Source organism: Myxocyprinus asiaticus, chromosome 35 (assembly GCF_019703515.2).
Source record: "Myxocyprinus asiaticus isolate MX2 ecotype Aquarium Trade chromosome 35, UBuf_Myxa_2, whole genome shotgun sequence".
NCBI lineage: Eukaryota > Metazoa > Chordata > Actinopteri > Cypriniformes > Catostomidae > Myxocyprinus > Myxocyprinus asiaticus.
Genome location: NC_059378.1, coordinates 8676543 through 8930060, shown reverse-complemented (window position 1 = coordinate 8930060; position 253518 = coordinate 8676543). Strand labels below are relative to the sequence as shown.

The window sequence follows — 253518 nt, the reverse complement described above, 5'->3', positions numbered from 1 at the left end:
GACCTCTGCCTACATTCCATCCGTTCTAATTAACATATATTAACACATAACACACCTCTAAGCCTGAAGGGTACATATTTTACCACTTACTTTCTGATTGGGTTTGACTTCATATAGATAATGCCTAGACATAGCCCGTCCATGGACACAAATCAGTTTCCAATCCTCCTAAGTGGAAAACACTATAGATTATCCCACAGGCACAGGTCTTTCTTAGGCTGACCCTCGCTCATTACAAAGCTAACTATCAGATTTCGCCTCAGTAAACAGGGCCTCATGCCAGGGTGTCCCCACCTGAGGTCAGCAGCTTCTCATTGCTCTTTAGGCACATTAAAGGGAAGCAAGCAATGTTAAGATATCAATGGTGAACTCACTCACAGCTACAGTAGCCCTGCTGAAATATTCCATATAGAAGCCCAGAGTATTTTTAGCAGACTACTGTAGCATATGCTGCTGAGAAACTAAATGACCCTACTGCGATGATCCAGAATCAACCATTCCACTCACGTCAGAACACAGAGGCCTCAAAGTGAATAAATAGATGATGGTCTCTAAAGATCTGCAGTCTTCTAATCTAAGGTGTCTACAGGAGCTCAATCGCTCACAGTTCTCATTTCTGTTTCCCCTCCAGACTGACTGCATTACAGTGGAACTCTTATCCATCGTAATAAAGGGGAATAATGAATGTTGTATTCCACAGTGCTGGTGTTATGACATGTCTGTGAGGGCTAATTTTTAGGAGCTTTGTTTGTGTATATTGTGTATAGTTACATCATGTTGTAAAATAAAGTAAACAAAAGTATAAGAGTCAGATTTATGGTATTAATGACTTTTTTCTGATAAAAGAGTCTCAAAAATGGTCTTTTGTTTTTCTAGCTGTATTTTATTCTCTGAAGTCCACTAAAACTTATGAAACAGCTAAAAAAAATGGTCATACATTGATTTAAAGGTGAGGTGTGTAATTTATGTGCCACTAGCGGCACCAATCAGAATAGAGCGCAACAGTGCCCGCCCACCTTTTCAGCTGTCTTAGTGCAAATTCCAATCGAAAGTGATCATCCCTATGCCCTACTGACTCCGAAGGACAGAGCTCTTGATGTGGACACTCTGAAGGGAACATGGCATTGCTGTATGAATGTACTTTTTGCTAACAGTCTCGTGGAAGCTCTTTCGTGAAAAAAAAAAAATTATCTTAGTTTTGTTCGGAAAGACATTTCGAATGGCGTCCCCTTCCCGCAGTGCCCTTCAAGGGCAAAAAAATGCCCATTGGGAAACACCTTTATTTCAAGAAGTATTTTTCCCAGTCATTCTTCCAAAGGGATTTCATTAACCCTAAAACAGGCAAGAGTGGAAAATGATTGTGGGCAGGTTTTATTGGTTTACGAGGACCTTTTTTTAGGTTACAAACTGGTAATTACAAGGGTATTATGCTATAAATGTGGTTTATGAGGACATTTCTAGTGCCCCCATAATTCAAATCACTTAAAAAAACGATGTTTTATTGAAAATGTAAAAATGTGTGTGTGTGTGTGTGTGTGTGTGTGTGTGTGTGCGCACGCGTGTGACAAAACTGAGAAACGTTTTGTGTAATATTGTGGATAAACCCTTTTTCTTCCCTTAATCTGGCAACGTATCTCAGGGGATATGCACACTTCAAAATGTGTTAAATAACAGTATGAACAACATATACAACATATACTTAAGTTTCTTCTATCGCATCTTAAGACTATGTTCACAGTTAATATTAGCAGTTTTGTTTTTGTTTTTTAATGAAGAAAAGTAAGACTAATATATCATTGATTATCACAAAGTCAGCATCTCCTGCACCATGGGCGGCCATGTTGGTTTTAGGTCAGTCTGACTTAACAATCACAGAAAATTTGAACCAAGTCATGTGACCCACATACTCAAAACAGATCCAACTATGATAAATGATAATAAGATTGGGTGAGAAACTCTTTTTCATACCTCTTATAAGACACTAATTGTATGTATCTTGTGGTGCACGCTGCCTGTTTTAGGGTTAAAGGAATAGTTCATGCAAAAATGAAAATTATCTCATTTACTCATGCCATTCCAGATTTGTATGACTTTATTTCTTCTGTTGAACAAAAACAGATTTTAGAAGAACATCTCAGCTCTAGAGTTCCATATAAGGCAAGTGAATGTGATCAAAACGTTTAAGCTCCAAAATCACACAAAGGTAGCATAAAAGTAATCCATATGACTTGAGTGGTTTAACCGATGTCTTCAGAAGCGATATAAGTGTGGGTGAGAACAGATCAATATTTAAGTCCTTTTTTACTATCAATCTCCACTTTCACATTCTTCTTCTTTTATTTTTGGCGATTCACATTTTTCATGCATATCGCCACCTTCTGGGCAGGGAGGAAAATGTATTGTAAAAAAGGACTTAAATATTTATCTGTCATCATAATGCTTCTGAAGATATATTTTACCACAGGAGTCTTATGTATTATTTTTATGCTGCCTTTATGTGGTTTTTGGAGCTTCAAATTTTGGTCACCATTGACTAGTGAGGACATACAGAGCTGAGATATTCTTCTCAGAATATTCATGGTTTTCAGGAGAAAAAAAGTCATACAGTACACATCTGGGATGACATGGGTGAGGAAATTATAAGATAATTTTCATTTTTGGGTGAACTGTTCCTTTAAGTACTCCATAAAACAGTGTAAGCCATTAACCAAACCAAACAGCTCTGTGGTGACAACTTTACAAACTTTGATTTGAAGCAAAAAAGTATTTGAAAATCAGACAAAAAGACAATATAAGGGAATAATAAGGGAATGAACTACAATCCCTGAACCTATTCTGAATGACGTACTTGCAATAAAAACTGGAAAAATACTATTGATTTTAAGTTGTTGGTTATAAATATATAATAAATATATTTGACGTTTATTGAAAAATATGGAAGTGGGATGTCGATACTGGGCTATTTTGTCACGTTTTTTGCCGCGATTCTCTGATTGGTGGATTTTACCCCTCAGGTTTTTCACCAGTAATTCCGCTATTAAAAATTACTTTATAAAAAAAGAATTTGAACTAATGTGGGCTGATGGTTTCAGCAGAAGTGTAAACCATCGATTGACAGCTTTGCAGCTCACGATAGGCCTGTCTTTAAAGGTTTATATGTTGTTGTTGTTGTTATTATTAATAATCCATTGCATTCTTGCAATTTTCTTCCCCCATGTAACATTGGTCGAACAAAAAGATCCCTCCCCAAACTCTCGCCAATGATGCTATGATGGGTTGCTCAAACAAACAGCAATGTACGTATTTAAAGGGCCACAACATCACAGTGTATAATCTAAAAATAGTCTAATTTCACATACAGAAGTTGAAAATGTGGGAATGATTCAAAAGGGTCTTTCTCGCCAAACACATACGCATGAAATGACACCAAATACATTAGCATTCCTTGCATCATGTTCTGCATATTTAATTTCATCACTTCAAAGCTGAGCAATGAATACTACAGAGGGGCTCTTTGACAAGAGGTTGAAAATAAACGTAATTTGATTTTAATAAAACAATGAATCCAGTATATCAAGGGACAGCATGCAGCCTATGTCTAAAACTGAGGTTGACAGCTATGAATTTTTTCAGTGGGCCCATCCCAGTCGATTGCTTTGTCATTATATTTGCCCTCTTATAATTGTATAGTTGTTGTTAAGGCCTGTTCAACATTTCAACACAATTTTCCATGGTCTTTGCTTTTCTATAAAGCATTGCAAAATGTCCTTAAGAGCATGTTGTTAAACTTATCTATATGATTGGCAGACTAATGGGAGTACGACTACACCAGCTGATTTGAACAAAGACCTTAGAGTGAAGGTCTGGAGGATAAAACACCCATGAATTTGTCTCTGGTCAAAATTATCTGCCTTGTCTCACCTAGTCCATTAATCTTTCTTTCTGTCTCTCTTTTTGGTGTGTCATGGTCATGCAGGTCAGGACAAAGACTGATAGCTAATGAGTCCTTTCTGCATGAGTTGCCTCCTCATCTGGAAACAAGAAACCCAGGACTGTAGATCACTGCTTAACTCAGGGATCCATGATCATCCATCTTACACTACAGTCTTGAATGGCCTGCAGCTAGTGGCCATTCATGGCCTGCCACCTTAGTGTTTGTTCTTATGAGCATCATTTGTCTTCATAGAAAAACAACATGGCAAAAGGCTGAGCATGAAAATGGAATTTCAAATATTTTTGTGTGAATACACAATGAGAGATTTAGAAACATTGTAGTACTTGACAAAGTAAATATCAATGTAAATCCATACATAATCATGTACATTACTGCAAACCTTATTTGCAGTTATAGCCCCCTGCAGCACCATCAGTAAAGCTTAAGTACCCCTTCATCGACACAAAACCAAAAGTTAAATATTATTTAACATTATCATTAGTATTGTTATATCCCTGATGTACAAAAGGAAAAGTTAAATTTGCAGTTATGATGTTTATTCATCATCGACAACAAAAGCAAAATAATTAAACTAAACTCGCAATTAGAGCTGCTGTTAATTATACAGGGGACGTTTTAACATTTATTTTATCATTCGTTTTTCATCATTTTGGCAGACAGTATATACACAGATGAGCCAAAACATTATGACCACCTGCCTAATATGCTTTTTGTCCTCTGTGTGCCACCAAAACACCGCCGAGGCATGGACTCTGGAAGATCCCTGAAGGTGTCCTGTAGTATCTGGCACCAAGATATTAGCAGCAGAACTTTCAACCTGTAAGTTGCGAGGTGGAGCCGCCATTGATTGGACTTGTTGGTCCAGCACATCCCACAGATGCTCAATCAGATTGAGATCTGGGGAATTTGAAGGCCAGGGCAACACCTTGAACTCTTCATAATTCCTGAACACTGTGTTTAGTGTGTCAAGGTGCAATATCCTGCTGAAAGAGGTCACTGCCATCAGGGAATACCATTACTATGAAGAGGTGTACCTGGCCTGCAACGATGTTTAGGTAGGTGGCACTTGTCAAATTGATGTCCACATGAATGGCTGGGCCCAGGTTTTTCCAGCAGAACATTGCCTAGAGCATCACACTCCCTCCACCGGCTTGTCGTCTTTCCACTGTGCATTCTGGTGCCATCACTTCCCCAGGTTAATAGCGCACACGTACATGGCTGTCCACTAGATGTAAAAGAAAACGGGACTCATCGGACCAGGCATCCAGTTCCGATGCATGCGTGCCCATTGCAGGCGCTTTCGACGGTAGACAGGGGTCATCATGGGCACTCTTGACCGTTCTGCAGTTAAGCAGCCCCATACGCAGCAGGGTGCGATGCACTGTGTTTTGTGACACATTCTTCCCGTAACCATCATTAAAATTTTCTGTGACTTGTGCCACAGTAGACCTTCTGTCGGTTCGGACCAGATGGGACAGACTTCATTGCCATCGCGTCTCAAAGAACTTGCAAGAAATTGGTAAGTCATCATTTTTTTTTTTTTTTTTTTATATATATATAAACATGTTAAAAGGTTCAGTTCTTTGCAGATAGAGTTAATTAGACACATTTTTAAAGGTAGGCTATAAATCTTTGATACAAGTGTATGTAAACATGCCATAAAATCAGTGAACATGCCGTAATTTAAAGTTGGGCAAAATCTTCTGCCATTTTACAGTGGACTTTTTATATAATAGGATCAAATGTGCACACTAAATTCACATCAAGCTTTATCGGCAAGATAAAGTTAAAGCTGAAGTATGTAGCTTCTGCGACACTAGCGGCACTGAACGGAACTGCAAAAATAAACGTTTTCAAAACAGCTTTCTGAATATGACCCTCGTCTTCAGTTGTTCAAACAGTCAGATACCATTGGTTGAGTAAAGTTGTTGGGCTGGGTCTAAGAGGGTCACTCAAAACAAACAGGAATTCTATAGCGCCACAGAGAGTGTTTGCAGTTTTCGAGAAAATGTACCTACGAATGGCTTAATTTTAGTTCCCTCAGCACATTACAGGAAAGGCGCAATTATTTCAATGCTGAAAAAGTTACATACTTCAGCTTTAGGTATACATAGCCAATGCAATATTAGACACTATACATGCAGATATAAAAACAAATTGAATGCCAAATTGTGATTTGCTGAAGCTTAAAATCTCAAAACGATTATTTTCTCTGGCTGCCATTCAGTCTCTATCACGTGCATGCTGGGTCTCTCTCATGCAGTTTCGTTTTTGACACTGATTTACTCTAGCAGCCAAAAGTTTGGAATAATGTACAGATTTTGCTCTTATGGAAAGAAATTGGTACTTTTATTCAGCAAAGTGGCATTCAACTGATCACAATGTATAGTCAGGACATTGATAACATGAAAAATGTGAAAAAAAAAAATGTAAACTACTTCAAAGAGTTCTCATAAAAAAAATCCTCCACGTGCAGCAATGACAGCTTTGCAGATCCTTGGCATTCTAGCTGTCAGTTTGTCCAGATACTCAGGTGACATTTCACCACACGCTTCCTGTAGCACTTGCCATAGATGTGGCTGTCTTGTCAGGCACTTCTCACGCACCTTACAGTCTAGCTGATCCCACAAAATCTCAATGGGGTTAAGATCCATAACACTCTTTTCCAATTATCTGTTGTCCAATGTCTGTGTTTCTTTGCCCACTCTAACCTTTTCTTTTTGTTTTTCTGTTTCAAAAGTGGCTTTTTCTTTGCAATTCTTCCCATAAGGCCTGCACCCCTGAGTCTTCTCTTTACTGTTGTACATGACACTGGTGTTGAGCGGGTAGAATTCAATGATGCTGTCAGCTGAGGACATGTGAGGCGTCTATTTCTCAAACTAGAGACTCTGATGTACTTATCCTCTTGTTTAGTTGTATCTGGGCCTTCCACATCTCTTTCTGTCCTTGTTAGAGCCAGTTGTCCTTTGTCTTTGAAGACTGTAGTGTACACCTTTGTATGAAATCTTCAGTTTTTTGGCAGTTTCAAGCATCGTATAGGCTACATTCCTCAAAACAATGATTGACTGATGGGTTTCTAGAGAAAGCTGTTTCTTTTTTGCCATTTTTGACCTAATATTGACCTTAAGACATGCCAGTCTATTGCATACTGTGGCAACTCAAAAACAAACACAAAGACAATGTTAAGCTTCATTTAATGAACCAAATAGCTTTCAGCAGAGTTTGATATAATAGCAAGTGATTTTCTAGTACCAAATTAGCAATTTAGTGTGATTACTCAAGGATAAGGTGTTGGAGTGATGGCTGATGGAAATGGGGCCTGTCTAGATTTTATCAAAAATGACTTTTTTCAAATAGTGATGGTGCTGTTTCTTACATCAGTAATGTCCTGACTGTACTTTGTGATCAGTTGAATGCCACTTTGGTGAATTAAAGTACCAGTTTCCTTCCAAAACAGCAAAATCTACATTATTCCAAACTTTTGGCTTCCAGTGTAGATGATCGTGAGTGAGCATTTTCAGGCGATGCGAAGAGATACAGGCCACACCTGGTATACCACTTTTGGGTGAAGTCTCTACATACAGTAAATCCACCATTTAAAAAAAAATGGGGGGAAAAAGTTTGGTAAAGTTTGGTGAACTGTATGTTCACACAAAAATTGTAATTCTGTCAAAGTTTACTCACCTTCATGTTGTTCCAAACCCATATTACTTTTTTCTTATGCGGAACCCAATAGGAGACGTTTTAATGAACATACCGGTCAGTCCTTTCATTGCAAAGGCAGTGTATAGTGATTCAAGATTCTAAAAAGATGCAAAAGTATGTCCATGTGGCTTGTATGTTAGATTCTAAGTCTTCTGAAAGCATATGATAGGTTTTGGTGAGAAATCAGTTAAATATCTTTAAATTACCCCCAGAGTAATAGCTTTTTACAAAAGTGAACTGTAGCTGTAAAAATTGAGTAGGCTATGCCAGCTACTTTTTTTCCATAAAATGTTTGCCCAGTTTAAATTGGAGGAAAAAAAATTCTGCTTCCTTGGAGAAATTTGCTGTCAATTTATTTGTAATCCAGTTATATCAAATCATGTATTTAACACAGTGTGCATGTAATAAAAAGGGTAATCACTGTTTTGCTGCCAAGCTGGGTTTGCTTTCCCTGGGCCAGTAAGGACTCATCCTTCAGAATCTGTTATGCCACTGAGATTGAATTAATCATTCTGTCAGTAAGCATTAAGCTCTGTGTCTGGTTCTACACAAGCTCTGAAAGCAGAGCCACTTACTTACTATCTAGGGCTCTGCAATGCTGTGTCCCTATGTGTATTCAGACCACTGGCTAAAGGAGAACATCCGGCCACTAAAAAATTAAAATAAACAAGGAGAATACACATGGAACTTTGTAGAAGGAAGACTGGTTGAATATCAAAACATTTCATAATATCAGGCAAAGAATATGTCAGAGAGATAAAAATCATTTACTCACCTTTATGTCATTTCAAACCTGCATGACATTCTATCTCCAGTGGAACATGAAAGAAGATGTTAAGCAGAATGTTAGAGACTGACAGCCTCAGCCATCTTTCACTTTCATAGCATCTTTTGCCCATACAATGAAAGTGAATGGTGACTGAGGCTTACATTCTCCTTAACATCTTCTTTTGGTAAAAGAATGATAGCCTATCATATCACTTTAACACTGGTGCTTTGTGGGTGCGATCATTGCCTTGAGATGCGTCAAGAGAGCATCTTTGAATCTGGAGAAGGTGACACATGCATTGCCCTCCTTCAGAATTTGCACCTTATTAGCATCCCAACTGTTCAATCATCCATCTGAGGGCGAGATGAATTTAGTTTTAGAAGGAAAAACAGCACAAAAACAATACAAAAATAAGAAAAGTATGCACTCACTGTATGAACATGGATAAAAAAATCGACTTAAATTTCAGGTCAGCTACACCCTTTTCTGAACACCACCCCTATTTCCCTCAAGATAAAAATTCAGATTGGCCTACATTACAGAATTGTAAAGTATGCAGATTTTGCCAGCACAGTTTAAAAATGCAGTGAAATTACCTTCCATAAAACAGGAATAACCACTTTCAAATTAAAATCCAGCCCTCATACTGCATTCCTGACCTAACCTGCCACTGACATGTGTTTCCCACAGGTAAATCAACAATCTAGATAGAATGCGTGGGAAAACACAGATTACTTCCTGCTGAGCTCCTCTGACTGAATAAAAATCCACGCATATTAATCAGGTTGAATACCATTCAGAATTCCCCAGGCATATAGCTTGTGGGGAGTGAATACAGTAAATCTGAGCCAGGGTCATATAGAGACCTTCAACACGTCACATTCGATCATGCTAAGGATTCCTGTAATGTACTGTATGTTAGAAAAGTGCTGTGCAGACAGTTTGATATTATAGGATATATTTTATAAGTAATATTATATATAGTAAAAATATAATAATAAAAATACATGTATAATCATGTAATCCATTTACTATTGGTCTTATATATCAAAGCAGAATATAAAGTTTACAGCATCTATTACTAGAACTAATAAATTATTTTATGTATTAAAGCAACAGTTCACCCAAAAATGAAAATTCTCTCATTTATTCACCATCATGCCATCCCAGATTTGTATAACTTTCTTTCTTCTGCTGAACACAAACAAAGATTTTTAGAAAAATATCTCAGCTCTGTACAATGCAGGTGAATGGTTGCCAGAACTTTGAAGTGCCAATAAGCATATAAAGGTAGCAAAAAAATCCATACGACAGAAGCAACTATATGACAGGGGGTGAGAACCAGATCACTATTTAAGACCTTTTTTTTTTTTTTTTTTTTACTATAAATGACTTTCCAACACCCCTCCTATGCGCATTCAAGAGAGGTCTTCTTTTGTTTTTTGGCGGTTCGCATTACTTGTGCATATCACCACTTACTGGGTTGTTGTGCAAATATGATTTCTTCATTCTTTTTCTTTCCTTAATCCCTCCTTTTTATATCTTTCTCCTCCCTGCCCAGTAGGTGGAGATATGCACAAAGAATACGAATCGCCAAAAAACAGCAGAACTCAGTCCTCTCATGAACTTGCATAGGAGGGCTGGTCAAAGAGGAGATTTATAGTAAAAAAGATGTCTTCGCTTCTGAAGACATCAATTTAACAACTGGAGTCATATGGATTTCTTTTATGCTGCCTATTTGGAGCTTCAGATTTCCTGCCACCGTTCACTTGCATTGAATGGACCAACAGAGCTGACATATTTTTCAAAAAATCTTTGTTTGTGTTCAGCAGAAGAAAGAAAGTCATACACATCTGCGGTGGCATGAGCGTGAGTAAATAATGAGGGAATTTTCATTTTTGGATTAACTATTCCTTCATGTACTTATGTAGTGTTGTATGTGTGTGTGTTTGTTCTATCAGAAAGAATGTACCTTGTGTACCATTATCAGAGATACAGTGTTGTCCAATAGTCCACATTGAAAATCTGGGATTTTTTTCCCCATTTAAACCTGGAAACAAAACCAAACGACATAAACTGAAGAAGAAATATGTAAGATTTTGCATTATTTTTATATCACTAATTAAATGTAAGCACATTTGAGACATTAGCCATGTTAACATATTTCCTTATTCCATAGCACACAAGATGCTATTTGGAACATTCTCAAATCATACACTGTATGAATCATCAGATTTTACACAAACTTGTTGAATCCATGCCAGCTCAAGAGTATGCTGTCAAAGCAAAAAGGAAACATACCAAATACATGTGCATTTTTTAAATTAAACTTTCACCAGTGCAGTGCGGGTACTCTTCTTGTTAGTATTAAGCTAAAAAAAAAAATGTTTTTGGTATGAGACTCTAAGAATGCTTTTGTTCACAACATATGTTTATTTAAAAATAAATACATTTGGGGGGTTTATACTATACAGCAGGGGTCTTCAATTACTTTCTTGCAGGGGCCAGATTATACAGATGAAAATTCAACAGGGGCCAAAAGAGAAATGTCTGTTCTTCCTTTTTCTCTATTATCCTCCCATTCAAAAGCGCGTGTCCACTAACGGGCCAAAAGAGGGCGTGCTAGTGCGAGCCAGGGCCAGTTGCTGTCACTTCCAGAGCTTCATCGCACCTCCTCAGACCTTCAGACTCTTCCTCAGGGCCAACGGCAAAGTGCCTTTGGCCTGCCAATTACCCCGGGGCTAAAGAATGCCAACTGGGGATTGAGGCAGGGTCAATATCAAAGGCGGAGTTTAGCTGAGTAAGGTCTAGCTTTCCACCAAGCAAAGACCAAAATAAGCAAACAAACGGCAGCTTCAGTCTCCACCATATTCATTTCGAGGGCTAGCTTGTCTCCAGAGTCTGATACCTCAGCTTGGACTTCCCTCATGCTTTTGAAATGGGTCGGGTGTGTTACGTTGGCATCAAGGTGGCATATTAAGGGTGCGTTTTAGGGCTGCGGGGCTATTGGCCCGATGGTGGAAATGCAGATCAATTTTTGTCTCGCGGCTGAGGTCCAAGGCTATTAGCCTCGGCTGAACAGTTGATAGCTCTGGCTCGCACTGGCCAGATAGTGAAAATGCAGCTATTGAGGGGGAAATTAGCCTTTCCTTGTCCATCACATATCGTGAATTTGTGCAGGAGCCAGATACTTGTACAGATAATCATTAGTAAACAGAGAACAAACTGATTTGATGATGTTAAGGATTGAGAACGCTGACACACATCTGTATAGAACCAAACACAATCACAATACATGCATGTATGCAGGTTCAGTGATGCTTCACGTTATCACTTTTTACAAGCACTACGGACCCTGAACCCATGACACACATGCGTTTAACAGTTGAAGAATGGAGAATGAAAGCAACTATTCTGTGTAGTTTCTTTGAAGGTGCAGTGTAGCAGACCACACCCGAATGATGGCCAAGACTTGACTGATGATTTTTAAGAGTATTTATTCGGTTCAAAAGATCCTTGAAATGTTCTTTTATCTCCTTGCCTTTAAATCAGCTTTTAGCTTCAGCAAATCACCGTTAAACTCCAGCAAATCACCTTGATGATAAACTACACATTCAACTTTTTTTTATTAAACTAAATGGCTGTTACATTACAATATTATTAACATCCACATTTTAATGACAAACCATACATTTTCCATGTGCATGAAATATCACAAAATCTGACATTATTAATGTAATTATGAATTACTTCTCAGTTCTTAATCTTGTTCATCAGATGAAATTCCTTGTAAATATTAAGTGCAACAATATTTCACAAAACTACTTATTTTAAATAACAGTTGATTTAAATGTACCAACCTTATGCCTTTTTCGGGGGGTGCTTATAAAATTAAAATTCTTTAACCGTTGAGGAGCTCTTTCCAACGTGGTGGTGAGCTTGCTCTTCGTTTTACTATTGAAATGACCAATATGGCTCTTAAAGCAAAGACAGGGTTGTGCTTTGAAATAAAAGTCCCACTTTTGCAATAAAAATAATGCAGGTTTATAAGGACCTTAAACACTAAAAATGTATCAAAAAATTCAAAAACAAATACTAACATTTAATTACAACCATTTGGTCTTTTACATTCAGTTTTCATCATCAGTTCATCTTATTGCACTATTGACTGCAGCAGCTAAGCAATTTGCATAAATATTGTACATTTAATTGAGTAAGACGCAAATGTGCTCACCTAAAAGTTGCCGGTTCATGTTTTGGAGAGCAATGTCACTGAATTTTGCCCAGACAAACTAGACCACGGATCACTTTTGACGACCACTGATGCCGTTGCACGCTCCGCTGAGTGTCACTAAACTCACCACTGAGTTTTGCACAGAGAGCGTTCAGATGATTCAGACTGTGACACGATTTGATCAAAACCAGTCTGACACGGAGGGCCAGATAAAAGTGATTGCCGTGCAACATCAAATCACCCACTGACTTACATTTAATAAAGACATTACATCATAACGTGAGAAAAATGGCCAGTACTCTGTATACTACTGTATTCAGTCATAACGTCATGAAATTAAATTTGGACTTTTTTACTTGTAGTGCATGTCTGTTTGCTTTAAACTTGCTACTGCACTCCAAAATGTAAAAAATATACATACACTACCAGTCAAAAGTTTTGAAACAGTTTTGATTACTCTTTAAAAATACTCTTTATCATATTTTTTTTTTTTTTTTTTTTTTTCACATTTTAGAATAATAGTATAGTCATCAAAACTATGGAATAACATAAATGGAACTATGGGAATTATGTTGTGACTAAACAAAATCCAAAATAAATCAAAACTGTTATATTTTAGCATCTTCATAGTCACCCTTTGCCTAGAATTTGTAGACATGTACTCTTGACATTTTCTCAACCAACTTCTTGAGGTATCACCCTGGGATGTTTTTTAAACAGTATTGAAGGAGTTCCCATCTATGTTGGGCACTTATTGACTGCTTTTCTTTATTATTTGGTCCAAGTCATCAATTTCAAAAACTTTTTTTTTATTTTTTTTTTTTATTAAATTGTAATTTTATAAAGAATAAATTAATATGGTGGCACAATTATATTTTTGTCTACAAAACTAATTTCAAACATTTAAGCATACGCCTTCAGATCAAAAGATTTTTAAGATCATGAGAAACATTTCAGTCAAGTATTTCAAAACTTTTGACCAGTAGTGTGTATTACTGATATAGCTACCATATTTAAAACCTACAATGTTTCTCTTTTTGTTTCAATAGAAAGTTAACTGCAAAAACAAAACAAAAAATTGCGCTTATCAAGCCATTTTATGGGGTCTTTCATGCTTTATATCAGAGTTTTGTGCAATAAAATAAAATTGAATATTTTAGACCTTTGGTGGAAGAAACATTATAACTACTTCTGGTTTCATGGTTCAACTGAAAAAAGGAATGATACGGCTCCAGCTGTGCATTTCAGATTTTCACCCACAGAATAATCACCTATTTCAGAACATCTAACACAGAAAGGAACAGCTGAAATGAGTTCTCCAGAGACTGGCTATTTTTCTCCATCTTTGGTCTCTATGCGTCTCTAGATGCTCTTGGTAGAGGCAGGCACAGGTTGCAGCTGGGGCCCCTCACTGTTTGCATATATGAAATATTAATCTGTGTACTAGGCCTCCACGGAAGAATCTGCTGAGCCTATTTCAAGCAGATGCTCTCTATTCAGGAATATGAGCAGGAACAGGCATTCTGTTATTCCAAGTTTTTACACTCTGTCCATGATTGCTTGAATGTGTTATTGCTTGCTGGTAATATTGGCGCTTCTCGTTTATGCAGGTGTATCTTGATTCAATTAAGTTTATGAGTCGTAAAGGAATCTGAGGCAAATAAGATAACAAGACATATTATGGTGCCATGAGTCACATGAGATCAAACAAAATCATTTGATGATAAAACCTCCTACTTGCAAGCATTTCAACCTGCCCAAGAAAGCCAGGAAGAGTTAAGCTGTTATTCAATGATTTGTTTTCTCTTTATTTCAAAGAATCAAAAATCATCCACTTAAAAATACAAAAATACTGTTAATCATACAATTTTTGCTTACACACAAGTGTGGTTTGTTTAAAGCGCAGAGATAAAATGTGACTTAAAGGGATAGTTCAGCCAAAAATGAAAATTCTGTCATTACCTACTCACCCTAATATTGCTCTATACTCACTCTATATGACTTTCTTTTACTCAAAAGGGGAATTTTTAAGAAGTCTTAACAAGGTTTATTTGCCATATAATGAAAGTGAAAAGTGACTCTTTTCTGTCAAGCTAAAAAAGAAAAAAACGTCAGAGCATCCTAAAATCGTACATGCATGCTCAAACTGTTAACCTAACAACTTTGCTCACGCAAAGCATCAGTACGGAACTTTTGGGTCTTGTCACACATGACCTCTAAATAGAAAAATGGATAAGGCTATCTTTTGTGATATCAGGCCTTTTTTGACATTTATTACTGTCCCTTGAAGAGAACTTAAAGTGATTTAACACTTTTATGGTTCCAACCTATAGAGATTTGAGTACACTGACTTGAGACAAGCACAAACTCTGTAATGTATTCTCAATTCAGACTGCATTCTCTTAGTAACACAAGCGCTTTAGGTTTTCTATGTGCAAAGACAAGCTTTGTAGATGGAAACATAAAAGTTTTAGTCAGAGTGGCAGAGAGGCCATGTCCTTGCTACACTCTTCCTTTTACTCTCTTGATACATTTTTAATAAAAGCTGATTTTTACTACACATCTCCTCATCTTCTCTAGAAACTAAGATGCTATTTTGGTGTGCAGTTATAGTAACTGTACTCCAAATACAATAAATATTAAACATAATTGCTATGTAGGGTTCACGAACATTTAATTTAACTTGTTAAACTAAGCATTAGATATTAAAGCTGAAGTGTAAAGCTAAAGCGTCAGTATACGGAAACAGATTTATTTTTAAACTGATTCTGGAAAACTCTCCCCATCTTTCTTTGGCTGTACAAACAAATAGTAGATATACAGTATGTACTTTATATGCCAATCACACCATTGGTTGTGCCAATGTTGTAATGTCGGGCTCAAACAAACAGAGGAATGTTTTGATACTGTAGCTCTACAGAGCCACAGTGTTACATTTTTAAGCAAAATCAACCTACAAATGGCTTACTTATAGTCCATATTAAGTAATAGTGCATATATCTACTGGTACATATTAAACTGGAGGTGTCCAATAATAGGTAGGTTACTGGGATAAAGTGAGTACGGTAGTAATCGACTGTCCCCAACTTGGTGTAAAATAAATTACTATTAGGCTATTGTTGTGACTGGATTTTTCAATTAATGTGAGGGTACATTTTAAAGATATTTTTCTTAAGGGGAAACCTTTTTTAATGAAGAAAAATGTGCTCTCTGTACATAATTTAAAAGACAATGTTTATAGCAGTATGTTTTAGCCAACTGAAATACAAGACCAATAGCATACATTGACTGTAAAGGTTTAAAATGTGCAATAGTTATTAAGGAGCTATTTAACCCTTAAAATGACTTTACTTGATGTAAACTAATGTAGTCAGGTTGATTTAGTCATTCAGTACATATTTGACTTTAAAAAAAAAAAACAGTTCATTTAGATGTTACCACATCACATTTTTTAGAAATGAGGCTGTTACCTGACAAATCATTTTACTGTGCAGAAAAACATACAAATTTATGTTTTCCTCATTACATATGCATATGAAGGTTGTGTGACTCAGAACATAATGTATTAAAAAATATATACAGTATATTAAATAAGTTGCCTTCATTTGTCAGTCTCATGTTTCACCATCTGCCCTATGGCTCATCAACTAACAAGAGTCAGCTTTTATCTAAATTATCTAGCCTACCTAACTGCAACAGAAACACAGTAACCACCACCGACTTTGATGGAATATTTTATTAATAGAGAAACAAAAAGAGAAACTTGTAATAAAGTTCCAGGAATGAGGAAGCAAGACGGTGAATCCAACTCAAAGGTACATTTATTTTTCACATAAAAAAACATTCGCTTGATTTCGTAACAGTAAAGCGTCACACAAAACACTCAATCACTATATATAGTGGGACTGGCAGTGGCCAACACACTCGTAGCATCAGCTGGGCTCTCTCTCCCTCAGTCTGAGGTCTGGCCCCTTTTATTTATCCCGTCTCTCACTGTGAACAAAGAAACAGCCATTACCAGCAATTCATCTCAGGTAAAAACACTTACTGCTTCCTCTCTCCCAAGACAAATGCTCGACCACGCCCTCGCCTCCACAAAACTATTTTGGGATCACTTCAAGTCTCTCTCACCATTATGGGGCACATATAATACACTAAAAAATGACTAGTAAGATTTACTTAATTTTTATTTAGCAAGTTTTTGCACACAGTTTTTCTAAGTACATTTTAATGGTATAAAATTAAGTTACATTTACTCAACTTCATAGCATAATATTGATTAATGTGGGTGAGTAAATTTAGCTGAAACATTTCAGTTAATACAATACATTTTACTTTACTAATTAATAAATATTTAACTGAGCATTTTATAGGAACATTTCACATTTTGAACTTACCTAATGAACATATGTTTAATCAAGTACCACATGACATATGAAAGCCTTTCACAGGCAAGTTAATGCATGCTATGTAGTCTATTGGACAACATCACCTTGCATTACTGGTGAGAAAAACAAGACCTTAACACTTGTGCAAAACAAGTGACAAACATTTTGTGCAAAAAAAATGACGGTAACAATCAAAAGTTTGATTATTATTTTTTATCTTGAATGGGTAATTTTGAGTAGAAAATAAACTTCAGACTTCACAAAATGAACTTTTACATATTTACTAAATAAATATGCAAAAGTTTTATATTGATACAAAACTAGAAGTTACCAAACTTAACAACAAAATCAACAATAAAATCTCTTTAATTATTTAAGTCCAGTACATGCTGAGAACACCAGCTTTGAAAATGTATGTACATTTTACTTATTTTATTTACCTGTGAAACTTACTCAAATTAGTAAATAAATATGTAAAGGTTTTATATTGATACATGATGTTACATTGTAAAGATAACAAACAATCATGAATAATATTTACTTATATACTAGAGCATAAATTGTTACATGTTTGAATTGAGTACTAATGTTGAATTTACTTAATTTTTCCAAGTTCACGCTTAAACTAAGTTATTCAATGTAGAAAGTACTTAATCTTTTCTGCTATATTTATTTCTCCACAAAATATTTTTTAATGCACCAAAATGACAAGAATGCCCTCAAAATCTAAAAATGTGGGAGCAAAAAAAAATGCCCTTGTTATGTAACATATAATGTTGTAATTACTGTAGTCGTAGTTATCAGAATAATGGCATAAAATATGAATTAATGTTGATTTAATGCATAGGGTAAGAGGTAATCATTCTCATTCTTAAGGATTCGTATTAATTAATTAATTGATTAAATTAGTATCTGACAGTATTATTTGACATGGATGGATGAGACAGTTTTTGTTTAGAATGGTTGGGGGAAAACATTTGCCCACATAAAGGTAAACAAAATGCCCCTGAAAATCAAATCCAGGGGGCAAATATTGCTCCTTAATGTAAAATCTGACATGGAACCTTACCCATATTATCTCAGGTGTCAAGGTTATGCTGTTCAGTATGGTCCAATTAGCCCTTCTGGTAGATGCCAAAATGACACTATTCTGAGGGCATAAAACATCTTTCTCCATTATCGGTCATTCAGAAGTAGCCGTGTATTCTGACAAAATAAAACATTTGCAAGCAACATATAAATAACAAGTATTATATTATATTATAGTAGCCTAGATGTTGTACCACACTGTAAAAAAATGGTAACATGCAATTATATTTCTACTTTTGTTGGTGTAACATAATGTAGTCAGTTTGATGTAGGCATGTTTAATACATTCCTGACTTTAAAATAACCAGTTAATTTAGATATTATCATACAATGCAAATTTTAGGTTACCTGGCAAAACATGCAAAACAACAGTCTGGCAGACTTTTGGAGGGCTCTTAAAAAGAGTGAAATTAACTTTTCCCTGTCTGCTGCTTTTTACATCAAATCTCAGATTACCCGTAAGTGAAGGGCTTGGGACTGTGCATATTCTTGTGGCACCAGACAATCAGCATTGTTACAACATAATTTTCCCTGTGGCTCCAGAGTAAATAGTCATATGGCATTAATGGCTCAGGTGATTGTCTCAAAAACAATTGTGTTCAGAATTGAGTGCCTAGACCTTGGTATTATCGTGGAAAACCTTCACAACAGCATAAAAAATGAATTATCCACAAGAGGAGAAAACATAGAGCTACTCTATCAACCTAAAAATAGAGAGAGACTTTAGGGTGGCACTGGGGAACGCAGTTTATTCTGTTATAGTCAATAACAGAATTGTTGCTAGCTAATTCAGGGTCAAGGAGGGGAGAGGAGTGGTGGACAGGATGTGGAGCTCTCCTTTTTCCTGTCTTATGTGAGAGTGACAGAGGTTGCAAGGAGCAAGGGGAGGGGAGTGGACAAATATAGGCACAGAAAATCCCAAGACCTGTGTTGAATAGTGGCTGAGAGGAATAACTAGACGTAATCATCACTTTAGCTTTAAGCCCCTTTTTCACAGACCCATCCCCACACTATCACTCGGCCACAAGTGAACATCCAAGAGAGAGACTTAGAAGTGTTTGCATCTATTTTTTATGTGCTACAATCACCACTCTTGCCGTTTGTCTACCCCTCCTTGTCCTAGATGATAAAGGGAGAGAAGGTCAGAATTTGGGCTCACAGAATGAGTGGCATCACCGCTAAGGACCAAGACATGTTCTGTGAGAAGGCAGTGGCCCTCATCATTGACCTCTGCCTGGATGACAGCCCTAATTAATAATAATAATTATAATTAATAATAATTAATAATAATTAATTAATAATAATAATTAATTAATAATTATAATTTTCTTTATTTATCACACATTATACATTTGCACATATACGGTGAAATTCTTCTTTTTCACATATCCCAGCTAGGCTGGGGTCAGAGTGCAGGGTCAGCCATGATACGGCGCCCCTGGAGCAGATAGGGTTAAGGGCCTTGCTCAAGGGCCCAACAGTGGCATCTTGGTGGTGCTGGGGCTTGAACCCCTGACCTTCTGATCAGTAACCCAGAGCCTTAACCGCTGAGCTACCACTGCCCTCACCTGGACTCTGCAACATGCCAGGATTACTGTTACTTCTGACCAACAAAAACACCAACATCTCCAGCTCAGGTAAACAATGGGTGGTTTTCCTGCAGTGTTTGATGGGAATAGTTATTCATTTGATGGGATGCACTTATGTTTATGGGTGTGTATGTGTGAGTGTGAAGGACAACTTCAAAGGATGGTGACCTTTTAAATATGCCCACTTTCTGCACAATTAAAACCAAGCTGACAGTTTTATTAAAAGTGACCTATTAAAGTGGCAAGTTTTGAAAGTAAGGTTCATTATATAAATAACACTGTGTAACAACTTTGATTTTGTGACCAGGACAGTGATATTTTGAAATGTACCTATTTCCAATGAGAAAACGGGTGAATTTGTGTCTTTTCGTTCACATGAAGTCAGAAAAAAACAACATATGAATCCAAATTAACATGTATTTATACTAAAGTAATATTCAAAGCCGTACTGGTCCATAATGGTAACAAGTACCCGTCTCTTCCCCTGGCTCACTCGGTGCACCTCAAAGAGGATTACAACAGCATCAAGACCTTGCTGGACGCCTTGAACTATGATGAGTATGGCTGGGAGGTCATAGGAGACTTCAAAATGGTGGCATTCCTGATGGGTCTCCAAGGCAGTTTTACCAGGTTTCCCTGCTATCTTTGCCTTTGGGACAGCAGGGACATCAAGGTGCACTACCACAGGCGGGACTGGCCACAGCGGACCGAGTTCTCTGTGGGGAGGAACAACGTCAAGTGAGAGCCACTGGTGGACCCCCGGAAGGTGCTGATGCCACCACTGCACATCAAATTTGGCCTTATGAAACAATTTGTCAGAGCTCTAGATAAAGAGTTGGCAGCCTTCAAGTACCTTCAAGACTTCTTCCCTAAGCTGTCTGAGGCAAAGGTCAAAGCCGGTGTCTTCGTCGGACCACAGATAAAGAAGGATTTTGGATTCATATGTTTTTTTTTTCTGATTTTATGTGAACGCAAAGACACAAATCCACCCGTTTTCTCATTGGAAATAGGTACATTTCAAATAATCACTGTCCTGTTCACAAAAGCAAAGTTTGTGGGGAATAATAGCCATTTTCTATACTTTTGAGGCATAAGCAATTAGGAAATAACACTTACTACCCAGGAACAAGAATTGTGTTACATAGTGTAATTAATAGCATTACAGAGCATTACTGGCACTTTTTATTTGCCTAATAAGCCTGCTTGTGTTTGTTTTTCTCCTCTAAAAAAAAATTAGGGATGCTAGTCCCTATGGCAATTTAGAGAATTTGCAGCAGTGCACCTTTTGTTTGTTCCTGTCTTATAACAACTGCACAATTAAGCATCAGACAGAGAATTTTCATTGATGTGTTTCACAAAAAGATTAATGTAGCTGTCATACAACGTATCGCTCCAGACTACATTCACAGGAGCCATGCGAGGTAAAATTGACATGAAATTGAATTTTGGACAGAAGATCGAAGTAGCTGTGATATCTCAGAGTTGGCAGGTGACAGGAATGTCCAAAGCAATACAAATTGAAATGAATTCCTGGTCTGGAAAGATGCCATGGAGGAAGACAGAATCTAATTGTCATGCTGACTTTCTATCACAGGAGAAAAAAAAAACTGCTGCAGGCCCTGACCTGCATCATGTCCCCGACCAAAGGGATAGTGAATGCCACTGTGTGTTATACACAAATAAACATGAATCACTGATGCCACAGAAAGCTTAATGACATCTCTTTAATAATGCTACTTCTGGGCTAGTTCTGAAGCAACTTTAACCCTCATGTTATATTCGGGTCATATTTGACCCATTTAATAGCTAAAAAATCAAAAATAAAAAAAGTGAAAAACTAGACTTAATCTTAAATTTGTAAAAATGCTTTTTGGTTATCCTCAACAGGTTGACAAAATTAATTTAGATTTTAAATGTAAAAGATTTTAGGTTTTTATAATATTTGATTATATTTATGGAATGTCAAAGTTTTTGCCTACATCTATTATGTTCAGGTCAAATCTGACCCGGGGGTAAATACTGCTGGTTTTCAAAGCAGCTGTGAAGCTTCTCTTGAGTTAAGAGTGTCACAAGATCTCTCACTCTCACTCTCACTCTCTCTCTTGCTCTCTCTTTCTCTATCTCTCTCTTAAAGAGATAATAAACATTATTTTTACTTTATCAAAATCAGCAAACATTTCACCTAAAAAAGACATGCAAATAAAAATAAGAAGGTGACCATTTTTCAAGGTCTTTTACTTCCAGAAGTATACAGAAACTTTCACTGGGAGGCAGTAGACATCTAATACATTGCATACAACAGGGTTTCAGCAAAAAATGTATTTTTTACTACACTTAGTTATATGTAGTTGTTCAGCTGCACAAGATTGATTTGACAATGCTGACAATGTATTTGCTGTTCAGTAATATATGTTCTTTTTTGCAATATTCCTATGGTTGTAATGTTGCAGAATATAAACCATGATTGTTTTTCTTTAATTAAATTTTAAGTAATATGAGTATCGATGGAGGTCACATGATGCCATGCAAGAAGCAGATGTGTGAGCGACGAGCTCTGTGCACTATTTTCATGTTATAATCTGGTGAAATTTGATACACCCAGTTACACATTTGCTCTTTGAGGCAAAACATGGCAAAGAAGTCACAATCCTCGGGCTCTGGAGACATTAAAAGACACTTACGTGTTCAGGATGAAAGCCCCGACAGGCCTACATATCAGGGACTCGATTTGGATGGCGCGCGGGAGAGGAGATCCAGCGTCAATTGTCCAACATGTCGGTGATGCTGACGAAGGTTCTTGCTGACTTGGAGGATCTCGCTGTAATACGTCGATTGATTACGGCAATGGAAATAAAATTCTCTGAGTTAGTTACAAGAGTGACTTGTTGAGAGACGAATCGATTGTCTGGAGTCTTCGGAGAGGGAATTAACCGCTAATCCGCCCATGACCAAAGTTGATTTGGAACATCTCCTTGAAAAGCTTGAAGATCTTGAGAATAGAAGCCGCAGGAATAACGTTCAAATTGTTGGAATTCCTGAGGATGAGGAGGGCAGAGATATGGTGAAATTCCTAGACGAGCTTTTCCCGAGTCTGCTCGACATAACAGGCCATAAACTGGAAATCGAGCAAGCTCACAGAGTCCCAGCTCACAGATTTGCTGAGGGAGAAAGGCCCCGATCAATCCCGGCCAAATTTCTGAGATCATCCGATAAAGATCTTGTGTTGCGCCAGGCGAGGAGCAAAGGGAAGCTTTCTTGGAAGAACCATAATATTTTCTTGTTCCCGGACTTTGCGAGTTCGACAAGAGAGAAACGCGATCGGTTCAAGGAATGTAAGAAACTCTTACATCAGCGAAAGCTCACTTTTGCTCTGATGTTTCCGGCCAAACTGAGAATAGAAACGAAGGATGGTCGCAAAGTATTTACATGTCCAAATCAGGCATTGTCTTATATAGAATCAATGGGTGAGTAAACCATTGGGTGTTTCTCATGTGAGTGGGTCGACTCGCTGTACTTACTCTGGCTTTTGAGGAAGCTGGGCGTCATTTTGTTTCTTTTTGCGTTGGCTCCACCAAGCAGCTGGAGATTGTTTTGTGAATAACACTTTTCCTCAAAGAAACTTTTTTGCATTGACAGAAGATTACTTTTGCATTGAAGTTCCCGGCCAGTTTGAGAGTGGACACTACGGATGACCGCAAAATGTCTAAATGCTCACACAAAGGATGTCTTTTATAAAGTTGACGGATTGAGTAAGTCATGGTATATACTTTTATGCGGCCTCCGAGTGAATTGACTCGACCATCCGGGGAACAGGGATGCTGGTTTTGTTTCTTTTTGCATTGGTTCCACCTAGTGGCTGGAGCTTGGGGGAAGTTCGGGGTTTGATTGTTTCACTAATGCATTTGTGATTGAAATCCTCTATTTGGAATGGTAAGCATCCCATGTTAAATTTCAATAAGTTACATAGCCTGATTGACAATGGTGGGTTAGGCCTACCCAAGATTTTGTTTTATTATTATGCATTTGGTCTTAGACATTTGGTTCATTGGTTGCTTCCACCTGAGAGAGCCCCTCACTGGTTTTGTATAGAAAAGGAAGTTCTTGCCCCTATCTCACCACTGCAAATCCTTTCGATCAAACTAGCCGGAGAGGTTAAGTTGCACCCCGTTATTTTGCATTTGCACTCAATATGGACAAAAATGTCCAGAGTGTTTAACTCGGATATTTATTTAAACGTAGCCTCGAGCATATGGCTGAACCCTAAACTATGTATTAATAAGTCCCCTTTCTGTTGGTCAGATTGGATTGTGAGGGGGGTTAATGTACTCTGTGACCTATATGAGGGTGGAGTATTGAGACCTTTTTAAAATTGGTTCAACATTTTGACATTCCCAGATCTCAGTTTTATAAGTATTTACAGCTTCGCCACCTACTCTGCACTGTTTTTGGGAGTGGCACGCACCCCCCTAAAGCGGCAGATACTCTGGGAGTGGTGATTGCTGCTTTTTGGAAGGGTCATGAGGCATCCGTGTATTACTCCCTGCTAATTCAGAGTCTGGGGGACGGAACTTTGAATTCTCTTAAAATATTATGGGAGAAAGATCTAAACTTGACACTGGGGGAGGGGGTGTGGGCTAGGATCCTAAAAAACGTCAAGTCTGCATCTAGAGATGCAAGGGTGTGTCTGATGCAAGTTAAGATTTTGTATCGATTTTATTGGACCCCCTCTAGATTGTATAGGCTTGGTCTTAAAGACACTCCCACCTGCTAGCGATGCCAATCAGAAGACGGGGACACGACCCATGTTTTTTGGGGATGTGTTGGGATCCAGGAGTTTTGGTTGAGGGTTCAGAGATTTGTGTGTGGATGTAGTGGACACTCAATTTTCATTTTGCCCCAGACTGTGTATTTTGGGTGATGGGATGGTCCTGAATATAGGTGATAAATATATAAAAAGCTGGGTCCTAACCAGCGTGATGATTGGCATACAGGTAATTCTCAGGGGATGGAAGTCAACTGATGCGCCCTCATTTCATGAGTGGTCTACCGAGATGGGCAGGGTAGTGGCATTTGAGGAGATGGCATGTAGAAGGCTAGGCAACCTAGATTTGTACATCAGGAAATGGGGCAGCTATTTAGCCTTTTTGGAAGGCTCTCGGTGAGGGGCAGTGGAGAGAGACTAGTGTTTTTTCTTTCTTTTTTTTTATGTTTCTAAATATTTTCTGCTGTTTTATTGTCTATATGTGTGTCTTTGTCGTTTGGCTTTTGACCACTGGGGTGCTCGTTTGTGTCGGGTGGGGGTGGGGGGGTTAATGTTCAAGGAGGAAGTTGTGATTTCATGTGGTTTGATTCTGCATTTTCTGTCTATTTGATTTGCTGCATGGAATCAATAAAAATTGTTAATAACAAAGTAATATGAGTATCAGCTTATTTTAAGTACTGTAAATCCTTACAGTAAAGCTAAAGATTTACTGTATATCTATTGGACATGTGTAGTACCACAACTCTGCTAACTTTCCAGTTAAAATGCTACTATAGAAGCCTTTATTCCGTAGGTAAATCTATGCCAATTTTCAAGTTCATAATTTATAGATAAGTGTGCTGTAAATTTACTGAAAATTGATTGAACTTAATACGGGTCATTTTTGACCTGAACATCACAGGTGTCATTATTTTTAAACATACTACAGGGTTAAATAAAATATGTTCACCTCATATTTGCTTTTATGTCACTGTCGGTTAGGTTTAGGTTTAAGGTTCAGGGTAGGGACATGGGTTTCGTTTATTTAAAACTCGATATACTATTAAAGGGATGGTTCACCCAGAAATGTAAATTCTCTCATCATTTACTCATTCTCATGTGGATGTTTATGACTTTCTTCTGCAGAACAGGTGTGAAAATAAAACTAAACAGGCGCCACATGTGACTTTCAGATCTGAAAGTGAAAAGTAAAAGTGTATATTTATAGTAAAAAAAGGACTTAAATATTGATCTGTTTCTCATTCACACTTATCATATCGATTTTGAAGATATGGATTTAACCACTGAAGACTTATGGATTTATGCTGCTTTTATCTGCTTTTTGGACCTTCAGATTTCTGGCCACCATTAACTTGTTTTGAAAGAACCAACAGAGCTGAAATGATTAATTATGATATTCTTCTAAATATCTTTGTGTTCAGCAGAAGGAAGAAATTCATACACATCTGGGATGGCATGAGGGTGAGTAAATGATGAGAGAGTTTTCATTTTCAGGTGAACTATCCCTTTAACCTTGAAAAACTCATCTGTTTTTCATATCACATTTGCTTTTTATGGCACTGTCAGTAGGTTTAGGTTTAAGGTTTAGGGAAGGGAAGGGAACGGAGTTAAGCTTAGTTGATTCATAATTCATTAGAGCATTACACCCTGGACACCAGACACCAGACAGGTACGGCACATCACGTCACGTCGCGTCAAAAGCAATAGAACCCAGTGTTTTCCCTATATGCATTTTGCAGCGGCACTGGGATTTCACATGGTTTATTTAATATACATGACACAACATAATGTTCGCCAGCCCCAGTCAGCTGTGCGCTTTATACACTGCGAAAGAGACCCCACCACACACACACACACACACACACACACATACACGCACACACTCACAGTGACGTCACCGCATAGCAACGTGTCAAACTTGCTTCATTTAAAGTGGCCTGCGAGCTCATTTCTGAAATGTAGGATGGCAGGGGATAGTAACGTTTCACTGAACAATCAGTTAGTGCTTTCCTTGTGAATATTAATGAGACTTCTCCTGTCATCTGTATGTTTTGGAGCGCATTTTGCTCGCTTCAAAAGCGGAATGAAACAGCGATACACGGGTCAATTATCAACACGGCTCAATCATGAATAGAGCAGCATGAGCACAAAGCAGGTGCTGTAATTGGTGGACTGGCCTCAACCACAAAGGCTATTGCATTTAATGCACTTGTGAACCAGTGACATGCGCGGCTGGGATTGTGAAAGCCGTTTGAATGCAGTACATATCTGTCTGTTGCAAAACTCTTATGTCTCACTGATGAAACTAGTTTAAAACAAACAGCCCCCAAATTCTAAACTGACACATAAAACAGGAGAAACATAAATTAGCTTTTCAAAACTCAAATCACAACACTTACAAAAATGTACCATGGATTTATTGTAGTAACACTAAGTGTACTGTATTAACCATTGTATTTGTTGCAGAAGAATTTTCTAAATGTTTTTTCATTACAAAAATGCAATAGTTCTTTATATAGAAACCATAGTTACTAATCATGGTAGTGAGGAGCCATGCATGGTTTTACCTATGGTTACCAAGAACTTATTACAAATATCATTGTTAAAACTATGGATATTATGGAAGGACTATTGTACATTTTCATAATTATTTAGGACCAAGCTATCAGTTTTCCAACTGTATAAAATGTGTTCTCTTGTAATGCTCTCTGATTGTAGGAAAATGTAAGTTGTTTTGTTTGCCTTCAGAAATTCCAAGAGATGATTGTAGTTTAATCAGTAGGAGCCTGAAGAAAGGAATCTGTAAAGAAGACCCAACTTAGTCACACTGTCTGAATATTTCAACTTAGCCATATAAAAATTAGGTGTTGATTTTTTCCCACAGATGTTACTGTTGTTAATATCATAATTTTCATCTGCATCCCAACCTCAAAATCAGTACTGTACTGTCAAATGTGCATTTCAATGCATATAACATGTAATATTATTGGTAATTGCATGGGTGGTACCAAAGCTGGTGCAGGTGCCACATTTTCAATGGGCCCTTTGAGGGTACAGATAAACCCTGATGTGGCTCAGGCTGAAATTGAGTCTGACACCCCTGTTTTAAGCCATTCCTTGACCAATACATGTTGCGGGCTTGTATCCTAGGGAATATAAAATATCCTAGGGAAAACACTGGAACCCATTATAATCAATGATGCTGTCTACACTGGAAGTATCCATTGTGCGCCGTAAGTGAACTGGTGTACCGTTCCATTTTAGAACATTCGTGTCGACGTGTCCACTGTAGACTGCCTCAAGCCGCTGCGTTGCGTCACATCGATGTACACGCCCGGTGTAGACAGGGTGTTAACCTTTAAAACCTCATCTGTTTTTAAGAAAATGTAACTATTAGCGCCACACAGTGGACATTTCACCTCAGAACTGCGATGATACATATAAACCACACAATATCATTTAAAAAATAATAATAATAATAATAATAATAAATGTAATTTTCATGAGATCAGTCTAACCATAGCAAACCATTCATGTCACAGTAAACACAAGGTTTGTAATGCCATAATCATAATGACTGAGCACTAATTAGGAAGGAAGTGTCGAATGTATGAAGGGCACTGCCTGCTGACTTGACTAGGGAGTGGAGGGAGGCTCCGGAACCTGCAGTCCACAGGCAGTAATGCTAGATGAATGGAGGACTGCCGCTGGCCTCCGCAACCCCATGGTGAAAGCTGCACCCAGCCTGCCAAAAAGCAAAAGATCATGCATCAGGAAAGTCAGGTGGTGTAGCTCTCACGCGATGCCAAAACCCCACAAGATAGATTATTACCCCAATAGAGGAAGCATCTGAACGGTGCTCTACAGTTTGGTGCTAATTGTCTGGAGCAATTGTCCAAAATCCCACTTGAATGGATTTCAAGTGGTAGAGCATGTGTTACTGCAGCTGCGCTGTACTGTGGAGTGTCATGTTCTGTTAGGAATTCATGGGATGCTTATGGTATAGCCTAAATGTAACAAAGTTAATAAATCAGGTTTATTGTTTGTTTCGCTTTGTCTCAAAGAATGTGTACAAGTGCCCGGATGCTTTCTAGCCTGCAAGACACTTGATACTCGACACTTGATAAAATACACTTGATGCCAGTGTTTCTCAGTCCTGTTCCTGGAGTACCACAGCACAGCACATTTTGGATGCCTCCCTTATCTAACATACTTGATTTAACTCAGTAGCTTTTTAGTAGAGTGATCAATAAACTGAACTGGGTGTATCAGATAAGTGAGACATTCAGGACCAAGATTGAGAACCACTGTTTTATGTTATCTGTTTAGTGGAGCAGGATTATTTTCATAAATTAAAACTAAAACGAAAACTATTGATTGAAAAATAAAATTGTGAGGAGTACAGATTATTCACGGCTAAAAATGCGGAAAAGTACCATCAATAATGATGAATACTGTGCTAGTAACTCTCAACATGGGAAACATCAGACTATGACCTCGTGTTTCAAAGATCTGACGTTTGGGCAATAAGTTCACATGAATTTAAGAAACACGAAAATGCACATGTAAATTTGTTTGTTGAGACTGGTATGTTCACTAGACTGTGTGATTCAGCAGCGTTCAAAACTTTTAATGCTGCTCTTGACCCCAAGTTCATCACTCCAAGCGCTGTAGACGTTAATCTCATGAATGCACTAAAAATGCAGTCGGTAACTCGTGTGAAAAGGAAATGCTGAGAAAGACGCACAAAGTGACTGAAGCCTAAGTGTAGATGGATATAGTAAACAGGTTTGGCTGCTTCATGTCTGGTAACTCTGGAAGTGTTCTGTTGATTACTAAACTATAATTATTAAAACTGAAACTAAAATATAATAAAATAAAACTGTGTCCACAAAATAAAAACTAAACTGTAAAACCATTAATGAAACTAACTAAAAATAAACTGAAATTTATAGCAAATTTGAAAACGATATTAAAATTAAATCTAATATGAAAATGCGAAGCTATAATAACCTTGTAGTGGAGCAATAAAACAATGTCTCACAGAGAAAACCAAAAAAAATTAATTTAAGCATGAATACATTTCCCTTTAGTGCTACTTCTGAGACACGGGTCTCGTGGGAAACCAGGAAGTAATCGCGTTCACATAAAAAATGGTGAGCAAGATTCAGAGGTTGCATTTTCACGCAAAAAATTGCCTACACTTTTACTCCATTGTCTGTTAGGGTTAGGGTTGGGGTTTGGGTAGAGGGTAGAGTTAATCAAATATGCATTCCTGTTAGCTGTTTTACAGTCAGCTCACTTTTAGTGCTACTCTGTGGACATTTCACCCCGAAAGTGGAGCTCACACGTGACATGCCCATATGTTCAACAAAACTTTAGACTTTGGCAGTGATTTGAATTTTGGTAAGCACAGACCAATTTTAGGAACCAAACTTTTTGACCTACTGTTGCCAAATTCCTAGTGTGATCAATGTGAATTATCATCAGAGAGCATCTAGTATTTTATTAATCTTTTACAATGCATCTGTGGCAGACAAACGCAAGTCTCGTTCTATGCAGGTAACGCTTTGCTGGTAAATCCAAAGGGACAAATATTTTAATAATACAGTGAAACAGGCATTTTCTTCCCCTCAGACGTTACCTATCTACAATGGTAAACAAATGCGCAGATGTACCATGGTTTGGACCCAAAAGTACAATGCAAAAAGAGATGGGTGCCTAGGGTGGAATCAAACTCAGGTTCAGACCAAGCAATCAATGCAAGTGTGAAAATACACTAAGACAGTAAAAGTCAATATAATTCCACTCATGCACAAGATGGTGCCGTTATGTTACGGATGACCATATTTCTCACCCCTTTTATATTGTATTGAAGCTCTCAAGGTTAAATCAATTACATTTCCTTTCAAACATGACAAGATGGATAGAATATAATGGTTGAGCGATAGAGGGCACGTGGAGTGGGGACCTAATTTCTTTCCACTAGTGTTCCGACAACAGAAAAAGACGTAAAATGCTGGTCACATTTCACATTGCCACCTCTTCTCCTACTGTTTCTGTAGCACACTGAGCAGAACATTACTATTAGCCACTGTTGAGTAATTTTAGCAGTTTTAGCACACTGATCTCTGCTGCAACGAGACATCCCCGCATTCTAAAACTACTACTGCAGCTACCGCATTTTGTGACCATGAATAAATAAAACAGTGAGTAGACATCAGACCAGCAGGGAAAATCTACTGCATGTGAAAGAAGAATTTTTTGTTTTGTTTTGTGTGGCTGTGTGTGTGTGTGTGTGTGTGTGTGTGTGTGTGTGTGTGTGTGTGTGTGTGTGTGTGTGTGTGTGTGTGTGTGTGTGTGTATGGGCAGGTTTAAGTGGTTTACTAGGACTTTTTTTTAGGTTACAAACTGGTAATTACAAGGGTATTATGCTATAAGTGTGGTTTATGAGGACATTTCTAGGGTCCCCATAATAGAAATCGCTTAAAAAAACATACTAAACGATGTTTTTTGTAAAAACACAGAAAGTGTTTTTGTGAGGGTTAGGTTTAGGGGTAGGGTTAGGTTTAGGTTTAGGTGATAGATTCTATAGTTTGTACAGTATAAAAATCATAATGTCTATGGAGAGTCCTCATAATGATAGCTGCACCAACATGTGTGTGTGTGTGTGTGTGTGTGTGTGTGTGTGTGTGTGTGTGTGTGTGTGTGTGTGTGTTTGTGTGTGTGTGTGGGTGTGTGTGTGTGTGTGTGGGTGGGTGTGACCAGCCAATGAGACACAAGAGGAAAACGGCATATTAAACATACTAAATAATGTCTTAATGAAAATGTTAAAAAAAAAAAAAATATGCAGAAAGGTTTGTGTGAGGGTTAGGAATAAAAAAATATCTATATCTCAGCATAAAAACAATAGAAGTAACTGAAGAGTGCCCACATGGATTTAAAAACTAGCTTAATGTGTGTGCTTGTGTTGGTGAAATCCTGTCAGGTCTGATTGAATAATTTAACATACCCAGTGCTGTGTGCCAAATATCCCGCTACAGTAGTTGATTTGTGACAATACCTTTATTGACTTTGTTAATTACTGAACAGGTGTACATTAGGCACAGAGCCAAAATGTCATTTTTCTTTATAGGGTTTAAGCATGTTCATTGGCACCAAGCATATTCTTAAAATAACAAAATCTGCTGGGAGTCAGGCAGCATCATCAACTTGTATGAATAATGGAGTTTTAAACAAAAAGTTCAGGAGAAGCTTGCTCATCTATTCCTGTCAATCAAAGCACATGGAAATAAGTGGCTGCCTAACTCACTCCCTCGACAATATCGCCCCTCCACCACCCCAACTTCACTTTTATTTCTAATATATCAACTATATATTAACTAACTTATATTAATTAAGTCCAGGGGGGAACTTAGAGGGAACTTAGCTTAAGCCCCCATATCACCAGACTGGTCTCACAGAGAAATCGGAAACAGTAGGTTGACCTGAAAAGGCTAAAATCTCTCTGTGCTCACCGTAATGTGAAACACTGCCCCCAGTGGCCAAAGCGCTAACTGCTGTTAAAAAATGCAACCTTCAAATTACTTCCTGGTTCAACGCGAGAACCGAACTGGGATCTCTATGGATCTCCATGCTGCTAACGCAATGTTCTTTTGGTCGTGCTACATGGGAATGTAAACACACTGGAGCCAATGCAAAAAATGTCTGATAGGAGATGCCGCATGCTGGTGAGTCGAAACTTCCCATGTGATCATGTTGACATCACAGACAGCAAGCCAAATCTGTTTCTCCTTAACACTCTCAAGGATTAGATGAACTCACAAAGTGGGAATGTATGCGTCCAGACAGCCAGTGTTCTAAAGAAGAAAATATGGGAACCAAATTTAGCATTTCAAACTTGCTGTCTCTCAACTTCACAATATTACACTGACATCAGACCATATATGTCAGAGCTCAGAAAAGATCTTGCTAGTTCTCACAGTATTTCTAAAGTGCACCATTGCGATTACATAATCTTGCTTTCTCTTTCACACACTGCATAAACCTCCAGGCTGAGACCACTGAGAATAAGATAATTGAGGCCTTTTCATGCCAAATGCATTAAAGCATCACAAAGGACTTTTAGATCTGACATCCACCATAATCTCTTCTAGAAATCAAGACTTACGAAGGATATTCACACGGTGGCAATCTAAAAAGATGAGAACCTGCAAAAAGGAGGAGCCTGAAAATGAGCCTGACTATAACAAAGGAAAACTGAATCACAAGCTGCCCTGTTCACAGGACATAAAGGTGATTCAAGGGGGGTTTAGGCAGAGAGCAACATCCAAATGGATTCATTTAAAAAAAAAAAATTGAATTTCCAGGGTCTGCCTCTTACGGGTGACTGTGACATTTCAACTCTGATTGTGTTAAATGTTGATCTCTGCTCACATGGGCCAAGGTTAACAAGCTATGCATGCAGGCATTAGCAAGCCCTGCGAGCAGAGGTGCATTCTGACAGTTATTTTGCCTCTCAACATGCAGAGAAATCTTTCCCACAGTATTTTTAATATTTAGTGTAATGTTTATTAGGTTTGCAAAGCTGTCAGGCAATGTATGATGCATCTACTATTTAAAGTGAGTGATTTATGGTATTGAATGCAGTCAAATTTGATGATTAATAAGGGGGGGGCGTATGTGGTCTTCCTTTTACTGTAGTGAAACCTGATGGTCCATGCAATTTCAACATTATATACAAATGTTCAAAAGAGCATCTTGTGTACTTTAATTAGGTTTATCACTAGTTTTATGATTTTGTTTTTCTTACAGACCTTTTACTCACCTTTTTATCCACCACGTTTAATTGAAGTAATGTTTTTCTTCAGCAGATCCAGATTAACTGCTTTTCACAGTTGTCACACTCTCTGCATGAGGTGATTTTGTAAGTATTAAGAATGCAAATTTAAGATGTAAGCACATACTATATCCATGCACTGTGAATGGGTATTGCAATACAGGACAAAAGACAAATTCATCATGCCTGGCAGAATCATTATCCAAAGCTTGTGAATATTGATTTCAAACACGGTTTAGTTATCAGGACTAAACAAAGGAACAGCCACACTAAAATAACATGTGATGAAATACCTTTATACACCATTTGTATAATTAGTGACACATAGACAAGCATGATTTAAAGAATTAATGGTTTTCCACACAATTCTTAAGGTTTAAGGTTTTAGGTTCAACTACTATATGTGGGAAAAGTCATCGTCATCATAAAAACTAGAGTCCAAGAACACAGCAAAGTATAAATCCATTTTAAAGACACAGCCCTCATGGATTGCCTATGTGTCTAACAGTTCTGATTCCATGGTCAAAGGTTTACATTGCATGCAGTATAATAGAGTGCTAATGCTGATTATTTAATTTAGGAATGACCAAAGAATGCTCTTTTGTGCTGTACTGAATACCTCATACAGTAAACAACACCATCATTTGTATCAAAGCAGTGGTTCAATGACACAGACACTCATGCCACATAATAATCATTTGAAGTGCTCCTTATATACTAAAATGCAACACTGTGCACCCCATCCAATGTTATCTGATTTGATTTAGAGTGACATTTCTCATATCTCTTGTAAACCCTAAAGCTGTCATTACTGAACAAGTTGTCTTAATTAAGTATTACTTGATATGTCCGGTTTTGGGCTCATAACTCAAATATTTACGTTCATTGAACTTATGTTAAAAATCCATAGAATTAAGATTTTAAGTGTTAATAACTCAAAATTTGAGTACAAAATTGAGGCTATGGGGAATACCCATACTGCATACTTTTTCCTTGGTCAAAGGTATGGGGGCATTTAAATAGTTGTATTAAAGAATTTATAGATGTTTTAGCTCTTTTGTAGGATTATTTTTGTTGTTTTGTTGCAAATAGTTGTTTCATGTGATGTCACCATTAGTGTGATCAGTGTCCCATTTGGTCAAGTTGGACCCTTGTAGGTGTACAATATATGCATTTCTTTGGAGAACTGAGTTTATTTAATGGCTGACCTAGAATCAGTTATGATCTTGATTAGACCTGTGCTATTTTTTTTATCTAAAATTGAATTAATTCAATTAAAATTATTAACAACAGTAGAAACAACAATATTTAAATAGTAAATCTGACTTAAGTCTAATTGCATCTAGTTGAGATGACTTGAATAGTTAAATCAAATCAAATCAAATCACTTTATTGTCACACAGCCATATACACAGGTGCAATGGTGTGTGAAATTCTTGGGTGCAGTTCCGATCAACATAGCAGTCGTGACAGTGATGAGACATATACCAATTTACAATAACATCAAATTAACACAGCACAATTTAAACATCTGATATACACATAATTACACTCAACAATATACAAATAATAACATACACTGTACAGTATACAATACGCACTATATAGATACACATTATTCAATAAAAATTAAAAATTAAAATATATAAAAAAGTATATATATATATATAGAATGTACAGTTTTGTACTGTATTGACATTCAGGCTGTCGGTTGATAGTCAGTTGTTAAGAGAGAACATAATATAATAATAATAATATAATTTATGACAGTCCGGTGTGAGATATAAGAGTAAGGGTAATAAAGTGCAGTGCTGATGTATTTTGATCTTGGGAGATCAAGAGTTCAGAAATCTGATTGCTTGGGGGAAGAAGCTATCATGGAGTCAGCTGGTGCGGGTCCTGATGCTGCAATACCGCCTACCTTATGGTAGCAGTGAGAACAGCCCATGGCTCGGGTGGCTGGAGTCTCTGATGATCCTCCGAGCTTTTTTCACACACCGCCTTGTATATATTTCCTGGAGGGAGGGAAGCTCACCTCCGATGATGTGTCTGGCAGTTCGCACCACACTTTGCAGGGCTTTGCGGTTGTGGGTGGTGCTATTGCCGTACCAGGCGGAGATGCAGCCAGTCAGGATGCTCTCCACAGTGCAGGTGTAGAACTGTGTGAGGATGTGGCGGTTCATTCCAAACTTCCTCAGCCGTCTTAGGAAGAAGAGGCGCTGATGAGCCTTCTTCACAACGACTTCAGTGTGGACGGACCATGTGAGTTCCTCAGTGATGTGGACACCCAGGAACTTGAAGCTGCTGACTCTCTCCACTGGTGCTCCATTGATGGTGAGTTAAGTTGATTCTATATGAACACTAAGTTAATTAAACTCAATTACATACATTTTGGAGACGCAATTACTCAGTTCAATTGAGGGAAAGCGTTTACTCAATCAAATGAATAGAGTCAACTTATTAGGGTTTTCAGTCCCATTATTGAGCAGTTTTATTTTGTGACACATTATGTGACCTGCATTTTTCCCCAATTATTTATTTGTTTACTGTCCATGCTCATTACCATTCTAGCACTAGCTTACAACTTCCTTACTCTACACCCTCAGAAAGCAAATTACCAATTAAAACCTACAAGCTTCGTTCTGTTAGTTTGTAAAATCAGACTGCATGGCAAAATCTAGCCAATGTGATTGAGAGCACACATAATTACAACATGATTTACATAAGAATAAGCCTTGTTGTACAGTATCTCATTGTGGGCAGGGAATGGAAATTAAAACAGGGCTCTTTTGACCAACCCTCATATCAGCTGTCATTAGCATCCTTACAATGGGTCCATCCATACACTGAATTCCAAGATCCTGATTCTTGTTTTGATAAGGTAACAAACCCCACAACTACCACAAAATGTATTGATTATTTAATAAAATAGTTGTTCTAGTGTACTGAAATAAAAGACACTCACTGAGCACTTTATTAGGAACACTATGGTCCTAATAAAGTGCCTGATGTGGTCTTCTGCTGTTATAGCCCATCCGCCTCAAATTTCAATGTGTTGTGCATTCTGAGATGCTATTCCGCTCACTACAATTGTACAGAGCGGTTATCTGAGTTACCATAGCCTTTCTGTCAGCTTAAACCAGTCTGGCCATTCTCTGTTGACCTCTTTCATCAACAAGGCATTTCCGTCCGAAGAACTGCCGTTCACTGGATGTTTTTTGTTTTTGGCACCATTCTGAGTAAACTCTAGAGACTGTTGTGCGTGAAAATCCCAGGAGATCAGCAGTTACAGAAATACTCAAACCAGCCTATCTGACACCAACAATCATGCCACGGTCGAAATCACTGAGATCACACTTTTCCCCCATTCTGATGGATGATGTGATCATTAACTGAAGCTTCTGACCCATATCTGCATGATTTTATGCATTGCACTGCTGCCACATGATTGGCTGATTAGATAATTGCATGAAATAGGTGTACACATAAGTAGGTGTACAGGTGTTCCTAATAAAGTGCTCAGTGAGTGTATATTGAGAAACAGCTCACAGAGGTGGAAAATAGCACTGCACCATTGGAATATGAGGGTAAATTTTGCAGCAATATGTAAAGAGCTGCATTTAAAATTGAACATTGCAAAGTAACAGTTTGATGGAAAAATAACAGAAAAGGTATGTTAACATTTTCAGACTTCATATCAAATTATTTCATGGCATCCTTTTTTCCATTCTGAGATATGTTTCAATGTGTTGAACTAAGTAAGTGCCTTTGAGAAGAGCGAAAATGAAACTCCAAGGCTCTCCTTTCCCCCACCTCTCTTTCCAAATACAAGAGCACATCCCCCTTTCCGATGCACCTACAAGATCACTGATGTTAATCTGTCTAGAAGTCGACTAGGGGGAATTGTGACATCTCAGCTGGAATAGTAGCAGCAAATCACACAAATGTATGAACAAGACACATAGGGTTTGCAAGACTGCTAAGCTTTTTAATGCAGCCATGCATGCGTCACAAAGCACACAAGACCTTAATCACAGATAGATGGTCCTGGGTGCAGCTGCTTGGATCCATGCTTAAAATTAAGTCTTTGATGAAGTCTTCTGTATGATTCATTGCATTTCAAAGTTGTCCCTTCTTTCATAGTCATTAGCCTTCCTGCCTTTTAATTGTTCCTAAAATAACAACAAAGCCTCTCTTTGTAATGTTGCAATTTTTTGAAATTCATGAGGCATTTTAATAAACATGCATTCTTTTCAGATCATGCATTCTCTATTATAAATTAAAAACGATAATAATGTATTTTTTCAGTGTATAATTGAGACATAGGTGACAGTATTATCATTTAGTACAATTGTTGCGTCTACACAGATAAACCGCAGGGTTATTTATACAGGTTGATGCTACATTGTGGGGACCAAATGTCCCCACAAGGATAGTAAGACCTGAGATCGCCTACTTTGTGGGGCCCAGCCAGCGGTCCCCACGAGGGAAATGTCTCAGTAAACATACTAAACGATGTTTTGGGGTTTTTTTTATGTAAAAATGCAAAAAGGTTTCTGTGAGGGTTAGGTTTAGGGGTAGGGTTAAGGGATAGAAATTATAGTTAGATCTGTATAAAATCCATAAAATGCATGGAAGTCTATGGAGAGTACCCACAATGATATAAAAACAAGTTTATATATTTGAAGCAGTGTGTGTGTGTGTGTGTGTGTGTGTGTGTGTGTGTGTGTGTGTGTGTGTGTGTGTGTGTGCGGGGGTGTGTGTGGGTGGGCGGGTTTGGGTGATTTATGTGCACTTTTTTTTTTTTTTTTTAGGTTACAAACTGGTTACAAGGGTATTATGCTATAAATGTGGTTTATGAGGACATTTCTAGTGTCCCCATAATTCAAATCGCTTAAAAAACATACTAAACGATGTTTGTTTTTTATGTAAAAATGCAGAAAGTTTTTTGGAGGGTTCGTTTAAGGGGTACAGGTAGGGTTAGGGGATATAATCCATAGTTCGTATAGTATCAAAATCATTATGACTATGGAGAGTCCTCATAAGGATAGCCACACCAACATTCTGTGTGTGTGCGTGCGTGCGTGCGTGCGTGTGTGTGTGCAATACAGCATCTCTCGCGCAGAGCAATGGCTGGCTTCATCGCGGTGCCATAGAAACGCAGTCCCGCGCGCGCTACTGTGGAGAGCGCATTCTGAGAGGAGCTTGCGGACCGACAAGAGCTAATTTGAGGAAGGAGGTAGCAAAAACTGCAAGAAAGCGAGTTCAAGTGGGAATACCAGAAGTGAGTGAGAAGGAGAAACTCTCAGTGGTAAGAAATCGTTTATATTTTTGTTTTTAATAAAGTTGGCAGGGGTTTTTGCCAGGCTTGACAGAATGCAACACCGCATTATACGAAGACACATTATTTTGTATTACTCGAGGAACATTTGTTTACTTATCTGCCTTTTACTTACTATGTTTTATTATTATTATTTAATAATAAAAATAACAAAAATCCAAAGTTCTTGCAGCACTGATAGGATTTTCATGCAGGTGTTCAGCTAATTGGCGTCAACACCTTTGAACCTCCCTCGACTATTGAAGAGATTTTAAGCTGTCCTGCTTCATAATAGGCTAATTAAGAAATACATTTGCATTACACATTACTTTGAGAGGGGGTGGAAGACTTTTATGTCTTTTTCTTCTAATCTAGTTTTAAGGATCTTCATCTGTGGCTGCATAATTCCATGGAAAGTCTTTATGACCTGAATACAAAGGTTGCTTTATTTTATACAGTATTGTATCGATTCCACAATAGGTGTCTCAGTCCTTTATCTTTATGCATATTAAACATATGGCTATGAAAGGAAGGGCTCAGTGGTGCCCTGGGGCTGTTACTGTTGCAGCTTACATTGCATACGAGTTGTATGATCATCCAGCACGTGTCCAGCCTCTTGTGAATGGAGTGCTGAAAGAAGGAATGATAAACACAGCACATACATTATCATTCACTCAAACTGCAGTCAGCATTACACAAGCGGAGGAACAGGGGCGTGCAAGTGTTTGTGCATGTGTGTGTTGTACATCCACACAAGTATGCATGTGCACGCTTTGTGTATATGTTTTGCATGTATATTGGCAGGTGTGTGTATGCATTTGAGTGAATGAGTGTACAGCAAGTGCAATGACCTGCTTCTCTGGTGCAGTGACAGTCTAGTCCATCACTGGTACTCTCTCAGCATGGTAGTCTGCCCAGGCTGGGCATACACGCACGGTCCTCCAGAGCTTCCTGCATTGGCAGTCGTTTACGCTGGAGGTGATGCTAGTGTTATACCATTGTTGTCAGCTGCATCTCCCAAAAGCTGAAATGTTGGCAGACGAAAGATGTGGCTACAACAGGCTGTGGTGCATTGATGCATCCCTTAGTATCACACTGACTTAGTGTCAACCTTTAGGTGGTTATGATGTGCGTCTTGTGCTGCCAGGGGAAAATGTATGCAAAATGTGTGTTTAGGACAGAATGGCTCAAAAGCAAAGAGCTCAGCAGCACTATCAGAGAAGTGTGTGAATGCATTTAATGCGTTATAGTGAGATACACAGGTCTGGCTAGTGTATACTGCCACCATCACTCCATGTTGAAATTGTTTGCATTGACTGCAGACCTCAACCACATACTCAGCTACAGATGTACTATATGATTAAATTAATATTTGATTTGTTTCCCAATGACCTACATGAAATGTTATAATGAATTAATGAGACCTGTTCTTTTTTTTTTTTTTTGTCGGAAGTTGCCAAAAAGTATCTTTAACCACACAAATATTGGGGAATGGTTTCTAAAGTGCCATTGTAGGCCAACTGTATTTCCAATTACTTGCATATTAATAAATTATATAGGCTAATTGAATATCTTATAAGTAGTGTTTTATTATCAGCCTTAAAGATAATGGCTGCATAAAATTGGATGACTTTTTGCTGACAGCATTGTATTTTTATTATACCAATCGCGCTGTGTCATCAGTACAGCACTAATGACCAGGTCGAACTCTACAGCCAACCTCACATATTATAATGTAGATAGTGCAACAAGGATACAGTATGTTTGGTTAACCCTTAAATTAGGGTGACCATATTCTGGTTTTCCAGAATAGGGGGGGGGGGGATTGGGAGGGGTGGAATAATAGGGTTGAAAACAGTGTTACTATGGATGCAAACTTTAATACAGTGAAAAAGACACTCTAATACCATAACATAAATATATATAAATAAACAACAATTTACAACATTCTTTTGAATGTCCATGTACTAAAATAAAATATTTGATGCCATGAGTGTACCTTCATTTACTATTACTATTATTTTGAATGGCCATGGAAAATGAAGCAATGTGAAAACAATTTTACCTGGTCGCAAAAAGTAGTCCGTTAATTTACCTGATGAACTTTCACCTTTTGCTGAACCTTTATGCTTCGCAGAGCTAATGTGTGCTTCTAAATCACTTGCACCTTTATTAGCAACTGACACATAATTGCCAGCTTTACATGTCAAACATTCTGCTTCCCACGGATCTCGACCTGGATGAAAGCATGGGAATTTTTTGTGCAAATCTTTTGCACAAAAAACAATTGGTGTGTGAGAAGGCGGTATTTACAAAGAGGGGTTAAAGCAATGCAAATATGTGTGCACACATAATGAAGTATTAGACTAGATGCACATCATAATGCAACTAAAGCCGAATCCCGGATATTTTCGCAAATTTAGAAATCCCAGCCGGACGCTTTGTTAAGGTCCGAAAAAGAGGACATGTCCGGGAAAAAGAGGACGTATGGTCACCCTACTTAAATGCATAGTAAATTTCCCAAACACTATTACATATTCGGGTCTTTAGAGGCCCGGCACTTACTGTATATCTATCAAAAATGGATGTACAAAATGCCCAGATAGTGTAACATTTTAAAAATATTTTCAAGACAATTAGAAAACAATAAAATAAAATATCTTTTGATATATTTTGATGTTTTATTTTTCATAAATTAAAGAGATAATGCAACAAATCAAATCAAGAACAGGATTCATTATTTTCACACTGAAATTTCATGAGATGCAACTGGCTGTCAAACACATATTGAGCTACACATAACATATAATGTGCAATGTATGTGTAACTTATGTTTAGCTTATGTGTATTTTCTCAGGCACTTGTTGAGTCTATATAGATGCACTACTTACATAATGGCAATAGTACACCCAAGTGACAATAGTCATATCATACTTTTCATGTGTTGTACTTGCTATAAGTTTATTTCAATGTTGTTTCTTCATCAAATAGCAACGTCAAATGTAAATCAAGTCAATCACTGGAACATCAGCTCCACCTTGAGTAAGAAATAACATGTATATTATGTATGTGTATATGCATATAAACTACTGATAATTGACCACTGTTGATAGTTCATTGTTGCACAGAAAATAAATGTGATATAGTATTTATACAGTACTCATTTCTCTTGTAATATACAAAGAAATAGATATCCTGTGATAGTAAACTTAAATAGATATGAAATAATTATAAAAAATATAATTTATGGTAGTGCAAAAAATAAATAAATAAAAAATGACACTCTTACATTCATTTTGAAAACTGCAACCTAGTCTCATAGAATGTTTTTACATTTTTGTAAACTGAGTTTTACATGCCATTTTCTATGTTTCCATGGTGCTTTTTATTCACTTTCACACAAATCACAGGTACTATGGCTGTTTAGGACTTTATAAAGACTTATTTTTCACTCTGTTACTCACACCCTGCTATGTTATTATATCAAAACACTTTTACTGTAACGCATCGTTTGTAAAAGGATACATTTGAACACTTGAATGACAGACCCACCTAGATAAACACACTTATTCCTATGTGATTAACTTGCACTGTAGCTCACCTGATAAAGCATTGGACTTTGGACTCAGAGACTGAGCCTTGAGCCCAGCTAAGAACGCTTGAAGTGAAAGTGCCATAGAAGGGACACGAAATGGTTGCTTCAATAAATGTGCTTTTAATGTCGAATTTGCATATAAAATATCAGTTAAGTTTAGGTGTTGATTAAGGGTAAGGATGTCAGTTTTGTTTACCTCTCATTAGAATTGTTTTTTTAACACTATTGGTTATGTTTAAGTTAAAGTTTTAGGTTATGGAGGGACGTTTTACTCATTAAAACATCTATCTAATATTCTTCTTAAAAACCTCATCTGAATACATCATCATTTTTTGGCCATTTAACTGGGAAACTCAAGTTGGTATAGCTGCAGGTTGGAGACCTCCAAATGGGGGGCAGAATCTCTAAAAGAGGGTGGGGTTACTCCAGAAGGGGTGGGGTTACTCAGTAAGGGGGTTGGGCCAACTCCAAAAGGGGGCGTCACTTTCGCTCACTGTTAAAGTTAGGGAAAGGGTTAGATAAGGGGCTCCCTATATCTTTAATGGTGTTTTGGAGCTCCCATACCTTTCTGGAGCAATGCCTGCAGCTATATCCTTCTCAGGAAACTGCAGCCAATCGTGTAATGAAGCACATTTGGTTTGCAAAAATCATGAGATCAGGCTGGAAAATTCATCATCGTTTATTCACCTTCATGTTGTTCCAAACGAAAAAGAGGCATCATGACAATATAAGATTTTAACTAAAACATACTGTTAACGAAAATATGACAAGAAAAAAATTACACTGCACGAGATTAACAATGCACAAACAGGGGGTCTGGGTAGCTCAGCGAGTATTGACGCTGACTACCACCCCTGGAGTCGCGAGTTCAAATCCAGGGTGTGCTGAGTAACTCCAGCCAGGTCTCCGAAGCAACCAAATTGGCCTGGTTGCTAGGGAGGGTAGAGTCACATGGGGTAACCTCCTTGTGGTCATGATGAGTGGTTCTTGCTCTCAATGGGGTGTGTGGTAAGTTGTGCGTGGATCACAGAGAATAGCATGAGCCTCCACTCCACGGTGTTATGCACAGCAAGCCACGTGATAAGATATGTGGATTGACTGTCTCAGAAGCGGAGGCAACTGAGACTTGTCCTCTGCCACCCGGATTGAGGTGAGTAACCGTGCCACCACAAGGACCTAGTAAGTAGTAGTGGGAATTGGGCATGCCAAATTGGGGAGAAAAGGGATAAAAATAAAATAAAAATGCACAAACAGGACAAACATCTGTTTTTAGAAGAAGAAACATCTAGAAACAATTGATTAATCTAAGCCAGTATATGCCTACTCCAGTGTGTTGGGTATTTCTCTGCTTGAGCTGCGTGAACAGAGTTTGGACTGACACAGGTTTTTGTAATTTTGCACATTATCATCAACTAAAATATGTTATTGTCATTGTCTAAAATTATATGCCATTTTATATGCCATCCCAGGTCTGTATGCCTTTCTTTCTTCATCAGAACACATTTGAAGAAAAACAGAAAAATATCTTAGCTCAGAAGGTCCTCAAAATGCAAGTGGATGGTGATCCAACATTTGAAGCTCCAAAAAGAACAGTCAGCATAAACGTCATCCATACGACTCCACTGGTTAAATTAATGTCTTCTAAAGGAAACAATCGCTTTTGCTGCAAAAAAGATCAATATTTAAATGCTTTTTAACTGTAAATCATCGCTTCCGGTCAGCAGCCCAGACAGCGCGCAGTTCACACAGTCTCATGTGATGTTCGCGTTGGCATGGATGTAATATCACATTTTTCTCTCAATTGAGACACACAAACACCCCATTGTGATTAAACAAACAGATACAGATACAGATTTAAACCAAAACCAACAAAGCTTCTGTACTGCTTTCCTACTACTCAGTTGTAAACAGCGCTGCTCTTCCGGGTGTGTCGTGCGTGAACATGCCAACATGATTGATTACGTCTAGGGGTGGGCGATATGACCAAAATCTTATATCACGATATGAGTTATTTTATATCATGATAACGATATATATCACAATATAGTTGTTTTCTAAGGTTTTCTGAAAATCAATAAAAATCCCGTTCTGTGGAGATTTCTTTCTCCATTTGGGGTTTTCCTGGGTCAGAAATGATTGAGTAGCACAAGTGATCCTGCTTTGAGCTCTGCTGTCTCTGGAACACAAATATCGGAAAGCCTGCTGGACTCGCTTGCACTTCATAGATCCTGACACAGCGCGCGCCACAGTCACGTAAATCATTCGCGTGTCATATCTCCCAGCCCTAATTACCTCACACGCACATACTGCTGCTGACCGGAAATGATAATTTACAGTTAAAATGTACTTAAATATTGATCTTTTTCACAGCAAAAGCAATCATTTCGCTTTAGAAGGCATTAATTTAACCAGTCGAGTTAAACATATGGATAACGTTTATGCTGACTGCCTGTTGTTTTTGGAGATTCAAAGGTTGGATCACCATCTACTTGCATTTTAAGGACCTACTGAGATAAGATATTTTTATTTTCTTTTTTCTTTTTTTCTTTTTTTCTCTTTTTTTCAAATGTGTTCTGCTGAAGATAGAAAGTCATATACACCTGGGATGGCATGAGGGTGAGTAAATGGTCAGATTTCTGGGTGAACTATCCCTTTAAAGCCGTGGCCAACTGTTGCATGTGTTATTTGGTTATGCTGCCTCATATTGTCATCCTCAAATGCTTATCTTAAATGGCTCAATTTCACCTTTCATGGGAGCCTTGTTCCTACTTTTCAGAATAGCTTGACAGGAAGATATAGGGGTATTTGTGTAGCCAAATAAAGGTACTGGCCACTCACTTTAGCCTTTTCTGTGAAAGACTGGCTGTGTCCATCAAGACCAATAAGGTAGCTCTTCTCTCGCCTTATCTCTGGCTCACACTCCCCTTTCGTCTGCACAACAAATGCTAATCTAGCCCAATTTCAACCTAAAGGAAAGGGTTGGCTCTTCCAGTGTGTCACTTGTTGTGATTTCTTTTGCTTATCAGTGAAAGACACCATCCTAATTTGTATATATGTGGCTTTTGGGGTGAAAACAATGCTTTTGAGTTTTGCTTGTAATGAGCTGTATTTTTAAGCGGTCTCAATACTCACTTCTTTCTTCTCTCTTCTGTGCTGAACACACATCAGCCTGTGGGGTGCAATGAAGGTGAGGAACATGCTAATAACTTGTTAACACTGCGGTGAGATTTTCCAGCTTTCGCTTAATTACTGGGAGGATTGTTTTTTAACCAAGCACCACCTATGACTTTGTTAAACAGTTATATTTTAAGTTGATCTGAACTCCGGTTTAGTTGCTCTCTTTGAATTACTTGTAAATCTTGTCCCTCCCTCTTGTTGCATTCTAAATTGTATTTTGTAGTTATCAATGCTAATGTATGTAAGGGTGGCACAATTAATCAAAAAATAATCAAGGTTACAATTATGGCTGTCGCAATTAACTAGAGTATTAAGCATTCCGTTTAATCCTGTTGCATCCGTATTTTCTGTTAAAGTGTGTGTTTTATGCAGCGGTTGAGCATTGAAACCAATCACAAACATGTCCTTTGAGTACTGAATGCAATCAGAGGTTTTTAAATTAGTCCCAGGCTTAACAGCATCCACAACTGGTCCAAGGAGTGAAGTTTAAAGGAATATTCTGGGTTCAAAACAAGTTAACAGCTCAGTTAACAGCTTTTGTGGTAAATGCTGATTTCCACAAAAAACTTTTTAGACTTGTCTCTCCTTTGTTTAAAGAAAGCAAAAATCGTGGTTACCAAGGGCTTGGTTTGAAAGTTGGTAGACACATATTACAAGGAGTAGGGATGTCCCGATACTGTTATCGGAATCGGGTCCGATACCGCGCTCATGTACTTGTACTTGTACTTGTGCTCATAAAAATGCTCGATACCATCTGACGTATTATTACATAAACATTCAGTGCACAAATTAAAATCACGATATGTCCTACTCAGATTATTTAACAGCAAAAGCTGCGATTAAATGAGATAAATATATAGTTTGCATGTGCAGCACATCAAATGTGAGTGCTTGTGAATGTGTGCAGCCGGTGTTGTGCTGACATAAAGACACAAAGTGCTCATACCTTTTAGAGCTACTTGGCTCATACATGGAAAACACGTTCTGTGTGCTTTCTATTTGTAGCAGATGACAGCGAGCAGAGCATCAATTATTTTTTAGTGCAAGGCACATACACAGTACATACTTATTTAATTAAATAGCAGATTTAGCTGTTTAATAATCATTTTGAGTCACATAGCAACTGGCTTTTCCGGAGTGGGAAGCTACCGTCATAACGTCAGAGCTCTTTGGTTATAACAACACAAACATTTCAAAATAAAAGCTCAGCCAAAATAAAAGCTCAATTTAAAGGGAAAAAAGTATGACAGAAATAGATCACTGCTGTATAGTTATGTAAAAAACACTGTAATACTACTTCTAATAATAAATCAATAGTAATTGTATAATATTTAAGCAATATCTCACATCTGTAATGCTCTGCTATGCAGCACTTTATTTGACAAAAATAACTCCAGTGTTGTATTTTGGATTGCACTATGAGGTTCTTTATAAAATCACTTCATTTGATAAAAGTAACAAAATATCATGTTAAAAATTACTTGTTATACTTTCATTTGATTAAAGTTTTGATGAATTCATTTAATTAAACACCATTTTGATGCTAAAATTGAAATAAACTGCTGATACGGAATTCAGAAAAAACAAAACTGCTATTGGACTCGTTATTGGTGAGTACCAAAAAGAAAGTATCGGTACTCATACTCGTTCTAAAAGAAATGGTATCAGGACATCACTAACAAGGAGGATAATATTCAAAATGTTGGTTTTAAGAAAATGCAAGAACGTCACTCTGGTAAAATAGGCAAAATAAATAAATTTATTTATTTATTTATTTATTTATTTATGTTGTTTTTTTCTCCCCAATTTGGAATGCCCAATTCCCAATGCGCTCTAAGTCCTCGTGGTGGCGTAGTGACTCGCCTCAATCAGGGTGGCGGAGAACGAATCTCAGTTGCCTCCGCGTCTGAGACCGTCAATCCGCTCATCTTATCACGTGGCTTGTACACAGATGAATTTAGTAAGTGCTTTAATTGCTCTAAAATCACGTTAACATGTATACTGTTTACATTTTGTGGCTATACTTTTGAAACAGTGTGTATTTTAGTGTTTATGGACTGGCCCCTTTCAATTCCATTGTAAATAATTTTTTGTGGTAACCAACATTATGCCACAATTGATTGAGCTTAACTTGTATTGAACCCAGAATATTACTTTACGCAGTATGATACACAGAGATAATATGGGATGGGACCATTCTTGTATTGTGAAGTATTTCTCAATTTCTGTGTATAATTTATTAAAAATTTGAATAACAGTTTCATTTTTAATGTGGCTAAGCAGACCAATTTAAAGTTTAGGCAAAGTCTTGATTTAATGATGTGAAACAGCAATAAATATAGTGAAAGCAACTTAGTTTATTTGTAATTTGCACATATTACAAGGGAAATATGATGATAGACAACTATTATGAATTTTGTCATAATTGTGCAGCTCTAGTGCATATTTTAAGTGCATATAATAAAGCATTCAAATAAATAGTATAGAATTATAGTTGATCGATTTTGCCTATTCTTTTTCATACTTATTTCATACTTATTCTCAGTATCCACAGCTCTTTTGTATCTATAACATTATCACTGATTACATTAATGCAGTTTGATAAATGTAGGTGGCTGTGGTTAACTCCAAGAGCTCAACAGAGACATAACACCAGGGCAATAACTGAAGTGTTGAATTGAGGTTTTATGCACTAGGGGCACTGGAATTACAAAGTGCCCATGGCCATTACCGCTCTGCAATCAGAGTAATTGCTCGTCTGCAAATTGCTGCTAGAGTAGGGCAGGAGCGAAAAAGACTTTCCCATGTTGTGAACATGGCCAGGAGGGCAGGAGCAGAGGGCAATATTTGCAGCAGTGATTTTTATTTAATCCACTCGGCTTTACAAGTTCCTGCATAAGAATGAAGACATTTTTCTCAGTTTTCCCTTTTTTTCGATGATTAATGGTAGCACCCAATGTTATTTCAAACTGTATAAAGTCTACCAGCATATCTGCAGGACATAGAATCTTATTATTGGCATCAATTCACCCTGCAGTCTGTTCATGCAGGGAATTCTTGGTCCTGCAGTGAATGAAATAAATAATTAAAAAGAGCAAATCATTGCAACGCACAAGCACAACTATAAATAGTAAGTTATTTTAATTAAGCACTTTTGAGATACTTTATAAAAGTGGTTTATATCTGCATTAGGCATGCGTTTTGAGTGCTGATGAGGAGCATGCCATTCTATTAATTAATGTGGGCTAGTCTAATGTTCCAAAGGGACTTGTGAATGGCTCCAAGCTAATAGAAGAAGCACATATAACTGGATTTCACCTCTCCTCTAAGCTCCCAGAGCTTTGATAGGCTCAGTAGTATTTGATGGAGCTTACATTGAATCTTACAGGCTTTCTTTGAGGTCAAGAGGAAGTGTTAGGACTGTATAACCTCCTGAGACCCTGCATCCACTTGCGTGGACATTACGTTTTGGCTTCGCTATAGGCTATGCATAATATTATTTCATTTAAACCGAATGATCTCAGTTCAGGAGACTTTAGGCTGTCATTAAATGTTTAAACTTTTGATGCACTGAGTCATGTGACAAAAAAAACATGGCACTGATCTCAGTGCAACGGCAATATAACTACATCTGGTAAGAAACCTCATTAAGTTTTTCAAAAGAGTAGAGTCTCTAGTTTCATCAGATATGCCATTTTTAAAACGTAATCAATTTATCGCAAAACAGCAGCTGTTAAACACAATGACTATAGGCTAATTTTCCTTAAAATATTCTATATTCACTGTTCGTTATCACATTGAGAATCAATGGATGCATCCAAAAACTGGAAAATGTTGCTTTCAGAGGCTGTATATGGAGTTAGGATGAAAATAAGGTGCATTTCAAACTGTTCTGAGACCTGAAGCGAGCAAGGGAGCGTCCTATGGCTTTCCTATGCAGCCAAGTGCATTCACTCCTAACATCCAGTCAAAAAGTTCAGTTTCAGGCTGCAGATGATGTTTGGACCACTCAACATGTTTGGCAGACATGAGACAATGGTAATCAGTAACTAGTTTCAGAATTTATCATGTATAATTTTATTTTAACATGGTTGGCAATGATTGGATAGTGCTGGCCATTACTTTGAATCAGAATTAATTATGCTAATTTCTGATGTAATGTCTGTAATGTCTCAAAAACATGAATAACCAACACTCCAGGAAACATAATGAACAATTTGACATAGATAGCTTGGTATTATTTAAAATTTCACAGATTAGTCCCATATGTGGACATCAATTTTAGGATTTTTTTATTTTTTTTTTGGCATGTTTCTTAGGGGCTACTAGTTCAGAAAGGGGACAGGAAAATACACACAGCAGTAACGCTCAAGTCTAAAGGAGGATAAAGCTCTTAATTTTCTTTTGATTCATTTTATATGGCAAAAATAAGCAGTCGTGCACTCGTGAGCAGTTACTGGTTAAAATCTATTAAAATCATAGAGGATGTTCTAGCCCTGATGTTTTAGAATACATTCTCAAAATATGCACCCATATTTAGGCAACTTTAAATGTAAAATTTTCACATTCACTTTTTCTCAAGTATAACATAATTTTGTATTTCCACAAATATGTGGCTCTATTTAATCTGAGATCACTGTGGAATTAGACTACTTCTTGGACCAACATAGCAAATAGTTAACCTGGCATCATTTCATTTTTACATCCTGACACATTCTCAGAACTATCTGTAACAGAACTGTATATGATGGCAAAACCACTGCTATTTATATCACAAAGCTACTGTAACTGGAACTAATTGGATAAACATGTTCAGCACTATTTTTATGATTACATGGTAGTTTGGAAGATAACTCCAACAAACCTTGGCAGATGAAAGAAAATTATAGCTGTGGTCACAATTTTGTAGCTGTGACACGAACACCATCAACAGGTTCTAAATCCCCTTTTTTCTGGAGGTGTGGGGGAATAGCAAAGTGTTCCCCGGATACCATGTTTGTTATTTACACAAGCGTTGTGGAGAAATTACATTGCTGTGAAGAAAGCTGCTTACTGACCGAGCCACATGTATACGGGAGTAAAGAGTACACCGCTTATACAGTGCATGTAAATGGGAATGCCACTTTCTCGCAAAGCTGCTTTCTGGTTTCCATGTAAATGTAGTCACTGTTGCCAGCTAGTTGCTGTAAAAATCTGATTACAGCAAGCTACTGCAATGTGTACAGTAATTTACTGATTACTGTAGTTGGTAGCTGAGGTATATTACTGTAAATATCTAAATTGCACAGTAATTAGCTGTAATTATTCCATGGATTATTCTTTGTATATATATTTTTATATAATAAAGAAAACATGCATTTTTCATTGTTTCTGACAAGCAGCAATGAAAGGAAATGTTAATTACAGTATACATGGTACATTTTGTTTATTAAAAGGGGGTATAGCATTCACAACTCAATACTCACGAGTACTTTTAAATGAGCTAATGTTTTGCTCTTTCTTAAAGGGATAGTTCACCCAAAAATGAAAATTCTCTCATCATTTACTCACTTTCATGCCATCCCAGATGTGTATGACTTTCTTCTGCAGAACACAAACAAAGATTTTAGAAGAATGTTTCAGCTCTGTAGGTCCACACAAGGCAAGTGAATGGTGACTAAAACGTTGAAGCTCCAAAAAGCACAGAAAGGCAGCATAAAAGTAGTCCATAAGACTCCAGTGTATTCATTCCATGTCTTCTGAAGCCATCCACTCATTTTGGATGAGAATAGACCCAAATATAACTCCTTTACAATAAATCTTGACCTCAACAGTCTCCATGGCGATAATTTCAAGCTCAATTACACTTCCTAGTGGCATCTAATGCTCCGAGCATGGATCAAGCACTAGAAAGTGTAATCAAGTTTAAAACCTTGATCGTGCCTAGAGACTGCAATGGCAAGATGTAAATAAAAAAAAAAAAAAAAAAAATATTTTGGTCTGTTCTCACCCAAATTTGACTAGATCACTTTAGAAGACATTGATTAAAACACTGGAGTCATATGGATTATTTTTATGCTGCCTTTGTGTTTTTTGGAGCTTCAAAGTTTACACTGCTTGTACATGGCAAGTCCTTATGCACAGATTCGATATTTGATACAAATCCACTGTTTTTGTCCTGGTGTTTACTGTAGACATAACTGACTGTGTTTCTATTAATTCTGTCATGATATATTTGAGGAAGGTCCCAAGATGCAGAATGGCAATAAACGGTTTTATTGAAACAAAATACCAATAAAAGAAAAATACAAACAAAACTCACGAGTGAGAAAAAAAAATATATATATATATATATATATATATATATATATATATATATACACACATACACACATACATACAAACCAACTAGGAAAACTAAACCAAACAGTTAACAAAAACTCACTAGGAAGAAAACACAAAACAACAAAACAAACGGAATGGAGAATGAACCAACTGGATAAGTTGGCAGGATGCACACAACACGACCGGAACTGGAGACTGAACATAACACAATAATTTGACGGAAAAGACAAGACAAAGGAGAGAATATAAAGAGGAAGGGAAGACTGAACACAGGTGCTGCCAATAATCACAAGCAGTGCAAATCAGCATAGCATGACAATGCTGACTGCACTGCTGAGCAGCACCTGTGGGAAACAGTAGGGAAAGAGGAAAACAAAAAGCACATGGACAACCTGAGAGAGAGGTGGAGGAAACTGTCACAATCCTGCCACATCGCAAATTAAACTAGACCAAAATGGCAGGATCATGACAAATACCTCACAAGGACAAACATTTCAAAGTCTATTTTTTTTTTTTTCAATAAATATTGAGATCGTTTTATCTGCAAATTATGTAGAAAAACTATTTGATGGCTAATGTGCTGTAGTATTTATTATTAATTTTAATTTGTAATGTGGAATTCAATTGCCATTGAAGCTCAAGAATGTAATATTAGCATACTTATGAGTGAAACACACCTTAAAATCAGTGGGCAGCAGGAAAAATATGCATTACATATAAAGTAAGAAATATTAAAATTTTTTCATTGACTTGCATTTGCATTATGATTCAGTTTGAACTGTTTTCTGTGTATTGTTACATAAAGCTACACTCACTGAGCACTTTATTAGAAACACTATGGTCCTAGTAAAGTGCCATCAGCCTCAAGGTTCAACATGTTGTGCATTCTGATATGATATTCTGCTCACTACATTTGTCCAGAGTGGTTATCTGAGTTACCATAGCCTTTCTGTCAGCTCAAACCAGTCTGGCCATTCTCCATTGACCTAATTAATTCTTTTTTTTTTTTTTTATCACATATTATACATTTGCACATTTACAGTGAAATTCTTTTTTTCACATATCCCAGCTAAGCTGGGGTCAGAGTGCAGAGTCAGCCATGATATGGCACCCCTGGAGCACATAGGGTCAAGGGCCTTGCTCAAGGGCCCAACAGTGGCATCTTGGCAGTGCTGGGGCTTGAATCCCCAACCTTCTGATCAGTAACCCAAAGCCTTAACCGCTGAGCCACCACTGCCCTTATTGAATGACCTCTCTCATCAATAAGGTGTTTCCATCTGCAGAAATGCCACTCACTGGATGTTTTTTGTTTTTGGCAACATTCTGAGTAAACTCTAGAGATTGTTGTGCGTGAAAATCCCAGGAGATCAGTAGTTACAGAAATACTCAAACCAGCCCATCTGACACCAACAATCATGCCACGGTCAAAAATCACTGAGATCACATTTTTTCCGCATTCTCGTGGTTGAAGCTCCTGACCCATATCTGCATGATTTTATACATTACACTGCCACCACACTATTGGCTGATTAGATAATCGCATGAATAAGTAGGTGTACAGGTGTTCCTAATAAAGTGCTCAGTGACCTCTGTCCGATATCTTTTCATGTGCATGCGTATTTTACTGTTTACGTGTAACCCAAACAAATCGCTCAAAACAATTGTTGAAGTTAGCTAAGCCGGCGCCACACTAACAGACTCCAAACAAAATCTCGCTCTCTTCAGTTGGAGGTATGTCAAATTTGCCGATACAAAATGGTGGAGGGGTGACAGACATAACGACTCTCTGTGATTCCCTGTCATATGGAGCTCACCGAAATAACAAAGGAGTACCGTGAACATAAACAATTGTAATAGAGTGATTTAGGATGCAATTCATGGAGTAACTTTACCTTGTGAATGTGTGATTGTGTATTTATCCCCTCGAGGCTTGCCGTTGAACGCATATGTCCATATGCAGCTTTCAGTGAATAAAGAATATACTTCCCGTAAAAACAGACTGTAGTGCCTCCACTTTCTGATTTCATTAGTCATTTTAGTGTAGGAAAACCCCAAGAAAAATGTTTGGTGACAGAATCACAGTGGATTACAATCTGAATTTGTGATGATATGCGGCTGAGTGCGATCGTTAATGAAAATAATGTTCAGATCAGCATGACGTCTTGTCAGTTCTTCAGTAAAACAAGAAGCTCATTTTTCACTTGACGAGAACAAAAGAGCCTGCCCCAGCTGCAGAGCGATTTTTCTAACCATTTTGATGTGCTTTTCCAGGTTTTCCCAGTAGAGAGTCCCAACAGTCAAGTGATTACCTACTGGCAGACGCTAATACGCGCTCCATCTCTCACCTACTGGCCGGCAATTGTGTAAGTGAAGCTTACAACTGAAAATCACTCAGCAAATCAGCTAGTGTGGTGCCGGCTTTAGATGAATGTAAAAAAAAGTCACATTAAATTTGACCTGACTGTTCACACTGAAGATACATTGGGGAAAAAATTTGATATGTATCCGATTTACTGTATTTCGACATATAAAAGTGGCCCAGATCGGATTTGAAAATGTCACATTCAGTAATAGATCTGTGTTGCATGTAAGTGAAAAAAATCTGATTTGGGCGACATTCAGCTGCATTGTGAACGTAGCGTAAAAGACATTGTAAGTTTGTCTTTTTATTTCTAAGGGGGCTTTCACACTGGGCATGTTTGCTGCGGTCAGATTCAGAGTGCGATTGTTCCCGGTGCCCTCCGCAGCTTTGGTCTGGTTTCAAACTCACTTGATTCTATCAAACCCCGATCCATTTGCGTTCATCTTACGTCATCACAAACACGCATGGAGAACACAATGCGACTCATCATACTTTTTGTTTTTTTGTTATTTTGGTGCCATTATGCACAGCAGAGTGAACCACAACTGCGTATATGTGCGCTTCATGGTGTAACTCATCAGATGTCCAGGGGAAGGCGGCTTGCTGCTGCTCACAAACGGCGTTTTTTGAGGAGACAGCTGATTGCAAGGAATTCATTTGCATCTTTATTTACACTGCACGCTTACACTCATGTCCAAGGTGAAGTTATCGCCACTCTTATCTCCTATTATACCCTATATTTATAACCTATAATGGTATTTATATATAGTATTTATAAGGTGTATAGATAGATAGATAGATAGATGTCGTCATTGGCTAAAATGCATGCGCAGGTTACTTTACTTCCTGAACGAGTGCGCACCTGAGTCCGAGCTGCTTTCACATTCACACGAATCGCGTTACAGTTCCATTGCAACCGAACTCAGACCTCCTCCTACAGATAGCCTCGGGTTCGGTACCACGGTGCGCTCCCCAGTCCACATGACAGCTTTCACATTAACAATTTTCCATGCGAACCGTGCCCTGTTTCGAACTAAACATAAAATGTCAACCGGATCTGAGTTTCTGAGACCTTTGGAGTATTGCAGTTGGTTTTTGTTAATACACTCCAGCTTGTAAGAGGTGAAGCTGCCAAAGTGTAAACAGTGTAATGGTTGTGTAACCTTGCATCACACCCATTAATATTTAATTTATGGTGGAATAGAGTCTGGCTGTCTGAGAGTCTAATACAGCTTTTATCTGCTGAGGTTCACAAGATCACTGATAATGTATTCAAATGAATCAATTTAATGCCACCAATGTTTTTTGGTTGTTGAAAAATGGTTAAATCCTTCTAAAGCCACTAAAGAATTCTGAACTACAACATCATTTACACCAGCACAGGCAAAATGACGGGCAAAAATTTGGCAGAGCACAACTAAAGACATTAGGTTTTATTAGGACCAAATTCATGAACACATCTCCCTAATTACAGTGCAGACAATAGATATTGCTTGAGATCAATTACGGCATTACCTCTTTTAAGGGAATTGTATGGTTTATCCTCTTCTTTTGAACAACACAACGTGTTGATGGCACTTTATTGTTTTATGCATTTAAACATAAAACAATAAAAAGTTGGACCCAGATTAAGACCTGAAAATGATAGGCTATGTTTGGTCCTGATATTATTTTTCTAATTAAAGGCAAGTACCAAGACCAAGATTACAAAGGGGGTGCTTGGCAAAAATTGCTCTGATCAAGGAGCCCATAGGCTTAACCAAATCTCAGATGATTGTGAGAGACACAGCAACTGCATCCAACAGTGCAGATTGATTGTCTCTGCTGCATTTGTTTTACTGTAAAAGAGTGTATAGAAATCAAATATGACACATCTGCAGTTAAGTAAAGAATTATTACATTTAAATCTCCTGCTAGCATATGTGGTATGTTTATACATATAAATGAGCACATTTTCTCCACAAAGCCTCCCAAGTGACCAGTTTTGCATATTTATTACCACATTAATTATTTTGTCAAGTCATTTGTGTTCCCACAGTCTCCTCAGTAGGAGAATAATAAATGTAAGAGTTTTTTTTGGTTGCTAGCCAAGTGCTCCAACTCCTAAAGGCATGCACTGCAACACATTTGTAAACACATTCGTTTCTTCATTTATTCAAATATATAACTGTCGCTTGCTGTTTCTTTGATATAGCCTCTGTGGGTCTCCTCTTGCAGAAATTTGACCAATGACCTGCTCTGTTTGTATGAAGAGGACTGTAATTACATTTAGCTCATTTGCAAATCCATCTGGAGGTAGGGTGCACTTCAGAGCTAATACAGTCTGTCCAAGGGTGCTGATAAGTTTTAGCGGCTTGAGGATTTAGTCATTACCCTGTGATATTCACACCGGAGATGGGTTTAAGAGGCCCATTTAGGAGGCATAAGAACCAATCCCAGTCCTTAGAAAAAAGCAAATAGCCACTGCAGACTGTGCATCACACTGAATCATAATTTCTACAACTGTGTTGTGAGTTGTCTTCTCAGTGTGCAATAATTAATATTTATACAAGAAATTGTGGTAGAGTGCTCTATGCTGCTTGACCAGGATCTCTACAAGAAGTGGGCAGCAACCAACTGTTGCAATATCAGGATATTTGTTGTAGATCAGTGCATTATCTGCACCACAGGCAAAAGCAGGAGATAAGTAGAAGGCTGGATGCAGCATTTCTCAAAAGACAGGCATCTCTTTTATATTTGGACCCAGTATGCTTTTAAGGCAAACTAATGAGTTCTGGTATCCATTTTTGTAATGATGCAAGGAAAGCTAAGCTAGCAATAGCACCTCTACAGGCTCTCTTTGATGTTTAAGCGGCTAAGGCACGTTTATAAAGAGCTGCTTGCTGTTGCTGATTATCTGTGGTAAGATTCAAGATGGCCTGTGTACTTCCTAATAGAAATGTTTACACAGTGCAAAAGCACTGCAATGAAGTAATATATATGGAAAAAAGTTAGTAGTAGCTATTTTGGTATCGTATAAAGTGGGGGCCAAAAGACTTAAGTCCACTAGTGAAAATGCTTTTAATTTGCATTCTCTTCTAATTTTATATAAGATTTTGCATTACATATTAAACTGCCTGGCCCCCAAAAAAGCATACTCTAATATTTCGTTCCTTTAGCTTTGATTACAGCACGCATTCGTCATGGCATAGTTTTGACAACCTTATGCAACGTCACAACATTTATTTCCGTCCAGAGATGCATTCATTTTTGGCAGAGATCTTGTATTGTTGATGGGAGAATTGAACTACTCACATCACAAAGACTTTCAGTGGGGTTAAGGTCAGGACTTTGTGGTGGCCAATTCATGTGTGAAAATTATTCCTCATGCTCCCTGAACCGCTCTGTCACAATTTGAGCCTGATGAATCTTGACATTGTTGTCCTGGAATATGCCCGTGCCGTCAGGGAAGAAAAAAATCCATTGATGGGAAAACCTGGTCATTCAGTACATTCAGGTAGTAGGCTGACTTCATTTTATTGCCACATAACGTTGCTGAGCCTAGACCTGACCAACTGAAGCAACCGCAGATCATAACACTGCCTCCAGAGGCTTGTACAGTGGGCACTATGCATGACGGGTGCATCGCTTCATGCACTTCCCTTCTTACCCTGACATACTCATTGCATTGGAGTAGGGTAAATCTGGACTCATCAGACCACATGATCTTTTTCCATTGCTCCACAGTCCAATCTCTATGCTCCCTAGCAAATTGAAGTAGTTTTTTCAATTAGCCTCACTAACAAGTTGCTTTCTTGGTTAGTCCCAATCCTGTAAGTTTTTGTCGCATTGTGCATGTGGAAATATTCTTACTTTCACTATTAAACTTAACCAAGCGTTTTAGTGATCTCCGATCACGATCATTCAAGATTTATTTCTGACCACATTTCTTCCGCAAAGCTGATGGTTCACCACTATATTTTTAATAATATAGTTTTAATAATGCGTTGGACAGTTCTTAACCCAATTCCAATGATTTCAGCAATCTCCTTAGTTGTTTTCTTTGCTTGATGCAGGCCAATAATTTGCCCCTTCTTCTTTTCCACGACCACGGGATACATCTTCCGACATGGTTGTTTAAGAAATGAGAAGGTAAACACTGCATCAGTTAGAGTTAAAATAATTGTTGCCAGCTGAAACGTATTAATCACTGCAATAATGATCCAATCATAAGCTCTTAAGTCTCTGCTTATTTAAATCCAAACGATGACTTTATTTATTTATTTATTTTTTTTTTTTTTTGGCCAGGCAGTGTATATTGTGAAATTACAGTGAAAAGCTGAATTGAAAAATGTGCATTACAATATACAAGAATATCTTGTTATTTGGTATGAGAATGTTCCAAAGAGCATCCTGTGTGCTCTATGGAAGCAAGGAAATCTGACCTTACAAAGGAATGAACATGGTCAGTGTCACAAATTTGATAACATTTGATTAGTGACCTATAAATAGTGCAGAAACTTTAAAGAATATTCCAGGTTCAATACAAGTTAAGCTCAATTGACAGCATTTGTGTCAATATGATGATATGACACAAAATTAATAAACATATAATTTAGCCACAAGACAACCAGTGGAAATGTTTAATTCCAGGTTCAATAAAAGTTAAGCTCAATCGACAGTATTTGTGACTTAATATTGATTACCACAAAAAATAATTTCGACTCATCCATCCTTTTCTTTAAAAAAAAGCAAAAATCGAGGTTACAGTGAGCAGAGGTGGGTAGTAAAATGCTACATTTACTCTGTTACATTTACTTGAGCAACTTTTTGGAAAAAATTTACTTTTATGAGTATGCTTTATGGTGGGTACCTTTCACTCTTAAGTAAATTTCTGATTAAAAAATTTTTACTTTTACTTTGTTACAATGGGTAGCGTTCCTGTCATTACATTACTGGTTTTAATGTAAGAAATGTTAACCATTCAAAAATGTATTGAGATTTTTGAATAGGACCACAGCGGAACTTCACAGCTGCATGCTGTCACTCGAGTCGTGTTCAACACTACAGCAGCAAGCACACAAAACAAACATTTCTTCACTCCACACAATGCCTTAATTTTACGCCAAGACAAGGATATATTTCAAGATTAAAGTTGCTTATCTGTGTCATGGTGATACTCATTTATTTTCAGCATGAATCTGTAACCGTGGGCTCTTATGACCTCAGTTTCTAAGTTTACATTTATATATCAGCGCTGCAACATATCAGTGCCTACTGTATAACATCCGCGTTAAGTGCAAATGTTTTGCCCTGCCTGTCATGATTGTGAGCATTTCTGCACATGCAGGGTTGCCGTGTGCACTGCGTTTGACAGATGCGGGCAGCTTTGTCTTATGGACAACAAGCTTCCAAACACAGAGATAAGGTGCAATTTACCCTCAGTGTACAAAACTAATTATCTAAATTCTTTCGACACTGAAAATGCTGGAACTACACTGAACTAAATTCACGCAGAACATAAAAAGCTGTGAAATAATGACAGAAGGCATGAATAAAGTATGATCTTGCTTCAGTGTATAATTAAACATTAAATATAATTTGGGTCTGTGTGACATTGTTCACGTTTTTCACTGTAATAATTGCTAGAAAACGGTTTCCAAACTTTTCTTCTAAATGACAGATTCGTCCAAATCTGAGAAGCATCCTTAAAGTGATATTTTAATTAATATTATATCATCATTTCCCCACCCTCATGTTCTTCCAACCCCATGAAACTTTCTGTATTTTGTGGAACCCAAAATATGTTAGACAGAATCAGGGGAGGACTGGCCATAGGGAAAACCAGGACTTTTCCCGGTGGACCGGCCACGAAACGGGGCTGAACGGGTGGCGATAAGCTGAAACGGGCCGCGACTGGCTGAAGAGGGCTGCAAAACGCCTCAGTCACCATTCCCTTTAAAATATGGAGGGGCAAAAAACATACAGTGAAAGTAAATGATGATTAAGGTTAGCATTCTGTCTAACATCTCCTTATAGCAATAATTTTTTTTTTTAATTCTCGCATCATTTACTCACCCTCATACCATCCCAGATGTGCTTTTTTTCTTCTGCTGAACACAAAGATTTTTAGAAGAATATCTCAGCTCTGTTAGTTTATACTAGAATGCAAGTGAATGCATACCAAAACTTTTAATCTCATAAAGCACATAAAGGCAGCATTAAAGGAATTCAAATGACACTGGTTCAGTCTATGTCTTCAGAAGGGATATGATAAGTGTGGGTGAGAAACAGATCAATATTTAAATCCTTTTTTACTAATAAATCTCCACTTTCACATTCTTCTTCTTGTGTTTTTGGTGATTAAATTATTTGTGCATATCGCCACCTTCTGGGCAGGCAGGAAAAAAAGGACTTTATATATTATAAAATTATATATTTTTATCTGTTTCTCACCCATACCTATCATAATGCTTCTGAAAATCAGAAAATTTTATTAATTACTTTTATGCTGCCTCTGTGTGCTTTTTGGAGCTTCAAAGTTCTGGTCACCATTCACTTGCATTGTATGGACCAACAGAGCTGAGATATTTTTCTAAAAATCTTCATTTGTGTTCTGCAGAAGAAAGAAAGTCATAAATATCTGGGATGGCATGAGGGTGAGAAAATGAGAGCATTTTAATTTTTTGGTGAACTAACCCTTTAATTTGATGCATGGATGAAAGAAGTCATGGGTTTGGAACAACATGGTGGTGAATGATAACAATTTCCATTATTAACAATAATATTAATAGTATTATTATTATTAATCATTCTGTAATGCATGTTAAATGTGTATCATGTACTGGAATATAGGAGTGTAAACAAGTAACTAGTTACTCTCTACTTGAGTATTCTTTTTATTGGATAATTTCTTACTCTTACTCGAGTAATTTGTAACATTATTACTTTTACTTCTACTTGAGTAATTATTTTTTATTAAGTAATTATACTTTACTTGAGTAAAGTTTTTGGCTACTCTACCCACCTCTGACAGTGAGGCACTTAAAATGCTCACTGTTTCAAAAGTATAGCCACAAGACATTAACATACCTGTTAACATGATTTTAATGTGATAAAGTCGCTTACTAACCTTTCCTGTGTAAAGTTCTAGCCAATTTTACAACTTCGTTTTCATAACGATGTAATATCAACAAATCCTAAAACCCTAGATTGACTGTAAAAATTGAATTGAAACAACTTAACAGCTCAAATAATACATGAGTTTTAAAAGATGAATTAATGTAAGTGCTTTTATAAAATTGTAAGCTTCACATTTCTGTCTTTAAACCCTCCAAAAATTTAGCCCTATTCACTTCCATTGTAAGTGCCCTGCTGTAACCTCGATTTTTTCCTTTTTTTTTAAAGTAAAGGACGGACAAGTCGAAATTATTTTTCGTGGTAATCAACTAGGGTTGCAACGGTATGAGATTTTCATGGTATGATAACCGCCTCAGAAAATATCACGGTATATGATATTACATAATTATTATTATTATTATTATCAGTTACAATGACCCTTAAAGGAATGAAAAAAGAAGGGTTTTTTTGGTTGAACAAACGCTTTATTGTAAATGAAACTTGAAATCTTTTTTTTATTATTATTATTTTTATGGAAGTATGTGTTAAAAAAGTCTCCCTTTTGAAAATAAATAGAATAAATAAGAAAGCTAACAGAATTATAATAATAAACCAAAATATAAACATGATATAAAAATAGCATGTAGCTATAACATGTTATATAACTAAAGCACGTTAGTGTACATGTTAGCATAGCATGTTAAATTAACTACTAAATGAAAAATAACATCAGCTGTGTGAGCTTTTAAAATAATGCCCTATGATTAATAACATATACTGTAGGTGTGCAACAGCACAGCCAGACTGCTCCTGTCTGTACCTTTAACTCACACACACACTCACTTATGTCATTTTTTGCAAACTGGACGTCCGTCCTTAAGGACAATCCCCTGTTCATTTTTGGGATATCCAAAGTAATCCCACGCTGCTGATTTTAAGTAATTTTTCTGTGGGGGATGGAGATTGGTCATATCAGCATCGCTTCTCTCTGACATTTTCTCCGCCGCATGTGTGTGTGTGGCGCAAGTGAAACAGGTATACCACTGCAACCCTATAGTCAACATTATGCCACAAATTCTGTCAATTGAGCTTAACTTGTACTGAACCTGGAATATTCCATTAACATGATTTACTGGCATTTACCAGATTACTGGATTCAACGGCGTTATGTTGTCATGGCAAAAAATATATATATATTGTTTATAACTTTACACAGATAAGGTTAGTAAGGGATTTATCACACTAAAATCATGTTAAAATACTACTGCTTATTTCAACATTTTAATTTTAAAAACAGGGTTCCCACACTCATGGACAACCTGAAAATATCAGGACATTTTATAATCAGGATTTCCAGGCCTGGAAAAGTCACAGAAATTGGTTAAATCTTAAAAAGTCATGGAAATCTCTATATTAAATGTACATTTTTCTGGTTATTCTCTGCGCTAAAATATTTCATTGGCTAAAAATGTGCCCTTTTTGAGTGTAATCTCTATTAAATAATTTCTAAAAACTGCACAATTTATTGAAAGGTTATGGAAAAATCATGGAAATTCATTAGTCAAAAAGTGTGGGATCCCTGTAAAAATCCCAGATTTTCAATGTGGTCTCCCACTTTTGAACCTCACTATGTTTTATTTTCTTTTAGTATTTTTTAAATATTCACAACAACTAGTAAGATCAACATACAAAAATTCGAACCTATTTTAGTACATTTTGTAACTGTTTAATTGAAAAATTGTGGCATTATATCTGGCAATGTGCCATAAATTGCCTATTTGTCTTTTGCATGTGTTTTTTAACATGTCCACTTCTGTCCATGTTGTATCTTCTGTCCAGACATTTCTTTCAGTCTTCTGCTGCTTGTATTTGTGGTGTGTGGCTTTGCCCTGCTGGGTGTCATCAGCGTCACTACCTGGAAGCTGTGCTGGGTGCCCTGGCGCAGCAAAGCTCTTTCTTCCAGTGCCACCACCCTTGCTCCCACCCACTCAGAGAGAGACCAACTCAGAGAAGGTCACGGTGACACTACCCATCCCTCAGAGACATCATGGCAGCAGACAAGCTGAAAGATCCTGGGAACTTTCTTGAGGCGGCAGTGAAGATTAGTCATACGTCACCAGATATCCCTGCAGACGTGCAACTGTCCATGAAGGATCATTTGCTGAGACGCACACGTATCTCACGGCAGACCACTGAACCGGCCTCCTCTAACAGGTCAGTGTTCTGGAAGAATTTTTTTTTTTGTCTGAAGACATTTAGGCCAACAAGGTTTACTGTAAATACACAGAGCCAGTAAAAGGTTAGTTCCAGTCATTCCTAATCATGTTAATGCTTTAAATTTTGTAAATGTCAGACGGAATTAGACCTGAAGGAGGTCTCTGGCATTGAATGGCTGTAAGGAAGGTCAGATGGTAGCAACCTACTGCTGTAGAGCTAGCTACATTTAAACTTGTTCAGCATTGTTAAGCTGAGTAAAAATATATTTTGCAAGAATTTTATGGGAACCCTACAACATAACCAGAACTACATTTTGTCAAGCTTTTAACTAAACCACCAATTTGCATTAGATCACAGGTTGTTATTAAAATGTAGATTAGCACCTGGTTTACCTTTTGTGATAGAACCAATGCCTGATATCAGGATGATTCAGCTGCCAAATTGTCTCAATGTTGCCAGGCACAGTTCCTTCAAGAAGCACCTTCCAAGACAGATGCACCATGTCACCAGTCTGGACCGCGGAAGTGAATTTTTGGATGTGGAGGACCATCCCACCTGCACCGCTGCCTCTCTTGGACGCATCCAACCGGAACTCTACAAACAGAGCACAATGGAGGCAGAGGAGTCGTCCAAGAATGGCACAGAAAAAACATGTGGCAAGATCAGCTTCTCCCTCAAGTATGATTATGAGGGGGAGCTTCTCCTTGTTACCATCCTCAAGGCTTTCGACCTACCTGCAAAAGATTTGTGCGGCAGCTCAGATCCTTACGTCAAGATCTATCTGCTGCCTGACCGTAAGCGTAAATTCCAGACCCGTGTGCACCGCAAGACACTCAATCCCACATTTGATGAGACCTTCCAGTTCTCGGTCCCGTATGAGGAGCTGGGGTCTAGAAAGCTCCACTTGAGTGTGTTTGACTTTGACCGCTTCTCACGGCATGATATGATTGGGGAGGTTATACTGGATAACCTTTTTGAAATTTCGGATCTCTCGCAAGAGACATCCATCTGGAAAGACATTCAATACGCCACCAGCGTAAGACAATTCATCCTTTTTATTACTTGTGAGTGAGTGAAAACCCCACTGGTGATTTGTCACATTAATGTGACCCTTATGATTGTGCAATGTATATTAGCAATTAAAAACATTTTAGAGAACAATAAACTTACCACTCTTAATGTTATTGCCTTGGCAAGTAGAAGACAATTCTGAGTCTGCAATTTTAACTCTCAACTTTGAATCAAAAGAAGTTACTTTTTTTTCTCAACCCTTTAAGCCTGCAGAGAAAAACTACAGTCTTGACCAACACAAAATAGGTATCGTTTTAAAGTTTAGAAGCTGTACTTTACAATGCATTTAAGCATTATGACCAAAACTGAACAAGTGCTTTGAAATTTGCAGACAAATCAGAAGTGTTCCGTTTTGATGATTTATAAATAATTTTGGGACCCACTTTATATTAGGTGGCCTTAACTACTATGTACTTAACCATTTGATACAATGTACTTATTATGTACATACATGTTGTTGCACTGTAATTACATTTAAAGTACCTGCATTTAATTACATTTGTAGTTACACGGTTTACTTTACCCCTAACCCAACCCTTACCCCAAATCCTAACTCTAATCCCTTATCCTAACCCTACCCTTACTCCTAAACCTACACATACCTCAACCTCAGTAGCAGCAAATGTGGATATTTTGCAGAACAACATGTAGTTACACTGTAAATACAAAGTCTTGTATGTATTTAATGTTAGTACATAGTAGTTAAGGCCACCTAATATAAAGTGTAACCTAATTTTGCACTGTATATATTATCGTAAATGGTAAAAACATCCAACTGATCAAATAGCCATGTGACATATGTCATTGGAAAGCTCTCAAAGAGGAGAATACAACCAGCCTATTTGTTTTACTCACAGACAAAAATATAGTGAGTAATAGCTAAGTACATGTCTTTGACATACAGGTAAACAGGTGTTGCTTATAAGCCGCTTTTTTGCTTATAACTTCATGAAAAATAAACAGAACATAAAATATCACATATAATTCCAGTTAAAACGAGCCTGCACACAATGTAATCGGATAGATCATTTGATAATCCATATGAAGCACAATGTACACACAACACATAATGTGCTATCTGGCTAAAACACATAGCTTTCCTGGATCAGATGACTTAATTGGAAATTATGTAGTATGTTGTACAGCATCATGGAATGCTAAACCGATCGTATTAGAATTTAGATAGCTGCAACCAGAGGGGGAAGTCATCCAAATATGGGCAGAGAGGATCATTCACCCTAATTACAAATGGCCAAAAGGAGATGGCGCCAAGTACATGACACAGACTCAATGATGGCTCAGATGACACAGAATGGAACTAAAAGGGCTCTTGTTACTCATTCCTGCATGCTTTGGCAATAGAGTATACCTTTAGTCATTTTTGTATTTGCATGTGTAATAAGTTCTTATGTACAATTATTATGTTTTATTTGTTTGGAGAGGCTTTTTTACACTTGGAGATGTTTTTGAACACTAGGATAAATTATTTTTGTAATGCTATAACCTTTGATTGCTTTGTCGTATCAACACAGTTGACATGATTGGGAACAAAATAAAAGCAGTATTTTGGAGCTACCTTATTTACACCCTGAGATATATAATGTCAAATCAGAAAAATAAGAAATGTTGATTTTTGGCTCAGGTTTTTTTGTAATTTTTTAGCAGTTCCTCAGGCTGAGAGTCATATAATTTATCATAATCTATATCATTAAAAAAATTTAAAGTCTTCTTTAAAATGATACCAAACATTTGACCCCTTTTAGTTTTTTTTATAGAGTTATAAGCCTTTATTTTATGCATGCCAATGAAACAGGAAAGCTTTAAAAACACCTTCAGAGCTTAAAGGGTTCAAAAAGATTTATTTCAAATTTGTGTAGATCTTCCTTGGTATGCAGCCTTTCAAAGATACTTTTTGTCCAAAGCAGAATTTTGTTGGTACCTGATTAAGACTATAAATCTATATAATATACATGTATTTAGGGAAAGTAATGCTCAGAGCCCCATGAAGTTCAACAAGAAGGCTAGACTCTTTATCATCAAGCTTTTCCAAGGAGCTTTTACATCATGTTAATATGTTGCACATCCTTTTCTGGGATTACAGTATGAAGTAGCATTAAGACTTAGAGTTCAAGTTAGTAAATGTTAGTGAGTTTGTATTTTCAGTTCCCGTTTTATATCTCTTCTAGTCCGTGACAGAAACTGGCATAGAAGATTTAGGCAGTCACCTAAGTCACTTTAAGGCAGCAATGTTATCTAGGGCACTACTCTCAGATGTGCACTCCAATTCTCTATTGCTCATTCGCAACAGTTTGGGGATTGTGCATACTCTTTGTTCCACCCGCCAAACTCATTGAAAATGAACTGTAATCTAACGGGTAACTTTTTCCAAGCAGCTTTCCAAAGCTTCCAAGCAACTCGTGTCTGGTCTCGTCTAGGGCACCATGTGAGACCACCACTGCTTATTGTTACACTTTGACAGAGGTTGCTCTAACATTACAGCTTCTAACAGTTTTCATAGTTCAAAAAGAGCAATCTTATTATGGTCACTTTAGCGTTAAAGGCATAGCTCTTCCAAAAAATAAAATTCTGTCATCATTTACTCACTCTCATATTGTTCTAAAAACAGTTTCACTTTTCACTTTTTTCCATACAATGAAAAATGAATGGTGACTGAGGCTAACATTCTGCCTAACATTTCATGTTATGGTCCACGTCATCTGGAAACATATACAGGTTTGGAACAACACAAGGGTGAGTGAATTTTGATAACAGAATTTTAAATTTTGGGTGGACTTGCCCTTTAAGTAAGTCCATAATCAAATTCCTGTAACTGGTATGGAAAGGTTTGGAATCCAGCCAATAGATTTGAATTATTAACATAATGGTAAAATTTCCCGGACTGCACTGATAACCTGTGAGTAAAACAATGGATGTCTAATGCTAATAATATCATGGACACATCAGCCGTACCAACTGCCGTTCAATGAATCTGTCTTACTCAATGACTCGTGAAATTGCCCAGTTGTCTTACAGGTAATCATACTCTCATCTCACTACAGAAGTGTGTTCGGTCATGACTTTTAACCGTGCTGAGATAAGGTATATGAACACAGATGATTAATTATACTAGATGCTATTGAGCTGTCAACAGTGTAAATATCTCAAAATCTAATGGGTTAAATGTGGGAGAATTAAATAAGACGTGTTTGTGCACATAAGTCTTCCATCATGTCAATTTATTGATCCCTCTGTCTCAGGGGTTTTGGAGTTGGCTATGGACATCATCAAATGATCTCCAGATCGAATGCTTATTGCCTTAGAATGCAGAGCCTAAGTAGCACAATATGGACACGTATACACTCCATAGATTTGGGAGTGACAACCGGAATTAAAGGAATAGTTTAACAAAAAATGAAAATTCTGTCATCATTTACTCACACTCATGACGTTCCAATCCTGTATGATGTTCTGTCTTATGCGGAACACAAAAGGAGATGTTTTAATTATTATTACAATGGCAGCTGTAGTGAGTCACTCTAAAGCTTAAAAAGGACCCAAAGGTATCATAAAAGTAGTCCATGCAAGTCGTGCGTCATATTCCAAGTCTTCGGAAGCAAAACAATAGATTTTGGTGAGAAACAAGCAAATATTTAGGTAATTTTTAGATTAAAATCTTGACGTACATTGTGTGTTCATGAGTGCTTACGAGAGAATGTTACGAAGTTTACGCGAGAACTTGTGTTGTTTTTTAGCAAAGATCATTTTTGGGTGAAGTATTCCTTTAAATGTAGCAGTTAATTCCCTAATTAATTTAAATTTGTTCATTTTAAAAAATATAGTTATGTCAAATTCAGCAGTTTTTAATATATTTTCCACAGAACACCCTAGCACCCCCTTGAGGCCCCCTGGGGGTCCATGGATCCCAGTTTGAAATCCTCTGCCCTAAATTGTTGTTTTATGTGTGTTTGGAATACAGGAGTCACTATCGAACTCGCATTTTGGAATCTTGAGGCTGTAATCAAGAAACATGGATGCCAACAGTATAACCCATTTGGTGTTATCTACTTTTGGCCAAGAATATATTATAGGAGACGTCATGTTTCATTTATGGTTGTTAAATAAATTTTGTTAGTAAATATTTTAAGTGAAACCATGTTAATGGTATGTGTGTGTATCTATTTGACTTTGCAGGAGAGTGTGGATTTGGGAGAGGTAATGTTTTCTCTCTGCTACTTGCCAACTGCAGGGAGACTTACACTTACTGTCATTAAATGCCGGAACCTCAAAGCCATGGATATTACTGGTTATTCAGGTATGCTTTCCTTTTTGAGTGTCTTTACTTACTTGCATTAGCCTGCTTGGCTCCATCTGCCTGTTTATCCACCTTGACAGTCACATTTTTCATTGTCAACAAAAGAATTACAAGTCTTTTTTTTTTACTTAGAGCAGAAAAGACAAAGAAAAAAAGAGCTTGAGAAATTTGTTACACCTCTCTGCTTTGTTACAGATCCGTACGTGAAGGTGTCACTGGTTTGTGATGGAAGACGCTTGAAAAAGAAGAAAACTTCCATAAAAAAGAACACTTTGAACCCAACATATAATGAGGCGATAATTTTTGACATACCTCCAGAGAATATGGATCAAGTCAACTTGCACATATCAGTCATGGACTATGATCTGTGCGTAATATTCAATATCAGATAGTTTTCTGTGATTTCAACCATTTTTTTTTTTATTTTTTTTTATATTGAATTCAACATTTTTCTTTTGCTTCTTTTTGTTTTCTTAAATTCTCCTTATGGGTAGAGTGGGACATAATGAAATCATTGGAGTCTGTCGGGTAGGGTGCCATGCTGAAGGTTTGGGCAGAGACCACTGGAATGAGATGCTCGCTTACCCTCGGAAACCCATCGCTCACTGGCATCCACTCGTTGAGCCCAAGAAGTCTGAAAAGGAGGTGACTATCAAGTCTTACAGGGATAGTTCTCCCAAGAATGAAAATTCTGTCATCATTCACTCACCCTCATGTTGTTTAAAATCTATCTGACTTAGTACTTTCTTCCTCAGAACACAAATGGAAATTTTAGGCATGTTAGTCACTAATTATATGATTAAAAAGTTGCAATGAAAGTAAATGGTGACTGAGGCTAATGTTCTGCCTAACATCTCCTTTTGTGTTCCATGAAATAAAATAAAAAAAGACATGCAGGTTTGGAACAACACAAGGGTGAGTAAATGATGACAGAATTCTCTTTAAAGGTTTCCAAGGTGGAAAAATACATATTCAGTTCATTTGCATAATAGAGTGAGAGTCATTGAATAAAATATTTTCATCTCTCCCTCTCTTTCAGTGGAAGAATCGCACTACAAGCTTTGACAGTCAGGGGTCTTGTCCATCTCCTAGACTCCCCTCCAGTCCATAAGGGAGGGCGAGCCTCTCCCTACATCTTCACAAAAGCCAAGGACCTCCCAGGAAGTGATGGTGTGATTTAATTATGTCCTTAGACAACATGTGACACAACTTATGTCTGTGTGGACGTATCACGGAACAGGAAGAAAGAGGATGCAGTCCAAACTCTTCGTGCTTACAGTGCAACTGAGCCTAGCCAAGTTTTAGCCCCTTTTTTGTGTTTGGATTTAAGTGTTGCTTCCATGCGTTGGGTAAATCCACAACCCACAGAGGGCCCTATTTTAAGAGCGCTAAGCGCAGTGCTATGCCATAAGTCATACATGCAAAGTCAATGAGCATCGGCGGGAAGTTTTGGTATTTTTGTGCAAGCATGCGCTAATTCAAGGCGCAAGTGGGTTTGGCAAAATCGCACGCTCAAAGCGCAAATGGGCTGGGTCAAGTGCAATTTAATTCTGAGGTTCTTCTCCAGCAACGTCTGCGTTCTATTATATAGTCCATTCCTTGTCAAGCACCAGCGATATAAACAAAGTCAGCACATTCATAAGAAGTTGGTAGTGTAAATGGACTGTATGCAATGAATTAGAAGAATAGAAATATGGACTTACGTTCTTTTGTGCATTAAATGCGTCCCTGTTTAATGTCAGGCATATTTCTATTAGAGGTCGACCGATGGTGGATTTTGCAGATACCGATACCTAAGGTGGTGGGAAAGGTCGATAACTGATCAATTGGCTGATAGTTTTTTACATTTTTACATTTTCTTATTCTTTCTTTACTTTGATGGGCACGGACATAGAGGCTGCAAGAATCCAAAATAAATAAAATCCCAGATGCTGTTTATTGTTCAACCAAAATCCCATTAATAACCTGACAAAATGAAGATTTGTTGAATAACGTGGGACTTTTGAGTATAAACAAGCTGAAACACACAGAGGACTCTTATTTTGAAATGAAAAATTGATGTAAGATCTATCGACAACTATCGGCATAGATTTTTGCCAATAACCGATAGTTCCAAAAAGCAACTATCAGAGCCGATTATTCTGTAAAACCGATATATCGGTCTACCTCTAATTTCTATGACAGTGACATGCTCCTTTTATACCCATGGAAATGGGGTTCTAGTCAGAATCTGTATTTACCCTTTATTAAATTATAGAGAATGTAAGTATTTTTAATATTTGTCATCTATTGAAAAACAAATAATGGCTATAGTATTAAAAGTGATTGTATCAGAACGCACTTCACCTCTACCAGTCGATTTTGATTTTGACAAATTAAATTAATTTATTGAAACATGAAAAAAAAATACAGATATTTCTAAATTAAATTTACACTTCAAACGAAACGAAAATATAGTCAAAATAGCGGTGGAAAAAATCATACCAAATCCAGACATTTTACTCTCTCCAACTTCTTCCACCAGCCCCTTTTGCAGTGACTTAAAAATCATTCTACAACAACAGGTGGAAAAATATCAATACAAATTAGATCTTATATATAAATGTAAATATGAACATAATAATAATTGAAAAATAAACTATGACCTAAAGATTGTTTAACACAAATGTCAAAAAATATTTGTTTAATAAAAAGGCTAAAACAGTGATTGTCATGGACATAATTTAATGTTCCACTATATTTTTATAGTTTGGACATTAACTTTATTACCACCTGCAGGTGGAATCTCCAAACTGCAAATCCAGGAATTGAGTTTAGACTTTACACTGAAAACAGATGTCCTTTTGAAATGTCTTAGTGCAATTATCTATTTCTCAAGAAATTAGCTAATTGTGCTTTGCGGCACTTAATTTACATACAATACACCTCCAGTTTGCGCGCATTCACCCGCAGATAGCGCAAACACTCCCACCCATGCCCACTTGCGCTTTGCGCTGGCATGAAAATTGCGCTTAGAATTATCGTTCTCACTTAAATTGGAGAAGACTTAATGCACAGTCATCGCGCATAGTGCTGCGCTTTGTGCACTCACGAAAATAGCACCCAGAGGTTTTAACACTGCAAGGAGACTGAAGACTGTATAATCGGTAGATGTATAATATATTTTCATTGACATTATAATAGTATGAAGATACATTTTATTATATTTTAGCCATAACTTCCTTCTAGTTCTTTTTTGTCTTCTTTGAATATAAAATACATGTGTTAAGAGATTTTATCAAAGCAAAATAAGAGGAAAGAATTTTAACAAAGATATGTGAATTCATCATTATGTTCATCCTATTGAGATATATTAGAAGAACTGTTGTATATTGGTTACAGAGCAGAGATATTCCATTGATCTTCCTTTTGTTTGTGAAGTACTGAATGTGTTCTGCCACCAAAAATGCCAAGAGCCATTTACAGTATATCCTGTCTACAAATATCTCTTCATCACTGTAAAAATTGTAGAGGTTTTACTTGGATTTACATTTTTGACAAACTTTTTGAGTTGCTGATTGTTGTGAATCTATTTCAATTTGCTATCATTTTCTCAATCCAGTTCAGTTAATAAAACACAGCCATGCACAGCTTTATCCTTCATGATCCATAATATACAACTCTGTAAAATTCTCATCATTTCACCATGCAGTAATTGTAGCTTCCAAAGTAAAATCATAATGAATACCAAGGTTTGTGTTGAAAGCATGACAGAACTAAAGGATTCAGAAACTTCTTGGTGTACTAACAAGACTTGAAATAATTTAATGTAAAATAAAATAAATTAATGTTATCCTTTACCGTTTTACAAAGAACATTTTTGTATTTTACATCAACTGTGACAAATCTTTGTTGTTCTGTATTTTTCCTGTAACCTTTAAGGTGTTTTCTCCTCAAATAACATGACGTATTTTGTTGGTTTGGCCTGGCTGGAACCCATTGTAACAATAATTTCTTTGATTATTGTTTCTGTATGAAAAGACTGATTGAAGAGTAACTTTCCACTTTTATATCGATAAAGCGTATTTGTAATGTACAGTTATTGTTTCAGAACTTCCCCTTGTACTTGAAAGGTGTGATTAAAGTTCTTGCCTCTACTGTATCTGCTGTTTTGTTTTTTGGAAATTTTTGTTGTTCCCATTCTTCCATGTTAATTGTTTGTTATGGTAATGTGTAAGCTTTTTAACATTGCATGGCCATGTCTTTATGTAGTGTTATAAACCTCGCCTGCTTAGCTAACAGATTTAGTCAAAAGTGTTAATTTCATTGAACAGAAAACAAAGCACTTAAAACACAATAATAACCACATATCAATGCGGTATTGTTCACAAATGAGAGATAAGAATTGAACTTTAAATTAATGTTGAAAAAAAATCATTTATTAACCACACATTTCATGTCAGCATAAGATATAAAAGCATTTTAATAGTCCTGCACCAGGCAAACTAAGTTTGTCTTTTTGAAGTCCTGTACATTGATTTTTTAGATTATGACCAACCAAACGTGTGTCCAATCAATCTTATGTTGTGCTTTCCTTTTACTCTCTGTAACTACAAAGCTCAAAACATATTGACTTGTGAGTCAGAGTCTGTTAAAAGTAAAAGTTCACCCAAAAATGAAAATTCTCTCATCATTTACTCACCCTCATGCAATCTCAGATGTGTACGACTTTCGTTCTTCTGCTGAACATTACCTAAGATTTTTTTCTAAGAATATCTCAGATCTGTAGGTCCATACAATGCAAGTGAATGGTGATCAGAACTCCAAAAGCTACAAATATGAGATAAAGTCAGAATAAAAGTAATACATTAGATTCCACTGGTTAAATCCATGTCTTCTGAAGCAATATGATAGGTGTGGGTAAGAAGCAGATACAATTTTATTTCCTTATTTTACTATTAATCTCTACTTTCAAACAGCCCTCTCACACGCTCTTCTCTCCTAAGGGTTTTTCTTTTGTTTTTGGCGATTCACATTTTTTATGCATATCGCAACATAGGTTACCGGGCAGAGAGGAGAATTTATAGTAAAAAAGGACTTAAATATTGATCTGTTTCTCATCCACACCTATCATATTGCTTCTGAAGACATGGATTTAACCACTGGAGTCGTACGGATTACTTTTATGCTGCCTTTATTTGCTTTTTTGAGCTTCAACGTTTTGTACCCTGTTGACTTGCATTTTATTGACCTACAGAGCTGAGATATTCTTCAAAATATCTTCGTTTGTGTTCAGCAGAAGAAAGAAAGTCACACATATCTGGGATGGCTTGTGGGAGAATTTCCATTTTTGGGTGAACTATTCCTTTAGACCAGGTTGTATAAGATAAAGCAAGCTAATAACACAGTACACATTCTACACTTCCAGCTTCTTTTTCATTTGGAGTTTGTAGAGGATTTGATAGCCATCATCCCAAGCATAAAGCAGCTGCTCCACTGGGTTATATTTCAGGCTGGAATGAGTGCCGTATCTCTTAGGAAAGTACACATGTGGAGCATCATCGTTTGTGACCATGTCGCTGACATCAAAAACGCACTGAATTCGGGAGCGGCTGGGTAGTTTAGAGTTGTAGACCACATAGACGGTACCACAGATCACAAACGCCGCCTCTGCATTCTCCCTCACACAAGGGGTGTCCCACATCTGTTCGATATCAAGCGTTTTGGGGTCTATCTTTGCAAGAGAGATGTGCCTTTCATTCTCCTGAGTGGCATAGATGGCCCAAAGACCTTCTTCATCTGCTGCTAGATCAATGAAGGTCTCTGGATTCAGGCTATAAACAGGGAGCTGGTTTTTAGCTGGAAACACAGCACTGTCCACAACTATGCTCTTCTGAAGATCAAACTTCATTAGTCTCATTTCCTCACCCTCCTTCACATAATACAGATGGTTTTTGTAGACAGCGTGGCCCATACCACGCCAGGAGGAGGGGAGCTGGATGGTAGTGGCACCAGATGTACCTTGGGAGGAGGTGAATTCACGGACTGTACCAAATTCATAGATGGTATTATCATCTGTCCCATTTAAGATGTAGACCTTCCCAGTGGCACTTCCCATGTCTTTGGTCCACATTCCTTTAGTGCCGCCCACTCGTTTGAGGATTTTCATGGCTTTGATGCTGGAGATCATGTCACTACAGTCTAAACACAACATAAAAGTTAGTATCTAGATGGTTGGGATGCTCGAACAAACAAAGTAATATTTTGAATGTCTCTGCATATTAAAGGTGCACTCAGTAATTTTTTCCTCATTAAAAAAGTTTAACTCCTAAAGACATGAATTGTAATTTTGCAATATATGTAGGAAATCATGACCACTCACATTAAAATGAAAACTCCAGTCATATCAGTAACCATATAAAAGCTTTTTTATTCTACATGGAGAGGGTCCGCACATGGGGGCTGCCATGCTAGAATCACATGACCAGCCGAATACTACTCGCTTAATCTCAGTAACTGTCCTGTTATTTGACACTTTCACTAATTGATTAAAGTAATCATGGCTGACTGTGAATACTATATTTCTACAATGGCATCTGAAACTGAAAACTATTGATTTTAAATGATGCTGCATCCAAGCCGCTAGGTGTCAGTGTAAGTCCACAATGACACAAAGACAAAAGTTACTGAGTGCAACTTTAAACTGAGATAGGAGAAAATATTTAACATCAAAAAATTCCACACATCACCTTTAAATAGGGCACATAGCTTTTCCCTTCAATTATTTTTCACAACACTTCATTATATTAATCATCGAATATTTAATGTCACTGCCTTGGCAATCTGTCTCTTGCTTGCTGTACTTATTAATGTCTGCCCTTTTCTGTTCAGGTACTAAGTTTATACAGCACTTCATCATATTATTACTTACTATGTGCCTGCTAAAGCCTGATTTAACACTAAACCCTAATGGGAATACACAGCAAACTAATGACAGTCTGAGTTAATCAGACATGTTGCTATGTACTATGAAAAGGCAATATAGAGCTGCTGAAGTGTAGAGGCACTATGTGGAAAGCATCCGGATTTGTCCTCCAGCAGTATAATTACTGTCTCTCTAGAGATGATTAGTACATCTAAGTGGTTTTCTAAATGAGAACTTAAGAAAGATTAGACCTCTATTTAATGCATTATGTAGAATACTCTGTCAGGTTCTACTAGCTCAGGGTGGTTGAATTTGCTTCCATGCCTTTCTTGCCTTTTAAATATTGCTTATGCTTCTTACCAGTTTTTTCTGTCTGTTTTATACCTGTTATTTTCCATACACTCCTGACACTTAGACCCTGTTTCCATGTGGTATTAAGATGTGCTTCGGGTGATCCGATCACATATGGTCAGCCCTAAAAACATTTTGTGATCGGATCACAAAAACCACATACAAATGTGGTCAAAAACACATGTGACAGCATCACATTTGAGGTGCAAATTCATCCTGTATGCGTTCTGGCAGCAATGAAGCACCACTCCTCACCTGTCAATTAACAGCTGCGATAAAACAGAAGTTTGCTGATTATGAGCGGCATTATAAGGAAATAACCATCCGATCGGAACATCGGAACACAAAAAGTTGATACATACACAATCCCAAGAGCTTCACGGATCTTCTTTAGTGTGTCTGGTATCAACACAGAAGAGAAGCACGAACACCTGAAGCTCCTTTAATACATGTAATCCACTAAAATAACAGATCATTCTGCTTGACATGTTGTGTTTGTGCTTAGATTAATTTTCAACCGCATCTGGGAGAAAGAGCACACTGTTTTATTCACGCGTTCTTAGTCTTTTCTGACTTTGTTGGGATTAAATATCATGCAGTAACACACTGACAGAGTTATTGATGTATGTCATCATGAAACAGTGACCATCCTCTCCAAATCTGAACCCAAGTGGTCACAGGAGATGCATTTAAGTGACCAGCTGTAAACAGCGATGTGTCTAACCTGACCACATGTGATCGGATCACCCGAGACACATCGTAATACCAGGTGGAAACGGGGTCTTACAGTTTTGCTGCTGTGCCTTTAAGACTTCTATGTAAACATTCTCTTTGCATGTGACATGAGCAACAACATTGTGCTGCAAGCTGCAGGTTTGCTGTCGATTCCAATATAGTTTTAACTGTCCCCTTTCTTAAATTACAGCTTCTTTTGCAAAGCCTTTATTACATTGTGACAGGCCGTTGTTCTAATGCAGGGGGCCTTCAGAAGGAAATGCAGAGCTGCAGGTGCTACACACAACCAGGAGCAGCACAAAGTCTGGCAAATTCTTCTACACTTTTTAAAGGTGTACTCTTGTCATTTTTTCTTCATTAAAAAAGTTTTATTCCTCAAGAAATTAATTGCAATTTTGAAACATATATATAAAATCAATCTGTCAGTCAATTAAAATATTTAATCGCGATTAATCGCATGATTTGTCATAGTTAATCGCGAATAATCACAGAATTAGAAAGTGCTTAAATTTGACTCTAAATATACTTTTTTCCTGTCAATATGCATTTAGTTTCATCTTAGAAAAGAAAACAATGTGTAACAATAAGGTTTTTTTAACAGTTTCCAAACAAAGTATTCCACAGTATAAAGATAGAAATGCACTAAAATAGCACCAATTCAAGATACATTAAATGTTAAAAGGTGGCCATCTTTGGAATGCTCTCTGGCATCTATGTAAACAAGCGGCATACAAGTGCAGCTCCTATCTACTTGAATTGGGGTACACTGAAATCTCCAAAACAGTTGGTTGGTCAAGATTACGATCAAAGAACATATTTCAAATAAGCAGTCAAATCTGACAACACTGGTATCATAAAATATACTTCTTTACCTCAGATTACGCTAAAAACCGCAATTTTCCCAGCTTGTATAGCTAATGCGCATGCACGTTCTCGAGTTGATTTGAAGGCGATGTTTGTATCTGAAAGGTGATTGGCTCTTTTACCTGTAAGACAGGACTTCCTTACTACATCCATTGACCGTTGATTCCAATTTTTCCCATTCATTTTAATAGAAGTGGCCCGTCTCTCATAAATAGTCTCTGACATTTCCCAAAGTCTAAGTGGGAGATTGACTTATTGAAAGAACTCGTCCCCATAGGCTGGGTATTCATTGTAATGGGCATTAAATCTCTTAAACTCTCATCCTCCACAATATTAGAGCTAACCACTTTGCTACAGCAATCATGAACTCGTATTCAAATAATTCGTGCCATTTTGAACTTCACATGAAAAGCACTGCAGTGGACGTCTTGTTTTGCTTTTAGTGCTGGAACTGCGCACGTAATGATATTTCATCCGCAACACGGAACCGAGGAAACACTGATGCTTCATTTCAGCGAGTCATGTGAATGCAGCTTTTCACAGGTCCCATCTGGGGGGTTTTTAATACAAAAAAATATAGTTAAGAGGTCCTTTCTTGATCACTTGATCATTGACATGGAATTACTGTTGTTTGTGATTGTGGTGTGAGTCAGTATAATGTCCCAGGACATATTGCAAATGTTCCGCCCTATTCCAACCAGTGTTTTGAACTCACACGAAGCTGAATAAAATGTCAGAATCTAATGTCAAATTTGTAAATCCATTAATTGTTTAAAAAAAATAATGCGTTAAATATTTTTAATTAATCGCATACGTTAATATGTTAATTCTGACAGCTCTAATAAAACCATGAGCACATACATGGAAATGAAGACTCCAATCATACTAGTAAGTTTATAAAAGCTGTTTAATTCTACATGGACAGGGTCCCCTCATGGGGGTTGCCATGTTAGAATCACTTGCTTAATCTCAGTAACCACCCTGTTATTGGACACTTTCACTCTTGGATTAAATTAATCATGGGTGACTGTAAATAGTACATTTCTACAATAGCATCTGTATCTGAAAACTAGTGATTTTGAATGATGCTGCATCCAGGCCGCTAGGTATCACTGTAAGTCCAAGATGACACAAACAAAACCGTTACTGAGGGCACCTTTAAGGCCTCTGAATTTTGGGTGAGAATGTTCATGAGATTGAGCATTTGAATTGGAACAATGGATTCCAATGGTGCTATTCACCCCAGGTCTGACAAATCGTCAGCCGGCAATCCAACGTTTTTTATGGGGAGCAGTCTGATTTTTTCCTCTTTGGACTGCGAAACAAAAAAGGTCTACCAGTGAGATAAGTGCTTTGAATCACATGTCCCAAGCCGCTGCAGCCACAAAATCCAGCATGTTGGTGGTGCCAGTGCAACACAAGTTACTTATAAGCCCATATTAAACACCTTAAGAAGAACAATTAGGAACCGGCATGGAAGATGGATGTGGAGCTGCTGCTGTCTTTTGTATATGAGCACAAGGAATTATTTAATTAATGCCACAGTGGCTACAAAAATGCGGAGAGGAATGAGCTATCATGGCAAGGAATTGCTGGAATCAGTAGTTAGTTTATGTTTTATGTATTTTATTTTAAGTAGTCTTACAATTATTACATTATTATCAGGCTTTACTAATGTAAAACTGGAAAATTATGTCATCATTGCTCACCCAAACAACTCATGTTGTTCCAAACCTATATGACTTTTTCTTCTTCTGTGGAACACAAAAGAAGATGTTAAAGGTGCCCTCAGTAACATTTGTCTTTGTGTCATCTTGGACTTACACTGACACCTAGCGGCTTGGATGCAGCATCATTTTAAATTAATAGTTTTCAGTTTCAGATGCCATTGTAGAAATAAAGTATTCACAGCCAGCCATGAATCAATCAATTAGTGAAAGTGTCAAATAACAGGATGGTTACTGAGATTAAGCAAGTAGTATTCCACTGGTCATGTGATTCTAACATGGCAGCCCCCATGTGTGGACCCTCTCCATGTAGAATAAAACAGCTTTTATTAGGTTATTGATATGACTGGAGTCTTCATTTTAATGTGAGGGGTCATGATTTCCCACATATACTGTAAAATTGCAATTTCTTTAGGAGTTAAACTTTTATAATGAGGAAAAAATTACTGTGCGCACCTTTAATGTAAGTAACCATTTACTTGTATTGCATCTTTTTTTCCCCATACAATGAAAGTGAATGGTGACTAAGCCTGTAATTCTGCCTAACTCCTTTTGTGTTCCACAGAAGAAAGACAGTCATATGGGTTTAGAAAAACATGAGGTTGAATAAATGACAGAATTTAAATTTTGGGGTGAACTATCCCTTTAAGAGCTTATTAAACCTAAATCTATGAAGTGTAGCAATGGCTCATGCCATAATGCTGCATTAAAGACAAACATTAGTATCCAACCATGTGGAATTTTGCTTAAGCTCTTTACCTGTGAGCTTGGCATACTTGGCTTTGTTCCTCTCCTTGACAACCGTCACCTGCTGCTCCACCAGCTTGTCATCCACGTCCACGCAAGGCTGCGCACCATTCTGTGTTTCAAGGTAGTCCATCTCTCTCTCCACACGATCTACGCGCGTGCCCACTGTGTCCAGCTCGCTCCGCAGCGCCTCTTTGCTCTTGTCCAGGCCCTCTAGCTGTGCCACCATCTGCTGCTTGAACTCGCGCAGCTCGGAGGCGTAGCGGCTGGTCTGCTCATGCCACAAGGAGATGCGGTCCTGCCAGTGGAGAAATAAACAAAAACAAATCTCAAGAGTCACGGTAAAAAGATATGATTAGGTAGCTCAAGGCATTATGCTCAGTTTGATAAGACGGACTGATGGACCTCATGTACTTTATGGTACACTGACCCTTGATAACAACTAGCTTGCTGTGTAGTATGCTTAATGCCAACAAAGTCTCTCAATAGGCAGTGATCTTGGAAATGCCTCGGAGGTCTTACAGAGCTAGCTGAACAAACTCAGAGTGTCAAGAGTCATTTTTGGGTTGACAAAACCAGACAGCAAACTGGTTTAGATCAGGTTCAGTGGCCTCACAACACTTGCTTGATCGAAGAAAGAATGGGTGCTAAGTCATTTCGAACAAAATCTAGCCAAAAATAAGGTGTGTTTGAGTTTGTTCGAAACAGCTTGCTCCACTTACAGTACTTTGTGACTAACATCTTTTTCCGGTTGATTTCTTCACTCTGTCGAGGTCAGTCAACATGAACACACTGGAGTGCTGATCTGCCACCCTTTTATACACCTATCTTTACATTATTATCGATGTCTTTAAAAAAAAACTAGTATTAAAGACTTTTTTCATGATCTTATGTGGATTCTTTTCATAAAATACAATAAAAGTGTGTTACAGGTGCATATTACGACCAGTGTTGGGGAGTAACGGAAAACATGTAACGGGATTACGTATTTAAAATACAAAATATAAGTAACTGTATTCCATTGTAGTTACAACTTAAATAATTGGTAATTAGAATACAGTTACATTCAAAAAGTATTTTGATTACTAAAGAGCTTACTTTGCATTTTATTGTCATTTGTTTCATTTAATATTTAGTCCTTTCAGATGGAAAACATTTATACATAGAAATGATGCGATCCAAAGTGCATTTGAACAGCGGTGAAACACTTTATTATGATGTGTTACATTCATACGAGCAGACAGAGAAGTTTGAAGTAAGCTTGGAGCAGAAGAAATAGAAATAAACCTTGTGTAAATTGTCAGCTTTACGCTAAGTTAAAATGCTATTTCTAGCCATTTTACATGCACATGTTATCAGGCACGATCATATTTTTTTATCAAGAAAATTCACGTTAGATCATAATTTCTTTTTTTCTAGTAAGACCTTTGATATTAGGGCAAAAATCATATTTTTGATAACAATTTTTGTATTGTTTTCCTGTAAATATATCAAAATAATCCTTGAAACAAGATCATTTAGATGTATCTTGTTTTAGAAACAACTGCATAAGATATTTAGGTTTTCCAGAGAATGTATTTTTAACATGTGTATTTTGTCTTACTGTACTGGCAGAGAGTTTTTATAGTCAAAACAAGTGAAAAAATCTACCAGTGCTGAAGAAGTAATCCAAAGTATTTAGATTACGTTACTGACCTTGAGTAATCTAACGGAATATGTTACAAATTACATTTTACAGCATATATTCTGTAATCTGTAGTGGAATACATTTCAAAAGTAACACTCCCAACCCTGTCTATAACTGATCTCATGTGAATTCTATTCATAGAATAAGTGTAGTATTGGTTCATTTAAAGGAATAATTCATCCAAAAATGAAAATGCTGTCATTATTTACCCTCCCTCATGCTGTTCCAAAGCCATTTGATTTTCTTTCTTTTTGTTCACATACCTGTATTTTATAAAGGTTTTGATTTGAGTGAATAACATCTCAAATGATGGGTTGTCCATCATATAAAGTGATTGTATGCCTTCAGAAGACTTGGAAGATGACACACAAGTCATATGGACTACTTTATTACACTTTTGGGTGCTTTATTAAGTGTTAAATAGAGTCTCTATGTACTGCCATTGAATTGAATTTAGCTAACAGGACATTCATCACATTTGCTTTTGTGTTCCACAAAAGAAAGAAAGTCATACGGGTTTGGAACAGCATGATGGTGAGTAAATAATGACAGAATTTAATTAACTTTATTATTCCATTAACTACTGGCTCTGTTAGATCATGCAGACATTGATTTCAGCTTGTTTTTTCTTTCATGCATGTTATAGACAGACAGTCATACATATTAAACCATGAACTTGTGCACTCTAAATACTGAGTCAGGCAGCCTCATGAGTGTAAATTATTCAAAGATAACCCCTCCCTTGACAGCTGCAAGAATTCATCATCACTTTGGCATTAAAACATTTACATTGCAGATGGATAAACCTTTGGCAGCAAGTGTTCATTTTCTTTTTTAATTTGTGACTCAGTGGAAGGAAAGAAGAAGATGAGAAGTGTGTTTTAGCATAATACCATGAAATGGATCGCCTGTAAAATACTGTAAGTGCAGAGTCAGCACAGAAAAGAGAAACAGAAAATGTCCTTCATGTGGCCAGATCCAAGACACAGAGGGGAGACTGACTCAAACCCTGCGAGAATGCATCCTGGCAGTGGGCGTGGAGTGAAAGGGCAATGAAGAACAGAAGATAGGCAGTGTGTTTGTCCATCTTTTTCTAGTTTATCTGTGTTTTGTCAGTATTTTGTCATGAACACGTACTACTAGCTTTGCTGTGTACTTGCAGACCCATAGGGAACATCCTATAGAGGTTACTACATATCAAATTACACTTTTGACTACTGTGTATTAAAAGGTTAGTTCACCCAAAAATGAAAATTCTGTCATTATTAACACCCTCATACGTTCAAAATCCATATTACTACGAAGAGAAATCTTGTAACACCTAACATCTCCTTTTTTGTTCCACAGAAGAAAGTAAGTGATGACAGAATTCACCATATATAGCAACTAACATGTGATTGCACTACATACTTAAACATATAAGCCTTTACATCAAAAATTCTAACTTTTTTCTTTCTTTTTTTTTAGCTCTAATCTTCTCAAATATCTGCAGATTCTTTCAAGCCTGTATCTGGAGGCCAGGGTCTGACTGGGAGACCATGGTTATTCTTACCTCAATGGCAAGGAGTCTTCTCTCCAAGTAGTCCATAAGTGCCTGCTGCTGTGCACCAACCAGGCCAGAGAGAACAAGGACGAGGAACTGGATGGCTCTCATCTTAAAGACCAGAGGAGATTGCTTGGAAACAGTGAATGCGAATGTGTGACAGGCGGTGTGGAAAAGCCCTTGTACAGAACTGGAATGTTTTGAGACAGAGTGGAGTTAGAGGAGGAGCCTAACACATCTGGAGCAGCTCTTTGCTTTCTCTTCACCAGAGAGATGGATTGCCTACGTCTCCTTTTCTGGAAAAACTCAGTGACCAATAGTTAAACACAAGACAGTATCCATTATTGATTTTCGGTCTGTCTAAATGACTTCAAACATTCATTCCACAGGAATTTTTACAAAAACAAACAAAAATTATATTTTAGTTCTATTCTATTCTATACAATAATTAGTGGTAATAATGTTTCCAAATATTCACTGGAGTTAAATGAGCAGTAGGTCAACTGCAGAATAAATCTGGTTTGAAAGGCATGGAAATGACTCAATAGCCTACTTAGACAGTAAAGACTGAATTTACTGATGTCCTTGCCCTTTCCATCTTTATTTTCTTTGGAGAACAGCACGGCTCACATTCATTCTGTTGCATAACATTAGGCAGTTTCCCAACACTGAGTCATTTTTCAGTCTAGTCAAAAACCATGCAGTGCTTCGGCTGCCGGCACCATTTCACTGTGGGGCAAATTAAATTCATATTGCCATTCACAATGTTCAGTCAATGTGTAGTTTGTGTGGAAATCTTACATAACGGTTTGATTGTGGCTCTGTTATGGTGCAATACTACGGTATGTAACTCTATGTTGTGAAATTGTGGGAAATGCTAACCTTGTGGATTTGGTTAAAAAAAAAAAAAAAAAGAAGAAAAAAAAAATCTTTACATGTGGTGAAAATGCTCACTACCTCCAAATGTCTTTTACCTCACTCTGATAAACATATTAGAATCATTAAATCCTTTCAGTGCTACGGTGTAAAAAAATTGGATGATTATATCCACTAGGAGGCACTACAGCATAATACCGCTGCAAAAGCATTCAGCATTAGGTTTTAAAGTGCACATACAGTAGGAGTTTACTTGTCTCTTCCTGTTTTTAGGACAGGAAGAAAAATGACTGTATTCCTTTCAGCCCTAAGTAAGTCAAACACCTATGTGCTGTTACAGTGCCCTTAAACTTTCTATAGAACTATTCTGCATGCAACATGCAAAACAGTAACTACACATTCAGTCAAAATTGTGCAATGAATTACTTTTAGACTATCTTTGCTGTAAATCAACATTTTGTAGGACAATCTAAATAATGTAAAGCAAATTTCCTCTCTTCAGTGTTAGCATAGTTACTATGTTTCCCCTTTGTAGGGCAGTATTCATAAGTACTTTCTCATTAAAAAAAAAAAAAAAGACTTAATAAGGTATTGGCTGTAGTTGACATAATTAGTCAAACCAATCAACTTCTAAAACTGATGGAGGATTTTGAATGAAAGAAAGCTAAAGAGATTCAACATTGATGAATTCAAGAACTGTCCGATTTTGAATGAGCCATTTAGAAATATTCGTAGTGCACATTATTTTTGAGAGTAGAAACGGTTTTTCCAAAATCTATCCATCATCATATATATACTGTATATAGGTAACACTTAACAAGGTTCCATTTGTTAACAATAGTTAATATACTGTATTACATATAACAAACAATCAATGAACAATATATTTATACAGCATTTATTAATCTTTCTTAATGTTAGTTAATAAAAAAAAACCTATTGTTCATTGTTAGTACATATTAGTTTATAGTTCATCAACTAACGTTAACTAATACAACCTCTAATTAAAAAAATAAAAATAAATTAAAAAAATGTAATAGTTTATGTTGAAACTAACATTAACCAAGATTAGTAAAAGCTGTAAAAGTTTAGTTCATGTTAACTAATGTTGTTAACTAATGTTAACAAATGGAACCTTATTGTAATGTGTTATCTATACGGTATATAAAATATACAGTATATCTTATAAGTGTATACGATACAATATATAACAAAACTGTACACAAAATTGCAGTTTTATTTTTTACAAATGTAAAAGGAAGAATTAACAAAGGAATTTTGAGAAAATTAGAAATACAGAAGTTAAATATAATTTCCCAGAGAATGATGCATTGGCCATAAACCAATAAATGGAGCTCACTGGTGCAGTGAATCTGCACGTAGAAACATCTAGTCTCTCACAGGAAAGCACCTTTTCTGATAAGCTGTTGGAACAGATAAAAGAATGGCTGAAAAAGCTTTTTGAGTTTTTCAGTGTGTCTATATCACAAGATTTAGAATTTTCTAAACTAAACAAACACAAATAGTCAGACCTTGGCACAATTATTTCATCCACACAATGCACTGTTTTATATACCTTTTAACAAAGTTATAGGTATTTATCCTATTAAGCGAAGCTACATATTTATATTATATTACCTCTGATCAATAGTGGTTTGTTGAGCTTGGATTGGCTGTATGTATAGATTTAAGCTATTGTGCCTTTAAGGGATCTATATAGAAAGACTACTTTGCATTTGATGTTGACCATGACTTACAGTGTTCCATCAACCACTTGCTCTTCCAAGTACTGACAAACATAGAAAACAAATCCCTGTAGATAGCATCACTTAGTATAATTTTTCTGATATAAACTGCATTAATCTGTTTTAGCTTGTGTACTGTAAAGGCAGACACATCGGTGGTGACTGCACAGTGTACATGGGAATTGTGAAAAATGGGATGCGATGTCTTCATTCAGGATTCACATTTGACTTGACCAGTCTACACAGTTTGTAATTTCTAGATAAGATTTTTTTAAATTATTATGTTATAAAGATTGCACTCAGAAAGAGCCATTTCTAGCAGATAAAATATTTAAGAGCTTGAGCATAACTAGAAAAATGGATAATCACTGTAGAAATGTCATGGATTTTTCCAGGCTTGGAAATCCCAAATGTAAAATAACCTGATACTTCCAGGTATTCCGTGACCGTGGGAACTGCCTGAAAGGAGTGCAGTACTTTCAAAGCTTTATTGTTAGATGTCATTACCCTTTTGGTTTTACAGTGGAGGGCAACTTTATTAAACTCTTGAGGTGAGGGTGTATCTGTCAGTGCCAGAACAGGTAACAGCTAACTCTGTGGTCTCTTTCTAAAGTAACACATTAGTCATTTAATCCATGAGACAGCTTGTTAAGTATGAAACCAGATACAAATTGGATAACCAGATAAAGAATCAAGTGTGTCATCAGATTCTACAAAGATTTGGGAAGACCTGGGAATAAGATATATATTTAAACAGTTGTTAATGTGACATTTTTTCGTGCATACGTAAACAAAACATCTTTGATTTAGGCATATATATAAAACCTGTTTAGTAAGAGAGCTTATTTTGAGAGTTACACATCTGTTCACTGCAATAGAAAACAGAAATAAATATTCCAGAGGTACCTGGTGCATCATCTCTTCTGTCAGCCATGTTGAATTTATGTTTCAACACAAGATCTGTGCAGCAGATTCTGAACTTGCTAACTTAAAAAAAAAAAAAAAAAAAAAAAAAAAAAAAAAAAACACCTTATCTCTTCATCTTCACCACTTGTGGCAACCATGTTAGAAGCTAGAAACTTTGTTTACTTGTGATGCTGTTTAGAGAAGTTAGCTGGTGGCCTTCTTACTAAATCCATCCATAAACCATCTGTGAATCTGTACTAACTAAAAAGTTTATTTTATTATACAAAATATTTTTTACAATATAATGCCACCATCTCACCACCAAGAGGTCAGTTTTACTTTGATACTGACACTGCTCTCTATGGCTATGTTCACACAGGCAGAAAAAAAAAAAAAAGATTTTGGGACTATTTGACTCAGATCCGTTTAGGTTTTTGTAGTCTGAACAGGACAAAAACACATAAAAAATTATTTTTACAAGCCTGATCCATAGCACATTTATAGGTGTTTTAAAATCTGTTTAAAATCAGATTTTTGTTAATGTGTCTGAACAATGAGATAGGATTTTATGTGTTTTTTCCTTCATTTGTTGTGTGTGACTGGTTGTTACATCAGGATTGTTCCAATCACACTATGTAAAGATGTTCATTATTTGAGATACAAGTGTTGAACTGAGTTGAGCTAATGCTAACGCTAAAGCTAGCTGCAACACATCATGTCACTTCCGTCAGCTGTTAAATGGTGAATGCTTTAGTTAAGTAAACAAAAAACGTTAAGTGTTCCATTTGGGACAATACTACACTTAGAAAATTCATACACTACATGGCTGAGTGTATAGTGTATTGTGTAAGTGATGGTAAAGCATTCAACTCACATTTGTAAGGTGCTATCTTCACTAAAGTTTCGCTAGTTGCCACATTCTCCATTATTTACAATTGTTTTGTCAGACCAGCATCGTAGCCAGGTAATCCTTTCTGCTATGAATGGCAAGCCGCAAGCGCTGAGTGCACAAAGTGTCCAACATTCCACACTTCGTTTTGACGTACTCATAGTACACTTCTTTTTGTTGCATTTTAAGTCTTAACATACTACTCGCACTACTTACACTACAAAATGCCATAGAGTAGTGTAGAAGTGTGCAGTTTGGGACACACCTATATACTGCGTTCCAAATGGCATAAATTATGCCTTCACAGGGCACTTCAACGGGAAAACAATAATGCTGTAAAATTCAATACAATTACGTTCAATATGACCATTTTATTACACCTTTAAGCCCTCCGAATCTCTCACAGTGGAAGGTAAATTCTTTGAGAGGAACAGGGCATAGGGATGATCGCTTCTAAATGGAACGCACTCATATGTCATGTATGTTACAGGTCAGCCAAAGCAGTGTACTTACTGTCTTTCAAGAGGGCATGATCTACAATCCCATGAAGCATTGCGAATGTCGTAATGGAATAAAAAAGGTAATATAAGAATAGAAACAATCAATTTTATGTTTATTGCAAGATATTCAGATATATACACAAGTATTCAAGTAGTTTGAGGTAGTGGGTAGTGTAGTTGTTTGCCAGGAATTCCGGTATTTCATTTTTTTTTTTTAAAACAATGAAATTGAAATAACATGGACTGATGGCTTCAAAAAAGGTATATACCACTGATTAACAACTTCTGAACCCTAACCATAAGGTCTGTCTAAAATTAAATTCACCTCTGGAAAAAATTAAGGGTATTTTTACCTCCGGAACCCGAATGTAGCATCCTATAAAGTGAGTAGTATCTGTCTGATCATAAACTCAAAAAAAAAAAAAAAAAAAAATGTCCGCTCACTTTCAAATGCTTTTATTTTCAGCAAACTTAACATGTGTAAATATTCATATGAACATAAAAAGATTCAACAACTAAGACATAGGCTGTGTCTCGTTTAGAAGGCTGCATTCTAGGTAGGACGCGTCCTTTGAAGGCTGCAGTATACCGAGCGTCCTCCTTTAAACAAGCCTCGTTTAAACGAGATGGCCTTCGTAGGACAAAAGGAAATGGAGCATAACATGGTTGCTATGATAGCACACCAGTCTTTAACAAGTGCGAGCACTTTGAATGAGAAGGTAACAAAGTCCCTTAAGGAGGGGATGTATGAGGTACATTTTAGGAGAGTTATAATGACGTAAAGTTTTTACAGTTGTACTTTTATTCTAATACTTTATTTTAATTATATATTAATATAATTATACATATTATATACTCTGCACCCATCTACTGAGGTACTTCAACTTAGGAATTAACATTCCTTGCGTTTGAACATCATATTTACGGGTAAATTGGCGTAATTTTTTTTAGACATTTCCGTTGAAGCAAAGAATTGTGGGTTGTGAATGCCCACGAAGGATACACCTCATGCATCCTCCGAATTCCCGTGAAAGAAGGTCCCATTCGAAGGCTGCATTCGAAGAGTCCTACTCACTATTCTGAAACGAGACAGCCTCGATGACGTATGCAGCCGACAAATTCGACCTCCAGAGGACGCATCCTTCCAAACGAGACACAGCCATTAACTGATCAAGTTTCACAAACATGTGACTAACAGAAATGGAATAATGTGTCCCTGAACAAAGTGGGGGTCAAAATCAAAAGTAACAGTCCGTATCTGGAGTGGCCACCAGCTGCATTAATTACTGCATCTCCTCCTCATGGACTGCACCAGATTTGCCAGTTCATGCTGTAAGATTTTACCCCACTCTTCCAGCATGGCACTTGCAAGTTCCCAGATATTTCTGGGGGCAATGGCCCTAGCCCTCACCCTCTGATCAAACAGGTCCCAGACGTGCTCAATGGGATTGAGATCCGGGCTCTTCGCTGGCCATGGCAGAACACTGACATTCCTGTCTTGCAGGAAATCATGCACAGAACGAACAGTATGGCTGTTGGCATTGTAATGCTGGAGGGTCATGTCAGGATGAGCCTGCAGGAAGGGTACCACATGAGGGTGGAGGATGTCTTCCCTGTAACGCACAGCGTTGAGATTGCCTGCAATGACAACAAGCTCAGTCCGATGATGCTGTGACACACCGCCCCAGACCATGACGGACCCTCCACCTCCAAATCGATCCCGCTCCAGAGTACAGGCCTCGGTGTAACGCTCATTCCTTCGACAATAAACACAAGTCTGACCATCACCCCTGGTGAGACAAAACCGTGACTCGGCAGTGAAGAGCACTTTTTTCCAGACCTGTCTGGTCCAGCGAAAGTGGGTTTGAGCCCATTGGCGACGTTGTTGCCGGTGATGTCTGGTAAGGACCTGCCTTACAACAGGCCTACAAGCCCTCAGTCCAGCCTATTCTCTCTCAGCCTATTGCGGACAGTCTGAGCACTGATGGAGGGATTGTGCGTTCCTGGTGTAACTCGAGCAGTTGTTGTTGCCATCCTGTACCTGTCCCACAGAATAGTGGGGGCATTTCTTTGTTATCTGTATGAATCAATAAAAACATTTAATACGAATAAAGTGCTATTTATTTCTTAACATACGGAAAAATTACTGAGTGCACCTTTAAATACATGTTCACCACTTGCAATGAGGATAAATATGGTTTGTGCCAACTGCATTGTTTTTTTTTAGCAGTTTTTGGCTACCATGTAGTTCATGGTAATATTAATAAAGGTCAGTGTTTGAATTTAAGGACATTTCTGTTCACTTCTGTGCAATAAACAGTATTGGGTTGCCACTTGATGCAAAATGTAAAACTGGGGTCCTGAAGCAAAACTAGTTACAAGTTAAAGCTACGATTAATCTCTTCAACCTCTTGCCTTTTAATATACGTATAGGCCTGTATGTTTCCTGTAGTTCATTATATCTCGTGTTTTGCATTTTAGCTGCATTTCTGAGTGTTCAAATGGCTACCAGTGTACAGATTCTCTCCTCTGAACCCAAAAGGTAGAACTATCATTGAGATTTTCAGGGAATCACTCGACTGAGTCTAATAGTGCTGAGACAGACAAAGAGACGTATTATTCTGAGAAAAAATGTATCTTTGGTCAGATTGGTAATCTCTGCACTTCCTGTTGTGCACACAGAATAACTTTAGGAGATCTACCTTCTACTGAGTTTAGTTCCAGTCCAACTCTAATGCTGAGTTCCAGACGAAGTCGGAGGTGGGAATACCGAAGTTGAAAATTCTCACAATTCACAAAGACCTCAATGCGTTCCAGTCAATCACACATCACGGTCACATGTACACATCAAATATAATGGCATGCACAGTCTTCCAGACGCTAGTTAGATGGCTATCTAGTTGCTATTTAATTAACAAAATAAGAGAAAACTTTGACTGAGTGATACACAAACAATTCTTCTTAAAATCCTCTTGTATATTTCTTGTACAAACCCAGCTCTGCGCTACGCTCATCAGTCGCCACCATCTTGGAAATAACGTCAAATGACACGTCGTGGTTGATAGATTTATCTTTGTGGAAGTATGCTCTGTAAGCTTTTAAAGTTTATTGCAAAATTGCAATGATCCATGCAGGAGGTGTGTTTGTATAGACTGAATGAGTAATTATGCAACAGTGAATCATAAATAGGTCAAGAAATTTCCAGATGTTGGAAGTAAAAATGTCAAATTTGATAATCTAATCACCCTAAAAAAAAAAAAAAAATACAAAGTTGCCATTTACTTCTTATCTGTATGCAAAGGTCATCCAAAAAAGACCAAATCTAATGTCAAAATGTTAAAAAATTATTCAAATGACAAAAATAAAAAAATAAATTAAAAAAAACGGTTAAACATGGAAACAATGATAATCAACAGCATCTATAAACATTTAATTGTCATTTGTTTAAAGTTGCTGAAAATGCTAAATAAAAAGTGTTGAAATATTAACTGTGAATGATGATGTGCTGAAGTCTGCGCTAAATTTCTTCCTCAAATTATTTGTCTCTCAATTATTACATTTGTCATAACATATTAGCCAGCCCTGAAAATTCTAAATTCAGCCCTTTTTCATCTAAAATGTAAATGTAAATGAATTTACATGAACTCGCTTGATGTATGTTTCATAGCATACAATACTTTTTGAAGCTTGTGTCCGAAACTAAATTAAAAATAAACTAAATTAAATAGAAATGTAGTATTAATATGAAACACCCACAGTTTCTTGCTTTTGATGATATTCAAGAATGATATTCATAATAATATTAATAGTACTGTTGGATGCTTTATTGTTTCAACATCAATGATAACACGTGCATGGCAGCACAATGTTGCCGACATATAGAGCTCATTTTACAAATATGCAGAAGCAAGCAGTTCTCATAGCACAATGGTGTTTGAGATCCTGTCATGATAAAAATACTCCACTCAAATATAGCTTAATATTCATGATAAAATCAGAGTGCTATAAGAATCTAGCCTACTACTCAAAAAAAATAAAAAAATAAAAATAAACATTTCCTTGAAAGGCTTAATAACACAAGAGTGCCACTTTGTTAAAATTCTTTTAATTAATTACATCTAATAGTAACTCACATTATCCCATATATGCAAGTAAAGTGGACTGTCTGCTGAGTTGCATACCATCATCAGCACAGGAAATCTATTCTCAACCCTCCAGATTATAGCCAACGTCTCTAACCACTACATAACCACCTCTAAACCCATTGTGTTAAAAACACAACCGGGGGCCTGGGTAGCTCAGCGAGTAAAGACGCTGACTACCACCCCTGGAGTCTCGAGTTTGAAACCAGGGCGTGCTGAGTGACACCAGCCAGGTCTCCTTAGCAACCAAATTGGCCCGTTGCTAGGGAGGGTAGAGTCACATGGGGTAACCTCCTCGTGGTCACTATAATATGGTTCTCGCTCTCGGTGGGGCACATGGTGAGATGCCATATGATAAGATGCGCGGATCGACAGTCTCAGATGCGGAGGCAACTGAGATTCGTCCTCCGCCACCCGGATTGCAGCAAGTCACTACACCACCACGAGCACTTAGAGTGCATTGGGCATTCCAAATTGGGCAGAATAGGGGAGAAAAAAAACAAACAAAAAAACACTACAAGTACACCTTGAACCACATCAATAGCTAGTCCCTTAGTAAACAACCTTATAAACAAATCCTAAATAAATGACACTATGCACAAGTAAGTTGCATGTAAAGAGGCAGTTTGAGTGAAATATAAGCTTCCATGTGTTTGTATTTTTGTTCATTTATCTGCCTTATATGGTCATTTTTACTATTCATTTTTTGTTCAACAGAAACCTATGAAAGTATTTCAAGTGCTAGATTGAACATTTTAAACTATCTTATTAGTTTGTTCGAGCTCAACGAAAGTTGTACACGTGCTGGAAATGTGTGGTGCTACAGTAAAGCAACACCAGGAAACCACAGCTGATCGCAAAACATCTCAGACAAGCTCTACGCATTTCTAACTGTCTTAATGTTCAGCTTTCTGCATGCAGTAGTAAAATAAATCAACAACCAGTGTCGGTTCAGATATTAATTCGTACTTTTTTTAACAGCTTGCGTGATTTTTTTTTTCTCTAAGTGTTATACGCACAGGAAGTGACTGTATTTACTTGTGCTTAGGAGAAAACACATCTGTTTAGCAGTGCATTCACTGGCTGAGCACTGTGCTGCACTTTGCTTACTGCTCTGTATCTTTTTCTTTCTGTATTATTTATTTCTTTTTTTAGTAAAAAAATTTTTTAAATAATCAAAAATGTAATTTTTTTTTCTTGAGTTATATTAAAATGTGATTTACATAAAAAGTACTAGGCTTATATAAATAAACTTGCCTTGTCTTGCCTTGTATTTAATACTTTTGCATTGAGGTGCTCACATCAGTTATTGAAAAATAGCTTTCATAAAAGGATAATTCTCCCAAAAATGAAAATTCTCTCATCATTTACTCACCCTCATGCCATCCCAAATATGTATTACTTTTTTTCTTCTGCAGAACACAAATGAAGATTTTTAGAAGAATATCTCAGCTCTGTAGGTCCATACAATGCAAGTGAATGGTGACTCCAGTAGTTTAATCAATGTCTTTTGAAGTGATCCAGTTGGTTTTGGGTGAGAACAGACCAAAATATAACTCCCTTTTCAATGTACGTTTATCTTGCAATTGCAGTCTCTAGGTACGATCATGATTTCAAGCTCGATTACACTTCCTAGTGCTTGGCATGTGCAAAGCATTAGATTGCGCTATAGGGAATGTAATCGAGCTTGAAATCATAATCACCAAGGAGACTGCTGTAAAGATGTGCAGTGGAAAAAAAAAATCATATATATGTTATATTTTGGTTTGTTCTCACCCAAAACCAACTGGATTGCTTTAGAATACATTAATTAAACTACTGGAGTTGTATGGATTACTTTTATGCTGACTTTATCTCCTTTTTGGAGCTTTAGGAGTTTTGGTCACCATTCACTTATATTGTATGGACGTACAGTGCTGAGATATTCTTCTTAAAATCTGTGTTTGTGTTCAGCAGAAGACATTTTTGGGTAAACTAAACCTTTAAAAATCCTGCGGGGAAAAGTTTGTAATTTTGAATATACTATAGCCCAGATCTGGTATGTATTACCTAATTAGCACTAAATCATGTCCCTCTAAATGTTTTTGATATTAATGTGGGAATATAAACTCAAGATGGCAGTTATTTAAAGTCTAAGAAAGCTCTTCTCTTTTAGATAAATTTGGAATTGGAAAGAGAAAGAGAGAGAGAGAGCCCTGTTTATGCAGTTTGTGGTTTCTAAGCATGTGACAGACTAGGTTTTCTTAACTTTGCCCATCACTTGTGCACAGATGGCAAGCAGCACAGAGATGGCACTCTTTGATGTTACAATGAGCTCGGCAAGTGATTCTGGCACTGACAACTACAACCATGATCATGATTTAAAGCTCAACTCAACAGATGAATCTTACTACTATGGCCCTTTCGAAAACGAACCGCTGCCCATGTCCCATGTCTACATCCCTGTGCTGTACTACATTATGTTCTTTGTTGGCTTCTCAGGGAACCTGTTTGTCATTTTGGTCATAGGCAGTCGTCATAAGAGAAACGGTCGTCTCGTGGACACCTTTGTACTGAACCTGGCAATTGCTGATCTTGTGTTTGTCCTCACATTGCCACTTTGGGCTGTCGCGGCTGGTCGTCTTGAGTGGCCCTTCGGCGAGGCCCTGTGCAAGATTAGCAGCTTCATCATTGCAGTCAACCGCTTTTCCAACATCTTCTTCCTCACTTGCATGAGCGTGGACCGCTACCTGGCTGTAGTGCGCCTGATGGACTCTCAGTTCCTCCGGAGCAGCAACTGTGCACAAATAACCTGCGGCATTGTGTGGACTGTTTCGTTTCTCCTTGGAATGCCATCGTTGGTGTACCGTGGGATGGACGTCACAGTGTGTTCTGAAGATTCCAAATCCTCTTTTGTTCAAGGAATGAATCTTCTGACAATATTTCTAACATTTCTTCTACCCATTCTGATTCTTGGCCTCTGTTATGGATCAATTTTGGTAAACCTGCGCCGGCATTGTCACGCTGCAGAAAACTCTCGTGCAGGAGCCAGACGGCGAAACTCTCTCAAGATTGTATTCACTATCATTTCAATATTTCTAATCTCCTGGCTTCCTTTCAATGTGTTCAAGAGCATCCAAGTAATCTTACGTATAAGCAGAGGAGAGCTGAATGATGAGACAATAATGCACATTTATAGTGGACTCACACTGTCCTGCTGCCTGGCATTTCTCAACAGTTGTGTAAATCCAGCCATCTACTTGTTCCTGGATCAGCATTTCAGGCGCAAAGCCTATGTTCTGTGTCTTACCTGCCTGGGTCAAGGAGACACACACCAGAGCTACATCTCATCTCATTCTTTTTCTAACGGCACCTCTGAGACCTACCCTGGAAATACGTCTAGCCATGGACGCCTTTTCTCACTTACTCAGAAGGAGTGAATTCTTTCATGAATTCTTTCAAGAATACTTTCAAGAAAGCTTGCTCTCTCTATAATTGAAATTATTAAATGAAACTAACACATATACAAGATTATATTTAACTTTAAACAGATTTGTTATGGCAACGTTAAAATGAGATATTAACATGCATTAATTAATCATAGCATTGCATTAATTAACCATAGTGCATTTAATGAGAATGTTGCATGTATTTTTAGATACTTTTGAGCAAAGCTCCATGCATTTCTATACTTGATTTCTTGTTTTTTTTATATATATATATATATATAATAGACTATTTGAATAGACTTGTTGAAACATTAATTTAGTGAACAAGATCATTTTAAATAAATTGCTTGGAAATATTTGCATGTATGCAAAGTAATCACAATCATATTGTATAATAAAGAAAGCACCAAAAATCGACATGGTCATTATAAATAGCAGTTTAGTGCCGATTATGAATATGCATTATTTATTAAGTTTATACATATAATGCAGACAACATTAAAATGAATGGCTTCCTTTTGTTGTATTTACTTGTGTATGTATTCTAAATAATAAAAAATTCCAAGCCTCTTTTGATTTTCTTTTCTTGGGTCATAATAGCATAAATTAAACTATTTCATTTAAATATTTAATTTACATTGAACTAAATTTACAGTGTTGTGAAACAGTTTCATACAAATTGTTGCTATTATTCAGTAAAACTGCCTACCGTTCTTCTGTCAAGAAAACAGCCTTTTATCATTTAGTGTCCTTCTTATTGCTTCAGAACCATGGCAGCATGCACTGACCAATTATGGTCACTATAACTATCACAGAACAAATGAGTATGGCAATGATATTGCACAAGTCTTTCATTTTATTCTACAGAAATGTTCTCATGAGAAAATGTGTGGGTTGCTGTGAGACTTGAGAGTTCAATGGTTCACACTTGGTTGCATGGCATTGCAGTTCCCCTTCGAAATGAATCACATAGCAAGTTTTGAAATGGTTCTCACATGTACCACTCAGAAGGCAAACTTAGGTCACAACTTTCACCTCTAGTCTGTCCAGCGTAGAAAAATGTGTAAATGCCGTTAATATTGTGAACTTGACAAGAGTGTGTGAAAGAACACTTGAAAAAACAACAAACAGACAAACAAAAAAGTGCTAAAGAAAATGTAACAGCTATGCAAAAGTCCTTTTGCATCCATAGGAAATCAACACTTACATATTTATTATATGTATACATTTTTATAATATATTTAATATATTGACACACAGGGTTGGGAGGGTTACTTTTGAAATGTATTCCACTACAGATTACAGAATACATGCTGTAAAATGTAATTTGTAACGTATTCCGTTAGATTACTCAAGTCAATAACGTATTCTAAATACTTTGGATTACTTCTTCAGCACTGGTAGATTTTTTCACTTGTTTTGACTATAAAAACTCTGTCAGTACAGTAAGACAAAATACACATGTTAAAAATACATTCTCTGGAAAACCTAAATATCTTATGCAGTGTTGTTTCTAAAACAAGATAAATCAAATTGATCTTCTTTTAAGGATGTTTAGATATTTTCACAGGAAAACAATACAGAAATTATTATCAAGAATACGATTTTTGCCCTAATATCAAAGGTCTTACTAGAAAAATAGAAATTATGATCCAACATGAATTTTCTTGATAAAAAAATATGATTGTGCCTGATAACATGTGCATGTAAAATGACTAGAAATAGCATTTTATCTTAGCATAAAGCTGACAATTTACACAAGGTTTATTTCTATTTCTTCTGCTCCAAACTTACTTCAAACGTACTTCTCTGTCTGCTCGTATGAATGTAACACATCATAAGAAAGTGTTTCACCGCTGTTCAAATGCACTTTGGATTGAATCATTTCTATGTATAAATGTTTCCATCTGAAAGGACTAAATATTAAATGAAACAAATGACAATAAAATGCAAAGTAATCTCTTCAGTAATCAAAATACTTTTTGAATGTAACTGTACTCTAATTACCAATTATTTAAATTGTAACTGTAGTGGAATACAGTTACTTATATTTTGTATTTCAAATATGTAATCCCATTACATTCATTCCATTACTCCCCAGCCCTGTTTACACACACACATACGATTATGGATTTGAACACATTGTATTTTGTTGGGACTGCATTGACAAACTGTGACCTAGAATTTGCAGTATAAAAATTGTTTTTACAAAATGTTTCAAAAAAAAAAAAGAAGAAGAAAAAATGCAAGAAAGAAATAATTCATATTAATGAATTGACAAGGTGTTAAAAGGTCAAAAAGTAAAAAACAAGTGCCATCTTCTGAGATTCATTTCAGCATTGAGTAGGATGTTTCTGAAAGTTCAATGGCTCAGTGTGTACTAAATCATGGCACTTCAGTATGCAAATAAATCATCAGATTTTACTCTAGATTACTGAAAGGTGTCCGTTATAACAAAACTACACATTCTGCGAATTATAATACAGTTTTGCAGGTTTTTTTGCTCACTGTTTAGTTCCAAATACTAAACAACCCATTGGATCAGATACTCACTCAAGTAAACGGTGTGTTATTCAAATTGTCCAGCTATAGTTTAAATTAATAAATGAATTAACTAAACTGGCCTTAATGGTTTCTTGTTATACAGTATGTGTGGGCAAAACGAATGGTTGCCACCTTACCCCAACACATCAATGCATCATACCTAATATTTTGGGTTATGACCTGTAACCATCTTTCATCTTCTTGCTCAAGTTTTACAACTGCCCTCTTCACCCGTAGTTTAAGCTGACATTAGAGCCCTGGTGAGAATCTTATTTCAGAATCATTCTCATGCTCTTCTTTCCCCGCTTTACAGTTAGCACTGTGACAAGCTACTCTCGGTTTGATTGTGAATCCTCTTTCATCTCAGGACACAACAGGAGGCATGTGTTGGTATTAGTGAAACTGAATGGTTGTCAAGCAATATGAGATTAGAATAGGCTGCACTTCCAAAAAGTGAAAACAAAAACAGAAGGAATGATTATCAGAAACAAACAGTAGGCTTTGTGTTTCCTGTTATTGAGAATGGTTTACCTCCAATGGGTAAAGCTTTTACCCAATGCTTGAGCATATTTATATTAGGGCTGTCAGTCAATAAAAAAATTTAATCACGTTTAATCACATAATGTTTTGTAGTTAATTGCGATTAAATGCAGATTTTGAAAGTGCTGTAATTTTACTTTATATATAATTTTCCTGTCAAAATGTATTTATTTCCTTTTTAGGAAAGAAAACAAAACAATTTTTAACAATATGTTGCTTTATTAACATTTTATAAACAAAGCCTTCCACAGTATAAAGATAAAAATGCACTAAAATATCACTAACTTATGTAACATTTTCCAAAGTCTAGGGAGTTTGACTAATTAAAAGATTTAGTCACATAGGTTGCATATTCATTGCAATGGGCATTAAATCTCTTAAACTCTCAGTGTAATGCCCTTCCAAGCAATGTTTATGCTGGTTTATGCTTTATTAACAGTAAATGTGTTAATCGTGATTAAGAAAAACTACCACAAAATAACTTGTTTTTGTGTATTTTGTGTTTCACAAAGAAATTCATACAGGTTATGAACAACATGATGGTGAGTAAATTATTACAGAATTTTCATTTGGTGGACTATTCCTATAAATCGTTTCTGTGCCAGGGCATACATCAGTTTTCACTTTTATTTGTACAATCTGTTTGATAAGCTTTGTGTAGAATATGTTAAACTGCAAAAAGAGTTACCTAGACAAGATCATAGGAAAAAAGAAAAAAGGCTGGTAAGTTCTAAGCCCACTCTCTTAGTTTCATCACATGATACTTTGTGACTTTTGTCTAGTGGTTCCCAAACCTGTCCTGGAGAATAACACATTTTGTATGTCTCCCTTATCTGGTACTCCAGGACAAGTTTGACAACTACTGGTCTAGACAAATCCCTTAATTTTGATCACAGAAACTCTGTATATTAAAGGTGCTATATGTAATATTTTGAATGTACTAAATCATAAAATGCCCATAATATGTCAGTAGAGAATTAGGAAACATGCTAAGTTGAAATACTGGCTTCTCCTATAACAATGCTACAGCCAGTATATTCTACTATTAAGTTTCCATTCCGGCCGAATTTCTGTTTATGTTTTGGCCCGTGTGATCCCGCCCACTGCTCACTCACCAATAGTATTTCGACACTGCCGGGTTGCCAGATTTGAACAAGTTTGCAGGAAAACAACACTGCGTGCTGCAGCCATGCAAGCCAGCAAACGAACTGGATCAGAGATAACAGATTCCACCCGTCCTAAAAAGCCTCGCCATCCGTCTAAAAACCACCATGACCAGAGGCGTAGTCAAACAAAGATAAATACTGGAGATGCCTTTGGAAGATGGAGATAGCTTAAAGCCCAGAAATCCTTTAAAACATTCTGGCAACCCGCATGAGCTTTGAGTCTGGGGCAGGGCAGACGGGAGCGTATCTATGTTCCCAGGGTCCTATGTTCCCCATTTTTATATGGTACATACTGAACATACGAAAAAGGGTCCTATGTTCCCCAGATTTATATGGTACATAATGAACACATGACAAAGGGTCCTATGTTCCCCAGTTCAGTGTTCTGTTAACACACATTAAGTAAGCTTTTCAAAAGGTCAGGACTCATTTTCCCAGGGCCCTATCAACTTTATTTCAGCAGTGAGAAGTCAGTCACAGCTAAAAATAAAAAGGGTGCTCAAAATTAACTATAGATTAAAAACTAGCTAGCATAAAAAAATAAACTAGCATATTTGGAGGCAAAAACAAACTGGATTAAATTAGATACATACGTCATAATGTCATGAGAATTAGATTAAAAAACATGCACACTACCGTTCAAAGGTTTGGGGTCACTTGCCTGAAAAGTTTCTCATGATCTTAAAAACCTTTTGATCTGAAGGCGTATGCTTAAATGTTTGAAATTAGTTTTGTAGACAAAAATATAATTGTGCCAACATATTAATTCATTTAATTACAAAACTAAAATTATATTTAAAAAAAAAATAAAATTACTTTTTAAAATGGATGACTTGGACCGAATAATTAAGAAAAGCAGCCACTAAGTGCCCAGCATATAGATGGGAACTCCTTCAATACTGTTTAAAAAGCATACCAGGGTGATACCTCAAGAAGTTGGTTGAGAAAATGCCAAGAGTACACTTTGAAGATGCTAAAATATAACACAGTTTTGATTTATTTGGGATTTTTTTACTCACAACATAATTCCCATATTTCCATTTCTATTATTCAATAGTTGTGATGACTTTACTATTATTCTAAAATGTGAAAAAAATACAAAAAATAAAAATAAAGAAAGAATGAGTAAGTGACCCTAAATGTTTGAACGGTAGTGTATACTAGGCTACTTTTCACCTAAGGAAGCTATGACCTTTTGTGACTCCAACCATTTGTTTTGTTCCCTCAAGTCTAGGCCTATTATACTGAGAGCCATAAGGCAGTGCTGGGGAACAGAAACCCCCTTTGACGAGTTCCCACAATAACCCATATCATATTAAGCAAATACAGAGCTGGGGAACATGTTTTTCAGGTCCCCATAATGTGATGTATAGAGATGGGAAACATAGGACCATAGGAACTGGGGAACATAGGACCCTATTTTATGTGTTCATTATGTGCCATATAAATCTGGGGAGCATAGGACCCTGGGAACAAAGGAATAACCCCGGGCAGACAACTCACCAACATTTTGAGTTTGGACTGCAGTACCCATTTCAAACTCTTGTTGTCAGTCTTACATATAGCACCTTTAAACCACACAGGAAACATAATTTAACAGATTTTGACTGATCACTTCTTCTATTTAATAACTGTTAATGTGCTAACAAAAAAAATCAGTAGCACATAGTATAACCTTATTATAACAGGCAGAAAAGGATGTTGTTTTCATTTATAACTTAAAGTATGTAGGGCAAATAAACATACAGTATGTATAGGCTATATGGCAGTCAATGCAGTCTGGTTGTGGGACCCATTTGCTAGAATATGGTTTTAGATATTCAGTGTTATTACTCATGGGCAAGAAATTAAAAGATGCAATTCTGCTGAACTAATATTTCTCTCTTTCACATGCTTTGGTGTGCTACAGTCTGTGTGGCTACTCTGTGAATCAGTCCAAAGTTACTGCATACATGGACTAGATATCATCTTTTGAATTAAATATTAATTTAATGACTAATCTTGATTGAATGCAAAGTAAATGTTTCATTTTTAGAGGAGCAGGCCTGTTTTGAAGACTTCCATGTCAGGCCCACTTATTGAAACCACACACTGGTAAGCTCTTCTTGGAAAACATGGACCAGTATGTAGTAGGCCAACATACCAAACACAGAAACGCATGTTCTAAATAGACAAAAACTCAACAAGGCGCCTCAAAAAGATCTAATTAGGTCAGTGATTGTAAGTATCTTTAATGTTCTCAGTGCAGAATTTTGCAGATAGGATTCTAGACAGGGAAACACTAATTGCCCACCTGGTCAAACACAGATGTAAAAAAAAAAAAAAATGTTAGCTGTAAAACAGAATTAGTTTACACCTTCTGCTTATTACAGTTGACCTGCATTCTTTGTCTTCTACTGACTGTTTTTTATGTGTAGGTTTTTGTTTTGTTTTTCACTTGACTTTTTCCATTTGAGGTTCGTACACGTCTACGAGTAGAAAACTCGCTACTGACATCTAGCGGTACACTTTAAAAAGCATGTTGTGCGTTATTACAAACTACAAACATGTTTATAAATCAAAAATTGATCCAGTTGTTATGCAAGTACGTTGTTATGTGGAATTCTAATGGATTCCTATTTTAATTCTAATTCTTCCGGCTCTTTAACTATGAAATAAGAAAATAATCTTATCAAAAAAAAAAAAAAAAAAAAAAAAAAAAGATTAAAATACATAAAAAAGTCAGATCGTGCTTAATTAGCCTATTTCACATTCAACCCTACTTTCCCGCTTCGTCAAATCAACTTTAGTGGACCCTTCTGTCTTTAACTGTGACTGATCCATGGGCCTTTTACTGTTAAGACAATCTCCTTTTCAAAGGTGAAAGCTTTCATATGTTAATAAAAGGCACCAGCACCCTGCAGCCCCATAATGGCACATAGCATTTTGCCTTTGAAAAGATACCACTTTGCATGCATCTCATCGACTCATTTTAAAGAAATGACAAAATCCCCCATTTCCTGGCTACATTGCCAGTGTTTGCAAACTATTTAGATCGATAAAATAATGTTCCAGGGTTCAATGCAAGTTAAAATCAATCGGTAGCATATTTGTGGCATTGATACAAAAATAAAATAAAATTATCTCGTCCCTTGTTTAAAAAAAAAAAAAAAAAAGAAGCTTACAGTTTGCTTAGTGCTTACAGTGGAAGTGAATGGGGCCAGTCCATATACGTTAAAATACACATTGTTTCAAAAGTACAGCCATACGACGTAAACACTATATGTGTAAACGTGATATTTGTGTGATAAAATCGCTGACTAACCTCATCTGGGTAAAGTATTCAGTATCGCAATTTCGTTGCCATGACGACACAACGCCGTAAATCCTGTAAGCGATTTTATCATACTATAATCAAGTAGAACATGCATTTTATCACACGAAAATAATGTTGACATGTATAAAGTTTATGTCTTGTGGCTATACTTTTGAAACAGTGTTTATTTTAATGTTTATGGACTGGCCCCGTCCACTTCCGTTACTGTACTTATTGTTTGCTTTAAGCTTTTTAATAAACGAGGGTTAAAATGATTTTCTGTGGTAATCAACATTATGCTACAAATCGTGTCGATTTGAACCCAAAAAAATCCTAGAGCTAAAGCGTTATACGCTGCCCAGCATGTGTTTAGTCTGCGCTGTGTAAGTTTCTGAAGGGGTGAGGGAAGTACCATGTTGAACTAGGGGGGGCGCGGGCATGGTTGTAAGTAACGATAAAAGTTATTTCGTAAAACACATGGAATACATGGACGATATATCTCTCACTTTTTTAGACCGTTCTATGTCGAATTTCTTTTCAATGTGCTTTTTAATGCCATTACCAAGAGTGAGAAGCAACACATTTAGTTCATGTATTTTGGTATCGTCCATTCTTTAGCGTCTCGCTTACATCAATTTGGAATGTGGCGATGGAGAAAGCGTGGGTAAATAATATCCCATGATAATGCGTTGCGTAAAGCTTTGACGACCCTCTGAAGATTCTTCTGTTGTTATGACGACAAAAGGTATGGTCATACTTCTTCTTATTTGACAATACATTTTCTTCGCCTAAACAAACACAAGAGCACAAGATGAAAATTGAGTTTATTCAGCACTGCCACTTCAACCAAAGTTTTTCAACTATTCAAACTTTTCAAACTATTCAGTGTTAGACATATGTAAAGACAGTGATGAATGATATATTTGCTTTTACGTAGTTTAAAGCTCTTAAATCGCATAGCAGTGCATTGTAGTACAAAGTAACTTTACCTCGACATTCCCCTTGTGAAATTATTCTAGAAGTAGCAGTAAACAATCAACATGTTTATCAGTTTGCTGTAAAATACACAGATTTCTTTAAAGGGTAACACTTTACAATAAGTTTCCATTCGTTAACATAACTATGCATTAGGTATCATGAACTAACAATGAACAGTATATTTCAACAGCTTTTATTAATCGTTATTAATGCTAATAAATTAATACTGTCCATTGTTAGTACATGTAAGTTCATAGTGCATTAACTAATGTTAACAAGTACATCTTTTAATTTTTTTATATGTATTATTTATGTTGAAATTAACATTAACCAAGATTACTAAATGCGGTAAAAGTATTGTTCATTGTTAGATAATGTTAACCAATGTCGTTAACTAATGTAAGCAAAACTAGTGTTACAAAAAAATAAGAGATATTAAGCCTGTATATTGAATCCTGCTTCTCTTTTGACCAGGAATAATGTAAACAATGTTGCATCTCTAAAATAAGTACAGTACTGTGCAAAAGTCTTAGGCACTTAAGATGTTTCACAAAAACAATTGTCTTAAGATGGTTATTTATATCTGCTACTTTAGTGTGTCAAAAGGAAATATACATTTTATACTCCCAAACATTAATTTTGCAACTAGAATAGAATAGAAGAACAGGGAGCCCTGCAACAGATGGCATGGCCCTCACAGAGCGCCCCACTGAAAATCGGGTCAGTCTGGGATTGCACGAAGAGACAGAAATAATTGAGACAGCCTAAATAAATCAAAGAACTGTGGTGAATTCTCCAAGAAGCTTGGAACATCCTATCTGCCAACAACCAAGAAAACTGTGTGCAGGTGTAAGTAGTAGAATTGGTGCTGTTTTGAAGGCAAAAGTGCTCACACCAAATATTGATTTAGCTCTTTTTCTGTTTACTGGACTTTGTATGACATTAATTGATTAATGAAAACTATTTATGTCATTAATTTTTGAAGAAATCCTCACTTTGAAAGTTTTTCACAAGTGCCTAAAACTTTTGCACAGTACTGTATATTAATGAATGATTTTAGTGATTGTTTACAGGCTATTTATATTTATCTGTGAAATATTTTTTGTGTCATATTTTGTCTATAGTTTCTTGTCCTTTAATATTGTGCTGTTCATGTACCACCAACTACTGAAATCATTCAGCACTTGTGATTGTTGTGTATGTGGAAGTACAGTGTTTTATATTTATAGTTTAGAGAAGTTGCAAAGCTTTGTTAAGAACCCAAGGAGAAAAGAGGCTCTCACGGATATTTTTTTTTCACAGCATGAGAATCATATTGTTTCATTCTCTAAAAGTTGTACACACCATTCATTTATTCAAATGGGAACATTCATTCCTTCAACTAAGGTAATGTGTGATGGCTACAAAGACTAGATCAGTCAGTCTCTGGTCTTAAAACAGATAATTGTATTTAAAGGGTAAGTGAATGATTTTGGGGTAAACAAGCCCTTTAATCTTACCAACCACTACAAGTTCAGAGTCAGTGCACTAAAGGCTCATTTATACCATTGTTCACATCTCTTTCTTAAACACAAAAAACAACATTCCTGATGTAATGCTGAGGAACCCAGAGATGAGTTTGACTCAAAGTGTCAGAGTGTTTTGCAGCAGAATGATTTGAGTGGGCAGGCATTAGAGGGAGGTGTGTAGACCAGAGAACGTGAATAGCCCTGGAATCTGTGGCTTTGTTGGTTCATAGCCAGGGTCGGCCAAAGCGGAGCCATACAGCATGTGTGTATTGTGTGCTGACAACAGCTCAGTTTTATGGCTCTCATTAACACCTCTGAACATATCTGGAGAACACTATGACAGGCGCTGTGGTGATGTTTCAATTTCCTCCACATGTGCGGCAAAATCTCACTGTTTGCTAGGGCACAGCATCGGTAAAAAAAGTGCATCTGTTGATTCTTGTGTTCTGTGATATTCTTAACTTCCTAGCTCAAAAGTCAGCATACTATGATTTAATGTACTTTTCTTCCCATACAAAATACTTGTACGTTCGTGGGTGAGTAGCTTTTGATGAACTCCTAATTTACAACTTTCTACATCCAGCTTCCTGTTTGGTAACTTCCAGGAGCCTCATGTATCATTCCCTTCCCTTAACTCAATTCTTGAAATCCTAAAGGAAATAGTCTTTTAATACAAAATGGCATTACTATTACACAGTCGCTTATGTAAAATATCAGCTGTACTGTGTGGTGACACAGAGACTAAACAGGAACAGAATAAAGCCATAATGTAACCATAACACACTGATTTCAAAGGAACATTGTACTTCCTCTTGGATAAAGAATGGAAGATTAAAACATGATACTGTTTTCATGAACAAAAAAATACTGTACGAGATTATCTTGAAGGTGCACACAGTCATTTGTTCTTTATTAAAGTTTTACACTTAAAGAAACTAGTAATTTGAAAAAATATGTTCATTTTCTGCGAATAGCACATTTCTACAATGGCATCGGTGCCTACTCTTATATGCATTATGCTACATCCATGCCACTATAGCTGGGTTTCCACATTCAAATGTTTTGCATTTTTTAAGCACAATAATTTGAGGAAAGAAAATGCATATCATTGCACGTTTCCATCCACTACGTCATGCAAATTATCTTGAGGGAGCCCACCTTGTCATGAAGAGCAGGTGAATGACCTCCTTGCTTCAGTGAGAGTATTTGTGGTATTGGAGCAATTGTACAGATGGCACAGAATGAGTGTAATATCTCATATAATGAGGGATGAAATGGCTGCGATGCCCATACGCCTCCAGCCTCTGTGTACCTGGGAGCGCCCATGCCTTAAATATGTTCTGGCGGATTGTGAGGACCCACTTTGATGACCAGCTATGGGTTAAACACTATGTTTGAGGAATTGCTTTGTTGTAAGAAGGAGCAGAAACATGTGCACAAATGGTCAAAACACGTCATTGGTTTGCGAATAAACTGTTTGCATCCCCTTAATGCGGATTTGACTAGTGCAAAACTCTAGAAAATACACCTCTGCATAGTGCATAAACTTTTAAGCGAATCTGTAGAGTTTATGTGCATATCAAGCATTTTCATTCAGGTTTCCATAATAATTTCATGAGAATTTGTAAGAATAGTACAAGATGGCAAATTTGTAAGACATTGTATGACTTTGTTTGTATGAAAACTTACAACTTATACACCAACCAATCACATAAGTTTCCCTCGTCATGGTCACAATTTCAGATATATTTGGTTTAGGTATGAGTTTTGGGTTAGGGGTTAAAATTATTAAATATATCACAAACGCGCATTCTGAATCTGGAACTTTTGCTTTCTTCCATCGTAAACAAAAGGGCTTTTTGCATTACTATCATGGTTAGGTTTAAGGTCTGGATAAAAATGTTACACTTTGTTAGGTTTACCTTTGCGTCGACAAACATTTTGTTTAACAAGAAAGAAAAAAAATGTTCAGGTTGTACAAGGACGCATGTGATTGGTTGTTGTACAAGTCGTATGTTTTCATACAAAAAATATTTTTACGGATTCGCCATCTCATACTATTCTTACGAATTCTCATGAGATCAGGTTGAAATTGTTGGATGGAAATCCAAGATATGTCAACTGCCACATCTGCCAGCGCAACATTAAGTAAACATTACTAAGTGCACTTTTAAGACGTGCTGCCACACGTATCTTTTCAGTCACAATAAGTGTGTTCCGAATTTTCCATATAATGACCTCCATGAATAAGTGTGTACTTACCTTAGTCTTTTGTATATTTACCATTATTATTACTCTTAATAATTGGCTATTATAATGAATATTGTGATATGCCTCTGGTAAAGCAGCCTCAACATTTTCCACAAGTAGAAATACTGCCCCAGCATAGCAGAGCGGGTTAAGCCAGCATCTGTTAGGTCTGTTTTATCTGCTGAGCCTTGCCGCATTAGCAATGAATAGACAGAGGGAAAGTCCTCCAGGGGTTTAGCAGCCTGAAGGATTCGTGCTGTGCTGCAGTGCTGATGGTAGAGTGGAATCCAGAGGAGACACTTCAGTCCACATCAGAGACTCTCCATCTGTGCTTTGGCTCATTTGAAATCAATTTCCACTTTACATCCTCTTTCCTCCAGAAGGAGCCGCATGGCCACACAAGTACTAAATGCCAGGGTGCGGTGTTCACTCACAGGCCCCAGAGCTCCTTGTTCCCTCTCAGTCTCACCCTCTGAAGCTGTAATTATGCAGTGTCTAACGATGGATACTAGTTTGGAGTAATTACACATCACTAATTACCGACAGCGACCTAAGTAACATCATGAAGCATATTTTTAAGACCAAGTTCAAGGAACTTCCTATTCCTCAGGCTAATCAAAACATTTCCTCAGCATTGAAGCCAGATTGCAATGTTGCTTCAGTGTCACAAGATGATTTGTGGAATGTTATTTTGACAAAAGTGTTGCTATGGTTACCCCTTTGGTATAAGCCATTTTTTTCTTATTGTGTGTTCTAATCTTTCCCTTCTATGTGAGAAAATGTAGGGGGGTTCACTGGAACCATCTTCAAGTTTCTTTTTTTTAGACAGAATTTGTAAGTTAACATGCTATACTGTATGTTAAATTGCTCTGCAATACTTTAAGTGTTGTGCATTCTTTCAGTATAAGTATATGCACAATATAATTGTTAGGCTGTTTAAATATAATATTCATAGACCTTTTGGCTGATAATATAGGCTACATTCCATATAAGGTATAACTTTAGTGGAAATAAGTTTAAAATACTTAAACATGTAGATAGTGGGGGGCGGGTGGTTAATATGATAACATTGCGTTAACTGAGCTGAGAGTACTATTATTGCAGCTGAAAACATAAATAAACTAGCTAAAATATTTTAAAACGTAGCCAAACATAGTTGGCAGGGGATTTATAGAATTTAATAAATGCTGAGCGTTACAATTCTGTGGAAATCTGCACAACTTTCTACTGAGTTTTGCAGGCACAGATTTTATGTGTTAATAACTTGATATTAAATATAACTCATCAATATAACTAATGTTTACTAATGTTTTGACGTTGTATATTCCCTTGTAAAGCATGCCTAGAAGCTGAATGGCATACTTTTTTGGATCTTAAATCTAAATTAAAAATTTAGACATTTTTCTAACATTAATTTTTGCATGTGGTGTGGACAGCTCCTAAGTGAAGGTTAATATGCAACTCTCACAGTTCACTGGTGTTCCCAGTGTGCTTCAACTTCATGTCTGAATGAGCAGGATGGGGGAGATCCACACAATAATAAAACTCTCTCCCGCTCCCATACTCACTAATCCAACATATCCCTCATCCCCAGGAAGAGAAGAGATATGAATCTACAGGCTTCCATAGAATATCGTCATAAATTTGTAGACAAGCATCTCTTAAATTCACTTTGCTAATCCTCTGGAAATCCAGTGGATGTAGCACAAACTAAACAACCTATGTATCGTCAGCCATATACGACCCGCCTCACCCCTTGTTTTCAGTGTTGGACACAACCACTCCGGCATAACTTTGTTTTTGGCCTGATCCGAGAAACTCCTTTTTACAGCAAAGGACTTGTACTTGCTCTCTTTTCCTTTTAGAGATATGATAGCAAAAAATAGAGAATTCATGCATTAATGTCATGCCAGTAGTTAATTAACAATTGTTTTCTTGATTAGCCTTCATCAATGAATATAGTTTTAGGTAAGGACCTACTAAATATGAGCTGTGTTTCTTGTCTGAAATAGCAGACATACGCCTCTCTCATTTTTGGGAAGTCCCTCGAGTGTTTGGTTTGACACAAATAACATGATCCAGAAAACTCAATTACTTCCTGCATAAGTTTCCTGTGGCTAGATCTGGTCAGTTCAGATTTCAGTGCTCAGTTTAGTGTTTGTGGAGCCCAGTGGATGAATCTATTATAGGCAAGGCAAGCAGTGATTTCTGCATTCATAAAATAGAGCCCTATGATATCCGTGATGTGAAAAACATGGACGGAATCGTGGAATCCAGTCATAAAAAATTAATTAACTATAAAGTGTGGAATGTCACAGAATTTTACATATTTGGAATTAAATGAATGTCTAAATGCACAACTAATTAAATTAAATTTGTGATATGTCCTAGTGTGATGATTACGCCACAAAAGGCTGCAATAAATTAAATATACTGTACATGTCTGTCTGCATGTACTGCACGCTTCAAAGTGAATGTGTGAAGCCAGCTGCTCATGAAACACCTCATCATGAGAATCCGCGCTCTCTGTTTGTGTAGTAGATAGAGGAGTTTATATATGGAGAAAAAAAATGACAGAGTGTAATATATGACAGAGAGCAAGGCTTTCATTTACTTTGAAGCACGCAGCACATTCATACTTCATATTTAATTTAAATATTTATATAATTAAATTGCAGCTTTTTCTAGTTTAAGAAGCACATAAGGCCATACAGCGAACTGCTTATGCGGAGGTGAGAAAAACACAAACTGAAAGGGCTTCATTCGATTTTCTGCTAAAATAAAAGCTCAATATAACTAGACACATGAAATTGAAAAAATTGTGACAGAAATACATTACTATTGTAAAGTAAAATTTAATATTCAATGTAGTTATTCTAATAAATAATATATATATAATATATATAGAAATTAAGCAATATCTCACAAGCAAGAGTGCTGTTGTACTGAATAAATGTTTGCATCAATGCTTTAATATTGTGATGCTCTGCTGTGCAGCACTGTATTTGACAAAAAAATTAAAATAAACAAAAGTTGTATTTTGGAGTGTGCTGTAAGGATCTGTATAGAAGCATATCAGTTGATAAGAAATAATGCAATGGTATGTTGAAAAGTAATAGTTATTTTCATTTAATTATAGTTCTATGTATTCATTTGATTTGACAGTTTTTTGATGATAAAATTGAATTGGAAAACACGGAATTTGGAAAACAAAAATGGAATTTGGAACAGATTTCATAAGACCCTGATAAAATGATTGAAAGTTCAGGGTGTGAATGAATTCCTTTCAGGAACGGAGTGATTCGTGCTGTGAATCCAAATCAATAATCCTCAAGAGGCTGCTAGAACACTAATAAATTCACTTTAATGCATGAACTTGAGTGGCTTAGTGCTTCTATAAAATGGTGCCAACACCAATATGAAAAGACACCCATGTTCAATAAATGGTTCAATTTATTATTAATAATAATCAGAATAAACAATTCTTCCACCAAGTAATATAGTTCACTATCTTAATTGTAGGCTGTTTGCGGTTGCCAAGCAATATAGGATAGTGCATTAATATAGAATATTATGTTTACAAATGTGTGTTTATAGTCATTTTACAAGGAATTTGAACATGGCTCATCCAATTAAAATTTTGAGTCTGAACTATCCGTTTTATAATGAGATATTAGCGCATGTCGCTGTAGTCAATGTAGGAGATTAAAAAATGTATGTCATTCCAGTTTTAGCATATTATCTAGCCTATATGTTATCTTTTTCTTGATATCAACATACTTGAAATACTTGATATTTCTTTGATCACTAAGTAGACGTGTACTTTGCAGGGGTAGGAACATTTATAGGGAATGGTTATCGGTGGAGACTTGTTGTGAAATCAGATATTGGTATGCTCCAAAAGTCATGTTTCCTTGGTCATTTGTTAGCTGATAGGATACAATCCTGTCTAGGAGCCGTGGTGGCTCCTGTAGGCGTTTAACTGGCATTCTTGGAGAGCCAGGGTGAGGACAAGGATCCTAAATGTATGTGAGCGATGCATGAGAGCAGCAGGTGCAGCGTCTCCCACAGTATTCTGCAGGACCATTACTCTGACATCTGTGTGTGGGTTGGTTTCCTTTAGAGTGTCAGAGTGGAATGACCATCTATACATGGCCTCACTATGGCTACTGTATACATGACAAGAGCATTTGAATAATTGCTGTAGGGTTAAAAGAATGTCTCTAAAACGTGTTTTTTTGTTTGCTTGTTGGTTTTAGTATCTTTCCAATGAGAGATTTCATATTTACTGTATGTTTGATAATAAGGGTGAACTTATTATCTCCAGGAGGGGGCAGCAGGAACTCATATAATTTTTTATATATATATATATATATATAAATCTCCAGCCTTTTAGCCTTTTATATCATATAGAGAGACAATTGCCATTGCACTTTATTAGTATTACATTAGCGTGATGTTTATGGTAGGTTAATCTGGTGCAACACCGCTTTAATTATCCAATTTATTGTGCTTTAGTTTATGAAATGACTTCCAACCTTTTTTACACCTTTTTTACATAGTGTTTGTTTATTACTTGCTGCAAATCTGTATGTGAGCATGCTGTTAAGAAAGACAACAGGGAACGTTATTACAGCTGTTGCCTTTGTCAAGTAGCTACAAGTGTATGTGAGAGGAGGGAGTTCGCTGTTGTGATCAGTGAGCAGTATCACGCCCACACACACACACACTAGCAGGTATGCACAAGTCGCACCTAGTTTCATTTAACACAACAAACTCTCACCGGCACATTTCCAGAGTTAGAGTGCTGTGTGGAGTGAGCAAGACATCACATGGATATCAACTGATTCACTTTACAGGATACTGGTGTTTTTAAGAGAACCATTGGTTTTCAGTATGTGAGTATTTCTATTTGATAACTGTTTATTAGGCATTATATATGTATAAGCACATTTCAACACTCAGAGCATTCAAGCCCAGTTGTCTTTTTTTCTCTCACTAGTTATAATTATTTAGAGAATGTTTTCAATTATGATTTCTTCAGCCTGTAGGTATGTAATGTTTAGATCATAAGTTCATCCAGCATTCAGAAGCCTGGACTACACACAGCTTATGTTTATTAAAGGAAAGCTTAAGTTTTGATCTTGTTTGAGAACCTGTTAATTGTAATTCTGACAAGCAGTCAAAGTAATGTCAACCTAACTGTTACCTTAAAATTAGTTTTGTTGGTGTAACCTAATGTATTCAGGTTGATTGATTCATGTTAAGTAATATTTACGTCTTGAATAAAACTAGGTAATTTAGATGTTACAACATGAAGTAGCCTACATTTGTAGGTAAACTTTTTCAACTTGTTCAGGTAAAAAACAAAACAAATCAGTTTGTTTCGAATGAAAAATTCAACCTGTAGCCTATTATTGAATGTGTGAATTAGTTATTTAGCAGTATTGGTCAGGATACAAAAAGTCAATTGATTACCAGTAGAATCATTCATATTTATGAATATAAACTATTTATTACCTTATTAATATGACTCAGGTTAGTTCATTGTTTTATTTCATTCGCATTACCCTTAAATGCATGTGTGTTTCACAAACATTATTACATACCTTGGGTCTTTAGTGACCCGACGCATATACCTATAACAAATGGATCAACTAAATGCCCAGATAGTGTCAAATTTTCAAAATATTTCCAAGACAATTAGAAAATAATAGAATATATTTTGATGTTTTATTTTTCATATATCAAAGAGATGATGCGACAGATATAGAACAGGATTCGTTACTTTCATACTGAAATGTCATGAGACACAACTGGCCATCAAACACATATTGAGCTACACATAACCTACACATATGTATTTTCTCAAGTACTTTTTGAGTCTTAATAGATGCACAATTTACATAATGTCAGTATTACACCCAAATAGCAATAGCCAAACCACACTGTTCGTGTGTAACAGTTGCTATAGTTTACATCTACGTTGCTTCTTTGTCAAATAGCAATGTCAAATGTAAATTAAGTCAATCACTGAAACATCGGCACAACATTGAATAAGAAATAGCATGTATAATACAGTATGTATACACGCATATGGAATATTGATAATTCACCATTGTTGCATAGAAAATCAATGTGATATAGTAGTCATTTGTATGAATATAGTACTCATTTGCCTTGTAATAAACAATTAAATTTATATCCATGTTAGTAAACTTATATAGATATGAAATAATTATGAAAATATGATTTGTGGAAGCGCAAAAAGTGACACTATTGCATATCTCAAGTCTATAATGACCCTATACACTTTTGGTAATGAAGCAGTTGTAAAAAAAAATTTTTTTTACACTATTTTAGAAGAGAAAAGTTGAGGAATAGTAAAGAGGTGTGGGCATAACTTAAAAAAAATAGATTAGGAGTGGAATGAACTGAGTCATTAAAGAACCGGGGTATATATTAAAGAGTTAAAGATTAAGATTGAAATAAATTTGTTATACTTAAAGAATGTGACAGAACGCTGCTTACACATTCAGTAATCTGACGCTCTAATATCTTACATCTGTTAATCATTGTCCCACCTGTAGATACTTGCAGCTTACTCAAGATGTTGTCAACATGACGTAGAATTACCATCATTCTGACAGACAGGAAACTGGTGAGACTCTAGGTCGGATTTGTTTACACCGAAGAACAAATGTGTCATAAACTGGTAGTGTCTGGTCTTTGGCATTTCTGTGACGTCACATATTGTAATAATAATACAGTTAAAAAATACCACAAAATAACTTTGTGTTATTGTTCTCTTTCTGTAAGGAGGTAATATTAAAAAAAAGAACTAGATCTGTCAAAATTAACACGTTAATGCATGCAATTAATTTAAAAAGTTTAACGCGTGAATGTTTCTTAATCGCAATTAACGCATTTTCCTTTAATACAGCATAAACAGTGGTGTGAAGGGAGGAACCTTTGTAATGTGTCCACCCGGAGTCATTTCACTGACACACAAGCCACAGAAATAAAAAACTCTTAACTATTACTAAAACACAAAATTAGACATTTTTGTTTGCAAGTGCCTTTCATGGTGAGTTCAAAGTGGCACACGATGCTGGCATTGCCGCTTTGACGCGAATCATGTACGCAGCTTCACGACTGCTATAACAAAGCAGATAGCCACAGTCTACTGGCACATTAATATTGTGGAAGATTAGGATAAGGGATTTAATGCCCATTGCAATAAATTTGCAACCTATGTGAAGACTAATAATTTCAATTTGGAAAATGTTAATAAAACACTATATTGATACATATTGTTTTGCTTTCTTTCCAAAGATGGAAATAAATGAATTTTGACAAGAAAAGAAGTATATATATATATATATATATATATATATATATATATATATATATATATATAGTCAAATTTCAGCTCTTTTAAAATCTGTGATTAATCACGGTTAACTAAAAAAAAAATATCAACAGCACTGAAAAGAACAATTTTTTTTCTTCTTTTTTATCTTTTTTTTTATTAAAGCATGGCCGGCTGGACTTTAAATGGCACATTTTCAACTGGGCAGAGTTGCTTGGAAGTCTGTTTCATACAGCAAGCGAAAGCAGTGCGTGAGCAGCTCATGTTTTTTCAGCGCATAAATTAACAGGTTAGAATATTCACACAGGGCATGTGAGCTGCTTCAAATGGACATTCAATCCCTTGTGGTGAAAAGGCACGTCTCTCTGCTGCTGCTGTTTTCAGTTTTAGCCGAACTTATCGTACTGTACAACACCTGTGGCTGCTAGTCTGCAATCATATTTTAGAGCTCCTTGTATACATGAAGTGATTTCCATTTGTATGACTGCATTGCATAGTGTTAGGCTTTGTGCGTATTAGATAGAACAGATGCTAAAATAATAATAATAAAAAAACGTCCCATCTCCATGATGCACATCGTCACATTTTTTAACCGAGATGTACATTGCTACGATAAACCATTACACCCGTTGTATATTAGATTTCACAACGATGAAATTTGTTTTTATTCTCAAAGGCCTATTCCCGATGATCATTTTATAATTCGTGCCCATTATTGAAATAATTATTTAAAACAGTGACCAAGAAATCACTTTATTTTTTTGTATAGAGCTACAGCTCTGTCACGCAGCCAGTGTGTAAGCTGCTTTTGTTACACTGCAGTTTCGCGTATGCACTGCTTTGGCGTGCGGTATGAAACAGGCTTAACACTGAGCAGAAGAGACATAGTCACAGTCATGTTTTCACATGCTAGTTAGTCATAGTCATGCTTGCACAAGTTAATTCACAATAATCTTATGACAAATAACATGCACACCAATCTGGAATCTGTAGCTTTTCGCAGTACTTTTTAAACTTCCTGTAAATAGTCATGAAAAACTGTTTTAAAACTGTCGCAAGGTTAATTAATTACAAGTGAATGCTATGGGGCATGGCAACCCTCTTCATTAACCTTCTCTTTTGGGAGCATTCCAGTGTTGTAATCTAAGCATAGCATGCCCTTGTTCTTCCTGGAAAAATGAACATTTTTCAGATTCAGATGGATGTTTAAGGGAAGAGTACTAACCTGAGCTCCTGCTGATGGTGCATTGCTTAGAGGTTCGATTTCTAGTGGCCCTGTGAAAACTGTTGTTGTTAGATTTAGTCTTCTGGAATCTGCTTTGACCCCTGTGGCTTTGGGTCAGGAGACCGGTCACGGCTGAGGGGCTAAGTGGTTCCACGAGACTGGTTTTGTTCACTTTGGCTTGAACAGCTAAATTAGTCTCTGATTAGTGTGTGAACATGAGTGTAATAAAAGTTGTGTTCACTTTTTAGGAAATCGTGAACTCCGAGAAAACCAAGGCATTTGTTTCGAAGACCACTTGACTGGCTGACATGGAAGGGAAAGAGGAAATCAGTGATACAGACAGTGGGGTTATTCTACATTCTGGTATGTTCAGCCTCAATTTAACTACAAGTTGGTTACACAGTGACAGATTGTATGTTTTGTTACATTTTAAATCTAAATAGCCAGTTGTCATGATGTTACAGGGATAGTTAACCCAAAAATGAAAATTCTGTCATCATTTAGTTGTTCTAAAAAGTCTATGATTTTTTTCCATGGAACACAAAAAGGAGATTCTAGGCAGAATGTTAACCTCAGTCACCATTCACTTTCATTGTATGGAAAAATAAACATATCCTTTTGTGTTCTACAGATGAAAGTAAGTTATATGAGTTTGGAACAAGTGAAGAGTTTGGTTTATTATTGTTTATTGATTGCTTGTTGCATTATTTCCTGCAGATCTAGAACTATGTTCTGTCTGTCTTTCACAATGGGACATAAATCTAGACCTTATAACTACGTTTTTCTGTGCAGCCAACAGTACATTTTTTCATTTTTGTCATTGTTTAGTTATCTCTTTGTGTGCTGTCACAAGATTGATTGAAAATGTACGTTAAAGAATTATGTAGATAATCTCTCAAGACATGCCAGAGGTGTTTGCCTCCAGTCACTGGATACATTAGAAGTAAATCCTTTGTTGTCACTCAATTAGCCGCTTTGTGAACGAAAACCACCATTTGTCACCTTCAGTTTCACTTTTGATCATATCACTACTATTTATGAATATTTGTTTCCTGAAAGTCTATTAGCTTTCGAAATACACAAAGAGAAAGTAAATAGTGTGTTATCTTTGATTGAAATGAATCTGTTTTAACACTGATTATAAAATAGTATCCTTGGGCTCCTTGATTGTGAAAGATCAGATGTGGTGTTTGCGGTTTCTACAACAGTATTTAATACAAACTGTATTTGGACACCTAAGCATTAATGCATTAATGCCATTGTATTATGTAATAAAATATCAAACCAAGTGGCATCTTCATTAAAGTTAGCACAAACAATCCTTTCACGCAAAACATTTGACAAAAATTCACAAATATCACAAACGAAGATATTTTTAATGGAGATATGATTTGTTTTTATAATCATTCAATGCAAGTCAGTGGGTTTGAAACACTTCAAAGCTCCAAAAAGGACATAAAGTTAGCATGAAGGTAATCCATATGACTCTTGTGGTTTAATCCATGAATTCTGAAGCAGTATGATTGCTTTTGAGTAATCGAGCTTCGAATCATGAATTGCAGTGTCGCAGATCACTTCAGAAGACATGGATAAAACCACTCGGTCGTATGGATGACCTTTATACTGCCTTATGTCCTTTTTGGAGCTTGGAAGTGTTGGACCCAATTGACTTAAATTCTATGATTATAAACACATCATACCTCCATTAAAATATCTTTATTTGTGTTCCACAGAAGAATGAAAGTCATTAGAGTTTGAGATGACAGAAGGGTGAGTAAATTATAAAAGAATTATCATTTTTGGGTGAACTATTCCTTTAAGACAAATTTTATTTGGACACTTTCTTGTTGTCAAACATTAGTCTGAAACGCATACTATCAGAGCATGTACTGTATTTAATGAAGGACACACTTTTCGGCCAGTAAAACAGTACATTCTTTAGGTGTGCATGCAAGTAGTATGAATAGGTTCTGGACATACTTCATCCAGTACATGGGTATTGACCTGTGACTGGAATAAATGATGTATTAATAACAACCGTGAAAATGATCTAATCTGGTTTTGTTAAACAAGCACAAATTAAGCACATCAAACAACTATATTGGAATATACAGTACTGTATATCACTTACAGTTGAAAAGAGCCATCCTACACTGGGTTTACCGCTGTTCTTTCAAATCCAGGTTTTTGAATATGACGTCTCGTCGGCTCCCGAGGGATTATGGGATTGTAAAGTGTCCTGTCTATTCGCACTTCAGAATCTCGCCAAACTATATAGTAGGGAAGTAGGGATATTCGGATGTAGCATTAGTTTGATATTTTGTTATCTAATGCAATGACATGCATACATTTTTAAGTGTCTAAATGTGTCCAAATACTTGATGGAACCACTGCATATCATTTATACTCACTAAATTATTGTGAAACAAGGAATGATTCTTTACAAGTGCAGATCTTCTGTTTTTATCTTAAAACTGCTCCTCATCTAGGTGTGTTTTAATGTGTTGCAGGGCCTGACAGCCCCACCACAGTGATGAAGGACGTGAATACTCATACTCGGGCCATGAAACTAAAGCAGCAGGCTCTGGAGGACAGGCTGAAGCTGTGTTTACTGGAGCTCAAGAAACTCTGTATCAGAGAGGCTGTGAGTCACCATTTACACTCATGAACAGACAAACACTGATCTACCAAAACACTCCTAAAGATAGATAAGGCGTTTTTAAACTGGAATAGTGATGTCAAAAGTACTGGTACTTCGGTACCAAGTCGATACTAAAATTAAAAAGAGGTAACGATACCAGTGTTTCTACAGGACCGGTAGTACCGAGCACCAACTCAGTTTGGTCACCGTTTGCTGACTCACAGAGGGCTGCTTAGAAATGCTCACATGCTCATTTGTTCTGATACTTCTTTTAAACAGAAATGGACAATTAGCAAATTGTGATATGTCCTGGAGTGAATATTAAACCAGAAATGGATGTGATTTAATTAAATAAATATACAGTCTGCATGTGATGTGAAGTGAATGTGTGAAGCTGCTCATATGTTGAAAACATAGACTGATCAAAATGCCACGTTTTATGAGCATTGCACGCTGTGCATGATGTAGTAGATGACAGAAGGGAGCGTTCATTCAATGTGATGTGCGCAGCACCTGCAGACTATATATAATTAAACTGCTGCATTTTGCACTTCAATAATCACACTGGGTCATATAACCAACGTCTTATCCATAAACTACTATAATATGAAGCTACCGACTTCACGTCAAAATAAAAGTTGGATTCAATATAAAAGCTTTATAAATAAAAACTTTAAAACATGGCATTCAGAAGAAGAGAAAAAAACATTTGGAAAAAGTGGAACTTGGAAGAAAAATTAATAGAATTTAGAAAACACAAAATTTCATAGGGTCCTACTTAAAAAAAACTTGAAGCAATGTTTACTTAATTGAGAAACACTCGAAGAAAACATGCTATTGTTTTAATTAATTAATTACATTGAAATGTAACATTTTAATAGGCTAAAGGAGTGTGTTCAATAGCATATTAACTAGTTTTCTGTGGTATCAAAATTGGTATCGATAATCGTGAAATTTGACTGGTATCAGTACCAACTATTAAAATTTTGGCAACACTACACTGGAATTAGGAAATTAGAGGGGACTTCCATTGTAGGCTGATAGCATTATGCTTTTAAGGTAAACTGAATCAAACCTTCAGCCTAAAATAACTTATGAAAGAGTGTTGAATGTTCCCATAAACAACTGGATACTTTAAGATTACTTATTTGATTAAAAGCTTTTGAGAAATAACCTGAAAAATTCCCCCTCTTTAAAAAAACATGGCAGGACTCTAGTTCATTGTTTCTGCGGATAGTTCTAGTCTGTCATCGTTTACCCTCATGTTTTTCTGAACCCATATGACTTTCTTCTGTTGACCACAAAAGGAGATCCTAGACATAATTTTACCCTCAGTCACCATTCATTTTCTATTGAAAAAGATGCAATGAATGTCAATGGTGACTGAGGCTAGCATTCTGCCTAGCATCTCCTTTGTGTTTCACAGAAGATAGAAAGTCAACTTAAATTTTTTGGGTGAACTATCCCTTTAAATTTGACATTGACAGAGTGATCAAATTCCCCAAATAAGACGTTAAGTCACAGAAATGCAACATTGTGTCCTGTTGGAATCACATGCAGGGACTTGTCCAGGTTCCACAGTCTCTGTCATGACACCTTTACTCTGTCACAACAGGTTATGCCAAAGAACTGTGTGTGTGTATCATCCGTTTTAGAAAGGCTTTACCCTATTGTGACTTATTAAAGAACTGTGGGCATTTGTTTTTTGTCTCAAAGAGAATTGTATATAAACGTATGCTTGCATGGATTTGGAGAAGATGGATAGCAGGTTTAGTTAGGCAGGTAGGGCTCTTAGTACAGCTTAAGAAAAAACAGAATCTGTGAACAACAGGCTTGCATAATGTAGCGGTTGAAAGCCGCAACTTGTCTTGACACGCTGAGGAGTTTAACACTGGAGAAATGGGAATTCTGGATAAAGGTGTGCTCGTAATAACTTGTTTGGGACATGCACATTGTTATTTTTTATGTAGTTGTTTAAATATTTAATTACACTTACAAATTATTGTGACAAATTACAGATCTGCTTTCCGTGATCTGTTTGAAATACCCATCATAAGGGTCTCAATTCCCTCTTCTCTTCCAGGAGCTCATAGGACATTTGTCCTCAGACTATCCCCTGTTACCTGGTGAGAAGACCCCTCAAATTCGCAGGCGCATTGGAACTGCTTTTAAACTTGATGAACCAAGCATCCTACACAGAACTGAGGTAAAGACCCGAACTGACAATTTAACATATTTACTAAAAGTCAACATGAAACCCTGTTCAAAAACCATTTTAATTCTGTTATGTGATGCACTAACAGGATGTTAAAAAAGAAAAAAAATGTAGGATGGGACTTGAGCAGACCTGAATGCTTGTTTGCTAAAACAATGCCTAAATAGCTGTTTGGCTGTTGGTGAACATTATCCAATAGAGCGCAACTGTGCCCTTCCACTTTTTTAGCCGCTTGGGTTCCGGAATCATTTTTTCCATAGGCTTTTCATAAAATCCTTCATAAAAGCGTTCTAAGCCTTGAACCAAACCAAGCAGTTCCAAAGTGAATCACAACTTTCCAAACTTTGTTTTTAAGCAAAAAAGTATTTGAAAATCTGACAAAAAGACAAAGGTACAAGACTGCGTACTTAAAGTCTTTCACAAGGGAAATACACTCCTGAGGAGAATTGCGAAAGACATAATCGAATAAAAATATATATGTAAATATTGATTTTAGTATGTTGATTGTAAGTATAGAAACTACATATTTAACGTTTATTGCTAAATATTCCTATATATTCAAACATTTACTTAGTTTGAGGGTGAAGGTGGACCGATTCGATTGCGTCATTCACAGTGCGTCATGGACGTTTGTCGGGCTTTGTTGGATGCGGTTCTCTGATTGGTGGATCTTTCTCTGCTGGACCATGGGTCGTGTATTTGTTCACCAGGAATTCCACTAGTAAACATGATTTTAAACATTAAAGTTGAAATAACATGGACTGATGGCATCAACAGAGGCATATAACATCGATGAACAACCTCGAAGCTCATGGTTGGTCTGTCTTTAAAGGTTTATAAGCTATCGTTAAAAATCACTTCGCCTATAGAAAAATAATGGGATTTTTAATACTGGAACCCGACTTCAGGGGCGCATTAACGCACGGGCTTATACCGGCTGAAGCCCAGGAGTCTACAACAACTGTAGTGCTTATTCAATGCACAGCATTGCACCCCCTGCAATATTACTGTAATGGCTTACAGTGAGGCACTAACAATGAAAGTGAATGGGGACAATCCATAAACGTTAAAATACTCACTGTTTCAAAAGTATAGTCACAAGACATAACCCTAAAATGACTGTAAAAATTACAATTTTAAACAACTTTACAGCTGAAATAATACACAAGTTTTAACAGAAGTGCTTTTATAAAATTATAAGATTCACATTTCTGCCTTTAAACCCTCCAAAAATTGACCTCGTTTACTTCCATTGTTGGTGCCTCACTGTAACTTCGATTTTTGCTTCTTTTTACTTTTAAAAAAAAAGGTGGGACGAGTCTAAATTATTTTTTGTGGTAATCAGCATTATGCCACAATTGCTGTCGATTGAGATTAACTTGTATTGAACCTGGAATAACCCTTTAATCTTCATTCTTCAAACAATTGGCTGTTTTAAAGTCATTAGACATACGCTACAGCAGTGGTTCTCAACCAGGGGGTCGGGACCCACTAGGGGGCCTCAGCACACTTCCAGGGGGGCCTCAAGATCATTTACAATTATTTAAAATATGATAGATTATTATAATTTTTATATAATTATTATAATTCAACTTACTGAAAATGCTAAAAATGCAATAACTCTCTTCAACAGCTTGCTTTTTATGAAGAATATACAGTTCTAGGCATTTCTGGAATCAGAAGTTTTAAGGAAATATCTTATAATAGATATATATATTATAATATAAATATCTAATAGCCTACATGGTGGGTCTTCGAATATTTTCTCACACAGTGGGGGGTCTTGGAGTCAAAAAGGTTGAGAACCACTGCCCTACAGGACATATCGAGTTATTATATATAAGTTCAAATCTCACCAATCAAAAAATTATGACACACAGGACTCTGAGCTGAGCTCTGTGGAGGCTAAACTGGCTCTGCAGCATCAGATAAAAGTGGCGGTCCAGAGGCTGTGCCAGGAGGAACATCTCAGCAAGTCGGTGAAGAGAAGTCGTCAACAGCAGTACCAGCGTGAGGAGAGGAAACTCAAAGATCTGCAGGAAGCTGCATTCAGGTTGAGGCTAGAACATGGCCGATCCTCACCGCGCCCTGGCATGATTGCACAGAGAGGTCAGCACAATTGTTTGTTAGATCTTAGTGTATATTGTGGAACTTTGAGGCAACAATGGGTTTTTATCAGTTTGATTATCAAAGATCATCTTGTTCTTATGTTTATCTGTGTTTTTAGATCAAGGTACTTCAGACAATAGTTCATTGTGTGACTCGGCGGTGTTAGATGAGGGTAAGTGAAAACCATATTTCGGCTGACTTTTTTTTTTTGAAGACATTGCAGGATCTGAAATAAATGTAGGTAATTTACATGACAAGTCGAGCAGTGACAGAAACATCCTGCAATGTGACATGCTGTGCTTCATCTAAAACTATTTTAAACAGCATTTTCTTATCCATTTCTTTTTTTTTGGGGGGGGGGGGGATTTTTTTCTCCCACTTTGGAATGCCCAATTCCCAATGCACTCTAAGTCCTTGTGGTCGCATAGTGATTCGCTTCAGTCCAGGTGGCAGAGGACAAATCCCAGTTGCCTCCGTGTCTGAGACAGTCAACCTGCGCATCTTATCACGTGGCTTGTTGAGCGCATTGCCACGGAGACATAGCGTGTGTGGAGGCTTCACGCCATCCACCGCGGCAACCACGCTCAATTCACCATGCGCCCCACCGAGAACAAACCACATTATAGTGACCACGAGGAGGTTACCCCATGTGACTCTACCCTCCCTAGCAACCAGGCCAATTTGGTTGCTTAGGAGACCTGGCTGGAGTCACTCAGCACACCCTGGGATTCGAACTAGCAAACTAGCGAACTCCAGGAGTTATAGCCAGCGTATTTTACCACTGAGCTACCCAGGCCCCCTTTCTTATCTGTTTCTAATCATTTTGCATGCTATACAGAATATTTGTACTTTTAAAAATTCAGTCACACTGCAGATCTATTGAAATGAAGTTAAGGCAAAAAATTATTAAAAATGATGAAAAACAATATGAGCACTTTCCCTTATACATAAAGTTTGGTTTATAAAACTGAGTCAAAGATTTTAAAAAGTGTGGGATTCAAAATCTAATTTAAACCCAGAAATAAACAAATTTTTAGGATAGTGAACATTTTAAAACAAAGCATTGTTTACAATATCCAGCTAAAATTTATAAGAAATATTTAACTCCTTTGTACAAAAGATGCTATTTGAAACGTTCTTAAATCATGGTGGATAACATGGATCATCAGGTTTCACACAAACTTGTGGAGCTAATGCTAGCTCAGAACATGCTGTCATTAAAACATTAGGCGGACATACTGTGGCAAACTTAAAAAAAATTCATTTCATTTTTTCAAATCAACTTTTCATTCAAACTATTATGCTGAAAAATAAAACTGTACTAAATTAGAAAAATGGAGTCCACTGTATTTATACATTTCAGTCTAAAAGCTTGATGGTGACAAAAATGTTATTTGTCAATTATGTCAACTATACAATCTCTTTCTCGTACATTTTTCAGAGGAGCTAACAAGTCAGTCTTCCCAGCTTTCTTCAGAGCCTCCTGCTCATGCTGTAGACCCTCAGCCTTCACCCCCAGGCATCTCTCATCCCCCTCCTCATACACCCACAGGCCCCTCTTACAGGCGCCCTGAGTCCATTCCCCGCCAAACCCCCACACAATCGCTAGAGGACTTACACCCCTGCCAGAGCCCAATCCTAGAGCAAGACCCTGCCCCCATTCAAAACTCTCCATGGACGGAGTCGAGTCTGGACCAGCCTTATCAGAAACAGAAAAGATCTCATTCTAGTAGCACCAAATCCAGGTATGTTTATCTTTTTTGTTCTTTGAACCCTTCACAGTGCAAAGCACATTCATCATGTCAAAAGCATGTAAGCCGTGACCTTAAAGACAGCACTTGGTCATTAAGACAGCACATAGTAATTTTTTGGGTGGATACAACCACACCTCTTTTTTAATGGCCTTTGAGGCAAATGTCTCGAAGTTGATTGACAGAGCAAGTAATGTTGTCAGTTTAGTACGTCATGAGGAAACTATACAGCTGTGTAGTTTCTGTTATTGTGTCATCATAATTGTCAAAGCAACTGTTTTTGTTTTGTTTAAATCAGTAGTCCTGCTGTTACCCCCACCTTGCCTCCTCTGGAAGTTTGTCTTGCGGAGGCTGGAATAACACTGCAGATACCCACCCATACAGCCCTGAGACACACGCAATCCTGCAGTGCACCCTCCACTCCAGAGATGCACCTGCGCAGAAGACAATCCCTCAGGTCTGCTTGCAATTCACTCACACACCTGTTATGGATAGAATGTACAGCATTACTGTTTTTTAGTAGTTCCATGCTTTAGATCAGTGTTTCCCAACCCTGTTCCTGGAGACACACCCATTTCAGGTCTTGTAATCTACTAATGGATGCTTTTCAGATTTCCGGGTTTGGAACATGAAAGTAAACTATAGTGGGGTAAACTTCTATAGGTGACCACTGTAAATATTATTTGTGTGCAGTGTTAATGTTTTTTGTTTAGTTTTTTTTTTGTCATAAATTTTATCTTTAAATTTAAATTTAGTCAATATTTCATCATGTCGTATTCATTAAAGAAATAGTTCTCTCATCATTTACTCACCCTCTTGCCATCCCAGATATATGATTTTCTCTCTTCTGCTGAACACAAATGAATATTTTTAGAAAAATATCTCAGCTCTGTAGGTCCATAAAATGCGGGTAAATGGTGGCCAGAACTTTGAAGCTCAAAAAAGCACATAAAGGCATCTAAAAAGTAATCCATACGGTTTAAGTGGTTAAATCCATATCTTCAGAAGCAAAGTGATAAGTGTAGGTGAGAAACAGATCAGTATTTAAGTTCTTTTTTACTATAAATCTCCACTTTCATATTCTTCTTCTTTTGTTTTTGCCGATTCACATTCTTCATGCACATTGCCACCTACTGGGCAGGTAGAAAAGTGTATCAACTGAAAATAATTGATTTTAAATTATGCTGCATCCAAGCCGCTAGGTGTCAGTGTAAATCCAAGTTGACACAAACACAAGTTACTGAATGCACCTTTAAGATTAGTATGTTTAATATGTAAAATTAAACAACATAACAAAAATGTTCTGAAAACTTGAGCTCCTGAAATAATAGCATATAATGTATATACTGAATTTGTACTTTTTAGAAGTTACTCTGTTGTGAATTCCTCACACTAACATGTGACGTGTAGCAAGTTTTTTTATGGAAATGGCGTATTTGCGCGTAATTTAGTTCAAGTGATATTACATTTATTTTGTGGATATACTGTAGCTGATTATTAGAATGTGAATATAGAATGTGTTTGAGTGTGGTAATTAACCCTTTAGTAAAGTTCATTGTGCAGGTGTTCAGCTCTTTTGCTCAAGTGGGGAAATCTCCAACAATCTGTAACTGGAATATTTGAATCAATTCTTCCTAGATTTTTCTTACTTTCAAAAAATAAATAAATAAAAAACAGTGTTAGTGCATTGTAAATATACCTTGAAGTATGTACTTTTTTATTTATTTTCGTCAACAATATGTTTTAAGTAAAACCATTTGATTATTGTCATAATGTGTCTTTTTCGTCTCGTCTTCGTTATTGTTGACAAAATCCAAAAAACAATAGTCAATGCACATTTTCATCCGTAGCTTTGTTGATGAGATTAATACTGATTGTGCATTCCCATTTGCACCAACAGCAAAAGAAAAGTTTTTCAGATGAATGCCAGGGTAATATAAGACAAAGAATAATTTTTTTAATACTCTAAATAATTAAGAAATTGAAAATATATTAAAAAGTTGACTAAATTTACACAGCTAAATAAGGTGGTAAGGCATCATCACAGTGTGTGAAAAGGGTCCATTAGCTGATGAGTTGATTAGGAGGACATTCAAAATGTTTAGTGTAAACTGAATTGGAAATCACTTCTTTAGATGACCGATATTTGTATATTGTGGATATTGTACTTGTCTTAAATCTTGACAAATCCATTGACAAACCTATCATTTTTCACTTTGACAGAGTTCCCAACACTGAGCCGAATTATGGTCCAGATCGGGAGCATGGGTGCTCTAGGGGTCCCAGAAGACTGTTAACAGACTTTGCGTTGTCATCACCAGACTACTCTCCTGTGAGATTAACTGTAGGAAATCCGATATACTACTCCAGCTCTGAGGACAGCAACTCTGAGCACTCAGTCCAATCGTACGCCAGCTCACCCTGCCAGGAGCACTCTGGGGAACTGCCGTGGCACTACCAACCACAGTACGGATACCAATACGGCAGCTTCGCCGATAACAGCGTACCACAGAGATATTCCCCTACCCACTTCTACAAAAACACCCAGAACCAGTCCTCACCTAGTTTTTCCAGGGGGTATGTAGAGGATGGATGGGGCCATCATTTAGATATGGACACCGGAAGGTTATATATAAGCCACCAGGCCCCTTTCCCTGCTTACTCCAATGGCCACTATGAGTACTGCTATAATGAGGCTTTGCCTCATCAGCAGCAAAGTTGCAGGATTTTACCCGCCCATATGAGACTGTCGCGGGCCCCTTCACTAAGAGAGTATCCTCCTAACCACCCGAGCAGAGGCCTACCTCGCCAGGTGGTGTCCGAGGAGCTCAAATCTTGGCGTCAGCGCAGCCAACTCCAACCGCCTCGACAACAATCGCTGGACCGAAACAGGCAGGACGCGCTCCGCATCCGAAATGCGTCAGGACGAGTGTCACCACTTACCCTTTCCCACCACCACAAGTTCCAGGAACAGCAGGTAAACAGTCGTTCCTCTCTGTCACTTATTATAAATGGGTGGGAAATGTTTTGACCTGCAAAGAGAGGGGAAAAAACTCCAAATATGCAACTGTCTTGGCTCTTTGTGAAATAGAATACAACTGTATGGCCTCGCTGTCATGTATCAATCTGTTGGAGAGGAATTTCCAGTAAAAGCAGATACGCACTGCCCAAGCCTGTCTGAGGAATCATGCAAGTTTCCTTGATGCTCGGAGTGAGATCACTACTAGAACTAGGTGTGGTGTTTAGTTATAAAAGAACTTTGGAATTAGATCAGGGATTGGCACAATAGCAAACCATACACAAGTAATAATGGATCCTCTTCATAGACTGTGATGATGCATTTCTGCCTTGATTTAGCTGGGTATTGTAAATCTAGCATTTTTTTATTATGATGAATTTTTAAATCAAATGTTAATTTTTTTTACAGCTGCTCAAGAAATGACAGTAAATTTGCCATCTTTCTCTCTTCTGACTTCTGTAATTCATCTCTGTCTTTATTTTATCCTCTTGGAAACATAATAGTGGATTTTTGCTTTTGCTTTTGGAGCAAATGGGAACGTAAAAATAATACTTGCCATGGTCTCCCATGTACCTCTAAAGAAGATGACACCGCTTAAGGCCCCAATATACTTCATACAAAATTGAAGAACGTCATTTAGAACAAAATCTGGACAAAAAGTTGTTTTTGCATTCATTTCGGTGGTTTGTAACAGCTCGCCGGGGCAAACTTATAGGAAAACTTCTCACGGCTGCTAAACACCTTCTTTCTTACTTCTCATAGAATGAGGCATAAAGTAATTGATAACACATTTTAATGTCACATTATTTAAGGTTTTACTGAGCATCCTCATATTTAAATATACTTCTAAATGCCTCCTACAGCTGTGGCTGGTGTCTGAATGTTTGCAAACAGTATACCATTGCTCGGTTGTTTAGGAACTTCTTTTTACCCCTGAACAAAGAAATGAAGAAGAACTTATCCGGAAGTATATCGGGGCCTTTAACCACTATAGTTTATTGTCATTTTTGCGTAGTTTTACAGCTCCATGGAGACATTAGTGCATTATGCAGTAAATGCACCAAATACTTGATCAGATGGAACATGTGCTTACTTTGCATTTACTATAATTGTCTAGGGATCTGCACAAGTAATCGACTAATCGAGTATACATTCTGCACCAACTGCTTGACTATTTAAAACACTACCTGAATGTTGCAAATTGATTTCCCTTTACGTATTTACCTGCCATAGGTAACGCTGAATTATACGGTACTTTCCCTCTGAATATCTCACCAAATCTATGAACACCAGCAGAGCGCATTTTCTAAAAAGCAAGCTTTCATCTCTTGTTTTTTCTGAATAAGAACATGCGAAATTATAAAAATGTGACAGCCTTTATGTAGACTCAAAGTTTATATATGTGCATTACCCAAATTATGTCAGTAGTGGTTTCTGAGTGAGTGCAAATGTTTTTTATTGTTATTTTTTTTATTTTTCCATTGACATTGATGCATATTATTTATTTAATTTTTACCAAAACAAAAGCATAGGTAGCTAATTTTTAAACCATTCTTGGTAACATTTGTGAATAAAACAAAATATATATTTCAGGCACGTGGCATTCTTTTTTTTCTTTTTTTTTTTTTTCTCCCCTTTTCTCCCCAATTTGGAATGCCAAATTCCCAGTGCGCTCTAAGTCCTCATGGTGGTGTAGTGACTCGCCTCAATCCAGGTGGCGGAGGACGAATCTCAGTTGCCTCCACATCTGAGACCGTCAATCCGCTCATCTTATCGCGTGGCTTGTTGAGCGTGTAACCGCAGAGACGTAGCGTGTGTGGAGGCTTCACGCTATTCTTCGCGGCATTCACGCTCAACTCACCACGCACCCCACCGAGAGCGAGAACCACATTATAGCGACCACAAGCAGGTTACCCCATGTGACTCTACCCTCCCTAGCAACCGGGCCAATTTAGTTGCATAGGAGACCTGGCTGGAGTCACTCAGCACGCCCTGGATTCGAACTCGCGACTCCAGGGGAGGTAGTCAGCGTCAGTATTCGCTGAGCTACCCAGGCCCCTAGGTACATGGCATTCTTGTTATTTTTAACATACATTTTAATTTACAAGTAATCGATTACTCGTTCTTTGTGGGTTAGAGTACTTGACTACAAAATTACCGGTACTTGATAATGCCCATCCTGATTACGTACACACTTACACAGGTTTTCATTCACAGCCTTTTCCCATTACACACACGGCCATGAAGTTTCCCATTAACACAACACTTGAGTGGGAAAACACACAGTCAAGGTTGATCTGCTTGTCGTTTTTCATTCAAGCTTATGGTGGCTATAAAAGCGTGTGAACTTGATATCTAGGTGAGCATTCCATTCCTCAGGGACAAAAGCCTGATTGGGAGGAAGGAAACGGTGACAGTGGCCCAGCCTATTAGCTCCTTTATTTTCACTTTGAAAGCCAGAGAAGTCGTTTTGGTCAGTGCTCCTTTACTCTATTTGTCCAACTTGGGATATCTCCTCTTGCAACATTTTAATAACTGGCATATTCTCAAGTGAAACCAATAGGTGTCAGTTTTTTTGTATTGCTTGGCATTAGATTTAATAGTGTATTAGTTGGCAGGAATACACCAGTATAACTGAGCATATATTATGGTGTCACTCATCAAACCTCATCACAGTCCATTGTTAATATGTCAGAAGGGCAATTCCTAAAGACTAAATAATGTTAAATTTAATCCACTACTAATTGGAGTAGTACTTAGAAGAGTAACCATAAACTACTTGGTGAAGTTACCATAAAATGTGCAAGTTACAAAGACATAATACTGAATTCAGTCCTGGAGAATGCAGTACACGTGTACCAACAAGTCCACATAACAAATGATCGAAATCTGTTTAATTAATTTGAGTGTGCAATTGCTTTAGACTCAAGTAAATTGAGGAACTTGGGTTGTGCAATGAACCACATTTACTCATTTCAAAACTGAACAGCAACTACAGGAATCTGACAAAGTACCATTTCAACTTAAACAATCAAATGTCTTTATCTACATACTTACTTTAAGGTTTAGTTGTTGGTTAATTTAGTCATTTCTAAATGACTGCCTCAGTGGTCTTTAATCGTTCCTTTGTTTATTTAGAATGTATGTGGGAATATCATGCCTGAGACACACATTTGCTTCTTTCCTATATTATGTTTCAGTTGTCTGTAATGATTTACAGAGTCATGTGTTTCAAAAACAGGGGCAGCTGGGGCGGTATTGAAGACTACTACTAAAGATCTTAATACCTTAACTCTGACCTTTACGGACAGTTGTTTGAGCCATCTTCTCCAGTGAATAGTCCTCTAACACAGTGAAATGTAATCTCTGCATGTGGAAATATAGGGACAGAATAGAGCAAATTCTGTTCATGCAATCTGAAACATTCAATCAGTGCCCTGTTTGACTGGAAGAATACGACGTGAGCTCCATGATTTAAGACCCAGCTGTTGTGTAACCCTGGTTAGATTTAAAACACACCTTAGTCAACACCACCGAGCTGCTGATTGTGCACTCACTCCCTGCTTGTGTTTACTATTAAGACTACACAGTCAAGAATAAGGAGCGCTCAAGTGTGAAACTAATGCAAACAGATTTCCCCATGAAGGTGTAGTGACCTCTTTTCTTTTTGCTTTGCTCCTCCAGGTATCTCAGAAACAGGTCATTCTGAGGACTCCAGACAGGATGTACGAGGATGACTCTGAGGTTGCCAGCCAGGTGTAAACACCTTTCCTGGAACCTTGGACACAGTTCTGACAAGAGTCCTATTTATTCAATAATTTATTGAGCTGATGGACTGAAGTGAAGACTTGAGATTTTTAACATTGAACAACATTTAGAGATATTTCAAGCTTTTTTTGCAACCATTTAAAATGGCTTGTCCTAAAATATGATATGACAAAGTTTTACTGTGAAAGATAAAAGTAATTATGTTTTATAGTTTTTTATTGATAAACTTAAGGAAAGGTTTTTGTATGATGAAATAAATCTAGTTTGTTACTAATTTTGGTAACACTACAATAAGGTTCCATTTGTCAACATAATCTTGGTTAATGTAAATTTTAACATATAGTAATAAAGTTTTTTTAATATCAAAAGTTGTATTTTTAGCATTAGTTAATGCTCTATGAACTAACATTAATAATGAACAATTGTATTTTTATTAACCAACATTAACAAAGATTATAAAAATGCATTAATTAGTGTTAATGAATGGAGCATTATTGTAAAGTGTTACCCTAATGTTTTATGTTTCTTGTTTGATACTGGGCTGAATAAAGTTAAAAAATATGGAATTATTCTTCATTCTGATGTATTAATTGTACTACAATGTATTCATTTTACTGATAGTTTTGATTTACAAAGTAAATCTTCAAATGGGAAATAATCAATAGTGTAAGAAAACATAAAAAAAGAAAAAATGTAGATGTAGTATAAACCACCTCTGATTTTGGTGGCATAATCACAGTTTTCCTCTTTAAACCTGTTATATATATATATATAAATATATTAATCCTTTTTTTTTTCTTTCTTTATTAACTATGCAAAACTATTAAAAAGGGCAACCATTATACATATTACCAGGGTCTTTTTTTCTCAAGTAATGCACCTATTTTACAGGGAAAATGTCACACACACGCACACACACAGGAAGAAAAAAAAATGAAGAGAAAGAATGAAAACAAAGAAATAGGCTAAATTATTCCAATAGCAAAGTATAATTTGAACAGTTTGTCAGATCCTAAAATGGTCGAGATTGTTTGGCCCAGTCCTTGTACTTTATTGGTCAGGAACTATGTGCATGAATTAAAATTATACTTGAACTCTTCACTGTACATTTTAAATTCAATTCAAATTTCACAGGACCCGAGCAGCGTTGTAGACGACGTTGTCACATGGTACCAGTTACTTTTCTCAGCGCAGGTCAGGTTCGACCAATCACAGGCGCTTATGATTAATGGACCATTTTCGTGTCTCGTTTGGAAGGTTGCATGCTAGGTAGGACGCGTACTTTGAATGCTGCAGTATACCGAGTGTCCTCATTTAAACACGCCTCATTTAAATGAGACGGCCTTCGTAGGACAAACGGAAACAGAACTTATCATGGTTGCTATGACAGCACGCCACTCTTTATCAAGCGCAAGCGCTTTGAGTGAGAAGGGAACAAAGTCTCTTTAGAAGGGAATGTATGAGGTACATTTTAGGAGAGTTATAAAGATGTAGAGGGAAAAGAAAATAGATTTTACAGGTGTACTTTTAGTCTAATACTTTATTTTAATTATATATTAATATAATAATACATATTATATACTCTGCACCCATCTACTGAGGTACTTCAACTTGGGAATTAACATTACTTGCGTTTGAACGTCATATTTACGGGCAAATTGGCATCATTTTATTTTAGACATTTCCGTTGAAGCAAAGAATTGTGGGTTGTGAGTGCCCATGAAGGATACACCTCATGCATCCTCCGAATTCCAGTGAAAGAAGGTCGCATTCGAAGTGTCCTACTCACTTTTCTGATACGAGACAGCCTCGATGACGTGTGCGGCCGACAAATGCGACTTCCGGAGGCATCCTTCAAAATGAGACACAGCCGTTGACTCGTGTATAGAAATTGCTGAGGCTGATATCTATTTCGTATGTGTGGCACTAATCATTTGGTACTTATTAATATTTTTAAACGATTATATATTTTAGTGTAGAAATGTATCCAACAAGACAGAAAAAAAGTTCTGGGATTTGAATGAAGCTCAAATGAAGACTTTTTTAGTCCCCACGCGCCTCCTTGAGGAAGACCGTTTTTAATATAAAAATAAACAATATGGTTAGTCACATTTGTCGCCGCCAAAAATACAGACCTGTTCCATTTGATTTAATGTGCTTTTAGTATGAAATTATGTGAGCAGTCATTAAACTAAAAATCTGAAAGTTTTTTTTTTTTTTAGTTTAAAGGTGCACTCAGTAATTTTCTGAATTTGTCGACTGGACTTATATTGACACCTAGTTGTGTGGATGCAGCATCATTCAAACGCAATAGTTTTCAGTTACCAACACCATTTTAGAAATTCACTATTCACAGTTAGCCATAATGAACTTAATTCACGAGTAAATGGTCCAATAACAGAGTGGTTACTGAGATTAAGTGAGTAGTATGTGGCTGGTCATGTGATCCTAACATGGCAGCCCCCATGTGCTGACCCTCTCCGTGTAGAATAAAACAGCTTTTATATGGTCATTGATTTGACTTGAGTCTTCATCTCATGTGAGTGCTCACGATTTTATACGTTTCAAAATTAATATTAATTTCTTTAGGAGTAAAACTTCTTTAATGAGAAAATAATTACTGAGTGCACCTTTAAAGGGATAGTTCACCTAAAATGAAAATGATCTCATCATTTACTCGCCCTCATGCCATCCCAGATGCGTATGACTTTCTTTCTTCTGCTGAACACAAACGTAGATTTTTAGAAGAATATTTCAGCTCTGTAGATCCATACAATGCAAGTGAATGGTGGCCAGAACGTATAGTATGTAATGACAGCATTCAAACCTTCAAAGTTCTGGCCACCATTCACTTGCATTGTATGGATCTACAGAGCTGAAATATTCTTCTAAAAATCTACGTTTGTGTTCAGCAGAAGAAAGAAAGTCATACACATCTGGGATGGCATGAGGGTGAGTAAATAATCATTTTATCAATTTTCATTTTTGTGTGAACTATCCCTTTAACTTCACTGGTCACCTCTCCCTTCATCACGACAAACAATCTTGCGCTGAAATTACGCAGTACATTTATAGAATGAGTCCTATCCACATACAGTAGCGACCAGTCTTCCGGTGCTTGTGTCGTCATTCCCGACTGAGGGCCGTTGTACCGGTGTTGTTGCGAACCCTTCAAATCTATTGTCATAGATATTTTTCTTTTTCAGTATAACAATGGATAAAACCTTTGTACTGTATTCAGACAAAGCCGAAGACGTTGCTACCTCCTCTAGTTTCCGTCAGTTTAAAATAGAACATTTTCATCTGGATCTTAAAGTGGACTTTGGGCAGAAAATCATATCAGGCACCGAGACAATACAGTTGCAATGCATTCAGGATAATCAAAGTGAATTGCAGCTGGATATTCATCCAACTCTGACGCTGCAAGAGGTGTCGTTCAGTCATAATGCTCAAGACTGGACCAGAGCAGAATTTCTCATTCGGGATTTCACTAGTTATGGGACCACATTGCTAGTGAAGTTTCCTACGCCTTTCAACTCAGAAGACAAATTTCAACTTGCAATTAAATATACAGCTTCTGATGGACCAGGGGTAAATAATACGTTTTTTTCCCTCAAGTTAATGTTCATATTTTCCATATATGTATTTCCTGGCACCTTGATCATTTCAGTAGGGTAGCTGATATGAAATAAGTTTGGGAAGTTGACATGTCCTGCATTTTTGCATGCTATACACCATTTAAAACTAGTTTAAATAGTTAAACTAGTTTAAAAAAAAAATTTTTTGAATTATTTTGCATGCAGCTTTTAGTTCTGACTTCTGTTAATTCAGAGATTACATGAAATGCTTGTAGCTACTTTTAAAATAAATAATAATAATTTGTCACGCTGACTGCAGGCTCTTTTAAAATTAATTATTGAAGGCAGAAAGGTGACAAAATGTAAAAGATCCATACATATACGTATTTTAACCTAAAATATTACTATTCTAAAATATGTCAACTACCCATATCCAAAACTGAAACTAAAATATTCACCCTTGTCATGAGACCTACAAGGAAGAATGCTTTGGTTTCTCTTCCTGAATTCTATTCTCCTTGCATGGAAGTCTTCAGATCATTACAAATAATGACAGTGTATTTTATTTATTGTACAAACATGCACAAGCATGCATGTGTATATCAGTACAATACTTATGTCATGGCATCACTGTAGATGTCATGGCTGGACCCAATACAGACGGCTGAGAAGAGACTGCCATTCTTGTATACATCTGGGTTCCCTGTGCTGAACCGCAGCCTGTTTCCTGGCTTCCATACGCCCATGACAAAGAGCACTTTCTCAGCAGTTGTGCAGGTAATGTCAGCTGTCTCAACAAATGCATATATCCTTTAATAGGTGTGTTGGCTGGAACCAGAGCAGACTGCAGGAAAGGTGAAGCCTTATGTTTTTACACAAGGCCAGGCTGTGCTCAACCGTTCCTTCTTCCCTTGCTTTGATACCCCAGCAGTAAAGAGCACCTACTCTGCTGCAGTTAAGGTGAGGCCACTGGGCCAGTAAAATATATTTAGATATAATGAGAATATGAGTATAGAGACTGCCTGTTCTTAAAGGAATATTCCGGGTTCAATACAAGTTAAGCTCAATCCACAGCATTTGTGGTATAATTTTAATTTTAACACAAAAATTAATTTCGACTTGTACCTCCTTTTCTTAAAAAATAAAAAACAAAAAAACAAAACAAAAAAACAGCAAAAATCTGGTCTACAGTGAGGCACTTGCAATGATTTTATCAATCAGGAACTGATTGGAAGATCTTGGTGATTAAAAGGTCTTGGTGATATTTCGATGAAAGATTACAAAGAAAAACTTATTTGGAATAACGTGCACTGATGAATTGTTCACAACAACACCAGGAATGTGTACTAAGAAAGTAAATCGGACCAATTTTGATTTCATGTTGACTTTAACATGTTAACTGCCTTAAAGAAATAGTTCAACCAATAATTAAAAAAATTCTCTCATCGTTTACTCATCCTCATGCCATCCCAGATGTGTATGACTTTCTTTCTTCTGCTGAGCACAAACAAAGTTTTTAGAGGAATATCTCAGCTCTGTTGGTCCATACAATGCAAGTGAGTGGTGGCCAGAACTTTGAAGGTCCAAAAAGCATATAAATGCAGCATAAAAGTAATCCATATGACTCAGTCAGTCAGTCATATTTATTTATAAAGCACTTTTAAAAACAACAGCTGTTGGCCAAAGTGCTGTACAGAGTTTAAACAAATAATGAAATAATTAAAATTAGGATACAAAACACAATAACAGACAGTGCACAAAAATGTTACCACTGCACCTACTTGTGACCATATGCAATAATAAATAAATGAGTTTTAAGAAGAGTTTTAAAATCATCATATGTTGATGCAGTTTTTATGTAAAGTGGCAAATTATTCCAGAGCTGTGGAGCAGCCACTGAGAAGGCTCGATCTCCTTTCAGTTTGAGACGTGTCCTTGGAACAGTCAACCGTAGACTATTGGTTGATCTGAGGTCTCTGGATGTATTATGATGAAATGAAAGATGATCAGAAATATATGGAGGAGTCAAACCATGCACACCCTTATAAACGAACAATAATGCTTTGAACTGAATACGATGTTTGACTGGGAGCCAGTGGAGAGAGACCAGCACTGGTGAAATATGTTCACTCTTCTTTGTTCCAGTCAACAGTCTAGCGGCAGCATTTTGGACAAGCTGAAGATGTGACAGTAGAGACTGTGAAACACCCAAATACAATACATTACAATAACCTAATCTGGATGAAATAAAAGCATGTATTACAGACTCCATATCTTTGGATGATAAGAATGACTTCATTTTAGCTATATTCTTTAGTTGATGGAAACAACTTCTGACCACAGCATTGATCTGTTTATCAAAAGTCAAAGCAGAATCAAAATTAACACCTAAGTTTCTAGCATGTGTATGAAGGTTACCAGATAGAGGCCCTAATTTACTGGCAACCATCTCTGTAGAAGCAGAGGGGCCAAAAATTAAGACTTCTGTCTTTGCTTCGTTTAAGTTGGTTGACATCCAATGTTTAACATCTCTCAGACAATCAAATAAACACTAGACTTGAAACATCCTTTGGATGTAAGGGAACGTAACACTGAGTATCATCTGTGTAACAATGGTATGATACATAATAATTCCTAAAAATTGTATAGAAAAGGAGCATGTATTAAGAAAACAAAACTGGACCCAGAATTGAGCCCTGTGGGACCCCATACAAAACTGGTGCATGAGACGATGAATAGTTGCCAGTCTCCACAGAAAAGGTTCTATCCTTGAAATATGAAGCAAACCAATTTAAAGCGCGACCCTGGATCCCAATAAGCTCTAAACGATTTAGAAGAATGCCACGATCAAGAGTGTCGAATGCCGCACTGAGATCGAGCAAAATTAGAGCAGCACAATTACCAGAGTCGACAGAAAGCAATAGGTCATTTAATACTTTGAGCAATGCAGACTCTGTACTATACTGTGGTCTAAAGACAGACTGATATTTCTTAAAATACTATTGTCCTTTAAAAATGAAGAAAGCTGGTTAAACAAAACCTTCTCCAAAACGTTTGATAAAAAAGATAATTTAGAGATGGGACAATAATTATTCAGGAGTGTTGGATGAAGATTTGGCTTTTTGAGTAGCGGCTGCAGAGTGGCATGTTTAAAATTAGATAGGACTATTCCACTTGTCAAACTGCTGTTAATTATTGATAATAAATTAGGACTTATAATGTTAAGTATATCTAGTAAAAAGCGAGGATGGACAATGTCCAATGAACAAAAGGTGGGCTTCATTTTTCGGAGAGTTTGTGCCAGATAACTGAGAGACACTGGGGTAAATTCAGATAAATATGATAAAACTAGTGTGGGCTGAGAGAAATCCAAAGCAGAGGGAAAAATACATGATCTTATTCCTTCAATTTTATCCATAAAAAATGTGAGAACATGTTCACAAGCTGTAGGGGAGGGATCAGGATAGAGATTAGACATCGGATTTAACAGACTATTTATGGTATTAAATAATATGTTTGGAATATGTGCATTTTTTGCAATGAGATCTGAAAAGTATTTTGCTTTTGCAGTCTTAACAGATTTTTGACAATTAATCATACAATCTCACACACATTCGTAAGAGATTTGTCATTTGTCCCTCTTCCATTTTCTTTCCGCTTTCCTCCATTTCTGTCTAAGAGCCGATTTTCATCATTAAGCCAGGGTTGTACGCAAATTTTGGTTTGCTTCATTTTAAAAGGGGCAACAACATCCAGGATATTTGAACACACCATATTAAACATACTCACTAACTCATCAGGATTTACACTAAGATGGGAGACTCTATGACATGAGTGATGGGGGAAGTAATATAGACATCTAGAAATTTTCCAACTGTAGACGAGTTAAAAGAACGAACATGCTGACCTACAGACACATAGTATGATACAGGGCTAGAAACAGCTATATTAAAAATGATAGGCTTATGATCAGACAGGAAAATTTATTTGATATCTACATCACTGACCAAAAGGCCTAATTATAAAATCAAATCAAGCATGTGCCCTTGTTTATGAGTAGGGCCAAAGAAGGACTGTGTAAATTGAAAGTATCAATGATTTGTAAAAACTCTTTAACCATAGGCTTAGAAGGGTAGCACACATGTATGTTAAAATCACCTAAGATCAGAAGGCTATCAGCATTTGGCACAATAGAAGATAAAAAATCTGAGAATACCCCTATAAAATTCTTATTGTACTTTGGGGGTCTATAAACAAGTATGCAAAGAACTGGGTTACTACCATCCATCTTAAATAACTGTACTTCAAAACTAGAGAACGGCCCTGTAACAAGTGGACGACATTTGAATTTATTTCTATAAATATTAGCTAAACCCGCCCCACAACCAACTGGCAGTGGTTAAATCCATGTCTTCAGAAGTGAAATGATAGGTGTGGGTGAGAAACTGATCAATATTTAAGTCCTTTTTTACTATAAATCTCCACTTTCAAATAGTCCTCCTAACCGCTCTTCTTTCCTAAGAGTTTTTTGTTTTTGGTGATTTGCATTCTTCGTGCATATCGCCACCTACTGGGCAGGGAGGAGAATTGCTAGTAAAAAAAGGACTTAAAGATTGGTCTGTTTCTCACCCACACCTATCATATGGTTTCTGAAGACATGGATTTAACCACTGGAGTCATATGGATTACTTCTATGCTGCCTTTATATGCTTTTTTTGAGCTTCAAAGTTTTGGACCCTGTTGACTTGCATTGTATGGATCTACAGAGCTGAGATATTTTTCTTAAAATCTTTGTTTGTGTTCAGCAGAAGAATAAGTCACAAATCTAAGATGGCATGAGTGTGAGTAAATGATGCAAGAATTTTAATTTTTGGGCAAACTATTAGGTTTTGAGTTTATTACTGTCATTTCATTGAACTTTGATCTATCTCATGGACACAGTAGCTTATAATTTTAGTGGCTCTCACACTTCTTATCAGGTGCCTGATGGCTTCACAGCAGTTATGAGTTCTAGTAAATGGGAGCACAGAAAGGCAGACAGCACTTTCCTGTTCACTATGGAGCATCCCATTCCGGCATACCTGGTAGCACTGGCAGTAGGGGACTTGCAGTCTGCCGAGGTGGGGCCAAGGTGAGAATATATCATCTTACCAGAATTAGTCACACATTTTCTGCATGATATTCCAAAATAAGTTTGTGGTTGACTTGCATTTTTCAGAACACGTGTTTGGACTGAGCCTTGTTTACTGCAGGCAGCAAAGCAGGAGTATGATAATGTGATTGAGGAGTTCCTGTCTGTGGGAGAAAAACTGTTTGGGCCCTATGTTTGGGGAAGGTATGACAACCCTGTTTGAACTTTATCCTGATATTAGGATCTGAAGTTTTAGGAAGTGACTTAAAGGATAGTTCACCCAAAAATGGAAATTCTGTTATCTTTTACTTATCGTCATGTTATTCGAAACCCATATGACTTTCTTCCGAGGAACACAAAAGGAGATGTTAAGCAGAATGTTAGGGACTGACAGCCTCGACCACCATTCGCTTTCATTGAATGGAACAAAGCAGCATCAACATTTTTCAAAATTTCTTCTGTTGTGATCCACAGAATAATAATGTTATATTTGGAACAACATGAGTTTAAGTAAATGATGAGGGTGAATTTCAATTTTTTGGTGAACTATTTGTTTAAGGAAACTCTTTTATAATTACATTAGACGTGTGCCTTGATTGCTGGTGTAATTGTGTAGGTACGATGTGGTCTTCATGCCTCCATCATTTCCTTTTGGTGGGATGGAAAATCCCTGTCTGACCTTTGTCACGCCCTGTCTGCTGGCTGGGGATCGTTCTCTCGCTGATGTCATTGTACACGAGATCTGCCACAGCTGGTTTGGAAACCTTGTTACCAACGCCACCTGGGGAGATTTCTGGCTTAACGAGGGCTTCACAATGTATGCTCAACGCAGAGTTTGCAGAGAGCTGTATGGTATGCTATTTTTTAGTTGAATTTTAGTTGAACTAGTTAAACTATAGAGTTGATAGTGTTGGACAATGCAGAATCTCATATGATTGGTGTTGGATGCTTTCTAAAAGGCCACTTTTTGAGTTTATTGCAGATGAGGTGTGTAATTTCGGCACCACCAGCATCCCCAAATGGAACGCAAAAATAATGATTGTTTTCAAACAGATTACAGAAAATTCCAGCTGTCTGCCATTGGTTGTACAAACAGATAGTACCGCCCTAAACACCATCGGTTGAGCCAGTGTTGCTATATTGAAAAAATTACACACCATCTTTAATTAGTGTCACTTAATGTTATTCTCAGGGGATGCTTACACATGTCTGGAGGCAGCAACTGGTATAGCACTTTTGCGTCAGCACATGGACAACACTGGAGAGGACCATCCTCTCAACAAACTACGTGTTAAGATCGAACCAGGTAGGTCACCACTAATTTATTCTCTATTTATTTTACATAAAAGATTCTATATTTTTTATTTTTTTGTCCTCAAGTTAAAAGTGTGAACATGTTTAAGTTGGTAATCTTTGTTGATAGATAATAAAGATGCTAGGTTTCCAAGTACCGGGTTCCCACGGTCATGGAAAACCTGGAAATATCAAAGAAAATATCATGCATATCAAAGAAAGAAATCATGGAAATTCATTGCTCAAAAGGTGTTGGAACCTTGCAAGAACAATTTCGCTAATAGTTTATAATTGATTGCATTGTAAAAGTGCCAACTGTCTCTGGCTCTTACACAGGTGTTGATCCTGATGATACCTATAATGAAACCCCCTATGAGAAAGGCTTCTGCTTTGTGTCCTACCTAGCACACCTCACAGGAGATCAAGCCCGCTTTGATGCATTTCTCAAGGTTACTTAAAGAATAACACTATAGAATCAAACATCATCTCTCTTATGTGCTGCTCAGTAGAGTTTGCGTCTTTTTTACATGCTTTTAAACATAAAGATTCCATCTGCTACTTTTCATTTGCAATAAAAATGCTACTGTTTCTTCAAGGCTTATGTGGACAAGTTCAAGTTCCGCTGTGTGATGGCTGAGGATGCTTTGGAGTTCTATCTGGAGTATTTCCCAGACCTGAAAGAGAAGAATGTCCACAGAATTGAGGGTGTGAAAAAGTTGACCATTATTACCATTTCTTTGTCATAACATTACAATGGATACTGTTTGGCCAGACAGGCTTTTGTACATAGCTTTTGTCACTTGTCATAGGCTTTTGTTTGTCATTTCGGTTGCACTCTTAGGTCTGGATTTTGACAGCTGGCTCAATGTGCCTGGTTGGCCTCCATATTCCCCTGACCTCTCTGCTGGTCAAAAGCTGATGAAACCAGCTGAGCAGTTAGCTGAACTTTGGGTTAACGATAACGTGGACATAGAATCTATCGGGCAAACTGATATTAAACTGTGGAAGACCTACCAAACTGTGTACTTCTTGGACAAGATCCTTGAGAAGTCACCTCTTCCTGATGGTACAAATAACTCCATGTTTATGGACAAAATTGTTTGTATTAATGTTTAATTATTTAAAGGGATAGTTCACCCAGAAATGAATATTCTGTCATTATTTACTCTCACTCATGTTGTTCCAAACTCCTATGACTTTCTTCCATGGAACACAAAAGGAGATGTTAGGCTGAATGAAAGCCCCAGTCACCATTCAATCTCATTCAATTTTTTTTTCCATACAAAGAAAGTTAATGGTGACTGAGACTAACATTTTGCCTAACATCTCCTTTTGTGTTCTATGGAAGAAAAGAAAGTCAAAGGCAGTTGGAAAGTCATGAGGGTGAATGACTGATGACAGAGTTTTCCATTTTTAGGTGAACTGTCTCTTTAATAGTAAATAATACATCTAAATAAGCATGCATATTAACAGGTAACATAAAGAAGCTGGAGAAGTCCTACTCACACATTACTGAGTCCAATAACTCTGAGCTGAAATTACGCTGGGCCCAGATTGTTGCAAAGAACCAGCATAAACCAGGATATCAATATATTCGCAATTTCCTCAGCAGCCAGGTCAGACTGTATTTTCAGTTATACTAATAGAGCTCTTTGGACTAATAAATAGATCACTTGTATGTACTGGAATGGATTGAAGTGTTTATTTTTCATGTTTTGCATACAGGGGAAACAGAAGTACACATTACCTGTTTACCGAGCTCTTTGGAATGGATCAGAGGAGACCAAGGCTCTGGCTACGGAGATATTTTCTGCCACCTCTAATCAGCTTCACATCAATGTCCGCAATTACGTGAAAAAGATTATGGCTTAATGAATTTGGACAATTCAGGGAAACAATGAGTATGCAATGTTTTTAAAAGAACTCTGGTATCTTAAATTATGGTGCTCTGATAACCCTGCTGAAAAACACAAAACAAAAAAACTGCTAAAAAAGTATAAGCTGGTTGGCTGGTCACAGCTGGTCACTCAGTCTGGCCAGGCTAGTCATTTGGCTGGTTTTAGAGGGGATTCGGGCACTTTTTAACTAGTTGCACTGGAAGACCAATTAGTCCAGCTTGTCCAGGCTGGGTGACCATCTTAAATCAGCTAAAACTCGTTTAAACCAATTAAATGAAAGTTCTCATTATTTACCTACCCTCATGCCATCCCAGATGTGTATGACTTTCTTCCATCTGCAGAATACAAATTTAGATTTTTTGAAGAATATATCAGCTCTGTAAGTACATACAATAAAAGTGAACGGTGACCCAAATTTTTAAGCTCCAAAAAGCAGCATAAATATAATCCATAAGACTCCAGTGGTTTAATCCATGTCTAATGAAGCAATCCAATCGGTTTTAGGTGAGAACAGACCAAAATATAACTCCTTTTTCACTATAAATCATGACATCAACAGTCCCATTGGCGATCATGATTTCAAGCTTGATTACACTTCCTAGCGCCATCTAGCAGTCTGTGCATGCATCAAGCACTAGGAAGTGTAACTGAGCTTGAAATCATGGTCGTGCCTAGAGTTTGCAATGACAAGATTTACAGTGAAAAAGGAGTTATACTGTGGTCTGTTCTCACCCCAAAAACGATTGGATTGCTTCAGAAGTCATGGATTAAACCACTGGAGTCATATGGATTACATTTATGCAGCTTTTATGTGCTTTTTTCGGAGCTTAAAAAGTTTGGTCACCATTCACTTGCATTGTGTGAACCTACAGAGCAGAGATATTCTTTGTGTTCTGCAGAAGAAAGACAGTCATACACATCTGGGACGGCATGAGGGTAAGTGATGAGAGAATTTTTATTTTGGGGTGAACTATCCCTTTAATACCAGTTTAGTGTGGTTTTAGCTGTTTAAGGTTTTTTTTAGCAGGAATATTTAACACAAATATTAAATTCACATTGATTTATACACATATTGATAAAATAAAAATTTAATTTGTGAATTCTATTTTATATATATGTAATGAAATATCAGAATAAAAAGATACATTCTAAATTTTTGAACAAAAGGAGGACTTTTATTTCTTGCTTGTTTTGCGGGCTTCCTGCTGTTGAGACACATAAGATGGTGCAATAATGTGGATGGGCTGACGCTAAATGTAATGCGTTCTAAGCGCTGTCAATAATATGCACAAAGATTGCGCAGTGCTGTTGCCCTAGAACACAAACCTCCCCGCCTGCATGTCTATGGGTGTGTCGACGTATGTTTAGTCTTCTAGTTGACACGAAGGTACATCTGGAGTGAATATTCTCGTTGGAGAACATCCGCAGTCATGAGTTACGCTATGGTAAGTCACAAAAGGTGTAGGAGAAGTACACTAAAGTTTAATTGCAGATGTTTACTATCATTTTGAGAGATTCTTCTCAAGAGACTGTTTTGGCATGCCACCAAGTTTGTTGCATATAACATGGTTAGTTTATAATCATACAGCATATTGACCAGTCTTACAATCTTGACGATATGCTTATTCGGTCATATGCAATCAAATCACAGTCTTATGTCCAGTAGGAAATTGAATCAGCAGTCACCAGACACTTTGGAAAGAGGATACCAAAGTAGAAACGTCAGAGTTAATTCTAGGGAATATAAATTCATTTATGAATTTAAAACAGCAGACAATCTTTGTTTCATTTTGATTGACATTTCTTATTTAAATCACGAATGAATATGTCATTTATCCTTTATCCTGTTTGTTATTTATTTAGATTATAGTTGGAAAATGTGGCCTTTAATCGTTGTTAATATGCACTAACCTGTGATTTCTAGTCCACTACAGTAGCTGTGACAGTTGGAGTGGTGTTGGTCTCAACAGCAGGTGTCCTGGGTTATCTTTACCTAAACAGGAAAAGGAAACCACAGATTACCTTGATTAATCCCTCTGAAAAATACAAATTGAGACTCATAGACAAAGAGGTATTTGCCATATCAATTATACCCACATGAGACACTTTGTATTTGTGAACATTGACTGCTAAATGACAAAATTAAAAATGCATCAATCTTTAACTGTAGATCATAAGTCATGATACCCGGAGATTTCGGTTTGCCCTGCCAAGCCCTGAGCATATCTTGGGATTACCAGTAGGTAAGCAATCTTTACAAGTGCACTGGCAGCATTGATTAATGAGTGGGTGGTGGTGGCGTAATGGTTAAGGGTCTCATCTACTTGAAACAAAGGTTGCAGGGTTTGGTCAGCTTTGGATAAGAAGTCTGCTAATGGATAAATATGTTTAGCACTTCAAAAGAAGCTTGTTTAACTGTGCAAATTTGCCTGAGATTATTTACAGACACTTTGTCACAGAATTATTTATAGTGAAGTACAGAAGTTGTGATGCAAACATTTTTCATCATGAATTAAAAAAAACAGCATTGACGAATAATTGAAAATTCTGTCCTTTATTTTGACTTATACAAACATAAGGGATCTGGTCTTTTACTTTTCCCTATTATAGAGACATTGCCACAGTAAAGGATGCTAGAAGGGAAGTGAAGAAAAGGGGAGAAAAAGAAAGTTTCAAAGTGACCCCTGTAAATAAACTAGGATTTGGGGAGAGAAATGAGAGATTCCAGGTGTAGTCCAATGGGATAATTCATGGTATACTGTTCATTAATTTGGGGGATTCAATAAAAAAAATAAACAAGAAAAAGCCAAGAAACTGCAACACAGAGCTTGTTAAGAGTAAAAGAGCTCTTGTCACAGAAGTTCTTGAGATACACTATATTGCCAAAAGTATTCGCTCACCCATCCAAATAATTGAATTCAGGTGTTCCAATCATATCCATGGCCACAGGTGTATAAAATGAAGCACCTAGGCATGCAGACTGCTTCTACAAACATTTGTGAAAGAATGGGCCGCTCTCAGGAGCTCAGTGAATTCCAGCGTGGTACTTTGATAGGATGCCACCTGTGCAACAAGTCCAGTCGTGAAATTTCCTGTCACAACTGTCAGTGGTATTATAACAAAGTGGAAGCGATTGGGAATGACAGCAACTCAGCCACGAAGTGATAGGCCACGTAAAATGACAGAGCGGGGTCAGCGGATGCTGAGGCGCATAGTGCGCAGAGGTCGCCAACTTTCTGCAGAGTCAATCGCTACAGACCTCCAAAGTTCATGTGGCCTTCAGATTAGCTCAAGAACAGTGCGTAGAGAGCTTCATGGAATGGGTTTCCATGGCCGAGCAGCTGCATCCAAGCCATACATCACCAACTGCAATGCAAAGCGTCGGATGCAGTGGTGTAAAGCACGCCGCCACTGGACTCTAGAGCAGTGGAGACGCGTTCTCTGGAGTGACGAATCTCCTGAAAAACTCAGATTGCCAGATGGACGAGTCTGGGTTTGGCGGTTGCCAGGAGAACGGTACTTGTCTGACTGCATTGTGCCAACTGTGAAGTTTGGTGGAGGGGGGATTATGGTGTGGGGTTGTTTTTCAGGAGCTGGGCTTGGCCCCTTAGTTCCAGTGAAAGGAACTCTGAATGCTTCAGCATACCAAGAGATTTTGGACAATTCCATGCTCCCAACTTTGTGGGAACAGTTTGGGGATGGCCCCTTCCTATTCCAACATGACTGCGCACCAGTGCACAAAGCAAGGTCCATAAAGACATGGATGAGCAAGTTTGGTGTGGAAGAACTTGACTGGCCTGCACAGAGTCCTGACCTCAACCCGATAGAGCACCTTTGGGATGAATTAGAGCGAAGACTGCGAGCCAGGCCTTCTCGTCCAACATCAGTGTCTGACCTCACAAATGCGCTTCTGGAAGAATGGTCAAAAATTCCCATAAACACACTCCTAAACCTTGTGGAAAGCCTTCCCAGAAGAATTGAAGCTGTTATAGCTGCAAAGGGTGGGCCGACGTCATATTAAACACTATGGATTAAGAATGGGATGTCACTTAAGTTCATATTTGTCTAAAGGCATATGAGCGAATACTTTTGGCAATATGGTGTATCAATGTCACATTAAAGGAATATTCTGGGTTTAATACAAGTAAGCTCAATCGATTGCGTTTGTCACATAATGTTGATTACCATAAAAATGTATCTTAACTCGTCCCTCAAAAAAAGAAAAGAAAAAATCTGGTTACAGTGAGGCACTTACAGTGGAAGTCAATGGGGCCAATCCATAAACAAGATATAAGATGTAAACGATATGCATTTTAAAATGATTTTAGGTATAAAATTGCTTGCTAACCTTTTCTGTATAAAGTGGCTTTATTGTCATGAAGACGTAATGACATAAGCCCTAAAACGACCATAAAAAAATGATGGTTTAAACAACTTGCAGCTCAAATAATACACAAGTAACAGAAAAATGAATGCAAGTTTTATATCTTTAATATTATAAAATTATAAGCTTCACATTTCTGCCTTTTAAACCCTCCCAAAATTGGCTACATTCACTTCCATTGTAAGTGCCTCACTTTAACATTGTTTTTTGCTGTAATCAACATTATGCCACAAATGCTGTCGACTGAGCTTCACTTGAATTGAACAAAAAATATTCCTTTAATATGACCAAGCGTTATTATGTTTAACTGAATGATGGCATGGACACTTGGAGTTTGTTATGTAATGGTTTAAACTTTTCAGTCGAAAAATAGGGTGTGATGGAAAATGTACAACCCAGTCCTTCTAAATGACAGATAATGATAATTTGTAGTACAACCTCAGGTTAAGTACTCCTTTCTCTCTGTCTCTTTCTCTCGAGGCAAGCATGTTTATCTCTCCGCCCGGATTGATGGTAATTTGATTGTGCGTCCCTACACACCAGTGTCCAGCGATGATGACAAAGGATTTGTTGACCTAGTTGTTAAGGTCCTCATTCCCTATATGCCTAAATATCTTCTGAAAGCTCTTGGAGGTTGTAGATCTTAGTATAAAACTGTCTGTATTTTGATACATGTTATTCTGCAGATTTATTTCAAGAATGTGCACCCAAAGTTTCCTGAAGGGGGAAAGATGTCCCAGTACCTGGAGAGTTTGAGGATTGGAGACTTGATTGATTTCAGAGGACCAGGAGGTTTGCTGGAGTACAAGGGACAAGGTATGACTCTGACCTGAAAAACTGGTGCACATTCAAATGTGAGTATATGTATTTGCACAGTGGCCACACCTTACACCTGCATCTCCACCCAACAGGTCGGTTTGCCATACAGGCTGATAAGAAGGCCCCTGCTGAGATCAAGACGGCAAGAACGTTGGGTCTTATAGCTGGAGGAACGGGTACAGTGGCTCCCCCTTATTCCTATTCATAATGAAGCCTTTTGTAATCTGATCACTTGCATCATTTGTCCTCCTCCCTGTGTAGGCATTACTCCTATGTTGCAACTGATCCGGGATATTATGAAGAACCCAAATGACACAACTACATGCAGCCTGCTGTTTGCAAACCAGGTTGGTGTCCCATTAGAAAGGTACACAATGGGTCCGCTCCAAAACTTAGTGAGCTGCTTGCTGTCTCCTGCCTATGTAGAGAGCTGTCTTCTATTGCAGCAATCTAACCAAAAAGGAGCCTCATAAGAGACCAATTTGGAACGCTCTTCAGAGGCAGCAACTTGGTATTGAATGGGAGCAAATCCTCGCAGACATATTCCAATATCTAGTGAATGCGTTGCACACTTGATGCGTCTGGTGGACGACATGGTGCGTTCTAAAATTCGAAACAATTGTTTCCTATTAATGTACGCACACCGCCGCCTGGCTGCTCAAATTTCTGCCACGCCACAGAGCGCAGCTCGCATAGTTTCCATTAAATTTGAAATTCAAATCATTATCAAAGGACATCGATTATTTACTCTAGCCATCACTGGATGATATATTGTGTATATGTTTCTTTCATCTAGCCTACACAATGTGTTTTCAGTTACAAGTACACTGATGAGCCAAAACATTATGACCACTCTCAAGTGAAGCGAATATCATTGATCATCTCCTAACAAGGCCACATGTCAAGGTCTGGGTAGATTAGATGGTAAGCGAACAATCAGTTCTCTTTATTCAACATGTTAAATGCACAAGAAATGGGCAGGAGTAAAGACTTGAGCGACTTTTCCAAGGGCCAAATTGTTATGGCCAGACAAGTGGGTCAGAGCATCTCTGAAATGACAAGGCTTGTGGGGTGCTCCTGGTCAGCAATGGTGAGTACCTACCGACAGTGGTCCGAGGAGGGACAAACCACAAACCGGCGACAGGGTGTTGGGCACCCAGGGCTCATCGATGCGCGAGGGCAACGAAGGCTATTCCGTCTAGTCCGAACTGACAGAAGGTCTACTGTGGCACAAGTCACAGAAAATTTTAATGATGGTTACGGGAGTTATTTGTCACAACACACCATGCATCGTACCCTGCTGCGTATGGGGCTGCATAGCCTCAGACCGGTCAGAGTGCCCCTGATGACCCCTGTCCACCATCAAAAGCATCTACAATGGGCACGTGAGTGTCGGAACTAGATATTGGAGTAGTGGAAAGAAGGTCGCCTGGTCTGATGAGTCCCGTTTTTTTTTTTTACACTATGTGGACGGCCGTGTACGTGTGCGCCATTTACCTGGGGAAGTGATGGCACCATGATGCACTGTGGGAAGACGACAAGCCGGTGGCAGGAGTGTGATGCTCTGGGCAATGCTCTGCTGGGAAACACTGGGCCTGGCCATTCATGTGGATGTCAATTTGACACATGCCACCTACCTAAACATCGTTGCAGACCAGGTACACCCCTTCATGGCAATGGTATTCCCTGATGGCAGTGGCCTCTTTTAGCAGGATAATGTGTCCTGCCACACTGCACACATTGTTTGGAATGGTTTGATGATCATGATGAAGAGTTCAAGGTGTTGCCCTGGCCTCCAAATTCCCCAGATCTAAATCCAATTGAGCATTTGTGGGATGTGCTGGACCAACAAGTCCGATCCACGGCAGCTCCACCTCGCAACTTACAGGACTTGAAGTATCCGCTGCTAATGTCTTGGTGCCAGATACCACAGGACACCTTCAGGGGTCTTGTAGAGTCCATGACTCGGTAGGTCGGCACTGTGTTGGTGGCACGTGGAGGACCAACAGCATATTAGACAGGTGTTCATAATGTTTTGGCTCATCCGTGTATGTCATTTGTGGTTTGACAGCTTGAATGAAGCCAATTCAATGATACAAACAGAGAAATATCATAATTAACATAGCCATTTCTAATCGTTCAGTCTGGAAACTCATCAACGTCACTTTGTTTATTCTTGAAGAAGGGACTTTGGTAACTTTTGTGTGCACTTTCTGTCACCTAACCCGCATTGACGTGACGTCGTGCCCTGTGTCTGTGGCGCAGCACTTCTTGTCCATTGTGTGACCGCCTTAAACGTTAAAATATTCACCGTTTAAAAGTATAGCCACAAGTTGTAAACAATATGCGTGTTAACATGATTTTAGTGTGATAAAATGCTTAGTAACATTTTCTGTGTAAAGTTATAGCCAATTTTACACCTTTGTTGCCATGACGATGTAATATCAACAAACCCTAAAATGACTGTAAAAATGACAATTTTAAACAACTTTACAGCTCAAAAAATACACGAGTTTGAACAGAAGAATTAATGTAAGTGCTTTTATCAAATTATAAGCTTCACATCTCTGCCTTTAAACCCTCCAAAAATTGGCCCCATTCATTTCCAGTGTAAGTGACTCACTGTAACCTTGATTTTTACTTTTTTTTTTTTAAAGAAAAGGATGGACATTTTTTGTATTCAAGATTATGCCACAAATGCTGTCGATTGAGCCTAACTTGTACTGAACCCAGAATATTCCTATAAGCCAAACTGAACTGAATAGAAAGTATGAAATGTGTCTGTTTTTCTATCTCTGGTTTTCCAGACTGAGAAGGACATTCTGCTGAAGGATGATCTGGAGGAGATTCAGGCAAGGCATCCAGATCGCCTTAAAGTCTGGTTAACTGTGGACAGAGCACCTGCAGGTACGAGGCCTCCTATAAGTATCTAACTTCCAAGACTTCTCCGTTGTATTCAGAGGTAGTGCTTGGTGTATTTACATGGTGTTCCTATGACCTGTATGTGCTTGTCTGCAGACTGGGAATACAGCCAGGGCTTCATCAATGCTGAGATGATTCAGGAGCATCTGCCAAAACCCAGTGATGACTGTATGATCCTCATGTGCGGCCCACCTCCCATGATCCAGTTTGCCTGTAATCCCAACCTGGACAAGCTGGGCTACCGGCAGAGCCAACGCTTTGCCTATTAGACCTTTCTTGATGTTCAGGGCCCAGGCCACAAATTACTCCAAAAATGCTGACACTGAGTTGCATTCGTCAAATCCTGCAGTCACACAATTATGTTAAAGCAAATATGGTATTACAAATGTGGTCTTGTAAAGTACATAAGATATTTATGAAGGCTATATAATCTGTATTGAACGTTAAGTGCTTGCCTATCCAAAGGTTATCGATCCATCATATTAAAAGTCTTTAATTCTGTAATTCAGTTTAGAGACTGTGTGCTCTCCTGAGGCTTGATATTCACCATTGTGGCTTGGGTTTAGTTGCTCTAAAAGTTCAGAATAAAATGCTAAACCTACAAAAAAACAGTCTAATGCACTTGAAAATGCACCAGTGTGTATTTAGATACCTGCCACTGAATTTATTGCTGAATATTATAATCATGTGCCTATGTCACTTTGAGTGCTATTAACATTTGTTGTGTGTAAAATGTTATGCATTTGCCATCACTGGAGTATTTTTGTATGCATGCTGCACTCCATGTTTAATTTAAATGCACTGAACTTGTTTTATACATAATGCACTAAAGAGGAAACAGCAAAGAAATGTGTATTAAAGTGCTTTGCATCTGTATTTTCCTGTCTGTACTTGGATTTTTGGGTAACACTAAAATAAGGTTCATTAGCATTATTTAACATGAACTAACAATGAACAATACCTTTTCAGCACTTATTAACCTTGGTTAATAATAATTTGAACATATATCAGTACATTAAAAGTAGAATTGGAATACATTAACATTACAGCTTTATGAACTAAACTAAACATGAATAATTAAAATTTTTTAAATTAACATTAACCAGAATTAATAAACGCTGTTAAACAATATTCGTAAAATGTAATGCATTTACTAACATTAAAGGAATATTCTGGGTTCAACTGACAGCATTTGTGGCAAAAGAGGTTACAGTGAGGCACTTACAATGGAAGTGAATGGGGTCAATTTTTGGAGGGTTTAAAGGCAGAAATGTGAAGTTTATAATTTTATAAAAGCACTTATTTTAATTCTTCAGTTAAAACTTGTGTAATATTTGACCTGTAAAGTTGTTTAAATAGTTGTTTTTATGATCGTTTTAGGGTTTACGTCATCATGGCAACATTGGATATTACATAGAAATGGTTAGTAAGCAATTTTATCAAACTAAAATCATGTTAATGCACATATTGCTTATGTTTTGTGGCTTTACTTTTGAAACTGAGAATTTGAACGTTTACGGACTGGCCCCATTGACTTCCATTGTAAATTCCTCAAAGTAACCCAGATTTATGCTTTTATTTATTTATTTTTAAGAAAAGGAGGGACAAGTCGAAATTAATTTTGTGACTATCAACATTATGCCACAAATACTGTCGATTGATCTTAACTTGTACTGAACCCAGAATATTCCTTTAACAAATACAACCTTATATTAAAGTGTTGCTGATTTATTTAAATATATATATATATATATATATATATATATATATATATATATATATATATATTTTTTTTTTTTTTTTTTTTTTGTGTGTGTGTGTGTGTGTGTGTGTGTGTGTGTGTGTGCACAATTACGTGGCCAAATCTGCAGATTGTTAAATATAGTGTGATTGTGGGTACTGATATTTGCATTTACTTAGATTATGAACACTGTCAGGGACAAGGATTGAGGATTAAATGAGATTGTGAACTAAATCCAGCTGCTGGTTTAACACAAAAATGCTCCATTTTGAAAGACATAGCTGATAGAGTGGGATTTTTATCTTCCTAAAGCATGCCAGCACGTGCTGGATAAATGTGACCAGACAATTTTTGGAAGCCCCACACATGCTGATAATGTTCTAGTGAAACTACTGCACCATTTTAAATCTTAGAGGTACTTTGTGTGTAGTCCTCGGCTGCATGTTTCACCGTCACTCCCTGTTTTTTGACAGTAATATAAATCACCTGCTGGAGATTACAGCTCGAAATCTGAAAACATTCATGAAAGCCATGAAAAAAATGGGTTAGTGTACCTAAAGAGATCTATGAGGGGAGGGGGGGTGTTATAAAATCCATTTTCAGTATCACTTTCATCCAGCAGGTGGCGCCAATTCGCTGTTATTTCAAAGACAACTGAGAGCCAGTTGAAACTCGCTGTCTGACGTCCAGAAGCGTTCAACTCTTTATTTATTTCTCCATCCTGCTGGTGTTTGGTGACCATCACATTCCTTTAACAGCAGATCAGGACATCAGGTAAATGTGTGCACGACCAAATGCATTATTATTTCAATGCTACGACGAAATGGTGTTTCTATAGATGTAGACGCATCCAGACACAGTAGTTCAGCGTTGCGCAGTGTAGCGGTTTCTGTCTCTCAGTGGTAATCTGCTCTACTGTAACTGCTGTGGCTTTTCGTACCAATTTGGCTTTGGCTTTGGCTTTGGCTTTGGTACCTACTAATGAATACATCATTGATATGGGTAATTTTATTTGTAATAACATAGTTGCTTATATAGTATTGTTGGTACGTCATGTATGGTCTTGGTCGCAAGTGTTGTTGTATCATGACGTGTATAGGTCCTTCTTCCAAAATGATCCGAAAACAGGCCAAAAATGAGCTTGTAAGAAAGCAGGCTAATTCAGGGGCGTAGATTCTAAGGGGGATAGAGGGGAGGTAACCCCCAATATTTATACCATGATCAATGGATGCATGTAAATGCTTCATACTGCAACCCCCCCAATGTCAAAGAAAAATCAGCGCCATGTTCCACTTTCAATAAAAGTTTAACTGAATCGATAGCTTTTATGACAATGTATTTAACCACAAACATATTTGACTCATCCCTCGTTTAGTCTATTTAAAACGAGCAAAAATCGTGGTTGCAGTTAAAAGCCGCTTACAAAAGAAATAAATGGGGCCAGTCAATAAACATTCAAATACACACCGTTTCAAAAGTATAGCCTTTAGACATAAACATTATACGTGTTCACATTATTTTAGTGTGATAATATCTGGGATTAACCAGAGTTACTGCGTTTACCAGATTACTGGTTTACCGATGTAACGGATCAACTGGGGATGTGCACGTAGACGTGAATAATTTAAATTGCCTTTTCAGCAGATTCGTTCTATGTGAATTGTCAGTGAGTAAAGAAAAGACGTGTTGCACATCATAAAAAATGTTGGGATCATTATTAAACAGAGTTGTTTCATTGATGTCTGTTCTAATGAATTGGACACCATTTTAAGAGCGATTTTAATGGTTTCACAGGGTAATCTTCTGGTTTCCCATATTGAAGTGCGACATTGGTTTGAATGGGAACTGGCGTTTACACTTGTCAAGAGCAGTAAATCGTAAGTGGAACTCTTTTATATACAACACTAAAGCATCATAGGCTGATGTGTGTCAATAATATATTTTCAGTTGCTTTTTTTTGTTTTGATAATAATGAGTAATGGCTCAATTAACCATGATAGATTGAGTAACTTTCTCCCACCACTGAAAATGATCAAAGTGATCCACTAATTAGAGCTGGGATGTTGGTTCATTGGTAAGTCACACTGATATGTCACTTAACGACCCTGGTTCAAATCCTGGCTCATCAAATGCAATTGTATCTTTGCTGTAGATTATGATGTACTTTTAATAGGTCTATTGAAATCTATTTTGTAAAACACAGACACAATGGAAGTAATTTAAGAGTATATGCCTATTATTGACACATTTCAGCCTATGATGCTTTAGTGTTGCAAATTAAAGAGTTCCACTTACGATTTAATGCTCTTGACAAGTGTAATCGCCAGTTCTCATTCAAACCAATGTCCCACGTTAACATGGGAAACCAGATGTTACCCTGTGAATCTGTTAAAATCGCTCTTAAAATGGCGTCAGATTTATTGGAACAGACATCAATGAAACAAAGCGGGTTAATAATGATGCAACACGTAAATATCTTTTTTTTTATTTTTTTATGTGCAACACGTCTTTCCTTTACTCACTGACCATTCACATTGAACGAATCTGCTGAAAAGGCTATTTAAATTATTCACATGCACGCGCTCATCCCCAGCTGATCCATTACTCCGCCGTTATGTTGGCATGACAACAAAGGTGTAATATTGGATGTAACTTCACACAGATATGATTAGTACGCTATTTTATCACACTTAAATCATGTTAATATACATCATTTTCACATCTTGTGACTATACTTTTGAAACTGAGTATTTTAACGTTTATGGACTGGCCCCATTCACTTTCATTGTAAGTGCCTCACTGTTGCCTCGATTTTCGCTTCTTTCTTTTTTTAAAGAAAAGGAGGGATGAGTTGAAATACATTTTTGTGGTAATCAACATTATGCCACAAATGCTGTTGATTGAGCTTAACTTGTATTGAACCTGGAATATTCCTTTAAGCAGCTCACTAGGTTTTGCAGCAAATGGGAAATATTTCAACTCAGTAGCATGTACAATCCACATAAGAATGGCAAGTTGCAAATTTATTATGTTTTCAAGACTGAATGCAAAGTCATAGAATGGCAAACATCAAGAGGCTGGTTTAGACCTGCCTGTGTTCAAAGCTCCTGCCAAAGGTAAGCGGTCTCTGTTGTTGTAATGGATCGCCGCTGTTGTTGGGAGTTTACAAAAAAGTTTTTTGTTTTGATTGAAGTTGTTTATATTTGCCCCACAGTGAACTGAAGTGCAAGGCTTCAGAAGTTCGGGACGGGTCACAGGGCAGTCTACTGATGTCAGGCCAAATCAGGTCTGCCAGTCATGCGGACTGTCAGGTCACTGAGGAATGCCAAGTTCCAGCTGACGTGGAGCTGAGGGAACTGGGTCCCCTTCTGAAGGAGAATGGGCCCCTTGGAGCCGCAGAACTCCAGTCAGAGGCAAGAAGCGCAATTATTAACCTGAATAGATTACAATCTTTCAAGTTGCTCGTATTCAGTGCCAGCGGAAAATTTTCCAGTACTGATTGGATTCAGTGCTAGTGGAAATTTTTGAGTGCTGATTGTGTCTACAGGGAGAAAGTGGTCATGCAGACGATGAAGAGGAGGAGGATGATGAAGAGGGAGAGGTTCTGACCCTACCACTGCAGGCTCACCATGCAATGGAGAAGATGGAGGAGTTTGTACACAAGGTGTGATGGTCAAACATGGTCATTTTTTAAAGCTGATGTGTGTATACTTTTATTCCAGAAACAACTTTAAGTATGCCATTCGTAGGTGATTTCCCACCAAAATTACTTTTGATCATCCGTGGAGCACAAAAGGAGCTGTTAAGCAGAATGTTAGCCTCTGTCAGCATTCACTTTCCTTGTATGAATAAGAAAGATGCAATGAGTGAATGGTGACTGAAGCTTAAATTCTCTTTTTGTGCTCTAAGGGGGGAAAAAAAGTTGATGATGACAATTACATTTTTTTTTGGGTGAACTATCCCTTTAAATCACGTGTCAAAACAAGCTGTAATGTAGAATCGTGTGGCTGTTATCTGTTCTGCAGGTCTGGGAAGGCCGCTGGAGGGTCATTCCCTTTCACGTCCTTCCGGAGTGGCTAAAAGACAATGACTACCTCCTGCATGGTCATCGGCCTCCCATGCCCTCCTTCCGTGCCTGCTTTAGGAGCATTTTTAGAATTCACACAGAGACCGGGAATATCTGGACTCATTTGTTGGGTAGGTAGGGGTTACAGTGCTGAGCAGTCGCTGAGAATAGTGGCTATTGTGCACCTCATGCATATATTTAGTATATTAAGTATGCAGCAGATCGATTTCAAGGTTGGAGAACAAACAACGCTCTCATTTCAAAAGCATGGGAGATCAGTATAAACCTGTAACAGATGTTGGAATACAAACATTATATATTTTATTAACAGCGCAACTATGAACAGTTAGTGTGTGTGAAGTAATGTAGTAAATATTTTGTCATTTGATTTGATTATTGTACTATATCACTGTAGGAACATCACTTTGTTATGAATCGGCCAAAGCAGGTAATAATCACAGCCCTGCTGATATTTTGTACAACAGCACGATTGTGATTCATTTTGTAGAAAAGCAATACTAATTTATTTAATTTTTTTGTATATGTTTACTCCGCCAACAAAAAAATGTTCCACAAGAAGCCAGATTCTGCTATCAACTCCAGTCCAGTTTTTTCATTCCGTGCTCCCTGCGCACTGAATGGATCACTCAAGGCCTTTACACACCAGAAGCAACGCAATAATGTGAAACAAATCACAGAAGAATGGCCCTTTCACATTATAAGCGAGGTGAATGATCGCTGTTAACACATTCATGCCTTAACAAAAAAGTGGCGCTAATTGACAAAACTACCCCGGTACGGTAGGTGGTGCAAATCACCTTTCAGTTAGTCTGACCTTTTACCCATCATAGATGAGAAGAACTACTTGACAAGTTAAAAAGTAAATAACCATAGATTTACAAGCAAGCGAGCCGATCGAAAATTAAAACTCATCTCTCTACAAGCTGCAGCAATGATGATGTGTGTGTTGTCGATTTGCTCAATAAGAAGAAAGCATTCGAGACTCTTCACAAACTATTTCAGTTCACCTGCTTGACAAGTTGACTGACAGTATTATCATGTATACACAGTCTGATGGGTTGATTAGAAAGAATCGAGTGTAAAAAGATAATATTGATGTGTATCAACTTGTATTATAACTTTGCTCAAAACCCTGCACATTACGAATGAAATGTAACAACATCTAAATGCTCCAAGTGTCTATATAATCAACACAGTAAAAGACAAATCCTAGCCAACAATACCACGTTTTTGGTATACAATGGCATAGGAATGCACAATATATTGGCGGCCGGTATATTATTGGCCAGTAACCTTGAAAATGTAAATATTATTGCGGCGATAATGGAATAACCGGTGATATTTTCGCCCATAATTTGTTATGGTGTATTTGCTTGCGTCTGATAATCTCTGACTGCCTGTGGCTTCTTAACTTCAGACAGGGACTCGGGGTAGCCTCAAGCGACAGTGTGCATGCACATACACAGCCTGTCTGTGTGAGTTAGAGCCAAGCTCATGGTGCTTTGTGAGGATTATTTTAACATCTCTGCACCTTGTAACTTTGTTTTGAGTCTGGTTTTAGTCATCTTCTGCAAGTAACAACATGCCATTTCCCATATTCTGTTTGTTTCATGAGGGATCAAAGAAAACGCAACAAAAACATGCATGTGTGTTACTTGGGGGCAATCATTTTCACAAATTACTTCATGAAACATGAACTGAATATGGGAAATAGAACATTGTAAATGCTATCATAAATATTAAACCATGTATACCAAGATTAGGGTTTGCATTGCTTAAAAATGTAAACTTTTTTTTTTAAGTATCAGTAATGGGTATCGGCAGGGTTGTGAGTGTTACTTTTGAAATGTATTCCTCTACAGATTACAGAATACATGCTGTAAAATGTAATTTGTAATGTATTTCGTTAGATTACTCAAGGTCAGTAATGTAATCTAAATACTTTGGATTACTTCTTCAGCACTGGTAGATTTTTTTTCACTTGTTTTGACTATAAAAACTCTGTCAGTACAGTAAGACAAAATACACATGTTAAAAATACATTCTCTGAAAAACCTAAATATCTTATGCAGTGTTGTTTCTAAAACAAGATCAATCAAATTGATCTTGTTTTAAGGATTTTTAGATATTTTTACAGGAAAACAATAAAAAAATTATTATCAAGAATACGATTTTTTGCCCTAATATCAAAGGTCTTACTAGAAAAAAGTAAATTATGATCCAACGTGAATTTTCTTGATAAAAAATATGATCATGTCTGGTAACGTGCATGTAAAATGGCTAGAAATAGCATTTTAGTTTAGCGTAAAGTTGACAATTTACACAAAGTTTATTTCTATTTCTTCTGCTCCAAACTTACTTCAAACGTACTTCTCTGTCTGCTCGTATGAATGTAACACATCATAAGAAAGTGTTTCACCGCTGTTCAAATCCACTTTGGATCGCATCATTTATATGTATAAATGTTTTCCATCTGAAAGGACTAAATATTAAATGAAACAAATGACAATAAAATGCAAAGTAATCTCTTCAGTAATCAAAATACTTTTTGAATGTAACTGTATTCTAATTCCCAATTATTTAAATTGTAATTGTAGTGGAATACAGTTACTTATATTTTGTATTTTAAATACTTAATCCCGTTACATGTTTTCCGTTACTCCCCAACTCTGGGTATCGACCACAATGAGCTGTGAATTATCAGTTGTCGATATCAGCCCAGAAATTCCATATCAGTGCATCCCTACAAAGGCACTTTGATATATATACAGAGTGCACTGCATGAAACAGCAATATTATTAATATGATTAATATTTGGTGAAGAAAAACACAAGAGTCTTAAAGTTGTTAATTTAACAAAGTTATACAAAGGCAAAAATGCAGCAATATATATTATATTAGAGATATAAGAGAACTCACGTAAGATTAAATGTGAAGGCAAAAAATGCAGCAATATAAAATACATTATGAAGACAATCCACATAAGATCAGAGAGTTTTTTAAAGGGGATGCAAAGCAGTGATGCAGCAATATCATTTAAATGTTAAGAGAACCCATATGAAATATTGCAATTCTTTTTTTTCCAGTTTTTAAGGCAGTTGGTGCAAATGAACAGTGATGGGTAAGTTACTAAAAAAGTAATTCACTACAAATTACTAACTACTTTTCTAAAATGATAATCAGATTACTGATTCATTCATTAAAAAAGTAATCACATTACTAATTACTTTAAAGTTGCTTTCTAAAACAATTGTTAAAATTGTCACAGAAACGCAAACAGACATACATATGAACATATGAATTCACATTTTAATTGTAAAACACAATATTTTTTTAGAAATATTTGTAACCCAAGAAATTTAATTAAAAGTAATGACTTTCATTGGAAGTCAGTAACTGTAATCTTATTACAAGTATTTAAAATGTAATGTATTACACTACTTTTTGTGCCTAAAAATAATTCGATTACAGTAAGTAATTACTTTGTAATCCAATTACACCCAACATTGCCCATGAAATACACATCCTCACTGTTGGGTCAGGATTTCTTCCTCAAGTTACTTCAGCGTATTATGTTGGTGGTCAAAACAGCTTTCTGTGCTTTGGCGCCACCTGTTGCGCTGGTTCTGGTAACTGCAGCGGCCAAAGCTCATATTTTATTGGTCAGGTGAAGAAAAAGAATCAACACACTCACTAACAAAACTCACACTCAAAAAACCTCTGTTTATTCGTGCCTGAAATTCGCTCCAGGTGTGAGTGGCTTCATAGGAATCCATTGTTTCTATTCAAATTTCACGTTTGGTCTGCAAAGGCATTTAGAGTGACGTTTGTCTCACGAGTGAGTGAGCAGGGAATGGAAAATATATAAGGACCGAATAGTGAAGGATCTAGTGAAGTGCTGTTAAACTTGTCCATCAGATTAGAGGACTAGAACTGTTGTATAATATAAAAATTAATCTCATCATTGTGTATTGTTTGTTTTTGCATAGGGTTAATCCTATTCTTGTGCCTGGGGACACTTACCATGCTGAGGCCCAATATGTACTTCATGGCCCCCTTGCAGGAGAAGGTGGTGTTTGGCATGTTCTTCTTGGGTGCAGTGCTGTGCCTCAGCTTCTCCTGGCTTTTTCACACTGTCTACTGCCATTCTGAGAAAGTGTCTCGCACTTTCTCCAAGTGAGTTCACTGCCTCATTGGAAATGACTTGATGTAGTTTATCTCTCTCCTTTTTCTTAAGTTTTTCTCTCTCTCTCTCGCTTTCTCTCTCTCTCTCTCTCTCTCTCTCTCTCTCTCTCTCTGTCTTTAGACTAGACTATTCCGGCATTGCTCTGCTGATCATGGGCTCTTTTGTGCCCTGGCTTTACTACTCCTTCTACTGCTCTCCTCAGCCACGTCTCATCTACCTCACAATCGTCTGTGTGCTGGGCATTGCAGCTATCGTTGTCGCCCAGTGGGACCGCTTCTCCACGCCCCGCCACAGGCCCACCAGAGCAGGTGCCAGTGACAAGTTTGCCATAACTTGTCAATGTAAACAAAAGGCTTTTTCCATTCTTGCTAATGTTGGATGCAGGCTAATTTTTGGCCAGTCTTCGATGCTAAATGTGGAGGTTATCTGTATTGACATTTGCACAAGGATGGTGGATGCTGAACAGTGAAGTCAACTAGGCTTCAAGGAATAGTTCACCCAAAAATGAGAATTCTGTCATTATTTATTCACCCTCATGTTGTTCCAAACTCATGACTTTCTTTCTTGCATGGAAAGCAAAAAAAAAAAAAAAAAAAAGTTTTTTTTAAGTCTTAACACAATTTTTTGCAATTATAAAGAAAGTGAATAGTAACCCTGGGCTGTCAAACTCTGAAAATGGCAACAAAATAAATGCACCATAAAATCAGTAAAAATCATTGATATGACTCAAGGACTATATTCCAAATGTTCTGAAACCGTATGGTCACTTTGTGTGAAGGAAAACAAAGTGGTACAGGTTTTAAGTGACATTAGGGGGAATAAATAATGACAGAATTTTCATTTTTGGTGAACTATTCCTTTAATGTTAAGGGCAAACACTAGAGGTAGGCCGATATATCGGTTTTACCGATTAATCAGTGCCGATAGTTGCTGTGACGAGGAGGAGGGCGTGGCCAGGCCGTGAGAACACACGGCTGGCCCTGAATCGGGCTAATCTGCCGGGAGGTGGATAAAGACGAGCCGGTTTGAGAGAGAGAGAGCCACATGTGGCCGCTGTGTGTATGTGTCTATGTGTTTGTGTTTACATTTTTTTTTAGTTAATTTATGTTATTAAAACTTACGTTGACTGTTCATCCGGTTCCCGTCTCCTCCTTGCCCACCTTACCCCGTTACATTGGTGCCAAAACCCAGGAAAGAGGAGGGATGCACTGTCGCGGAGTCCTCGCCGCTGCCATCCGCCAGGGGAGCAGCCGTGGCCGTCTGCCTGGGGGCGGAGGGGTCACTGCCGACTGCCGAGAGTCGGAGGAACCACTGTCATCCGCCTAGAAAGGGGAGGAGCCGTTCCGTCCACCAGGGGTCGGAGGACTCACTGCCGTCCACCAGGGGAGGAGCGAGCTGTTATCCGCCAGAGGTCGGATCAGCCGGGAGGTGGATAAAGACGAGCTGGATGCGCCAGTTTGAGAGAGAGTGAGCCACATGTGGCTGCTGTGTGTGTGTGTCTGTGTGTTTGTGTTTAAGTAGACTTGAGTTCATTTATGTTATTAAAACTTACATTGACTGTTCAGCCGGTTCCCGCCTCCTTGTCCACTTTACCCTGTCACAGTTGCTTTTTGGATTTATCGGTATCGGCAAAAATCTATGCCAATAGTTTTTTCAGCATTTCAAAATAAGAGTCCCTAGTGTGTTTCGGGCATGTTTATACATAAAAGTCCCACGTTATGCACCAAATCTTAGTTTTTTCTAGTTATTATTGGGATTTTGATTGAACAAAACACTGCATCTGGGATTATATTCATTTTGGATTCTTTGTCTTTGCCTGCCATAGTTAAGAAAGAATGCAACTGTTTTTTGACATTCTATAAATCCATTTTAAAAACTATCGGCCAGTTAATCGGTTATCGGCCTTTCCCTCCACCTTTGCGGTATCAGCAAAATCCACTATCGGTCAACCTCTAGCAAATACAGGTTTAACAGTGCTTTTATTCATAGAAATTTGTTTTTTTATTTTTCTTAAGGAGTTTTCATGGGTCTTGGACTGAGTGGGATTGTCCCCACCATGCACTTCACCATAGAGGAGGGTTTTGTCAAGGCCACTACAGTTGGACAGATGGGCTGGTTCTATTTAATGGGCGCCATGTACATCACAGGTGCCGGGCTGTATGCTGCACGAATCCCAGAGCGCTATTTCCCGGGCAAGTGTGATATTTGGGTAAGTTATAGCTGAAGTGTGTAATTTCTGCACCACTAGCATCACCAAACGGAATTGCAAAATGAATGACTGTTTGCTTTAAAGGGATAGTTCACCCAAAAATGAAAATTCTCTCATTATTTACTCACCCTCACGCCATTCCAGATGTGTATGACTTTCTTTCTTCTGCTGAACACAAACTAAGATTTTTAGATGAATAGCTCTATAGGTCTCACAATGCAAGTAAATGGGGAACAGAACTTTGAAGCTCCAAAATTCACATAAAGGCAGCATAAAACTTAAGTCAGAAGCATACATTTAAGCCCTGTTTTACTATCAATCTCCACTTAGGCCTGATTCACACATACTTCATGTGCGAGTCGTGAGCGAGGCATGAGCAGTGCATTTTCGTTTCGGTGCCCATGTTAACAGATTACACTCTTCACATTACAAGTGTGAGTTGACACGTCCAAGAATCACCCCAAACATGGCAGTGAGTGGATAGTTTCGGCGCTGAGCCTATTTTTGCTGTGCGGCTAACACTGAACTCAGCGGTTCTGGGTGCAGTAGAAAACTAAAATAATCAGGAGATTTTAGAAAAGATGCAAAAGCTAATAAACAATATTTAAACCAAACCTACTATACACTACAATTTATAGGTCTGCATACAACCAATCACAAAATAACTAAATAAATGAAAGAATTAATAAATTACATCACAGGACTTTTTCTGTATTTATAGACAGATAGTTTAGAAGAGACGGACCACTGGTATTAAAATGAATGGGAGAAAATGGAACAGATGTAGAAAGGAAGTCCCACTTTACAGGTAAAAGAGCCAATCACCTTTTAGATACAGACATCACCTGTCAATTAGCTTGAGAACGTGCATATTAGCTGAACCAGCCTGAGAAATTATTATTTTATTTTTTTGAAGTGATTTGAGCTTATGAAGCACAGTTTATGATACTATTGTTGTCAGATTTTTCTGCTGATTTTAAATATGTTCTTTGGTCATAATCTTGACCAACCGTTTTGGACATTTTAGTCTTCCCCATTCAAGTAAATAGGAGCTGTACTTTTACGTTGTTTGTTTACAAAGAAAATAGCTGCCCAGCCTGCCCAAGAGCATTCCTAAAATGACCGCAGAGTGGACTGACTTGCCTTGAAAGGGATTTTGATATATTAACCAATCACGACCACGTACGCTGATAAACAAGTGCACATGACTGCCCGCCGTTGTCGTAGGAACCTAGAAAAGAGACGCAGCCAATGTGAAACCCAAACATAATACGTTGCTCACGCTCTGACAAAGTCTTTCTAGCAAGTCAGTCCACGTCAGCCGTTTTTGGAACGCATTCGGGAGGCTATTTCCAGTCATGCCAGTTCAGCTCATATCTACTTGAATGGGAAAAGACCAAAATCTCCTAAATGGTTGGTCAAAATTACAATCAAAGGATATTTCAAATCAGCAGTAAAATCTGAGAACACTGGAATAATAAATTTAGTTTTATCATCTCAGATTATGCGAGAAAAAAATGTATAGCTAATGCGCATTCGCTTTGTCGAGTTGATTGACAGGCGATGTCTGTATCTAAAAGGTGATTGGCTCTTTTACCTGTAAAGCGGGACTTCCTTTCTACATTCGTTGACCATTGGGCGTTCCAATTTCTCCCATTCATTTTAATAGAAGTGACCCATTTCTGCTAAATAATCTCTGGCTCCGCTCACAGAGTATGTGTGAATCTGACATTACACTCTCACTTTCTTATTCTTTTGTTTTTAGCGATTTGCATTCTTCATGCATATCACCACCTACTGGGCGAGGAGGATAATTTATAGTAAAAGAGGACTTAAATATTGATCTGTTTCTCACCCACACCTATCATATCGCTTCTGAAAATATAGATTTAACCACTGGAGTCATATGGATTACTTTTATGCTGCCTTTATGTGATTTTTGCAGCTTCAAAGTTCTGGTCACCATTCACTTGCATTGAATGGACCTACAGAGTAGATATATTCTTCTAAAAATCTTAATTTGTGTTCAGCAGAAGAAAGAAAGTCATACACATCTGGGATGGCATGAGGGCGAGTAAAGGATGAGAGAATTTTCATTTTGGGGTGAACTTTCCCTTTAAGGTGTTCCCTGATTTTTATTTGTACCATGGTGACATTTTTGTTTTTTGACAAAGACTCCGGTATAAACAGAGTTTACTCATCTTAGAAAATTTAATTTAACTAATTTGCTCTCTTGGCTCTCTTCTTAGTTTCAGTCACACCAGATATTCCATGTGCTGGTGGTGGCAGCAGCCTTTATTCATTTCTATGGGGTCTCCAACCTGCAGGAGTTCCGCTATGGCCTTGAGGGAGGCTGCACTGATGACACTCTTCTCTGAGGGCTCCGACCCACACACCCAGCCCTATTTGAATTAGGATTTCAGTGCCCCCATTAATCAAAATAATCCTTATTTTTTTATTCTGTTACAGTGTATGAGCAATGCATGGGTGTAAGGATAGGGTTAAACAAAAAACGGATTTCTTTTGATGAAAGTGTTCGTGTGTGGTGAAAGAGCACCATATGTTGAACAAGTATCTTACAGCTGGAACATGACCCTTGTCATCATTGAACTTTTAATTTGAGAACAATCTCTTGGGTTTAACGTGTTTCTTTTGAAGTGCAAAGCACTTTTCAATGAGTTGTAGAAAAGACTTCTCATAACATAATGCATCAAAGTGGTGTTTTTCAAATTACAGGAGGAAATTATCTTTTCTTGACACCATTTGATGCACACCCAAAGTATTGCCCGAATTTCACTGATAGAACAATATCTTTGTCATTGTTTTTATTCATACTGACTGGAAAACGCACAAAGGGCAAATAAGGGGTTTGAGGGTTTCAGGCAAAATCTACATGCTTTGAACATATTCACAATTTTTTACTTCTAGGTCAAATGAAAATATAAACAGGTCAACTGTTACACCTTACAGCACAGTCTATTAACAATACATTTTCCTGTAAAGTATATAAGTATTCCTGTGCCTTAGGCCACTGGAAATAGGTTATATATATGGGCCAAAACTACAGTGTAGTCAATTTCATAAATTGCAAATAGCTAGTGATTTTCCTTTGCAAGCAATCCATTCAATTTAAAAAGGTTAAAAAACCTAAATAACATGTTTGACCTTCATTGAGGAACTTTCTCAGACTGCTGTTTGTAAAAAGTAGTGTTTTATCCTTTTTAAACAAGCTAACTGTGTGGCTTTACCACAAAGAATAAACAATCCATATATCCATGTGTTATGTGTAGAGGTGGTAAATCATTTACATTTAAATGAAATGTGAAATGTTCAATAAATATTTATGGACCACACCTTAAGTTTCATTTATTTAATTGATGTTTTTATAAAGTGGAGATTACATCTACTTATTTTTATTTGTGTTTATATATTAAAGGGATAGTTCAACCAAAAATGAAAATTCTCTCATCATTTACTCACCTTCATGCCTTCCCAGATGTGTGACTTTTGTTTTTTAATTCTGAACATGAAAAAAAAGATTTTAAGGGAAATATCACGGCACTGTAGGTCCATACAAGTGAATGGTGACAAAACATTGATGGTCCAAAATGTACATAAAGGCAGCATAAAAGTAATCCATATGACTCCAGTGGTTTAATCCATGTCTTCAGAGGAAATATGATAGGTGAGAAACAGGTCAATATTTAAGTACTTTTTTTTACTATGAATCTCCACTTTAAAATTATTTTGTTTTTGGCAAATTGCATTCTTTGTGCATATCGCCACCTACTGGGCAGGGAGGAGAATCTATAGTAAAAAAGGATTTAAATATTGATCTGTTTCTCACCCTATCATATTGCTTCTGAAGACATGGATTAAACCTCTGGAGTTGTGTGGATTACTTTTATGCTGCCTTTATGTGTTTCCTTTTTTTTTTTTTTTTTTTTTTTTACTTTTTGGCCACCATTCATTTGCATTTTATGGACATACAGAGCTGATATATTCTTCTTCTAAAAAATATTTTTTAATATCGTTTTTGTTCAGCAGAAGAAAGTCTTCATATCTGGGATGGCATGAGGGTGAGTATATGATGAGAGTATTTTCATTTTGTGTGAACTATACCTTTAAAATTCGTTGAACACCTTGAAGTCCATTTTAAAAGTACAATCTTTATTAGACATATGCGTATAACTTACTCCCTAAAACTGGATGTTATTTGCAAATATAAATTACATTATAAATAACTAACATATGTGTCATACTTTTTAATTGGATTTTTGAAGAATATTACGATTGTGTGCACACATTCATTGCTTTGCAGAGTTTGAAAATGGAGTCGGGTGATTCTGGGTGGAACGAAAAGATTCGGGAATTATTTTTAGCCGGTCTGTTTTAGCAGTTGCGCAAATGTTAGCAGCAGCCGACCAGAGACCGCTAGTTTATTTTCTACAATATCGTCTACTGTTTTAGTTTACGTAGCTTGTCTTATTTGTACTCAACATTTCAAAGACTATATTTTGATAATAAGTTTGTCTCGAACGGAAGTAGTTGTCCTTATGGTCTAATTCAGAGGTGAGGATCCTTCATTACTAGCCAGTTAATTAAATGAATGTGATTTGCATTGACAGACGAACACTAATCAACCTATATATCTTATATTCTAATTTATAGTATGTCTTGTTTTTCAGTTGTTTACTAATATGGATGACAGTAAACAGACTTCCTCTCCCGAAAGATCTGTAGACCCCTCTCTTGTGTCAGAGGATGGCAAAAATATGAAAGCAGTTTTGTGCCAACGATGTGGTTCCAAGGTGCTCTGCCCAGGCATGGCAGTGTTTGCAGAAAAGGAGGTAATTTTGTACGAGATTGGTGTGAAACATACATTACATGATAATTCATAATTTACAGTAGTTTAGTAATTTTCAAAATTATAGTCTTATACAAATTTCAAGTATACAATGTTATGTATTTTCTTGAGATATAAATGTCCTCTTTTTTTCTCCATGCAAACGCCCCTTCTCATTAACCAGCTGTTTCTGCCTTCAATGAGAAAGAAAACCTCCATTGGCCAGTCAGACGGGACCTTGGAAGGGGACACATTAACAGCTCACTGGCTGGTTGACGACATGTACACATTTGAGAATGTGGGCTTCACCAAAGATGTTGGCAAAGTGAAGTACCTTATTTGTGCTGATTGTGAGATTGGACCTATTGGCTGGCATTGCGTGGATGACAAGAAGAGCTTCTATGTGGCATTGGACAGGGTAAATCACGAATAGAGCACATGTCTGAGTTACTGTCTGGAAAATGATATGGTATTTGACAGTGCAACTTAATGGCTTTCTTATTGGAGAAACCTCTATAGGTCCAGTTTTTGCACTTCTTGCAAAGTGCAGATAAATGTAGTGTTTCTAGATTCATTTTTTTTTTTATTATTGTGAAACATTTCATACTCCGCCAATATGCACACTGACATATGTACAACTGCTCCCGTCTATCACCAAGTCTCTTTGAAAATAACATAGATGCAGACAATGCTTCTAAACATTCCTTAAAAGTATATTTCACCCACAATTCTAATTATCTCATTATTTACTCACCCTCATGCCATCCCAAATGTGTATGACTTATTTTCTTCTGCAGAACACAAACGAAGATTTTTAATAAAATATCTCAGCTCTCTAGGTCCATACAATGCAAGTGAATGGTGATCAGACCTTTTGAAGCTCAAAAAAACACAAAGGCAGCATAAGACTCAGTGGTTTAATCCCTGTCTTCTTAATCTGTTTTGGGTAAACAGACCAAAATGTAACTCCTTTTTCAGTGTACGTCTTGCCATTGCAGTCTCTAATCACGATCGTGATTGCAAGCTTGGTTACTCTTCCTTGTACTTGGCGCATGTGCAGAGTGCTAGATGCCACTAGGAAGTTTAACTGAGATTGAAATCGTGATTCATGGTCAAGGAGATTGCTGATGTCAAAATTTATTGTGAAAAAGGAGTTTCATTTCGCTCTGTTCTCACCCCCAAACCGATTGAATCGCTTCAGAATACATGGATTTAACCACTGGAGTCTTATGGATTACTTTTATGATCCCTTTATGTGTTTTTGGAGCTTCAAATTTTTGCTCACCGTTCATTTGCATTGTGTGGAGCTACAGAGCTGAAATATTCATCTAAAAAAAATCTTCATTTGTGTTCTGCAGAAGATAGAAAGTCATAAACATCTGGGATGGCACGATGGTGAGTAAATGATGAGAGAAATTTCATTTTTGGGTGAACTATCCTTTTAACACAAGGCCCTTGCCAATCCATCTCATCTGTCCTTGAGTTTTCATAATACACAAAGCCACTTCTTTGAATGAAGAAACTGGGGAAAAGGACAATGCTTGTCAAGTAACAAAAAGTGATGATAAAATAAAAATACAATCCTAAACTATTATGAAAGTGACTCATTTTTTAGATAAATGTCCTTCAATGCATCCAAAATATCTATAATGTGAAAAAGAGATGTCTATTGTAGTTTTGTAAAGGGGGGAAAACCCCTGTTTGATCTGAAATGCTCCATACTCAAAAGCAAATTGACCACCCTGACTTGAAGTGCTGCAGTGAGTGCAACTATATACTGTGTGTGTGTGTGTGTGTGTGTGTGTGTGTGTGTGTGTGTGTATATATATACACACACACACATACACATACAAGGTTGGGTGGGTTACATTTGTAACATATTCCATTAGATTACTCAAGGTCAGTAACGTATTCTAAATACTTTGGATTACTTCTTCAGCACTGGTAGATTTTTTCCACTTGTTTTGACTATAAAAACTCTGCCAGTACAGTAAGACAAAATACACATGTTAAAAATACATTCTCTGAAAAACCGAAATATCTTATGCAGTGTTGTTTCTAAAACAAGATAAATCAAATTGATCTTGTTTTAAGGATTTTTAGATATTTACAGGAAAACAATACAAAATGTATTATCAAGAATATGATTTTTGCCCTAATATGAAAGGTCTTACTAGAAAAAAAGAAATTATGATCCAACATGAATTTTCTTGATAAAAAAATATGATCGTGCCTGATAACGTGCATGTAAAAAGGCTAGAAATAGCATTTTATCTTAGCATAAAGCTGACAATTTACACAAGGTTTATTTCTATTTCTTCTGCTTCAGACTTACTTCAAACGTACTTCTCTGTCTGCTCGTATGAATGTAACACATTATAAGAAAGTGTTTCACCGCTGTTCAAATGCACTTTGTATTGCATCATTTATACGTATAAATGTTTTCCATCTGAAAGGACTAAATATTAAAAGAAACAAATGACAATAAAATACAAAGTAATCTCTTCAGTAATCAAAAATACTTTTTGAATGTAACTGTACTCTAATTACCAATGATTAAAATTGTAACTGTAGTGGAATACCCCGTTACATGTATTCCATTACTCCCCAACACTGTGTGTGTGTGTATATATATACACACACATACACACAATACAATTCTCTAAGTGGCGATGATATGTGTTGGTAACATATTCCTCCGGCCACACCCCGGTCTCCCTCGGTAGAATCAGTGGAGCAGTTTCCTCCGATAGGCGGATCAGACAACCGGGGATAGTTGTCCTATTACTGGGGCGACAAGTCTTCCGAGTTGACGTGAGGTACGTGCTCATAGATACTGCTCTCCGGTGGATGCTGATGGACCCCCGGCACAAAGATATGTAAATACAAAAATCAACTACTAAATTGCTGCAACGCCAGTACGGTGAGATACTTTCTGTCTTGGCACCGTATTTTAAGGATACCGTGTTGCGAATTCGGGTCACGTGACGGTGCAAGGATTATATATTCAGATGCTTTTGCCAAACAAAACGTTTTGACTGTGTAATGTGATTAATTTGTGAATTGAGATGTCAGTCGGGCGAGTGTTCAAGCGAAATGCATCTTCCTTTAACAACATCTGTTACTTCCGAGTGGGCAACTTGAAAGAGTCCATTTAAAGAAGTAGTTCCGGTGAAAAATGAAGCTCTTAGCTGCGGTAGTTTAAAACAATCCGCGCAAGGCAGCCTACTTTCTTCTTTTGCGATAGAAAAATGTTTTTATTTATTTTATTGTCATATACGTGTATAAAAGCTTTGTTTGTTACAACGGGTTCTGTGAAGAGTAATGGCTGTTATTTAATTTGTTTATTTTACTTATTTCGCGAGGTGATAAAGCCTAGAAAAAACATAAAGCTTAGTAAAATGGGACATCTTGGTGTATCAGATCTTTAATGTAGTAAAATGTTTCATTTGCTTTAATAGAATTAATTTAAGCAATTTTATTTTTTTATTATTAATGAATCATGTTGTTCATTGTTGACCAGTATTACATAACAAAAGCTTTGTTGTAATGATCGTCTCATAAATGGTTCTATATTGATCGGTGTATTTATTTATTTATTCTCACTTGTCATGCCTTAGGGAGAATTTTAAGCATGCCTTTTACTTTCTTAAACAGTGACTTACAACATTCTCACCAATGTAATTTTTTTTATGTATGGAGAGAATTCAGCGTCTCTACTTTTGTAAGCGGAAGTCGACTAACCACTGTAACGTCTACACTCCGTTTGTGTGTACGTTTCCTAAAGTGGACGAGGATGTTAATGGTCGGAGTTCAGGTGTAATCATTCTTTACCATGGCATATTATCGAGACTAATTAAGCCATTTACTTCAACTTCAAACAGTTTACTGCAGTTTCTACATGTCATCATTGGGATCAAGTTCCCCAGAATGACCAATTCACGACCCAACGAGTTTATTCCACCACCGGAGTGCCCTGTCTTTGAGCCCAGTTGGGAGGAATTTGCCGACCCTTTCGGGTTCATCAACAAAATACGTCCAATTGCAGAAAATACTGGCATCTGCAAGATCCGACCGCCCCCGGTAAGTTTCTTCGACGCATAACAGAACTGTCAAATGAAAACCACATCTCGACCGCCTTTCTGACTCGTAGATCGCAGCCCTCAGATAAATCCCGAAACTCTTTTTTTTAAAAGGCAGGTTTTTCAACATGGCGGATTGCGGCTCCAGCTATTGCGAACGTTCGCAACGGCGCGTGCGCGTGTGAGCGCAGCTACAAGCAATGCGTGAATACTCGCGTGCAACTTACCATAATAACAGCAGTTACTTTATTTATTTTTTTGTTAATGCTCTGGCTTTTGAGGATCACAATTGACTTTTTGCACATACTTTTAATACATATTTGATTTTGGAAGATGTTGGAGGACAGAACATAATGACTGTTATTGTCTTCTAAATTCAATGTTGGGTAGCAGTCATCCACCCATATAAGAACAAGTCATTTCTCGATAACTGAATTTCCAACCTAATACAAGCATTTCTTTTCTCCACATTATTTTGCATTAGGTCAAAACATTTTACGATGAACGGTACACGTTTTTCAGTTCAACTACTTCCTCTTTTTATTCCGACGTCAAAACGCTGAATTTAAAATGTGTTATTTTACTTGGATATCTTTTGTTAGAAAATGCGTAGTAGTGTTTATTTAACAAGACTGAAGTCTGATAAAGAGTTTATTTCTTTTTGTACAGTTTATACAGTGTTTCGGAAAGAATACCATTAACTAACAATGGCCACTTTTGCTGGTAATTAATGTAAAACCGCTTGTTTGCCACCGCGTTTTTGTCGTATAACAAAGAAATGAGTTCGTTTTAACTCCAAATGTACAGTTGTAGTTTCAAGTGGCGCAATTGATCTTCTCCGTTGTCCTCCATGTTGTACGAGTTGTAGATTTGCATTTGGTTTGCCATTTGGCCGTTGAAACTGAAATTCGATGTAAATAACGCAAGCGAGAAGCGAAATTCACAGCAGGTTGCGTTTTAAATGTGTTCATTACATTGCAGGGTTGCACACAATTTGTGTCTTGGCTATATATATGTATTTATATTTGCCTTGTTCACAAATATCGCCCTCAAACGGCCTCCGTAGAAAGATAAAGAGATGTTTTGTCGTCTTTATCTGTATCCATCTCAATATAAAAAGCTTTTATAACTCCTGTTGTAGTACATAACTGTTTATAAAGAACGTTATTGATTCCAAAACGATGCAAATGTCTGGACTGTTTTATAAATTTGATATTTTGTGTTTATGCATCGTGCCTACTTTTGTATTGATGTGCAGATGTCTCAAATGATTCAGTGAATAGCAAATCAGGACCATCTGAAATCAAGTCTCTATATTGTTTTGTGTATTGAAGTGTGTGTGTGTGTGTGTGTGTGTGACAAATGTTAACCATAAGAGCATAACACATTTTTTGTTATTTATGTCAGGGATGGCAGCCACCTTTTGCCTGTGATGTGGACAGACTGCATTTCACCCCACGCATTCAAAGGCTTAATGAGTTAGAGGTGAGGCCTTTATCTTTCTGCAGCTTATTAGGTACTTTGTATTTGCAGACATATTCATGTGGTCTCTTTGGTAGACTTATTAACCCTCAACCCTAGTGCTAAATCAACCTATGTGACCTCTATTTGGCCTGCCAGACTTGAAAGCTTTGGGTTAGGTGTCACCGCTTAAAGGTCATGAACAAAAAGTGAAGGTCACTTTTGGAAAGATGTCATTGTTGTAACCAATTCATCTGGTTGCTCTAGCAGTTATAGTGATGGATTTGTTTTTTTGTTGATGTACTGTTTCACAGGCCCAAACCAGAGTGAAGCTCAACTTCCTGGACCAGATAGCAAAGTTTTGGGAACTGCAAGGCTGCACACTGAAAATTCCTCATGTCGAGCGCAAAACCCTGGACCTGTATGTGCTCTATAAGGTAGAGCTGAGGTTACCTTTAAGCTTTTCTCATAATGCACCTAGTTTAAAGGAATAGTTCACCCAAATATAAAAATTCTCTCATCATTTACTCACCCAACCCAGATGTATATGACTTTCTTTTGCAAACAAAGATTTTTAGAAGGATATATAGGCTCTCTTGGTCCAAACAATGAAAGTGAATGGTGACCAAAACTTTGAAGCTCCAAAGAGCACATAAAGGCGATCCAATCAGTTTTGGGTGAGAAAAGAGCAAAATGTAACTCCTTTTTCACTATAAATATTGACATCAGCAGTCTCCTTGGCAATCATTTCAAGCTCGATTACACATCCTAGTGCAATCTAGCGCTCTGCGCATTTGTCAAGCACTAGGAAGTGTAATCGAGCTTGAAATCATGATCGTGCCAAAAGACTGCAATGGCAAGATATATAGTGAAAAGGAGTTACATTTTGGTCTGTTTCTCACCCAAAACCAAATAGATCACTTCAAAAGACATGGATTATACCATTGGAGTCGTATGGATTACTTTTATGCTGCATTTATGTGCTTTTTGGATCTTTGACTTGTACACTTGCATTTAATGGACCTACAGAGCTGGTATATTCTTCTAAAAATCTTTGCTTGTGTTCAGCAGAAGAAAGTCATACACATTTGGGATGGCATGAGGGTGAGTAAATGATGAGAGAATTGTCATTTTTGGGTGAACTATTTCTTTAATCCACAGGTAATTTTGGGTAATGCAGCAACAGATGCTTAAAAATTCTTACATGTAGCATTTAAAGTCTGATATGAATTCAAACATGCCTTTCAGTGGTTGGTATTTGACCCTTCTCCCTGTCTCTGTCTAGCTGGTCAAAGAGGAGGGAGGTTTTGATGTGGTCTGCAAAGAGCGGAGATGGACTCAGATCGCGCTGAGGATGGGCTTTGCTCCCGGCAAAGCAGTTGGCTCTCACCTGCGTGCACACTATGAGAGAATTCTCTACCCTTACTACCTGTTCCAGGCAGGAGCTTATCTTATGGTGAGGCTGCTTAAGTGATTGCATAACTTCCCCTTTCTCTCTGTTCTCTTTCCCTCCACTTTTCCTAATATTCTTCGTGATAGTGCATGCATGTAGGTTGTTATTCATTCAAATTCCTGACAGCCTTTGTCCATTTATAATTTTTTTGGCAGAGAACCCAACTGCTCTAACTGTGTCAGAGCAGAAAGAGTGCCCCAGTTGATTTAGCGTTGTGCCCTAGTTTATTTTTGCACTGTGTATATTCAGTACAGATTCGCTAACCCTTGAAATAATCAGTTTTAGGGATATGCAAAATTACCAGTTTTCATAATCGAATAGTCCGCTGGTTGTTTAAATAACTAGTCAGTGTAAAAGGAATAATCTCGGGTTCAACACAAGTTAAGCTCAATCAGCAGCATTTGTGGCATAATGTTGATTACCACAAAAATACATTTTGGCTTGCCCCTCTTTTCTTTAAAAAAAAAAAAGCATAAATCTGGGTTACATTGAGGCACTTGTGGAAGTGAATGGGGCCAATCCATAAATGTTAAAATACTCACTGTTTCAAAAGTATAGCCACAAGACAAACAATATGCATGTCAACATGATTTTATTGTGATAAAAATCGCTTACTAACTTTTTCTGTGTAAAGTTATAGCCAATTTTATAACTTCGTTGTCATGACGATGTAATATCAACAAACACAAAAACGACTGTAAAAATAACGATTTAAACAACTTTACAGCTCAAATAATACGTGAGTTTTAACAGAAAAATTATTGTAAGTGCTTTTATAAAATTATAAACTTCACATTTCTGACTTTAAACCCTCTCAAATTTGGTCCCATTCACTTCCATTGTAAGTGGCCTCACTGTAACCTCGATTTTTGCTTTTTAAAGGAAAGGAGGGATGAGTCGAAATTAATTTTAACATTATCCTGCAAATGCTGTAGATTGAGCTTAACTTGTATCGTTTAAGAGGGATATATAGATGCTAAGCACATCACTTAAAAATGGTAACTAACGGATATTCAACGAATAAATAGGCAAAATAACTATAGCATCTTATTGCACAAAACTATCAAAGTAATAAGAAAGTCTCCAATAAAGAATGGCACAAAACCTCTTATCCATGCATCCTGAATGCAGAATGACGCACTTCAGTGTAAACAGAGAGATTGGGAGTCTCCGGGTGATCCTCGCTGTGCATTCAAAAGTGCAGAACTGCAAGATAGCGCGGGTTCACATCTAGTTCACAACATCATGCAGTTTACACCTTTTTTTTTTTTACAGCAACTATTTGTGTCCGACAGAATCAGCAAAATACTTTAATCTCAAGCACCTCACAAATACGGGAACATTACTCAAAGCAGAGGATTTAACGTCAGACGGAGATCGTCTTGTAATGTGTTGTTGATGTGGCGCTTTGGTTAAAACAGCAGCGGTGCAAAAATGGACTAAACTTAAAGCATTAAAGAGACCGAAGATTTTACTGTGCTGACTGTTATTCATTTTTAAGCACAGGAAGCTATCATCACGCAAAAACACTCTCCAAGAAGTTGCGTCTCTCAATTTGTGAATTGCGTCTACCATTTAAACCACCACCACTAAAAATATTAATGTTAGTAGTTGGCCCCACTAGTCAAATAGTCATCCCTAGTCAGTTTGGTAGCATGCACAGTAGTTTATAAAGAAGCTGAACTATGAATAATAACAACAACAGTTTATGAACCCAAACTTGTGATTTTGTTTCTGTGCATGTTTTATAGGGTGTCATCTTTGTTTGTTTTAAGTAGCTGCTAGTCTGTGTTTTGCTGTTCTTGTGGGTTTAGTGGTTAACAATATTTTCTGTCATGCATGTTTTTCAGTGCTGTACCCTCGGTCCCCTGCCCCCCATCCCTAAAGGCATGTGAATTCATTGAATAGACCCACTTGCCTGCTGCTTTGGTTAATACCCTAGGGGTGATCTGCTTTGCCTCTCACTTTTACTGGCTTTAACGATGTCCACCCTGCTGTCATGTTGCCCTCCATTTAACTAGATAAGAGTGGAGCCACATGTGCACAGATAGTGGTTATATAAATGCATCTACCTGCATCTGTGTTCTTCAAATAAAAATGTCCATTGTAGATACAAAGGTGTTTTTTAAAAAAAAAATTTTATTGTAAGTATACAGGCTTGGAGTTAACAATTATGGAATCTCTTTGTCCAACAGAACTCTCAGAAACCTACTCTGACGAATGACACCAAAGACCAGGAGTATAAATCCCATGACCTGCCCCAGCGCCAGTCAGTGCAGCCAGTAGAAACCTGCAGTATCGCTCGTCGAGCCAAGCGGACAGAGGTAGAGCTGATTTGTTGAAATCTTGTGGTTTTTATCAGCTCTCTCTGATCCATGCCTGATCCATTTTGTTCAAACTAGATGGTAATGCCTTTAATCTCTTATTGGCTTTCTCTTCATAGGGCCGCTGTTTTAAATCAGAGCAGGGCGAGGTGTGTGAAAACAAGCCCAACCTGAGGAGGAGAATGGGCTTGTGTGTGGCTAAAACAGAACCAGGTATTGATCCTTGATATTTTTACCTCTACATTTCTTCCAAAAATCAGTTTAAATGGTTTTGGCAGTCTTCAGTTTATTTACCATACATATTTCTTTCCAGTGAAAGAAATTCCAGTCCAGGTGAAACAAGAACCCATTGAGCCAACAACTGAAGGTGAAAAATCAAAGGTGAGGGGAGGTGAAAAGCCAGTTAACATTTAAACAAAACAAAGCAAGCACTGCATTCCTTTGTGCCAATATTCTGGGGTTTCTCCCCACAGGTGGAGCAGTACATATGCTTGGTATGCGGGGGTGGAGGTGATGAAGATAGACTGTTGCTTTGTGATGGGTGTGACGACAGCTATCACACGTTCTGTCTGATCCCACCCCTCCACGATGTCCCCAAAGGTGACTGGAGATGCCCCAAGTGCCTGGCTCAGGTGAGCCACACCCCAAATGTCTACATCTGCCAAAACTGATTTTCTTTGTTCATCACGTTTGTTTTTCATCCTTAGCAACATTCTCAACATTAGCACTGGCGAAACTGCTCTGTTTGCACTCTCTGCACCCAGACATTACCTACTACTTGTTTGCCAATGTCAGGCGCAGTAAAGATGACGTTTCTTGGTGCATTTAATAGATGTTTGTGATTTGCTGAGGTGTAATTTTTGTATTCTTCAACATAGGAGTGTGGTAAGCCACAGGTGGCGTTTGGGTTTGAGCAGGCCTCCCGTGACTACACCCTCCGCACCTTCGGGAATATGGCTGACTCGTTCAAGTCAGACTACTTCAACATGCCTGTTCACGTATGTTTGATAAAAGCATATTTTCAGTTTCATTATGCAAATGACTGTTGGGGAAAAATTAAGATAATTGGGATATGGAGTGATCGGCCTTATTTTTCAGCAGATGGTTCCCACAGAGCTGGTGGAGAAGGAGTTCTGGCGACTGGTTAGCACAATCGAGGAGGATGTCACTGTGGAGTATGGGGCTGATATTGCTTCAAAGGACTTTGGAAGTGGCTTCCCTGTTAAGAATGGCACCTTCAAAGTCTCACCGGAGGAGGAGGTACAGAAATAACCTGAAATGCACTGAAGTTCTGCCAGTTTGAAGGCCCAGAACAGTTCTAGTCATGCTGCAGAGATTTCTTCCCACTCTATATCTGCTGCTGTAATAGAGCTCACAAATCACTTATGCAGAAGTATTTAATTTGTCTAGGATTATCTGAGTAGTGGATGGAACCTCAACAACATGCCAGTGTTGGATGCATCTGTGCTGACTCATGTCACAGCAGACATCTGTGGGATGAAGCTGCCATGGCTGTATGTGGGCATGTGCTTCTCATCCTTCTGCTGGCATATTGAGGACCACTGGAGCTATTCCATCAACTATTTGCACTGGTATTCCATTCTCACTTTCCACACTAACAGAAATTGGAGTAAATAAAAATGTTTATGTGGTGCAGTAATGTTTGTATTGACTCTTTAATAACTTGATGCAGTGGATCCCAACCCTGTTCCTGGAGGCCCCCCCCAACCCTGCACGTTTTGTATATCTCCCTTTTCTGACACACCCAGTTCAGGTCTTTGAGTCTCCACTAACAAGCTGATGAGTTGAATCCGGTGTGTTTGATCAGGGAGATATCCAAAATGTGAAGTGTAGGGGGGCCTCCAGGAACAGGGTTGGGAACCACTGACTTAATGTACAGTGTCACATTGTGCATGGCTTAATAATATTGTTTTCGTAGCATCTTAAATAGTTACTGAGATAAAAAAGTAATTTATGTTATAAGGTTGTTGTTCCACTCAAATTTTGTGGTTTGATTTGTAGGGGAGAGCCAAAGACGTGGTACGGTGCCCCTGGCTACGCTGCTGAGCAGTTGGAGAGTGTGATGAAGAACCTGGCCCCAGAGCTCTTTGAGTCTCAGCCAGACCTGCTCCACCAACTGGTCACCATCATGAACCCAAATGTCCTCATGGACCATGGAGTACCAGTGAGTGGCCACACTTAAACGCACATAATAAAAGCCATTAATCACAACAAACAAACAAAAAACATAGAACGATTCTTATGTTGGTTTAACAAAGTCAACATACTGTTATTGTACATACCTGGATTAGGGTTTTTCCTAAATCAAAAGTTTGCATACCCTTAGAGAATTGGTAATATATTTACCATTTTTAAAGTAAACAAGAGTGAGCTGGCAAAACACATTTTATTTCTTATGGGATTCATATTCAACTGTAGGTTATAACAGAATGGCACAATCATAAAACAAAACATGGCAACAAAGAAAAAAATGAAATGACCCCTGTTCAGAAGTCTGCATACCCTTAGTTCTTAATACTGTGTATTGCTCCCTTTAGCATCAATGACAGCGTGCAGTCTTTTGTAATAGTTGTCTATGAGGCCCCAAATTTTTGCAAGTGGTATAGCTGCCCATTCTTCATAGCAAAATGCCTCCAGGTCATGCAAAGTCTTTGGTTGTCTTGCATGAACCGCATGTTTGAGATCTCCCCAGAGTGGCTCGATGATATTAAGGTCAGGAGACTGTGATGGCCACTCCAGAACCTTCACCTTTTTCTGCTGTAACCACTGGAGGGTCAACTTGGCCTTGTGCTTAGGGTCATTTACGTGCTGGAAAGTCAAAGTGCGTCCCATGCGCAGCTTTCGTGCAGAAGAATGCAAATTGTCAGCCAGTATTTTCTGATAACATGCTGCATTCATCTTGCCATCAATTTTCACAAGATTCCCCGTGCCTTTAAAGCTCACACACTCCCAAAACATCAGTGAGCCACCACCATGCTTCACAGTGGGGATGGTGTTCTTTTCACTATAGGCCTTGTTGACCCCTCTCCAAACATAGCGCTTATGGTTGTGACCATAAAGCTCTATTTTGGTCTCGTCACTCCAAATTACAGTGTGCCAGAAGCTATGAGGCGTGTCAAGGTGTTGTCGGGCATATTGTAACCGGGCTTTTTTGTGGCATTGGCGTAGTAAAGGCTTCTTTCTGGCAACTTGACCATGCAGCTCATTTTTGTTCAAGTATTGTCGTATTGTGCTCCTTGAAACAACCACACCGTCTTTTTCCAGAGCAGCCTGTATTTCTCCTGAGGTTACCTGTGGGTTTTTCTTTGTATCCCGAACAATTCTTCTGGCAGTTGTGGCTGAAATCTTTCTTGGTCTACCTGACCTTGGCTTGGTATCAAGAGATCCCAGAATTTTCCACTTCTTAATAAGTGATTGAACAGTACTGACTGGCATTTTCAAGGCTTTGGATATCTTTTTATATCCTTTCCCTTCTTTATAAAGTTCCATTACCATGATCAGTCATATTTTCACAATTTCTGCCAGGATATGCAAACTTTTGAGCACAACTGTACATAGAGTTCAAGTTTAGTGAACTTTGACTGGCAAGTTCCCCGCGTTGACCAGTAGGAAGTGACTTCTTTGAGGATGGTGCTTCGTTCACTGCTACAGTGAATATTCACAATGGATATCATTTTAGTGGCGAGTTTGTTTTTATCTTAACTCTCAAAGAGTATAATGTGCAGCATTAAAGAGAATGCTTGTCTATTAGTTTTTTGCTGGTTTTACACACACACTCAACATCTGCCCATGACTTATTTGTCCATGCAAATGTAAATGTTACTGCACCTTAAAGGGATAGTTCACCCAAAAATGAAAATACTCTCATAATTTACTAACCTTCATGCCATCCCAGATGTGTATGACTTTCTTTTTTCTGCCACAAATGAAGATTTTTAGAAGAATCTATCAGTTCTGTAGGGTGATACAATGCAATACAAAGTGAATGGGGATGAGAACTTTGAAGCTCAAAAGCATATAAAGGCAGCATAAAAGTAATCAATATGACTCCAGTGGTTAAATCCATTTCTTCAGAAGCAGTATGATAGGTGTGGGTGAGAAACAGATCAATATTTAAATCCTTTTTTACTATAAATTCTCCTCCCTCCCCAGTAGGTGGCAATATGCATGAAGAATGGAAATCGCCAAAAAGAAGATGAAAGTGGAGATTTATAGTAAAAAAAAAAAAAAAAAGGACTTAAATAGTGATGCGTTTCTCACCCACACCTATCATATTACTTCTGAAGACATGGTGTCTTGTGGATTACCTTTTTGCTGCCTTTATATGCTTTTTGGACCTTCAATGTTTTGGCCACCATTTATTTGCATTGTATGGACCAACAGAGCTGAAATAATCTTCTAAAAATCTTAATTTGTGTTCAGCAGAAGAATAAGTGATACACATCTGTGATGACATGTGGGTGAGTAAATTTTGAGAGAATTTTCATTTTTGGGTGAACTATCCCTTTAACCCAAGACCAAAATTTCTGTTTAACTCCAAGAGCTTTTAAGCTACATCTACCGAAATTGACACACTTTTTCTTCTTTGACTTTTCCTGTAGTAGATGATCAAAAATGACATTTTATGACTGTAATTCCTCCTAGATTTATCTGTCTGTCTGGTCTTGAAGTAGATATAAGGCCTATACAACCTTCAAGCTTGAAGGCCTTTTGAAGTTTTTTTCTTGATGAACTTTTATCTCATTCCAATTTCCTCTTCTATTTTTATCTTCGTGTGAGATGCAGCTATTCAATTAACTTTCATCCTCTGTAGATTTACCGTACAAACCAGTGTGCTGGCGAGTTTGTCATTACCTTTCCAAGGGCCTATCACAGTGGATTCAACCAGGGCTTTAACTTTGCAGAGGCAGTCAACTTCTGCACAGCCGACTGGGTAAAAGGCAATTAATATGGGATAGTCATCATTAATACCATACAAACTTATGGTCAGTGACTACTAAAACTTAATGAACTAAAATTATTATCTTGCTTTTCAGATGCCTCTCGGTCGGCAGTGTATCGAGCACTACCGATCTCTGAACCGATACTGTGTTTTCTCCCACGATGAGATGACCTGTAACATTGCCAACAAGGCAGACAGTCTAGAGTTGGAACTGGCCTCTGCAGTCCAGAAGGACATGAGCTCCATGATTCAGGAGGAGAAGGAGCTCCGTGAGAAAGCTTATAAGATGGTAGGTGACACTTTCAATGAGAATGGGTTCATTAAGCTGTCATGAATGGATTGGTTGAATTAGTGTGTGATAACCACCAAAAACTATATCAGTATCTGTATGTAAACCCCTTGCTCTGTTTGCATGCATGTCTGTCTTGTCTGTTCTTAATTGATCCCATTGTATTTATGCTTCTTTCTAGGGCTTGTGGCACTCCCAGCAGGTTGACTATGATATACTGCCAGATGAGGAAAGGCAGTGTGCTAAGTGCCGGACCACCTGTTACCTGTCTGCCATCACCTGTCCCTGTAGTCCTGACCAGCTGGTCTGTCTTCACCACATTCAGGATCTTTGCTCATGCCCTGTTAGCAACTACACACTCAAGTAAGTGTTTGCATGCATTGCAACAACGATGTCTTGACAGGGACAAACCATAGGTGTTTATTAGAGGTTGAACGACATCAGTTTTACCGATTTAATCTGTTCCGATAGTTACTTTTTGGAACTATCATTATTGGCAAAATTCGATGCTGATATGTATTTTTTTTATTCCTCCGTGACCAAAACCCTTAATCTGTCAAATATATAGGCTACAATAAGCTTAATTTGGTGAATATTTACATATAGAGTATTGTAACGGAGCCAATAATCTGCCACCATCATTGTTTATGGACTGATTCATAATTATTGATGTGAAATGTTATAAAAAAAGACACATGACAGTTGACAAGTTATCGCTGATTATCTGCTATTGATGAAAAATGATCTGCTGTTAATAACTGCTCATACAGTATACAGAATTTACTTTATAGTGATTCTATTATAATAAATGATAGATGATTGTAAAATTGCATGATTGTTCCTTAGTGTTTGTGTGAGCTGGAAGCATAGACATTTCAAAATAAGAGTCCAGTGTGTATTTGGGGCTTGTTTAGAGTTAAAAGTCCCACAGTATGTTCCAAATCTGAATTTTTTTTCTGGTTATTACTGGAATTTTGGTTGCACTACGAAGAACACGCATCTGGGATTTAAATGATTTTGGTCTTTTGCAGCCTTTGTCTGTGCCTGTTAGAGTAAGAAAAAAATTCCTTTTTTTTTTTTTTAACTATCAGCTGATTAATCTGCCTTTTTTACCACCAAAGTTATCGGTGTTGGCTAGGGACGAGAACAAGTAATCGATTAATCGAGTACTTGTTTAGCTTTAAATATTCGACTAGTAAAAACACTATTCGAATAAAGCGATTTGATTTTCCTTTGTGCCTTTAACTGCTGTGAGCATCAATGAAACTTCTTCTCTCACCTAAATCTGGCTGTTAGTTCAACTAAAAAGAAAATTCTGCCTTTATTTAAAGTGATTGCATCGCTTCAGAAGACTTGGAGTGTGTGTGTGTGTATTTTAATGTATTTTTTCAAAATGAATCTTGTTTTATAAATTTTTTTTTTTTTTTTTTTTTTTTAAGAAAAACAGGTTCAAAATTTGAAAGTTAATTAAATTCTACATTTCAAATAATCGGTTGCTCGTTTTTTTTTGTGTGTTAGAGAACTGGATTATAAAATGACTGAATGCCCATCCCTAGTATCGGCACAATCCACAGATGTTTGACCTGGAGTCATTAAAATATCTAAAGAGTTTAAGACTAGAGATAAAAGTAGCAATTACAAAATGTTATCTGAGAGGTCTTGCTTTTATTTAAAAAAATGTACGTTTTTCCAAAATTAACTTTTATTTTTTTATTTTTTTTTTTTTTACTTGCACAGCTATAAATACACCCTTTCCGAACTGAACCCAGTGTTCCAGGCTGTGACATCGCGTGCAGAATCGTATGATGACTGGGCATTTAAAGTTAACAAAATTTTGAAAGCGAATCAAGACAGTAAAAGTGGTAAGTTATTACTGCAATACACCAGTTTTTTAGGATTTTCATTCCGATTTTAATGTGGTGGTCACATTTTGAAATGTCCTTTTTTCCTGTCTAAGGTAATGCATTTCGTTTTCCTCAAACACAGATTTTGAGGAGCTTCGCTCGCTGGTTGTGGAAGCAGAGAAGAAAATATACCCCGAGACTGACTTGCTAAATTACCTGCGTCAGGTAATCCAGAATGCAGAGAGGAGTGCATCCATGGCCCAACAACTCCTCAATGGCAAGAGACAGACAAGGTACCTTTTGGATTTACAAATCCACTTAATTACATTTAATGTAAAAAAAAAAAAAAGTTAAAGCTTTAGTGTACAATTTCTCCACCAATAGTGTCACCAAATGGAATTGCCAAAACAATCACAGTTTTCAAACTGATTCCAGAAACCCTCCCCTCTTTCATTGGTTGTAAAGTCCCACCCCAAACTCGTGCCATCTATTGAGCCACTTGTGCTGTGTCAGACTGCACAGGCCACTCAAACAAACAGAAACAATGTTTTGATAATGCCACAGTGTTACACTTTTAGGAGAAATCAACCTACAAAATCTTTCTTATGATATGAGAGAATTTTAACACCCCAAAAATTTGCACACTTAAGCTTTAATACAATTTAGCTAGCTTTAAGCTGATGCCGGATTGCCTATGTACTTCTACTTGTAACTGATTTGTGTTGATAGGTATCGCTCTGGTGGTGGAAAGTCTCAGAATCAGCTCACTGTGGAGGAACTGAGGTCGTTTGTCAATCAGCTGTATGAACTGCCCTGTACCATTCGACAGGCCCCTTTCCTAAAGGTACCTAAACACACATTAAACGCTGTTAAATTCTAAATGCCTTTTCATCACTAGGCCTATCCCAGATAAATTGGATCAGACTTTTTCACTTTTCTTGTCTCAGGCTCTTTTGAACCGTGTTGAACAGTTCCAGCAGCAGAGCTCCGATCTCCTAGCAGAGGATATGCCTGGTTCCTCTGCCCTCCAAGGCCTCCTAGATGAAGGTGCAGGCCTGGATGTGGAGTTGCCTCAGCTGGCAGTGTTGAGGCAGAGGCTGGAGCAGGCCCGCTGGGTGGAGGCCGTTCAGCAAGCCAGTGATCAGCCGGCCAGCCTCAGTCTAGACTACATGAGGAGGCTCATAGATCAAGGGGTGGGCCTGGCACCGCATGCCTGTGTGGAAAGAACCATGGCCCGCCTGCAGGAGCTACTCACTGTCTGTGAACATTGGGAAGAAAAGGCTCATAACATGCTCACTGCTAGGTGAGCTCAGTTTGTATTTAAACCTGATGTGTGTAATTTCTACTAAATGGAGTTGCGAAAACCCTCAGTCTTCCGTTGATTAAACAAACAGATTAGTTGATGTTTCGGGCAGTTGGGATGCTCAAAGACATCAATATTTTTATAGCACCACAGAGACACTTCAAGTTACTTAAAGTTGACTGCATATTAAGCTAGGATAGGAAAATATATTTTAACATTTGAAAAAATGATATATACTTATTAGTTTACAGTCAGAATAGATGCAACATAACACATGATCAGGTTCACATGTCACTCTTAGCAATTTAGATTTGGCAGTGTAATGAGCAAGTTTATTGTTCAACAAAATGATTTGCAAACTGTTCTGGCAAAATTTTACTTGCAAATTTTTGGCCTATTTCAGTTTGATGGCTTATAAGTCACATGAATGGTCACGCTAGCTCTGATGGGGAGTAAAAATGCGCAGGGAATGCATTTTGGTTGAAAGCTGCTTCCTGGCAGATTAACTGGATTGATCTATTATTGTTACATTGCCCAGTGTTGGCATTTTTTTTTTTTCTTACTTGGATACAATTGTTCATTACAAGGCGATTTTGCTCCTTTAAAATAATCTTTACACTCATTTATGGTTTTGCTCTTTTCAGACCTCGTCATAGCATTGACACTCTTGAAGCAGCCATACAGGAAGTGGACAGTATCCCAGCATTTCTGCCCAATTGTGTTCAGCTCAAAGACTGTGTCAGCAGGGCCAGAGAGTGGATAAAGGAGGCAGATGCTCTTCAGGTGTGTTAGTGCTCTGTAACCTTGTAATGTGGTTGGATACATCTGTACCGCTCAGTCCATATAAACATATTTATTTGTGCAGGTTGGTGGGCGTATCCCTGTTCTCGCTACCCTGTCTGAACTAGTGTCAAGAGCCAGAGGTATTGCGGTTATGTTGGAGCCTTTGACCCGACTGGAAAGTTTAGTGTCTGAGGTCCAGGCCTGGAAGGAGAGCGCAGCTAAAACATTCCTGTTAAGGAACTCATCCCATTCTCTCCTTGAGGTAGATGCAACTGCACTTCTCTTTTTTTATTTTTTTTTTTATTTATTTTTTTTATTTATATAGGAAAAGGTACAAATATCAATTTTCTTCATTTGAACGATCTCGATATTGATTCTTATATCCCAAGATTGATCTTTTACTATGTGCGCAACCCTCTACAATGCTAGTCAATCACTTGCATATGAGACCAAATTTCACGCTTACGACTAAAAATGTCTTCGATTAGCCACTGGCTGGTAAGTGTTCAGATTTCACTCACCAGTGTTTGAGTAGTGGCGAAGAAATTTAGCATCCTTTTTACGTGTTGAGAGTAAAATTTTGGTTTGACTCGTACCGTGTAACGTGTGACCAAAGACGAGATCCACGCAATCAATTTGTCATTGAGTAATGTCTCTTTAAATACCCTTTCTGTTCTTAATAAACATTTAATTCTAATCATGAAAAGCACAGATGAGGTAAAGAAGCCATTCTAGTGCTCTCAGTTTAATATGCGCTCATTTAAAAAAGCTCTTTACAAAACTGCCGGTTTTCTTAGAGACATTTCAGATTTTTAGCACCTGTTCTACAAATCAATGTAAATACTTGTAAATGGTATAAATTATGCATTAAACAATAGGCATGTAACAAAATATAATATATGCAGTATCATATCATATTTATTGATGGAATACATGGATTTGTACATTTTTAAAAAGCTAAAATGTGCCATAATGATGTAAAAAATATTTTCTAATGTACCTAGTTAGAAGGTCCCTGTATAATTAACGGCATTAGCTGGGAGAGAATTTCTTTCATATGTAAGCAAAATGGACATTATTACTGAAATATACCCATTTCACTAATCGAGAGCTTATCAAATTGGGAAAACTGTATCAATACCCAGCCCAGCAGATTGAATAACTACATTATTTGCCTGAAGAAAATACATTTGTTTCTGTTAATTAATTCGAGTGTTTGTATCCTTAAGGTTCTTTGTCCTAGGTGTGAGACGGGGCCTCAGAAGTCAAAGTTGAAAAAAGCCAAGGATGTCTCATTACTCTGCAAGAAAGTTGATGTAAAACTGGACTCTCTCTGTGACGTGGAAAGAGCGCTTTCTACAAGCAAAGATACAGCTTCAGCAGTATGTCTAATTTTGGCTTTTCATTGCATTTTAGACTAAATACAAATGTATGTAAAATGCAGGTTCAGTAATTAAGGGGAGCTTGGGGCAAACATGCAACCAAAAATTACACGAAACAAAAATGCCCCTGAAATTTGAAATGTGGGGGCAAAAAATGCCCTCTTAATAAATTTTATTTATAACACCTGATATAGTTCTTATTATTACATTGTAGTCCTAGTTAAAAATATGGCATAAAATATGAGTTGATGTTTATTTGAATTCCTATGGAAAAAGTTATTGAATTCTTAATCTTGAGAATTTGTATTAATTAATTGATTGAATATTTTTTGACATAAACGGATGTTTATTTTAAATGTTTAGAAAAAATATGCCCTATATAGGTAAAAAAATAAATTAAAAAAATATGCCCCTGAAAATCAAATTCGGGGGGCAAATATCGCGCCTTAGTGTAAAAGTTCTATTCCGACGCTGATACAATTTATCACCCAACTATGACATAACTTTTACTGAAAACAATGACATGCAGTGATTTCTTATAATCTTTAACCCATTCTAGCAGATGCTTCCAAGACTATCACAACTTTTTGTGAGTAGATCTAGCAACAATGTTCCGTGCATCACAGAAAAACAAATGTTTAAAAGGTTTGCAAGGCATAAAACGCATTTACGAATATAACGCTGCACTGGCCCTCTAGGGCAAGTGATGGTTTTATTATCTGGCCTGAAACTGTCACGCTGGTCCTGGGCCATCCTTATTGTTTAGCCCTGAATTTGTCATAAATCGAATGGACTATAAAGCTTCTGTGTTCCTGCTCAGACTGCTCATGTTCTTCCCCTAACAGATGGCCACTCTCGGAGACGTACGCCAGAAAGAATTGGAAAGTTTGTTAGTCCTGAGGGCCTCAAATGAGTCAAAGTTTCAGTCTTCTCCCAGCTGTTTGGCCCCCACAGTGTGCTTGTGTCACACCGTACCCGCAGGCCCAATGCTTCAGTGTGAACTCTGTCGAGACGCCTACCACAGTGGCTGTGTGCCTGGGTTCAAGGACATCAAGGCAGGCCAACCATGGTTATGCCCACTTTGCAAACGGTCAGAGAAACCCCCTTTGGACAAGGTGCTGCCCCTTCTTGCTTCCTTACAGCGGATTCGGGTGCGGCTTCCGGAAGGCGATGCCCTGCGATATGTGATTGAGAGAACAGTGCGTTGGCAACACAGTGTGCAACAGGTTTCTCCTCCTACACAGCATCCTAATGGAAAAGTGAGCTTGATTATGTTTAGTACAAATCATTTGTGAATTATAGACCACCATAAATGTGCTTGTCCTGTGTTGACAGGTGTCTAATTAAAATGGCAGTTTCTTACCAAAACTTTTTAAGCCAAAAGGCTTTAGTACATCACAGCCATCAACCTACTTACTTGTGGGTTGCAGGTGGTATTAGGGAAGTGATATTTTCATTCTGGAGAGTGTTTGATTGGACCAGTACACTGGAAGATGCTAGACTAAAAGGGTCTTTAATGAATAGCATAATGTTTTCATGGATCTTCTATCCATTTTTTGATACATCATCATTTGTTTACCCACAGGCAAGACACATTTCTGGAATTGCATCATCTCCTATACTCGAAGGGAGCAACAGTTCATTCTACATGCTACAGCCATGTATCCCTCTCGGTGGTGAGCAAGCAGCATCTAAAGAGTTTATACATGCTTGCAGAAAGAGGTTCAACATCAGTGTTGTTTTTCAATTAATGTAAATATCTGTGATTGTGTTACAGGCCTCAGTTCTGAGTTGGAGGAGCTGTTGGTGGAAGGTCTGCTCCTGCAGGTGACTTTACCTGAACTGCAGCATCTTTTTAGCAGCCTGCTCAACAGGTTTACCCCATCTCAACACTCCCTGCAGAGTAGCGTACACGATCACCAGTATCACATTGCCCAAGACAGAAGTCCACCTCACAGAAGTCCCCCACACAGCAAAGGACAGGTGGGAGAACATTCCTTGCTTACAAGTGCTTTGATAGCATTAGCAATGTCACATTGCACATAATTAAAGGATTTATATGATACACTGAGTTGCTGTCTATGTAGAGAGGTCTAAATCTGTCACTTTTAAGGTTCCATTTCAGTTAAGCGTAGTCCTCTTTTGTCTTTTTATTTTTTTGTGTTTTATTATCATTTAGTAAAACACAAATGTAATGATTGATGTATGTCCTCATGAAATGAGAGACCCTCCCCTTGAAATCCGAACACAAGTGGTCAAAAGAGATGACCAGGTGTAACGGTGATGTGTCTCGCTTGTACACTTGTGATCAGAACACCCAAAACACATCTTAATACGAGGTGTGCACAAGGCCTCAGTCGGGGACAAACGGTCGTGTAGTTGATCCATCCAGTCTTAAATCAGTCATGTATTGTGCATACCAGCACGAATAAAACAAGACTGTGAATCTTGTAGTGTACACTAGGCTTTAGGATGTTGCCTATGTATGCAGCAGACAGCAAGGCAGCTCACTAGGTTTTGGAACAGAACCATAACGCGATCTCATGGGAAATTTTGACTGAACTCGTTCCATCTAGGATGGAGTTCCAGAAACCAAGAAGGAACATGAAAAGGTTGAGAAAAACAGCAAACGGCGTCTAGAGAAAGAGAACTTGGAAGGGCAACACCGAGACAAGATAAAGAAGCCCAAGAAAAAGAAGCCTAAAATGAACAAAGAAAGGAGAAGAGAGGAGAAAAGAACCACCTCCCCCTCCAACTCTCTGTCTGATCCATCGTATTCAGAAGACTCCGAGGAGGATTGGTCTGTGTGCTCAGCAAAACTATGTCAACAGCCAGAAGGAAACGAGGTGGGGTTTTTTGTGTTTTCTATCGTTCTTGCTTTTAAGTAATTGGGTTATTTTGGGTCTGAAAATGTGCACATGGTTTAATACTCTTTTCTCCTGTGTCTCATAGGTCAACTGGGTCCAGTGTGATGGCAGCTGTAACCAGTGGTTCCACCAGATTTGTGTGGGTGTGTCTGCTGAGCAGGCTGAGAATGAGGACTATATCTGTGTCAGCTGTGCAATAAACGATTTGACAGAATGAGGACCAAAAAAAAACAAACACAACATTTTTGAAGGATATTCAAAAGGCTCCCCGTTTTGCACAAGTTACAGCACCAAGAATGCACCTGATATCATCCTCTTTTCAAACCCCATTACTGAAACCCCCCTGCTCCCTTGGTGCTACTGCCTTCTTGATAGGACTGTTAACAGAAATCTGTATGAATCTTCTGTGCTTTTTTGTATTTTTTAAGATTTCCTTCTATAACATTTTTCTTCTCCAGAGAGCGTGATGCATAGACGTACCTCAGGGGTTTCCATCCCATAAATGCAAAACAATGGGGGACTTCGCTTCCCCCATGTATTTTTGTTTATATTTATTTTTCCCCAGTCACTTTAGAATTTCTAACATGAGTTTATCAAATTACATTAATCTGGGCTATTTACACCAAATGAGATTCGTTGGACTAATCAAAATGGTCTAAAATTATTATCGGAACCCATTGTTTTGGTACATGTGTCGAATAATAATATAAAATATTATTTATTTTTCCCAGCAATAACTTTTGGCTGGTTACCCTGATTTTCAGTAGCTTGAGATCTGCTTTGATCTGTTGCTTGATGCATTAGAAATGTTTGTACAGAATCAAATGTAGGTTGTCAGATAAGAGATGTAGCAGGCAGAAGAAGCTGTGTGAAATACACTTTGTGACGTATACTGTGGCTTTCTTTAAAAACTAAAAACAGATCTTTCCGATGTTAATTCATTTGTGGAATAAAATGGTTTGTTCTCACCTATAAATACAGATCTGTTCTAATTCTGCTGGATTTCTGAAATGTTAGGGATAGTTAACACAAAAATAAAAATTCTGTCATAATTTGCTCACGTTGTTCCAAACCTGTATTTCTTTTGTCTGTTGAGCGCAAAGGATGTTAGCCATAATGCTAGCCTTAGTCACCATTCACCTTTATTGTAGTGGGAAGAAAAAGATTAAAGTGGTGACTGAGACTAACTGCCTAACATCACCTTTTGACAGACTTTTCATTTCTGAGAGAACTATCTTTTAATTGTCTTTAAATACTGATTGCCATCTGCCAGCAGTCTTAATGTGTGGGGAAAAAAATGTATCCTGGTAAGTGACTTCAAAGCTTCTGTCACACACACACACACACAAAGCAATTCAATGTTGTGACTGTTCAACTTCTATTCCTGTGGATGTAGCCATTGTGGCCATAAAGGCGCCAAGGATGGATGTAAATATTTCATAGCATGGACCCTTTTCACATATCCGGGATAGCGGGGTAAACTTGTGTAGCGGTGACCTTCCTGGGGAAACAGATGTGGGATGAACTTCCGCCGGAAGTCTTTCTGTAGCATTCGCCAATGTCGGCAGCGGTCATTTAGACCCCGTTTACAGCAGGTATTAGGATGTGATTCTGATGATCCGATGACAAGTGATCAGCACTTTATACAGGTGTAAATGGAGTGCAAAACCTCACAAAAAACTGATACGGAGGTAGTCAAAAACGCATTTTAAACGCTGTAAACACCGTCCGATATGCAGCGAAGCGTCACTCCTTATCTGTCAATCAACCGCTCTGCTAAATCAAGAGTTCAAACTGTTTATGATTCTGGTGACACGTGGCTTTAAAAGGAAATAACTGTCTGATCGGGAAAAATTGAAAAAGAGCTTACATATACATGTACGAGATGCTTATGTATCTTCTTCAGTGTTTTCGTGTGCACTTACAGTAGATGAAATTTGAGCTGTAATTGGTTTGCAATTTTTCCATGCTTTGTCTTTTGTGACATTTTTCCGGTTTATTAATTTATGATGTAGTGATGCTATATGTCACAAGTGCTCACAGGAGATGCATGTGTGCGACCAACAGCATGTGTCTCGCCTGACCACATGTGACCGGGTTACCCAAGATCAGGGTTTGGGAGTAACGGAATACATGTAACGGGATTACGTATGTAAAATACAAAATATAAGTAACTGTATTCCACTACAGTTACAATTTAAATCATTGGTAATTAGAGTACAGTTACATTCAAAAAGTATTTTTGATTACTGAAGAGATTACTTTGCATTTTATTGTCATTTGTTTCATTAAATATTTAGTCCTTTCAGATGGAAAACATTTATACATATAAATGATTTGATCCAAAGTGCATTTGAACAGCGGTGAAACACTTTCTTATGATGTGTTACATTCATACGAGCAGACAGAGAAGTACGTTTGAAGTTAGTTTGGAGCAGAAGAAATAGAAATAAACCTTGTGTAAATTGTCAGCTTTACACTAAACTAAAATGCTATTTCTAGCCATTTTACATGCACATGTTACCAGACACGATCATATTTTTTTATCAAGAAAATTCATGTTGGATCATAATTTCTTTTTTTCTAGTAAGACCTTTGATATTAGGGCAAAAATCGTATTCTTGATCATTTTTTATTGTTTTCTTGTAAAAATATCTAAAAATCCTTAGAACAAGATCAATTTGTTTTATCTTGTTTTAGAAACAACACTGCATAAGATATTTAGGTTTTTCAGAGAATGTATTTTTAACGTGTATTTTGTCTTACTGTACTGGCAGAGTTTTTATAGTCAAAACAAGTGAAAAAATCTACCAGTGCTGAAGAAGTAATCCAAAGTATTTAGAATACATTACTGACCTTGAGTAATCTAACAGAATACGTTACAAATGACATTTTACAGCATGTATTCTGTAATCTGTAGAGGAATACATTTCAAAAGTAACCCTCCCAACCCTGCCGAGATGCATCTTAATACTGTGATGATATGCATTAATTACAATACCTGTTGTTCTTAAAGAATCCATGAGATGGCACAATTACAGCAAATGTTACAAATGGTTTGAGAAACAGACATACAAGACCAACATGTAATGTGCGATCAGTCAATAAACAGATACATGTTGAGATGTGAGTCAAAAAGTGAGTCATTTTATTTTGAATCATTGAACAAAACAAACACCAGCTATAAACAAGGTCTTAGTGAGTACTGTATTAGGTTTCGCTCAAGTGGTTACGGCTAGAACACGTTATGATATCCTTACAGAGCTCAGGGATAATGTGCGGTTCATGGCTCTACATACATCCTGAGGCCACTTCTTTAAATCGTCCTCCCAAACCTCTATTAAAGATGGAACGGCTATCCGTATATTGTCCTTATTAAGCTCCGTCAGACTGTGCTCACACATCTAGAAGTATGCATGAATGATCAACACCGCAACGAAAAAATGAATGAACATACTATGCAACTACAACTGTGTTTACTTCTTAGTGGAAGTACCTCCCACATTTCGCGCAAAGCATCACAGAGCGTAGGAATAAGGTGGAATAAGGTAGGAATAACATGCTGGAGACACCAGTCGAATCCCATTTGGAGCAGGTCAAGCAGGACTGGTTACAGTGGTGCCGTGTCTTGGATGGGAGTGAGGTTTAGGGGGGAGAGTGTAACGGTAGCCAGCTGGTAGGCAGCTGTGCAGTGTGTAAACCTCACTCCCCTGGCCTCAAGAGGCGACTAGCGCTAACTCCTCGTTAGCACTCCTGCCTCCCATGCCAGAGACACCAGTTTGAATCCCATTCGGAGCAAGTCAAGCAGGACTGGTTACAGTGGTGCCGCGTCCTGGATGGGAGTGAGGTTTAGGTGGGAGAGTGTAACGGTAGCCAGCTGGTAGGCAGCTGTGCAGTGTGTAAACCTCACTCCCCTGGCCTCAAGAGGCGACTAGCGCTAACTCCTCGTTAGCACTCCTGCCTCCCATGCCAGAGACACCAGTTTGAATCCCATTCGGAGCAAGTCAAGCAGGACTGGTTACAGTGGTGCCGTGACCCAGATGGGAGTGAGGTTTAGGGGGGGTGAGTGTGTAAACCTCACTTCCCTGGCCTCAAGAGGCACACTAGCAACTGACACTAGAGGCTGTAGCTTTTAGCTCCTCGTTAGCGCGCTTGCCTCCCATGCGGTGACCTCTGTTTGGAACGGGTCCAGCAGGACCGGTTACACTTTTTTGCTCCAACAGCAAACACAAAAAAGACACTTTTATGCTTTCACAGCTTTCAAAAAGAAGAAAAAAAAATAGAGAGCTGTGAATTACAGAAGAGAGAAAGAGGCCCAATTTTCTGTCACTCCCTCATTAGTAGTTTTAGAAGCCTCATCACAGCTGAGGTAACTCGTTTTTTAAAAACTAACTCCAGGTTAACATACTACAAATTATAATGTTATAAATTTACACTAAATTAAAAAAATTGCAAATATAAAACCGTTTGCTAGATTTAAGCCGCGAAATAAGGCGGAAACGCGTCATCACAGTCTGTGAAAATGGTCCATTGGGTGGCAACACCTGGGCCGTCCTCTAGAGGGCGTTTACTGGCCAGAAAGGACAAATTCTCCATTGGGCCGCATTCAAATTTCGAGACGTTTTTTGTCTTACTGGGGACATCAGTGCACGAAAAAGTGTTCTTGTTCAAATCTATCAATTCCAAAGGTTGGTACCTGAGATGCACATTGGCATCCGTCCATGCAACTCTAGAAAATGAATAAATAAAATAACCTATCCTGTAATCACAAACGATGTGATTGGTCCACGGCTGCCAGCGCTGAGAAAAGTATCATGTATCGCGTGACCAAGCTCTCGTAAAGGTTCGCTTCAGCAGTAGTCTGGATGATAACGGCTTGCACTGAGTAAGTTTAATAGGCATAACGGCAACAATACATAAGCATTTAGTTAATAATATAAAAAAATATATAATATAATACGCTCTTTTCGACCATTGACGTCACAGCAATGAACGCGTCATCGTTACTGACCAATCAGAAATTTATCCCAGTTTCAAGCTAACTGTCATTCTACTGCTCTTTATTTCTATGGTTCATAGTCCCTCCCTAAACGCGCATTGGCGCGCTCTGCATCCTTCCGTCGGGTTCCCGGTCATCTCTCCGTTAGCCTAGGCAACACTGGAGAAAATATGGCGGGTATGGGCGCCTCGGGTCCCGGCCCGGTTTCGACTTTCGACCAGGTGGATAAAGGACTGAAGGAGACGCTCATAGACGCGTTGAACGCCATCCTGTCACCGGTGCAAGAAGTGCGCGCTGCAGCGGAGGAGCGTATCAAAGTGCTGGAAGTGACGGAGGGTAAGAACTGACGTTAGCTGTTTCCACAACATGTACGGCACCATGTGAATTCCAGATTTTATACATAGGCCTAACTTGATAAATGCTCTACATCTCAAATGTGCGTTTGCCGAGTTTATGATGCTAGTCGACCGGACGTTAGCATTCCAGTACTCGCTGAATATATAAACATATCTGATTGAATTGGCAAGGCAACCAAATATAGCATGTTCCCGCATTTGTAGGGTTCACGTAAAGATTGCAACAAATGGCAAAGATCCGTTGTTATGGAGAGATGACAAGTGAGAACTTCACGGTCTATATTGGGGTTGTTCCTACAATTCGCTGACCTCTCGGTGTTGAAGCTTTTGAAAAATTAAACATACTTTTATAAGTATCCGTATGTTTCATAACTAAAGGAACATGATAAAGTATTATAAGTCATGCAGGTTAAGTTTGGTGGTCTGCTCAGGGTGGGCATTCAGCCATAACCTAAATAAATCGAACGTTTAAATGATGTTCATTTTGCCTATATCTTCCCATTAAAGAGTGGACATGTTTTGCACGACCATTACAAAATTAAGTAAAACGTGTATAAAACAGAAGACTTACATACTTCAGATAACCTGTAGTGAGAGAATGTAGTACTAAACACTTTATTCTTTGATAAAAATATGTTTTTTCCAAAGATGTTTGGCATGCAGCTCTGGGTATTTGGGGTCATTGCCCCCTTAGATTTTCCTTGTGCCCTACAATTGTGAGTGAGTGAAATTATATTACAATTGGTCAACCTGTATTTCAGCTATATTTGAATTACTACAATCCAAAGGCAGAGTTGGTCGCTTTAGGATTGATTTCTTTAAGTATGCATTTATCACATTTATTAATGCCCCACATCACCCAATCTGGTTAAGCTTAAAGTAATATTCTGGGTTCATTACAAGTTAGGCTCAATCGACAGCATTTGTGGCATAAGATTAATTACCACAAAAAATAATTTAGACTCGTCACTTGTGTCTTTTAAAAAAAAAAAAGCAAAACTCGGGGGCCTGGGTAGCTCAGCGAGTATTGACGCTGACTACCACACCTGGAGTCGCGAGTTCGAATCCAGGGCGTGCTGAGTGACTCCAGTCAGGTCTCCTATGCAACTAAATTGGCCCGGTTGCTAGGGAGGGTAGAGTCACATGGGGTAACCTCCTCGTGGTCGCTATAATGTGGTTCTCGCTCTCGGTGGGGCGCGTGGTGAGTTGTGCGTGGATGCCGCGGAGAATAGCGTGGGTCTCCATACGCGCTCTGCGGTAACGCACGCAACAAGCCACGTGATAAAATGTGCGGATTGACAGTCTCAGACTGAGATTCATCCTCCGCCGCCCGGATTGAGGTGAGTCACTACGCCACCACGAGGACTTAGAGCGTATTGCGAATTGGGCATTCCAAATTGGGGAGAAAAAAAAAAAAAGCAAAACTCTGGGATACAGTGAGGCACTTACAATGGAAGTGAATGGGGGCCAATCTGTAAACATTAAAATACTCACTGTTTCAAACGTATAGCTACAAGATGTAAACAGTATACGTGTTAACATCTGGGATTTCTGTATAAAGCCAGTTTTACAACTTAGTTGCCATGACGATGTAATGCCAACAAACTCCAAAACCCTAAAGCGACTGTAAAAATGATGATTTAAACAACTTTACAGTTCAAATAATACATGAGTTTTAAAAGATGAATTAATGTAAGTGCTTTTTTTAAATTATAAGCTTCACATTTCTGTCTTTAAACCCTCCAAAAATTGGTCTCATTCACTTCAATTGTAAGTGCCTCACTGTAACCTCGATTTTGCTTTTTAAAGAAAAGGAGAGACGAGCCGAAATTATTCTTTGTTGTAATCAACATTATGCCACAAATGCTGTCGATTGAGCCTAACTTGTATTGAACCCAGAATATTCTTTTACGCTATAAGGGACTTGTCCCAGTTTTGTCTTTTTGTCTTTTTTGGTAAATGAGCGGCATCCTTTTAGTGGGGCTCTGCTGTATCAGTCTTTAGACTCAAAGTAATTCGGTGATTGTGAGAATAGCTTTGACCCCAGTTTTCGTCATGTTGAGTGTACAGTTTAACCCTGCAAAACTGGCCTCTCTCTGTCAGCAGTAACATTGTCTCTTGGCCACCAGCCTCTCATTGAGCTAAATCCATGGATAGAGAGAGATGACATTGCTGTGTTATTGTGCTTGAAGCATACATTAGAATTGTATTTTTGATTGTACTCTTCTGACTTTATTAGTAGGGCTGGGTAAGCATTGATACAGATTTCCAGATTCAATTCCGATTCACAAGCTTTCGATTTAGATATGATTCAGTATCGATTTACATGGGTACATTTCTGTTACAATATCCATTTTGCTTCCATATGAAAGAAATTCTCTCTCAGCTGATGCTCTTAATTTTAAAGGAACCTTTTAGGCGACCTTCTAGGTACAATTTAAAAATATTAATGCATGCAATGGAATATACTATATATAATATATATATATATATATATATATATATATTTCTGTTACATGTTTGTTTACTTGTATAATTTGTACTATTTACAAGTATTTACATTGGTATGTTGAACACGTGCTAACTCGGTACCGTCTCTTTAAGATGAACGGCATCAGTCGGTGAGCGCATATAACGAGAGAGGACGTACATGATTTCTTTAGCGCATCCATATGTGGTTAGAATTAAATGGTTTTTTTTTTGTTGTTGTTGTTTTTTGGTTGTTTTTATTCAACAAATGACTGTAAAAAACAGAAACTGTATTAAAAGAGACATTAATCAATGACATATGGATCAGTGGATCTCGTCTTTGGATAAACAGAACGAGTTAAAATGAACTTTTACTCTCAACACGCAGTGAAAGGACCTCTGTGCTAATAACTTCTCCACTATACTACTCAATCACTGGTGAGTGAAATCTGAACATTTACCAGCCAGTGGCTAATCATAGACATGTTTAGTCACATAGCTCGATATTAGCGTGATGCATCGCAAAATCGCTTTTTTTATTTTTACCCACCCTTATTTACACCGATCAGCCACAACATTAAAACCACCTGCCTAATATTGTGTAGGTCCCCCTCATGCTGCCAAAACAGCGCCAACCTGCATCACAGGATAGCATTCTGAGATGATATTGTTCTCACCACAATTGTACAGAGCTGTTATCTGAGTTACCGAGACTTCGCTATTCTGAGATGCGGGTTGGTGATGTTTTGGCGGCACGAGGGGGACCTACACAATATTAGGCAGGTGGTTTTAATGTTGTGGCTTATTGGTATTTGTTGCCCATGTCTTGTACTTGTCAGTACATTGATTGTTTATATATGTATACAAACATAAAGAGGTATATGGATTTGAATTTTTATCTTGTTTTTTTTTTTTTCTGCAAGGGTTTTTATTTGTCCCCAAATGACTTAATATTTTAATGAATGTTTTGTAGAGTTTGGAGTTCACCTTGCAGAGCTTACTGTTGATCCACATGGAGCACTCGCTATACGCCAAGTAAGAGCTGACAACTCTAGATATTTTCCACATAAAATAAACAGAACAACTGTTTTGATTCGCACTGTTATATTTTCTGAAGACTACTAATCATCTAGCTATTTGTCCCTTTTGTAGCTGGCCTCTGTCATTCTGAAGCAGTATGTGGAGACCCACTGGTGTGCCCAGTCTGAAAAATACAGGCCCCCTGAGACTACTGAATGGGTAAGGTATTAATTTACCCAACATTTACACCTGTAGATCAGAACATTGAGCATATAACATTGTGAATGAGCATGTTAATTTGTATTGACGCTTAATTTCTGGGTCTCTTTCTGTTCAGGCCAAAGCTGCGATTCGTGAGCTGCTTCCAAGCGGCCTGCGGGAGGCCATCAGTAAGGTGCGCTCCAGTGTGGCCTACGCCTTATCTGCTATAGCACACTGGGACTGGCCTGAGGCTTGGCCTGGGCTTTTTAAGCTTCTTATGGACATGCTGGCCAGTGGGGATGTTAATGCTGTACATGGCGCCATGAGGGTCCTTACAGGTAACTGCTTGAAACTTCTAAACCACTTGCTTACAGTCACAACAAGTGACCACATTCCTGTGCTGTTATAAAGCAATACAGATGACTTTGTCTTCCATAGAGTTTACCCGAGAGGTGACGGATGTACAGATGCCAGATGTTGCACCTGTCATTTTGCCTCAAATGTACAAGATTTTTACCATGGCAGAGGTATGTATGTGTTTGTTTGACTGCTGGAAAATCTACTAAACTAATCTTACTGCAAGATTTTTGCTTGAAAGAGTCATAGCATACAGAATTTCTGTGTGGTAAGGTTATTGACAAAAGTACTGTTGTGTTTTATTAACTGCCATTCCAGGTTTATAGCATTCGCACCCGATCCAGAGCAGTTGAAATCTTTACCACTTGTGCCAATCTCATTTGTGCTATTGATGAAGTAGCAAAGGTAAGGTTTCAGCAAATTACCTTCATTCATTATTAGGGCTGTCAATTTAACGTGCTAATTCTGTGCGATTTAATTAAGTAAAAAAATGCAATTAATCATATCCCAAGACTGTAATAAGGAATATTCCTACCATCGGAGCAATTCATGCTTGAAGGACCACCTGTTTTCAGCAGGGGGCAGTAAGCAAAACTCTAGCTGTATTAGCAATGTGCAGCTGTACAGAGAACAAACCACCCTAAGGCTTGCTTGATGCTAGCGACAGCACAAGATGAGGACAGACACATACCTGTGTTGAAACACAGCTGGATCAAGCAAAACACTGAGACATGTTTCAAACTACATATAACTTGGCACAGTGACCTAACAATGCTGTGTTTATAGCCAAATAAACATATTTACATATGTGATAAATTAATCAGCATATCATGTATGTTAATTTGATGACATTTTTTTTTTTATCGATAAACAGTCCTATTCATAAGTAAATGAGAACATTTGTAAATGGAATAGTGCTCAAATATCAAAACTGTTGTTTGATTTTAGGGTGCTGCGAATACTCTGATCTTCCCGGTTGTGCAACAGTTCACCGAGGCCTTCATACAGGCCCTGCAGATTCCAGATGGACCCGCTTCGGATAGTGGCCTGAAGATGGAAGTGCTGAAGGTGATGAGCTGTTCCATCTTGTTCCATTCCATCTATTTATTTATCTATATATTTACTTCATAATGCAAACAACTAATATATATATATAATTTTATTTTTTTGTATCTATTAATAGGCAGTGACGGCTCTGGTGAAGAACTTCCCCAAACCAATGGTGTCCTCTATGCAACAGATTCTGCCTATTGTTTGGAATACGTTGACAGAGAGCGCCTCTTTATATCCATTCATGTGCAGCCTTCTCTATTTGTTTAATTCCCTAGTGCTATTGTCATTGATACTTGTTTTATACATTGTTGTCTTGTTTTGATATCAGTAGCTGTTGACTTTGAAGTCACAGTTATAATATTAGACATAATATATCCTTAACTAAGCATGTACTTATGTGAGAACTGAAGTCAACTACACAGAAGAAGTAGATGATCCAGTTGACTCGGACGGTATATTGCTTTTTTATTTGTATTTTTTGTTTTCGTACAACTTCTCACTATGTTCATCATTAGGTTTCCATACAAAGTAGCAAATAAAATATATGTAGAAATTCAGAATATTGTGATAACAATTTGCGAAAGGAGTGTTTTTTGTGTCATTACTTTTTTTGATGCGCATCTAGGAAAATACCCACCTCAAACAAGCAAATAGTGTAAAAGCGTTTTGATATTTTATTTGCATCTTGGTGTTTCTATCCAATATTTTTTATGCAGTATCCCAAAATTTTAATAAAAATTTGTGGATTGAAACCCAGCTATTGTTATTCACATATTATTGAGCACTGAACTTCATGAACCATGTTTTCCTCCTCCTATACAGGTGAGGTTCTTGGCTTTGAGAACCTGGTGTTTAGCATCTTTGAGTTTGTCCACACACTGCTGGAGAACAAGAAGTTCAAGAGCACGGTGAAGAAAGCTCTACCAGAGCTCATTTATTACATCATCCTCTACATGCAAATTACAGAGGATCAGGTCTGTGGGTGGGCGTGGGTGTATGACTCATCCTGTCGTTCTTTTATGCTTTTTCTCATCATCTACATGTTGTCTTTGTATTCACAGATCAAAGTTTGGACAGCCAATCCTCAGCAGTTTGTTGAGGATGAGGATGATGATACTTTCTCTTATTCGGTTCGGATATCATCACAGGATCTGTTGCTGGTGAGAGCACAGAGAGTTGCTTTGCAGGTGTTAGAACTATTTCCTGACTATTGCCCTCCTATATCTCAAATGCATTCTCTCATCCAACAGGCTGTTGCTGCAGAATTTCAGAACGAGAGTGCTGCGGCTTTATCAGCTGCCGCAACACGGCACCTCCAGGAGGCAGAGCAAGCCAAGAACACAGGCAGTGAACACTGGTAATTGGAGTCCATCACAACAAGCTACTTAAGCTTCATTAGAGGACCATATGCATATTTTAGTTCAGCTTTAGACACATTAAACAAATATGGTATGCTTTGTTTTAATTTGTGTCTCATTATTACCCTTTTTTTAAATTTATTTATTTATTTATTTTTAAAAAATTTTTATAAAGCTTTTAAGGTGCACATCCCATGTTTTTTGCTGTGAAACCTATGAGATATGATGGATAAATTATAATCTAACATACATTTAACCTAGCATAAAAAGTAGCTAGTTTTAAAAGCATCATATGTCTTTATTTTCTCTACTGTATCCAAAAATTACAGTCATATAACAGTGTTATAATTTTGACAATGTCAATTTAAAGGGATAGTTCATCCAAAAATGAAAATTCTCTCAAAGTTTCTCACCCTTATTACATCCCAAATGTGTATGACTTTCTTTCTTCTGTAGAACACAAAGATATTTAGAAGAATATCTCTGCTCTGTAGGTCCATAGAATGCAAGTGAATGGTGACTAAAATGTTGATGACCTTTTTTCAGCCTTAACGTGTTTTTTGGAGCATTAAAAATTCATCGCTATTCACTTGCATTTTATGGACCTACAGAGCTGAGATACTCTTCTAACATTTTTTAATGTGTATGACATGGGGTGGCATGAGGGTGAGTAAATGATGAGGGAATTTTTATATTTGGGTCAACTATTCCTTTTAATATTTAATTATAGATATAAAAAAAATGAATTAATTTTAAATACCTAAAACATAATATCTAGCTATGTCGCACACTTTGCACGCAATCCTGTTACAGCACAATTTTCTCCGTTACAAACGATGTAACCTTCCTAAAAATTCAGACACGCAGGTAATAACAATTTGTACAGCGTGGTGGGAGTACAAATATATTATCAATTTGTACAAATATTGTTGTTTTTACTTCATTTGTCAAGCTCAACCCTGTTAACCAAGTTATTATAGGAAGAAGTTATCAGACAAATACTTTATGTTAAATAAAAGTGTATTAATAAATATAAACCAACATTTGGTCCCAAAAATTACAACCCCAAATAAAATGAATGACAAACAAAATGGCACATTTTCAGAAGGTTAAGCACCTCTTTCCGCTGACCATTTGTTGAAGGAAAAATAAAACATATGATTTTCAGGCCCTGTTTTGTGCCCTGTTTGTGGAAAGTGCCATTTATGGTGTTCTTTCAGTGTGATGCTTTACACTGATATCTTTCAATGGATGCAGGTGGAAGGTTCATGAGGCTTGTATGCTGGCCCTGGGCTCGGTCAAGACCATCATCACGGAGAATGTAAAGAATGGTCGTGTGCAGTTCGATATGCATGGTTTCCTTGCCAATGTCATCCTTGCTGACCTCAACTTACCAGGTAACCCTCTACTACACTTTCAGAATTTGGTTTTGCACTTTAAAGGTGTAATATAAAAGGCTTGGTCTTTTGCAGTAATTTTAGCAATTGATCCACATGCTACTGTCTTTCTAGCAGCCTCACCATTCCTGTTGGGTCGGGCCTTATGGGCAGCCAGTCGATTCACTGCAACAATGTCCCCTGAGCTCATTCAGCAGTTCTTACAGGCTACTGTAAGCGGTCTGCATGAGAGCCAGCCACCCTCTGTTCGCATCTCTGCTGTGAGAGCTATTTGGGGGTAAAAAAAAATACTGTTATGCTGTATGTAGGTTCTCACATTTTCAGTTGCTTATAATTATGCATGTTTTCAAGAACATTTCCTCAACAAATTTCTGGTTTTAAGAACAGTCTTTAAACTCTTTTACAGGTACTGTGATCAACTGAAGCTGTCTGAGAGTACCCACGTACTGCAGCCTTTCCTTCCAAGTATCCTGGAAGGGTTGGTGCAGCTTGCAGCTCAGTTCAGCTCTGAAGTTCTCACTTTAGTCATGGAGACCCTCTGTATTGTTTGCACAGTGGATCCAGCTTTCACTATGAGTGCCGAGAACAAGATCTGCCCTCTCACCATTGCCATCTTCCTTAAGTACAGTAATGGTAAGACAATTTTGTAGTCGACAGCCAGTATCCCTAGCATTTTACATGGCTCCCTTGATCAATGTCAGAGCTGGAAATTTGTCTAGTGAATATACATTTTTCTAGTTATGCTCAGTACTAAAATATTTGATTGGCTAGATATTGCTGTTATGTAGATTAAAACTGGTTTACAAGCTATAGTCATGTCTGATTTGTGAGCAAATCATTCTTTTTAAAAATTGGGCTAATCAGTTCACAAATTGGTCTAAATGCTTTATTAGCAAATCGGTCCGAATCAAAATGTATTTATTTTTTTAGCAATCCCAACCAACCTGAAAGGTCATGGAAATTTATTGGTCAACAAGTGTGGGAACCCTAATTCTAGATTAGGAGATTACTTTGGGTTCATCTCGTTTTCTTTTCCTTTTCTGTTAGATCCTGTCGTAGCATCTTTAGCACAGGACATCTTCAAGGAGCTTGCCCAGATCGAAGCATGCCAAGGACCCATGCAAATGCGCCTCATTCCTACTCTTGCTAGTATTATGCAGGCACCACCTGATAAAATCCCATCTGGCCTTTGTGCTGTAAATTAAACTACTCTTAGTTTCTTCTTTCTTTTTAATTCTAAATGATATTTTCTCTGGGTCTGTTTGTAACGCATTTTGTTTTGTTGTAACAGACATCCATAGATATCCTAACTACAGTTGTTCGAAACACCAAACCCCCGCTGTCTGACATGCTTGTGTGCCAAGCTTTTCCTGCAGTGGCCCAGTGCACCCTACGTACAGATGACAACACCACAATGCAGGTAGCCTCAGTCTCCCAAATCTTCACTGTAAGAACGTCATTAATAAGATAGAAATGGGATAGGGTTGTGCGGTATACCAGCGCTAAAAACATACCATGGTACCAGAAACTGATCATGATGCGTTAGCATGGTATGTTAGCAGACAACAAAATGATTCTATTCAGTGCAGTTTAGGCAGTGTAATGTAAAGCAGAAAAATTGTAACTGTTGTATTGCAGGGTTAGGGTAAATTTAATTCTCATCGAAGCTCAACATAAACATAAATGTGAAGACAATCATACAACAGCACCAGTGTTCGTTTGCAAAAAATTTTTTTATTTAACTCATACTCTCTTTTTTGACATAATCTTTTAAATTTAGTCAATATTTCATCATGTCATTTATACATTTTTAGTTTTACTCGACAAAAATAAAATGTTATTTGGCCATTATGTGCAAAATAACAAAAACATGTATTAAACCGTAACAGACCAACCTGTATGCGAAATGTTTATATTGAAATATTTTGAAAAATGTATAAACTACTTACAGTTATTTATATGTATCAAAAAGTCAAAATGAAATCAAAATTGACCATATTAATTTTCTTAATTTATGCATGTTACTGGTCTTATTGTGAACGATTCATCCATGCATATATTATTTTATACAAAATTTCTTGACCTTGTCATCTTTAATCGAAATGTCATAACTGGCTGTTCCGCTGATATGACTGACTCTGCTGATGTATGTGAGACCGTTTGACAGTTGCAACATGGTAACTAATGATTATGCAACAAATAGGCTAAATAACAATAACATCTATTTGCACAAAACTGTCATAGTAAAAAAAGTAAAAAATAAAGGCTTCAGTACAGAGCAGCACAAAACCGCTTGTGCATCCTGAACGCAGAAAACACGCTTCAGTGTAAACAGAGCATGGCAGTCTCAAGGCGATCCTCGCTGCGCAGTGAAAAGCACAGAACTACAAGATTATGGGGGTACACCTAGTTCATGACATCAAGCAGTTTAAACATATTTTACTGCAGCTGTTTAAGCAGTTTCAGACAAAATTAGCAAAAGTCTCTCTTGAAAGTTCTCTCTAAAGCTTTCTCCAAAGCACCTCAAATACGGGAACATTACTTACAGCAGAGGATTTAACGTCCGACAGTGATCGTCTTGTAATGCATTGTTAATGTGGTGCTTTGGATTTAACAGCAGCGGCCCATAAATCAACTAAACTTAAAGCATTAAAGAGATGAAACTTCTTGCAGAGGGTTTGACTGTGCCGACTATTAATCACTTTTAAGTACAGCGAGCTATAATCATGCAAAAACAATCTCCAAGAAGTTGCGTCTCTCAATTAATATGAGAATTGCGTCTTCCATTTAAAACTACCACCACTGGTAAGTTGCGCGTGGATCGCGGGCATGAGCCTCCACATGCTGGGAGTCTCCGCGGTGTCATGCACAACAAGCCATGTGATAAGATGTGCAGATTGACTGTCTTAGAAGTGGAGGCAACTGAGACTTGTCCTCCACCACCCAGATTGAGGTGAGTAACCACGCCACCACGAGGACCTACTAAGTAGTGGGAATTGGGCATTCCAAATTGGGGAGAAAAGGGGATAAATAAAACTACCACCACCAAAATAGTAATGTTAGTAGTCGACCCCGCCAATCAACTAGTCAGTTGTTGGACCACTAGTCTATTAGTCAACCACCACCGTGGCACATCCCTAGTTTTAACCCTGCCCCTTCAAGAGCCTGTCATCTTGTATCAGTCTGAATTGTCACACCCAACACTTGCGTAATGTGTTTTCTTTCCTTAAAAAGCAACTAAAGGTGTTACAATGAAGGTTTGAGCTACAAAAATGTAGTTGCCTTAGATATCAATTTTGTACCAGAGGCTGTTATTGTACCAATGCCAAAATTAGGAAAGAACTTCAATAAGTCTTTAATGTTGTTATATAACTTGTATTATCGTTGTTTTCCCAGAACGGCGGTGAATGCTTGAGGGCCTACGTTTCCGTGGCGCTGGAGCAGATTGCCCAGTGGCAGGATGATCATGGCCATAGTGGGCTCTGGTATGTCATGCAGGTTGTGAGTCAACTCCTTGACCCCCGCACATCTGAGTTCACGGCTGCTTTTGTAGGTCGCCTGGTGTCCACTCTCATCACCCGGGCAGGCACGCAGTTAGCCGACCAGTTGGACCAAATACTGCGTGCCATTCTCAGCAAAATGCAGCAGGCCGAGACCCTCAGTGTGATGCAGGTATGGTGGCTGCTCATGTAGCACAGATACAGAAATGGCACAGACTTAATACAGTGAGTTTTATTGCTTGACATTGCCAGGTTGCTGTACTGTTGCTCACCACTGGGGATTCCTGCCTCTGGATACCCTTATATTATTGGTGGGCTGCGCAATTGGCCATGGCTTTTGAACAACTGATCATAAATGAGATATATCGCTTGTAAAAAAAATTAAATATCATTATATTTTAACTAGGAATCAGCTTTTGCTGTTAAGGAATTTTAAAAAATAATGTTCTAGAGAGGATAGTGTTTGTATATATAATGCAGCAATGCACTCTCAATGTTGAGTCATTGAACATACCCACTCAAATGAGGTGTGAAATATCAAGTTCTCTCTTTCAGTCTCTGATCATGGTTTTCGCCCACCTGGTCCATTCCCAATTGGAGCCACTGCTGGAATTTCTTTGCAGTCTCCCAGGTCCCACAGGAAAACCTGCACTGGAATTTGTCATGGCTGAGTGGATGAGTCGCCAGCATCTGTTCTATGGCCAGTATGAAGGCAAAGTCAGGTGAGAGTTTCCAATCTTGTCAGCAGTGTGTTTAAAGGAATTGTATATCTTCATTAAAATAACACTATGGATTTGTTTGCTCCACCCACAGTGCTGTTGCTTTGTGTAAACTACTCCAACACGGTCTCAATACAAATGACAAGCGACTCCAAGATATAGTCGTCAAAGGAGATGAAATTTTTAACACTGATGAGGGCATTTGCACACGTTCCAAATCAGCCAAGAGTAAGCTCACTTACATTGATCTCTTAAAGTGCCGAATTAATTGTTATTGTCTGAGATATCTGACTGGTCTGTTTCTCTGGCCATAGACCCGCAGCGGTGGACCAACATTCCTTTGCTGGTGAAGATCTTTAAACTCATTGTCAATGAACTATCTTCCGTAGTGGAGGCTAATGCAAATAGAGCAAATCCAGCAGACTGGAGCCAAGGTAGAGCCAAACATATTTTCACAACTTTCGAGACAGATTAAAGGCTGGTTTATACTTCAGTGTCAAACCTTACATTTATAGATCTACGTTGGTGTGTCTGCATCGTTCCTCAAGTAAAGAGAAAATGCCGTATTTCTGAAATAATTATACATTTCATAAATAAAGTATTCCAAAGTATTTATTAAATTTATTGTAGCATTATATGAATATACATGTGCAAATGTTGAGATTTAGGTATATATTATTTATAGAGCTGTCCAGATTAACGCATTAACTAGGGCTGTGTCGATACAATCAAATATCGATATATCATGATACTTTTTTCATTATATTGTATCGATACTTTAGATCCATGTATCTATATTTATATTGAACTATTTGTGCATTCATAATCATGTAAAAACACAAAAAAGTTGACACACTCTTACTTCCAAATAAATTTAATGAGCTTACCAAGGGACAAAGACCTTATGTTTTGAGCTACATGCTCTTCATCAGACATCAGTATATAACTGAAATATACCCAAATTAATTTAAATTGGACTTGATTCGTAATCTAATCAAATTATGAAATTGTGATGTATCGCAATATGTCGAATTGTGGCATGTGTATTGCAATACGTATCATATCGTGAGGTGCCAGGTGATACCTAGCACTAGCATTTTTTGTACAAAACCAACACAAATGTTACTTTTGATAAGCCACATTCACACAACCGGCTGGAGTGAAGCATCAGCATTCCCGCTGCGTCGTGTTCCAGAAAATTTGGATGAAGTAACATTACGTGGACAGTGCCAGCGCTACAAGGAAAAAAAGACGTTCTCTGCAAGCGCTTTTCATGTGGAGTTCAAACTGGCAAATCATGTAAATGCGGCTTCACAATTGCTGTAGCAAAGTGGATAACCACTGTTAATATTGTGGGGGATAAGGGTTCAAGAGATTTAATGCCCATTGCAATGAATACGCAAACTATGAGGACTAGATATTTGAACTAGTCAACCTCTCACTTAGACATTTTTAATAACGTTTAATGTTATTTGAATTGGTGCTGTTTTAGTGCATTTCTGTCTTTATCCTGTAGAAGACATTGTTTGGAAAATGTTAATAAAACATTGTTACATTATTGTTTTTTCTTTTCTAAGAAATTTCCTTAAAATGTTGAAAGGAAAATAGTATATATAGTCAAAATTCAGCACTTTCAAATCCTGCGATTTCTGAATTTTCTGGAATATAAGTTGCGGTTTTTTCATCATCTGAAAGGTCCTGTGATTTCCGAAGCGACTTGTATACATCATTTATACATAATGTTGGCTGTTCAAATGCACACACACAAACAGATGAAAACATCAGTCAAAGAGACTAGTAGTAACGAGAGTAGTAATGATTTAAAGTGGCCAATTCAGAATATTTTGCCTTTTAAAAAGTATTTTATGCAACCAATTTAAATATTTTGTTCCATCAACATTATTGTTCTAACAAACTCTAGACCGTTGTCAAATCCAGCTCCTCACATGCACATAAAATGTTTCATCATGTAGTAAAAACATTCAGTTAGTGAACCGGATAGTTGGTACAGAGCAAAGTTTGCTAATATCAAAAATATCCACAGATAGATGGTCTCTAACATTAATGAATGAATAGAATACAACATGTATACTGTTTTATTCACAGACTAAAAGCTGTTTATTTGTATCTTCATAACGAAACACATCTGATGTTGAGCAGCTGAAGGGAAGTCAGGACTCTGGCGGCTGTCTCGGGCAGGGGGGGGTTGTTTCTCTGAACAACATGACTTATATTCAGATGCGACTTTATTTCTGGAAAATACGGTAACTATTTTTAAAAAATCATGCGACTAATTGCAATTAAATATTTTAATCGAATGACAGCACTAATTATTTACAATAAATGTTGTCTGCCATGCAGAGAGAAAATAAATCAGGCATATACTGTGTCCTTGCTCTTAAGTCACTTAAACAATAATAATTTTGTCATACCGAAGATGAATGAGTACTCACTTGAACAACACAAAATGGGTGTTGTTTTAAAGCTTAAAAGCTGAGCTTTACATTGCATATAGGCAATATGTCCAACTATTAACATGTTCTTTTTAATTTTCTTACAAATTAGAAGTGTTCTGTTTTCATAACTTAGGAAATATTTGCTGTACACCATACTGTCAAACATATGGTAAAAACAGATCAGAAAGGTCTCGAATAGAATATAGCAAATATAGTTTCAAATTTAGCATGAACATTTTCTCTCGATATATACTTGGTATTTAAGTTGTAAACATATGGGTGTTTTTAACATGTTTTCGCTTGTAACTTTTAAAATAAAGCTTTAAATAGCCTAATCTTGGAGGAAATGCAACACTACATCAGTTATCTTTTTATCATCCTGGGGGAGTGTCTCTGGTTACAAAGCGGAAAAATCTCAACCGTTGTGGTCTGCGCAGACGTGACACAGTTATATTTTTGGAGAGGTTCACTAGGCTACAGCTACACCTACACCGTAGGTTCGACACAAAAGTACAAATCGGCCTTAAGCTTCATAAAACAGATATTTCTGACTTTGAATTCTGATTGGACAAGCCATGTTTGAAGCCGTTGTAAAATGACTGCAAGTGCACACCTGTGAGCGCACATTCTATATGCATCAAGTTGTAATATTACTTGGCCACCGCACATTTCTACAGTTAAATTACACTGTTATTTCTTTCATTTACCCCCTGAAATTGTTTGTATGCTTTGCAGATTCTGGGGGAATGTGGGATGATGTGGTAGAGGATGAGGATGATGATGATGAGGAAGATGAAGGGCTAGCAGGACAGCTTCTGTCTGATCTCATCGCCTCCAACAAATACGGTGAAGTCTCAAATTACTAATATTTTTTGGATGAAAAGTCATGCTCGGCAGTTCACAAACTGAAGGAAAACTATAGATCTGCTTTGTTCTTATAATGCTAAAATACCATAAAGTCTCTTGGCAGATTTCTGTCGTGAACATCTCAAAATGATTCAGTAACTTGCTCATTTGTCGCCACCTATTGGCATCTCCAGAAGTGGTCACTAAACTAGTCATTTAATGAAACTGAACAAATTTGGGAAACAGAAGCAAGCCACAACAGCGTACCCTTTATTTCTGCAGCAAATTAAGCACATTTGTGCAGATAATTTGCTATACTTGAATCATTAAAATAGCTTAAGTTGGTGCTTTTTAGCTTATTCTTTAAAAAAATAACCCTGGAAAACATGTTCGTGGATTAGTGATTGCCTCTCATGAGTTTGCATCCTGGTGAGTAATAAACTTTAGACAATGATGACAGTTGGACCACAGATTAAAAAAAAAAAAAAAAATCATTCACACTGGGTTGGTAGCATTGTGAATCGGCCGTAATACCTTGGGATGTGAATTAATTTTCAATAATTCAACGATCGGAGTCTGCTTATACCGCAGTTACTACATGTAGTATGCGGAAAACACAGAATCTAGTCATAAAAATGGCATTAGCAATAAAACGCAGAATGTCATGGAATTTGACGCATTTGGACGAATAGTTATGTTTGAATGTACAATTAATCAAATTAAAATTGTGATATGGCCTAGTTTGATAATGAAACTAAAGTCTCTGATTTAATTGAATAAATCATCTTCAAGTGATGCGCGCTTCAAAATAAATGTGTTGAGCTGGCCGCTCATACACTGAAAACATCTCATCACGATCATCATGCACGCTCTTGTGTATGTGAGATGACAGAGAGCACTCTAAAGTGCACAGCATATATGGACTATGTATTTATTTAATTGAATATCAGCTTTACGTTGATTAATAATCACACTGGGCCATGGAGCAAACCGCTTATCTGGAGGTGAGAAACAAACAGAAACGCCAAAATAAAAGCTCGATTTAAATAGACACATATGTTTTTGCTTAAATATTACCCTTGTTGGGTGCATAAAATGTCCTGGAAAATTGTGCTTTGAAAAGAGTGGGAACCCTGAGTTGCCAATGCTTATAATTTAAGGGCAGTTTTACAACTGAGATTTCAATGTGGACCCAAGTCCATTTGATTGTTTGGTGTGAAAGCTGCTTATTTTTGAAAGCCTTCCTACAAACAGACTAAACAATTACTATTATAATTACTGTAATGTCCCCATAGATGATGATTATTATGAGGATGACGATGAAGAAGATCCAGATGCCCTAAAAGATCCCATATATCAAATTGATCTTCAGGTTAGCAATTTATCTCTCACTCAGTCAGTCTGTTTCCTATGTTTATCTCCAATTATTAAATTGCTTGGGATTTTACTAGCGTTTCTCTCCTTGTTTTTCTCTGCAGGCTTATCTGACCGATTTCCTAACCCAGTTTGCCCAGCAGCCTTGCTATAGCATGTTTTCAAGCCACTTGAATGAAGTAGAGAGAAGAGCCTTGCAGTCCATTGGTATTTGACCAGTACTGCTACACATCATCAGCTCCTTGTCCTTGTTTCTGTCTTGACCACTCAGTAATCTTCTTTTCGAACTTGAAAATTTGAGTGGCCTTGGAATGCCTTTTGGATGGCACTCTTGTTCCACAACCCAAAAGAGGACTAGTCTGATAAAAATGTACGTGCCTCTCCCTATGTTTTATGAAGGGAAGAAATGCACATTGATTCCCTGGGGTGTTCCAAGTACTGGGGTTGAGGGGCAGCAGCTTGTTAGCATCCCAGACTGGACTATGTGGGTTTATTACAATTGGATGTCACAGTTATCAAAACACTACTGTGCTCTTGTGTGATGAAGGGGGCTGATGAATCATTGTTTTGCAAAGAGACTGATAACGGTATATAAATGGTTTAAACATATCAACTGTTATCCATTTGTACCTTTTCACTTTACTAATTCTAAATGGTTACAAAATCTTTCTGTAGAGGAAGGCAAAGGACTTCTGGCTGGTGATGAAATCTTAACTTTGGAAAGAAGTTGGAACTGTTGGAGGCCTTATTAAAATTATCCATGTTGTTTGTCATTATGTGGTCTCATGATCATGGTCTTTTCGACTATACTGAGTGGGTAAGCATGAAGAATTCGGTGTTACCATAGTGATTTTACATCTATTAGCAATATTGTGTCCATTGGAGTATGAATTTTTTTTTTTCAAAATAAAAGGCCTATTAAGGTCTAATTTTTCATTTTGTTATTTAGGATCAACAGGTGTTTTTCTAGTCATCTCAAAGTGCATATCCGTTTTTTTACTGTAAGCATGGTATATATGCTGAATGGTCTGTTTACGACTACTAGAGGACAACACTAATGCTAACCATAATAATATAAGCGCTTAGGGTTAGAGACTTGAACTGATTATGAATGCACAATAAACATGTCAAACAATAGTAAAGCTGATAAAATTATAGTTATGCAGTTTGCAAAAAGAAAGTGTTATCTTTCCAGAGTTACCATTACAAAATATTTTGTTAAAAACTGACCAACTCTGCTTTAGAATTTAAATTATTAAAATCTTTTTAGAAATGACTGAAACTGAAGGAATGGGAAAGTCACTAAAGATATTGGTGCACAACAGGGCAACGAGCATGTGAAACCAAGGTGTACTATCTCAACATTTAGACATATTTCTAGAAGTACAATCTTTATTTGTAAAATAAACATGTTCTTTACAGGAAGGATATTGTCTATGCTCTACAGAATGTGAACAGATGTATTTACCGAGAGGCACTGCCACAAGCTAAATTTGTCTGATTCTGGAATTTCTCTTGATAGTGTCTGCCTGATTTATATGGAGGACCAAGTCTGCTAATATAAAAATAAATATATTTGCAAATAAATGTAAAAATTAACAAAAAGTCTACATAGAAATTACTTTATTTTCAAATGTGACATAAATGAGTATTTATAGTTTCATTACCTTATTCCCACTTATTTCGACATTTTTTTTTCTAAAATTATTTATTTAAAACAAGTATATTTCCACATTTATATATTTCTACATTCCACATCAGTCATAGCAGTCGAGCTCAGAGTGCTCCAGAGTAAAGCTTGGAGGCCACAGTGACATTCTGTTGTTTAAAAAATACCCACCCTTTATGATGACTGTCAGTACACAGTCAACAAATCATAGTACGTATGCACGATTAAAATTGGAAAGATCATACATTTATTTACATAGGAATCACAATAACAGGAATTAATGGAGTTGTTTAAATTTATGGAGAAATAATTTTATTGTAGTATTAGCTGTTAGTTAGCAGCAATAAGTGAATTTCTTGTGTGCCAGTGGACAGGTACCATAAGAGTGGAGGAGATGGTGGGTAGAAAGAAGGAGAGTAGTTTAGTTAGAAATAGGTTAAAGGTGCTGTAAGTGATTATAGTCATTCCAAAGTTTCCACAAACTGATTTTTGGATTAGCCACACCCCCCTTTTTCCAAAACCCCACACTCCAAATATACTAAATGAATTTAATTAAGACTGTTGCGAGCAGAAACTGAAATAAAAAACAACAGCAGCAAAATAGCGCCCTCAACTGATAACTGTTATGAGCAACATGGTTTAAAAATGGCATTATGCTTCAATAATTCGCTATGAAATACTATGAAAACGTGCAAAATGATTGACAGGCAGAAAGCATCATTGTCTGTGGCCTGCAGACACATTTTTGTTTTCTGTTTACAGAGTCTAAAGCTGTCACAGAGACCGGTGAGATATCTCACGACACTTATTTCTTTAATATCTTTCAGGGAGTAGTAAAATTTTTTGCATACCTTTCCATAAATAATTGCTTACAGCACCTTTAATGATGAGATCAGTGGGTGTTTTATAAATGAATAAACCCAAGGTATTATTACCAACATCTGACACATTTGCATTAAATATGATTAATACTGGATGATTTCACGTACACACGCTGCTTTTTGTCCATGTCAAAGTGTCTGTTATCAGATCTGTTCAAGTTGGGGTTTCTGTTCAGATTGCCAAGATTTTCTGCCGAGTCCCGGACATTTAGAAATCCAGAATCCATACAGGTATGGTCTACCTAGGTACATACAGTTACAGTGATATAAATTTGTTTAAAAACTGATACAAGTCATTAAACAGAGATAACTAATTTCTTATTTGACTTGCTCTGTTCGCAGGTATATTTTACAATTTCTAAATGCACATCCATGCCAATCTGTGGCAATATTTCAGGGCCAGAATTCACAAAAAATCTTAAGGTTAAAAGTTGCTCCTAATGAGGAAATTTAGGAGCAACTCTTTAAAATTAGGGGTGTGTCACTCCTAATTTTAGGACTTGTAAAATTTTAATCTAAGATTAATTCATGAAGCATTTTAATGCTAAAAAACAAGCTCCTAAACCCACGACAGCTTAGAAGTCGTCCTGAGGACTTCTAACTCACTAAGAGTGACTCACAAATGATCCGAAGCATGACGGCTGTCGTCAATCCACATTAAAAACAAAATATTAGAATATTATGACATTGACCTCTAAAAAGGTATTGCCTGAATCACAATTGAGTCTATGTATTTTAAGAATTAAATATTATAATATTATAAATATTATAATGTTGACATTGACCTTTAAAAAGGTGTTGCCTGAATCGCAAGAGTGTTTTCATTATTGTAAACTTAGTTACAGATGAAGGTACCTCTCCCACAAACAACCCAATTACACCTAAGATAAAGGTTTTGACAACTCTGCACTCCCTCGCCACATCAAAATAAAACTGCGTAGCGTGGATGCATTGGGAATTTCTGTCAACTGTCAGCAGAATAATCAAACTACAGACCGCATACCATCTGACAATTCATAGCATTTTTTTCCTGTGGATGTACACTCGCTGCAGAGAAAAAAGGGGGCATTCACAGGGAATCACAGTAATTGCGGGGCTACCTGGTGTATTGATGCTGTTGATGGGATGCACGCTCGTTTCATTACATCAACACGGGATGAATAAAAATGTTCATCAACCGAAAAAAATATCTATCTATCTACTGTATGTATGTATGTATATATCATTGTCTGTCTTAGCTGACAAATAGCGGTTCCCTGAGTACCAGTCACTGAGGGCGATTTAAAATAGCATGCTAATAAAACGTAGCAATGAGGTCAACTCCACCTTACTCTTATCTTAAGATTTCCTTTCTAAAACCTGCTCTTAGCAGTTTTGTGAATAGGTTCTAAGCAAAAACTCCTAGCTAGGAACTCTCTGGAGAACTCCTAGTGGTAAGATAAATATCTTTGTGAATATGGGCTCCAGGTCTGTAGACTCGCATTTAATTTTGTCCACCACAAGATGTCACTGTGACCTCCAAGCTTCACTTTGGAGCACTCTTGGCTCGATTGCTATGCCTCAGAGCCATTGAAAAAGAGAGTTGCGACACTCCCATAGACTTCCATTGTAATCGAAGAATGCGGAAGTAACGCGTGTCATGGGCTGACCAATAGTTACAAACACTGTATAGTTCCAATGTGCAACCGCATTCATTTTCAGTGTTTCCGAAGCACGCTCGCTGGTAAGTTGATGAAATGACTGAATTTTTTTCATATTCCAAGCATTAGTGGACCTCTTATCAATTTAGTCAATAGTGGTATTTTATGTAGCCAGCTTTAGTTAGTTTATCGTAAGATAACAGATCATTAGAGTCTAAATGCAGTTAGCTCTAGTAGCTAACGTAAGCAACACCGTTACTGTAGCTAGCTACTATCTCCCTGTTGTGTCTTTTAGGATAAAATGATGAAGCACAGGAGTTGAATATGGACATTTTATACTGTATTTCAACCACTATAATGATGTGTGTGTGTGTGGGCAGGTTTAAGTGGTTTACGAGGACTTTTTTTTAGGTTACAAACTGGTAATTACAAGGGTATTATGCTATAAATGTGGTTTATGAGGACATTTCTAGTGTCCCCATAATTCAGATCGCTTGAAACATACTAAATTATGTTTTATTGAAAAATGTAAAAATGCTGAACGTTTTTTGTGAGGGTTAGGTTTAGGGGTAGGGTTAGGGTTAGGGGATATAACCTATAGTTTGTACAGTATAAAAATCATTATGTCAGAGTCCTCATAATGATAGCTGCACCAACGTGTGTGTGTGTGTGTGTGTGTGTGTGTGTGTGTAGTCTGAGGTTTGTGAATCGCAGACATCTAGATCAGTGGTCTTCAACCCTGGTCCTCGAGTACCCCCTGCCCTGCATGTTTTATATGTTTCCTTCTTCCAATACACCTGATTCAAATTACTTGGTTGTCATCAAGCGCTGCAGAAGCCTGATAATGACCCATTCATTTGAATCAGGTGCGTTGGAAGAGGGAAACATATAAAACATGCAGGGCAGGGGGTACTCGAGGACCAGGGTTGAAGACCACTGATCTAGATCACCGGATCTAGCACTACAAATAACAGGAGTGGAAGACCATGGGTGGGGGAACAACCTTTACCCTCTCACTGGACATATTGTATAATAAAATGTTTTATTGAATGCAATTGGTTGCCTTGTAAATTCTGTACTATTGACCAAACTCCTTTCTTGGCTTAAATTGAGCAGTTGCTGGTGTGATTGATATTTAGATTAGATTTAACTTTGTCATTGCATTGAGTAATATAAATATAAGTATCGTCAACGTAGTAAATTGTAATGTGGGCTTAAATTAATAAAAGAACGTGTTTAACAAGTCCCATTTACTTAAACAGTCTAACGTTAAATGTGAAGTAGGCTCTGCTTCACAATACTGCTGCCTAGTGTTATACGGTAATATAATATAAATAAATGTAAATAATAATAATAAAGTAGCAGACATATGATACAACACACCAGTAACCAATGGACATTATGTGTTAATATACTGAAAATTGCTGTAAATCTAGTTGGTGCTGCTATCTGTCCCGCCAAAAACCATTCAAACTGGTTGACAGCGCAGATTTGTTTGGAACTACTGAGAGCTGCATGAACCATGTGGTTGGGCGAGATCAAAGAGTGTCCCAACTCTCTTTTTCAATGGCTCTGCTATGCCTGAAGTACAAAATACGTCCCTTTATTACCATACGGACAAAGAAATGTATAAATAAATAAAACATGTGGAAATAAATGTATAAAATACATAAATAAGGAAATAAAAGTATAAATACTGATTCATGTCACATTTGAAAATGACTTTAGTTCTAGTACACCTTTTTTCATTTTTTACAATCACTTACAAATATATTTATAAATATATTTCAATTTATTTTTAATATTGGCAGACTTGGTCCTCCATACGCTCTCAACCATACAGCAGGGATAGCAATTTTGAATTACCTTCCGTTTCGCAGCCATATATGCCTTTAGCATATGAAGCGGACGCTTATGTTAGGGAAATTAAATTAGGCTAATTTATTTTACTCTATAAGGAGGGTAGTGCTGAATATTTGGCGTACGGCTCATGCGACCTCCCGGCGTGCAGCGTCACGGGCGATGTGTCATTCGACACGGATGGCGTGTTGACAACGAAGCCGCTTGATTCTGTGCGCCGCTTTTTCGCGAGACGTGGCAAATCTTTTAATTTAAAGTTTTATTTTCAGACCAGGCAAATGAAACCGTTTTTCGTCTGATATAACGGACAGTGTTCTGAAAGCAGTATGTCCCTCTACGCCGTGATTATTCCGGTCCTCTATATTATTTTCTCGGCTTGGCAGGGTAAGACGATATTGCTCTAGTTTCTTGATGGGCCTCTTTTAGGTGGCATGAGAAATAATGCACACGTGAAATGGGTTCGCTAATATTAATCATGTGTAGCCATAGTATTGTGTTGGTATGAATGCAGTATTATTAATTGTTATTATTGTCATCAATGTATTAATTTTAAACATTGTAAGTGCCTTACTCTAACCTCGATTTTTGCTTATTTTTTAAAAAGAAAAAAAGATTAGAAAAGTAGGGACCAATCAAAATGATATTTGTGGTAATCAACATTATGCCACAAATGCTGTGGATTGATCTCAACTTGTATTGTACCAGGAATATTCCTTTAATGTCTCTCCAGTGTAATTTATATATACATTGCATTTGCTTGCAAACCTCTGAATATGTCATTTCTTTAGCAATAGCTTTCAAGCCTCTCAGATTTATAAGTTCACATAAGGCTGCATTTGTTGTTTTTTATATTCTGTGTAGATGGGTCATTCACTGCAGAACTGAAATCTAATCCAAGAGTTGAGATCTTGAAGCAGGTGGTTATCTGACCTACTTTAAAACTGTTAAAGATAAAAGCAAAGGTGCCATTTCTTTTCCACAGTATTTTGAGGTGTTTTAGAATATTCTTCTCAAAATGAACGTAAGAGATTTATTTGCTTTCTTAGAGGCACTTGAGGACCAATACAAGTTAATCTCAATAGACAGCATTCGTGGCATAGTGTTGGTTACCACAAAAATTAATTTCAACTTGTCCATCCTTAAAAAAATAAAAAATAAATAGAGAGCAAAAATCTGGGTTACAGTGAGGCACTTACAATGGAAGTGAATGGGGCCAATACATAAACATTAAAATACTCAATATTTCAAAAGTATAATCACAAGATGTAAAACATGTGTGTTAACATGACTGTAGTGTGATAAAATCACTACCTAACCTTTTGTTACTTTTGTTTTATCCAATTTTACAAATTCGTTGCTATGAGGACGTACCACAGTAAACCCTTAAACCCCAAAACGTCCATAAAAACAACAATTCAAACAATTTTACAGCTCAAATAATACATAATAATACAAGTTTTAATAGAAGAATTAATATAATTGCTTTTATAAAATTATAAGCTTCACATTTCTGCCTTTAAACCCTCCAAAATTGGCCCCATTTTAGGCGCCTCACTGTAACCTCGATTTTTATTTTTATTTATTTATTTGTAAGAAAAGGAGGGACAAGTTAAAATAAATGTTTGTGTTAATCAACATTATGACACAAATGCTGTCGATGGAGTTTAACTTGTATTGAACCCAGAATATTCCTTTAACTTACTCGTTGTACATTCATTTTCCCTCCTGTCTATTTTGACTATTTTGTGTGTTTTGTATCAATATTTTAATTAATATATATTTATCAGTTTATTGTGTACTGACAAATTAGCTTTGAATTTATTGCACTATATAGGATACCTAATATTTTAGTTCCTCAATTTAGCAACTTTGCTGAACCCAGCAAAGTTACAAATAGGTTAAGGTACTTACAAATGATGTTTTGAAACCAGCTTTTAGCAAATTCTGTTCAGTTTAAATTCAGCTGCAGTCATTGCCATGCATTGGTATTTTTCCTGTTTAAAACTTTCCTGAGGTCTTCGGCAGGACATTGTGGCAAAATTGGTTCTTTTGATGGTTCACATATATTTTATTAAGAGCCGGCCAAACACTTGTATAAAAGTAACCTCTGTTTCCTTCAACATTATTTTGAAGGATTCATCTTCACTTTCAGAGTCTTTTTTTCCCCTAATAAATATTTTCTACGAGTAAAACAGCACTTGTGTCTATTTTTTAATTGTCTATACAGTGAGTGCAAATGAGGACTGCTTGTGGTATGTGGACAAAAATGGCACCTGGCACAATGGCTTTGACTGCCCTCTCATAACCTTCTGCTGTGGGAACTGTCATCGCCGATACTGCTGCCTGGATGGCTTTAAGATGATCACCGAGGCAGGACAGAAACGCTGCATGCTGTTCCATCTCAGGTACATATGATTGCACACCATCTTGACTTAAAGATTGTTCAAATAAATATGGCTCTTCACTGAGAAGGAATTTCAGCCAGGTTTAACAGAAGTTGTCCCAAACTAGCAAAACCACTCAAACCCTTGAGTGTGTGACTTACTATGCAAATGGATGTGTACAGTAGTTACAGTTTGCATGTTTAGAAAATTCTAAATGTGCACTATGGTGTACTAATTTCCAATATTACACATTTTTATTAGAGCTTCTAGACTATTGACCACATATTAGACCACAGAGGCTCATCAGCCACTCAGTAGACCACCAAAAAAAACAAAAAAAAAAACATCTGTTTTATTCATTTGGTTTTATAGGTCAAAATTTATGTTGTCATTTCCCTCCCTCACGTTGTTCAAACCCCATATTTCCCATATTTGACCCACTTTTTGTCTTCCATGGAACATATAAGTAGTAGTTAGGCAGAATGTTAGCCTCTGTTACAATTCACTTTTATTGTGTGGTAAAAGATGCACTAAAAGTGAATGGTGACTGAATGGCTGTGGATTTCTAACATTCTGCCTTTTGTGTTCCATGGCAGAAAGTAAGAAATATGGGTTTGGAGTGACCTGAGGGTAAGTAAATAATGACAGAATTTTTATTTTTGGATGAATTATTCACTTAATGGTGAAGCTGCTTAATGTAATGGTGTATTATGTTAAATGGGAGCTGCTTCAGAGAAGTCAGATTATTCAAAACCAGGGACGTTTCCTTGCCTACCTCTTTCAGCCCCTCCACTATAGCTGGCATTGCTTCATCCATCTTCCTCTTCGTGGCTGCTATAGCAACCATGGTCTGTTGCTTCATGTGTTCCTGTTGTTACCTGTACCAGCGCCGCCAGCAACGTGGTAGGACTCCTTATGAAGGTAAGCACAAAAACAGTATTTTTCCTCACAGTTCATCCTGCATTTACTAAATGTGGCATTTACTACATTTGTTTAAAACATTTACAAATACATGTGAATTAATTAAATGTGCAAATCAATGTAAAAAAATCTGGGGCCATATGTATAAAGCCACTTAGAGTAAAATTTTTGTGTCAAAATTCTGAGAATGATGTAATTTTTCTCTTATTCCTAGACTTCAGAATAAGTGTGATTCATAAAGGTTCATAAGTGTTAAGATTTGGTCTTGGCTCCTAAATGTTTTAAGAGTGCTGGAGAGGTATCCTAACCTAGTTAGGAGCAGCACAATGACGGTGGTCTGCGGAGACAACACACTCTACAACAAAGAAAGAATTTGTTGGACTTATGACAGTGGAAATTGGGCAAATGTGTTTTATAGTTAAGTAAAATGAAATCCATCATTTTATATATATACAGTATCTCACAGAAGTGAGTACACCCCTCACATTTTAGTAAATATTTTATCATATCTTTTCATGTGACAACACTGAAGAAATGACACTTTGCTACAATGTAAAGTAGTGAGTGTACAGCTTGTATAACAGTGTAAATTTGCTGTCCCCTCAAAATAACTCAACACACAGCCATTAATGTCTAAACCGCTGCCAACAAAAGTGAGTACACCCCTACACTGCCACTTCTGTGAGATACTGTATATATATATATATATATATATATATATATATATATATATATATATATATATATATATATATATATATTATTTTTATTGCAGCACGGTTTTTCATTTAATGATTACACTGAAACTCATTGTTGTGGATTAAGCATTTGAAAAATTGTATGGATTACCTGTCTAAGCGTTCAGAGAACTGCAACAACTAATTAATAAAATCTAAATATCACTAAAATTATAAAAAATCAACGATGAACAAAATCTACAATGAATTCAATTATGATTAGTTAAAGAACTTTGCACTTTGTGCCACAATAAAATATTGTTAATATGTTGAATGTCAAATTTATCGTTAAATTAAACCGTGTTTCACTGAAATCTTATATGTAACTGTAATGGGATTATAACAGTTTGGTTTATTATCATTTTATTTTGTGATTTAAATTGTCCTTCTATATATATTTCTTTTATTTATATTTATATTGCAAGATTTTGCATTTGGATTTTTTGTAGCCTTCAATTTGCACATTGTTTGAGGACAACATTAGGCAAAATGTGAAATGTTTTAAAATACAGGAAATTCAATTTGGCTTTCTCATTTGTTTAACCAAAGAATTAATCAACAGAAAATAACCTATTATCAAAACATTGTTTTATAATGTGTTGTATTAAATCATGAGTGATATAATGATGTCATACCAGCTAGGACATATTACCCTCACCTCAGAATCTGCCTTAGACTTTGCTGAAAGTTGCTTGTAGCATCTTTATAAAAAGCTCCCACTCTTACATAAGTCCTACTCTTTGCTAAGAATTTTTTTGACACTTAAGTCAAAGCTTAAGACTATTCTTAGGAGCATTACTGAGGAGTTTTATACATACAGACCCTGGGCCCGTATTCACAGAAAATCTTAAGGCTAAAAGTTGCTCCTAATGCGTAGAATTCCTGTGGATGCGCGCTTGCTGCAGAGAAAAAAGGGGGCATTCACGGGGAATCACGACAATTGCGGGGCTACCCCGTGTTTTTATGCAGTCGACGGGATGCACACTCATTTCATTACATCAACACAGCATGAAGAAATGTTCATCAACCTGAAAAAAATACCGACCGACCAACTGACCATTCTGGAAATAGGGGGGAACGGAGTTCCCGGAGTGAATTTCGTGGGGGATTGGCATTCTTGTTCAAACTGGCTACATTTGTTAGGGGAATATTGGGTATTTCTATCTTTTCTCCGCTAAATAGCATACGAAAGCTTTGCGGGTTCTGCACATAAATGCGTGGGATCTTCTGCATCTGTGGTTGCGCAATGTTGACCATCTTGAGTGGCCACAACACATTCACGCAACAGATCGACAGATGCACACGGGAATCCACGGGCAACCAATCCATGCATGCATGCATGCAACAGATCCACACATGTTCAGTTCACAAATTCACGCACCAGAAGAATGCACAAATATACTGGTGTCTACACGTGACGCCATGCGAGAAGCAGACGTGTGATTGCGAGCTCTGTACACTTTGCTAGTTTTTTAAGTATTTTCATGTTATAATCTGGCGAGATTCGATACACCCAGTTACATATTTGCTCTTTGAGGTAAACATGACAAGGAAGTCAAAATCCTCGGACTCTGGAGACATTAAAAGACACTTACGTGCTCACGTTGAAACCTCTGGCAGGCCTGCGAGCCAGGGACTCGGTTTGGACGGCACGTCGGGAGATGAAATACAGCGTCAACTGTCCAACATCTCGGTGATGCTGACGAAGGTTGTTGCTGACTTGGAGGATCTCGCTGTAATACGTCGATCAATTACGGTGATGGAAACAAAATTCTCTGAGTTGGTCACAAGAGTGACAGAAGTTGAAAAACGAATCGATTATCTGGAATCTTCGGAAAGAGAATTATCCGCTAATCCGCCCGCGTCCAAAACAGACTTGGAACACATTTTAGAAAAACTTGAATATTTCGAAAATATGAACCGAAAGAATAACATACGAATTGTTGGAATTACTGAGCATGAAGGTGGCAGAGATATGGTGAAATTCCTTGATGAGCTCTTCCCGAGTCTGCTCGACATAACAGGCCATAAACTGGAAATCGAGCGAGCTTGCAGATCTGCTGAGGGAGACAGGCCCAGATAAATTCTGGCCAACTTTTTGAGATCATCCGATAAAGATCTCGTGTTGCGCCAGGTGAGGAGCAAAGGAAAACTTTCTTGGAAGAATCACAATATTTTCTTGTTCCCTGACTTTGCGAATTCGACGAGAGAAACGTGATCGGTTCAAGGAATGTAAGAAACTCTTACATCAACGGAAGATCGCTTTTGCACTGATGTTCCTGGCCAAATTGAGAATAGACACCAAGGACAGCAGCAAAGTATTTACATGTCCAAAACTGGCACTCTCCTTCATAAATACATTGTGAGTGAGTAAGCCATTTGATGTTTCTTATATTAGTGGACTGACTCGCTGTTCAGTGACTCGATTTTCTGAGGAAGCTGGGCACCATTTTTGTTTCTTTTTGTGTTGGCTCCACCTAGCTGCTGGAGTTTGTTTTGTAGAATGACACTTTTTTCAAGAATCTTTTGCATTGACAGAAGATCACTTTTACACTGAAGTTCCTGGCCTGATTGAGAATGGACACTTTGGATGACCGCAAAATATCTACATGCTCACATAAAGGACGACTTTTATAAAGTTGACAGACTGAGTTAAGTCATGGTGTATTTTTATTGTATTTTTTTTTACACGGCCTCCGAGTGAATTTGACTTGCTCAGTGCTCACTTGATCATCCAAGGAACCAGGATGCCTGTTTTGTTTCTTTATGTGCTGGCTCCGCCTAGCGGCTGGAGCTTGTTTTGTGGAATAACACTGTTTTGGGACAGTGTTGTGGATGAATCTGTTTGTTCTTTGTGCTTATGCTTCCTGTTGGCTGGAGTTTGTTTTGTGGAGTATTTTTAAGGGACATTAGAATGATTACGTCATCTGCTGCACTCATAACAGCCGGCTCACTGAACACTTGTTTGTCTGTCCGAGGAAACTGAACAGCTTTATATCAGCTGGAAGTTGTTTTGTGGAGGAACACACCATCAAGACAGTTCTGTGAATGAATCTACATGTTTTTTGTATTTATTCTGCCTGTTGGCTGGGGTCTGTTTTACAAAGTATTTTCTGTTATGTAATTTTGCCTCACAAAAATTATGCAGAGGCACCGGACTTGAGCAATTCTGATGGCAAAGTAGTCGCGGGGGCTCTCACATGTGTACATGGACTGTTTGAGTTTAGAGGGATTGACGCTGGTTGGCGCTGTCTGCGCACGTTTTTCTTTTTTCTGTTTGTTTTGTTCGGGGGGAAGTTCGGGGTTTGATTGTTGCATTAATGGGGAATGTGGTCTGTATAATTTTGTTTTTGACACACAACTTTGTTTTATTTTTCTTTATTTTTATTATATCAATATGTCAGATATTATTATGAGTAGGTTATCTCTCTCCACATGGAATGTGAATGGGTTGGGGCATCCCATAAAAAGAAGGAAGGTTATTTATTTTCTTAAGCGTAAGAAATATGATATAGTGTTTCTTCAAGAAACGCATCTTTCCCCGCAGGAAGCTGAAAAATTTGGGAAGATATGGGGTGGACATGTTTTCTTTAGTGCAGGCTCAAGTAAGAGTGGGGGAGTCATTATACTGATAAATAAACATTTACAATTAAAATTTCTTAAACAGAGTAAAGATAAATTAGGAAGAGTCATTGTCGTTTTAGGAGAAATTCAGGGGCAAAGTCTGATTTTGGCTAATATTTACGCACCTAACACTGATGATCAGGGCTTTTTTATAGATCTTGAAGGGATGTTGCAAACCAATGGCAGCCCTCATGATATAATATTGGGAGGAGACTTTAATCTTTTGATGGACTCAGTCCTTGATCATAGTGAAGCAAAAGTGTGTAAACCCCCTAGAGCAACATTGACGCTTCACAGAATGTGTAAAAATCTTGGTCTTGAAGATATCTGGTGACTTTTGAACCCATCTGGTAGGGACTATGCATTTTTTTCATCAGTCCATAAGATTTATTCTAGAATAGATTTTTTTTGATTATACCTAAGTCCCTCATTTCATCTGTTGTTGATTGCTCAATTGGAAACATCTTAGTCTCAGATCACGCCCTGGTGAGTTTAGAGGTGTTGCCACATACAGAGAAAAAGAAATCATATAGTTGGCGCTTTAATGTATCCCTTTTGCAAAATACTGATTTCCAACAAATGTTAAAGACTGAAATCAGTGTTTATATGGAGACCAACTGGTCCTCAGTATCCTCTGTGGGCGTGGCTTGGGAGGCACTTAAGGCTGTTCTTAGGGGTCAGATCTTACAGTATGCCTCATTCACCAAAAAATCCAAAGCATGTGAACTCGTGGAGTTGGAAGAGAATATTAAAAGTGCCGAATCAGAGCTGAAGCACGGAATGTCATCCGATGGCCTCAGAGAATTGACCCATTTGAAATACTATTTTGTCACGGAAGGTGGAGTTTTGGCTGTTCAGGGCAAGACGGTCATACTTTGAGTCAGGGGACAAAGCATGGAAGCTTTTGGCTAGATATATAAAGCAGAGAGAGTCTTTTTCTACCATTCCCTCAATGAAATCTGCTGGTGGTGAAATATTTACCTCAGCCATTGATATTAATAATGCTTTCAAAGAGTTCTATCTTGATCTCTATAGTTCCATGTCTTCGTCTACTGATGAAGATTTTAGAAAATTTGTGGAACCATTAGAACTTCCTAAATTGACAACTGAGCAAAAAAATTCTCTTGATTCTGAGATAACCTTGGAGGAGTTTGACAAGGTAATTAAGGCCTTGCCTACAGGCAAGGCTCCAGGGCCAGATGGTTTTGCCACTGAATTTTTTAGATCTTATGCTACAGAACTGGCTCCACTTTTGTTAGAAGTTTATACGGAATCATTAAAGAATGGAAAACTTCCGCCAACCATGACACAAGCCCGGATCAGTCTGATTCTTAAAAAGGACAAAGATCCAAGCGAGTGTAAGAGTTACCGTCCAATTTCCCTGATCCAGCTAGATGTAAACATTTTGTAAAAAATGTTGGCTAAACGATTAAGTAAAGTTATGACATCTCTTATACATATAGATCAGGTGGGGTTTATTCGGGGCCGCAGCTCTTCTGATAACATCAGGCGTTTCATCAATATCATGTGGTCAGTAGCGAATGATCAGACTCCGGTCGCTGCCATCTCACTTGACGCCGAAAAGGCGTTTGATATGGTAGAATGGGATTATCTTTTTAAGATTTTGGAAATGTATGGGTTCGGGAACACTTTTATTGGTTGGACTAAATTACTTTATAGACACCCGGTAGCAGTGGTGTAAACAAATGGATTAATTTCAGATTATTTTACTCTGGATAGGGGCACCCGGCAAGGTTGCCCTCTTTCCCCATTATTGTTCTGTCTTGCCCTAGAACCATTAGCAGCCACGATAAGAAAGGAGGAAGATTTTCCAGGGTTGCTGGCAGGAGGTGTGGCACATAAGCTTTTGCTTTATGCAGATTATATTTTATTATTTGTCTCTGACCCTGCTAGATCTATGCCTTGCCTCCACAGAATTATTAACTCTTATTCCAAGCTCTCAGGTTACAAAGTCAATTGGTCTAAATCCGAAGCTTTAGCTCTGACAGCGTACTGTCCAGTAATGGCTTTCCAGCTGGGCGCCTTCCAGTGGCCCAAACAGGGCATTAAGTATTTAGGCATTTTATTCCCAGCAAATTTGTCTGATTTAGTTAGAGTTAATTTTGACCCTTTAATAAAAAGGTTTTCGAGCGATGTGGGCAGGTGGGCTTCATTTATCTATGATTGGGAAGGTTAATGTTATAAAAATTTAACTACCTGCTACAGTCTCTCCCTGTAGATGTCCCCCTCTCTTATTTCAAGCAATTTCATAGCATAGTGAAGTCCTTCCTTTGGAATGGCGTCCCAGATTGCATTTCAATAAGTTACATAGGCTGATTGACAAAGGTGGGCTATGCCTACCTAAGATTTTGTTTTATTACTATGCTTTCAGTCTCAGACATTTGGCTCATTGGTCTCTTCCACCTGAGAGAGCTCCTCCCTGGTTTAGTATTGAACAGGAAGTTCTTGCCCCTATTTCACCATTGTAAAGCCTCTCTATTAAACTATCCGGAAAAGTTAAGTCACACCCTGTTATTTCGCATGTACACTCGGTATGGACAAAAGTGTCCAGAGTGTTTAAACGGACATTTATTTAAATGTTGCCTCAAGCATATGGCAGAACCCAAGATTGTGTATCGGTAAGTCCCCTTTCTGCTGGTCGGAGTGGATTGGGAGGGGGGTTACTACACTCTGTGATCTATATAAGAGTGGAGTGTTGAAATCGTTTGAAAATCTGGTTCAATGGGGGCCTGGGTAGCTCAGTGGTAAAATACGCTGGCTACCACCCCTGGAGTTCGCTAGTTCGCTAGTTCGAATCCCAGGGCGTGCTGAGTGACTCCAGCCAGGTCTCCTAAGCAACCAAATTGGCCTGGTTGCTAGGGAGGGTAGAGTCACATGGGGTAACCTCCTCGTGGTCGCTATAATGTGGTTTGTTCTCGGTGGGGCGCATGGTGAATTGAGCGTGGTTGCCGCGGTGGATGGCGTGAAGCCTCCACACGCACTATGTCTCCGTGGCAACAAGCCACGTGATAAGATGCGCGGGTTGACTGTCTCAGACACGGAGGCAACTGGGATTCGTCCTCCGCCACCCGGACTGATCACTACACCACCATGAGGACTTAGAGCGCATTGGGAATTGGGCATTCCAAATTGGGAGAAAAAGGGGAAAAATCCCAACAAAAAAAAGAAAATCTGGTTCAACATTTTGGGATCCCCAGATCTCAGTTTTATAGGTATTTACAACTGCGCCACCTTCTTTGTACTGTCTTTGGGAGTAGCAAACACCCCCCTAAAGCAGCAGATACTCTAGGAGAGGTGATTACTGCTTTTGAAAAAGGTCATGAGGCATCAGTGTATTACTCCCTGTTAATTCAGAGTTTGGGGGACAGAGCTTTAACCTCACTTAAGAGAGTATGGGAGAAAGACTTCAACTTGGTATTGGAGGACGGAGTGTGGGCTAGGATTCTTAAAAACTTTAAGTCTGCATCTAGAGATGCAAGGGTTTGTCTTATGCAATTCTAAATTTTGCATAGATTCTATTGGACCCCCTCTAGATTGTATAGGTTTGGTCTTAAAGACACACCCACCTGCTGGCGATACCAATCAGAGGATGGAGACATGGCCCATGTTTTTTCCAGAAATTCTGGTTGAAGGTTCAGAATTTTGTGTCTGACATGGTAGGAACTCGGGTTTCGTTTTGCCCCAGATTTTGTGTTCTGGGCGATGGGGCGGTCATTGATGTGGGGGATAGTCATATAGAGAATTGGGTTCTGACCTGTGTGATGATCGCCAGGCAGGTTATTTTGAGAGGTTGGAGGTCAGCTGGTGCGCCCCCATATCCGGAGTGGTTCACGGAGGTGGGGAGGGTGGCGGCTTATGAGGAGGTGTCATCAGGAAGACGCAGTTACTTGGATTTGTTTATCCGGAAATGGGGCAGGTATTTGGAGTTTTTGGAGGGCTCTCGGGTGGGGTGTGGAGAGAGTAGTGTAATATAGTTAGTATGATTATTATGTGTGTGTATTTATGTATGTGCGTGTATGTATGTGTGTGTGTGTGTGTGTGTGTGTGTGTGTATATATATATATGTGTGTGTGTGTGTGTGTTTATATATTAAATGTTGTTTATATATATATATGTTTTGCATCTTGTTATTGTATGATTTAATAAAAAATGTTAATCACAAAAAAAAAAAAAAATAAATAAAAAAAAAATACTGGTGTCTTTGCTCAGAATACCATCCACAAGTTCATAAGTGTGTGTGTGTAATTTAATGCACAAATAAATGCTGAGCTGTTTGTATTGGTATTTTTCTTTTATCCATGATGGCAAAGCCCCATTTTCAGCTGCCATTACTCCAGTCTACCAAGATTATAATTGCTCAGCGAGTATTGACGCTGACTACCACCCCTGGAATCGCGAGTTTGAATCCAGGGCGTGCTGAGTGACTCTAGTCAGGCCTCCTAAGCAACCAAATTGGCCCGGTTGCTAGGGAGGGTAGAGTCACATGGGGTAACCTCCTCGTGGTCGCGATTAGTGGTTCTCGCTTTCAGTGAGGTGCGTGGTAAGTTGTGCGTGGATCGTGGAGAGTAGCATGAGCCTCCACATGCTGGGAGTCTCCGCGATGTCATGCACAGCGAGCCACATGATAAAATGCACGGATTGACAGTCTCAGAAACTGAGGCAACTGACACTTGTCCTCTGCTACCCGGATTGTGGTGAGTAACCACGCCACCACGAGGCCCTACTAAGTAGTGGGAATTGGGCATTCCAAATTGGGGATAAAAAGGGGATAAAAAAAAATTTAGTACTAAATTAACATTTCTTTTTGTTAGAATAGTTTAAATGGTTGTGCCTTCTTAATGAACTGTGGAAATCGCAATATAGGCTGTGTCTCGTTTGGAAGGAAGTGTCCTCTGGAGGTTGCATTTCTCGGCCGCATACATCATCGAGGCTGTCTCGTTTCATAAAAGCAAGTAGGACACTTCGAATGCAGCCTTCTTTCATGGGAATTAGGAGGATGCATGAGGTGTATCCTTCGTGGGCACTCACAACCCACAATTCTTTGCTTCAACGGAAATGTCTAAAAACAAAATAACGACCAATTTGCCTCGTAAATATGATGTTCAAACGCAAGTAATGTTAATTCCCAACCTCAGTAGATGGGTTCCCAACCTCAGTAGATGGGTGCAGAGTATATAATATGTATTTTATTAATATATAATTAAAATAAAGTATTAGACTAAAATTACACATGTAAAATCTATTTTCTTTTCTCTCTACATCACTATAACTCTCCTAAAATGTACCTCATACATTCCCTTCTAAAGGGACTTTGTTACCTTCTCACTCAAAGTTCTCGTGCTTGTTAAAGAGTTGCGTGCTGTTATAGCAACAATGTTGCGTTTCATTTTGTTTGTCCAATGAAGGACGTCTCGTTTAAATGAGATTTGTTTAAAGGAGGATGCTCGGTATACTGCAGCCTTCAAAGGACGTGTCCTACCTAGCACGCAGCCTTCGAAACGAGACACAGCCATACTCTTTTTCCAGCTGAGGTATTGCATTTTTAGTTACTTTACAGTAAAGTTACTTTAGACTTGCAAATCAAATTTCAGTTTTAAAAATAACCAAAAAGAAACATATTCTCCTCAAATTCATCAATCTGTTGTTCATTTGAGAGTTGAAGGCTATTCCATGCATTTCTGTTTTGAAAGAATAAAACAAACTTGATCTCACCAGGACAGAGAGAGAAGTGGACAACCCAGATGCACAACAATAAGAATACAAGTACATCAGAGTCTCTAATTTGAGAAAAAGACTTCTCACAGGTCCTAAACTAGCAGCTTTAATGAACCGTAAATGCCGAACAGTTGCATTGCTGCAAGTAGAGGATTCTTGGATGAACAAAAAGTTTGAAGAATACATCCTTTAATTTAAAAGAAACAGTCAATTGTAACATTACTGTACTGCCTTTACTGTAATTTTTCAATTACTTTCAATCAATTTAATGCATCCTCGGTGAACAAGACAAAAAAATATGTATATATCGTTGTCTGTCTTAGCTGACAAATAGTGGTCCCCATTCTACCAGTCACTGAGGGTGATTTAAAAGAGAGCGCTAATAAAACGTGACATCATCCATAGCAATGAAGTCAGCTCCACCTTACTCTTAAGATTTCCCTACTAAAACTTGCTCTTAGCAGTTTTATGAATAGGTTTTAAGCAAAAACTCCTAGCTAGGAACTCTTTGGAGAACTCCTAGTGGTAAGATAAAAATCTTTGTAAATACATGCCCTGGATGGTATCGTATTTAATATTTAGCATACAGTTAATCTTAATGTATTTAGTTTTTTTTTTTTTTTTTTTTTTTTTTTTTGCATTTGTTTCTGTTCTAAATTTTATTACAGTTACATTGCATTTTGTATTGGAATATACTGATTATTCCTGAGAAAAAAAAGGCCATAGCTAATTAAAGAACCACTAACATGAATCTCACTTTCAGCCCAGCACATTCCAATGGCCAGCTATCCTGTGGAGCCCATGTATGATGCTTATGGGAAACCCATAGGACATCCTGATTACCCTGGATATCCAGTGGTGCCGCAGTACCCTGGTGTCCCACACCAATATCCTTTGATGCCCCAGGGTCCTTATCCTCTGAATCCTCCTGACGCAGGATACAGTCAAGCAGGTAGACAAATGGCCTCTTAGATCACATATAAGGAATATAAAAAACACTACACGACAATTTGCATATAGCTTGATGACAGAGGGAATCATAACACTGCTTAAAGGAATAGTTCACCTAAATTTTTTAATTCTGTCATAATTTACTCACCCTTGTTGTTTCAAATGCGGAACACAAAAGGGAAAGAAAAATATTGAATATCCCGGTCTGTTTTCTCGATACAATTGCAGCTGATATTGACTCACATTAAACCTTAAAAAATCACACAAAAGTATCATAAAAGTAGTCCATTCAACTTGTGTGTCCTATTCCTAGTCTCCTGAAATCATATAATGTAACCTGAAATTTAAGTCCTTTATCAGTGAAAATCTTGATGTCCGTTTGTACCGAAATGTGGGTGAGTAAACTATGACAGATTTTTTTATTTTTGGGAGAACAATTTCTTTTAATGCTCCTTGAATAGAACTACCCACATTTTCCCAACAGTCAGGTTAAAGGAATAGTTCACCCAAAAATAAAAATTATCTAATTTACTCACCCTCATGCCATCCCAGATGTGTTTTAGAGGAATATCTCAGCTCTGTAGGTCCATACATTGCAAGTAAATGGTGGCCAGAACTCTGAAGGTCCAAAAAGCACATAAAGGCAGCATAAAAAGTAATCCATACGACTCCAGTGGTTTCATCCATGTCTTCAGAAGCAATATGATAGGTGTGGGTGAGAAGCACATCAATATATGTCTTTTTTTTTTTTTTTTAATTATAAATCTCCACTTTCAAACGGCCCTCCTATGTTCTTTTGTCTTTTCGCTTTTCCTAAGAGTTCTTTTGTTTTTGGTGATTCTCATTCTTTGTACACATCGCCACCTACTGGGCAGGGAGAAGAATTTATAGTAAAAGAAGTTCTTAAAGATTGATCTGTGCCTGTAAAGAGCAAAGGTTAATGGAAGCATTGTTCAAAGGCATTCATTCTTGTACACCAGTGGTTTGTTTTGGATATTACAGACCATTCCTTGAACTTTGTTATTGTTGTGTTTTCAGCTCCTCCACCATACTCCCCTCCCCAGTATCCAGGGCACTGAGAGAGTTGGAGTCCCTCAGCAGGAGAGGCTAACACATACAATGGGTGGAGAAGTGGGCCCATGCTTGTTTGGAATCCCTTGTATGAGAAGCACTTTTATTATTTATTTCTTGATTAATTGGTAGAGTGCAGCATGAACTGACCTTGGATCACCTCGCTTTGGAGCGTTTCCTCGTTTGATGTACAGCTTTCCTGTGTCACTAATCAGTAAGACTCCTCCCGCTTAAGCAACTCACAGACTCAAAAGACATTAAAATGAACTGACTGGGGTCGCTTTGCTTTATGTGCCATTCTGTCAAACTCTCCGAAATGGAGAGTTAAATGTGATTTTCCTGCTGACAAACACGCGCAGAAGACACTGGTTGACTTTTTGATTCATCCAGGATTGTGGTCGTCATTCAACCAAATGAGAAGAGGCTTGTGTCAATTGCACTTTATTCTGCAATAGACTCGCTTATGTGTATTTATTTGACTTCTAATCCATGCAAGTCATGTGCATCATTAATATCACATCTTGCTGTACACTGTTATGTACACATGCAGTATGTAAATAAGAGATACTGATATGAAGATACAAAGAAAGAACTTCATTTTTCATAGCATCCTCACAACCAACCAGAACTTTGTTGTTACAAGTTTGTGTTCATTCTGTGCCATTTGATTTGCATCTTGCCTTTAGATGACACCCAGCGCTGAGGAACTTTCCGTTTAAAGATCTGGCATGAGGTTGAGATGTAATGTTAACGCAACTTAGATTTGCATGTCTTTAATTGTATGGTATGCTACCTAGGCCAGCTATTAAGGACATCAGAGTAAGATTTTCATTCTGTGAGCTGTCTGTACATTTTTCTTTGTTTGAATAATCTTTTTGATCTATAAAACTGTTCACAATAATTTTATTTTTAGCACATCCTCATAGTGAAAATAGTTTGTCACTATCAAATTTCATCATACATTATACAAAGCTTAGTGACCCTTTTAAAGGGTAAAATAAAATGTAAATTAATTTAAGTATTATCTCTGTCTGAGAAATTGACATTTAAAAAACCTGTTTAAAATTTCAAAGTCGGATGCATTTGAGGTGTGATAGACTTGTTTTGATTTGAAATTCTTTCTGCTACCTCCTCATCTCACGTGCATAATATTAGTTGTGATGGCTTGTCTACTGTTGAATAACTTGTAAGTTATTTAAGTTCATGTATGGTTAACAGTGTTGTTTTTTTTGCGATATACAGCATATGCTAATGTCACTTTGGAATGTGAAGTACAGATAAGAAAAATAATCATTTTTTACAGTGTGGAATAATAACGAGTATTTTAAACTTGGAGCAAAGGCAAACAATACTAGTGTTTGAACTTGCACTAATAATACTAATTGAACAGAATGGACATGAAAGTATTGCATAATTTTTTCCTTTTTTTTCTTTACTATAAAAACAGGCTTGACTATGAATCCTGTCTCCATTATTGCTATACCTGAAAAAGGCACTTTAACAAATGACTTAAAGGAGTAGTCCAGGTTCAATAAAAGTTAGGCCATTCGACAGCATTTGTGGCATAATGCCACAGTGGGCAGTGGTGGCTCAGCGGTTAAGGCTCTGGGTTACTGATCAGAAGGTTGGGGGTTCAAGCCCCAGCACCACCAAGATGCCACTGTTGGGCCCTTGAGCAAGGCCCTTGACCCTATCTGCCCCAGGGGCGCTGTATCATGGCTGACCCTGCACTCTGACCCCAGCCTAGCTGGGATATGTGAAAAAGAAGAATTTCACTGTATATGTGCAAATGTATAATGTGTGATAAATAAAGAAAATTATTATTAAATTATTAATTATTAATTATAATGTTGATTACCACAAAATATAATTTTGACTCGTCCCTCCTTTTCATTAAAAAAGCAGAAATTGAGGTTACCGTGAGGCATTTACAATGGAAGTGAATGGGGCCCGTTTTTGGAGGGTTTAAAGGAAGAAATTTGAAGCTTATAATTTTATAAAAGCGCTTACATTAATTCTTCTGTTATAACTCATGTGTTATTTGAGCTGTGACGTTGTTTAAATCGTCATTTTTACAGTTGTTTTAGGATTTGTTGACATTACGTCATCATGGCAATGAAGTTGTAAAATTGGATATAACTTTACACAGAAAAGGTTAGTAAGTGATTTTATCACACTTAAATCATGTTAACACGCATATTGTTTACGTCTTGTGGCAATACTTTTGAAACAGTGAGTATTTTAATGTTTACGGATTGGCCCCATTGACTTCCATTGTAAGTGCATCACTGGAACCCAGATTTTTTCTTTTTTTCTTTTCTTTTTTAAGTAAAGGAGGGAGGAGTCTAAATAAATGTTTGTGGTAATCAACATTATGCCACAAATGTTGTCGATTGAGCTTAACTTGTATTGAACCCGGAATATTCCTTTAACATATATTTATAAACCAATATTAATATCAATGAGCTCTTACTAGTTTACCCAGAAACTATTTACTTCAAATTTATAGTATCATTTTCTAACGTACTTCTATTATAACACTCTATCACAGAAGACAAACTGTCAGTGCTTTCTTGGTGACAGCTAGGAAGTAACAGTTTATTTTGGGATGCTTCTGAGTTTTAGTAAACCATAGCCTTCCCAATTGCCTTTAAAGGACTATGTACCGCCATCTAAATATGGGCATGCATTCGCAATGGATTTTAAAGAATTGTACAAGCACCACAAACTTGGGCTGATGGTCCATCGCGTCTCGCGCCGCTCCTTTCGCGTTTCTTTCACATCCAGGAGGAATTCATTTAGACTCTTTTCTTGCATCCTTTCCTAACTAACAGCTCTAGTAATTAATGGATTTTTTCCAAAGTTAACAGAAGTGGGAAAACACGCGGATATGTTCAGTTAATTTAACGGGAGTCTTACTCAAGGACCAGACGTATAACGCAACTATGTCCAGGAGGAAGGTGAGGGGGCTCACCAAAACCGGGCGACAGGTGAGCGAGGACCCGGACCTCGACAATTTACTGTCGAACCTGTCGCCCGAAGAAATGGAGGAGTTGCAGAAAGAGGTTTCGGTCGTTCCTGACCCGGATCCGAGTGAAATAATAATTGTGGACCAAACGGATTTTAAACCAACCGCGTGTGTTAAAAAGGATTCTCAGTTGGGCAGCCAGGCTGAAGATTTCAAAAGCCGCTTTCAGAGAAACCTGTCCACCGAGGTATGAAAAAAAATTCTGTATTTAAGATAAAATAATAATTAAAGGGATAGTTCACCCAAAATTAAAATACTCTCATAATTCACTCGCCCTCATGCCATCCCAGATGTGTATAACTTACTTTCTTCTGCTGAACACAAACAGAGATTTTTAGAAGAATATCTCAGCTCTGTAGGTCCATACAATGCAAGTGGATGGTGACCCTGTTCTCAACCAAAAACTGATCATATAACTTCAGAAGACATGGATTAAACCACTGGAGTCATATGTATTACTTTTATGCTGCCTTTAAATGCTTATTGAAGCTTCAAAATTTTGGTCATCATTCACTTGCATTGTATGGACTTACAGAGCTGAAATATTCTTCTAGATATCTTAATTTGTGTTCAGCAGAAGAAAGAAAGTCATACACATCTGGGGTTGCATGAGAATGAGTCGCTGGTGAGAGAAGTTTAATGTTTGGGTGAACTATTCCTTTAAAAGTGCAAAGTAAATCCTAGTTCTGGGATTTTAACAGGTTATTTTGTGTAGATTAATTTTAGGTGTGAGTTTTTGTCTCTTGTATGATGTTTATAGTGATAAATTATAATTTTAATACTTTTTTGTTTGTTTTTTACCTTTCACAACTTTTAGGCTACAAACAGGCAGTGGGAGGGGTGATGGCTATGACAATTTTTATTTACATCAACGTAAAAACTTCTAAACATTTTGTAGTCTTTTTGAGGGGGCAGTTTTGGATTATAGATTTTTCTATTAAGAGACAATAACACAAGGAGCAAAATTACACTATGCATCTAATAGAGTCTCTGCAGATGTAAATGGCCCTGCTGGAATTCCTTGGTTGATTGCTCCTTTGCTCCCTGCCTTTTAAGGATAAGTCAGCCAAGGCTGGAGTTTCCACTGCAAAATGGTGTGGCTCACAAATCAAACACTCAGCCACTGTGCAAGTTTACATCTTCACTGTGAAACAACTGACTGTAGAATGCATAATGTAAACATTCATTGTACGTGCACTACAGACACCTTTTGTATAACAGTCAAAGTAGTAGAACTTTTATATTTGACCCTATAAATGGCAATTTATAGGGAAACAGCCAAGTAGGCCACTGCATCTTTGAGTAATGAGTTTGTCCATAAGTCTAGCTGATATGTTTTATCCTCAGGGAGAGCCCAAGAAGGAGAGCCGGAAACAAGAGTACCTGCGCAAAATGGGCCTAAGCCAAGAGAAAAATATCTCCAGGTCTGACAGCAGAGATGAAGGTCTTCAGAGACAAAGTAGCCTTACCACCTCTTCTTCCTTCTCGAAACATGACAGCAGAATGGAGGACAAGAACCGCAGACTCACAGATGAGAACAAAGATGACAAAGCTGGCCCTTCTCCCCTTTCCAAAAAGGACGAGGAGAGTGAGGGGAATGAAGAGGTCAAGGAAAAAGAACAAAATAATTGGAGTAAGCTCAAGGACAGAAAAGATGTCAGGGAAAGTAGTAGCAGCAGCAGCAAAACCAAAGAATTAATATCCAAGCTCACAGAGAAAAAAGAGGATAGTATAGACAAAAACAGAAAAGAAGACAGTCGGAAAAGTCAATCTGGAGAAAGTAGAACAAAGGAGATGATCTCTAGGATATGGGAGAAAGAGGAGAAGGACAGGGAGAGGATGGAAGAGATTAGGAAGATTAGGACTTCCAGGTTAGAGGAAAAGCAAAATCAAGTTGTAGAAAACAAGACAGAGGGCAATATGTTGAATGAAAAGAAGAAGGACGTGGATGTTAAACAAGTAACAAAGTCAAATGAAAGTGGGAAAGAGGGCCCCGAGCCGGAAAAGGCACAAAAGGGTGAGGAAAACATGAAGATGAAGGGAAGAGGGAATGTTCAGGAACACAGTGAGATCGCAAATGAGGTTCATGAATCAGTCAAGGAGGAGAAGATTGGAAACTGCGTATCAGACACCATTTCAAAAAGTAAGAACAAAGAGGAGGAAGAGGAAGACGAGTCAGCAAGCATGTTTGATGAAGATTTGGAGAGAGTTCATCGCAATGATCCGGAGATGACTGACCTCAATGTAAACAACTCTGAGGTAATAAAAACCAAAACGCTAGTTCAGTTTGCAGAGGCCTTGAAAAACAACACACACATCAAAACGTTTTCTTTGGCTAACTGCCGTGCCGATGACCATGTGGCTTATGCTATTGCCGAGACCTTACGCAATAACAAAAGTATCACAAGCATCAATATGGACTCCAATCTTCTTACCAGCAAAGGCATCATGGCTCTAATCTACGCCCTCCAGCACAACTCCACACTCACTGAGCTACGCTTCCACAACCAGCGGCACATCTGTGGAGGCAAGTCTGAGATGGAAATGACCAAAGTTTTGAAAGAGAACTCTACTCTTCTGAAACTGGGCTACCACTTTGAGCTAGCTGGCCCTCGTATGACCATGACCAATATTCTCAGTCGCAACATGGACCGCCAGCGGCAAAAGCGGCTGCAGGAACAGAAGCAGGCTCAAGCCCAAGGCTCTGGAGACAAGAAAGATTCATTAGAAGTTCCGAAAACTGGCTTTGGTAAAGGTTCCCCCAGAGCCTCTCCCAAGCCATCTCCAATACCTTCACCCGCCCCGTCACCTGAGTTGACGCATAAGAAAGGGGGCAGTGGACCTGGTGTTGGACCACCTCTCCTGCCACCACCTGGAGGTCCACCACCACCTCCACCTCCAATGCTAGATGGAGACTTCCTAAAAAACTCCCTGACACCTGTGTCACAGAGGAAGCTTAAAGATGGGACTGGAGGAAGAGGTGGAACGCGAAACTCAAGGGACCAACTTCTTGCATCCATTCGGGGCAGCAATGTCAAACAGCTCAAAAAGGTAATAAATAACAGTTTTCAGCAGTTCCGTATGTTTATCAACTCTTGAAAGTATCCTGCAACTTTTGCATTTAATTTTTTTATTTATTTTTTTGCATTCTGTATATTCTTTGTACACAGATGTTTAGATAATGGCCTCCAATTCTGAGAAAATGAGATGAGTAACAGGAATTAACTTTTTTTTTACAGGTTGCATTACCAAAGCTTTTGCAATAAGCAGGCATAGTGCAGAGAGAGAGATTAACGTGGATGAAGAAAAAGGAACAGGAATGAAAGGACAGACATCTCACAGACCTTAAGAAGACACTCTGATCTTCCATACAGAGTCTTCCTGCTGCCCTATAGTATGGATGGGCCCTATAGTATGGACGGGCCCTATAGACGGGCAAGGACTCGTATATGGTGTAGTATGGATAGTATGGACTGTAGAAATGAATGGAAGCATGGTGCCATCAAGATGGTCTGAGGCTTAAATGGCTGGTGGAACTGCAGAGTTGATTCCTTGCTTGTCATTTGCACTAAATGAATAATTTCAAATTATAGATTTATAAGTATGTGTGTGTGTGTGTGTGTGTGTGTGTGTGTGTATGTATGTGTGTGTGGCACAGTCTGAATTTTGAGAAGATGTTTGTGTGGTTGTTTCTGCAGCTTAATTGGATCTTACAGCTGACTGCATTGAACAATGTGGGAAAAAACAAATCACCTAGATTTAATTATTTTATTTTGGGTTTGGGAATCTCTATATCAAAAGCTCTTACTGATCAGGGAATAATAATAATAATCAAGTTAATAGCAATCAAATTAATCACTGTAAAGTATCATTTTTACCACCCATTTGTAATTTATCAACATTAAATGAAACATTTTTATTTTACCTGTGAATAGGAATGGAAGTATTCTCTGCACCAAAAGTTTAATGTACCTCACATGCTTCGAAGACAATTCAATATATTTTCATGCTTGTATAAATATGATCTCGTTTTTTTCAAGAGCACAGCTAGTGAACCTTTTAACAGACTGTTATGCTCAAAGAAAATAAGCAGTATCAAGCTCAAATTTTGTGAGTGACACTCCTCTTCAGGTTCCAGCTGGGAAAATTGAAAATTTAATTTGTGTTGTTTAGAAAATGTAATTTGTGTTGTTAAGAAAATTTAATTTGTGTTTAATGAATCTGCCTGATAAAGATATGAGTGGTCCAACAAAAAAGTGCCGGGGTCATGTGATTTTATTTTATTCTTGACCTCCAGAGTGCAATGGGTCCAGATCAGAACCATTGATAGATTGAACATTTCAGAGTAATGAATAGCTCTTTGCATGATAAAAACAGACTGTTACACAGATCCCAATAAAGGGCTGTAGCACGCTTCCAGATATACAAAGAGTTCCTTGGCTGGGGAAAAGTTAGTGATCTAATGCATTGTTGCAAATGCCATGTAATTCTGTTTAGCTCATTTGGCCATGAGAATAAAGAGCTATACATAAAGACTCTGTAGGAATGGTATAGTGCACTTTTTACGCCGGTAATCCCTGTGCATTTGATGGCCCTGTTTGGTACACACTGTAAAATAAATTTGACCTGGTCAAAGGTTACAGACATACAAGAATGTTCTATAATATGTACTGTATAATCTTCTGATAAGTGGCAGATGTTTGTATTGTAAATGCATAGATTACTAGTAGGAAATAAGTACCATGCTGCACCAGAGCCAGTTGCTCAAATGTCTGAGTCCGTTTGAAATGGGCTTCTCCTTCAGAGTCTGAAAGTTGATTGGAATTAAAGGATGTTTGTAGTTTGTTTATATTTTGATTGCCCCTGCCCTGACTAACCCTCTGCACTCATGAAATTTCTATATTTGGTCATTTCTCTATGAAGGCTCAGTCTGAATCTCATTCTTTTCCCTTTCCTAATAATGGGAACACTGCCAACGGTCTGTCTGACTGAGAATTGGCTCTAGCGGACACATAATGGAGGAGGGAAAGAGAAAAAGAGAGACTTTTAATGTGTTTTAAGCTGGTTATGTAGATCTTATGTGTACTATCTCATTATTGATCGGTAGAGGTGTAAAGTAGCTACTTGAGTACTTCATAACTATACTTCAGTATTATTAGGGGGAATTTATACACTGAAAAAAATTACAAGTAAGATTTACACAATTTTTCTAATTAAATCTAAAGGTGCTATATGTAATACTGTTACTGTACTAAATCATAAAATGACCATAATATGTCATTAGAGAATTAGGAAACATGCTAAGTTTAAATACTGGCTTCTCCGATAACAATGATACAGCCAGTATATTCTACTTTGAAGTTTCCGTTCCGGGCCGGAATTTCTGTTTATGTTTTGGCCTGTGTGATCCCGCCCACTGCCCACTCACCAGTAGTATTTCAACACTGCCGGGTTGCCAGATTTGAACAAGTTTGCAGGAAAACAACACTGCGTGCTGCAGCCATGCAAGCCAGCAAACGAACTGGATCAGAGATAACAGATTCCACCCATCCTAAAAAGCCTCGCCATCCGTCTAAAAACCACCATGACCAGAGGCGTAGTCAAACAAAGATAAATATTGGAGATGCCTTTGGAAGATGGAGACAGCTTAAAGCCCAGAAATCCTTTAAAACGGATGCTGAGTTGGCTAATTTGAGTGTCAACATTCTGGCAACCAGCATGAGCTTAGAGTCTGGGGCGGGGCAGACAACTCTCCAAAATTTTGAATTTGGACTGCAGTACCCATTTCAAACACTTGTTGTCAATCTTACAAACAGCACCTTTAAGCTAGAGCATTAATTTTTACCTGTTTGAATGTAGAATTTACTTAATATTTTCAAGTTAAGGCTTTAACTTATTTAATGTAAAAAGTACTTAATCTTTTCTGCTGTATTTACTTAAACACAAAATCATTTTTATGTACTTAGATTGAGTGCTATTGAAACTGATTACTTTTACTCATTTAATTTTCAAGGGCAGGGGGAATCTTTCTTTTTACTCCTTAAATTTTTATTTACACCTTCAAACTACAAAGTACACATTTCACTGGTCATCATGACATAGATTAATCGTCTTATATATTTTTAGACTCTTCTCAAATTATGTTCTGGTTAATTTTACATAATTTTTATTTAAAAAAGACAAACTTGTTGATTTGCACAGTTTGTGTATCAAGGTTACTTTGATGAGAAAATCACTTATGTTTCTTCATTTCATTCAGTTTATTTCAAAAGGTATGAAAATGTTGTTTTTTTACTTTTTACAAGCACTATTAAATGTGAAAACATTTTTACTTTATTTATTTTTTTTAGTAAAATACTGACACAATACCCACACTTTAACGTAAAGCTGAAGTATATAATTTCTGGCCACCAAATTTTCGAAACAGCTTTCTGAATATGCCCCAATCTGCCATAGATAGTCCCGCCCCCAATTCACGCCATTGGTTGAGTAACGTTGTTGGGGCGGGTCTAAGCGGGTCACTCAAAACAAACAGCAATTTTCAAAGCCACAGAAAAACAGTAGTTACAGTTTTCGAGAAAATTCGCCTAAAAATTGCTTACTTATAGTTGTCTCTGCATATTAAGCTGGGATAGGAGTATTTATAGGGGACAGAAAGTATTTTAACACAGAAAAAGTTACATATTTCAGCTTTAAGTAGGTTATAAATTCTTAGTACTTTTTACACCTCTGCTGATTGGAAGGTAGAGCCAGAGATCTTCTACACTTATATTATAATAACTTCCGCGCTTTTACCATAGGCGAGAGCGTATCTGTCGACTAACGTGTTACGACAATAAGTCACCGTTTGCGGATACAATACAAACGAATGGGGAGAGCCGTAAACTGATACCTACCTATCGCAAACTTGTCCTTGACTTCTCTTATAAAACAGCAATTTTACCGTTGTAAACTCCACACATAGTTCACTCCAACGTAATTGTTTAATGTAAAACATGTTGAAGATTAGCGGACAGGCGGTCAGTTCATTAAGTGATTAATTTTTTCCTCATAAAAGCAGTTTATTCAGCGTCAGGAAGCATGTCCTTCATAAACATCCATAAAAAAAAAAAAATAAAAAAAACAGCCTCTTGTCTCCTCGCCAGTGGGCCGCTGCGTTATGCTATTCTTTGCTAAACCTTATGGAATCCACTTCAGACGGGCTCTGGTAGAGCTTTCCGTTTCACAGTTCTGTGCAACAACCACTAGAGGGACTGCTGCACTAAAAAGAACACAAAACCTGACGTCATCCGCATCAACACGTTCTGTTACGTCACTGGGAACAGGAAAAGAACAAAATGGAGGAGTACGCTAGGGAGCCGTGGTAAGCAGCCAGTCTAAAGAAATTATTTTTTTTTACATTTTGAACATTTTTTTTTCAGCTGGCACAGCGGTTACAATTTCCTTTATTTATTTATGCGGTCAGATTTATTGTCAGAGTGTTTAACGCCCGAATTATTGCGAAATATTTGGTTTGATGCAATGCTAACTAACACGACGTCCTTCAGTGGAGGCTTCATGCTGTCACAGCAGCACATGACCTTGTTCTGCCGGCACTCGCAATCTGTTGGTTTTGTTTTGTTTTGTTTTGTTTTGTTTTGTTTTGTGCTGTGTTTGTTATACATCTATAATGATTCGATGGCTAAAGTTAATTAATTCTATTGATTTTATTTATTAACATTTGATTAGTATGGTTATAAAACTCACCAACAAGAAGTAAGGCATATATACACTACTAGAGAAATGCTCAAATATACGTATATTCACTCATTTATCTTTTTTGGGTGACATTATAATAGAACACTTAACAGGAAATTATTATTCAAAGTATTTTATATATATATATATATATATATATATATATATATATATATATATATATATATATAACATGGCATTGTGTAAGTACATTGCAGTCCAACAGTACATGGCTATGGTAATCATTCAGGTTATATGATGTTATATAATAAAGTACCATGATGTTACCATGTGATGCCATCACTGTAACATTGTACCACCCTATATCATTAGTAGGACAGTTGAACAGCATGTACTATTAGTTTTTTTTTTAATCATCATCATCATCATCATCATGATCTGTACTGTTGTTTTACAGCCCCTGGAGGATAGTGGACGACTGTGGGGGCGCCTTTACCATGGGGGCCATTGGTGGAGGGATCTTTCAGGCCGTCAAAGGCTTTAGAAACTCTCCTGTTGTGAGTACTTCTATATACTGCAGATACAGTGATGCAATTCTTCTAGCAGTCTTAATGTTACTTATAGTTGAACTACCTGTATTACAGATGCCATTTGTGTGTACGTGTCTGTGTGTGTAAGTGTCTGTGTGTGTGTACGTGTGTACCAGTGCTGAGACATAATAAAATGTTTTTCATCTCTTTAGGGCGTGAATCACAGACTGAGGGGAAGTTTGACAGCCATAAGGACAAGGGCCCCACAACTTGGAGGTGAAGTACAAATTCAAAGATTATTTGTCAAATAATACATGAGATGAAATGTTGATTGTAATTGTACATAAAGGAATGAAGGAAAATTAAAAACAAAAGATAGTAGGGGACCAGTTTTAATCTCGTCTACGCAATCACTACTGAAAACGTTAGTTGACGAAGCTGTTTATGTTTTATACATGTTTAAATTAAGAAACATTTTATAATTTTTTTCTAGAAGTTTGAATATTTGATTAAAGTTTGGTCAAGTCATTTTTATTTTTAAAGTGCTTTTCACAACACACATTGTTTCAATGCAGCTTTAACTGAAAATTAAGCTGTAATATCTGTATTGTCTTAGTCATCATTTTGTTTGATAAAAATGTGATTTTTAGTTTGGTCTGTTACAGTTTGACACGTTTTTATCATTTTGCACATTATCATATTATTATATTATTTTCATTGACTACAGTTATATGCCAGTTTAGTCAGAGTAAAACTGACTAAAAAGTATGAATATGACATGATGAAATATTGACTAAATTTAAATGACATTTTCGTAAAAAGACTAAAACAAAAAACCTATCAAATGAACACTGTAGGTGACAATAAACATTATAGACAAAATTCACACGTTAAAGGAATAGTTCACCCAAAAATGAAAATTCTCTCATTATTCACTTACCCTGAAGCCATCCCAGATGTGTATAACTTTCTTTCTTCAGCACAACACAAATGAAGGTTTTTAGAAGAAGATGGAGCTCTGTCAGGTCCTTGTAATAGACACAGGTGTCAGCACTTTGACGGACCAAAAGTCACATTTAGGCAGCGAAAAAGTAATCAGTGCGACTCCAGTCGATCAATGAATGTATTCTGAAGTGAATCAATAGATTTGTGTAAAAATAAATCTATAATTAAAACGTAATTAACTTTTAAAAAGCGCTTCCTGCAAGCAGATGCACAACGCGTGACGTAAGCGTGTTGGTGAGTTCACGCGAGAATTCGGAAACGGCGCTTATTTACAACAGAAGGTGAACATCACGTGATAGTTTGGCCATTTCAAACAGCATCAGAGCCCTGGATGAAAGCGTCGATTTAAAGTTAAAAACGTTTTAATTTTTTGAACTAGTTTCTTACATAAACCTATCGATTCGCTTCAGAAGACATTCATTATTCGACTGGAGTCGCATGGATTACTTTTATGCCGCCTAGACAGTCATACACATCTGGGATGGCATCAGGGTAAGTGAATAATGAGAGAATTTTCATATTTGGTTGAACTATCCCTTTAAGGCTACGGATCAGAATTTCTGCTTAGAAATGTTGGTGCCAGCCAACATGTCCTGGGATTACAAAATTTACCGGACAAATTGGAAGAAATCCGGACATCAAATTTCAATTGTTTTTTTTTTTTTTTGTTTTTTTTTGCGCTGTAATGCAGTAGACTATGCTTAATATGTGATATAATAATGACCCAATAAAGTCAAATGAACAATAAACATTTGTTCATTATAGCTGCTTTTCCATTAAAAAAACGGGAGCCATGGAATTAGCGTCTAATAAAAAAAAAAAAGTAAAACAAAAACAGAGGGCAAAGCGAAATGCTAAATTGCAGTTTGCCACATATTTTTGTTTACAAAGAAATAAAAAAATCTTAATTTCTCACCTTGAGTAATTTCTTTCTCTTTATTTTTAGGACTTTTTTTCCTCAAAGCACAGAAGCGTTTTGCTGCTAACGTGAAGTCAAATTTGTGTAGTGTTTTTCAACAGCTTGAGATGCACACAAGCCTGGTTTCCTTCTCCAGAAGTTGTCAAGGCTGTTTTATTGAGATTGTGAAGTGAGAATGCTGCTTTTGCCATTGTGCGGGATACAACCAGCTGTAGTCAAGGATTAGAAATTCGCAAGCTGTTGGAAAAGTTTAAACCTTCGTGGCAGCGAAGCGCTGTCATCATTGGGTTGCCGTCATGCTGTACACTTGTGGCATCAACTAAAGGGGTTGCTGACGCTTCGTGTTAATATTTTCACCAGACATTGTGTCTGAGACTTTTGGAATTTAACGGTCAAAAACCAATCTTTACCGGATAATGGAAACCCTGCTATGGATATAAAGGGAGCTCTGATATTATTTCTATTTATGTTATTTTTAGATTATCGCCATCGTCCAATAACTGTGCCTGGTAGGTTGATTAACAAGTTGTCATTCCACCAAGTGTCAGTTCCAAAGCCTACTAACATCTCGTTCTGGACAGTGCACATTTAAAAAAAAGTTTATATGCACTAAGTGCTAAATATTTAAAGTTAGCAATTTTGTATCTTATTTGCTTTCGTTAAGTTGTATTATATATATCGCCATTGACACTCTGCTATCTAGATATTAATACCATTAAAAAGGGAGGGGGGACATTGGTTGACCGCTGGTCATCATCACGTCTCTTGGCTGCTTGCTTATCCATGCAGATGTGGATTTTTTTTATATATTACTTTAATAAAGCAACAAACTTTTCTCTGTGTCTAGGAAGTTTTGCTGTGTGGGGTGGGCTTTTCTCCATGATTGACTGTGGGCTGGTGAAAGTGAGGGGGAAAGAGGACCCCTGGAACTCAATCACAAGTGGAGCCATGACAGGAGCCATTTTAGCTGCAAGGAGTAAGTTTCAAAGATGAATAGATAACGATATGATCACATATGCGGTATGAGCAGTTAATTTATGCACCATTTGGACCCTTTAATTGGGTGCAAATGCAGTGCCTTTTATGTATTCAAAGTGTATTCTTCAGGGTTCCCACAGTCATGGAAAACCTGGAAATGCTGTATTAGGCCTGGAAAAATCCTTGCAATGCTCAGCTCTAATATATTTCATGAGCTAGAAATGGCCCTTTCTGAGTGCAATCTCTGTGTCATGGAAATAAATTGGTCAAAAAGAGTTGATATAGATATATATATATATATATATATATATACACACACATACATACACTGGCGGCCAAAAGTTTGGAATAATGTACAGATTTTACTGTTTCGGAAGGAAATTGGTACTTCACCAAAGTGGCATTCAGCTAATCACAAAGTATAGTCAGGACATTACTGATGTAAAAAAACAGCATCATCATTATTTGAAAAAAGTCATTTTTGATCAAATCTAGACAGGCCCCATTTCCATCAGCCATCACTCCAACACCTTATCCTTGAGTAATCATGCTAAATTGCTAAGTTGGTACTAGAAAATCACTTGCCATTATATCAAACACAGCTGAAAGCTATTTGGTTTGTTAAATGAAGCTTAACATTGTGTTTGTTTTTGAGTTGCCACAGTATGCAATAGACTGGCATGTCTTAAGGTCAATATTAGGTCAAAAATGGCAAAAAAGAAACAGCTTTCTCTAGAAACTCATCAGTCAATCATTGTTTTGAGGAATGAAGGCTATAAAATGCTTGAAATTGCCAAAAAACTGAAGATTTCATACAAAGGTGTACACTACAGTCTTCAAAGACAAAGGACAACTGGCTCTAACATGGACAGAAAGAGATGTGGAAGGCCAGATGTACAACTAAACAAGAGGATAAGTACATCAGAGTCTCTAGTTTGAGAAATAGACGCCTCACATGTCCTCAGCTGACAGCTTCATTGAATTCTACCCGCTCAACACCAGTTTCATGTACAACAGTAAAGAGAAGACTCAGGGGTGCAGGCCTTATGGGAAGAATTGCAAAGAAAAAGCCACTTTTGAAACAGAAAAACAAAAAGAAAAGGTTAGAGTGGGCAAAGAAACACAGACACTGGACAACAGATAATTGGAAAAGAGTGTTATGGATCTTAACCCCATTGAGCTTTTGTGGGATCAGCTAGACTGTAAGGTGCGTGAGAAGTGCCCGACAAGACAGCCTCATCTATGGCAAGTGCTACAGGAAGCATGGAGTGAAATGTCACCTGAGTATCTGGACAAATTGACAGCTAGAATGCCAAGGATCTGCAAAGCTGTCATTGCTGCATGTGGAGGATTTTTTGATGAGAACTCTTTGAAGTAGTTTTTCATTTTTCTTTTTTTAAATTGTAATAGTAATTTTTCACGTTATTAATGTCCTGTCTATACATTGTGATCAGTTGATTGCCACTTTGGTGAATAAAAGTACCAATTTCTTACCATAAGAGCAAAATCTGTACATTATTCCAAACTTGTGTGTGTGTGTACACTGGCGGCCAAAAGTTTGGAATAATGTACAGATTTTGCTATATGTATATATAAGGATAGCCTCCATTTGATTTGTGCTGTGTCCGTGGTATAAATTTAACTCTGTTTCATGACAGATGGGCCTGTGGCCATGGTTGGCTCTGCAGCAATGGGAGGTATACTGCTTGCATTAATAGAAGGTGCAGGAATAATGCTCACACGGTTTGCCTCATCACAATTCCCAACTGGTAAGTGCACCAAGATATCCATTTGGTTTGTAATACAATATACATAACATACAGAGAGACTAAAATTTCATAAAATGCAAATATAAGAACGATTTTAAAATTTAAATAAAAACCAATGTTATCTTTTCGGTACAGGCCCACAATTTGCAGATGAGCCTGCTCCCATGCCTCCATCTTCATTTGGAAACTATGGACAGTACCAATGAGAAGCCGTTGAAAACTCAAGGCCTTTTCTTATTCCATGAACTCATCAGAGACACTGAAGTTACAATGAGGACCTGTCTGACTCATTCAGCAGAGCATGCACAAATGCCACCAACTACAAATGACTGTGTCGGGAGAATATGAAGAGCAAACACCATTATCCCTGTTAATGCATTTGTCTGCTGTATGCCTTTTGCTATTCTCAGCCTTGTCATTTGCCTCTGGGTCACCCTATTTAAGTTAAAGGAAATCAAACCCAGAGTTGTGTTTCGATCCATGTGTCCCCATTTTTCGTGTGTTTTGTTTTGTTTTTACAATCGTTCTTTTTGACCTTATTTTGATGCAGATGGAAATGTTTGCCAACTTAAGCAGTTGGTATTCTGTTTAAGTCATGCTAGGTTGTTCAAGTTGATCCCTTATCAATTGGCTGTTTAAAGTGTGTGTGTGTGTGTGTGTGTGTGTGTGTGTGTGTGTGTGTGTGTGTGTGTGTGTGTGTGTGTGTGTGTGTGTGTGTGTGTGTGTGTGTGTGTGAATCATTGTGCATGTGCAGAAAAGTTTATTATATGCCTGTGAACAGACTGTTTGCCTTAATGTAAACTCTCTTTCTCATGGGCTTCAACAATATCTTAAAATAATGTTTTTAAAGGAATATTCCGGGTTAAATACAAGTTAAGCTCAATCAACAGCATTTGTGGCATAATGTTGATTACCACAAAAATTAATTTTGACCTCCCTCCTTTTCTTTAAAAAAAAAAGCAAAAATATGGGTTACAGTGGAAGTGAATGGGGCCAATCTGTAAACGTTAAAATACTCAATGTTTCAAAAGTATAGCCACAAGACAAACTATGTGTTAACATTATGTTAGTGTGATCAAATCACGCCTTTTCTGTGTAGTGCTGGATACAAATAATGATAGTAATATTGTCCACTAGAGGGATGTATACACACAGTATTGCACAACACTTCTCAGTTTAAGTTAAAGTAGCGTTAGATGCAGATGGTGGCACCGTGCTGATAATGTCACATCATAATTTTTGACAAATACTGAGAAAGAAATTCAAGTGCGAAATATATAAATTAAAAGGGTCATATATCCAGAAATGCATCAATTTGATGTACTATGAAAATACTGCAACTTTCAGAAAGTGAAATTATAAAAGAAGTATAAAAAATATCTCTTCTACAACCTTCTGATATCAGACAGATGAATGCATTAACACATCACTGCCTGTATCAACATGTTTATGACCTTTGCTATTAAAGGAATAGTTCACCCAAAAAATTAAAATCCTTCCAAATTTAAATCACCCTTATGCAATCCTAGATTTGTATAACTTTATTTATTTTGCTGAACACTATTGAAGATTCTTACAATAATTTCTCAGCTCTTTAGGTCAATGCAATGCAAGTGAATGTTGACCAAAACTTTCAGTCTCCAAAAAACACATGATATGACTCCAGTGTTTTCATTCCAAATTTTTTTTTTTTTTTATTGTACATCTTGCCATTGCAGTCTCTAGTCACGATCATGATTTCAGGCTCGATTACACTTCCTATGCTTGATGCATTCACAGACCGCTAGATTGCACTAGGATGTGTATTCGAGCTTGAAATCATGATCGCCAAGAAAACGGCTGATGGCAAGATTTATAGTGAAAAATTAGTTATATTTTGGTCTGTTCTCCCCAAAACCGATTGGATCACTTCAGAAAACATACATTTTGCCTGCTT

The 253518-nt window shown here is 37.5% G+C and overlaps 12 protein-coding genes and 1 pseudogene across 20 annotated transcripts; 12 read left to right on the top strand and 1 right to left on the bottom strand.

Moving 5' to 3' along the window:
- Window positions 1-39552: 39552 nt before the first annotated feature.
- Window positions 39553-73066, top strand: LOC127425849 (synaptotagmin-6-like; annotated as a pseudogene).
- Window positions 73067-73250: 184 nt separating this feature from the next.
- Window positions 73251-96663, bottom strand: LOC127426377 (olfactomedin-like protein 3A). Of its 2 annotated transcripts, XM_051673165.1 has the most exons (4): window positions 96560-96663; window positions 83374-83554; window positions 80147-80432; window positions 73251-74986 (listed from the first exon to the last, which is right to left on the bottom strand). In XM_051673165.1, exons 2-4 carry the CDS (start codon window positions 83473-83475, stop codon window positions 74202-74204), a joined length of 1173 nt encoding a protein of 390 aa, XP_051529125.1. In that variant the 5' UTR covers window positions 83476-83554; window positions 96560-96663; the 3' UTR covers window positions 73251-74201. The 2 variants fall into 2 exon arrangements, with proteins under 2 accessions (XP_051529125.1, XP_051529124.1); XM_051673164.1 differs by lacking the exon at window positions 96560-96663 and having other exon boundaries at window positions 83374-83770.
- LOC127426379 (probable G-protein coupled receptor 25) lies at window positions 94393-96436 on the top strand. The gene has a single exon (XM_051673166.1). The coding sequence runs from the start codon at window positions 94693-94695 to the stop codon at window positions 95839-95841; it is 1149 nt and encodes a 382-aa protein (XP_051529126.1). The 5' UTR covers window positions 94393-94692; the 3' UTR covers window positions 95842-96436.
- A 7366-nt stretch (window positions 96664-104029) lies between the features above and the next one.
- LOC127426371 (innate immunity activator protein-like) lies at window positions 104030-132982 on the top strand. Of its 5 annotated transcripts, XM_051673150.1 has the most exons (11): window positions 112924-113029; window positions 115669-115792; window positions 116977-117091; window positions 119239-119372; window positions 121453-121575; window positions 123465-123693; window positions 123812-123865; window positions 125135-125438; window positions 125743-125901; window positions 127668-128421; window positions 132148-132980. In XM_051673150.1, the coding sequence occupies exons 3-11, from the start codon at window positions 117037-117039 to the stop codon at window positions 132223-132225; spliced, it is 1890 nt and encodes a 629-aa protein (XP_051529110.1). In that variant the 5' UTR covers window positions 112924-113029; window positions 115669-115792; window positions 116977-117036; the 3' UTR covers window positions 132226-132980. The 5 variants fall into 5 exon arrangements, with proteins under 5 accessions (XP_051529109.1, XP_051529112.1, XP_051529111.1 ...); XM_051673149.1 differs by lacking the exons at window positions 112924-113029; window positions 115669-115792 and adding an exon at window positions 104030-104140; XM_051673151.1 differs by lacking the exon at window positions 115669-115792 and having other exon boundaries at window positions 112904-113029; window positions 125746-125901; window positions 132148-132982.
- A 2365-nt stretch (window positions 132983-135347) lies between these two features.
- Window positions 135348-145318, top strand: LOC127426373 (aminopeptidase B-like). 2 transcript variants are annotated; one of them, XM_051673153.1, is made up of 11 exons: window positions 135348-135822; window positions 136629-136769; window positions 140789-140940; window positions 141028-141144; window positions 141557-141792; window positions 142133-142246; window positions 142570-142682; window positions 142830-142938; window positions 143075-143299; window positions 143707-143849; window positions 143959-145318. In XM_051673153.1, exons 1-11 carry the CDS (start codon window positions 135445-135447, stop codon window positions 144103-144105), a joined length of 1875 nt encoding a protein of 624 aa, XP_051529113.1. In that variant the 5' UTR covers window positions 135348-135444; the 3' UTR covers window positions 144106-145318. The 2 variants fall into 2 exon arrangements, with proteins under 2 accessions (XP_051529113.1, XP_051529114.1); XM_051673154.1 differs by lacking the exon at window positions 136629-136769 and adding an exon at window positions 136446-136586.
- Window positions 145319-145421: 103 nt separating this feature from the next.
- On the top strand, window positions 145422-153132 carry LOC127426381 (NADH-cytochrome b5 reductase 3-like). The gene is made up of 9 exons (XM_051673169.1): window positions 145422-145576; window positions 146056-146202; window positions 146302-146374; window positions 148996-149102; window positions 149202-149331; window positions 149427-149510; window positions 149596-149681; window positions 152142-152241; window positions 152353-153132. Exons 1-9 carry the CDS (start codon window positions 145562-145564, stop codon window positions 152523-152525), a joined length of 915 nt encoding a protein of 304 aa, XP_051529129.1. The 5' UTR covers window positions 145422-145561; the 3' UTR covers window positions 152526-153132.
- A 1503-nt stretch (window positions 153133-154635) lies between these two features.
- On the top strand, window positions 154636-167944 carry LOC127426380 (adiponectin receptor protein 1-like). Its single transcript, XM_051673167.1, has 8 exons — window positions 154636-154771; window positions 157212-157410; window positions 157545-157661; window positions 158023-158194; window positions 162074-162260; window positions 162391-162578; window positions 164286-164479; window positions 166729-167944. The coding sequence occupies exons 2-8, from the start codon at window positions 157267-157269 to the stop codon at window positions 166855-166857; spliced, it is 1131 nt and encodes a 376-aa protein (XP_051529127.1). The 5' UTR covers window positions 154636-154771; window positions 157212-157266; the 3' UTR covers window positions 166858-167944.
- Window positions 167945-168812: 868 nt separating this feature from the next.
- On the top strand, window positions 168813-170943 carry rabif (RAB interacting factor). The gene is made up of 3 exons (XM_051673172.1): window positions 168813-169051; window positions 169168-169329; window positions 169510-170943. Exons 2-3 carry the CDS (start codon window positions 169180-169182, stop codon window positions 169756-169758), a joined length of 399 nt encoding a protein of 132 aa, XP_051529132.1. The 5' UTR covers window positions 168813-169051; window positions 169168-169179; the 3' UTR covers window positions 169759-170943.
- A 2063-nt stretch (window positions 170944-173006) lies between these two features.
- On the top strand, window positions 173007-193133 carry LOC127426361 (lysine-specific demethylase 5B-B-like). 2 transcript variants are annotated; one of them, XM_051673126.1, is made up of 27 exons: window positions 173007-173408; window positions 174815-174892; window positions 175183-175305; window positions 176154-176324; window positions 178517-178645; window positions 178765-178858; window positions 178959-179026; window positions 179119-179277; window positions 179524-179643; window positions 179747-179905; window positions 180056-180237; window positions 180668-180830; window positions 183480-183599; window positions 183703-183897; window positions 184079-184260; window positions 185635-185759; window positions 185884-186034; window positions 186471-186585; window positions 186689-187044; window positions 187689-187827; window positions 187910-188089; window positions 189057-189209; window positions 190055-190468; window positions 190795-190885; window positions 190987-191192; window positions 191786-192055; window positions 192162-193133. In XM_051673126.1, the coding sequence occupies exons 1-27, from the start codon at window positions 173022-173024 to the stop codon at window positions 192291-192293; spliced, it is 4662 nt and encodes a 1553-aa protein (XP_051529086.1). In that variant the 5' UTR covers window positions 173007-173021; the 3' UTR covers window positions 192294-193133. The 2 variants fall into 2 exon arrangements, with proteins under 2 accessions (XP_051529086.1, XP_051529085.1); XM_051673125.1 differs by having other exon boundaries at window positions 179744-179905.
- A 4026-nt stretch (window positions 193134-197159) lies between these two features.
- Window positions 197160-214957, top strand: LOC127426364 (importin-9). 2 transcript variants are annotated; one of them, XM_051673133.1, is made up of 24 exons: window positions 197160-197411; window positions 200874-200935; window positions 201053-201139; window positions 201258-201459; window positions 201560-201648; window positions 201797-201883; window positions 202427-202546; window positions 202662-202762; window positions 202925-202983; window positions 203354-203505; window positions 203593-203691; window positions 203782-203888; window positions 205147-205286; window positions 205404-205563; window positions 205693-205919; window positions 206334-206482; window positions 206578-206706; window positions 208683-208958; window positions 209342-209508; window positions 209600-209733; window positions 209820-209939; window positions 212697-212807; window positions 214103-214179; window positions 214286-214957. In XM_051673133.1, exons 1-24 carry the CDS (start codon window positions 197246-197248, stop codon window positions 214394-214396), a joined length of 3132 nt encoding a protein of 1043 aa, XP_051529093.1. In that variant the 5' UTR covers window positions 197160-197245; the 3' UTR covers window positions 214397-214957. The 2 variants fall into 2 exon arrangements, with proteins under 2 accessions (XP_051529093.1, XP_051529092.1); XM_051673132.1 differs by having other exon boundaries at window positions 205401-205563.
- A 5261-nt stretch (window positions 214958-220218) lies between these two features.
- On the top strand, window positions 220219-237495 carry LOC127426382 (protein shisa-4-like). Its single transcript, XM_051673170.1, has 5 exons — window positions 220219-220615; window positions 222459-222636; window positions 223400-223536; window positions 234397-234585; window positions 235623-237495. The coding sequence occupies exons 1-5, from the start codon at window positions 220558-220560 to the stop codon at window positions 235661-235663; spliced, it is 603 nt and encodes a 200-aa protein (XP_051529130.1). The 5' UTR covers window positions 220219-220557; the 3' UTR covers window positions 235664-237495.
- Window positions 237496-238288: 793 nt separating this feature from the next.
- LOC127426370 (leiomodin-1-like) lies at window positions 238289-243811 on the top strand. The gene is made up of 3 exons (XM_051673147.1): window positions 238289-238870; window positions 240031-241734; window positions 241923-243811. The coding sequence occupies exons 1-3, from the start codon at window positions 238601-238603 to the stop codon at window positions 241947-241949; spliced, it is 2001 nt and encodes a 666-aa protein (XP_051529107.1). The 5' UTR covers window positions 238289-238600; the 3' UTR covers window positions 241950-243811.
- A 2167-nt stretch (window positions 243812-245978) lies between these two features.
- LOC127426383 (mitochondrial import inner membrane translocase subunit Tim17-A-like) lies at window positions 245979-252469 on the top strand. Its single transcript, XM_051673171.1, has 6 exons — window positions 245979-246046; window positions 246839-246938; window positions 247124-247187; window positions 249683-249811; window positions 251472-251582; window positions 251718-252469. The coding sequence occupies exons 1-6, from the start codon at window positions 246021-246023 to the stop codon at window positions 251786-251788; spliced, it is 501 nt and encodes a 166-aa protein (XP_051529131.1). The 5' UTR covers window positions 245979-246020; the 3' UTR covers window positions 251789-252469.
- The last annotated feature ends 1049 nt before the right edge of the window (window positions 252470-253518 follow it).

Coding starts and splice junctions, on each gene's coding strand:
- LOC127426383 (XM_051673171.1), top strand. CDS start 246,021: ATGGAGGAGTACGCTAGGGAGCCGTG. Junction 246,047..246,838: donor GAGTACGCTAGGGAGCCGTG/GTAAGCAGCCAG, acceptor GTTGTTTTACAG/CCCCTGGAGGATAGTGGACG. Junction 246,939..247,123: donor GCTTTAGAAACTCTCCTGTT/GTGAGTACTTCT, acceptor TCATCTCTTTAG/GGCGTGAATCACAGACTGAG.
- rabif (XM_051673172.1), top strand. CDS start 169,180: ATGGATGACAGTAAACAGACTTCCTCTCCCGAAAGATCTGTAGACCCC. Junction 169,330..169,509: donor CAGTGTTTGCAGAAAAGGAG/GTAATTTTGTAC, acceptor CTCATTAACCAG/CTGTTTCTGCCTTCAATGAG.
- LOC127426373 (XM_051673153.1), top strand. CDS start 135,445: ATGGATAAAACCTTTGTACTGTATTCAGACAAAGCCGAAGACGTTGCT. Junction 142,247..142,569: donor ACGTGTTAAGATCGAACCAG/GTAGGTCACCAC, acceptor GCTCTTACACAG/GTGTTGATCCTGATGATACC. Junction 143,850..143,958: donor GCAATTTCCTCAGCAGCCAG/GTCAGACTGTAT, acceptor TTTTGCATACAG/GGGAAACAGAAGTACACATT.
- LOC127426370 (XM_051673147.1), top strand. CDS start 238,601: ATGTCCAGGAGGAAGGTGAGGGGGCTCACCAAAACCGGGCGACAGGTG. Junction 238,871..240,030: donor AGAGAAACCTGTCCACCGAG/GTATGAAAAAAA, acceptor TTTTATCCTCAG/GGAGAGCCCAAGAAGGAGAG. Junction 241,735..241,922: donor ATGTCAAACAGCTCAAAAAG/GTAATAAATAAC, acceptor TTTTTTTTACAG/GTTGCATTACCAAAGCTTTT.
- LOC127426361 (XM_051673125.1), top strand. CDS start 173,022: ATGGAGAGAATTCAGCGTCTCTACTTTTGTAAGCGGAAGTCGACTAAC. Junction 179,644..179,743: donor ACTTCAACATGCCTGTTCAC/GTATGTTTGATA, acceptor CTTATTTTTCAG/CAGATGGTTCCCACAGAGCT. Junction 180,238..180,667: donor TCCATCAACTATTTGCACTG/GTATTCCATTCT, acceptor TTTGATTTGTAG/GGGAGAGCCAAAGACGTGGT.
- LOC127426381 (XM_051673169.1), top strand. Junction 146,375..148,995: donor TATCTTGGGATTACCAGTAG/GTAAGCAATCTT, acceptor CTTTCTCTCGAG/GCAAGCATGTTTATCTCTCC. Junction 149,332..149,426: donor GCTGGAGTACAAGGGACAAG/GTATGACTCTGA, acceptor TCCACCCAACAG/GTCGGTTTGCCATACAGGCT.
- LOC127426364 (XM_051673132.1), top strand. CDS start 197,246: ATGGCGGGTATGGGCGCCTCGGGTCCCGGCCCGGTTTCGACTTTCGAC. Junction 203,692..203,781: donor CATCACAGGATCTGTTGCTG/GTGAGAGCACAG, acceptor CTCATCCAACAG/GCTGTTGCTGCAGAATTTCA. Junction 205,564..205,692: donor GCTGTGAGAGCTATTTGGGG/GTAAAAAAAAAT, acceptor ACTCTTTTACAG/GTACTGTGATCAACTGAAGC.
- LOC127426379 (XM_051673166.1), top strand. CDS start 94,693: ATGGCAAGCAGCACAGAGATGGCACTCTTTGATGTTACAATGAGCTCG.
- LOC127426371 (XM_051673149.1), top strand. CDS start 117,037: ATGGAAGGGAAAGAGGAAATCAGTGATACAGACAGTGGGGTTATTCTA. Junction 123,866..125,134: donor CTCGGCGGTGTTAGATGAGG/GTAAGTGAAAAC, acceptor TACATTTTTCAG/AGGAGCTAACAAGTCAGTCT. Junction 125,439..125,742: donor TCTAGTAGCACCAAATCCAG/GTATGTTTATCT, acceptor TGTTTAAATCAG/TAGTCCTGCTGTTACCCCCA.
- LOC127426382 (XM_051673170.1), top strand. CDS start 220,558: ATGTCCCTCTACGCCGTGATTATTCCGGTCCTCTATATTATTTTCTCG. Junction 222,637..223,399: donor TGCATGCTGTTCCATCTCAG/GTACATATGATT, acceptor TACCTCTTTCAG/CCCCTCCACTATAGCTGGCA. Junction 234,586..235,622: donor CGCAGGATACAGTCAAGCAG/GTAGACAAATGG, acceptor TTGTGTTTTCAG/CTCCTCCACCATACTCCCCT.
- LOC127426380 (XM_051673167.1), top strand. CDS start 157,267: ATGTCAGGCCAAATCAGGTCTGCCAGTCATGCGGACTGTCAGGTCACT. Junction 158,195..162,073: donor TATCTGGACTCATTTGTTGG/GTAGGTAGGGGT, acceptor GTTTTTGCATAG/GGTTAATCCTATTCTTGTGC. Junction 162,261..162,390: donor GTGTCTCGCACTTTCTCCAA/GTGAGTTCACTG, acceptor CTCTGTCTTTAG/ACTAGACTATTCCGGCATTG.
- LOC127426377 (XM_051673165.1), bottom strand. CDS start 83,475: ATGAGAGCCATCCAGTTCCTCGTCCTTGTTCTCTCTGGCCTGGTTGGT. Junction 80,433..83,373: donor GAAGACTCCTTGCCATTGAG/GTAAGAATAACC, acceptor CTCCACTGGCAG/GACCGCATCTCCTTGTGGCA. Junction 74,987..80,146: donor CAAGTATGCCAAGCTCACAG/GTAAAGAGCTTA, acceptor TGTTGTGTTTAG/ACTGTAGTGACATGATCTCC.